The sequence below is a fragment of the Passer montanus genome, unplaced genomic scaffold (genome assembly GCF_014805655.1).
Source record: "Passer montanus isolate IOZ18808 unplaced genomic scaffold, ASM1480565v1 scaffold8, whole genome shotgun sequence".
NCBI lineage: Eukaryota > Metazoa > Chordata > Aves > Passeriformes > Passeridae > Passer > Passer montanus.
The window spans coordinates 10,410,876-10,699,233 of record NW_024373256.1 but is presented as its reverse complement, the minus strand read 5'-3'; the positions used below and the strand labels follow the sequence as shown (position 1 = coordinate 10,699,233).

General features: G+C 39.8%; 1 protein-coding gene across 4 annotated transcripts; it reads right to left on the bottom strand.

Annotated features, from left to right (window-relative positions):
• Positions 1-107,004: 107,004 nt before the first annotated feature.
• Positions 107,005-267,403, bottom strand: GRIN2A (glutamate ionotropic receptor NMDA type subunit 2A). 4 transcript variants are annotated; one of them, XM_039732354.1, is made up of 15 exons: positions 266,821-267,403; positions 265,817-266,042; positions 263,985-264,407; positions 177,672-178,264; positions 167,747-167,861; positions 158,859-159,064; positions 157,315-157,483; positions 157,046-157,199; positions 152,829-152,954; positions 150,109-150,338; positions 144,198-144,358; positions 130,462-130,649; positions 119,289-119,527; positions 116,048-117,708; positions 107,005-112,528 (listed from the first exon to the last, which is right to left on the bottom strand). In XM_039732354.1, exons 3-15 carry the CDS (start codon positions 264,387-264,389, stop codon positions 112,513-112,515), a joined length of 4,263 nt encoding a protein of 1,420 aa, XP_039588288.1. In that variant the 5' UTR covers positions 264,390-264,407; positions 265,817-266,042; positions 266,821-267,403; the 3' UTR covers positions 107,005-112,512. The 4 variants fall into 4 exon arrangements, with proteins under 4 accessions (XP_039588288.1, XP_039588289.1, XP_039588287.1 ...); XM_039732355.1 differs by having other exon boundaries at positions 116,108-117,708; XM_039732353.1 differs by having other exon boundaries at positions 107,005-117,708.
• Between the last annotated feature and the right edge of the window lie 20,955 nt (positions 267,404-288,358).

Below are 288,358 nucleotides of genomic sequence, written 5' to 3'. Positions count from 1 at the left end.
TCTGAAAGGAAAAAATTGCAAATATGCAGCAGGCCATTCTCAGAGCATGGTGTCAAGGACCATGATTTGTTAAGAACCTTTAATTGGTGCTGCTGAAGAGAGAAATTCCCTGTGCTGTGGTGAATGCCCTGCCAAGGGTCCCACATGCCACACTGTCCCAGCAGCTGGTGACCATCACCCGTCAGGCCCGTCCTGTCCATGGCATCGCCTCACGGGATGCTGCTGCTTCATCTCCCCCCAGCCTCCCCTTCCCAGCCTGCCATTCCTGCTCAGCCCACGCAAGGACGAGTTGACGAGCCAGATCAGGCTTATTTTTATGCTGGATCCCTTCCCCAGCGTCACCCACCATGGGGCCTGGCAGGTGGCTGTGCTGGCAGAGCCAGCAGCTGGAGCAGGGGTGGCTTTGGGGCCAGCTCGGTGCCCTCGCCAGGCCAGCACTGGCTGCTGGCACTGCCCGGGGCTGGCAGGAGGCACAGTGGCAATCCTGATCCCCTTGAGGGGTTCCCTGAGCTTCTGCTGCAGCCACTAGAGAGAGGGCAGCTCAGGACTTGGGTGACCATTCCTGTACCACACACCCAGTGCTGGCAGCACCAGGCCCCACCTGGGACTGTTCCTCCATGGAAATGGGGTAGGAAGGGGCCAGAAGCAGAGAATGGAGCTGGTGCTTGTGACTCCTGCCAGTGCCAAGCTCAAAACTCATGTCCTGGGCTCCCAGCAGAGACCATGTCCATGTCCCTGTGCCCACAGGCTGGCCTGCCTGCACACAGATCTGGTGGCACTGCCCTCAGCCTGCCCAGACCTTCCAAGCTCAAAACTCATGTCCTGGGCTCCCAGCAGAGACCATGTCCATGTCCCTGTGCCCACAGGCCTGGCCTGGCTGGCCTGCCTGCACACAGAGCTGGTGGCACTGCCCTCAGCCTGCCCCAGACCTGCCCTGCTCCTCTGGCAAAGATGCCCTGGCTGCTGTGCTGTACTTGCCCACAGGGGAGGAGACACTGACAACGGACAGAGGAAGAGAATCATCCAGAGGAAAACAAGCAAGGACCTCAGACTTCACTTAGATATTAGCAATATAATGAAACAAAGAAAAAGGGCATTTACAACCTCATTAATTGAACTGTGTAATTTGAATACTTTGAAGTGAACCAATAATAATAGGGCTGGTTTATTCCCCTCCTTTTTTTTTTTGTTCTTACAAACTGGAACTTATCAGTATTACAAAGAATTTTAGAACTGAGTAATTTTTTTCCTTATAAATTTGGAGATGTTAATAAATTAATAAATGTACTAGAACTAGCAGAGTCTAAAATTCAAACCCAAAAAAATGCCCAAAAGTTTGGGCAACATGTTACTTCAGACATTGCTGTTTTACAATTCTGTGAATCAATAACATCAGAGACAACCACAATGAAGCCCATCAGCTCTTTGAGCATATGGTACCTGTTTATAGCCAAAAATGTCATTTGAACAGGGGAAACAGAAATAATCAACAATAACCCTTTGCAAATTTAGAAGAAAAGCCTGCTGAACAGTCCACAAATAGCTAGTATTCTACCCCTGTACACTCCTATATCTCAGAATATATTTAAAACAGAAACTTTGAGCCTTTAGTTATTCCTATGATGTCATTAATTAAACACGAATGGAGTGTGAATGCCAACAAGCATTCAGTTGCAGTGTTCCACATGAAGTGATATCTATTTACAGTTACCAGCAAGCCAAGAGTTTTTGGGTTTTTTGACTGGCTCAGCTAGATTTTATTTTTGTAACAAAATGCCAGCTCAAGCTGGAAACCTTACAAATAAAAACTAAAGGTCCTGGCTCACTACTGTACTATTGCCAAAGTACAGCAAGATAACAGTATGAGCTTTAGCTGCATCTTCATGACATGTATATTTATTCTGGCATTTCTGCAAGGTAAAATGGCTCTTGGTGAGATTCAAAACACACAATTCTCTAGGTGGAGGGATCCTACGGTGATGACTCCACAGCAAAGATCAAACATTTTAATAAAACAGTCCCACCTCATTCCCTCCTGTTCTCACCTCCTCTGAGGTCCATCATGCATGAAAGGGGAGTGGAAGGCAGCTGCTGGTGAAAAGCTGGTTTTGCCTCGTGTTTCACTGTGGGAGGCTCCCAGGGCAGAAATCAGCCTCAGGTACCCATGGCAGATGGGTTAAGGGATCATCCCCAGCTCCTGCAGAGCACAGCCAGAGCATGATGCAACTCAGCCTCTGTCCTCTGACTTTAGAGCAGGCAGACAACCTCAGCAGCAAACCCTCCCAATGGGCAAGGACCAGAGAGCCTGAGGAGCACAGGGACTCACAGGTCTTGGAAAAGCTCCAATCCCACAGAACAGAGAGTCAGTGGAATTGAAGCCCTACACAGCACTTGGCATCTCAGGAAACTCTTCCTAAGCCCATTTTAACAAGTGTTACACAGACAAAGGCAGCATGCAGCTCGAGGACAATATTGTAAATATTCACAGAATTCACAAAATCCACAGAATTACTAGGTTGGAAGAGACCTAGAGATCACTGAGTCCAACCCAGCCCTAACATCTCAACTAAACCATAGCATCAAGTACCATATTGTCTTTTTTTAAACACTTCCTTCTTTCCACTGCTCTTCACAAGAACTGAAACAAGTAGTGAAAATAAGAAAATTCACAAATGTTTTGATGACAACACATCAGGGAATGCATAACTATTCATTATTTAACAGTCTCTGTTTTTACATAAGTTTGGCCTGTTTACATTCCTCATCTCAATATTCAGGTATAAAATATTGCTGACAGCAGTTTTTCCAGAAAGGAAATGCAGCTGTTGTATCAGTGGAAAATTACATGGACTAGATTTCACATTTCCATGTGTACTACTTCCCCCTAAAAGTACTGTTATGCCCAATAAAGAAATGAAAACAACTAGATAATTTTTATACAGGAATAGCCATTCAGTTTGAAACTTGGTCTTCAGAATAAGTCTTTTTCCAGTCAATGACAACTATATTAAAATCAGATAAGAGATTGAATTTTTACTATTTCTACACAAAAAATTATGCAGCAACAATATTAGCTGAACAGATTGGATTTAAAAACATAATTTTCTCAAAATTGTGACACATTTATGCCTATTCAACCTGAAAAAAAAATAAAAAGGATCAAAATCCACCAGATAAAAAAATGTAATACATCATGGTTTAACCCCAACTGGCATCTAAGTACCACGCAGTCACTCACTCAAACCTAAAGGTTTACAAGGGTTTTTTTTAGAACTCCTATGAATAGAAGCTGTTAAATGCAAACAACTTCCCATGGAGTTCCCAGACAGATTCATCAGTTAAACATACAGTTCCTTTTCTAAATTTTCCTTTTGCTAGCAAAATATGCTCAAGCCTTACAAAATCTACGTGGAGAAGTGATGTACATTTGTATGTCTTTGAACCTTTGACACTTTCCAAATGAGAAAATGTGTATTTAATTTATGTTCTTTATTTTGTGAGATAATTTTTAAGGCCTAAAATAGCAATGGCCCCGATTGACTTCTGCCTGCCAAATCTGTGAATCACTGTCTTTGCCAATGATAAAAATAGAAAAAAGAAGAGATTAAAAAAATCCCATCTAATTTCAACTTGTCTCCCACATGCTACCTCAAGTAGAGGTGTGGTAAAAGAGCCCTGTTCAGAGGTGGTGGCTTAGCCTTGCATTCACTGTGACAATCAGTTCCTTTGCCCTAAAGCCTAACTCAAAAAATAAAATAATGTGACACACCATGAACATGAATACAGCAAAAGCAGCTCTGGCCCTAAATGCAGTTTTCAGTAAGGTGCTATCCATACATTCTGGCATCTTGTGTGTATTTCTGCCATGATCTCTCTCCTGCTACCACTCACTGCTCCTGGAAGCAGAGCCAGGTGCATCCCACGCAGCCTCACTGATGGCTGAGGGGATTTGCAGCTGATGGCCCAGGGCCCATTCCCAACCCCTGTCCCACACTTCCACCTGCAGTGTGGACACCCTGCCTGGTCACTGCAGCTCTTGGAGGAAAATCTGTGCTCTGGGGAGTGATTCTGCCTTCATTTGAGGCATACACCTTTAGATGGGAGGCATGATTGTGTAGAAGAAGAGCAAATTTCCTTCTGTCAGCTGGAAAATTTGTTGTTCCTAAACTGATTGTGTTGTGGAGATGTTATCCATCCACCATGGGACTTTGCTGCAAGGATGAGGGGCGTGTCCCTGCCCATTCACACACACTGCTTGGTGCAGTGCTGGGGTTTCCAATCTATCACACTGAATTTTCTGAACACTAACACGTCTTCCTGGGGTTTTAGTGCCTTTCTGCTTCCTCTTGCTGTTCCCACAGGTACCAACATTTTGAAAGACTATAGCTGGTTTTTACAGTTTCATGTTTTTGAAATCTCTTTTACCTTTACATTCTTAAAGCACCATCAGCATGGAAATATTTTTCTTTTGAGTCCTTTTCCTGCATTTGTTACTTGTAGGCAAGAGATAATTTATTCAAAACCTTTTTAGATTTCCTCCCGCAGGCGCTGCAGATATATAAAACCAGTAGTCCAGAGTTCTGATTGTAGTGGAGTACAGCTCACAGCAGAACCCACCTGGCAATTCTCAAATGTTTAAAAAATATCCTTACATGTCTCTTCTCTCTTCACCAGATATTAGGTCTGAATTCACAACCAGTGCCTCCTCTCTTTAAAGCTTATACATGATCCAAGAAAGGGATTTGACATCTGGCCAGGAAAGCAGATATTTCTATCTCCCTTCTGAATTCACAGCTGGCATTTGCCAGCATTCATCTCCTAATGCACGCAACAGACAATTTACAGTTTCTGCTGGGCATTATAGTGACACAATCTGCTTGTTCACATCAAGATGTTCCAATCAGTTTCTGTCTAGCCATTTCTTTAATGAAATCCAAATACACAGAGAGACCTGAATTACAGCCTGAGCCTCCAGCGTCAGCAGCTGCGCACAGATCCCTGGTGAGCCCCAGGCTGAGCTCCCGAGGGCTCCAACAGAAGGCTCCAGGCTGAATCATGCCCTGGGGAGCCCCTGGGGTTCTAGTTGTAGTTTAAATTCCAGGAGGCTGAAAGAAGCACAAGGCAAGGGAATTCATCAAAGCTAGAATCCTGATCATCTAACTACTTGTAAATCTTTTAAATAGTAACATTCTTAAACTGGTTTTGCCGTGAATTCAAAAGGCAGAAGGGTTATTTTCCTTTCTAGTGACCCTTGCAGATTCACATCTGGCTTCATGTGTGTGTTGGCCCAGGGTAAATGGTGTTTTGCAGATTAGCCAAAAAGAAATTGTTCAAAGTGTCAGGCAACAGGGTTTGATTTGGAGTCAAACAGCTCTAGTGGACAGCAGCTTCCTCAGGAGCACAGGTGAGCTGCTTCAATAACACGCTCCCCACTGGATTCCTGATAGCCACAAACCTTGCAGCAATAATCAGCAAGGAAAACAACAATAAAAAAAGGAACAATTGAGCAGGAAAATTCTCGCAGAAGTGGTGAAAGTTTTGTTTCTAGTTCTAATGGATGAAATAATTTATGGTAACCACCCTCACTGGGTTTGGGGTTTTTTAGGTCTGTAATAATTTCCTTTCTCTGTCCTTTCCCAAACTCTTTCAGAGCTTCTTGACAACAAAATCTCATTGGGAAACAACAGTAGCTTTTGTTCACAGCAGCACTGTGCTTTTTCCTGCCATAATTCCACTATTTAGAAAGAAAAGTCAGGCTCTAAAGCCACCAGACCATGAAAGAAAAGTTAAGCAAGATTTAAATTTGTACAGCCCTAAATTAGAGTGTTTTATTGACATATTTAACTATATTTAAAAGTCTACGTGTTTTTTAATTGTCAATTGCATTGTAATACATAAACTCCAAATGGAACAATATATTTTACCTGGTTAATTCTGTGAAACAGAAATGTTTACTTCTGTCTTTATTTCTCAGCTTAATGACTGCCTTTTCTTTACTGACTTACATTTCAGTTTGAAATCAAGTGTAGGGTAGTGCATGAATCTCATGTGTGCTAATTCAGTGCTAAATTCAAATGTGGGTTTAAAAGGTCCATGTTATAGAAGGACAGAGATACAGTCCCTGCTTCTGGGATCCTGCTCATTTAAAAAGCCAAGGGGAGGGAACAGTGAACACAGAGAGAAAATCTCATTTACCCAGAACTGCACAGCAAGACAGTAGCAGAGATATAAAAAGAACCATAATTTCTATGGCCTTATTTCTTATGATACAGAGCATTCTCAGATTTTTTTTTAATTCTGTCATAGGAAAAAAACCAAAAAAAAATCAGTAGGCATGGTCTGTAGTTGGTGCATGATGTGAGAAAAGAGACAGATTAAACTCTGCAATCCATAATCTTCCTACCATGGCCTCCAGCAGGGCCCTCAGCTCCTTCCTGTAAAGAACTCAGCTTCTGCAAATATTGGAGGAGTACTTAAACTACTTTGTCACTTTCCAAAATCATCAATGGCAGGTAACAAATATCACACAGAGTGTGAATAAAATCATAGCATTAAATTAAATCCAAGTCCTACGCACACAGAAGTTCCTTGGAAACCTTATTTTGTCCTATAACCTAATTAGCCTTAGCTATACAAGGCCACAAAAGAGAAATTACAGCAATCAGCATTACTGTCCCTAACCTATTTGCAGTTCTAACCCAAAGAGCTCAGTCCAAACACCACTTCAAATGCAAGTAAATACATATTAGGCAAACAGTACAACACTTGTAGGTAAGCACTGGTCACAATTCCTCCCATGTCCCTCAGCCCTCATGTCCCCAGGGCCAGCGTGGTGTGCTGAACCTTGTGGTCATCTCCCTACAGCTGGAAACGTTTCACTGACTGTTTACCTCTGTCTGAAACTCTCAGAAATTATCATTATTATTAGTCAGCACACACAGAGATCACCAAGAAGGCTGTGCTTTTGAGATGCAGGTTACAGGTGCTTAACTAAATGAGCTGAATTATATTTAAAGTAGGTGTTTTCATAAGTTCTGGCTGACCCTTTAAAAGCTTCTGCATTTCCACTGGTGCAGGCACTGCTCTGTCAGACAGCCCCTCCATCCCAGGGGGTGCAGGGAGTGAGCACAGCCAGACGGTTCTGTGCAAGAAAATCTGTTAAAATAATTATTTAAACCATAGGTAAAGACTTTTATAATTGATACTACAAAGAAATAGAACAATAAAATCCACACGTGGAGGAAAAATATCAGTGATAAGAAGTAATAAGGTAAAAACAATGTCCAGCTCAGTTTAAAATAAGCAAGGTTCAGAATTTTGAACAGTGACTTTAAGGTAAATATCATGGATGATCAAATCCACACATGGAGGAAAAATATCAGTGATAAGAAGTAATAAGGTAGAAACAATGTCCAGCTCAGTTTAAAATAAGGTTCAGAATTTTGAACAGTGACTTCAAGGTAAATATCATGGATGATTTTCATCTGCCTGTGATTCTCCCAAGCAATGTTTAATATTTAAAATCTGTCTGGTGTAGACAACACAGAAATCTCAGGTCTTTGGGATATGCAAGCCAGAAATCTCAAGTCTTTTTGATGTAGAAAATTCAGTCATACTGAGATGTGACAATCCTTACAACTTTGTGAAACCTTTCCCTTAGATTTACTATCTGAAATGCTTGATGCAGCTTGGCTTAAAAGTCTTGGGTTCTCTTTCCTGAAGGTTAGGTCTTAGCAAAAAAAAAATTATGAAACAGTTGACTATTAGGGAATTAATATAGGAAATTAATATAGATATAGGCATGCAGATACTCTTTCAGCAATGCCTTCTTTTTCATGACTAGGTGAGGGTCTGGCAGAAGAGGTGCCTTACTAGTTTCTGGAGAGGGAAGGATGATTTCATAGATGTAATTTGCTACTTGAAATTCCCATTATGATCTTTAATAAGACTCCTGTGATCCCCTCTGAGCTGTGATTCACTCAGGGCCCTTCACATCCCCTTCCCCAGAGCACCTGCCCACCCTGCTGCTCCCCAGCCTGGTGCACTGATAATCACCTGTACCCAAGTCTAGCTCTTTTTATTTACCCTTAACAGCACTGCAAACTCATTCTTCCACTCTTCAAGCTTTTCCTAAATGTTAAATCCTCTTCATACATGCTCTCACATTAATATCACCTGCAGATTTAATGAGCAGACTCTGCCTTTGCTGCAGGCTGCTAAAGAGAACACTGAGTAGTACCTGGGCAGCCCACTGGGGCACTTGCATGGTACAGCCTTCCCATCCTGACAATCATTTATAATTGTTCTCTGAGGCTCAGTTCACAATAAGTCTTGACCTCATTTCACTATATTGTTCTCAAACTGTATTCCTCTATCTTGCTTACAAGAACTCACAGGAGAGGCTATCAAAAAACTTTAGATATATCTCCTGTCTTGTTAGTATAGAAAATTAAACAGGCTTGAAGACCCATTGTTTTGGGAATATCTAATGTTGATTTCTATTCAATTTCTTAGTGACTTTCCTGTGCTCTTCAAGTAGTTAATGTTCCACTGTTCAAATGAAACATTTTGTAAGCATCTGGGGTCACTACAGAGCTATGACCACTAAGAACCACTTCCATTTTTATGCTGTGTATTAGAAAACACAGCTGACATGCCCTCCAAAGTCATGAAATACCTGTCCTCAAAAAGAAAATCTTTGCAGTCTGACAGCAATCTCCTTCAGTCAGAGATGAATTCTCTGAACTTCCAATAAAACATTATCAATAATGAATCTACTTGTCATTACTGTTTATTCTCTCCATTCATACCTCTTATATTTTCACACAGTAGTCCTCTTGGTCTCCCCTAGAATATTAACAATTTTCTAGCAGCGAAGAACAGGAAAATAACAAAAGACTTTGTTTCCTTTTAATCAAATAGATGTCAGCTTCTAAAACAGGTTGTAGCTAGCTCTGTTAATATAATTCTTGCAATATTAAAACACTATGGGTTTGCTATCAAAAAGAAAAAGACAAAGAAAGTGTTATAATTGCCTGTGCCATTATATCTTTCACTGGGCTGATGTTCTTCACAAGGCAGGATGATGACTTTCACAGGAATGTCTAGTGCTAGCAAACCCAATCCTTCAAAGAGCTGGGGGGTAATGCTACAAATCACAATATTAAAGCTGAGTAGATGGTACAGCACCATACCAACATCAATGGTTTTGGCACTGGGAAAGAGGACATCCAATTGCTACAGAGGAGAGCACCAGTGGCAACCAGGAGAAAGGAGATCCTCACTTCCATGAAGAGAAAATGTGACAAAGTGAAGACTAAGAAGTGAGACCAGACAGAGGAAAATACTGTCAGAGGAGCAAAGGGCTGCAGTAATTTAGATTGGACACCTGAAATGTGTTTCCAGCAGGATGGCACAGCTTTAGAAATAGTGATAGTGGGAAAAAACCAGCTTAGGATGGAGCTTGAGAGATTAGTTACCAGTTAGATGTGTCAAGAATGTCTGTAAAAGCTGGTAATAGAACCACTCCATGTCCACACTCCTCACACCCAGCTCTCTCTCCTTAGGATATATTTGGTTTCTGTGGATTTACACTAATTTATACAAGCCCACGATCCAGAACAGAAAGGAGTGCTATGAAGAGCAGGTAGTATTTTTAATTTATGTTGACAACTTACACCAAATTTCCACAAACAGAATTTCAGTTCTGTTAAGCTCGTGGAGTTTATAACAAATGCAAATGGTGCTCTTTATCCTGAAATAGTTACTTGGCATCAGTTGGACACACTAGTTACAACCAAGAAGCTAAGTGCCTGAACACCTATTTGCATACAACTATGCCTAATTTATATCACACTGAATTTAATTAATTTGACAGTTATATCATTTGATAATATTTTTACACTACAGCTACCACTGTATTCTGCCTTTGCTCGTTACATTTAACAACTTTTATAAATCATTCAGTACACCAAAGCAGCAACTTTACCTCTTCATTACCCAGCACACACAGGATTTTACCTTATAGCAGAGCCAAAACAGCTGCTGCAGAACAGAGGGATGACGAGGAAGCCATGGCAATACAAACTTCAAGAACAAACTTATTCTTCATGCTAACTGTTTTAGGGAATTTGTTTTCTAAGTATATAAAAGCAGTTAATGGAGATCAGATAAACTGGTTATGGGTTCAGATGAAAAATCATGTGACAAAGTTCTTGTATTTAAATAATGTGTGCACACATGGCCTGTACATCTCCTTTGCCAACATGTCACAGGCACACTCTGCTCTTCCACGTGCTCAGTACAACAGCAAAGTGCAAATATTAATCCTACCATCCTTTTAAATAACGCTTTTAACTCCAGTAATACATAACATCACTGTAGGAATGGGAGGTAGAATATTTAATTTCTCAAATATATTTTTCTTTGCAGTACAAATCATAACAGGAACAAAGGTCCAGCCTTCAGATGCTAAAGGGAGATGAACTAAGAACCTGCATAAACAGATCTCCTTTATGAGGTTACTAAACAAATTGCACAAAATGTTTCTTTTGGGACACATCCAATAATAAACAGGAACCTGAGTGAACAATAGCTCTGAGAGAAAATCAACCTCAGCAGATGCATTTCACTGAAGTCAGAATTATGCCTTCTTTTTCTGAGAAATCAGTAAAATTTTAAGGCAATAATAAAACTAGAGAAAATAACATTTCTTTTAGCAGTATTCTCCATGCAAAGAGCTAACATTGCACTTCTCAGGCTGATGTTTAGAATCAGCTGCAATGCAAGCCTGAAACTTTACTTCCTTGCTATTTACAATTACTCTTTCTCAGCAGTAATCAGTGAAGTATAGTCAAAGACTACCAAACACTGCTTGAGATGTTGGTATGATTTAAGTAAAAGTAAAGTGCTGATCAGCTTTTGTTTCAGTGCAACTTGAAGGCTGGAGGGATTTGAACAAGGCTATAGTGCTGCCTACAAAGAGTATGAGCTGATGTCTGAAATCCCAGGTGCCTGGGAGGAGGAAGAGAAGCATCGCCTTTGATATCTGAAGAAATGCAAGCACAATATTCAAGTGTGTCCCTGCTCTCCCTGGTGTCAGGTACCAGCCAGTGCCATCAAACACAGCAGATGCAGCCAGGGGGGAGAACTTTGTTTAAAGGAAGGACTGGAGTTAGAAGCATTTGAGCTATAACACGTGGTAGAACACAAATTCAAAGATCATCATTTAATGACTAATTTCAGGAGGGTAAAAATAAGTTCTTTGTATATATGCATATGTGTACTTATATATATACAAATATACATTTTTGAGGAAAAGAGGGTCCTGGGGTTTTGCTCAGACCACATTTTAAATACTGCTGAAGGGAAGATAGACACTATCCTAGGGAAAACATTTGCTGCTGACAGAATACTGAAAGGCAGTATTCTGCCCATCCTCTCTTCACTTAACTGCTTTGGAGGAACAGGGGTGAGTGTCAGCTGAAGGGTCAGTGTTGTTCTTTTTAGGTAAATATTTTCATATTTCACCTGCCTATTTGCTCAGGAAGCTTTAAATGGGTATATGACATCTCTCCCTCTACATCTACTTCTACCCAACTGCTGGAAGGGTAAACTGGGGCTGCAGCTACACCCAGCCCTGCAGGGAGGGCCACATCCCTCCAGCATCCTGCACTGCTGGGAAGGACACACAAAACATCTCTGGTCACTCTGGTGAGGTGCCCTCCCCGCAACCCCTCTCTGCAGCTGACCCCAGCTCCTCCCCAAGGAACATGCCACACTGCCAGGGCAGCTGTTTTCACAGATCTGCTGTTTCTGTAATTTGTCCAGAGTATATATGGTAGGTTTTCAATGGGATTTGAGCTGCTAATGCGCTTAGACTCCCTGGAAAATTCCAGTCCGATGTCTTGACATTTACAAAATTGATTTCATGCCATGACTGTTTTAGTGCCCAGGGTGTTGGAGATTTTTTTCTTTCTTTTTTTTTTTTCTTTAGGAAAAACATGATATATGCTAAACTAGAAGAATAATTTTTATGCATTTTGCCTCATTACAGTGTGCAGGAGTGGTTGGAGCAGACCCTGTACCCCGCAATGTTGTATCCAAGAGTAACAGAGCCAGGAGCTAAGAGGAATTTTACGGTCTACAATTAAAACTTCCTAAGTGCTATCAATTCAGTAGGTGAAATTGCTGCTACTAAGCTCATCTCTTTCTACAAAAATTAAATCCATGCTAAGTGAGCATGGCACCTTTCTTTTGAAAACTCATTTCCTCTTCTGGGTGTTTGTTGAGACTTGTGTACCATGAAAATAGACAGTCATTTGAAGCATTTTATTGAAATAGCCTTTAGAAGGTTTAATAGAAATGCATACAGATGTACCCAGCTTAGACTGCACTCTGCTAATTATCAGCTTTTGTTACACAAAATTGCAAATGGTGGGAACTATCCTTGTGTTTTTCACATTTTGCCTATTTATTCAGGATGCAAACATGATGTAAATAACATAATCTTTTTTTTTTTCTTGTGACATTATCACTATCCTTGCAGCACAAGCTTTAATCTACTTTCATTAATTAAGCAAGGGACCAAATTTTCTGCCTAGTAAATGTTTGGAATTTTGTGATCAAAAAACCATGATGACTTAAAAGATCAGAGGGAAAGCTAATAACTAACACTTCTGCATACAAACACAATTTGAAATCGCTGTAGGAAGCCTCTCGTGGTAGGAACCACAAGATTTACTTTGCTCTTTCTGGGATTTATGCATTTGCTTTATTTCTCTCCAAGGCTGATTATTAAATCTTGGCATGTCTGGTCATCAGGGACATTTCTTAGTGGAGACAAACAAGAAAGGTTTTGGAATTGAATGCCACACATTGGAGGCAGCCTGAGGATGGGAGCCAGTGTCCATATGAATTTCAATAAAGCTCCCTGTGAGACAAGCCTTCCTAGTCACTAAGAGCACTCAGAGCTGGGGTTTTTCCCTATAGATATTTAATTGATCAGACTTGCATAGGATGATGCCCTTGATATCAATCCTCAGACCTATTATTTCAAGCAGGTTTGAAAGTAGGTGCATTTTCACTGACATATTTTGCTAAGTTTAGATTGTTTTTAAACAAATAATAACAACTTATTTTTCAATCACTTCTTTCACTTATCAGTGTCCTGATTAACAAGGTGTCAGGTCAGGGGTTTTCTGTGCATTTGCAAAAGTCTCAACTGATGCAATGAGATGACTGACACAAACTCTGAGTTTGCCTTTGCTGATCACCATTTTCTACTTGAAATACAGTACACTTAAAGCTGTTGAATTTTGTGTTTGGCTATTTACAGGCTAAATCCTTCAAACCAAAGGTTAGTGCTATATATCTTGTAGAAAACATCTCTTAGCTCGCTCTCTTATAACAATTAATAAATAAGTGGGATCTGCCAACCTTCTCATCACTTCTTCCTTGCCTTGTGCCAGCTGTGCCATGTGTTATATGGAAATGGTCATTTATTAATGGCTCTCCAGCACCTAGCCCATGGGATGTAGCCTCACACTTTATTTGTGCCACAGGCTATGCAAAATATGTCCTTTCCCAGTAATGTGAGCCAAAAGTGGTTCTGTAGCTTTGCACCCCCTCTTTAAATTCACTCTCCCTGACATTTCCATGTCCTTTACCACAGTTTTCACAGGGAAAATATTCTCCCTGGAACATGGTCTGAAATTTATTTTATTTTATACCTTTTCATTAAAACTGCTGGTAGACTCAGTGCAACATGGTATCCACCCATGACAAATGCATCACAGTAGTAATTTGTATTCCAAGAATATCCAGTTATGTCACATTTTTCAGTAGAAAAATTCCAGGGCTAGAGGACATACTCTGTTAAACTACCTGATCAGCTCTTTCTCTTCCTATACAAATTCCCTTAGTCTGCAGAGCCTCCTTGCAAATTAAATTCAAAACTAACCAATCCTGTTCTGATTTGGGGCACACAAGAAAAAAAGAAGAAATCGTCACCATTTTCTCTAGTCTGCTTTGTCCCCATCAGGAGCCACAAGGGGAGATGACAAATTCTGATCCACTGACATTAATGTTAAAATTCACTTCTTCACAGGATCACAATCCATAATGCAGAGGTTCTGCAGGACATAAAATCACCTTGGCAGGAGGCAACTGTTCTTTTCAATGTATTTGCATCTCGTTCCCATCCCATTCTCAGCAGAGCATCCCACCACCTCACCTCCATGCTTGCTTGTCCCTTCATTAGGTTTCCTTTATCTGCAAGGGGATTTTATGTGGAAAAGCTTACAACAGAGAAAAAACCCCATCCTGCTCATTGCCACCTCATCCTACCTCTTCTCACAGTGTAACCTTTGACATGGACAGCCAGCCTCCCACCTTTCAGGTCTTCTGCATCTCAGCACCTCTTTGTGGCTAACTCTGAATTTAGACGTCTGAAACTACCATGTTTGAAAAGTTTGCCCTAGGGGGAAAATATTTCAGTCCAAGTTAATTCTTTTAATTCCCTTTTGGTGCATGTAAATTATTAGAGATGGAACATTTAAAATATCATTAATAAAATCACAGAGATATCGTGCAAAAAAGTAAAACAAAATCCCTTAATTAGATATTAGATTAACAACTCTTAATAAACTTACATAAAGTTAGTCAATCAATACTGTTCTCTCTCAGTATCCCCAGAGCAATTAAAATTCACTGCTCTGCAAGATCCATTTAATGATTTGGCAAGGTCTATTTTAGAACCATGTGGACAGTATTAGCAGCAGAACAGCCTGGATACATTGTACAAGATTCCTACTGCAGCAGGTCTGTGAGTCCTTCAAAGGAAGTGATTCACTAAGAGACCCATCTATTACACCTCAAGTGCTCATTGTGGGTATCACCAGTGGCTTTGGGACCACTCCATATAATTGGCATATTGTGACCAAGATCACTAGAGTATCCATCAACTGCATGGTTAGTCTGATGGTGTGGATCGTGCAAGTGTGGCTGTGAGGGTTAAAATCTGCACAACTTTGCTTGTAGATACTTTCTCAAAGGTCACAGAACTGAAAAATGTCATTTTTCAGTTCCTTACTAAATAAGAAAAAATAATTTACAAGCATGTCTATTTTACCTGCACCTCCAGCAGCTGCTGTACATATACAGCATTACTTTTCAGTATTAAAGTGTTTTTGGCAGAATTCAGCAACCCCACACTGGTCTTTTTTTAAAGCAGGTTCGAAGCATAAAAGTTCTTGAATTTGGTGTAAAACCATAATTAAAAACAAAATAAAAGGCTAAAGTAGTTTTAGGAAAAGCCCTAATTCTTGCTAGGACATGTAGTTGCACAGCATCTTTTGCTGTGACTGGGTGACAGTAAATATATGTTTAAATTTTGTTTATAGCTATTTATTTCTTAAATACTCAGCAATTATTAAGGAAAACATAGGCTTTGTGTGAAGAGCCTCCTACCTGTCAGCTCAGCTCACAGGATGCCTATGAAGCTCTGTGGTGGTTTGTGACAAAGGAACAATTTCTTAGAAGCTCAGTCAAAAGATATCCTATATTCTATGAACCCACACTTTAAAATTTGTTCCTCTTTGTCAGGAGGACAAAATTAACAGAAATTCACTGCCTAAAAAAATTATGTGAAAAACAGTGAAGGACATGAAAATCCTCAATCTGCCAGTGGGAAAGATCCTGCATGCATAATTAGTGTTGCCCATGTGCCAATGCCACTGCAGCTCCTTCAGTCCTGGAGCAGGAAAGGAAGAGTGCCATGGATATGAACATTTAGTCACCACAGTGAAAATGACACTGAACTGAAAAATCAGGGGAGGAACACAGAAATAGTTCGTCTTACTCTTTAATAATATATGGGATTGTTTGGGTTCAGGGTGCTTGTTGGGTTTTGTTTTTTCCTTAAACAGCAGAGTGTTGATAGTATCTGAAGATTTTCTGCAGTTCTGCCCTATTAAATCTAAGGTAGGTGGAGAACCCAAGGCATCCCAGGATCTAATGGTTTATAGAGGCAAGGGAAGAGTCATTGGATATAAATTGGCAGCAAATCATGCTAAAAGATTTCAGCACTTAGCCTAACCTCAAGAGATGAACACAAATGGTGATTTCTTGATGTTTGACGCAAGACGCCAGCCACAAAGTGTTTCAGAACTTTTGCTTCTGCAAACTAAGCTGGTAAAACAATCTAGAGAATCGCACATAATCATTTTGTGCTTTGTCAGGCTCTTTTGAGTACTATTTTCATAAAGGAAGCATTTTCCAAAGGGGCTGTTGTCCTAGTTCTAGAATTAACTGAAAAATGACTTCTTTTTGCCTAATGCCTACAGCCTAATTTAAATAGGAACACATTCCAGGTCTACCAATTGAGAACAGGGAATGCAAAACTTCCAACAGCATTAGACAGTGAGTCTCATGGCAAAACTAGAAATTAATTCATTGTTTTGAAACCAGAGGAAAGCTGTTCCTCTTGCATGCAGAAATATCATCCAAACTGCCCCTGTAAGGACTGGCTTTGGGGGACTCTTGGAGCTTTGTCTTTTTAGCTGATGCAAACTCAGAGACCCGTAGGTCCAGCTTCTCTGGTTTCATCCACGTCCTCTCCACTCTATCCCTTGAGCACTGTGTCCCTTCAGCCCACACTCTGTGATCTATCCAGAGCACTGTGATTTGGTTACTTTGAAAGCTCTGTTTTCAGTAATACACAGTCTCTCTTCAAGAAATAAAAGTACAGAAGGACTTTCCTTAGATCCAACACATCAGACCAAAGAAGATATTTTAAATAACAATGATGTAAGATTGCTGTGCACACAGCTAGAGCTCCTTTATCAGAGCAGCAGTACAAAAATCTAGAAATATAAATATAAAAACTAAAATATGCTGTAGTGTGAGTTGTGCACATAAAAGGTAAACCACAATCCAGACCTTATTTTCCATTACATTCAAATCACTCTTACAGAGATATAAATTAAAATATATTTTATGAGATAAGAGAAGCTTTCTCTCCTGTTTCAGGTAAAAGTGTGATCAATCTCTGCTAGGTATCTTTATATATTCCCCAGCTTTACTCATTCAGAAAAATGTGGTCATTTAACTTCAGAAAAGATCTCATGACTTTTTGCCTCTATTTCAAACAAATGCTTTAGGACCTGGATGTTTTGCTGTGCTCTGTGCTCAATGTCTTTTCCAACAGACCCAGGATCTCCACTGAGATCATAAAAGTATTAAGCAGGGGCACCAACACCACCTGAGTGGGTATCTGTACAAGCCATACAAGCAGTAATAATTTATATGACCTTCTCTGACGCTGATTCTCTTAGCTCAGTTCTTGCCCTGCTCTTTCCCTTCTCTGCAGGGAACATCAGAAGTTATTCATCTCCTACAAGTTAAAGAAACCCTTGAGCTTGCCTCAAATGCATCAGGGGATCTGTGAAAGTTTGTCACAGATTATGTGTCGATGTAAGCACTGTTACTTAGAGGGTACATTATTGATAAAAGCTAAATATTTCATTTTTTTGCACTGTCTCTAAACAAAACTGGCATTTACTTACCAGGAGGCTGAAAGTTCAGCCTTTTCAATATTATAACATGGAGACACTTTGGCAATTTCTCTCTGAAGAAAACAGGTACCAGGTCCCTCTGCAGCTGTAGCCAAGGAAAACCACAGTGTCAGGCCCTCCCCACAGAGGGGTTTGAAGCTCCAGGGGGGTCCCCAGCTGTGCCCTGTGGCAGGTTCCTCACAGAGCCCAAGGGACACCAAGGGGAGGAGGGACAGCTCCAATTCTGCATTTCTCATAGGCCAAGTCCAACCCACCCTATTAGCTGCATGCAGGTGTTTCTGAGTGTGTTTGTGCTTTAATTATTCATAACATCAGCTTCATATTTTATGGATTATTCTGCATCAGTGCTGGTACTTGCCTCATGCATAATGCATGCACCTGAATCTGTTCTGATGGGAGGCACAAAAGACACAAAGCATGTCTCTCACCTGTGTGCTTCTGATTAGAAGAGAGCGTTTGTAACCCTGAGCCTGAATTGAATCCCAAATGTGTCCTCCTTTGTCCCATAACTGCACATCCCCTGATGGACAAAATACATCTTTTTACTCCTCTCTCTCACACAAACTTTCCTAGTTTTACTTTTTAGCCAATGTCAGCTTATAACAAAACTATTTCCCTTATAAAACATATGCTTTTCTGAGTGCTGGTTCAGAAGTACAGTATACTAAAAATAATAGCAAAAAAAAAAAATCATAGTCCACTTTTAAAGTAATATCTCTGAATGAACCAAAGTCATCCAGTCTAAAGCCTCTAACCACAGTACATTGCAGTTTACTCCAAGAGGCATTAAGAAGGTGTGGGTTTACACTTTTTCAGTATGCTAATGCACCTGACTGTTTAAAAGATGTGACAAACGACTCAGAATTTTGAGGAAAAATCCTAGCAAAAGTAATTGTGGGGTTTTTAAATTGCTCATTGTTTCTTTGTGCCTCACACCTTGTCAGCAATGCTGGATTCCTCTCCTCTCTTTTTTCAACATAACTAAATGATGACTGTCTTACCCATAGGGCCTCAGTTTTTAAAAAATCAGACAATTTCAAAGTTGCCCTGGTCAAGGGGGAAATCATTTTGTGGCACAAGGAATTCTCAGGTTGGAAGGGGAGGCAGTGATGCACAGGGATGTGGGTTGGGGCTGCTCCCACTCAGGCTGGCTCCTGGGGAAGGGCTGTGCCACCCCCTGCCCCAGGAACCTCCATCAGCCCATGCCACACAGGGGATCTTTCCTTTTCCCTTGAAATCTGACTTCCCACTAAAATTGCCGATATAGCTCCAGCAAGGGCCAGCCCAGGAAAGAGCTCTTCAATCATAGAGAAATATTTTAAGAAAAACGTACCAAAATTATGTAAATAGATTTAAATAGCTTCCCACACCCAGAGCACTGAGTTCTGAGCACGGAGAAGAGCCTGAAGCTAATTTTAACCAACTGACAAGAGCCCTGGGTCATGACAAACAATAATCAGTATCCTGCCTTCAAAACACTGAGTGTTAAACATGGAGAGAGAGCTCTCTGCTTTGGGTGTTATTTTCCCCACTGCTTTCAGCAGGACTCTTAGCTGCCTGCACTGAGGTGCCTGACAGGTTTTCTCCACTATCCTAGCTATCTCCAGCTGGTGTCTGCAAACCAAGAGGAAATTATGTCACTCAACAAATTTCAGACACTATTTTTAATCCAATTTAAATAAACTAAACCTTACCTGCCTTCTCTGCTATGTTCCCTTATTTGTCAGGTTGAAATGAATCTCAACATGGTTTCATCAAATGATATTTTTTTTACAATCACTCTTAGGAAACAAAAAAAAAGTTAAAAATAAATCTGTGCTACTCATGGAAGCCTTGGCTGAATAGTCTCCTTTTGTGCTGTCACCCTTCTGTTAGCAAATGTGCACAGTCTTGCTCTGCTGGTGGCAGTGGCTTGCATCAGTCCCCACCAAAGACAGATCTCTCCTCTGCAAAGCCACATTTTGAGCTCACTGAGGACACAAACAGCTCTCCAGCCTTCCAAGGAGACCCTGCAAGAGCTGCCTCACAATATTTTTCCACCACCCCTGTATTCCACAGTGTCTGGATATCCCCTACTAGTCTTGACTTTGAGCTGCCAGATCCCATTGCTACCTGCAATATTCCCATCTATCATTTTGGCCTGGGCTTTGTCAGGGCTCCAGACATTCCCTGATCCAGGCAGCTTTGAGCCTGAAACCCCTACAAAGGACCACAAGGTTCTCATTAGGCCTCCTCAAGTGAAGGAGGGCTGCTGCACACACAATTTAATAGAGACTTCATCATTTTTACAGGGCTGGTTTAAAACACACCCATATCTCTTTAGCAAAACTCTCAGATTACTTGGGAATATTTATGCATAAACTCAAAAGTCAACACATTTAAGTATTTTGTAGAGTAGGTTTCAATATTGTTTGCAGGTGGAGAAAGGTTTTTAAGCAGAGACTTTTAGGGAGAACATGTCCTCTTCTACACAGCAAAACCTAGAATCCTGATAAATAAACCTTCTCCAAGAATGTATGAACTGGATATTTTCTCCTCAGATGTTGTAATGGCTGAGAAAGTTGCTATGTGCCAGCAGACAACTGAGAATGGTGCTGGCAAAAATGACACTTAAGGAAACAGCTTTTGGGGTGTTTCATCTCCCACTTAAACCTGAGCACTTCCCTTAACACAGACACAGAAAGTAAAAGGAGCAAGGGAAACTTGGGATCCACAAACATCTTTGTTTTGAGGAGCTCACCTTGCCCAGTGAGTGCTTACAGCCAAACTCAACAAACACTCCCGTACACAACCTCCTGTAACATCCAGCAGGGCTTTCATAAGTTGCCATTTAACTTTTGCTACCCTGTCCCAAAGAAACTCTTCAATTAAAAGGAGATGTTTTAGGAAAGGTGACTGCTCACCCATCACTTTAAAAGGGCCATATTGAGGGTTTTTTAGCAATGCTGACGTGCACGGAAAACTTGTGCTCCACTTACTTTTTTACAATAATCCTCTTCTCTCAGTCCCTCATTAGACAGCAGATCTTCATTTATATAATTGTATGAAGTAACAATGGTTTCTGCAGCACCAATTATGACATTTTAATTAGCTAGCCAAATGTTCCCAGTCCTGGTTTTTTGCCTAATTAGTATATTTTGAGGTTTGAGAAGTATCCTCATTACCATACAAATGTTTCTAATAGTGCAAACTTCAAAAGCAGGTTGAAGCAAAAGAAAAGATTGTCATATAGCTCAGTAAGTTTAGAATGAATATTTCACCCTTGGTATCAGAAGCATCAGGCACCTGCCTTTCCAGATAACATGAACAGGTTCTCAGCCCTTCTGTATCCAACTAAGATAAGGCAAAGAGTAACTATCCTACATTTGGGTTTATACAGCACTTTTTATCTCTAAAGTGCTTTGCAGGCATTAACCACATAATCATTAAATATTGATATTTGCATGATTAATGCTTTGTTGTTACATTATATGAGAAGAAAGGTACAAACGTTGGAAGAAGTAATCTGCCTCGGAAGCAAGCCATGAATTTGTGCAAAGCAGCTCTGTACCCTGTGTTTCAGATATGCTTCTAATAAAAGTCTCCAGCTCTGGAAGTAGAAATTGTGGACATGGTGATCCTGGTGCAATATCCTCAACTTCACTTCTCCCTGTATCAGTAATTTGTTTTAAATTAAAACATAATGTCTAGATGGACCATTTCCCACAACAAGCATTCTTTCAGGATTTATGCAGCACTAAGCCTGATGCATCTCAGGTCAGCATCCTGGTTTGGGAGTTTTATGGCCCCCATCAGCATCACATCTGTAATGTTTCCTTTTCTACAGTAAAGGGAAAGGAGAAAAACTGCTAACAAGATATTTTTCTTTTCTCTGAACTTCAAAATTTCTTGCATGTGCTATTTTGTGATTTTGGACACAATTTTTTTTAGTCCATTGACTACAGAGGAGAGAAATGAACATAAAATTCTTCATTTTACTAATAAATTTTTCACTTATTACTTTAATTAGTTAATTTTTTCACTTATTACTTTAATTAGTTAATTATTTTAATTAACAAAGACAAAACTTTGCTGCACAAAGGAAGGAAGGGATAAGGAACAGTCTCAGCTGTTATAATTTAGAACAACTTTGAGAGAGCTCTTCCAATTTACCACAGCTGAGGACAGAGTCCCAGAGGGTCTTCTTGATATTTTTTTCTCTATTTCACATCTCTGCTAGGCCAGAATGGTTTCCATTAATACACTTCCCACAAGAATTACAGAGGTAACAAATGAAACCCGAAAAGATTCTTTCTAATCGAGTTGACCTGCTTTATCCAGCATCTTTCCCCTCCTTTTAATATTCTTCTAAGACTCCTTCAGCGTATGAAGAGCCCATTTAAGCTAATCAAGACCTGAAGAGAAACAACTGAAGATTTTATTTCAATTTAGCATGTAAAATTCCTTGGAAAGGTTTTTCATTGTCAAATACAAGTGATTGTGCTGGTATTTTTAATACTTGGCCAGAAAGAAAATATTTCCTTCTTCTTCTCAATGACTTTATAATAGCTTCTGAAAGTAGGAAGAACTAAAGAATGCAGCAAAGAGAAGAAAGAATACAAATTCACACTTATTTAGATACCAGGTGATTGAGTGCTCCCATCAGAAGTGACTAACACTTTTTGCTACACCCAATCTGCAAATAGTTTTCTGCCTTACCCAGCCCAGAGCTTGTCTGGGGAAGCTCAGGGGTGCCTTAGCTTTGGGGCTGTGTACATGGGAAGCCACAGCCTGCAGGAGGCCCTGCTGCATGGGCAGTACTTGTCATGGCACACTAAAAATTCCTTTGATATTATTCCTTACATGAACTCCCTTTCTTTCAGTTTTTATGCATCATCCAGATTCCAGCTAGAGGTAATAGACACACTTTTATTTTTATGATAAACCATAAAAACGTGTCACAGCTAGTAGACAGCTAGACATAGCCACTAAAATAATGCAGCAGAGAGATGGTAGCCAAGCTCTATCAGCTCTGTAGCACATTACTCATTATTACAAATACCCTCTGATGTCAACACCTCACACTTTTTTCCTTTTTTCTCTTAGCTTTTAACAGGCAGGATGGCAAATGGCTTATCAACAAAATACAAACTTCGTGCACTGCTGGAGAGTTGTTTTCTGGTATAAATAGCAGGGGTTTAATGAGCAACCCCAGAAGTCTGCTCTGTGCAGTGAGGGGGCAAGCAGTGAACCTGTCCTGTGAGAACTCACTCCAGTGAGAGCTCTCCTGGTTTTCCAAGCACTGTGGAGCAGCAGGCAGTGCTCAGGGTTTACCTCAGAACAGGAACCCTGCTCAGCCACCACAGGCAGCCGCACAGAATGAGCCCTGGACTGTGCTGGAGCAGCAGTCCTGGTATGTAACACCCTGTGACACACAGCAAACTAACAGCCAGCCTCCCCTGACTTAAATCAGTGCAGTCTGTTGAATGCATTCTCTCTTCCCATGCCTTTTCAAGACAATGGAGTGCTTGAAATGATTTTTTTATATTCATATGTTATTATTAAGTAACCCAGGTTTCTCAGGCCCCACCACTGTGGATATAGTGATCCTGGAGCAACATCCTCAACTTCACTTCTCCCTGTATCAGTAATTTGTTTTAAATTAAAACATAATGTCTAGATGGACCATTTCCACACAACAAACTGACAGCCAGCATCCCCTGACTTAAATCAGTGCAGTCTGTTGGATGCATCCTCTCCCCCCATGTCTTTTCAGGGCAATGGAGTGCTTGAAATTATTTTTTATATTCATATGTTATTGTTAAGTAACCCAGGTTTCTCAGGCCCCACCGCTGTGCATGGAAGCCCTGCTCTGGCCAAAGGCTGTGGTCTGTCCCAGCTCTCCCAGCGTGGTTTGGCTCTGTGATGGTGCCCATTGGGAACTGGCCCAGATTGTATTTACAAACATTGATACCAGTTTTGCATTTCACTAGGAGATTTCTAAATGCAAACCAAGATCCCAACAGTGACAAGCTCGCTCTGCACCAGGGAGTTCTGAAGGATGCAGAGCAGAGCAGCCTCCCTCTCCTGTGCAAACACCACCAGCACCAGCCAAACAACTGTAATTATTATTACTATCATTATTGTTAAAACTGTTATTATTATTACTATTATTATTGTTATTATTATTGTTATTCAGAGTCACAGCACCAATTTCTCAACAAAACACATGTCATTATAGCTGGCTACAATCTTGGCACCACCACATGGTGCTGATGTTATTTTTGGCCTGATAACAAAGGCCAAGGACAGCTGCAGCACAGCTCCTGATCTCACTGATACCAGCCTGCTGGAATGGGAGCTGGGAGGAGAACCCAGGAGCAAACAGTAGAAACTGAGAAGAGCAGAAAAGCCCATCCTATCATATTTTGGGGTCAGGGAGCTGGCAGGACCAGTGTAATACCAAATAACAATTTAAGGCAAATACAGAATTTTGAGAGTTTGCTCCTAAGGGTTGTGGCAGACTCTCATCCGCACTCCTGAGAGCAGGACTGGTCTGCAGTGTGTTCATCCTGACTCCCTGTGAAGTGCTGCAGCCAACAAAGGTTTGCAGGACCCCTTCACAATATATTCATGTTGGAAGAGCCTGTGAAAGGAATGTGAAACTGTTTTTAAAGGGATATTGTGCTCTGCAGGGCTAAAGGGACAGCAGTGCTAGATAAAACATGATTACTCTTTAACCTTTGGTGGGACTTTGGAATTTTGTATTGGGTTTGGGGTTTTTTAATGTATAGAAAACAAGTTTGAAGAGCAGGCTTTGGAAAGACTGTCTTGAAACAGTTTCCCTTACCAGAGAGAAGTGTAAGAGTAACAGTTTGTTAAATCTCAGTTTTCAGCTATTCATTTATGGCACCAAAGAAGGCATTTCCCCAGAACCCTATGCTGGTCAAGACTGCAGAACACATTTTTCTAAGCCATGTCAGATATACCCAGCATGAAAATCATCCTTAATGCACAGAGAATTAAGGAGATAATAGATGGCAGGAGAAGAAGGGCAGTAGTACAGCAAGGTTTAGTTGCAACAAGCAATATTATATAAAATTTGCCTTAAATTAAAGCCAACATACTCTCCTTAGAATATAGTTCTCAGCTTCCAGAGTCTTGTTTTGATCTACAGTCATTAGCATTCATCATTAAAATTCATTATTTACAAATATGCCTGTTCTAAAAGCAAGACATTTTTTACATTGAAGGGAAATCAAATATTTTATTATGGCAGCATGTTTGTATTGGTTATCTACGTCTGGCTTTCTACTACAGCTTTATCCTGTTCCCACATTTAAGCACAGTGTGTTGTAATTTCTGCAGCACAGCACATAATCAGACATCCCAGCTGTGGGAAGCTGTTCCATTGCTGCAGATTTACCCTGTGGCTCTCCACAAAGACTCAGGAGTGTAATGCCAGGATTTGTTCTACCCAGCTGCTCTGTTTGACAAGGATGAGACTCGTGTGACGTGAGCTCAGTACAGAGATTTTAGCAAAAAGATTATTTATTTCTATTTTTTATTTTGCCTTGGATTGACACATTGCTTGGGGGCTCAAATGTTTTGACAATTATTTTCATTCTGGCCACAGCTTTTATGCTTCCCTATGAAAAAAATTTAAAACTAAATGGTATCTTTTACCTTCTGACATCTCAAAAAAAGCCCCATCCGCAATTTTCCTAGAAAATATTGGCTGGGAAAAATAAGCTAATTTCCCTAACACTATTAAAACCAGTTGACATTTTTACCATCTCTAGTGATTATGTAAAGTTCTTTAAACCAGGTTTTATCTGGACACAACAGACTTAGTATTTTGTCTGCTCCATAAAAGAGCATTTTAAATGGCATTCCACAATTTGTCATCCTTTTCAAATTTATAAATTTTTAAATGTTGGTTTTTTAGATTTTTTTCACAGCTTCTTTGCATTGAGCCTCTACTATAGTGTTTACTCCTTACTGAAAATAAGAAGGAACATCAAATAAAGGTAAAACAAAACCCTAATATTTGACAATTCTCATAAATTGACTCAAGATGAACACCTCTGACTGCAGGCATAGTGAAGAACTGCATCATTAGGACCTCATTTTGAAGAACTTTGGTGTTTAATATTTAAATCTCAGTAAAATAAATTATGTTTATATATGCCAGAGCAATTATCCCATCAAACAGAGGTGCTTTCACACAGCTCAAGTATATGTAACAGTGGTAGGCTTTTCATATTTTTAATACAGTTGGAATAATTTATTTTAGTATCTATTCAACAGGAAAGAAACACTTCATGCTGCCATTTCCAACATCCTTAAAGTATTATTTTTAAAACCATCTAAAGAATTCAAAAGCGGGGGCACAATTCTCTGTTGATTACATTTTATAAGTTGTTATAAATTTTTTATAAAAAGGAATTGCTTGCTATTAAATACTCCAGGGTTTTAAAGTTATTTCTATAGAGCTATTTTTAATTTATACACACACACACACACACAAAAATAGCTATGTTAAAGGACGCAGCAAAGTCACCCAATTGAAAGTTAGCACATGCCAGAATTAGAGAGGCCTGAGAAATATTCCCTCTGTCATTTCTGTGGGCAACTTCTCTGCTGCAAGCAGCACCACAAACCCAGGGTACCACTGAGGAGCCAGAAACTGGACCAGAAGTGCTGGGGGGAGAATTAAAGTTCAGTGGACAACCTTAAATCTCACAGTTTCTAATTTTGGAGGGCAGGATGGCAAATCCACTGGTCCTCAATCTGGAATACTGTGAGAAATTAATAAACAATCAGGTAACTCTATTAAAATTTTAATTCCCCAGCCATTTCCTTCAGTTCAGCTGTTCCCAGTGCCACTGGGGGATGTCACGGGTGTTGGGGGCACAGGAAGGGTAGGGATGGGTTCCATGAAAATCCCTTCACACTGGGATTGCTGCTCTGCACTGCGTGTTTTACCCAGCATTGCAGTGTTACTGCTGCCACTTAGGCTAAATTGAGTTTTAGCTCTTCAGAGAGTTTCATATTCACATATTAATTAGGTTAGATACCATAATTTTCTTGGGGAATACAAGAATGTGGAAGAGAAACAGCAACTTGTAAGAGCTTATAACCCAGTTAACTGAAATACATGGGAGAAAGAAATGTGGCTTTTCTGTAAACCCAGGGGCTTCCACTTAAATGTCAAACACCTTCTATGAAAGTCAAAGACATTTGACATAGTTTATAAAAATTTTAAAAAGTCTTCTCTACTAGAAAAGGGCTGGGCAACCTCTGTCAGCAGGATGTTTTCTGCACGTATTAACTTCATTCCAAACATTTCTGAGCAAGTTTCCACATTCCACACCAACAGTTCCACATTCTTGCAGAGCAACAAAAAGGTCCAGACTGAAAACCAACTCCATGCAAACCATCTCCAGCTGGATGTCCCCACATGCAGAGCATGCCAAGACCTGGCACAGCAGGCAGGTTGCAATTAACATGTACCATGACTGTAATTAGATTAAAATCAACATGAAGGGGAATTCAATTCAGCTGCACATAGTTGAATCCTTAGCAAAGTGCTTGGTCACATACTCCACACCAAGGAAGAGCACTGTGCAGTCTTGAGAAAAGCGAAGCCAGACCCTGAGTTTCAAGATATGCATAAGATTAAGATGCCAGAAAATATAACGTTCTTCCCTTGTTTTCCCTTTTTCCCTCATTACTTTTCTTCTTTTTTTCTTTTTTTTTTTTACCCTGTTGTTTTGCCTTTGCTATTCTAATTCGTGGTGTTCTGCAGAAGACAAAAGCCCAGCAGAGCTCAGTAGGCTGGCACTGCGCCTGGAAAAGCGACATATTGCACATATATTTTTCATACGTTTTCAAAAATATCCATGGGGTGGTTTTTGTGCATGAATTAGTGCGTGCTTGGCAGAGCAGCATCCCTGCCTTCATCCTGGGCAACCACACAAGGACATTCTGCCTTCAGCTCCTGCTGAAGCTTCCCACAGAAAGAGACTCCTTCAGAGAAGCATCCCTTGCTCAGAGCAGCTCTGGACTATTCTAGTGACTGTCAGCAAGTGCTTGGAAAGCAGCAGTGGGAATGTGCTACTTTATAACAGAGTAGGGCCTGACATGCAGCAAAAAGCAATGGAGATATCAAGGGCATGGTTCAAATCACAGGCAGCTCCACCAACACAATCCATGGATTCAGAGTTCCTCATCTGAGAATTATCTTACTTGGTGCTTATTCCTAATCTGCCTTGAATGATTAGGAATCATTCTTCTGTTAGCATGAAGAAAGATTCTTCTCAAACAATAGCTGCATCTAAACTCTATCCCCCAGACAAAAAAAAATTAAACTTCTTCTCAAACAATAGCTGCATCTAAACTCTATCCCCCAGACAAAAAAAATTAAATGAAGTAAAATCTGCTTGGATTTGAAGATGAATTAACTTTACAATGAGCCTGTACAATTTTTCTTCACAGCTCTGTATTTGCCCTATCTGAACTCCTGTTATCTGGGCACCTGTCAGGAGGAATTCAAAGATGCTGCATTTTTGGGAACATTCCATGAGCCTTTCCAAGTGCAGCACTGACGCATCTCTGCATCTCCATAGGCTCCCCTTGGAGCTGGCCAAGCTGGGCTGGCTCCCCGCATTCCCACCAAGCCCTCTTCAGGAAAATGCTTGGCTGAGGACTCAGGGGAAGGTGTGAAACGCTATTTATTTCCACACAGCAATTCAGAACTCACATTTTATACCTGCTATTTTGATGTAATGAGTACAAAAAGTAAGTTACAATCCAGCAGTGAGCACAGGCACTTAGGAATTTCTAAGACTCAAATTCCTGTTCTTTGAAAGTCTGAAAATACATTCCCCTGGAAAAAGGCTCTCTATATTTTCTTTGTTCAGTCCTCTTTCAATTCATACTTCAGATGCCAAAGGTTTACATATAACCCTCTATATTTCATTTAAGAGCCAAGATTGATATTATTGAGGATATTTCACCCAATGGTGAAAATGAAAGCTGCCATAAGGTACAGGAGGAAACAGTATTGATGCACAGTCCATAAGACATAGTGAAGTATAATTTTATCCATGTAATGCCAATGGTATTCCCTCCAGAATGCAGGATTTTTATCCATAAACACATACACCTGAAAATTCTTGTATTAAACTATTAAGGACTGAGGAAACTTCCTTTTTGAAGTTTATCTTGAGAAATCATTGAGCAGCAGTTCAAATACTGTGCAATACCCACAGATGTAAGAGAGAGCAGACCTAAAAATACTGCTCATGTCTCCTCAGATAGCCAATAAGACATTTTGATTTCTAACCATTGAAATTACTCATCACAATCAGCCCAAAAGCCTGTATCTCCAGTGTTCTGTGAACATGCAAACCCCCTTCAATTGAGGGCAAATACCTCTACCGGGGTTGGACAGGTTTGGATCAGACAAAAGAGCCCCAGCAGATACATCCTGAAGTCAAGAGAAGCAACTTACAGCAAAGGTAGTGGCTCTTTTCCTTGTTTACATTTGCTCACACTGAATTTTATCTGCCATTTTATTGTCCAGCCACTCAGTTCTATTTGCTGTACACTCATACATTGAATAACTTAAGCCTCAGCAGGAAACCAAAAAAAAGTAATTTAAAAGCATTTTTTTGAGACAAGTTTTTCTAAGTGCACATGGGAATGATGGATAATATACAGACTAAACTACACCTGCTGTATCCAGCAGCAGGGTCAGAGTGCTGAGGAGCCAGTCCCCAGCAGGAAATGCTGCTCTGAGTTTTATTCACTGGGACATCAAAGTTAATATATCAGTTACATCTTCATGTACTTATTTACTGTGCACCCTTTTTATTTCTTTATTTCATCTCCTGTACACTGATTTTTCCATAGCCACTAAAGGTCAATGTTAATTTTAAAAGCAATATTGAATAAAAACAGCCAAGTGAAATAAAGGAAGGCTCTGTGTCGTCTGTACAGCTCTGGATTTTAAACTGTTGGAAATAAAACAATATATTCTTTCTCCACTAAACTAGCACCCTTGGGTTCACTAGACATAACTATAGAAATCATTCTTTTTTATTGTTCTTTTTGCTTTCTGCTTGCAGCACTGACAAGGCCAGGAAAGTGCTTAATAATGAAAAATACAAATTAGCGTGATTGTCACTTTTTTCGCCCATTTGTCACACACCTCTTTTGAAACGAGCCTGCACTGCGGAGTTTGCAGGGTCTGCTTCAGCAGTGTCCCTCAGGTCTCTGAACACCCTGCCTTCCAGGAAATGCTGTATTTTTCTGAGCTGGCATGAAGTGGTTGTTAGAGGAATCCACCACACAGCAAAAAGAAGGAAAATTGTGTCAGCCTAGCAAAACAAAGTAGATCACAACTTGTATACAGAGAGTAATTGAAGATGCCAGAGTTGAAAGACAGATTTCAAGCTGGTGTGTATAAATATCCAAATATTTATGTATCTGGGCTTACCCCTGCTCAAAACACTGGAGTGAAACAACTGCTGGCATGAACCAGCAGAATCCAAAGCAGCCTCATCAGTTCTTACTGAGACAAGAGACAATCTTTGGTGAGCTCTGAGAAACAACAGTGGAACCACTGGGCAAGTGATGAGCAGAGAGCCAGTCTGCCTTCACAATGCATTTTTTGTTTTGTTCTTTGGGGTTTTATCACCTAGAGATGAGTGAAAACCATCTTTGCTCATGGATTTGCAGTGAACACTATCTGGCATACAGCTTTTTACATGTAATTATCAATTAGTATCCTAGATACATTATATTCTCGTCCAGGTATCACACCATAAATTTAAAGGATCAGGGGTAGCTCACAGTTTAAAAAAAAAAATTAAAAAAAATAGTGGTTTCAAAGAAGAAACCACAAACTTGGAAAATCTAAAGGAAATAAGACAAAAAAACTTTGAAATGCCTTGTGCTGACAGGTTATTACCATTATTAATGGAAGAATAGAGGAAAAGAGTACATCCTATATCAACCCAGACTATATCTCTATTAGGCATCTACTACAGACCTTAAAGATTTGGGACATGGCATAGGAAGACTGAGAGGCATATTGTTCAGAAAAATGTGACAAAAATGAGTGTCTCCACAGCAACTTCCCCAGTTCCTCAAGCCTGTGACAGCACATCCTCCTCTGGAAACGTCACAGATCACAGCAGAGCAGGGTCTGTTTCTGAACTCTGCCCACTAAAAACATGGGCAGAGTTCAGAAACAGACCTTCTAAGAATGCTGTAAAAAATTCTCACAGGTTGGAAATATATTCCTCATTCCCCAGGGGATTTATATTTCTTACCAGTGTCCCAGTATCCAAAGTACCACTTGCTCTAATGCAGCCAGAGTTAACACCCTGCTTTTATCTGAGCACACCTCCATAGAAAAGCTGACTGGATCAAAGTAAAATCTGTTCCATTGCTGTGGAATGCAAAAAAGATAAAATAACACTCTCAAAGGGCACCTTAGAACTTCTGCTGACTTCCCTGGGATTTGTCTGACAGAGTAGAGACTCTCAGTGAATACAGGCTGACTTTTCCCTTCCTGCCTCCATGAACTCTTTTGTGGAGAGCAGATCCAGGTGCCTCCCATGTCTGTGCCCTGTGGAAGGGCAGTGTGGCCAGAGCAGTGCCAACACCCCCTGGGGGCCCCAGGGATCCCTCAGGTTCTCAAAAAGCCACTGCTGACACCTCCCAGCTCTGAGTTTGCAGGTACAAGACACAGAAAATTTAAAACAAGTACAGGAAGAATTCACAGGAACATCTTGGCCCCAGACTGAGCAGCAATTCATTCACACAGGGATTAGAAGTAGGTTCATGTTTATGGTAGAACCGTGGTAAAATTCAGCCCAGTTCTGACACCTCCATCACAAACACCTGTTGCTCTTTGAGCTGAGTAACTCAATTTCTCCACCTGGGAAAATACAGGAATACTGACTGGAATCCTCTGGGTACTGCATCATTCCACCAGGCGCCCAAAATGCATCCCTGCATCTTTAGAGAAAGGATAAGTTGGTTCTGACAAACGTATTTCTCTCTTCACCTGTCTCAGGGCACCTTATGGAGATGAAGCAGAAGATGACAGGTTGGGCAAGAAAAAAACCCCTTTATCAACAAGAGCAGAGGATCTGGTAAAGTTCAGTTTGATAGTTTCAGTGATATATCTTTGCTCCCTGGAAATTTTGCAATACCTGTCTTTCCATTCTGAGAGAGAAAGACAGAGACACTAATTTTCATGGTATATTAACAACCACTTTCAGATTAGGCTGATTACCAAGGCTTGTTATTGTTCTGTGGCTTGCACAATGTATGTTTATATACAAACAGATATAAGGAGCTGCCACATTTTGTAGTAACTGGTTGGATTATTTTAATTTTTTTGGTTTGTTTTTCTATAAGGAGGAACATACGGCACTAAGAAAATAAGTGCACCATTAAAAACATCCCATGTATAGTAAAAGCAGTGATTTTAACTAATTCTGACAATTCAAAGTCCTATTTGAGCGCATATAGCCATAAATGCCCATTTCAAACATCGAGTACTTCAAAAAGTAAATAAAGCAGATCTCATTCTCTTCTCATGGTAATTTTCACAAATATAATTCTTGTTACTTAACTGAATTCACTTCTGATTTAGAGTGATGTGAGTGAGAATTTGGGTCCATTATTCTTCCAAGGCAAATCTCCTGACTGGCTGGCACTCTACATTTATTGTTCACACTGAGTACTCTCCATTAGCAACCTCAATACTTCACTACAATGGACTCACTCGTACTTCAACCCTAAAATTCAGGTCCTAAACAAAAACCTTTGAAATTCAAGACCAGCAACTGAATGCTAGGACAGACAAGCTTTAATAAATGTAAGATATATTACTCATACTCTTAGATTATTTTGTGTAGATGCAAATTAGATCTAAGGGATCAACACACAGCTCTTCAAAATGCTCTCCTGTCTTCCTTGGTCATGCAGGGCTTGTAAAGTTCACTGTGGGCTATGATAAAGTATTTCTGCATTTCCAGGTCAGTTTGAGATGTCTCTCAAGTGCTGCCATTGTTAGTTATAGGACTGAATCAAATGCAGGAACAGAAGTATCAAACACACCTCTTAGCTCCTGACACCACAAGGGATTACCAGAGAAAAAAAAACCAAAACACTAAAAAATTAGCTGCATTGGTGTTGGTTTTAAGATATATGGCACACTACAAGAGTCAACATTTCCCAGTGAAATGGAAAGCTCTTTGAATCATGCTTTTGTATTCTGCAGAAAAAAAAATAGAAAAACAAAAATCTGATTATGCCTCTGTCATCCACAGTCAAGAAGCCAGTCCTCTGTGCTAAGAGATACCAGCTGCTCTAGATGTTTTGAACAAGAGCTTCCTGAGAAGCAGAGGAAATGAGACAGGCCCTGCCTGTGAGGGGAAATGCAGAGCTTTTAGTCTCAGTCTCTGTTGCTAAGAGGAACAAATGTTTCTGTCCATGATGCCAAGTATAAAAAAAGTTTGAAAAAATACAAAGCCCTAGAATTTCCTATTTAAGCAATTTAAATGAATATTTGTATTAGTTCTAGATTTGCCCTTCAAATTTTCAATTGTATTGAACTTACAAACTTTAAAAATTTGTCAAGGAATACCTGATACCTGGCTAATGTACCTTACTGATGGCTCCTGGCCAGGGGAGCTGCTGCTCTTGCTGTGTGTTAGGATTTGCACTGTCAGGTGAGTGTAGAGCTCTGAAATCAGCCAAGACATGCCAGATTCCTCCCCACAGGTAATTATGAAGGTGGGAACCACACACAAATTGGGGACTGGTGCATTACTGCATTTCCCTTCCTCCTCTGGAACATTTCTTTTAGGGAAGGCTCACACAGCTTTCACTTCTCTGCTTCTCATCTTTTGTAGGCAGAAACACAGACAAGGTTTTGTGCATGAGGAAACTGCACTGAGATGTATCACACTTGATTTGTTGATGCTGTCATGGAGTTAAATACCCATTTGCTGTTGTTTTCATCTGATTTGTTTGTCAAAAAAATGAAGAGCTATCGTTCTTGTAAAATAATAGTCAATTTAATAGGACACAGTGGTGTAATTAGGCTTTCTCTCTTTCTTTAAAAAAAAGCAATAGCTATGCCTGCTGTAACTCACACAGAATTTCAATGATTCAAATCCTTTTTTCATACACTCAGCATCCAGTGAAGTCCTCAAGGGCAGTTCTGTGTTCCAAGGACATATGGTAGTAACCCAAAATTTCTAATTTGGAGGTTTCTGCTTTTCCTTATGCTTCCTATCTTCTAAATCTTTTTGCTTTCTAAAAGCAAAACCCACAAGGCTGGAAGAAGGCAATAGTGAGGAGTCACACAAATGACCTGAAAGTCCCTTAAGTCCCTTGTTTTATTTTCTTATGTAAATAAATGTAAGGAGTTTTCTGGCTTGTGTTGTCAGTCCTCTAGTGTCCACCAGTACATTGGCTACAGCAAAACTCCCCTTTCCCATGATCCATTTCCATTTCCATCACAGCTGAACATTAAGCCCATGACGTTGTGTCCTGTCTTCAACATCACCAGCAGCAGGACCTCTGTTTCCTTGAGGTGAGGGGTCCTACAGAGCAGGATGCACACATTGCCACTCTGATTTCAGTGACAGCAATATCTGTGTGCATTTGCCTTCCCTGTAATTCCTTCTCTCCTCAGCCCAGTGCATTTCTAGCTGAAGAACAAAGCGTTGGAGTACTAAGCTTTCTGCTCCTGTGAGCTAAATGTGTTTTGGCTGTGAACCCCAAGCTGACATTTCCCTATGTCACACAAATGCTATGTATCTGTCAGGATGGGCACCAGATTGTATTTTGATAGCTACCACGTCAGTGGAATACTCTCAGCCAAAAATATGGATGTCTGGCAGCTTGCTTCCCCTGTGTCCGGTTGACAAAAACATCAGTTTTCATTTAGACCCAAATCTCAAACTTTAGTAATGTATTTCAAAAGCAGAAATACCAGGTTTTTGTAATGATTGGAGCAGCACATGAGCAGCTTGCTGCACTCTAAATCAGGCACAGAGAGAGCCATTGAACCAGAATGACTGAACAGGACTGGGACTATTCTGTCTGATGAGGGTCTCCCAGGCTGGCTATTTCTTTGTGTTGAGTTGGGTACAGGCTCATTTAAGATATTTTCTTAATCCAATAAATGGATTTCAGAGACACATTCAAATGGGCTACAATTACTACCAAATTTCTCAAAAGCAAAATTAGGCTAAAGGAAACACAATTATTTTTATTATAAAAGGATCTTAAAGCTTCTCACGGAGCAGTCACTATCACAAAGGCTGGGAAGTTGCTGGTTAGAAGATCTAGAGCAAAACCTAAACTGTTACACTGAAGCCTTGAGGTGATCCTATTTTCCCTTTTAAAGTCCCCTGGTGATGAAGAATGGTAACTCTTCCTGTAATTTGACACCATGTCTATAATAGCAGCCTCTTGTTCTTTGTTATAACTATATGCCAAAGGTTTACCATGAGTTATTAGATATGAAGGTGATATATTATGAGAAAACCACACACCAAAACTGAAAAAAACCCCCAAAAAACAAAGGCTCCTTTAGCTTCTATTTACATTTAGCATTCATTCAGCCTCAGTGCACCTGGTATCCTGAGTAAGGCTACTCCCTGTTAATTCCCAATATTTCAATTACAGAAAGTTTTATGTTGAGGTACACAAAAAAAAATTATATTTATATAATGAAAATCAAGGTGCCTTAATAAAGTGGATGCCCTTTCATTATTTATGATGACTAGAAATTTTATTTTTCTGTATCTGGCTGAGATTTTAAGTGATTTAGGAGAAGAAAGCAATGTCAGGTGGAAGCTAATTTTTTAAAATACCAAAAAAAAATCCTCTTATTTTTCCTAGCCTAAGAAATTATTTACACTAAAATAAATTTAAATAGAAGAGCTGATATAATATTAATTTTTCCCTCAGTACTCCTACATTCCTGTCTGAAAGTTCAAGTCAAAGCCATCAGGAGCCCAGGAATATGAATCCACATATTTAGGAAGCTCAGTGAATGTTTCACAGAATTATTGAAATAAACATACAGATAAAGGGGGCTTCAGTTACAAAGGAGAGAGTATTTTTGCATGTTAATTACTATGAAAAATGCCTTTTCCTGCAGCAGAGGACAGCAGCCTGTGGACTGCTGGTTCCACCAGCAGCTCCTGTGCCAGGGCTGCCCCACGTGATGCCAGACTGGCAGCAGGGCTGGACAGGCACACTGCTGCTGATCAACACAAAACTGCTCGAAAACAAACCCATCCAGAGGCACTTAGGGCAGCAGGATCTCTTGGAGGGAACTTTCTTACCAATACACCCCAGCTAACCTCACATGAAGCAGCTGGTGCCCTGACAAGCTGCCACCTTTTCCCACCTGTGAGTTACCCCTGCATTTCCCCTTCAGCTGACCAGGTGAAATGCAGAGCTCTTCCTCTGCAGGGCACAGATACAGCCAAACCCATTTCACAGCTGGGGAAAGCAGCAATCCCCAAGCAGGAAAAGCCACCCAGTGCTGACTCATGGCATCCAACACAAGCAGATAAAAAAGCCAACAAGCTAAAGCTGTATAACCTCGTGTCAGCTTAGTGCTGGTAAGGCAGATCAACCTCCTTTGGAGTCAGGATCCCTAATCCAAGCCAGCAAGCACAGATGTCATCTAATACGTCAGTGAATCAGACTTTGCAGCTCCTTCTCTGGGAGGCTGACACATGGCACCCCAGGGAAGAGTCTAAAAGAAGTAGCTGTAAACTTTAATACACTGCTACATTAAGTGGCATCTGTGCTCCTGGCTGGGCTTGTTTATTTATTTATTTATTACACCACTGTAATGTCTGCACAACCCCATGCTCAAGGAAATTCTTCTCTTTTAAGCTAACCAAACCTAAATAGCACAGCTGCACTTGAAATTGGCAAAATCTGGGTAATTTCAACACTAAAGCTGCTATTTGTTTGTATTCCTACAACTTTGTTTTCTGTTACTTGTTTATCTCAGAAAATTCAGCACTCGTTTTTTTCCCAGATTATTCTATTTGCATTTTCTGGTTTTGATTACTTTGTGTCATGGATGCAGCACAGTTTAAAACTGAGAATTTCAAGAGCTCTCTGTAGTCAAGGATAATGGATCATTCTCAAATTTAGCAGAGCACAGTTAGAGCCATAACTACTACCATGACTGCATTTTTTTCTGCTCTCAATGATGCATCATTAAAGCAGAGTGTGTTTCCAGCCCTTTAAAGGCAGAATTTAAAACTTGGCAAAGGCCCCCTTGGGAGTGCAGCTCTGGAAAGGCAATACATCTTGTACTGTCCCATTGATCATTGTGATCTTCGGTGGAATTTCACACAAGTGATGTGCATGAACATCACAGCAATGTTACAGAGACTTTTGCTATTATTCCTCCTAGGCAACACCTCACAGCCATTCTCTAGCACCCCAGTAACTGAACAATTCTGGAGCATTTCTTTGTCATCTGCTATGAAGCCAGCAGTGACGCCAGTGGTACTTCACAGCTGCACACCCAAACTGTGCCTACTGACACCTCTTGTACAAACCTGTGTTCCCAAAGACAGGACGTGACAGTGCTTCCTGAACTGCTACTTCATGGAAGGATGGCTGGCCTGAAGATTGCAACAGCAATTATTTACATAGCACCAATCGTTTTTGGATTCCCTCTAGTACTCTGTGAATGACAGCAATAACAGTGCCATGTGGGATTTTTACAATTTTTTACCCCTTTGTTATCTGCCTCCATTATTAAACTACAAGACAGGATTCAGAAAAAAAAACCCCATCATCTCTGGCTGTGCCATGAGAAGTGAGCAGGGGAAGAGCACTTCCAATTTACTGGCACCTTTCATCAAAGCCTGACCCAGTGCACCCATATTTCATGGGCATTTTACATTGTACATTTCAGCACATATTACATCCCAGTGATGTGTGTGCACACACAGGTGAAAGAAGAAGAGCTTTGAAGTTGATGCTAAAGACAAAGACAAAAAAAAGATTGCATTTCTATGGGGTTCAACTTTTTAAGAATATTTATGAGACATTCACCACTTACAATTTTTTTAGCTAAAAAACTATAACAGATAAATTATACAATGTTATCTGTGAACTGAGACGCAACCCACCAAAATTAAATTATTCATCCAAGTCACATAAAGGAAGCTGTAGCAAAAGCAATTGACTTTTGAGCTCAACCTGATGCCAAAAGGTCATTTTTACACCTTGGATCCAGAAAGATTTACCAAAACAGGCAGGATTTAGAATGGGGTAAAAAAGGAATTACTTTATTTCATATGCTGTAAGAGCTAACGGCCCTGGCATTGCTCTGTATTAAGTGATCATTAAGTGAATAGCTGAAGATACTTCCAATCTGATAGTAATGCAAAATGTAATATCATTCATAATCTGAGCTGTGAGAAACACCACAAATGTAAAAAATAATTTAAAAAAACAAATCTAAACCATCTTCTGTTAATGATAGCTTACAAATTTCATAACGTAAACCGAAGTGTTTTTTTCACAGAAAAATCTACATGAAGTTGAGGAATATTGTTTAGATTATGTTTTCAATTTTGAAGAGCAGAGAGGCTTGCAGAGGAAGCTCTGCAAGTGCTTGTCAGACTAATATGAAACACAAAAGAATAGCAAGTACCATGGGTGTATATTCCTGGTGTTTCCTCGCATTAATTAGATGTGAATCTCGTAAATTATTCAACACTTCTTCAGTAATATGTTATCCTGAAGAAAGTGGCCCTGAAATTAAGTGAGAACACCAGCCATTGCAAACAATTAATACAAATTGTGCATTGCCATGAAAGCTGTTGCAGTTTCCTTGGGGACATTGGTGAGGGGTTCTCTGATATGGTAACACAGACAGCAGCAAAAGCAAGTGTCAAAATAATCTGCTTAGTAAAACCTTTCCAGGAAATCTAAATAAAAGGCACTCTCCAACTATGTGATACAAATCACATTTTCTAGAAGACATTCATTACCATGGCAATGAGAAGTTTCAGTGCCCACAGTCAGCTCAGCCCTTCCAGTAGGACAAATAAGGAACATCTGCCACCACCCCTCTCCAGGGGAAGGGATGTGAGCAATCTTAGGGAATTTTTCTCCTCCTACCACTCACTCAAACATATGCACACATGAACATAAATATAGAGATACTGCTGTAAGATTCTCTAGGCAAAGAGCAGCCAGGGAAACACACTGCAGTCCTGGCAGTGCTTAGATCACATCTGCAATGCTCACCTCCCTGAAGGGCTCATCTCTCCTAGCTGGGGTAACCAGGGAAAGCCTTAACTTTAGCCCAGAATTTCAGTGGCTTTTTGAAAAAGGACAGATAAGTATGTAAAAACCCAAACCTAAAAGCAGAGAACTGCCTAAACCAACAACCTCCAAAGAGGCTCTTTAGTGAGACATATGCCTTGCCAAGGGGAAAATAGGAACACTGCTGACTGAAAAGGCACACATTTCAAAATGGTCCTGGAAGGAAAACTGGCATCACTTCTGCCCAGTGAAATTCCACCTGCTGCACAAAGCTAGACAAACGGTAAATTCTCAGGGGTGGATTTACACTGCTTAATTTAATGCATCTAACAATAAGTGTCAAAGCTGGAAATTAGTCTTCCTGGGAATCTTGCAGAGAGGAAGAAAGAGGGTTGTTGAAAAAATGATTAAAAGTGAATTCAGTGACTTGTATTCCTACCAGGAGGTGGTCAGCCCCAGAGTTTTTTTCTTTTTAACTGCACGGTTTTCACCTCCCACGTTATTCAGCATGCACTTATGTTTACCACTTTCCAAAATCAATATTCCTCAATTTGGAGGTAGCTGCCTGTTTGCTTAAACAAGTCATGTGGTTCCCTTGATATGAAAGCAGTTGTTCATGCCACCAAATCCAGCAGAAGTCTCAAGGCACTGAATTTCTACAAACACTGCCAAAGCACAAGGCTGGCTGGAGGAGAGAACCCCCACTGCATCTCATGCTGAGCCATGAGCAGCAGCCTTTCCAGGACATGAGGGAGCCACACACAAACTCCAGCTCCAAAGCAAACTCAAAGATGCCAGGGGCTGGTTTTGGCAATAAAACCCAGTGCAACCAACAGAGCTCAAATCTTCTTCCACAAAGAGAAGAAATGAACCTCACCTCAAATCTGGATGCTTTATCTCATAGCTTGTTTTTTATTTCCTTGTAGAGAATGAATTCTGCCTTTCAGTTATCTGGGATTATTTATTTGAAATGGTGCTGCACGTCTGAAGTAACACAGTCCAATGAGAATGTCAATGCCCATGTCCAAACAACTTAGTGAGCATAGACTTAGTTGACAATAAAATGTCTCCCAGCTAACCTTAAAACTTGGAGCAGGAGTTGATTGAGCTGTGATTTATTTTATATGGCAGTTCATCTTAAAAAAAAAGGAAAGAAGAAAGAGAAAAAAGAGGAAAAAGGAAAGAGAAAATCTTGAAATTGTTGAAAATACAGCAATATTTTCCATAATATTCATTTGGAAAAAAGAAAAGCATTATTTGGCTCTAAAATAAAAGTGTTTGTTTGGCCTCAAACTGAAGTAGTTCTGGTTGTGTCTTTGTGTTGTGAAGAAGGATGGGACAAAAAGCTTTCAATTATTTTTCATTATTCATTCATATTTTACTGAAAAATGCCATTTCCAAAGTGACAGTCAAAACTCAGGTTTTAAATGTAAGAAAATTAAGATTTTCTTCCTAGGGAAATATTTCAGTTTTCTCGAAATGAAATATTTAATTGACATGTGTTCAGAAGAGGAGAGGCTCACTGTCATTCACCTCACTCTGGTTAGCACTCAAACCAAAGCCCTGCGGATTGCTACATTTTCTCTTCCTAAAAAAAAATAAATTTGGAACAAAACCATCTCCTCTTTAGCATTCTATGGAACAAGCCAACAGTGCAGTAATGTAGCTGAACAAATTGAAGAAATTTTCTTAGGAGATTCAATTTTCAGTTAATATCTCTTCTCTGTACACTGCCTACACTCAAGAAGCAGTCAAGGCCAAAGAATACAATGGTGGGGTTTAGTTCCTTCTGCCTTTGCCTTGGGCTGCACTTCCCTGGCTCCCTTGGCAGGAGATCTGCCCATTTCTTCCTTCAAGACATCACCTCTCAGGAAGGACAGAGAAAAGGACATTTGCCATCCCAAAGGGGTCTGTATCTGGTACCCAGCATTGTTTTTTCACTGCTATATCCCAGATTAAATGCAAGGTATCAGCTGCCACAGGGTTTTTTTTTTTGTTCTTTTTTTCCCAGTCTGTGCCTTCCTGGAGCATGGCAAGAAGGCAGACTCCCACAGCCCTGCACTCCTAAGAGCTTTACAAGGACTGGAAGCTGGGACACAGAGCTCTGTAAGGTTGCAGGCCTCTTCAGCTCCACAAAACTATAAATATTTTGTCCTTGGATTTCTACAGCAGTTCCTCACCACGTTCAACTGCTATATCCCAGATTAAATGCAAGGTATCAGCTGCCACAGGGTTTTTTTTTTTGTTCTTTTTTTCCCAGTCTGTGCCTTCCTGGAGCATGGCAAGAAGGCAGACTCCCACAGCCCTGCACTCCTAAGAGCTTTACAAGGACTGGAAGCTGGGACACAGAGCTCTGTAAGGTTGCAGGCCTCTTCAGCTCCACAAAACTATAAATATTTTTGTCCTTGGACTTCTACAGCAGCTCCTCACCACGTTCGCTCCTGCCAGGATTGCTCAGCCCGTTGCTCTCTGAGGATGGATGAATGCAAGAGCTTTCCTCTACTTTTCAAAGTTATCCTCCTGGGTGAAAGCAAATTTTCTTCTCTTCCTCTGACATTTCAATAGCTTGAGTAGAATTTGAAAAGCCTCTGAAAAATCCGTTCATTTCAACTACTCACCCAAAAGATTGGAAACTTTTGGAGGATTATCCCAAACCATGGAGTTTAGCTTTCCTTCCCAGTCTCAAGATTTTTTTCTCCAAAACAATTCCCTTTTCCCCACATCTGTTTTCTTTCATCTGAGCTACACAACAAAGACAAATCTACAGCTCCCTCCACTCCTAAGTTTCATATTCACTTCCAGATGAGCCTTGTACTCTGCTCTTTGTGTTTAATACAATTTCCTGTGCTCTGCCTCAGAGGGAAGCAATATTGGTAAAACCTCTAAGCAGATAAAATTTGATTTTTCAGCCACCCCCACAAAAGCCTGACCAAAACAATTATTGGGAGTAATAATGCAAATCAAAGAAACTGCATTAAATTATTTACCTGCTTTCACATGGCAAACATGACTTGCTTCCTTTAAAGAAAGAATGACAAAATGAGATTTTTCTGCCACAATTCCCAAGGTGGTGACCTGAATCAGGAAGCATGAACTCCCCCCGAAATTCAAAGATTTAAAATGCTTTTAACATTTTTTTACTTAGAGGAAAAGGAAGCCAATGACAAAAAGAGCAGGGTTTGGAGATGTTATTCAGGGTAAAGACATGAATCTGCTTCCCTCATGGCTCAGTTTGAATATCCTGGGCTCTAAGCTAGCATCTGTTCCAAGATCTTCCTCCTGTCAACTGCTATGCTTCCACAAAAAGTTTTCATTTTGATGAATTTGCCAAGGAGACAGTTCTGCTGAAAGCGCCTCTACCCAGTTTGTGTTCATCTCCATGGTAATTCACATTTCTGGTTTCCCTGCTGGCACTTTTTGTGTACCCAACAGTAGAACCCACTGCTACAGACACTATTCCATCTGACCCCCAAGCTGGGATGCTCCTGACCTAATATTTGCTCTTCAAAAGTCAGAGTTCTTCTCTAGAAGAGTCTGAGGAGGTTTAGCTAAAAAGCTTTCAAATGCAGGTTGATAATCCTAGAGAATGTCCAGAAAATGTGGCAAATTGAGTAAAGGGCACTGTCACATTCCTTCAGCTTTTCATGTTGGTTCAGAACCTCCTGGAACTCCTTTCAAGCAAATTACACACTGAAACAAAAAGTGTATTTAGAAGGTTTACAAGTAGATATTAATTGACAAGTCAGCTACTAGTGATGATTCACTGACTTTAAAACAGATAAAAATAATAATATCTGCACTTCTAAAGGATATTTCCAAGAGGCCTGGATGAAAGGAATAATTTTCATTATTACTGTATTTTCACTGCCCAAAACAGAACTGCAAGTTTGGTGATACAGTAGCAAATGAAAAATATAAAAGGTATAAATAATACAACACAGGGAAATAGACACCCATCCGAGTTCTAACTCAATAAAGCCCCTAAAATTACATTAAGATGCTTACAACTTGGACAGAAATATAATGTATCCACACATTAAATCAACTTAATGCAAGCAGAGCAAACGATCTCGCTAAGCTTCACACCAGGCAGGACAAAGATTTGAAATGAGTAGCAAATAGCTGCAATCTTTTGCTTTCAGCAGTTCTCTTTCCCTTCCTCTGAACATTCCTCTTCTAAACAAAAAACTCTAAATTCTTCTGTCTGGGAGATCACACATCACAGGCAGTCAATAGAAATGTTTGCTTTCTTCCGTTATCTTCCCCTCTACAAAGTGCAGAGCCAGAATGCTGAATTCAGTTATGAAAATAAATGCATCACTTCTTAATGTGTGACTAAAGCATAAAGAAGTTTAATACCAGACACCAGCAAAATATACAGTGAGGGTTTAGTCATGCACTTTGATACACATGAATCAAAAAGGCTCTTTCTACAGGCTATTACAACATGCTGAGTGGTTAGAAGTTGTCAAACCTTAGAACACAGAATCAAGGCCCCAAAACAAAACAGACACAGAAATGATAGGAGAGTAAGAAAAGATGCAAGATATTTGCAGCAGAATCAAACAGAAATTGCCTCTGTTTCAGCACAAATATATAGCAATACCAAAAGGAAAGAAAATAGAAGAAAAAGAAAAATAAATAAAGTTCTGGCTGTTATTCTTCTAGTCCACTGTACTGTAAAAATGACACTGACATACCATTCAAATCTCCATTTTTTTTTTAATATGCATTCTGGCTAAGACTAACACTAGCAGTAAGACTACTTAGAGCAAGACTGGAGACCCAGCATTATGACATACTTGCAAAGCTAATGAGCAACAGCAATCTACAAACTGGATCACTATTGGTTTTAACTCCAAGAATTGTACCCAGGGGTTACAGGCTGGTAGGCTAAATAAAGGGAATGGCATTCCCTTCCTCTAGGTAAGAGTGGTGATGACTCCAAGCAGCATTTCTCATTTAAATTGCATACAAGTTGCATGTGTAAGGGATTTTGAAAGTAGGCCAGTAACAAACATTAAAGCATTAGGCTCACTTATTATACCTGATAATTGAAGTGGCAGTAAACAGTACAGATGATTAAAGGCATAGAGGGTACAAGAGCATTAAGGAGAAACTGAGATTACACTTTAATTTTATTAAGATTTTGTGAACCAGCTTTATCAAGGGGACCAATTTTCTGTATTTCTTTTAGCATGTGTCTGGACCAGATAAGGAAACAAACACCATGGTCAGAGCAAGCACAGTGTAGACTTCACAAGAACATGTGAATTGCACTGTTTCACTCAGCATCAGAGTTTATAACACAAGAGCTGCAAAATCACTTTCCACAAGCATGGATGTACAAATCCCTGGGTGGTGATGGAATCTCTAAAGATCAGCACTGGAGCTGAGTGAGCAGCTCCCAGGACACAGACCTGTGCCATCACTGTGTGAAACCCACTGGGACCCTGGTGGCTGCACAGACTGTGGCTCTCCCTGTCCCCATCCCCCAGGAGTAGCCTTCAGGGCAGGATTGTCATCAAGCAGACCCAGCAGTGCTAGGAAATAAATCCCTGTTTCTGTCACTCCCAATGCAAATCCCGAAGCTCCACCAGCAGAGGAGAAGAGCTGGCAGCAGGGCATGTGTCAGCACAGCTTTGACCTGAGGGCAGCTAACACTCTGGGCAGAGGCACCCACATCCCTCCAGGGCACTCAGGGGAGTGACCAAAATCAATCACACACCAGAGCAAGGCCCAGAGTGTGAGTAATATGGGAAAGGAAGCACATACACTCAGCGTTTGGGGAATCGGATGTTTGCACCAGTCGTGTTCAAAGACATGGCACTGCCAGATCCCCACAAATGTCTTGGTGTCTGAGAGGGATGTTGGTACAGTCTGCTCATTGCTTCAATTTAACCTGTTAGATTTATCTGAGGAGATGTGTGTTCAAAGGAAATCACACAGGGAACAGCCCCTGCCTGTCCCACTGAGCTGATAGAAAATAGCTTTCTGATTCCGTGACCATATTTGTTCCATTCAACCTCTTTCAGGTTTTGTGGCAAAATAATGTGACATCTTTTTGGAAAAAAACAGGCAATAATAAGAAAGTAAGTGGCATTCTCAATACCTCCATTCAACCTCTTTCAGGTTTTGTGGCAAAATAATGTGACATCTTTTTGGAAAAAACAAGCAATAATAAGAAAGTAAGTGACATTCTCAATACGCCATGAAGCACAAAATATCAGAAGCCAATAAACTCGTAATACTTACTTCATAGTCCCACACAATGCCTATCCCCCTTATCCTGCACTTCTCACTTCAAAGCAGCTTAAAATACCTCCCTGACTGAAAATAATTTCCAGACTTTGCACAGAGATTATTTCACCCATCAGTAAAAGGCAGTCATTTCTGAAGTAGAATTTAACAGAGCACAGCAGCCTGGAACAAAAGGTGAAGAATAACTTATTTAAATGAAATGTGGGAGGAAATCTAGATAGGTAGAACTTTCCTTTCAAAATTATGTTAGGATATTTAGTTTAAAAAAAAATCTGCACATTGTGGAAATTACAACAAGCCATTGAAAGAACAAGATCTGAGATGTTTCATGAGTTGATCAGTCCATCTCCCCCCGCCATCCTGATATAGCAACTGCATATTAATTCCACTGCTGGAGGCTTTTAGCTGGAAAGCCACCAACTGCAGCAACAAGCATTCCTTGGTGAGCCCTCATCCAACACTGAGCAGGTTAATACAAAGAGCCTAGGGAAATCAGGCAAAGGCAAGGCAAAGTCCAACAAGCCTGTCATCTGGATGGCAGTTCTAGAGCAAATTAAAGATTTCCCCACCCAAGCACAAGCTTGCTGACCTGAAGCAAACCCCTGTGGTTTCTTTTTGGGCAGCTATTTGTCGTGTTGAAGTGTGTCCTGGATTCTGCCATGTCCTTCTCAGGGTAGGTATGGGAGCACACTGTGGACAGCTGGCTTGTCACATTCATCTTTCTGAAAAATCCCTTCACCCAGGATTTTTCTCCTGGGAAGCTGAGAAGCCTCAGAGAAAAAAGGAAAACAATCCTTATCTTATTTGCTTCTCCTGTGTTGTGCTTACATGTGCAATGTATTTGGAGATTGTTTCATTGGTGTCTGCTGTGAGGTGTTTTCACTCTTTGGCCGATTGGTGCCAAGCTGTGTTGGGGCTCTGAAGAGAGTCACGAGTTTTCATTATTATCTTTTTATCATTCTGTAAGTATCCTTTCTGTATTCTTTAGTAAAGTTTCATATAGTATTTTTTCTATCTTAAAATAATAAATTATCCTTCTGAGAACATGGAGTCAGATTCATCATTCCTTCCTTCGTTGAGGCACCCTGCAAACACAGTACTGGCTGGCCTGGGGACCCTTCCATAATAAACACACTCACTGCACACAGCAACTGTCTGAGCAGCCTGGAGCCATTCCTGCCTTCATTCTGGAGCCTTCCCGGCACCCAGCTGAGAGGTTTCTGTAAGGGACACTGCTCCCAGGCTGTCGAAGGGCTTTGCTGGCTGTCCCACTGCATCCAGACCTTCCTGCTGAAGGCACTCAGCGCCAGGACCCAGGGGTTGTGTCACTGATACCTCCCCAGCCCTGCTCATGCCAAAAGCAGCAGAGAGGAGGGCACAGAGCCCACGGGCACTGGAGGCTTGCAGCAAGGCAGCTCTCATTGCCTCTCAGGATGAGAAGAGCCATGAAGGTCAAGGCACCTGCTGCCTGCAGGCCAGCACTGGGAACGAACACACTGTGAGAGGTTCTGATAGGAAATTTCATCACACAAAAGAAGAAGACACAAGTTTTGGACATTACGGTCAATTGCATAAAGCTTGTCCTACACAAGAAGCAAATGAAAACTGCAGCAAGTGGACAATCACCTGCCTTGGAAACAACACACAGGCACCTTTATTTTTCTCTATAAAGTCTCTGCATTCTCATATTTGAGTGGCAAAGCCAAGGAAAGGAAAGCTCTTCCTTGCAGTGGCAGTTTCTATGGCACCCAGACAACTGCCCATGCTGTCATTTTAGGATTCTCTGCCTCTCTTCTGTTCCGTGGGGGGTTTGTGGACTGCTGAGGAGTTGCAGGGTGCAGTGGTGGGTGCTTGCTGTCAGCTTGCACAGCTTCCCCCAGCCAGGCAGCAGGGAGGGGGCTGCTTGGGATTTTATCCTGTGAAAGATGGAGCTGCTTCAGAGGCAATTTTAGGGCAGAGTGAAAGACAGTTTAAACTATTACTCTGTTAACAGGAATAGATATCTTTCTTGAAGATGTTCACAGATATCCAATTTAGAAATATTTTTACACAAAAAAAAACGCCAAACCCCAGAGCAATACCATTCTGCTCAGTCAATAAGTCTTTGCTTATCCTGGATATTCTCAAAATAATTACCCTTGGAAAAAAAAATGTCATTTATTGAGGTTTTCCCCTCCCAACTAATTTATCCTGACTGCTCTTGCAATGAAATTAAAATCTCTTCTGTATTTAGGATTTAAAATAATCTGTTGCCTGAAACCAACCATCAGAAATCCACATTATAATTTTGCTTGAAGAGCAAAGAGGACTAGATAACGAGAGATAAGTCCCTTCTTTGAGATACAATTATCTTTCATAGCTTAAAAAGAAAGGAACAATGGTGTAAGAAATCATATACTATAAATGATTAAATACTGCAACATGAAATTCAGCCTGTAACAAAAACCCACTCCAGAGAATATTCTTGAATACCAACATCATCACTTTTTCACATGATCAGAATTCAGAACTTGTGCATTTCTCCACACCAGGTGTTAACTATCCTATGTAAAGCTGATAATGTTTCTATCTTGCAGCAATAATAAAAAGATTGATCGCTTCCTTGGCAGACTCAGGAAGGAACTACAATCCCAAGTTATAATGTTGTGAGTTAATTTCATTACTTTCATCCCTTGAATATAATATAATTTTATATTAATACTGCTTGCCTTGTGCTAATGCAATCTCAAGTTCAGCTTACATATAGACTTCAAATATGAGTGTTTCACAGATAGAATATTTTGTCCATGGTGCTGTTTGTATATCTATTGCAGGCTTACTATATAAATATATTTACTGTATATCCAAAGGCTCACTATTGATTATATAAGGAATTCTAAGTGGTCCATGTCCTTTCCTTCCTCATTTTTTGTAAGTGAAAGGCAAAACATGCTAATAGGCAATTCTCGGCAAGAACTTCTTTAAATAGTATTTGTAATATGGCCTTTGGTGGATTGCTCCAAGTTAGGAAATAAATAAACTCAGCAACATTAAATAAAACCCCAAATAACAACCAGAAAATGGATTTCTGTGTTTTTCCTAAGAGCAGATCTGCCACAGTTCTGAATCACTTGTTTGTGTGCTACCAAAAACAAACAGCAATGAGCTTGTGCCTGTTTCTCCACCAGCTGCACAGAGCCCTTAGCATTTTTCCTTGATTTCCTTTCCACTTCATATTTGGGCCCTCAGCTCATTGCAAGTCCAATCCTGCAGTCCCTGAGCATCTCCACCACCTTTGTGCCTGTTCTTGGGGCAGCACTCAGAGTTCTGGGCTGCCATCAGCCAGTGATGGGAACCAGATGGACTCCCCTGTTAGCTCAGGCTGGTGTCACACATGATCCAACTCAGAGACAAATAATTAGACCACCACCTTCTGCTTCCTGCCTGCAGTTCTTGCTGTGGGAGAGACACAGGCAGCTTATATAATATTTGGGCTGTCTCCCTAGAGGGTGTCCCTAGGGAGAAACTGCCAGCCTGTACACAGACACCAGTGGCCTCTTAATGCTCAGCACAACAGTACAAATTCCTACCAGCAAAGGAATTGGTGCAATCACTTCAATCAAGTCATCTCCACTTTAAATACAGAAGCAAACTTCATAACAAATTTACTCCCTGATCTGCCTTAGCCTTTAGCCCCTTCCAGCCATCATTTACTCCTTTGCAAGGGCACTGCTATGGATTGTTTCTTGAAGACTGAAAATTATTTGGTAAATCATTTTTAAAAGGCAACCTCTCTTGAAAGAAGTATTTCTTTTCTCTCAGTAAAACTGCTACTAAATATAAGCAATGCTGTCTTTGAAAACCTACAGAGAGCTGGGAAATGAGACACGACTCCTTAAATATAGCTTCCTATTTCTGAAGTCTACCTTTACCTAATACGTCCATAATGGCTAGAAAAGAATAGGACTGTGTAGGCACTTGAGCAGTGCTACAAATGGGGAGGAGGAGGTGTTGCTTGCCTAGATTATTTCTAATAATTAAAAGGTTTTCACGCAGCCTTTAACCCGCTAGAAATTGTATAATATCTATTAAATCTCCTTTTTGCAGATCTTCATAATCTGTCCAATGAAAGTAATGCTATTATCAACTGTCATTGGAGAGTTAATGATGAATTTTATAATTTCATGGTTATTTTTTGAAAGATTATCCCTCGCAAAGATGATCACTACTTCCTTCTAACACCATTTATCTTAGTTCCTTCTTTAAATTACAGATTCTCCCAGGAGAAGAGCTTAATACCCCATACCCCCCTACAAACAGGAAGAATTAATACATTAAATTCAGACACGCAGGATACTGATAGTAAATACGGGGGTTTTGAAAACTCAGAGGTTTAAAATTCATGGCTAAATGCTCTAGCTTTCTTTTTGTTGTTGTTGTGGGGTTTTTTTGGTTTTTTTTTCTTCAGTTTTCCTGTTCAGAATTGTTTTGATTCCTAAACTCAATAGTTCAATTTAGTTCAATTCTAACCTCTTCTGCTGTGCCATCCTTAACCTACCTGTTAAAGCACTTCCCCAATTATTGAAGTTTTTCACTCAATGCTGAGCATCTTTCTAGATGAGACACTAGTTTTAGCATGAATTGCCAGGTGGGGTTGCATAGTGTGCAGTGCAGGGTGTCTGGGGTAATCACAGGGGTGCCTTGTCTCATCCGTCTGGGACTCATCATGCCTTTATCACCCTCTCCCATTCATCACCAGTTGTGTCCATCTTGAAGAAAACTTGGCTCATCACACCCAAAGCCAGCCACCAGCTCCTGCATGCATCCCTTTTTTCAAAAGGGCCTAGCAGAAAACAAGATTTCCCTGAATCACCAAAGCCCCCCCTTACTCCCTCTATCCTTCCCTCTTGATCTCAAGCCTTGCTGCATTCAGTGCAGTGACTTTCCTGAACTGCCTCATATAACCCTCTACAGAAAAGTGATGGACTGCATTTTCTAATTTGTTCTACCTGAAAGTAATGGGCATGCAAAGTTTGATCACAGATTGAATTTACAAAGCAACTTCTGCAAATGGTGCTATCACTTTTCCTCTCCTGTCCAAGTTAAACATCCAAGGCATTTGAAACATATTGCCAATTATAAGACTGCTTACAAAAGCCATATTAATGTATTCTGAAGCAAATTCCAGATAACATCTGTAGTGGGTTATGTAAAAAGCAGCCCTCATTTTCTCTTTAGCTATACAAGCAAATTCACCTGCTGTTCCCTGTAAAGCAATGAAACTCTTAATGATAAACAAAAACTCACAAGTTGAGACAAGACATTTCATTACCGTGGTGATAACATGGTCCACGTTATTAGATTTTCAGTTTCTATCTACATCCCATGAAGGAACAAATTACTAGAAAGAAAATAGCTCCACCGTGGTGTATTGAGAAACAGTAACCTACAGGGACCAGCAGAAAAAGTTTAGCTCTTTTTCTCAGTGAAGGACACAAAACCAGAGCTTGCTGTGTCAGTTCTGTGGTGTCTTATCACAGACAACCTGCTTAGATACTACATACTTGGTTCAGCCAGTGATGCTCTATCTCCCCAGACTCACAGATGCCTTATTTCAGCATTAAACTTCTGTCCAAAGAGTTTTGATGTGGCTTTTAGCACATGGACTTGCCCCCTTGGCTAGGACACACTGGATTCCAGGATATGGATACACAGCACATCCTGTGTGCACCTTCTTTGTCTTCCCCTTCAATTGACAGAGTCAATGAGTGAAATGCCTCAAATAAAATTTGGAAACTACATTTCTGTTCTAGATCAACTTGTTCCATCAGTTGGCTATTCTTTGTTTCAGGAGAAAACTGTTCCATTCAACCCAAGGTACCCATATTCCAGAATGACTTTTTATATCTGCATTTGCTTTATATCAACAGATTCCAGAAGCAATGATGGAATGATAAAAGATCTGTTTCTGCCTATTAGAAACAGCCAAGTCCCACAGTACTTGTGCTACCTTCCAGACGAATTCTTTCTACAACTTTGATTTAGGTTTGGTAAGACACCAATTCCCTTCCCATGGGCCTTGCCATGGAAAAGACACCAAGCTGCCTGTTGGCTGCATCACATAACCAATTCCAAAGACTTAAGAAGCAATATATGGTCTTCAAAGGGCTGCAACAGTGTTTCCCAGTGTTAACCATGGGGCACTCACAGCATTTCACACAGAAACATCATCCTTCTTCCATCCACTCACTGCAGAATTCCCTTGCCCCCCTGCCCTTACACAATGCAAGCCACCTTCCTGCTCCCAGCCTATTTCACTCTTTTTGCCACCACAGGAGGTTTGCAGCGATGTGAGGCAGCTTTGGTGAGCAGCAGGGGCTGAGCTCTGAACCACTCAGCCTTTCCAGCTGGAGTTTGTCCCCCAGGGCAATGCCTCAGGGCTGATGCCACAGCTCAGGCAGCAGGAGGAGCAGCGTTCTGGACAACAGAAGAGGAACCAGCAGGCAAATCTGCTCGTGGGGCAGGAAGAAAAGCTGATTTAGGAAGATATTGCCCTGAACTCCCAGCTTGGGCAGGGCTGAGCAGTGCTGCTGCAGTGTGTTGGCTGGCACAGACCTGGCACAGCCCCCTGGGCACACACACCTCCGCACAAAGCTTTTAACCCTCTCCATTCCGCTCTGATTCTCTCCTGCGTGAACATGAGCAGATCAGGCACACACTGAGAAATTCTCTCCCATAAAAAAGCAAATTTTGAGTGATTCAAGCTTGGGACAAAATTCTGCTCAGCCTTCCTGGTGAATTATCAGGGACAAAATTTTTCCAAGCTATTTTATGTTCTTTCTTAATTTCTTTGTGTTTTCTTTTATTGATAGTTTCTTCTTGATGAAAGAGGAGCAGCAAATAACCATTTCATTCTATAAATATTTTCCCATTTCATTCTATAAATATTTTAGTAATATGGGTGTATATATCAATAAGAAAGGTATAGAATATAAACTGTCTTTGATTAATTTATTAGCATTTACCAATGCTTGATGAATCCATACTCAGAATATGATTTCAGGTTGTTTCCTTTATCATTTGCAATGACATTGACTCTCTATTCAACTTGAATCATAACCATACTCACATCACAGCCTGATTTATGATCAATTTACAGGCACGGGAGAGTAGTACAAAGTTAAACAAAAATGTCCAGAAAACCAAAAGTGGTTGTGATGAAAACGACAAGTACTGGCCTTAAAAACACAATAGAAATAGTGTGAAGAAAAGAAAGGGAAGAAATAATGGAAGGAAACAAGAAAAATCAGCTGATCAAAATACCCTGCTGCTAAGTTTGCATTGGTCACCTTAAAATAGTGTCTTTTAAGGTCAGGTGGCTCCACAGAAAGGGGTCATGAGCTGAGAAGACTCAGAATAAATGCAAATTCAGATGTATCCTTGAATTTATTATGAACTTCCACAACCTCTCTATCACCAAATCACAGCCTGATTTATGATCAATTTACAGGCACGGGAGAGTAGTACAAAGTTAAACAAAAATGTCCAGAAAACCAAAAGTGGTTGTGATGAAAACGACAAGTACTGGCCTTAAAAACACAATAGAAATAGTGTGAAGAAAAGAAAGGGAAGAAATAATGGAAGGAAACAAGAAAAATCAGCTGATCAAAATACCCTGCTGCTAAGTTTGCATTGGTCACCTTAAAATAGTGTCTTTTAAGGTCAGGTGGCTCCACAGAAAGGGGTCATGAGCTGAGAAGACTCAGAATAAATGCAAATTCAGATGTATCCTTGAATTTATTATGAATTTCCACAACATCTCTATCACCAAAGGTCAAGGTTATATAAGATTATTCAATAACCTTAATGTACAAGCCATTTCTAAGATCCAGATGAATACATGTGTTTTTCCAACCATTCAATTTAAGAATATCAGATTCTAAAAGTTGATTCAATTTCATTTCAATTTGCATATGCATTTGAAACAGTATTCAGAAATATCCCATTCTCTAGAGGCACATGAATATGGATAGTGCAGGAGTTAGAACTGGAATTTATTTACCCTTCTACAGACTCAGGGCATGATCTTGATCAAGAGCCTTTTGAATTCAGTACAAATTAGATATTTCGTGTCTCCAAAGAACAGTGACCTGTCTGTTCTAATACACAATTTAATTTTAGGTTTACATGAAAAAACCTGTCCTTAATTATAGGCTTATTGTACAAACAAATTTCTTAAAGCTGTGATTAGTTACAATGTTGTGATGATAATTACTGTATATACATAAGTTGTGAATATACTTCTGAATAGAATCTGCAGTTTCTGATTGGACCCTTGGTCCTTTTTCTTCCCTTAATTTTAAGACTCACAAATTAACTTCCTTCTCAGTTACTCTGAAGTGAATGTGAAGTAACTCCTGAAATAATCTTTACAGAATCAATTACAGAAATCTTCTTCCTATAGACAAGGGAGAGACAACTATATCCAAGATGACAGCAGAGTGCCTGTGATTGCTAAAGCAAAAAAGCCTAAATTTTTAGATGTGAAACATCAAATGATACAAAATCTGAAGCCAAGCTAAGTTTCAGAAAGTCCTTTCAGAAGATTTTAGCTCTGAAATGACAAATAGAACCATGACAAATGCTCCATCCAGCTGATGCTGGGAACTATATAACTACACCGGGTTGGGTTTTTTTGTAGATTTCATAATAAGAAAAATCTTAGGAGGATAAGCCAAATGATCCCAATTTAAGATAATTCCTCCAACAAACATGAGTTTTAAAATCCACCTGTGCAAATTGTGTCATCTGTTTCATACTCAATCTCTTGGACAAAAACTCCCACTATTGACAAACCCCAGATGAAGCCACAGGAATCTGTCAGCAAAGGACAAGTGATAAGTGATGACAGCAGAAAAGTGTAGCTCAAAACTACTGCCATAGATAAACATTGCAGCTCTTGTATACAGATAAATGATGCTAAGCATTAATTACTATGATACATTAATATTTTTCCCACCTTCATCACAGTGATATAAAAATTAAAGTCAATTTCTGGCAATGCAGTTGGTAATGACTGACATCAAGGTGCCATGAAAAAGCTGACAACCATTCAAGCAATGCACTTTATGGAAAATGCTCCATCCAAGTTGATGCAAAGCTTTCCAGTGAGTCAAATACTGAATAGTCAATCTAGAGCCACATGAACCTGATTTATTCTTGCTCAGTACAGGTGCAAACACATTTTCAACAGGACTTGTCTGCTCTCTTAGTTTTAAAAATAATGTAAGAGTCAGGTGAAATCAGAAAATGTTCTCCTAAAAATATGCTATTTCCACATGGTGTATGCACATCTAGTGCTGGATACACCACAAATATTTGCTTAGTAGAAGTGGGGAAAAAAACTTTTAAATGCATTTCAAATGCTAGCATGCTTCAGTACCCAAATAGTATCTGACATCAGAGAGGTTTCTTGAGCTACACACTTTCCATACAACACCAGTTAAAACTCCAGTGTAAGGTATTCTTCCATACCTGTTTTGTACCAAAGAAAATTTTCCTCTTATACAAACTAATAAATACTTACTAGGCAGAAAGAGTAAAAAATCATCAACTGTTCTAAGCCCTGCTTTGAGGTTTTGCAGTGACCATTACAAAGAGGAACTGGAAGTTTGCAGCTGAAAGGAAAAAGAAATAATATTTGGGAGCTTTACCAGGTGTCCCATACCAATTATAATAATGCCTTAATTCCCTCTTGCTTGTGAACATCCTGGCTCTGTGCCAACTTCAGCATTTTTTTGCTCCACTTAGTCACCTAAATAATTTGATCTTGGATGTTTCTGGAGAGCAACAAAACATGAAAGTACATTTTGGGAATCCTGAGATGCAGTTATTACTGCACTGACTTGTCTCACCAATACTTTGGCACTTCAATATCTACTGCTGGCAGAGCAGCAAGATCCAGGTGCCTAACCATGCAGGCTGCAACAAACCTGAAGGTGTCTTTTTCTAGATTCCTCATCAATAGAAATATCTAATTGCTAATCAATGAGCCAGCTCAGCATAACACGACACCTCAACCCCCTGTTGCAGTCACTGTCTCAGCAGCCCCTCTCAGCAGCTCTCACATAGTCACACATAGATTTTCACTGCACCACAGAAAAGGCTTCCACATTTCAGTCTTTGTTTACCCTCACTATGGATTTTTTTTCTTTTTAAATGCAGAATATAGGTCTTCCTCATTTCTGAACTGAGGCTGCTCCTGGCATTGCCAATCTTCTGACCCATGATGCTTCCCCCTGAAGATTCCCATGCCAGTCATGTTCAAATCTGTATCTGTACATCCATCTTCATGGCACTTGTTAACAGCTCAGGGAAAAAGTGATTTTTATTTTTCATTTGATTGATGTTGCAAGGTTCAGGATGAAAACAGATGATAAGAAGCTATTGTAGAGTGGACAAAGATTCTCCCTCAGCTACTTGTTTCCTGAATATAAATTCCAACATTCATAAACCATAAAAGGGCTTATGTCTGCTGAAATCTACCCAAGGACTATAAAGGATATATAGAGGTTTCTGAGCAGCACCTCAAAAACCATCTACAGTGATATAATCTGCAAAGGCACTCACCCCTTTCAAAATGTTAAACATTCCTTGCATTAAGAATCAGCCAGGATCTGAAAACAGCAGTAGCAGTTTTAAATAGGAATTATTTAAATTGAACTAATTGATGGAGTTTTGTTCCTTTTCTTATTTCAAAATTTAAAAACCACCCTAATTTGAAAAACACTGGTTGCAATATGGTCAGGATTTCCCCTTAAGCCTCCATGAATTACAGATCTTTAGCCTAGAATTATCTCTATTATACTATCAGTGCTGAGCACTACATATTTCTGTTACTTCTCACTGTCATACCCTCTCCTGACAGAGTCTAAAGGTACTGCTCCACTCTTCTGGGAGAGAATGGCTTTGCCACCAAACTGTACTTAGCTGATGAGCTCTGAGGGCTTCACTGCAGCCAACAAAGCCACACTTTTGTGGAGGTATATACTTAAATAAAATAAATATATTAAAAATATCCTTTTTTTCCCCACTGGTTTAAAAATATCCATTAACCATTTTGCAAAGCTGTGACTAGAGTTGAAAAAATTAATCCTTTCTAATATCACCCAATAATCTGCAATTTCAGATATGTCCATCATGAAACAAGCAATATACTCCCTCTTACACGAGTTCAAAGTGAGAAGGAAAGTTAGAAATAAATATTTAGCTTTTCTTTTTCTCCTAGAAGTCAGTGATAGAGAATGAGAGGTTCTTTGCAGAGGGGTGGGCTGAGATGGAGGCACCTCAGTGGCCAAGTCCCACAGTGATCCATGACAGAGCTCTGACACTGCAATTCTACTGCTTGCACCTTTCTAGTACTTTCTATTACCTCCAGTCAGCTCTGCTCAGGAGACTTCTGAACATTCCTGCAGGGGAGGGTGACTCAAGGAAACAGCAAGTTGTCTTTTGTCTTTCTTAGCCGCTCCTGCACACAGCAGGATCCAAATGCTGTGATTCTGTTCCTCAAAGCACGTGTCCTTAACCAAGCTGGGCTAGCATGGTCCAGTAATTTCTTTTAAAATAGGATTTTAATTCACCGAAAGACAACTGGTTTGTACATCTGATAATGCCTCTCAGTCTGTAAGTGGAATAAAAATGTGGATTACTTTAATCCTCTGAGTCATTCCCTGTGAAAAGCTGCTGCAACATCAGAAATATTGTGCCTTGAGGCTACCTTAACAGGAGTGGGGTTGTGTAGTTTGTGCTTACAGTGACAGGAACACCAGGCACTGCCAGCAGATTAGCAACCTGCAACTATTTCAGACCCCTTAGGGATCTGTCTACCAGCTCAACTTCCCTGGAAAGGCTTTTCAGTTTCATTTTTATTACATAAACACAACTAACTTAGTTAAGGGAATATTTCTTCTATTTCTCTTGACCCTTCTATGTCTCTGCTTTTAAAATAAGTCAACAAGCTGAAGAGATTTTGTGAAATAGAACTGCCCAAGGGTAATGCCAGAAGGCATACAGATTTTCAATAGCCTTCAACAAGGCTCAACAATCCATCTTTGAAACTAAATTTGCAGTTTACCACTCTGATTCACACTTAAAATCATTAATTTTACAGTCTGCAGTGATTAAAAACCAAATCTGTTCTGACCACTTACAAAGAACAAACTGCAAAAATTCCACCAGTAATTTCTGCATAAACCTTACAACTTTTCTTTTTTACTTTAATAGTACTTTTCAAGCAACATGGGATAAATTCACCATCTCTTTAAATGAATTGGTTTAATGTGAATTTCCCTCTCTGATAAAATATTTTATATAATGCTCAGTCTTTTGTGGCTATCATTGAACTTTTACCCTGTGTTTTACTAGATATGAAACACAATCTTGAGTAGGCAAGCAACATTCAAAATAATGATGTTGACCTATTAAAAAATCTCTGCAGTTTTGAAATTTGAATTCCAGAGACTTTCTTAGATATATACAAAGATCTATAAAGAAACTTACTGAGGAAAAAAACCCCACTTTTTCTTTTAATCTGTCAGGTTTTTGGTGTCTCAGTCAGTAAAAGCTGTTATAAAAACACTGTGCTATATTGACTGAAATAATAGCTCCATTGCAACTATATCACCTGTGTTGTGAAACTCAGAGTGATGCAGAGAACAAGAACACAAAGCAAAAAAAGGCACTGGACACAGGCACAGGGCAGGCCCCGTGGGCAGAGGAAGGAGCAGGCAGAGAGCAAAGCAGCTCAGGAATTCCCTCAGCAGCTCCTGTGGCAGCAGGGACAGGGACATGCCCTGCTCTGGACAAGGCCTGGCTGGCAGCCAGGCTGGGAAGTGTCCCCACAGCTGGAGTGACATTTGCTGAGGATGTGCAGCAGACAGCTCCTGGGGCAAGGCACCACGCTCTGACCCAATGCTCTGACTCCACTGGACCTTGGCTAACACCCCTGCCTCGTGTGCTGCTCTTTTCTTAGGCATGGATTCAACTCTGACTATTTATATTGATGATAACTTATTAATATCAACATATGTCAATATTATCACACACGGGCTTCCATCTCAAAAGATCAGCTGAATAAAGGGCAACTTAATAGTACTAGTAATCTTCAGACAGATGCAGCTTGTTAAGCAAAACCATCTGCAGCAATCTGCTCCAAAGGGTTTTTCTGTTTACTAAAAATATTTTTGAAAATATTTTCACAGAGATAAGGAAAAACAAAGGCCAGACAGCATTAATAATCCCTTTTTCTTTTACAAAACTTTGTTTCATTTAATCTTAATACACGACTAAAGACAACAACTGTTCAGCCACTGCCAGTACCACTCCCTCTCAGTCTGACCAATGTTAACTCTTTTGCTCCCCTGTGCTTCCTTCCCTTCCTGTTTTCCCTTGATTTCCACACAGAAGCCAGTATCCTGGTGATACCTTAGGTGTTAAGTTTTTCTATTGTTCTGGTGTGCAGCTTTAGCTTCATATTAAGGATCTTTTCACAGGGTGCTGAAGACAAAACAATCCTATTCTAGCTGGAGACTCAAGCACAATCTCTTCAAACTTCAGGCCCAAAGCATAAACAACATGAGGAGAGTGGGCAAGCAAGCAAGGAGGATGAAACTCCATCATTTGAAGCTATCAATTTGACAGTTAACTCCTGCATGCAAATGGACTGAAATTTATAAAAATGTGAGGTCTCATGACCAAGCTCTTTTGCTCCCATCTTGGAGCCACCCAGGCAGAGCCATTGCTGTGGCTCTGGTATTGCCAGGGTGTGGCCTTGGGAGGCTCTTCAACAAAAATCCACTTCATTCCTCTGAACATCCAGCCTCTGCTCCAGCTCCTTAAGGCATCACTGGGAGCACAGGCTGCCTTTCTATTCTGTGTTTGGGACACAGCATGACAGGGTATCTCATCTCTTCTGTGAGGTACAGCACAGGTGTACTAAATAAAAAACTTTGTGAAGTAAAAACAATGAGAAACTGGCCCAGACCAGACCTATTTCCAATTCAGAGTCCCAGGTGAATGCCAAGTTTCTCTGTTTGTGGCAATCTGGACTATGCTCACATATAAGGAGAAATCCTGAAACATGCAGTACCTAACACTTGCAGGTAGCTCAGCTGAAGCAGCACTTTCAACAGTTTCCAGAGATGGAGAAATCCCATTCTTGTATTGAATTAAGTCATCTCAGTCCCTATATTGATTTACAGTCTCTTAATGATTGGCTTGCTCCTGCTTTACAGAAGTAATACCTGGACAAGCCTCTGTCTGAAAACTGACATGGCCCTGGTGGTGAATCTGGACTATGCTCACATATAAGGAGAAATCCTGAAACATGCAGTACCTAACACTTGCAGGTAGCTCAGCTGAAGCAGCACTTTCAACAGTTTCCAGAGATGGAGAAATCCCATTCTTGTATTGAATTAAGTCATCTCAGTCCCTATATTGATTTACAGTCTCTTAATGATTGGCTTGCTCCTGCTTTACAGAAGTAATACCTGGACAAATTTCTTTCTGAAAACTGACATGGCCCTGGTGGTGAGGAACAATCCAAACATGAATCCAAACCCCTGAAGAACTCCTCCCAAGAGGCTCAGAGTGAAACCTTCGACTTCCACACCCGTACCCAAGTGCTTAAGGCAGCAGGTGAAGGTGGGGATGAAGGCATCAACAGTTTAACACTTAAACACACTTCGCTAATCTCTGGGGAACTCAAAAACTGGCACTCTACCCTAAGAAATGCTGTGTGCATCTTCCAGGCAAGCCCTAATTTAACACTGGCAAAGAGGACACAGATCTCTTACATCCCCAGACTCTTTGAAGTGGAACCCCAGTATAATTTTTAAGCAAATAGAGTAAGAGCAGAGGGTGACATTACTACAATATTCATTAAAGACTTATTTAATTTTATTCAAGGGCATGCAGACCATGTGATCAAAGAACATGCACTGTTCTAGTGAGGGAACCAAAAATCTTCAATAACCATGGGGTTTTTCCTCTAATTTTTGATATTTAATTTCTGTCCTTGGTTATATTTTACTGTAACTTTGATTTCTCCATTTCTAAAACAGGGATAATGCTCATTACCAAGAAGAGCTTTCACAGTAATTGCTTTGGAGCATCTGGGGAAGAAAGAAAAAAAAATAAAAGAGAGAGAGAAGTGCTATTTTTGATAATATTGGCTCAATTTGTCAGTGTTGGCAGATGACTGGAAGTGCACCCACATTAGTGGAGTGGTTTCTTTTTCTTTAATAATATGTTCATATTTGCCAAATGAAGAGCCTCAGTTTCTTCCAGATGACAGAAAGTCTTAGCAAAATCAATAAGAAATTCCTACATAAAATAATCTGTGCACCTAGTATCATTTTTTTACATAACTGCTTCATTTCAGAAAGGCACAAGCAGGCTGATAGAAGATCCATACATCAGAATTTATTCATGGCCAAACACTTGTTAGTTTTTCAGACATTATTCCAGTTGAGCATTTGAAAGCAGAGCTGAAGGTGTGTTGAGTTTATACATCTACATTTATACATGAGGCCATTTCTCACTGACAAGTTAATGACTGTCCTTTGCCATAAACTTCTTCAAGCTACTGCATGAACAGTCAATATCAGCCAGCGTGAGGAAAAAGCCAAATTACTTGGTGCAGTTTCAGCTAAAATGTATAAACAGTCAGGGTAATTAAAGACATTATTAAAAAGATGGATAATTTAGACGCCTATTGCCTTAATAACTCCCTCTTCTTTGGCCCAGATTAGCCCCTGAAAAGGAAGCTCAAGAATAAGGAAATGAGAAGAAGGAAAAACTGTGGGAGGTCTGCATTTATTTAAAAAAAAAAAAAAAGTTGTGAAGTTTTGAGCTTCAACCCCCCTGGAAGTCAGGATTATTCTTCACTTCTTTCACATGAATCTGCTTTTGCAAGTGGTGTTTTTGCTTCTCCTTCTTTCAATATGGGCATTTTAACACTGTGCTGAGACCATATTGCTGCCATAAGAATGCCCACAGAAGAAAAATGAGTCATAAATTCATTCAAAATCATTTAGCCATGGTTTCTAGAGGGAAAAAAACAAAACCAAAAAACCCACCCAACTATTTTCTCCAACTATTTGCTATAACAATGAAATACTGACATATTTGTGTTATCAGTTTCATGCTGGTGTTCAAATGAACTATACACAAACAGAAGAATTTAGTTATAAGAACACATATCTGCCACAGAAATTGTCATTTTTAAGAACTTCTCTTGACAGAATGGCATAACATAATACCTCTGAACAATATCTCTTTGCCAGCTAAAAGCTGTGGTAGGTGTGGCTTTATTCAAACAGTAAATGAGCAAGCATTAAATATTTTCATTGATCCAGGTAGCCTGTCAAGATCTGAACAAGAACATACTCAAATAAGAATGGCTGAGTGAACAATATCCATAAATAATAAATAATAAAATGAAATTTGCTTGCCATCAAATCACTGTGATTAATTAATATGCCAAAGTTTATCAACAGACAGTTCAGTGGCAGAGTCAGAAAAATGCCTGTGGCAAACACTGGACCCCATTTTGCTCCATAGAAATTGTATTTCATCATGATAATAGCAGAAATTAAGTCACTTCTAAGATTTTTTCACAAGGTTTAGCTGATATAGTCATCCTGAGACACAAAGGTCAAATCTCTTTTGGAGCCAAACTTTTAGAAGTTAATTGGAGGTTTTTTTCTGACAAACATTAACAAATTAACACACTGCTGCTACTTTTCACTGGTTGTCAGAGAAATAGCTCTTGGATGTTTCCTTCTTGTGAAGATCATGCATTAAAATTTCTTTTGAGGGAGCAGGAAAATAGAAATAGATATCAGCAGGAGGGGAAGAGAGGGGCAAAAGAGGAACAGACTCAAGATTTTCTACAGATTCAGTCATGGTGCAGGAATTAAGGCCATGCTGCTGCACTAACATCAAAGATCAAGTTCTGTAGAAGAAAGCCCAGCTGGCTGCTGGCAGTGCCAGAGACACCTGAGCCCTCGGGGCAGCTGGAGCACAGGGGGTGGGTGAGAGCACAGGCCACCAGCTGCTTCAGCATCCCACCAGCCAGCAGAGAGAGACACGGGAACAGCACCTGGAACACCTGCACACCCTGAGGCCATGGGTATTTTTAGCACAGAAAGCAAGGAGTCACTTCAGAGTACAGACCACTGCACAAAACAAACCAAAAATTGCTTGAGCAGAGCTGTGCATTTGAAGGGACTGTTCCTAAATGGGGACCTCAGGTCTAGAGCTGGCTGGCAGGGGATGTCCGGGAAGGATCTTCAAAACAGAGAGCGCTGTTTTCAGAGAGATCTGTTTTCAGAATTCTCTGCATCCCTTACACCCAAAGCAGCAGAAACACACTGATGAAATTTCTTCCCTGAACTCTGTACTCAAACACTGAATCTTCTATGACTGTAGAATAATCTGAAGTGCTGATATTCCTCACATAGATTGGTACTTGATACACTGTAAATGAGGGTTGCTCCCTCTAAGAATCATTTCTGTATGATGCACTCTGGCACACCAGTCCATTACTAAGAATACGATTTCAGTGGCATGGACAAATGACCTACATACACTCATTTACTTTTGAAATGGTGCAGGGAATTTTCACCAGCTCAATTGATCAAGACAGCATCAGCAAATGCATGCAGGTGTCAGTGGGCATGATGGACGCCTCAGGAATACTCTTCCATGTCCCACCTCATTACCTCTCTTCAGGGGCAGCCTGGATCTCTTTCCATGGAGAACTTTTTCCTCAATAAAACAAAGTGGCAATGCCTAGATGAGAAAATCCTATTCTAAATGACCATCCATTATTAACTACATCTTACTTGAACATTAAATTCTGGTGGCCTAAAATGGGACATCAAAATATTACTTATCCCAGCAATTAGGCTTCCTTTCTCTTTAAAAACTTCTTTGCACACACTCACAGCATGGCACAACAAGCACTATGGCAAAGAACAAAACTGAGATGGATCTCATGAAACCCATCAAAATAACCATTCAGAAGTTTGCAACTACATCACATCAACTCCCCTCACCCACTTGTTTTCTTTGTCACCAAGATCCTTTCCTGGAAGAAACCTGAACGTGCTTAAATTGATAATTCCTGATACCTTCTAAGAAATCGATAGCCCCACAAGCTTCAGGATAATGCATTATTTTATTCAGCCAGAAAACAAATTATTTTATTTGTTACCAGCATTTCTTAAAGGGCTCTTACACTTCTTAGCCCTTATTTGGCCAGAGGGGAAAAAACCAAAAAACAGAAATAATTCAGAAATTGCCCAAGGGAGAATATTAAGAAAAGAATCATTAAAGATATTTTGTTTCATCAGTTAATAAGCTTCATCTTGGCTGTGCTGTGCAAGTTCTTCCCTCAGACTCTCATTAAGAGAAGTTTTTCATTAGCCTTTACACATTTCCACACGGTGAAAGCTCTCTTGTGCCTCAAGAAGGTGGGAAGGTCTGAGGCTCTTCCCCAGAGCTCCCATGTAGGAGAAAGTTACAGCCAGAAAGCTGGGATAAAGCTCATTCCTATGACTGAAGAATTGCTGAACCAGGGTCATTTTTTAACCCTGGATTGAATTTAAGGACATGAGATACGTACAGCACAGTGCAGGAAGAGAAATTCTACCCCTGCCCCTGAAAAGCAGAGGCTCTCATCATCCTTCTCAAGCATTTCTGTGGCAGGCTGAAAACAAGAAGGTTTCAGCATGGATTCCCTCCAACGTGCAGCCTCTGGTGGCTCTGAGGCAGTGCCCAGGGCTACAGAAGGACACAATGGAGAAATCAGAGATGCTGTTAAGGTGCAGAAACCTCTCCAGCTCCACCTTATCCCCAGCAGCAGCACAGAGAGAAGAGCTGCACGAGGTGCAGGAGGCAGGAGCATCCCCCTGCTCCCACCTCAGCTGGAGCTGCACAACCCCCCTTGGTGCAGCCAGCTCTGGGGGCACAGCCCAGCCTGCCCAGACCCCACCACACACAGGTCTGCTACACTAAAAATCCCTACAATTCTGCTGGCACCTTTCTTGGTACCAGAACCTCTGTTGTGGCAATAAAATAGTCAATAAAACCAAATAAATTAAATATAAAGCTGTCCTAATTAACTGGCTTAGTGGGCATAATCTCTTATCTGAGGAATTCCTTGATTTTTTTTTGTTTGGATTGATTCAGGTGTCTCACCTTTTAGGGCTGGAGGCACAGGCTAGCAAAATCTCATGGAAAGGGTTTGGAACAGAAATATTTGGTGAGAAAAAAATTAGTAAATTGATGAGTCTTCCTTACCAGACACAAAAAATAAATATGTCAGGATTATTATTAAATAATTGATAATTTTAAAAAATTATGAAGATATATCAGGCAAAATACAAAATATTTTATCCCAAACCAAAGTTCTTCAGTTTTTACTTTGATTTATTTATGCAGCAGCATTTTTGGGGTATGTAAAATTACAAAGCAACAGTCTTCTGAAATTTGACAAATTTGTCATGTGAACAGATGGGCTGTAAGAACAGAAGCTCTGAACTAGGATTAGGGATGATTTGGTCTTGAAGGATTCCATCTAACTGCTAGTTACAGCTAAAACAGCCAGATATAAACTTAGATTGTTATCCATCTATTATAAATCATTCTGTTCATGACATTATTTGGTCAGAAAAACTACATTTATCTCTCCTTGTAAACTTCCCCCCACTCTTCTGATTCTTTGAAAAATTATGCTGGACATCAGGTAGGGGAATTAATACTGGCTGACCAGAAAAATGAATGCCTTCCCCTCTCAACATGTCAGACATCACACTGAGTTATGTTGCTTAAATCTAATCATAGCGTGCTGCCTTGTACCCTGCTGTTCCACCTGATGCAATAAATCACCAGGTCCTGCTCAAATCAATCCATGCTCGGCTGCAGCATTGCTCCTGTACCCACTGGTGTGTAGCATGTTTAAGAGACCCAGCAGAAAACTCAAGCTGCAGCAGACTGCTCCATTTCATGGGTGTTAGAATAGGATTTAAGGAATAGTAGAAGCCAAAGGATATATTCACATAATTTTATGTATCTAAATACGACCCCTCGGCTTGCAATGTTCTGCTGCTGAACCAGTTCATGACTGCAAGCAGACAAGTGTGAAAGCTTCCCAAGCACTGTGCCTCTGATCTGTGCCACCAAGGTTGCTGTACCCCATGTGAAACATGATTGCCTTTATATGCCAGTAACTATTTCCCAGTTTGGTTTTCCAAACGGTTTCTGCTGAAATTAAGATGTCTGATAGATGCACATGTGTGTGTCTGCAGATGTTATTTCAAGCCTAGAAATCTCTAAGTACTAGAATGACTTAGGAAAAAAAAAAAAGTTAGTATTTCACACCAAGCCTAACCAATAATTACTTTGGACTGAAGTGTCAAAAAAAAAAACCCACCCACAAAACCTCTACTAGTCTGTGACCACAGCTTCCATAAATAAATCTCCAAACCCAGGCAAGGTAATAAAATTCTCCTAGCTGGCATTAGCAATTACTAATAAGAAAAATGACTCAAATACTAATCTATTATAGTACTTCATTAATTACATCTTCAACTTGTAGAGCACAATTTGCAGGAAATACTGTGCAGTTATGTACAGTAATTTACACAAAGACTGCTTGTCACAATCCATTTGTTTGGCTCATAATTTTCTCTGCTCTCCCTTAGTCACTCATTAACTGCTATAACAATTTCCAAACATGAATCTACTGTAGCTTTCAAAGAATATTTGCACACCTTGAGGTACACAGACACTGTGAACCAAATGGTCAATGCAAATCAACTTCACCATATGTCAGTGAAAGTGAATAAAACCTAATCCCAGGCTTCCAGCAGTCTGCCATTGAGAATCTTCCTCTAAACAAATTAGTAAACAAAAATCAGTAGGCCAGCCATTAGAGTCCTAATTCACCTTGAGCAGGTGAATGCACTTGCAACCTTAATACACTGACAGGAATTGCTTGACCATAGCTAACAAGGTTACCAAGAGAAGCATTAGGACCAGAAAACATTTTAAAAGTTATCAATAAGACAAATGAAAATATCTACTTCTGCCCTTCATTGATCAAGTTCAACTAACTTTACCAAATTTAAACAGGAATTATTCAAGTTGCAAAAATTTAGTACACCTTCAGATAGGTATCATTGCAAGGAGGTCCTTTCCTTCCTTGCTCACACCTGCTATTTTCCACCTCAGCATTAATACCAGTGTAATGTCACTGACAAGTGTAATTCCCATTTTAATCACACAGGACCCCAACACTGTATTACATGTGGCACTAGAGAGAGCTGAGTGTATTCCCAATTACACCTGAAGATTGACAAAGATGTACTGCTCATTACAAATATACATTACTCATCCAAATCTGTCGTGGGATGATGCATGAGCAATTCCTCAGTATGTATGCCAAAACTGTCCCTGTTCAGAGCTCTTGTCTAAATCTAGATTCCATAGCACTCCAGTTTAAAAGCAATGCCAAATCAGTGATGAGATGTGGAACATTATTATTTTAGATAAAAATAAGAGGTTGTCTGGGGATTCTAATTAGTTCAATAAGCTATGAATGAGTATAATCAACTTTAAATATGAAGAATAATTTTGCATTCCTGTTTCACTTATTAAGAAATACCTTCAGTTGTTGCTGAACTGAAGAGTCCTGTTAACTGTAACTAATAAACCTAGGCTAGTTTTGATGACAATTGAGACCAGATAAACACATTAGAACTTTTTTCTGCATTGGAAGCAGTAAAGCTTTAGCTTCACAGTCTTGCCTCCAGCAATGCTTTACATAACTGCATTTTATAAAATGTCATCAGCTCTTTCAGCGCCTGAGGACCTACCACGAGGGAATGCCACAGTTCTACGTGTGTCACACATATTCTGAACACTTGCCAAAATAATAGGAACATTAATAACCTGACTGACTGCATATGGACCAAGAAGGGTTACATTGTTCTTTCTACCACTTGACCCCAACAAAAGAGTTGGCAGAAAGAACTTAACAAGATTCAAATTTTCAAATGGACCTCAGTTTTGCCTTTGGACATGTGCTGCAGATCTTGCATAAACTTGTACTTACAGCTGAATGCCAAGGAATTGTATTGTTCCTTAAAACTAATGTATGAACAAGCACCCTCTTCCTTCTGCCTACATGCCCTACGTGCCTAATTAAGTACTCCTATTCAACGAGGAAACTGGTTAAATTCAAGACTTCTATTGCCATCAAAGTGGGCTAAGGTATATTTTACTTGCTAGGCACTTGTATTCTGTAAGATGGTAAAATCCCTGCCACACCAGGGTCTATGGGACAGATGATCAGGAATTCCCTAATGGCACCAGGTCCCACAGAGCAACTCTGGTGTGGGACTACAGATATCCAGCATCTAATTGTTTCAGTCCTAAGCTTCTAGGTTTCTTGTTGTAGAACAGGAGCCTTGGCGGTTGGAATTCCCAGCTCAAAACAGAGCTCTCAGTACTTTTCCCTGTTTGTAAGGTTAGTTTGGCTGCCCTTGCTTGGTTGGGGATATAGCAAATTCTAAAATATCTTAGTCCCTTCAAAACAGATATTATTTTTTCTGTAAGAGGCCTTATCTAACACTTTTGGAGGCTAATTTTATTATAACATTTTGAAGTATTTAGCACAAATTGAAATATAAAATTCAAATTGGAGGAAAGTTTTAACTATAAATTGGAACTTCGGTGAAAATACGTAATGCTTAATTAATAATTGCACCCTGATAACACTGCAGGAGGTCATGCAGGCAAACACAGGTATTACAATTCCCTATTGCCAGTAGAGTGCAGAGGAAAAAGAGAGAACAGGGGAAATTATTTCTGAGAAAGGATCCAGAAAAGCATATTTACATGGCCTTTCATCTCTGGCAGAAAACACAGTGATCTGGGAATTCACCTTAGCAATCTTATCATTAGCTCACAGCCAGCCTAAAATGCACAGCAGACTGCAGAAAAAACACACATACAGCTTGGAGAGAAAAAAACATCTTGTTTCACTAAGATCTATGTATTGCCAAAGGACAGTGACATTAAAAAAACAGGAGGATGGCCAAGAGCAGCCCCTATAGCAAGTTTATGGCAAGCACTCGCAGGTGTGTGAGCTCTAGAGAAAGCCAGCAAGGAGCATCTGTTGCTTTGATTTTGTATTAGGCACTTTCTACCAAGCCAAATGAATCTGAAAGCCAATGCAAATCACAGCAACTCCGTGGATTTTCTCTTGGAAAAAAAAATAAAAAAATTGTACCAGGTTAGATAACTCAACCAATTGAGAATAAAACTGAGAAATATGTCAGGGAATAAAATAAAAGGAACTTCTAAATAATGTTCTCCAAATGCAGTTCATAAAACACAGTGAATAAAGAACATCTACAGTGTTCTATCCAAAGTGCTTCCAAGGCTGCGTGCCTCATGAATCCAGCACACAAATGCATGCAGGGAGCTGCTTATTCTCATCCTAAATTTTTTCTTCTTTTCTTCATGTAACAGAACTGAGCACACAATGTTGAGGCTCAGAAGAATGTTGCTGTATTTAACAATTTTATTTACAAAGCTGCATATCTACTCAGGAGTCAGTAGCAGCAGTCATTGCCTTTCACCTCACGGGGTGCATGTCAAATCATCTCCTATTTCATGTCTCAAACTCATTCAAAAATTGTCTGAAAACCTCTCCAATTTCTTCATACTCCAGATTACTCCCACCAGTGCAAAGAGCACTCATTTCCCACCCAAGGTGGTGGGAAATGACAAATCATTGGTGGTATTCAAGTCAAATATTATAAGCTCTTCCTAAGACCAGATAGGAGAACATCTGGTGAGCAAATGTGCTGCTATTGTGCATTTCCCAGGGCTGGGAGAGACCAGCGAGGACATTTGGTGAGAAGAATGAGTGGTGAAAGCTGCACAGCGTTACAGGGCAGAGAGATCTGCACAAAGGCCAAAAGGCCCTTGGCTACTCAGCTCTGCCAGCCACTCCCGCCAATACTGTTGGATTTTAGAACCCTATCAGAAAACATAATAAAGAGGATTTTCTAAAGGGGAACAGGGAGAGGAGGGGATAAACAGCCCAAGCCTATGGCATGCATAAATTGCCTGAGTCCCACATCTTTAAGTGGTAATAAATATGAAAAAATTCCCCATTAAACTAAAAGTCCAAATTAACTAAATAAGTACTCGTGCCAGAGGACAATATGTCCATTGCCAAAGGCAAAAAAGCAGTTGATGAATGACACAAGTACAGCAGACAAAATATAAATCCCTATTTCCCATTCCCAATCTTTTTAACAAATTAGTCATGTCATCAGAAGCAGAGATACCTGTGCTTCCATCCTGGCTGATCTACATCAAGAGCAGATAATATTAAACACAAGTGAGCAGGACTCAAACTTCACATTAGGTACAGTCAGGAAATTGAAATGTTACTGCTTTTAGGCACCATGTTCTGCCCAGCATTCTCTTTTGCCTACTGATGCCCTTTGCAAAGGATTAGGAGAAATTTTTACCCCTAACATTTGCTTCCATGGCTTTATTATTCTTTTAATTCTCTCTTTTGCTATCACAAGATAGGAACAAAACGTTTTCACTTTGATCATCTTTCCAGACCCTGTGAACCAAATAAAAGCATGAAATAATTGCCAGGTGAAACAATAGGCTGCTCCTTTCAGTTCCAGCCTCTCCTGCAAACCACACACTCCTCAAAAGAAGTTAATCTGCCTTTAAGGAGCAGCATTTTTCTTGTAAAAGAATCAGGTGTGAGTATAGCACTGGGTTTCTGTTCTGGATGCCAGTGGCTCTGCATGGTAGAAATGAAAGCCTGAAGCCTTGATCTTGAAATAAAGGCAAGTTGGTAGCAAAGCTTCCCTCAGTTGAGGAATGCAGTCCTCCTCTAGCTGACTTGCTCAAAGCATCAATCAAAACCCTCCCCATTCCCTGTTCTATGTCTGTGGGAGAAACTTTGCAGATTGCCCACTCTTACCCTTTGCACATCACATTTAAATGTGTACTATAGCCTGTCTTATCCAATAGGAAGATTTGCTTAACTTGAAATATATCCCTCAAGAAAACATTATCCAAAGGAAATTTTATTTTCTTAATTGAAAAAGATAAAAGAGAGCATAGGTGTGTGTGCGCCTCTAACATTTCCTACATCCCCTAGAAGACAAAATGTTACATCCAGGTTAAGTGGATTATAACTTCCAGGCTCCATTTATCTAATGTGCTATGGGAGATAATTCCCCATTCTCTGAATTGTTGTGCAGTAATATAAACTTGGTTTTCAGAAAAAATCCCCCTGATTGCTAAAGCCATTCAAGCTGTCTATGATATCAATGGTACTAATCACATTTCCCTTCCATGGCCCTTCTTCTCTTTTGCCTCTAAAATACAGAGATGCTTCTATATCAACATTAAATGAACTTGCTTGCTGCCTAGAAGCGAAATTAAATGTGCTCTCTTATACTCAGCACTCACAGAATAGGGAGAAATAAGAGAATAAATGAGAGCCATTAATTAAATCTCACAGGGAACCACATCGCTGCAAATGGAAAACAAAACCTATTTTCCCCGTAACTATTATTTTATGCTAAATGCATTATAATTGCTATTCAAGATCAGATTAAGAGCTTGTTTTTCCAACATGCCCTTTCTTTTTATTTGTGATCAGACTGCAGACTGAGTCTGCCTCTTTCTTTTCAAGCCTAGGTGTGAGTTGTCAGAGCCCTGGCTTTGCCTGTGGTGCTGCTGGGGCTGTAGAGCCAGCAGCGGGGCTGAGCAGCGTGCTGGTGGCTGGGGTCATTCTGTGCTCCTCCCAAATTCCTCACCCCATGTTCACCTTCTCAGGATGGAGGAAGGAGGGCAGAGCCTTTCTGGTCAATAACCTGCAGTTTTGGTACAGAAGGACCCCAGACCTTGGAGCATTTCTTTGGGCACAGGGCTCACAGACAGAGCTTGGGCCTATGGGGTTGCAAGCATTAAAGACTTTTTAGGCCTGGCCATAGAAAGATCCTTTCCTTGCTAAAAGTTCTTTAAGTAAAAATGGTTTAAATTTATTTAATTTCAAGGCTCTCCATCTCTAATTTACAAAGGTTAATTTTGTTCCCATTTCTAATTTACAAAGGTGAACTTTGTTTCAAAAAAGTCCATTTTTTTGGTTTCCATTTAGGCTCCTGTCCCAGTGCATTTTCCCTCCCCATAAACTGGTCAAAGAGAACATCCTAAACCTCTTAAAAAACCATCCCTTGTGTGAAACAGTTTTTTTTTTTCTTTTTTAATGAAGACATAAATCTATAAAGTTCCAAGCACCTCTTCCTGCATTTTGTTATATTACACATATATGAAAACCTTTCTAAGCTTGCAAGTCTTTTATTACATTAATTTCAGCTGGCTGCATAAAACCAAGCACATGACACACTGGAAAGCACCAGAAACCACAAATTCTGAAACCACAGCTTGTATTTAGAGCTAAACAGATGTTTTTTCAGCTTGCTCTGGGGCAGTGTAATCACTTTTTATAATCAACTCCATCCAAAGCCTGGCATCACTGTGACCCCACCACTCTCCAGACAGAACCTGCAGCTCTCTGCACCCTGCACAGCAGTGCTTTGCATCTCAGAGCCATTACCAACCCACTCCTTCCCCATGGGCATGCTCAACCCTTGCAATACACCTAATCCCTGAAAGGCTCAAGTCAAACTCAAATAAGAAATTTTATCTTTAAATAAGATCTTTATTACAGGGAGGACCCAGGATCTCCACTCGAATTTGAGAGCAGGAAGGTAGCAGAGGCCATGCAGTCCTCACACATTGTAATCACAGGGAATTCACAGCCTGGCAGTGCTGTGGCTGTCCCAGCAGCTGCACAGATGTTATTTCTAAACTGCACTTCCCATCTAAGTGAGTAGGTAAGCTGTATGATCCTGTCCTCCACAGCAAATAGGCTTCAAAGCCAAGTTCTAACAGATGACAGCACAAATGAGAGGAAAGAAGATCTTCCACTTAATACAGAGCAGAAAGAGACCTCAGAGTTTTACAGTGACAGTAACTGACAAGCACAGGACAGCCTGTAACACCTGGAAAATAATACCCAGCAATATGTGATGAGCAAAGGAGCTCAGCACGTGTGCATGGCCCAGCTGAGCCCATCTGAAGGCAGAGCTCTGTTTCTGTCCGCACTCACAGACACCAGAAGCTGCTGACATTGTGCATTCATGTGCACACAGAGGTATGGATGCTACACCTAATATGATCCTAAGAGCTTTCTCCATAATTCAAAGTGTTTCTGCCCTCTCACAAGCCAGAGGACAAGATTTCTGGTTTGGTTTGACTTAGGTGTTCCAACCCAGAAGTTTCTTCTAACAGCCCGTGATACACTTCAACATGGATTTATCTAATCCACCCTGAATCCATGTGTATTTGCTTCACAGCTCTTTACACTAAGTGGTTCCATGATTTTTATTTTGCATTAAATGGAGAAATACTTTTTTTTTCCTTTAAAACTTGTACTGTTGTTGTCAGTTCAGTTCACCCCTTTTTAGAGGTTTTAGAGGCAGCCATAATTAATGCAGATACACAATCCTTTCAAAGACCTATTCAGAATTCTGTTTAGAATCCCTTTATTTTGCCCACACATGAAAGCCACTGCATCTCCTTCATTCCAGTTACACCACCCCTCTTCTCTACTTCTGTTTTGTGAGGTGAGGAGAATCAGCAAAATGTATTGCATTCCACACACGAACCTACATCTGTATGAATGATTCAAAAAGAAACAGAATGAAACTTGTGTTCAGGTTCACATAATAATTTCTAACACAGTATTTACATTTTACCACTAAGCAGCTCAGGATTGATGTATTCACAGAATTACCAATATTTCAAAATCTCTGTGTGTACAGCTCATCGTTATGCAGGCATTGATGCATTATTCTTTTTCTACCATGCATTACATCTACATTTAGCCCAAGGTTCTAAAGCCAGTGACTCAGTATTGTGAGGTTTACATTATAATAATATCTTGTACTTCAGTTAATGACAGTGAGGCCACTGATTGTCCTAAACAACCCTTTCTTTCTTACAATTACTCTGAAATAAGGAGAGGGTTGGTCATGGCATACAAATAACCTTCCACAGCCATTTTCTCTACAGCTCCACAGAGGAACCTTTAAAGTCTAGCAAAGCAGTGTTCTACATGATAATATCAATTCTAACAATACTCAGCTGGCTGAAAAGAAAATCATTCCAGTCAATCACAGCATGAAAAAAAAAAATCCTATACTCCCTGAGCTCTCTTTTAACCAAATTATGCCAATAATATTTAATTAATATTCTCAAGCCTTTAAACACTGTATAATTTAACAAAAGCAGTGACGTCTCAAAAGTTTGATCTATTTTTTTTTTTTAAAGAGGATATACAATATAATGGCACCAAATACAAAGGCCAAGTGGGTGTTTGGGGGGTTTTTAATGTGCACAATAATCTCTCTGCCAGTTGAAAATCAAAGTAACTCTAATAACTTACTGATTTCAGGGATATATCTACTGAAACCTGTTAGGTTTAACTCTTGTTATGTGATTCCAAGGGATGGCAAGTGTGGTTTCTTAACACCAACTCTTCTCAAAACTAATGGTGCATACAATTTTGCATTTACCCTATGGTAACTCAAACATTCAAAACCATCACCAAAAGGTCACACAAAATGATATTGCAATGCATTCCAGTCTTCCCAGTGAGATTATCATTTAAGCAGTAGTTTTATTTTGGTGGTTATATTATTTATTGTATATTCTCTACTTATATATTTGCATATATTCTGTATTATATTTATTTTATATGTTATTGGGAGCTCATTTCAGTGCAGCTCTGAATTCAGTACCCAACTTCTGCATGGGACAAATCTCCAGAGGAGCCAAGATTGGCTGCTCGAGTCCAACCCACCTCATCCCAGAGCACTTTTCCTTTAGTACAAATGGAAGCAGCATCAGGCTAAGGCTACATCATGTAAAATAAAGAAATATGAGCTGGCTGCATCTAAGCACAGGGGTACTGAACATGATGTGGATGCAGAGGCATAAAGTCTAATTAAAGTCTTAAGTGCTTTAAGTCTGATTTACTTTACTAGGATTATTTCATTCTCTTAAAATTCTCTGCATTTTTTATTCTTATAACATTTAATTATAGTTTAAATATTTCTCCAAGCCAAGAAAACTGCCACTTGCATGTTGAAAATGTTGAAACGAGGTGCTCTCAGCAGTTGAAATCTGTTTCTTAAAGCTTTTTCTACACTAAAATTAACAAAAAGATCGAACCAGCCCTTTCCCACACAATTCCGGTTTTGACAAATTGGCATTTCTAGATGAAGCATGTTCTTCTAAAACATCCTGTTCAGTTCTATTTAAATACATAAAAAATGTGAGCAGTGAAATTATGTGATGAAGTATATTTTAGCTGGGTCTCAAATCATGAAATATTGAACATGGCTACAGGAGCCTCACTCCAAGGAACCAATCCTGACCCAGCTGCTTCCTGGATTTGTGTGGAGCTAGCAGGCAGAGAAAGCACCTGTGTTGCAAACAAAATAATCTTCGTGTCATTGCTTCTCTCACCGAGGTGTTCAGAATATTCAGCTGCTATTCCAAGTAAAACAGGGCAAAATAGTGTTTTAAACTTGGTACTGTGATGCTTGGTGCTGCCCAAAGAGAGCCATTTGAGCATGGTATATTCATTTTTACAGATAATTTATATCTTATAATAGGACAATTGGCACTACACTGGTTATTCATTTTTTGGATGTGAATTCTTTCTCCAACATCCAGTACTGGAGGCTGCCATAAAATAATCATATCCATGAAGCTTCACTAAAATAGTGAGCACTGAATAAGCTGAAATTTTAAGTCATAATCATGCTTATTTTTTTTAGAAATTCATGATAGAAAAGATAATTCAGCTTTTCAAATATTCATAATTTGTTACCCATCATTTAGCTCAATAATCATGTTATGAATTCATTTGTTTTACAAATTCCCTTAATTTTTAATCATATTATTTGACAGTAAGCATAAGAAACTGTATCAGGCCTCTGCACATTGATGAAAAGATCTAAAAATTAATAAAATAAGGAGATGAGAAGTGCAGAGCTTAAATGCACAATTAAAACCTTAATTTAGTGACCTATTATGTGACTAAAATAATGGGAGATTGATAAAAATATTCACCAAAAAAAGTAAAGCAATATTCTTAACCATGTCTCAGACAATGGGCAGTAAATAGACTTGAACACTGTTGTTACAGCAATTTTTTTAAAGTGTGGTAAAATCTAAATTGTAGCTGCAGTTGACTAGAGATGAGTCAATGGTTTGAAATCTGAAGTACAAATCTTTAAAAAATCTTAAGAAAATGTTAAGTAAATCAATCAACAGGAAGAATTCAAGTCCCATGCTGTTACTGCAGTAATATAACAGGCTATAATCAAGGAATAAAAATCTAAATAGAGAAGACACAATGGCCTCAGTTTAATATAAGAAGCATGGAAAATTCACAGAACTTTACTGCAATAAAACTAAATAAATCACTTCTTGGTTGCTTCTAGACAGCTTCTGAACACAGCCCACAGCTGATCTGACCGCTTCTCTCAAAATACTCCTCTCCTCTTATTCTGAGTTCAGACAATAGGAAGAAATCCCAGAACATCTACCTTCCTGAAAAATGTTATTGATTTGCACTTGCAAGCAACTGATAAACCATGTGTTTCAGAGGTCATAGCAACAAGGGTTAAATGATACTCAGGACTGGCCTCTGGTTTCAAGGATGAGCTCACAGGACGAGTCAGATACAAACATATTTCTCATATTTGCTCTTCTTTGCTGTTGATTTCAGTGTAGATAATTAATTCTTTCTAATTACTCAAGCAGCACTGCCTGTGTGAGTGGTCAGGGAAGTTGCATGATATTGTTTCAATCCACTTTTTACAGCACTTAATTATTTTGTTGGGTTTTTTTCCTGCTGTATGTGTGATTGAGATTCAGACTCTGGTGGTAAAGCTACTTATATTGGTGACTGAGGTCAGGCTAAGAAGTAATCTTTACTAAGAGAAGATTCCCTTCACCTAAACCTAATGGTCTGTGATTATTTCCAATTCCTTGATAAGCTAATACCAGTCTAGGCTCCACCAAGAGCCACCCCTCTATAATCCCATATTATTTACTGTCCATATTATTTGCTGTGACATTTACTGGGTTTATTGTCCATATTATTTACTGCATTAGCTCAATTCCCAAAATAGTGGCAGTTAGGGAGGTACTTCAGCATTCTGCCCTCCCCAGGGATGGACACCTGGCTGTGCTGACTTTGAACTTTGTGGTTTCCCCTGCCTCTTTCTCCATCCCAGTTTAAAGGCTGGGTCTGCAATCTCTTGGCAGAGAACAGGGCACCAGGAGGGAGATGCTGCCCCCTGATCTCTCATTTTTAACAAAGCCTCTGGCTGACCTGCCCTAAATTGCACTGGCTTTATTAAACAGTTGGAGTCCAGAGTCTCCAAGGAGATATAATCACTGTTTAGGACTGGTTATGCATGCAATGCTGAAATTCATACATCAATTACTTGTATCTCAACTGATCAGAAAATTCACTAGATAAACTACTCATTATTATTATTCTGTTGGCTTTACATTTTATTGTGAATTACCCACTCTGAGGGCAGAGTGCTTGTACCTGGAGAGAGATCATTGAACCAGTGTAATCTTTACTTGACATGTCAAGAGACTGCAAGGAGTTTACGTCAATTCTTCTGGGATATAGGGGTGTATATCTAACTCAGGACAGCGGTTTAAAATTGCCATTAAAAAGGATTCTGTAAAGTGCTTACAGGCCAGGATGAATAAATGCAGATTGCAGTCTATGAGAAAGTCAGAGGAGAAAAACAGGCTATAAAATATAACTATGAAAACAATTATATTCATGGATTCAAATATTTGTCTGCATGTCCAATTTACTGATTTTATGAGTTTCTGTACACCTGTAAAATAAGTTTGACCTTGTTCCAACCCTCACATTATAGTAGCTTGTGTTTGATCAATCATCTTTTCATATGAATAATTTACTTCCAGTAATGGCACACTACTCTGAGAAATACAACCAGAGAGGTCTCTTCTGTACTGAAATATCGCAACAACTAATGTTTAAAAAGCAAACTTATTTTTACCTATTATTGTTTACAAAATTAGCAAAATATAACAATATATCTAAATTCAGAATCCTTTCTCAAAACCATTTTCATAGTAAGTGCAAAAATATCTAATGTTTAAGGATTTTCTTAAAGTACTTACATGTATAAATATTCCTGGCACACAGTTGAAAAGAAAAGCTGGGTGAATCAGCAATATTCTAGTTTGCTGGACAGCTAGAAAACAATAAAACACAAAGCCAATTTATTTTAGATCACCCTGATTCAAACAGCACTTGACACAGAATAAAACAGTGAGTTACTTCCCAGTAAGTTATTTCAACATTTAATTAAGGACAGAGACCAAAATACATAAAAACTAAGAATTAAAACACTTAGGAGACTTCTATCAATAAAAGCAAAATCAATATAGTAATCTTTTCAGATTCTTTAAAGCATAAAACACTGGAGTTCTTGTTCTTATTCCCACACCCTTTCTAAAATACTGCTAAGGATCAGCAAAACAGCAGATTTCAGTGGGCATTGCCTGAATTTCTCCATTCACCCACTTGTCTGCCTTTCAAAGGAACCACCTCATCGATTGCTTCAGAACCATTGTGCTGTCATTCAGCAAACTACCCAGGCCTTCCTTCAGCCATTCTGCACTAAAATGTTCAAACATGCCCAAAATACACATTTCTGCCTCAGAGCACATCAAACATCCTGCCCTTTACAGGTCCAGTGGCACCCAAGAGCATTCAGCAGTGGGCTGAAGAGGAGCAGAGACATCTGTCTGTGCCATTCCCATGCATTCTGCAGCCACTGGAGCAGCAGAGGGGTTTAAAGGTACCTCAGAGCCCTGAGAGCCCTTCAAGGAGTGGTCAGAGCCATCTGCTGAGCTCCACAAGAGCAGGCAGCAAGGTGGAGAATGAATAAGTGTTTCAGGATAACAATGGGAATGAAACCAACAGTACCACAGTAAATACATAAAACCCCTGCAGTGCTTCATCCAGCCTCTGCAAAAGACAATAGACTTTAAATGAGGTCTGGTATCTAATTGGCACAGCCTGCAGATAGTGCAGGGAAAACACTTCTAAATATATTCATCATTGATTGTATTGGGGGAAAAAATAAGAGATCCAGCAAATTATGACTTTTACACATGGGTTTTTTTTCCCCATCAATAATGTCCAGCATTCTTAATGTGTTTCTAACTGCAATAATGTATTCCCAATCTCCTCAAGCACAAAATCACCAATTTATTCCTTTGACCTATGACCCTGGAAACACCATGACTGAACTGTTTGGGGACCAGAGGAACAAAGCCCAAGCCCAAAGGCCTCTCCCCCAGCCCTGCCCCACAGTCTCTCAAAGAGCACTCCTCAGCTCCATGCACATCCAACCCTCTCCTTCATGGCTCCTGCTCCTCCTCCTCCCCTTCCCTGCCTGCTTCTCCAGACCAGCACTGCAGCCACCTGAGCTGGCCAGCCTGGTCTCTGTGACTCCAAGGGTACTTCTCATGTTTGTGCTGGCACACACAATGGGCATCTCTCTGTTTTGTCATTGCTGAGGTTTCCACTGTCCCTGTCACCACATCCTTTTGGTCCTGTCCACCACTGTCTCACTCTGGGGCTCAGCCTCTTCTCCCAGGCACTCAGTGAGAGGACAAGAGGTCACAGTCTTGAGCTGTGCCAGGGGAGGTTTAGGTTGGACATTAGGAATATTTTCTTCACAGAGAGGGTGATTGGACATTGAATGGAGTCACCATCCCTGGAGGTGTTTAGAGAAGGACTGGATATAGCACTCAGTGCCATGGTCTGGCTGACACGGTGTTGTTTGATCACAGGCAGGACTCAATGATCTCAGAGGGCTTTTCCAGCCTCACTGATTCTGTGATTCCCTGTGGCCTCCCAAGTCCCAGTCTCTCCTCAGCAGACTGGCACCCAGCTGGGAAAGGAGGCCTTGTCCCCATTTTTTCCAGGTGGATCCCATCAGGAGGAGACCCCTCCAGGGCTCCTGCCCAGGCCCCTCCAGCCCTGCCACTGACACTCATGGGGACAAACAGTGGGGAACAGACATGAAGCCTCTCCCCAGCCCCCTGGGCCCCACAGAAGCACCTCCACAGCCCCTGGAGCAGTCGGGGCCTGGGGGCCTCTGCCCCGGCTGCCCTCCCTGCACAGGGGCTGTTGGGGTGCAGCTCAGGGTTCTGCAGACAGACCTCACCCCTGGCAGCTCTTCTGCAGCTGCTGGAGAAGGAGCTGCCTTCCACAAGAGCCAGGCACTGCCTCCCTGAGTTTCCATGGATAGATATCTTCCTGTCAGTCCCTGATTCCCTCAGCTCCTGGCTCCTCACCATCACAGCTCCAGCTCCACCTGTGCTCCCCATCCTCAGCCCTCAGCACCCACAGCTCTGATAGACGGAGGTGCCTGTCCCTGGCAGCCCTGCACAGTTCCCAGGGAAATGCAGGGAAAGCTCCTTCTCATTCCCATTATCTCAGCAGTGCCTGCTAGCCTTGGAGAAGCCCTTGACTCAGGCAGGTGGGTGTTGAAGGCCTTGCAAGATCAGCCTCTTCTCACTGGAGAATACTTTTGAAGAGCTCCTGACATCTCCAAGTTCTCATTTGCAGAGGAATGTTCATCACTGCATGGCTGCACTCAGGAGCCCTCCCTAGCCCAGGACAAATCTTTGTCACCAGCTTGAAAAGCCAGCAATTTATCAGTCCAGAGATTTTTATTGATACAAATCCTCTTCCAACGTAATTTGTCTGGATCAAATTTTGCCATGTCAATTTGTAAACTTAATTAACTGTGGTCTCAATAAAAGCCAAGATTACTAACATAATGATTAATTAGATCCTTTTAAGTAATGCAATAGTTGAATTAGCTAAATAAAAATAGTGGAGAAACTGGCAAGATAAAACACCACTGATGGATGGAGGTTTGTCCCACAAAAGCAAATGCAAGAAGCATTATGAATTAGCACAATAGAAATAACTACAACATTAATCATTGGAAGCACATAAGTTACACACAGCCCCTTTGCATATAAAAGCCTAGTGATTGCAATGTCTTACTCCAGAGAAAAGGGAAGATTTAGCCTCTCCATATGATGTCAGAATGTAAGCATGAAACTTTTAATCTCAAAGAATCAGGTCCTACTAGCCTATATTTCTGAGATGAGCTATTATGTAGATGAAGATAATTCACTTCCCCCCCATATTTATGTGGGAGTAGCAGACTTTTAAGTAACCAGCATTGCACATCAATACCAATTTATACTGTATTTTTTAAGCTGTTCTGATATCAAGTTATTTTTATCTGAATTCTGAATTATTATTTATTTATGCATCTTTATAGTATGTTAATATATGAACACACACAAAAACAGCAATTCCAAACATTCTGTTCACCATCAGAAGCTCTGGGACTCAATCCCCGACCATTACAGCAGAGGCTGTAACAGGCTCTTCCTTTCAAGAATTTAGCACACCAATGCAGATCTTGGTGAACTCATATCTGACACCAATTTGTCCCCCATTCCTTTCTGAAATTTTAAATAAATTTATTCTACCCTCTTATTGGACAGCATTTTAAAAGCATTGAATATTATTTTGTAGTTATTAGAAGAGTTTCTACTCCTTGGTCAGAATTTCACAGGTGCCTTAGGACTCCAGTTTACAAAAGTCCAAAGTCCAGTTTACTAAATGTTAAATACTTTGGAGTATTTAACCAAGACATTGTATAGCTTAACATTTATAAACCACACTACAGTAGCAAATTGGTGTGAGAGACAACAGTTCTTTAGGTCTGCAAGTAATTGGTAGTAACCACATGGATTTAGAACTATTCTGTTTCTGCAAAGACCTTGCAGGCATCATTATTCATTTGTCCCTCTTTTCCCTTCCACCCTCTCTTTTCTCAGCTTGGTTACTTTGGACTAAAAACCTTTTTGATACAGGTACAATTAAACAAAGTGTTGAATCCTAGCAAAATAAGACTTCAGACTAGCTTGAGTTTTCTTAACAGCAGGCATAATTCCAATCAGGAGATAAAAACAAGTAACTACTTTCTACAAGCAGGTAAGGCAAGGAATCTCCTTCATCATTTCCTTATTTTCTAGCACCATTTCTCAGACTAGAAACGTTTAGAAGATGGATATTTCTCATGAGGTTGATCTACAGTGGTGTCTGTTGAAGGAAGGTGCAGCTCTTGCTTTTTGTTCTAACCCAACAAAGCCACATGTGAGCCACAGTGGGGTGAAGCTGATTTCAGCTGTTGGGGCTGCTCATTGTCATAGACGTTGCTCTTTTTACTACCCAGTGCTGAAATGTACTGGCATTATTGTTACAGCATAACTGTGTCAAATAAGTTTAGTTCTGTTTAATTGTTTCCCATGTACACTTAAATCTGGAATGGTTGTGATAACAGCTAACAAACTGTGAGATAGAATTTCACAGGTAGAGCCTAAAATTATCATGGTCAAAAATGTATGAAACAGACTGACCAAAAAAAACCAAAAACAAAACAAACCCAACAACAACCAAAAAAACCCAAACAAACCACACAAACCCCAAGAACATTACAAATCTTTAAATATTTAAAATTGCAGAGATTTTTAGGAACAAAAAGAAAATGTATGAAACAGACTGACCAAAAAAAAAACCAAACAAACACAAACAAACCCAACAACAACCAAAAAAACCCAAACAAACAAACCACACAAACCCCAAGGACATTACAAATCTTTAAATATTTAAAATTGCAGAGCTTTTTAGGAACAAAAAGAAAGTAAAACTATGCATGCTACCTATTTTATTCTCATGACAAAAACAGAACTGCAACTGAGGAGCTGACTAACTCGATCACTTGCAATGAGTCACAATTAAATGGAGGCTGCCAGACTCAATTAACGTATCAGTTTAGAATAGATATCATTCTGTCAAACTGAAGGAAGAACTGGTTTTTTCAGGTCCCAGGAGTTTATTGCTTCTTGTTTGTGAAAAAAGCATACTGCATGCCAGTCTTTCCAACTCCTATTGCACTGTTTAGTAAACCAAAAGCCTAAAAATTGCAGTTTATCAGGCCTACACACATTAAAAGATATGTTGGGAAAAAACTGGCATAATAAAACATTGGCACATCTGTCCCAAGTTGTCTCAATGTACTTTAAGGTCTAATTAGCAGGGGTTGTGTCTGTTCTGATGTGGTGGGGTTTTTGTTTGTTTTTAAAACAACTGTGGTAAACAAATTAAGACTTATGTAAAGCATCAGACTGGCTCTTGAGGATGAGCATCTAAGTGGATTTTATTAAATTTAATAGGCATTGAACTAACAGCTGAATGCCCTTAGAGGCAGCCATCGGGCTTTTTCCTCCTCCATCCTCGGACTGAAGCTGCAGTGAGACAAGGGGCCACTGGGCAGACAGGGCAAGAGCCCTGAACCTCCTTCCCTGAAGGAGCTGAGCTCCAGCCCAGCTCTGAGGACGGGGCTCAGAGCCACCACTGTGCCAGCAGCAGGCAGGGGGAGCTGCAAGAGGCCACAGCTCCTTATGGGGCTGACCTCCACTCAAAGGCATAGCACAGATTTCCATCCAATAAGCCATTTCCAGACCAGCCATCTAGGCAGGAGCCCTGTTCTTTGCCAAAGGAAAACTCCTCCAAAATGTTGAAATCCATCCTGTTTTTTTCTAGCTACAAAATACACTGCTCTAATTTCAAGCACCGCTTTAAAATCTACAGCAGCCTGAGCACACTTGTTCTATTGAAATGCAGAGGTGGAAGTCCCTCCCTTTCCCAGCCTCTTTTTTTATTACAACAAGCATTTTACAGAATCACAATAATACCCCATCTAAAGAAAGGAGGAACTGCCAAATAATCAAGTCCTAGCACTGAGGAGACCAACTTGTACTCATAACTCACCCCATCAAGCATTTGATTCCACGCTCAGTCAGTTTTGTGTCAAGGACAAGAGAAAAGTAAAGGGAGCATTAACTTCTCTCCCAAGAAGGGGTGTGACAGGACTCTAAAGAAGCAGCAAAGCCAGCTGCTTCCAATATTATTTATTAACTTCCTTTAAAGTGCAGTTGAATCCCCTTTAAGGCAGACACACACCTGTAATCAATTGATAATTTAGCCACTAGTAGTACAGTTTCTATAAACCTTGCACAACCCTACTCCTGAAATGCAACCACTTGTGCTAAAAACTTCAAATGAAAACTCCCTCACAAAAATTATTACTGAGTTTTTGCTCTTTTATTTTTTTCTTTAAATGTTGGGGGTTTGGATTTGTTTTTGTTTCTTTCTTTCTTTCTTTTTGACTGGAGAAGTAATAAGGGCTGTAGCTAACAACATTATTGTGTTTACCCCTTGTGACAAAGTCCCCAGCATTCCAGTGCCACTTACCCTGTGGCTTTCCCTTGCCATTCCTCCCAGCCATACAGACACACAGCTTTCTGCTTGCCTTGGAAATAACCACTGAAACTCTGTGTGAAGAAGTTTTGTGTCTCCCAGCCCCTGGTCAGGCTCCAAAGCTCACAGCCACCTTTGGTGGCTCCTGGAGAGTTGTGCCTTCTGCCAACGTCTGAGCCAAACCCACTGAAATCCCCAGCTTAGCACAGATGTTCTCCTGGTTGCTCTGCAGGCACAATCAACTGCACTGCCTGTGTGCAAGAGCCTTTCCCAAATAGGAACAGTTCCCTCTCAATGGGAACGTGAATTTCATATGGGAGCAGACAGGAATTGCAAAGGTGTAATGCATTTGTGTTCATTATTGAAATAAGATCTGGGGCGAAAACCCAACAAAATTCATGAACAAAAATATTCTAAGCACTCTTTGAAATCATTCTACATTGCTAGTTTGTATTTATTAAACATTAGGTGCTTACACAGTCCTCAAACATATTAGCCCTAGGGAATCTCTTAATATCTAGAATACTCCTTATTTCTCATTAGGAAACAGATAAGCAATTCAGAACATTCTGATATTGCCCTGTCACAGCTGGAAAAAGATTTTTACATTCATTATTTAAATTTTATGGCACTGTCTGCAGTATTTTCTGCTTTGCTACAACAACAGAAATAAAGGACAAAAGGAAAACAATTCTTTCCAGCAGAATTTCATTCCAAACCACATTTTAAGACTCAAATGCTATGCACTCATGAAAGGATGACAAAAATCTTTCATATCCCCATGGAAATATGGCCTGAAGGAATGAAACCTAGAAGACACACGAATAGATCATCTAAAGGAATTTCTTCATATTTGAAACCAGTGAAATGTTGACAGCTGCAAGCGTAGTGACAATACACATTACCCAGGGATGGATTCACAAAAATGTTCAGGTAGACCAGGGAAACAGGGCCAGAAGCTGGGACTAAGCATCCTCAAGATTGTCCTTCTAATTTTCTAACACTCTTTAGCAAGTCAAACTTGCAATCTTAGCTGAGTGGCCTCAAATATACCCTTATCTCACTGGCCTTGCACCTGGGGTTATCAGATTCATTTTAGATTTAGTGTCTAAGTTCTTCTTAAACTGCATAAAATTTGCAATAAAAACAAATAGATGCTAAATTATGTTTGCTCAGTCAGTGGGAACACTGATAAAAGAATATCTGTGCATGTTAATGTAATTTTTCTTTTCTCTCTTCCGAGAGCACAACACAGAGAGTTTCACTGCTTTTCCCTTTTATTTTGAAAAAGAAAAAAAAGAAACTACACGAAAATGCTTAGAAAATTAGAAAGTAAAACCTCTTTTTCCCCAGTAAAATAATGTCTCAGCATTTGCTACCAGTCAAAGATCCATCTAAGACCCTGCACACAATACCCACACACAATATATGGCCATACAAGTGGGCTCACACAAAGCACTGTAGGAGTGGCTGGAAATAGGAACGGGACCTGCTGTGTCTCCTCACAAGCACTGATTCAGTGTCATATTTACTATAACCAAAATCATTGAGCTTTCCCATTTTCTTCTGGTCTCCTGTAATCATTCATACAACCAGAAGGCAACAACATCAGCAGCCAAACCCACTGCATGTGTGCTGCACACTGAAGCCTTTTTCAGGCTCACAGAAATGCAGCAAATAGAGAAAAGATCCACTAACTAAATTACACTGAGTCATTTAAGCAAGATTCACCACTGGAAATTAACAAACATATGAGGATATTGCACTTTTTCAGATTGGGAGTCCATTGAACTCAGTCTCCTGCCTTCAGCAGTGGCCACAAAAGACCTCGATACGTTTGCAGCTCCAAGTGCTTCCTTCACAGTGTCTGGTATTTATTTTAATAAAGCCATGGCATTTTAGACAGTTTATAGGAATTCAATTTTCTGTGCCTGACCACAGAAAGGGGGATGCTTTCTAAAATACCGGTGTGCAGCAGTTGGCAGCTCATCCATGACTGTCACTCCTGGTCACTTCAGGCCCTGGTGATGCCCAAGAGCAGCTCAGGTGAGGAGCAGGGCTGCTCTGCTCCTCCTGCAGGCCTCAGCAAGTGCTGCTGCCAAATAAACCCACTCCAATGAATTGAATTTAATTTGCAAGAAACAAGGACTACCTAGGAGAAATTTCTCTTCATAGAATAAAGGAAATTTATTATATGGAGACAGCCCAAACCCAGCAGGACCTTGCTACCCATCTCCTCCATCACAGTCCAATGCACCATGGAGTAATCATTAACAATTTCAGTTTGCACTGTTTTTATACATGAAAATTTTGTTTCTTGTCAGACAGCAAACATTCAAGATATTAGTATAGAAATTTATTCAAAGAAAGTTTGACTTTTAAACAGTACTTATTTTATTCCCGAGTCTTCTGTTGGGAAACCCTGACAGATGTAAGTAATTCTTGGTCCATAGTGAATTCCAAATTAAGTTTATAGCATGAAATTATTTTTCCTGGCAGTTATTGGTAACAGGAATTCCAACAGCTTGCTAGTTAATATGTAATTTTAGTAGCATTCATATTTAAGCAGCAGCACTACTAATTTTGAAGGCACATAGCAACAAATATCAGTAAAATGACTGACTGCTGCAAGGAATCGAATAGTGTACCATTAAGAACAGGTGCACTGGTTTAAAAGTGTTCTCATAATATAAAAAAACCTAAAGTTTCAACTAAGAAGAGTAGGCAGGTTTTCAAGTGCAGACCCCTATTGCATGTGAGGGAAGGAAACATACAGATACAACTCATGGAATCAAAAGATTCAATCAGAGAATATTTGCATATATCATCAAAAGGCATTTGCAAACGTAGGCAACAAGTTACTTTTCTTTTTCACTAGTATTTCAGCTTTGTCCTGTCACACTAGCCAAACAATGAAATTCAGATAAAAGCCTGTACCATCATTTACATTCTCATTTGGACAGGTGCCATAAAAATCAGGTTATTATGTAAATCAGGTGTTCAAGTGGCATTTAGAATGATCAGCACTTTACCATCATATATTTCAGTTTTATCTTGAAATTACTTCAGTTTTCTTTCAGTGACAAACTGGAAATACTTCCAACTAATTTCTTCTAAAGCATCTAGAATGGCATGAACCCAAACACATATTAGTCAGTTTACAGTAGGCTCAATGCCAAGCCTTACTGACAGGTATCAAATGGGCAATTGTCTGTTTCAGCCAGAAGGTTTTAAGAAGTAAAAGACCTACACATGCAGGGGTTCCCTGGAGGTGTCAGGCATGTAGAAGTCAAGAGTTTGAGCCTTCTACAGCTATAAAGACCAATGAACTCTAAGGCAGAGCTTTCCTTCCCTTCATCCATTGACTATAAAAATTCTTTAACATTTCTGGAAGCAGGAAATTCAAATCTGAGTGCAACATCAGGTGCTGTTTACATATAGTAATAATAAAATATATTTGCCTTGAAGAATTTCTCTTCCTCTCTACTCCCAACATCTTGATAGGCAAATATGAATAAAATCATGTTTGAAAAAAAAGAAAAGACATTGAAGAGCCTGGTAAAATGGTTTAGCAATTTAGCACAGACAATCTGTCTGTATTATTATGAGCAAGTAACCAGAAATAGTCAGTTTTCCCCTAATCTTCACTGATTCCTAAGGCTTTTCTACATGGTCACATCAAAGAGAAATAACAGTTAAATACATTTGTGTGATAATATTAATTCCCACACAATTCACACCATCTTTTCATCAGGATTATTTTAAGCATTATAGACAATATGGCATATATGAAATTTTTCAGACCCGCAACATTATACTGTGTAAATGTTTGCTTACTCAATTGCCATGAAAAATCTTGTCAGCTGGAAATAGCAATGATAAAAATATCTTAAATCTGATTTAATAAACAGGCTCTTCCACTGGAGTAAGACTAGAACATTAATAAATAATTCCAGTGATAACACTACTGAAATAAAATGCTGTGGGCTTCTTTTGGCACGTGGCAAGCTGTAAGATTACAGTGAACCATCTATAGACACTACAACCTCCACTATTCTAACAAGCTATGGAGAAATTTCTCCATATTTTTATGCTGTTGGTCTTCCCCATATCTTTGGAATATGATTAATTGTACAGTTTTGTGTACAGGTGAAGCACTGCAGCCTAGTGACTGCAGCATAGGACCAAAACTTAAATCATGGTCTCATTTCTGCTCTTTGATGCATTTGATAGATGAATTTCAGAAAATTCTTTGCAGTCATTTGCAAAAACAGGGACTTTTATCCTCCCTCTGTCGTAAATGAGTTTGGGTTGAGATGGGCTGGCTAAGAAGGGTCAGGGATTGCAGTTGTGGGCACGTGGCATCAGCAATGGGCAGATTTTGTAGTGCCAGGACAAAGTGTGACCTTCTGGCTGGGAATAGAGAGTCTCTGTTGTCCCATGCTCTAACTATGGTTGGAGGGTCTCCACAGAAAAATCTAAGCAAGAATAAGGTGACCTTCCAGTTCATAAAAGTGCATTTATTCTAGTCTGTCCACACAGGCTCTCATGTTCTGTGAGCACAGGGCAAATGTCCTGAAGAACAGGACAGTGCTCACTTTGCTGCAGATCTTCCAGACTCAGGGCCTTGGAAGGCTCCTGCTCCAGGCTCTTGCTCAGCAGCCCTGCCCTGGCTGCAGACTCCACTGACCCAGCCAGGCCTGTAAAAGGCTGCCTGCCACAGGTGTCCCTCCTTCAGCACTGGAGAGGGGCAGCACCCTCCCTCAGTGCCACCTTCTCTGCAGAGCACAGCCACAGTCACTCTGGGCTGCCTCCTCATGCCCATGAAGCAAACCTGGGCATCTCAGCACTCCTCAGCCCCACAGATGTCATTTCATACCTCGACAGAAAGCACAGGGACAAACACAATCCCTCTGCCCTGTGCCAGTAACACCCAGCAGCTCCACCAGTCCCAGTGTGCCAGGGCAGGGTGAGCACAGCCCAGCTCTGACTCAGGGCCAGGGCACCATCAGCAGCTGGCTTCATTTGCTGTGGCAAGTGCTGGCACCACTGGGGAATGACAAACAATTGTACAAGAAATGCCATTAGCACACATCGAGCAGTGCTGATGCAGAGCCAGCTGGAGCACATCACATCCCACAGCAATGGGACACCCATCCTGTCACCTCCCAGCACCACAGGCAGGCAATTCCTTGGCTCTGCAGCCTGACACCATCTGCTGAACATCTCCAGAGGCAGAATGGATGCACTGCTGTTAAAAGACAAGTTAGAGAACAGACATATTTAAGATTCTCCTTAATTTTTTCCTTTGAAAATTCATAATAAACTAGCAAAGGATTAAGATTTGGTGATTAGCATCTGAATGACAACAAGTCATTATTTTTGCACCAAACAAGGATAGAGTATCATGGGTAATTTATAGTGGGTAATTAAGATAATGAATACTTGAAAGTCTATCAAATAAATAGTCCCTAAAAGTATCATTTTAATAGGGGCATGATTATAGACAGCAGTAAAGAGGACCAAAACAGAAACAATATACCTGTTTTAGACACATATTTAAAAATCCATGAATCTGATCACTTAAACTGTCAGCTAAGTTCATCTTTGATTAAAACCTGTTCTTCTAAGTTCATTTACATGGGCATTAAAGTAACTGGTAAAATTATACCACTATCACTACCTGTGTGAACATATTTTAGATTACTTTTTGCTTGGCCTACCTTGAACCAAATGTTATTATTGGAGGAAGAACTATCTTCTCCAGTGCTTCACCCATAGAGAGGTGAGCATGTGGAGGGCTCCCATCAGATGAGTTAGCCTGATTCTCTATCCTCATTGAAGCTTAAAGATAAATATTCCACCTTTCAGTAAAGTGACAGCAGAAGAGTGCAAGCATGGACTGATGTTGCCAGCAGGATTATAAAACAAGTAAAGCCTGTCTAAAAAGTGTGTCCTGCCACAGAGCTGTTGGCTGTTGTTAGCTGTTGTAGCTAACTAACATTGAACCAAGTCAGTTGTGTTTCCTGTGTCCTCCATCTCAGCAGGAGCTCCTTACTCAGCACTCTGTAAGGCTCTAACACCCAGCACGGGCACTGACTCATCCCTCTCAATCCCTCTGGGTGCCTTGGACTCCAAAATGAAGCTGCAGTAGTGCTGAGCTCTTCTGCCCAGCTCAGCAAGCCCAAACACTGTTGCTTTTTATAGTGCCCTTCAGCTAAGTTATGATTATTTCTTAGCACATCTTGAAAAGAGGGTCTCTCTTCCTCAGTACAGATAGAAGGGAAAACACAGCTGTGGGGCATTGAAGAGCCCACTGCATGACCAGGACCCATCCTCACACCTGGGCCAAGGAGAGGCAGGTCTCCAAGTCACTATGGCCACATCACCAGGCTCAGGAAGATAAAAATAATCAGTAATGTGGGCTCTGCAAAGCTGCAGGATATCCCCCGTGATAGGAATTTATTTGGGAGTTTGAAGGTGGTAACAGCTGAAGGTGTCAAGTTGTTCCAGCTAGTCTATTCCTCCTGCTGAATCACAAAGTTGAAAAGGACAGGTTACACTGAAATCTCCCTAACGAAAAGCTAAATGCTCCTAATGTGACCTGCTTCACCAGGAGAGCCTTTATGTCCTGATTACTGAGAAAGCATTAATTGCATTGGCTTTCACAGGCAAGGTGAAACTTTAATGGCTAATGAAGTGTGTACCAAACATTGGAAGAAAACTCCAAGGGACAGAATATCCCTTTGTACGTGTGAATGCTGTGACCTCCTGGGGAACTGACTCCTTTGGAGGGGTTGACCCGTGCTAGAAACAGCCTGGGGGCTTATATTGTTTGGAAGGGGCTGATATTGTTTGGAAGCCAATCTTTGGATTAATTGCAGTTTCATGTAATCTGGTTTCCTTCTTCGCTTATCTTTGTGCCTCATCTTTATGTAATTTCTCAGTTTTATGTCCAGCCTGGAGTTTGTAACTCCAACCTCTAGTTGTGACTGATGGTTTGGAAGGTTTCATGCACAGAATTCCATCTGTGCTTTATTAAAATCCTAAGTTTGATGGGAAAATAGTCACTAAGCCTCTAAGAACATAATGCTGGTTTTTCACGACAAGTGTTGATTGATCAGAAAATTGGTGCTCCTCACAATTTTTTTCCCTGCACTCCTGTGGTTTTAAAGGTCTGATTTAAAATTTTGCTTGCCTGTTTAAAAGCATAATGAAGTCTATAATTATCTATTTTCTTCTAGGCATTTCTCAAGTGTTGATCTTCATTATTACTTTCCTTAGAAATACAGGAGAAAATCCTTCTTCTGTCTTCAAAAAATACCTTCTTCTTTCCTCAAATAAGCATGAGCTATAATACTCATTTCTGCAGAAAAAAAATCATATGCTAGGAAAATAATTCAATAAGTAAAACAATTAATCACTACCACAATCTTCCCAGTATTTTTTCCAGCTGCTAATTACTATATTGCTGAACATACTTTAATTTGTTTCTGGAAAAAGTCCTGCAGGCTCCACTATTTGCAGTCAGCAGCAATCCTGTCCTTCAAATGTTCATCTCAACACAAGTGGAAATGTGATTTCTGGTCTCTTATCTCCTTACTTTCTGGTCAGGTTAATGAAATCCTCTGGTCAAATCAAAAACAAAGCTGTCAAACATAAGTTGTCTTAAGAAAAAAAATATATATTTTCTTCTTTAAGAGAAAATATAAAATAGCCTAAAAAAATAAATATTCCTATAATTTGATGTTATGCTGTACATAAAGGGACCTGTATTTGTAATTTTGAGAAAACAATAATGTAAAACGAACCTTACATGAAAGTTCTGCTTAGGTTAAATATCTGTAATCCAATGAGATCAAAAAGAAATCAACAGTTTGTATTTTGGAAAGAAAGAATTCATGAGGATTTATGTAACACTCATATTTCAACAACTTCATCATAATTGTCCCAGCATTAAATTTTAGCTGTTTTTCCTGCAAAGTGTGGAAAGTACTTCTTAGTTAAATAGCAGATTTTTTTTCTTTGTTTAATAACAAATAAATTAGGAGGAAGCTTTTGTTTTCCATCGGCTTGACAATTATGTCACTGTTTTGCTGGAAATAAGAGCAGTTGGCATTTTCTTCATGCCAATATATGCGTGTGTGAGTTGATTGCCTCTGAACTATGAGCAATAACAAGCTAATTCTTGTACCAGAAACCAATTAATGATTGCTCTGCAGCCAGGTTATTCCCAGAGGTGGGAGCCCCATCACAGAGCCATGTGGCAGCTGCAGCTTCTGCACAATGGAAAATAATCTCTGAGTGACTGCTTAGCCCCTTTAAGGAGAAGAGACTTGTCCTCTTGGAAATAAACCACCTCATTTTATTAAAAAGAACCCTCTTCTAGCCAAAGGGGGAAAAAATCAAAATAGAGAGTGCAATGAAAAGATTGTAAATTGATTATTTGGTTTGAGGGATTTGAGAGGTAAGACAACTTAGCATCCTCATGCAAATCACTTTTTTGGCAGCTTTCTCTGTCTGTTAGAGACTCAAAAACTTTCTGTGAATTTGGATTTACAAGATCAGCACAAAACTGAATATTCCTAGAAGCACAAAACCCATTGAGGTACTGGAGAAAAGCACTGCAAACACCCAAATGTGCAACCATCATCTCCTACCTCTTCAGCAATGTCATTCAGTTACATAAACATGCCATGCACACTGGATTTCACATCCCCAGTGCCACTTGAAGCAAGCCATAACATTTCCCAGCCAAATATATACACGACTCCAATATGCATATACATACAACTCCAGTACACAGCTAATGAGATGCAATTATTCACAGCTGATAAGACTCTTGTTCTAAAGCCCTCTACATGAAAGCAAGAAAAATTTGAGTTGCAGAGAGACTTTTCCCTTTCATCAGTACTGTCAATTAGAATTCCAACATTATGTAAGAAACAGGAGAAATCAGCTCTGATCTGGCTAAAGGTTAATAAATGCAGCAGTTCAGGGAACTGGAGCAGAAGAATACTAATGGCTCCTGCACCTGGAACACAGCTTCCCTCTTCATCCTAATTAACTTCTCCCCCATCAGAGCATTTGTGCCCGATGCATTTATGAAATAATGCAGGTCTTTGCCTTCAATAAGTCAAGTATAAGTCAAATAGGGGAAAAAGGGTGTTAGAAAAGAGTGACCCTATTATCATTAGTTATTTGGCATAAAATAATATTGACAGCTCTTCTGCTTTGCTATCCCCATTAGCAAAACCCAATCATGAGTATTTTCCTCTGGATTAACTTATAAATATATTTGCTAATTTTCCTGTGTTTGTATTTTCATGGTTTTTTTAAGTATTCTAACTTCTTGTTGTGCACCAACAGGTAATGAAAGATCTGCAGCAATGCTGTGTTTCTTGTGAAACTATATTTTCAAAACATGCAAAAAAGCTAAACTCAATCAAAATTCTACAGGGAGATTTCCTGGCACTGCAGTGGTCAGGAATACGCACTGTACATTAAATGTCTGATGGGAAAGGTGAGGGAGAGACCCAAGGAGTGATGAGCTGCTCATCTCTCACCGTGCCCTCAGCCCGTGCAACAAATTACACGCAAGACATGCAGAGGATGAAACACAGCTCCTTTTACCTGTCAGAGTGTCCTCCCTGGGATCAGCAGTGCCACGGGGCTGACTGTGACACTTAATCAACCACCTGCTTTTTGTCAGGTTAGTGGCATCAGAGAGAGGCAAAACAAACTCATCAGAGATGTTCAGACATTTCTCTCGTGAAATCTGCCACATCGTTTCCTCATTCTTATTTTGGGTCTTTAGCTCTACAAATATTGACTCTCCAGAGCAAATCCAGCCAAAAGAGCTGACCACCAGCTCTGGGAGACACAGTCTCCATCAGCAGCTGCATATTTAATGATTCTAGTGATTTTTGGAATATATGCAGAGGTAGAAATTCTACTGGTATAACCAAAAGTGTTTAAGGTTAGAAACAGTAGATGAGATGTCAGAGGGAAAGTCAGTGGTAAGAGTCTGTAAACTGCTTTTCTGCCAGCATTGTCAAAGTGTGTGAGATGGTGCCCTTCAAACCTTGAAACTCTGGGGGCAGGAGCCCTCACTCCCTGCCCTCCCTGCCCGCTGGGGCTGCCCCACACCACGCCAAGGTGGGGCTGGGGCTGAGCCATCACCTTCCAGCCTCTCAAGCCTCCTCTAAAATGCCTGCACTGGGGGTAGGACTCTTCTTTTCTTGGTCTACTTTGCTTTTGCAGGACAGGGAATCCATTCATGCAGCAGTGGGAGGAGGATTTTTATTTTTTTTTTAAATAAGATAAAAGAGAGCACTGACTGCTGCCAGAAGGAAATCATGCAGAGCAGGCCTGCAGCAGCAGCTGGTGCAGCTGCCAGCATCCCCTGGCTGCTCTCGGACAAAAGTCCTTCTCCTGAGGACTGAGGAGCTGCCTCCTCCTGTGAAGGTGCTCCTGCCAGCACAGGAAGCTGATTCCAGGGGCAGAGGTACACAAAAAACAGAATTCAGCACATCTCAGGCATATTTACTCTCACTAAGGCTATGGCAGGAGGTCTGAAAGTGGGGCAGTAAACACGATCCTGGCTAAGAAAAATACAGACCTTCACCCAGTTCATAGATATTGGTGTGGATCTCCTGAGCAAACAAATATTTACCTCTCTAGTAATTGTTTATATACATCTGCAACATGGAAAAACAGCTGTGGGTAGGGGCTCTCAGGAACAACTTCTGCCTGTTGTGAGGACATACTAAATGTTTTTGCCCTGCAAATGTTTGTGTTAAACCTCTGGAGAGGCTTATGTTGTTAACATGTGAGCTATAAAGCTTTAACTCTAAATACCTGGTGTTTCTGGGACATTTGGCCAAAGTTTTGCAAGCCTGTGGCCAGTGCTGTGTAGAACCAAACTTTACCAGTGGCTGAGGTCAGAGCCCAGACCAATGACACACCATCTGGAGCAGGCAGAGGTGTTTCAAACATGCACTAAAAATATTTCCCTTTATTCTTGATTGAAAAAAAAACCAAACACCTCCTGCCTATATTTACCTGATGATGTCAGCTCATGACCTGGCCCATCCAGCAGCTGTCTCTGTACCTGAGGTCCTCAGTTGTTATTCCTTTGTACCTACTTCCAGGCATGTGGTGAGACAAAATCACACACAAAAGTTTACTCCTTGCCGTGAAATTAGTCACTGCTGTCCTCGGCACAGATTCTTCCCTGCAACATAATGTTTAATACAAAGGAAAGATTAATTAAATTTTGTGGAACTGTGGCTCAGGTATCTCACTAGGGACTTGTTTGCTACTTTTTATTTAAACTTGCATTAGTTTTCGTTAAGCTACATTACAGGTTCTAGCCACTTTCCCTTTCTTGCACTCAGCATATCAACTTAGATGCTTCAAGGATTGCAAACAATGAAAGGTAATTAGCCCAAAAATACTCAATCCCTCCAGGAGTAACTTTTTCCATGGCATACCTCCTGCCAAAGGAAACCAGAAGCCCTGTGAGCTCTGAGGAGGAGGGCCAGGCTGTGAAATTCCTCTTGGAGGCACATATTCAGTCTCCAGAGTCAGTACAACATGCATCCCTCTGAGTGAGAAATCCCACCTCTCCCATGGTGGGAAGTGGTGAAGATTACACATACCACGACTTGCATGTTTGAGAAGCTCTGCAGACACTTTTTCATGCAGCTGGATGCAGCCAGGAGCTGTTGGGCTCCCAGTGTCTTTTCAGGCTGAGAAAACCTGGGCACCTGGTGCTCAAGGCTGTGCCTCCCCCATGGCCACCTGAGGTGACACCCATCACCTTGGCCAAAAACCTCCCTTGCCTGACCCACTGCTTGGGCTGCTCTGGCACATACCCCTGTACTGCTGACCAGTGACCTCAGCAACTCTGACTGACTGGGATAAGAAATATCCGAGGAAAAGTAAAAAATACTTCCCTTTTACCCTGAGTAGGGCCCATCTGGTTCATGCCAGAGTGCTTCTGTACATGGGCAGGTCAAACAGAAAATCTCTTCAGTCAAAACACAGTGGAAGTACAACTGTTCAGCCATGAGCATGACAGAGCCACTATGTTGCTCTTACAAAATTGATTGAATGTCTTGGAGCCCTTCAGGCTTTTACTGCAGTTTGAGGCCTTGATGGCAGATGCGTTTTCCATCCAACAGCCCAGAGGACAGGCCACGGCCCCTTGCCCAAGCAAGCAAAAAGGGCAAGGAAAGGTCTGATTAAAAGAAATACATAGTTTTATTTAGTTTTGTTTCCCTGTGAAGCCCTTTACCATTGTACCCAGTTCTCTGGCAGGCTGCACAAGGGTTTGTGCCACAAGAGCAGGAGCTGAACTTCCCTGGATCAGGAAGGAGCCTCTCATCCTGCTGCTGCTCTTTGGGGTCACCCAACCCCCAGCTCCAAGAACACACTGTCTACCCTACTTTCTCCACTGTCTGTGAATTCTGCCCTCCCAGTTTCACCCATCTTCTGTTTTGGGCACAATTACCTACTACAGGAGTGAGTATGTGCCTCCTTCCCTTTTGGGACAGTTCATCCACCTCTTTCCATGCACCCAGGGCAGCCTCCCCAGGCAGGGCCCAGGAGTTCCTACCACGCCCAACTGGACCACTCCAAAGTGTGCCTTGAGTCCCAGCACTGTCTGAAAGGTTTTAGCTGGGAAGGCCTGGCCAGGGGACAAGTGTTGGAAAGAAGGATCATAGATGAATGCTTGGGTTTGGCAGGAGCTTCTATCAACCTGCATTTTGGTGGGTGGGTTTATGTTATCTAACATAACTGAGCAGATGGCTTTCAGGAAGAGAAATCCATCAAATCTACCTGGTGATATGTGGGGAGCACAGATGAATGAGAGGGATAAATATTATTTATAAAAGCAAAACAAGGAGTATGTAACACCAGAGAACAACAGAGGAATGCATTTCCAGAAAAGGGTGTTAATGCAGAGATGTTATGAAAAATGATTAAGAGCTGGTAGAAAAGACAGGTTGCACAAAATTGATGTTATCAGGTTCAATTTAATTTTAATCCTTCAAGATACTGAATCAGAGTTATTATAACAGACACTCAATAGTCTCAGTAGTTTTTCCTGCCTGAATGTTTATTATCAAGCTTTTCAGATTAAGGCAAGCATAGTGAGCAGCTGATGTTAAAGTACAAGGTTATAAGGACATTTGTTATAGGTTATAAAAACTGCATTTGCCAAGCTTCAAGTTGCCACATTGCAAGGGAAAGAAATTAGAGAGTGGAAATCCATTTGGAGCTGCACTTTATTCCAAAAGAAGCCATGTGGGAAAATACAATGATTTTAAAATGTCTAGTACAGGGTACACTCAACAGATAAGACATCTACACTGGGGAAAGGCTGGCACAGGAGTGAGAGGAGTCGGCAGCATCCTCAGTACCTGCCTGTGCAATACACACACTTTGCTCCTTCTGACACTGCACACACCAGCTGAGCAGAAATCTGACAAGAACTTTCAAACCCAGCACTTACTACTTACACTGGCACAGTCTGAACTGAAAGTTCTTGTTCCCTGCACAACCTGTCCTTTTTTTGTTATTTTTTTTTTACAAGACCTGAATTTAGTGTTAGAAGAAAGAATGTAGTTCATTGTTCACAGCTCAACTGATGTATTTCTGCACCAGCACCTGCGTAGACAGTTTCTCTCACAGGTATGAAAGGACACAACATCAAGGATGGCTGAAAAGAAACCAATTCTTCTGACACTCAACTGCAACTAGGACAACCTGCTGCCACCAGGACAGTCAGGAGAGGGCTGTGTCCCCTTCACAGGGCTGAAATTCAGTGTCAGGTCATCTGTGCACAAACCCCAAGGGGGTCCTGCACTCCCACCCGCCACTTTCCACCAGGTCTGCATTTCATTAGTTCTTGTTGGAGGATTATTACTACAGAAAAAAGTATTTGAAAATGGGTGCAAACGTAGAGGGCTATGACATACCTGAAGACAGCTCTGTCAGAGTCCAGCACATATACACAGCTCCTAAAACATTTATCTGCTGTCTCTGTCTGTCAGGATACACCACAGTACTTATTTCCTGGAAGAGAGAACATATCATAGGAGAAATGGTACTGGAAACATTAAAAAAAAAATTAAAAGGAAAAAAAAAAGATTGAAAGAAAAAAGAAGTATAATTAATTATAAACCTTGTTCCTTAAAAAAGCCCAAAAGACCACACTCAATTTTATTAAGGGTTAACGTTCTTACTGACTATGAAATTTGATACATATCTTTTTCTTCCCCTCTGTACCTCTGAGGATATCAGGGTGCCATATGTTGAACAACTTATTCAGACTCACTGTGTTTTACTTGAAATTCTCCTTCACAGAACAGGAAATGCTGAAGAGAAGCTCCAAAATTAGTTAGGCTACACTATACCAGCTTCATTAATGTAATAAAGCTTCAAAGTAGAGAATTTATTCCATCTGTAGCAATTAAAATGTAAATAAATACAAGAAGTAAAATAAATCAACCAAATATTTGGGGGCATTATAGCACTTTTGGGAAGTGTAACACTTACACCAGCACGTCAGGGAATGGAGAACTGGCTCGCTCACACTCAGGAGATCCACTTGAATCAGAGGGCACCACTGTTGAATTCAATGGCACATAGCAAGACAGCACTGCACCTCCCAGTGCTCAGGCCCTAAATCAAAACTGCTGTCCTGAATATTGTGCTGCATCACTTATTCAAAATATAAAAATTTTATTCAGCAGTTGGAAGCATTTATCAACATAAGAAGGGATTTCTTCTGCTCGTTGTATGGGCTGAGTACTATTTTCCTTATTTATTGGGGAAATTTGAGTGGGGCACTGCTACATTTGGTGCAGCTGCCATGTGGCTGTTCCATCCCCAACACTGTCACTCTCTCACTCTGCCTTTTTCTGCACTGGCAGACAAGGCTCAATTGCAAGTACAGCTTCTTACTCACAGGTTCAGATCTCCTGAAGCAGAGTTTCTGCTGGGCATTTTTTTTTCCTTTGAAACAGCCATTTGATATTTTATTTTCTGCCAGTGGATGGACATTTGTGCCAATATACTGAGTTACCCAGTGACACTGTCCCTCCTGTCCCTCCCTCTCACCTGCCAGTTTAACAAAGGGCTCTGTGGACAGATGTGGTGAGGTGTGGGCACAGACTGTGCAGGGAAGGCAATTAAAAGACATCACAATATTAAAATAGGACTGTCACCATCTTATATCCACAACCAGATCTTCAGTTTGATTGGTGGACCATTAAAATGCAGGCTCTTAATGAAGATGCAACTCTAGTGCAAAGATCATTTTTGGAATATGAATCAACTCTTCTGATTAAATCTCCAAAACCATTATTACATGACTTCTCTTTTATAACCTATCTCATTTAAAAAATATTTTGACCACTCTTATAATAGGTCAAATTCTTTCATTAAGTCCTCTTTTTCTGACATTTTTCTCATGTTGGAGTTCTTGTGGAGAAACAAAGCTGCTCTCTCCAGAAGGCTTTTCATTTGTGCCCCTTGTAAGGAGGACAGAACAATAACATTTAGGACAGCTGCTCTGTGCTGTACAACCAACCAGCCAGCAAAAACAGTGAAAAATGAAGCCAAAAAAGGAAACACTTTCATATTCATGACTCCCTGAGGGTACTTCAGTGAGTTCACAGGGGTCATACGAACAGCAAATGTCACAAGTGTGTCCACTGAAAATATCATGTGGAAAAGTCTTTAAAAACATGATCTAACAACATAACTTATATAAGGTTAAAAGAAAAATAAGTTTCTGTGTAAGCTCAGGACAAAGCATCTCACAAGGATAAAAAAACCCAGCATTTTCCTTGAGTTGACATTAATTTCATGTCTACAGCTTTAAAAGCAGTCCTTTGTATGCTCATACTGCAAATATGTCTCCACAGTATGGAGAGGAACATGGTGTCAGTCCTGTCAAGTATTTATAGTTTGCCTTGCAGGTAATTGTGGAGTAAGACTATTTTGGAGGCTTACCTTCATTGTTATACTTCATCCTAAAATGTTGGTGGCTCAGTGACACTCTCTGCTTGTTTACATCTCCCCATACTTAGGCTTCTGCTGACAAAGGGACAGATGTGGTGAGGTTATGACAATACACTGGGGGTTAGGAGAAAAATTAGTAATTTAGTATTAGTAACTATTTTCTTGCTGCAAAGCCAGTGATAAAGTGCCAAGACTTTAGTACCTGCTCCATATGAGATACTGGCAAGAGACACTAACTCCAGCAAAGGCCTTTCTTACAAACTGAAGAGGCTCACAAGATCCCATGGCATGGTAATGCCAGACCAGCATTAGAAACCACCCTGAGATTCCCAGTCCAGCAATCTGCTTTGGTCCCTACCAAGAATGAAGCAGGACTTTCACAGAATCCTATTCCAAGGAGGCCCAAGATTTTCCACCTTCCCCAGGACATGGCAATCACACAGCACAGGCTGCCCTCGGTGCTACCAGGGGCTCTTTGGCACACACTGGCAGGGTTTCTCTTGCCTTAATGACCACTGAGTCATCCATTGCCCTAAAAATCAATCATACTATTGCTGCTAAAATCAGCAAGTAAGGGTCTGTGACCAGAGCATTGCAGTCACGCTAGGAAGGGGCTGTTTGTTTAAACCATGCACACTCATGCACAGGTGTGTGCACACAAACAACAGAAACAACAGCAGCCCTGCCTTGGTAACAGCCCCGTGCCCCCTCTGCTCAAGCCCTGCAGTGCCTGCTGAAGACTAAGAATCCAGAACCAATTTTCCCTGGGCTACAGCAGCACAATGAAGCCAGTGGGAACAGTTTGCAATTAGAAGGATGGTAATTGGCTTTGTGCACATCAGCACAGCTGCTCGTGCACGGGCTGCCGAGCCACAGCCACTGCTGGCACGGGCTGAGAGGCTGCAGTTCACTGCAGTTCATTTGTACTTAATTCCTCTTGGGCTGCCTATGTGTAAATAACTACCTCTCAACTTTCCATCTAAAATCACAGGCTTTTGTTGTTCCAGCACTGATGCTTTACAGTTATAGAAATATAAAATTATTATGGTTGGAAAAATCCTCCAAGATCATTGAGTCCAGCTGTTAAACCAATGTGAAGCTGTAGCCCACAGACAGCAAGAGGGTACCAAAATCATGCTGCAGATAACCTCACATCTTACTTTCCCCCCAGCCTCAGGAAGAAGAAAGGTTTCCAGAGAAAGACACAGAACCAGCTGGGGAATACACAGATGTGAGCAACGAGCTGGCAGCTCTGGTTCTTATACACTCAAATGTACCCACCCACTGCTCTGAGAAATATGTAAAATACCATGATTAAACAGGGCTATTTTCACCATTGCCTCAAGTTCTCTCTATAAAACTGGTTCTGCTACCTGCATGCAGCTCTCCATATAAATAAATTTGTGATTTATTTAGATTGCAGTGTGAAAGAATTGAAGACACATGCCATTTTCTCAAGGTATCAATATTTAATAACTTTCTTGATCACCTAAACTGTGGGTTTCTCATCTCTGACTTCAAAGCATTTCATGGTCTAACCCAGTACATCACCTTACATAATCGACCTTTTTTAAATGTTAAACATTATTTCAGAAAGTCGTCAGCACACAGGATGCAATTCCACAACATGCAGGCATCCAGGCCACTGACGTATGTAAATCTGTCCAGCATCCCTTACAACACACAACTCCTACCCTAGCCCTGGTCTGTAAATGTCCTGGCATTTCTTTGCTATTCCAAGCTCAACAAATTTGAAGGATGTCTGAAATGGCCTGTAGGACTCAAATATTTAGGGAAAAATAGTATGTTAGTGTTTAGAAATGTCATAAAAATAAACACATGCAAGAAGAAATAATTCAACCTATCTAAAAAGTTTTAAGTGCAAAACCAACATCTGAAAAAGAAGGTTATAGATGCCATTATGCTCTGAATACTGAAATCATCTCATTGCAGAGTGGGAGTTGAGAAATAAACAAAATGTTAGTTTTTATAAAGACAGGAATAGAAAAGGACATGGAGATTACAATGCTTGTAACACACAGAAATGTGCTGACCATGCAGGTCTGGCTCAAGGTGCAGCTCGCACTTCCACAATCTAACAGGGACAGAAATAAAGAAAACTGCTAGAAGTAGATGGAAGGAAAGGGAAATAAGAAGGAAGGTGATAAGATCACAGCTGTTTAGTTCAGAGAAGCACAAATATAATTAAGGTCACATTGGCTGCTCCCATTTGCTTAGATAATAGTGCATTCATGGAAAAGAACAGCAGTGGGTTTAAAGGCAAGGAAAAGAGGACCTGAATATCATTTCAGCATTTCAACTTAAAGTAAAAATCTAAAGGGACTAACAATTTGAGATTTTATGTTTCATTAAAAAGAAATTATTTTCTTGGTTGGTTAAGAGCTACTGCTAGAAGTTCTTACTGGCAAGAAGCATATTCAGAGATTTGCACGATTTTTTTGCAGGATACTTAGAGCTGTCTAATCCTACTTGAAAGTTTCCCCCATAGGAAAAACCTTCAGCATCATCCCCACCCCTATCTTTTAACATAAGCTATTCACACACATTTACGTATAAAATAAAAAGGGTAACAGGAATTAACATGCTCTGCAGCTTTCCAAGCCCATATTGGGAAACACTCACTGTGGCCAAATCAATGCAACAGCAGTTTTGTTCTTAGAGGAAAATCAGCTATTCTTGTCATCCTCACTCCTACTGCTTTTATCTTCTCCAAGGTATACAAATGGTTCTTCTTTTATAACTGCAGAAAAGGGACTTAAAGGCATTTCAGCTACCTGGAGAATTATGCAATTTGCCACATTTCTCTTGCTGGGAAAGAGGAGGGTAAAATCAGCCTTGTGCTATTGTGATAACACTGAGGAAGCTTTTTCTTAAGTTGGCAAAACTCTTAACTGATAAAATTACACTATCTCAGGAACTGGGAGTAAAACCCAGCCAAGGTCTGTGCTTTCCCTTGAGCACAGAGAAATGCCTGTTATGGTTCCTACTCAATTTGCTTTTCCCCTTGCAGGATGGAAGGAGGCAGCTACTCACATCCAAGCCTCTGAAATGCCAAACAGCTTCAGTCCCCAAAGTAATTAGTGAAACTGCACAATTCCATAACGAGAGGGCCTGAGACTTTCAAACCTGGTTAATATTGTATTTTGTGTCTCTGGAGTTCTGTGTTCAGATTTTTTGCTTTTTGTATCTTTCATAGCTCTTTACAGACAGTGTAAATGTTATGCAGTTTTGGGCTATGAAAGGGTTCAATGATCTCATGAGGTGGGTCACATCTGACTAGCAGGCTGAGGTTTACTCTAAAAACACCATGTGCTTTTGCAGTGCCAGTAGTTTTTTAAGGATTATTGCTATTAAATTACACCTCAGTGCATTAAATCATTACTGCCATAGTTTAGGAACAATCATTGTTTACATTATAAACACACATTATTTTTAAAAATATTTAAGCATGTTGATTTGAATAGAATGCAGTCAATACCTGCAGTGAGCATCCTGTGTAAGCTAATTAGTGGAAAACAAATAGTCAGTAAATTACACATACACACAACCCCATCCTCCTGCCCACCTGGAAACTTCTTTGGGAACATCTAGAGAGAAAACACAGAAATCAGTGCAGGGACCCTTATTCAGCTTGTGGAACTTCCCTTCTCCAGTGGAAAATGGGACCAGAGTGCTGCACATGGGGAAGTCCCTGCTGAAGTGGGAGAAGCAAAGCATGACAGGAAGCCATAGGATAGGATAGATCAATAATGCAATTTGTGGAAACCATGGCTTGGTTTTTGTACTACAACAAATCTGCAAGGGAAGGCTGATGCTGTTTGTAAACTGCTGGAAGAAGCAGAGAAACAAGCAGCTAGAACGATCACTGGGAAAACTCACCACAACAAGGAGGTTGAATTACGTTTCTGTATATAGACATGAGCAGACTTCAGCAGTTGGCCTTATAACAGCTGGTTTTGAGTCCAAATTACAGGGAAAAACTTGTGCTGGTACGGGGTGCATTGCTCAGTTTGCCGGGAATGCTGCTGGCAGTGCCATGCACAATATGTCGTACTTAAAAAGCTTCCATTTCCCAGTCACCACTTAAACTTCTTTTTTTTTTTAGCAAGCAAAGTCTTAGAAGACTGGTAGTTGCCATAGACACATCAGCAAAGACTCAGAAGAACGATCTGGGGGAATGTGACTGTCTTTGAACCAGATCCCAAAGGGAATCAAAGCTGAGGCTGAGCTGACTCAGAGACACACAGAGAGAATCAGCTCTGCTGGCAGGTGGGGCTGGGAGGAGCAGCCCTGATGCCAGCACCAGCCTGGATACAAACACCATTATCACACAAAAACAAAGATTCAAGCTCAGATAGTGATTCAGTAACTGGGGCACATCTCCTGTTGTTTAATGAAATGGAGATGTTTAGATACAAATGGGGCAGGGTCCCTTTGAAAGAATCTTCTAGCAGAAGACCATAAGCCCAGCAGGTTTTTCCTTATTAAGAATCTCATTAAAGACAGAAGTCCAAGTTTACATCTCTCATATTATCTGTGCAGTTGTGTTCATCTTGGGAACAAATATATTGTTCTGCTGTGAGATATCCATGAGCCACCTTTCACCCCCAGCACTATATTCACATTCAATACAAAAGTCCCTTTATCAAAAGGGTACTTTGGGTTTTTGTAACTACTTTCCTCCCATTGCCTCAAAGAACATTATTCTAATTGCCAAAGGTTTGTTTCTGCCCATTCTGTGGATTCAAGGATTTTAATTAGCTGATGAGACATCATGGAAAATGGGGTCCTACGGAACCACTTCAGAGCACAGTGTGAACCTCATTTCTTTAGCTCCCATTGCCAAGCAAATAGTCAAACCTTAGAAACAATTTTAAATGCTCCACTAAAACCTCTATTTTGATTTATAATTTGATTAACCAGAACATTAGATGAGTTTGTGGGTACCAAGAGTCATAGCAGATGTGAGACATCCCTGCTGTTTTCTCACCTCCTGCTTTGCTCTCTTCCATCCTCACCTGGCTGAGCCCCACAGCTCCAGCTCTCCTCAGGGGTGGCATCATTCCTGGCAGGACACCTCCTCCTCAGGCTGGGTGCTGCCTCCACAAGGGCCCAAAGAGCTCTTGCCTTTCTGGAGCCATCACCTCCTCTTGCAGGCCCACATACATACAGCAGCTCTCAGAATTTGGGAGGATGGTGCCCCAGGTGAGGGACTGCCCTTCACTGAGCTCCTCCTGCCCCCTCTGCTGAGGGAGCACCTCTCAAAGCATCGTTCTCACAACAAAGGAATTTTCCATAAGTTAATTGTCTCGATCCTCTTTGTGAATTAAATTAAATTGGGATCACCAAGCACATACTGTCAGCTTTAGCTTCAGGCATCTCCACCTTTAGATAATTTCTAACAGCAAAGGATGTCTCAAAACATGTGGCTGTTAACACCCTTCAAATCACATTAATAGCCAAGGAAAACACAAATGTAAATCTTCTTCATAGGTGATGCCTCATCTTGCCTCATTTAACAAGGAAGACAGACAAGAAAGATAACATTGTTCCTTTTCATATTAATTGGCAGAAATTATCTTTATTAGAAAAATGAATTTTTCATATATTTACAATTTTTACATCATGTTATACTTGGCACATGTGTTCTTCCAAATAGTTATATACATTTCAGTACACACAGACATTCAAGTCCCCCATTCCCTTAATGTTTTTCTACATATTTAACAAAAAAAAAAAAAGAACACAATACAATTTGTCAGACAACCATAATAATTATATATTTCTCTATCATAAAAAGTTTGAAGCAAACTTTTTTCTTTTTTTCAAAGATATGTTGCAAAATATTTATACAGTATTAGCACTCAGTCATGCACTGGGTTAGAAGATGGTCAGGGTGAAGTGCAGTGAGACAGGATGTGAACACAGGAGAGGGGAGTGTGACTCCCAGCTCCCCCAAGCTGCTCTGGGGCAGCTCCAGCCTCCCCCAGATCTCTGAGGAAGGGGCAGAGGCTGCAGAGGGAGCTGGGTGTTCACGTGTCTGCACCACACAGCAGCTGAAACTGTGTGTGTCCAAATTCATTTCACTTTGCTAAACCTAGCTAAAAAAACAGGCAGTAATTGGAATGTCAAAACTAGATTTTAAATCTTCTCCTTTCCCCCAAACCCTTTGTTTTGAAGAATCCATTAGACTGTAAATTTTATAATGAAATTCTGGATTCTCTAAAAAAATAATTATTTTATGGTTGCTTCCACTTCACTAATATTCTTTTATTTCTACCCTAACATCCTGATTTGTTCCCCAGGTGTTAAGAGCTCTTCAGATCTCTACTATTCTTTGCCAGTAATTGAAATTTGTGACTTACACTTTGGTTTGAAGTATGACACTTTTGAGAGTGTTACAGTAAATTGTACTAGTAAATAACAGAAGTGACAGGATTTTTAGTTTACTGTGTATGGAATTGAATGGTTCCAAGATTTCTGGTAGAATTTTTTTTTTGGCATGCAAATTTCTCCCACTGCAATGTAGGTTAGCGCTTCTTATAGCTGATACAAACTATTACACCTGCAGTTCTTTTCCCCCATCAAAAAAAGAATATTCTTCCAACTGCACTAGTAACTAATTTTCTTTCTTAAAAAAATCCTAAGTTAATATTTTGAATTCTCTTTTTCTCAGTTGTATTTCATTTTTCATAGTTCAACTGCAAAAAACTTCCAATCAAACTCAAACAACAATACATTACTTGAAACTGTTAATAAATTATTGTAGAATCTTTGTCACAACTCTGGATTTCTGTCTTGCCCCTCATTCTCCCCAAAAAACTTTATACATATACACATTTATATATAGCATATATATATACACATGTATATGTACAAAAACTGATCAAGACAACACATTAAATTGACATTATTCAAGTAAACAGGCAAAAAAATGTTTTTCAAAGTGTAATTTGAGATTTTTAAATATTTCTAGTGGGTGTTGTTTAGCAGCACAGAAATATTAGTGTTTCATCTAAGCCCACAAATATCCTTAAACAGGATGAAAGGAAGCACAAAATGCCCTTAAGGTTTAGTGTGAATTTGAATATGATGAATTAAAATAAACATTATTAACTCACAGTTAATAATGCACAGGTGAAGTGCTTGTGAGACCCTGACATGTATGGATGCAAATTTTGTATAATATGAAGTAATGGGTTAAGAATCAGGTAGGAGTTTGCCTAACACATTAATGAATTCTGTTTGTGCCTCCTGGTTTTAGCAGGGAAGGCACGAGATCCACTGTGCATGTGGGAGTGAGTGAAGACAGAGAGAGCAGGCTCTTCTTCATTGGTGCAAAATGGACGTTCTGAAATGAGCAAGACTATTCCCAAATATTATACCTGATATCAAGTATAAAGTGCTAACAGCTCTTACTGGAATTGCACTGCTTTCCTTCCTAGCTGCACATAATTATGTGCACATAATTGCACATGATGCAATTTCCAAACTTTTGCAACATGAGGTTTTAAAACATGGGGATTTTTTAAAATCTGAGCACGAACTGTACTCAGGATCTGCCCTCCCATCACTCCCTCAAACACCCCTGTTTAAGTCAAAAGTTGTTTTGTCCACATTTGGAATCCAAACCTAGACAAAGTAATAATAAGCTAAGCAAAAATTTTCTTGAAATTAAGTTCTGCTCCAAAAATCCCCCTGCAGTAGACAAAATCTGACCCTACAGAATTTATTGTTTCTTGGTTAAGGTGGAAAATTGATAATTATACAACTTTGTCTTTCAAAAACAGCTCAATAATTACTTCCAACAAATGATTCCAAGGTATTTGTTTAAGCTTTAGTTAGAGCAGTATAAATTTAGAAAAGAAGCCAAATATCACACTCATTCCTCAGTGGAAATCTCCACATCACCAGTACTAGCAAGCACAAAAGCCTGTGCATGGAGAGAAATGATTGTGCCTTACCCACCACTGCCAAATCCTGCCTGGCATGGAAAACCTGTTTGGAGCCTGCCCAGGCTGCATGGGAGAACACACTGGTGCACACACCAGCTCCTCTTCCCTGGGGATTTTGTTCCAGAGGATCCTTCCTCAGCAGCCTTAAGCAACAGATGACCAGATGTGGATCACATGAGCTGACACAGAGTTTAAGGTCAGTCTGAGTTTAAGGTCAGTCTGAGTTTAAGGTCAGTCACCAGGCCAACAAAGCTTCTCTGGCCAAGACTTTTCAACCAGCATGAAAAGCCATCCTTCTCCTATGGCTTGGTTATTACAGCAAGCATCATTTCCAGCTCTTTTGGACAGCAACTCTGAAGGTTTCCATGTGTCCTAGCACAGAGCAATCCTGACCCAAACCAGTCCTTCAGCCCCTTCTGTACCTGGTATCAAACACTACAATAAAAGCTGCTAGAGGATTTCTAGATGTGGGAGTTTTGGAAAGGAGAAAACCACTTAAAATAAAGCACTGCTGAAATGTGTCCCACAGCTTTGGGAGATTACTCACTCATGACTGGGTTGGAAGATGTATGCACGCACGCCTGTGTATACTGTATATATATTTAGGTTAACAAGTTTCAACTATTAATAAAAAGCATCTTATGGTATTTGGTAATTAAAATATCAGGCTTGTGTCATTCAAAATAGTGCAACCTACATAGCAATATACAGGAAAATTACACACATTGTTCCTATTACCATTAATATGCTCGTGCACATCAAGATAACAGGATACCCTTTTCCATAGGATTAACCATTTGCATATTTAATTGTATTCTTTGGCCCATTTTCCTGTGAAACCTCATATGAAAACGTAAATACTTTGGCTTTAAAAGAAAAAGGAAATTCCCGCTTTTTCAGTTACTTTCAGAAACTTAAGTAGAATTCAAATTACTTTAGTTAAAAATTATCATCTCCTCCAGAAACTGCAGACCTCTGCCACAGAACACCCCCCTCCAACTAGTGTGGCTAACTGTGAACCTCCAACTTCTTTTTATTTTCACTTTTGAAGATCATTTACACTTGAATTGTTGCACAGCACATCCTCCAAAAGTGTTCTGGACTCCTCTAATCTTGTCCCAGCTGGGAACAAGGAAAGCCTCCGTCCCCAGGAGCGCAGAAAGGCAGAGCAGCCTCCTCAGAGCCTTCAACTGCATCACTAAGAGTCCAAGTTCAGGGTTTGCAGTGTGAGACAGAAGCCAAAATACATTCCCAAAAAAGTTTTTGCCATTAAATACCATTATTCAACAGGCTCAGGAAAAAAAATTATCAGACAAAAGAATGCTGTAGTAATGAAGTAACACAAATCTCTTCAAAGCGGTTATTCTTGTGTACTGCAATGCACAAAACAAATTTAAAAATGTAATCTCATAATGCATTTGCTGAGAAAAACATATCATTTCTTCTAATAGTACCAGAAGTGCAAAACAAGACATTCTCCATTAAAATTTCATGTCACTGTAAATATTACCATTTTCCCACATTAAAGCTTAGTACCATTTCTGAGAAGTGAGGAAACTTTCATCAATTCCCAAAAGCAAAGTATCATCTCACTTGGAACTTTACAGTGCACTGAATAAGTATCACAATATTTATTGGTATGTATTTTCACAGTTTTCTAACGTGCACAGAAATATAGTTTTTGAAATATATTAGTGAAAACAAATACTAATACAAAAGGGAAAGGACAAAACATCTAGTAGTATAACTGCTTATCACCACTACTTTTTAAGAGTTGGAGAGTCGAACCCATCTCTCTTTTAAATATGTAATACTATATTTAGTGTGGTTATCTATTAATAAAGGTATTGCATGACAATGTTACAGCATGGCTATATTCTCTACTAATTTAGCCTTGTTTCCAATACAGGTAAAGAATTAAGCAAAAGGATTAAAAATTGTCATTTATGCGCAAAACAACAAAAACTTGGTAAATAGTGAGGTAACATTTTCACTTATATTATTTCTGGTTCTTAAATTATATAGATATGACAAAATCATCACAAAATCAGCAGTGGATTCTTACAGCTGTTAGAATGGCAGAAATTTTTTTTTTTAAAAGAACAGTTTCAACCATGGCAGATACATTCTGCAGTATGGAACAAAAAAGCTGATGATCCCACGAGGAAAACCAAGTGCATTTCACTGCATTGCAGGGTGATGCACACCTGTATTCCTGGCTTCCAAAGCCACAGGACTTTGGAAGAGCGCATATTTTTAGAGAGCATACTCTGTACACAGGTTGAGAGAAGCAGGGGGGAAAAAAAAGTTAAAGCTTGAGTGAGGGAAATAAATGAAGAGCTTATTTACAGAGAGTGCAGGAACCCTCCCCAGCAGAGCAGGGAGAAGCAGGGCAGGATTGCAGCTCCCCTTGAGAGCACAAGCAGCCACCTCCCCTCTGACAGACACCGCTGCGACACGGGAATGGGGCGAGCATGGGAGCAGCTCCACAAGGACACTCCACAAGGAACTCGACAGGAGCTTCACACCAAGTACACCATGGGCACATCAGACAGACTCTGCATGACCAGAAACATGGAAAAGACAGCACGGTCATGAGGCCACTCCCATTTAACCACAGCTTCACAGGTGACTCCAGCCAGAGCACATCGAGCCTTTCTTCCATCACACCACGTTCCTGTCTGTGCTTACACCCACATCACAAAGAAATACACAGCTGTGATTAAACTGAGCTCCCTCAAATGCTGACATGTTGCCAATACATTTAAATAAGACAGTACAGGTGGGTTTGGGCAGGGAAATGGCTCATATTGTCAGTCACACTTTGGAAGGCCTTTATGTTCTTTCAGAAGTTCCTTCAGTACTGCTAAGTTTGGAAGGCTCAGCTCTCAATAGAAAGGAAGTTTAGATTAACAAAACCAAAAAATCATTGCTGAGAAAATAATTTAAGTCTATCCCTGGAAAACTGTTTTTATGTTGCAAACCAGACTGTCCTACACAGGAAAGGTATCTACTTTAAAAGCACTTTTGAGCTACGGTAGGACCAGAGCTGGGAAAGTTAGCAAGGGAATGTATGACACTCATCTTGAAAGAAGCACACGATGTGATGATTAACACTTGATACAATCTAGCCAAGCCACAGGATAGTTACTCTTTTATAATAAGTAGGAGAGGATTTTTTCATAAAAGTTCTGTTTTCACTAGGTTTTATATATCAAATATCTCAAATGCAGTGTAAAACAAACAAAAAAAAAAACAAAAACAAAAAAAAATTCACCTCTTGAATTCTTCCTAAATCCAGGCAGATTCTCAGACCCTTAGATTTGTGACACAATTTCTGTTCAATGTTGATAAACCCAACAAGGGAGGGAACAGTACCAAAATCTTCCTCATCTCTAAAGTGCATATGCTACACTGCAGAAATATGAAAGTAGCAACTTATTACACAAGGATTAGATTCTGACACTTTTCTCCCCTGCTGAGTAGTCACATGGTACAAAGCAAATGATTACCCCAACTATGCAGGGGGTGTTGCAAACCCCGCAGAAAACCCTATTTGCATGAACCTCCAAGGCTGAACCTGCTGCTCACTGGCAGATTTTTGAGGCGGGGGAGAAAGAGACCATTGCTGCTCTAAGCCCACCTAACTGAGCTATCTGAGTTAGGAGCCTATACTTTCTAAAAAGTCAACAGAGAGAGGTAATATATTCCTGGACACATCCCTCACATCACTGCTCCAGAGCCTTCAGTCCTCTGAACCTCAATCCACAGGGAGCTCACTTTCTCTTGCTTTCTCTCTCTCTCTCCCCCCACTGGTAACAGGAAGAGCTTAGCCTTCCAGCACAGAAACCCAAAGCTACTCACACAGCTCTAGCCTCTGCTTCCTTTAAAACTGTATAAAAAGATTTGCTTTCATCAGGAAAAAAAAACAAAATAACACACCTGATTTCTCTTGTGAGCCTTATTTCACCTCTTAAGTGTTCCTGAAAGACCATAAAGAGACATGTATTTATGAGATGCTGCCAAAACACGGTGAGCTGGCGGTGATTTCATTTCTGTTTGTCCACAGCACACTTTCTCCTAACCAAGCTTCTTAGATAGTAGAGTAATGAGTTCTGAGCAAAAGCTGCAAAAACATTAAATTAAATTTTCCAGAAATGCAAAATCTCTTAATTTTCCTTAATTTTATCTTATATATTAAAATATCTTATTTCCATGCTTTTAAATTAGTGGGTGGCTACACTGTTCTAAGAAACACAAGCAGAACACAAAATCTATTTGAGAGAAAAAAGGAAAATTTACTGTGGTGAAAAGGGAAAGACAAAAACATGAAGAAATTCTACAATATCTTTAAAAGAGGAAAAAAAGCAAGAGGCAGGTATGTCTACATAGCTGTTTTTACCTCCATGTACCTACTGCATTCCTCAGCAATTCAATATCCTGCCTCCACAAAAGGTGTCGTCCAGGAGCAGTGTAACACTACAGGACATGCTACCAAGAATGGCCCATATCATTTACAGCCTGATTCAGTTCCAGCTGGAGTCACAGGAAATCGTGGTGATAGGAATGACCAACAAACTGCTAGAGCTGTAATCAGGAAAATGTAACAAGTCACCAGCACCATCCAGAAAGGTACAGAAAGGATGGCCACTTATGCAGGAAGATTCTTTTCTCCTCTTCAAGTATAGCAGCAGCTAGAGTGAGAGAGAGGGAAATACAGAAAGTCTTGATCTCGGTTTAATTGAAAGTCAGTGCAAATATATCAACAAAGCTCAGGCAAAATTCAGAATTCCACGCGCTCTAGGCTGAGCCTCACAAGCTGTGGCTTGTGGCTCTGTTGAAGATTTTTTTCTTCAACTTCTCAGCTGCTTCTTCTTTACACGAGCACATCTGCAAGCACACCTGCTACTGCCCACAGCCCTGCCTCAGCTCTCCTTCCCCCTTTATTGACTCGGATTTATGCCAAGATCAAAACAACAAAAGCATGCAGACTCTTACTTCCCCTACTTTCAGTATCTGGTGGGGTTTTTTCCCTCTTTAAGGCAGCATCTTATATTTCCATGTGAACAACTGCTGTGCAACATTATCAAGTCTTCCCTCAGTCTCGTTATTTTGGTTTAGGGCAGGTGGTTGTATTGCATATTGCAGATAATAATAATAAATCTCTACAGTCACCAGAAATCTGCTCAAATCAGAAAAAGCAAACACTGCAATACATTTTGTTGTAGCTAATTTGCTTGTACATTTCACAGAAAGATAAATCCACCTGGGTTGAGGATGTTTACAACTGAATCTCAAGAGAGAAAATGTAAATGGGAATTTTTCTTTCCCACAGCTTCCCATACAGTACTCATATAAATACTGAATAATGTGTGCCTGGTTAGATAGAGATGATGATACAAAAGACTTGGAGGGATCAACAAATACTTGAGAGCTTAATGATGATGTGAAAGACAAGAGCCACCACCGAGTTTTATGATTTACTGGGTAAAATGCTCAGAAACTTCCATGGCAGGATTTGGCATGACATCAGCAAATATCATATCTGCTGAAACACACAGATAATTCAAAACACTTTGGATTTTAATTAATATACTATGATTTGGACTGGATATTAAAATTTGGCTGAAATATTTTTATTATAGTCATTACAACATTATGCCTTCAGTGCATTTGCCTTCCTGCAGACATAAGAGCAAAGCATACCTGTATCTTTGGGAAAAGGTTTGGGTTCATGACAAGTAGTGTTCATCCCACTGACATCCTAACCCTGCTTAGCTCACACAACTCTTCCTAAGAAATCCCTTTAAGGGCAGGTAAGGAACTTCTGTTTATAAAAATTCCCTCCAGTGAGGAATCAGAAAGCATCCCATGTGAATCAGGGCAAATAATTATGACCAAATGTTGAATAAAGAGTACCCAAAACATATTTTTACCTGAACAGCATAGAGATACCCATAGATATGCTTTCTGATCATACTTATAATAAAGTATACTGAGATTTTTGGAAGCTGGAAAGAGACTTGGAAGTCCAAATCTTGTTACATTTCATTCCTTAAAAAATATCATCCTTCACCATCATGGTGAAGGTACAAATACATTTGCAAATACCAATAACTCATTCTAGACTTTGATAGCCAAAGTCAGTTTAAATCTGTTTAATTAAAAAAAAAATTTGTAAACAAAATTCAAGAAGCTTTATTTTGACTATCCCTACACATCATTTATATTATCTCCCATTTGCAACACTGCTCTGCAGTATGCTGCTCTAAATTAAACACCTTGCATACTGCACCTCTGGCATGCAGATGCTTCAATTACAGCTGACAGGCACGATTCTGCTGAAAAGAGTTTCAGTTTAGAGAAAAGTTAGGATAATATTCACATTTTCCAATTCACAGTGGTAATGGTTTCCCTGCTCACTGTTCTTCAGTGACATGGAGGGAATAACGCTTGAATAATCTAATTTTTCTCTACACAAAAATCCTAAAGCAATTCTCAGAGTAGCAGGAAAATGGGAGAGCACCACCTCTGGAACACTTTCAGTAGTTAAATGTATTAGTAATTATATATACTTCTTTAGTTGAAATTAAATTTGCAGCTGTACACTCTTCTCCTGAAAGGCTTCCTCTCTTCCCTTTCATGCTCCCTTATGGTTAAAATCTAGTGGGTTTTTTTTATTCCAGTGAGGGTTTGGAGGGTGTGTAGCAGACATTTTATTTGTGAAATAATCTGATTGACATCTATAGAATGTAAAGTCATATAACAATGCATCCCTTTATGTGAAAACCTTTGTGTATCAGTAAGTGATAATAAAGATACTGTTTCTTAGTTATATGTGCATATATTCACTTTATACAACAGACTTGATTGGAGAGGTTAGAAAAATGGTCTGATGTTCAACAAATATGCACAATATTGTGGAAGGAAGAAGTCCTTCCAAAGGTGTTAATCCTTCTCTATGTGTGGAAATAAATGGTACCACGCTCCTCACTGACCACACTGAACTTATGGCTGTCGGTGTTTGATACTGTATTAACAGCTTTAGTACTATTAATATACAATTAATTAGTTGTCATTAATACACTATGAACAAAGAACTACAGTGGGTTGGGATTTGGTTTGGGAAGTGAAAGAATAAAAGAAATACTATACAGCCCTGAGTAATCACCAGTAAGGGGCAAATGCAAACTTACGTACACATTAGGCCTCAAGGTTACTAATAAAGTCCACAGCTCCATAGTAAGTGCCATATAGTGATATCTAAAAATATATACTCTGGATTAGGCAGCTGTGAAATTTCTGACAAGATTACTGCAAACTTTTCAATGAACTTACTTCGTAATGGTAAGTGCATGTGCAATATAAGAAAAGCATTTGTACATGAACATTAACCAATATCCATGGGGCTTCCTTTTGGTACACAGCAGTTCACATGTTTGGGGTTACTGCCTTCCCATCTACTGTCTGTCAGTCTAGAAGGAACATCCTAATTTTGTGCTAACACACTGTACTTTATTTATTAAGGTCCTGGGGTTTGGGGTTTTTTTAAAATATTATTTGGCTTTGAAAATTATTATGAAGCTAAAATATATTTTTGGAAGTCTTAGCTTTCTGTTCTCTTTTACTTTTGAATCTGTGCAAATGCATCCCTATTTCTTGTTGTCTGTGTCATACTACATGCATACCATATTGCTTATCCAGTACTAGAAAATCATTAAACATTTCTAAGGACAAAAGTACATTGAATGATACTTAGCAACATAAATTAGAATAACCAAAATAGTAAAATAATTAGGTACAAAACAGCATAGTTGCCAACATATATTGGGGCTATTTCAGTACAACTTGCCATTTATATATAAAGCACACATAAATGGCTATTTTTTATCCTTTTTAACAAGACATATTTTAAAAGGATAGATCAGAGCATACCAGTTTACCTATTCATGTACAAAAGTACATTGGGAAAGGGAGAGGTTTACATATCATTTACCAGAGCAGGATACTGTTAAAGGAAAAATTCTCCCTCTAAGATGGTGGCAACTATTCTTTCCCTATAGATAAAGTGTTCATGGAAAATTTAAACATCTGATTCAATGCTAGGCCTTTTCTTATACACACGTGTATTGCTACAGGAATTTAAAACCCTTGGAGTTGAGTACAAGCTATTCCTATTTGCAACATAAGGCAAAACATGCTCTGAAATGTACATGTCATTATGGATCCGACCATCCCTGGAAGAGTATGATGCTGTAGACTGTATGGATGACCTTAAATAATTATCATTTCTTCCTCTTGTTGGCAATGAGTGTTTATAAAGATCAGCTGGACTTCGCCTAAGAGATAAATGCTGGTCATCACGATAGGAGTGCAGGAAGGGGTTATCATCCGAGTGAACAGCGTACAGGGACTTGCTCCGCTTACTGTCCTCCAGAGCGTGAGTTAAAAGTGAGGCCTTGTTGCTCAACAGTTTGCTTGAGGGAACACTAAACATGCTTGCATATGGACTACTTTGAAGAAATTTCTCTCTTTCTTTCAAGCTTATACTACGAGAAGGTCTTCCAATATCAATTTCCCTGGACTTATCAGCGATATTATCAAAAGAGTGTTGCCTGCTAATCCTCAGTTTATTCTTTTTATGATATTGCAGAGCACTACTTTGTGACCAAGTACGCTCATATATTTCTTCAGGAAGTGATAAGTTCGTTGTATCCTGCAGCATCTGATCTTCCTCTATATCATAGAGGTTCCCCATCCGCAAGCATGCATCGCATTTATAGGGAGATCTGGTCGAGTAGTGCCCCGCATAGGTGGGCATGTTGGAGAGACAGCTCCTGCAGTGGGTGGAATTCTGCCTGTACCTATCGTTCATGTCACCTAGGGTAGTATTCTTTTCTTTGAGAGTGTAGTGCTTTCCATAAAGTTTATACTGGTCATTATTTGGAAGACTGTCTTCATTATGTGATGGAGTCCTGTTAGCGTGTTCGGCCTTCCTGTAGTTGTCGTTGTGATCTTGGTAAACATCAGGAAGCTCTACAGGTTCTGGAAGGACAATGTTTTCGATGTACTGAGGTGTGTCCAAGCGGAATCCTGGCTCCTTGTCAGCATCAATCGTGTAGATTTTATCCCGTGGAGAGCCCTGTTTGGTTTTCAGATATGTCAGTTCCACATCACTACAGTCTTTTGGGTATTTTGATGCTACTGTCCTTTTTTTAAAATTATCCTTGGTTTTGTGGTGCTTGTTGTTGTTTTCAGCTTCCATGTGGCAAGTAGCTCTGCTTGATGTCTCTGAGACATCTGAATGGACAATCTCTTCAGGAAGGTATCTTGGGCTTTTCAATGAAAGCTGCCTGTTTTCCTCTGACCCGTTTTCTCTCTGGGAACCTTGACCCTGACGTACAGAATCTTGGCGTAAAGATTCAACAGATTTCTTCCAAAGCTGCCTGGGTCTGGAGTTCACTTTTGCTTCTGTTGTTACTGCAACCTCTACTGTATTTGGATTGGATTCATTCAGTGTGAGAGGATGCTGCCCTTGGAAAACATAGTTGTTCAGATTGTCCTTGTGTCGATTGCCGGGAAGTGTCTGCAGTTCACTTATGTTGTCACCAAAAAAGTTATCCTTTGTCTGAAAGGATCTGTTATCAGAAAATATCAAGTTTCCCTTATCCATGACCATGTCCATAATCAAAGAACCCCTCTGAATAAAATCAGCTGTTCTTTTGGGGGAGTCAATTCTTGAAGGATTGATATTGGTCATGTTTTTCGCTGTTCGCAGCAGTTTTAACATGTTGGTTTGTGAATTGGTCAAAGAAAAGTCAGGAGACTTCTTCTTCTCTTCAATGTGCACTCCATGAATGCAACTGTAAATACCCTGTAATACGAGTAATATAAAACAAATTAAATCACTAGGTATAACTTTTTATGACTTCCATTTTAGTTTTAATTAGCAATAAAGAAAAATTAAACATTTCTTATCTCATTACTGGAAAGATTAAAAGTACATCTCTAACTTTTTATCATTCCCTTGCATTGAAATGGAGGAATATTTTCTGCTGTAACAGTTGGAACTACAAAGGAAATAAACCGCCAGTATTTCACAAACCAGTGGTCCTTCTTGGCCTCCCGAGCTTATACCAGAATGCAAGCTTAGAAGATACCCCAAAGGGTTCCCTAAGGGTTCACAAAATGAAACTAACCTTCAGTAATAGATACTCTCTTATTTTAAACCAGTGATTAAGTTTCCCCTCCAAACAAGCCTGTAGTGGGACTATTTTATTGGAGATTAAGGTACTCTTCACTTGTACTGAAATAAGAAGGCTTCTAGTCATCATATTTTAGCTTTTCTGATCCCTATCCCAGCATCTTTGAAGAAAACCCAGCTCTTTCTAAAGCTTCATCTGAGTTAATTTTGAGCAAAAGGCTGAAGCCCATTTTCTCACTTCAACCTCTTCGGTCACTCCTGTGAGCCCAATTGACATTTCCAACCCTGCAAACTAGCAATTCCCAGACATTTTTGCTTTGACATAAATACTCCTTTCCCCCTGCATTTCTTAGGAGAATTTAATATGAAAAAGGCCAGAAACATAAAGTTCAAATATGAATGTGGATGTTAAGGTGCATGTGGTTTCTAGACAATCCCCAACAAGGTAGTGCAGACTATTTTTAATGCAGTTCCAAAATGCTCCAATCTACTCAACAGGGTAATTGCAGCACACTTTAGAGCAATTAGCCATTTTAGCATCATTTTCAGTTCTCCTCAGCTATATAAAAAATCCAGAAAAATCAATTACCTAATGAAAGTTATATCTGTTTTAAATATATATAAAGAAAAAACCCAACCACTTTGTCAAAAATAATAGAATAAGCCCACATTTCCTTTTTTTTTTTTTTTACAAGAATCAGTTGCTTGCATATGTAAATCCCCTTTGGGTCTGGTAAAGCTATCATTAAATCTTGCCTTAGTGTCTAAGCAGACATAAATGATACCTTTTTGACCTTTTCTCATACAGTTTATTCAATTTTTTTATCAAAAAAAAGGTCAAAAAAATTTTATAACTTAAAATTCTCTTGCTTAAGAAATTCACAAAGCCAACAGTTAATATCTCTTATCAAATTAGTATTTATTTTGTTTGGATTTTTAATGAGTAAATTAATACATTTCCTGCATCTACCATTTCTTCATCAAAATTTCCCCTTACTGTGTTTGTTTTCAGCATTCAGCTACTGATTATCCTGGCATATTATAATTCATACCCTAAAATGTCCAATGGATTAAGACTTCCCAAGGAATGCAAGTACATCCTAACCCATTGACTGTTCCAGAGCACCACACTGCTGCTATGACCTGGAGATCTTAAATGTTCAGGTGGGAATAAAAGGAAGGATAATATTTTAGGGAGGCAGTGTTATTCCTTCTGTTGCCAAAAAGAGAAAAATGAAAGTAGCACTGACCCTGCTGATTGAGAACAGCAATCCCGGCCTATCTGAGCAGACTCCAGTGAAGCAGAATCTGAGTTTCCAGTAAAATAAGTGCTCCCAGACAAAGGTTATTAAGCTGAGTGCCATGGCTGCTGCGAGCATGTAAAACACTCCTGCCATGTTGTCGATGTCCAGCTGGCTGCTCATGACTTCGTTCTTCTCGTTGTGACAAATACCAGTCAGCCACAGGGTTTCTAACTCTTCCATTTCCCCTAGGGAGAGCAAGGAGTCAAACCAGTTAAAATGCAAAAATCACTGCTCACAGAATTCGAAAATCTTCACAAGTTTAAAAATACAGCACCATTTAATGCTTCATTCGTGGAGCACTGCAGGCTTATCTAGCCAGGAGTTGCAAATATAGCAGATTTCAACTCACAGCACCCTAGTTTCAGATGTCCTCAGATTTCATAAATTACGTGGGAAGTTGGATTCTCTAGAAAGCAGGATCTGTGGTTTAGATAGAACTTTCTTCTGCCTGCTATAACTATTAGGACTTGTTATAGAGAGTGGAATGAGTTAGTGAAGAGCTGGGACAGGCTGTAGTTATCAGAGGAAGAACTCACCAGAGAAGCATCCTGACACTCAACCAGACCCTGTCATGCCCCCTCCTCTCCCCTCCTATGCACTTGTACCTCCCTGATTCACTCTAGCCCCTCCCTTTGGCCCTTCCCTTTAGCATCACAAGATAAATTTCACAAATTCTTGTGATTCTTTTAGAATATACCATGAGAGGTTTGTTCTTTCCCCTCTGATCCATTATAACTTTACTTCTTCTTTGCAAGTAAGCCGCAGTGTTGTGGCTGAAGCTCTCCTGACACATCTGGTCTCTGCATTCATCTCTGGTATCTATTCCCTTGTGCTGCTGCCATTCCAGTTTCCTGAGCAGCAACAGAAACACCAACAGCCTCATCACGTGCCCGAAACTGAGCTTTTCTGGTCTGGCTGTGCCACATCCCTACTGCCATTAAAACACTTCACTTACTTACAGCTAAGGAAGCAAATGCACTCCCTCCCTCTCTTGGGTACTCTTAACTTTGAATCCATATTTCACTGATGAGATTTGGCCTCGGATGAAGGACACTGTCACCTAGCAGTTCTTGCTACTGCCAGCATGGACAGAGGTGGGCAAGAAACTGCAATTGTTCCTGCCAACATTTTTTTTTTTTAATTTTGCATGATTGACTAATTTTCAAACATTTAGTGTTGTTCTTAGTGAAGCACTGCATGGGCATTCAGACCTTTTTATTCTCTTGGGATATAGTCAGCTGAGTAATTATGTTATAATTTTTAATGTTATAAACTTAATTGTTTATAGAAAAAACAGCAGGCAATGTAGAGGGACAAAAAGGCCACTATTAAAAGGACAGTATTAGCTTTCTTGGTGTGTTTTCCAATTTAAGATATGGCTTCAATATGGGGGAAGAATTCCATGGTACAAATCCCTAATCCTTAGCCAGTGATTAGGGAATACATTTTCAATATTATTATAATTCATACATCACTGGAAAAAAAGAACAGGTAAAAAATGGCTAGAAGCTATATTGACATTTCAGCTACCTTCAAGTTAGACTAGAAGATCAATGACCTGCTGTGAAAAAGCATTTTGCAGGATAGAGAGCCAGGGCACCAGGAAAGCTGCAGCCCACAGATAATTTGGATGTGAGTTCCAATTGGAAATGGAACACAAAACTGTGATGGAGAAATTGCTTCTCAGAGAATGTGAATGAAAACCTGAAGTAGAAAGGACAAGTTCTGATGCACTTTAGCAAAGGCATTTCACAAATTTGTAAGAGGGATTATTCCGTCTCTAGCTAATTCCGAATTTAATTTTGTACTTGAAGCACGAATGAACCTCTACATCTGCAAAAGGCAATGTGTCTTCTCCCAAATTACAGTGCTCAATCTTCAAAATACCTAAGAGCATCCCAAAGAAGAAAGTCAATCCTAATGAATCTTTAAAAAATCTTCTAATCCAGGACATTGGGACAATAAATTATTAATTGTAACAGTATAGATATTGCACACATAGATAATTGGGGTTCGTTATTGCATTTCCATATCTTAGAACATTTGGATTTCTTTTGTTCTGCTAAACCTCAGTGGACTGTTTCCCTCGTCTCTCTTTCAAGTCCTCCCCAAGGTCTATGAATAAAACTCACAGAGGCTATAGAAGAGAAAAGAACTCAAGTCCAAAGAGTGAGCAATATTTCTGGTCTGTGCATTAGCTGAAGCTCTGCCAATCAGATCTCATTACTTCCCACAGGAAAACTCACATCTCCCATGATTGTCAGGCATCAATTTGATTTGACTGCTGTGCCCTTTCACTGTTCATAACAAAATTCACGAAGGAATTTAAACCTCTATTTTATTACTGTTTCCTCTGTGTTCCTTTCCCTTTGGCATGTACATCTAAAGTAACTATTGATAATCCAGCAACCTTTCCAAAAACATCCCAACAGAAATGAACTAAGCTTGCTTTGAGTCAAGATAAATGACAGTGCCCTGCAAGTAAAGAAGAACAAAGCATCCCAGAGCCTTGCAGATCCTGCTATTGCAATATCCCTTCCATAATATCTGACAATGACAGCAGTCACTGTTAATTAATGCTCAAAAGGAATCCACATTTTTATAGATAGCAAAGCACTGTTAATCATTGGGTTGTCATATCTATGGAATGAGGCTATGTGGGAATGGACATATTAGGCTGATAATTCTGGTCTCTCCATATAAAGCAGTTGCCATTTCCAGTATATATTTTTACACATGTGCATAAATATTTATATATATTTGTGTGTGTGTGTGTATGTGCACACAGAAACACTGACAAAATTGGTAATAATTTAACTGTAATAACACTTCAGCATAGCTGACCCTATAAAACTGGTCAAAATGCCCAGTCTTCTTATTGCATTTCCTGCCCATTACACTTTAAACCAGATATTCACAGAAACCATAACATTTTTATTACAAAATCCTCAGGCATGAAAAACTTTTTTATCTGTGGTGTCAGTTCATTCCTTATTGAAATCTATCACATCAAAATTTGGCCTGGAGTTTGAATTCAAAACATTGAACTATGAGGCTAGTTATAATTTGGTTCAGAAAATAAATTAATTTAAAAGAACAAAGTCCATTTGGAGGAATGTCATCTTTCAAATCCTTTTGGATGGTCTGACTTGTGAGCTGAATGTGTAGGGTGATGACACCTATAGCAATATATTACACTTGGCAATTGAAAGGCCAGCAATTTGTGATTACCAGGCACTGGAGAATTCAGTCATCCCTGTGTGTGCATAATACTCATTAGCAATTGGGAGCTCCAATTATTCTATAAAACAGACCTTGGAAATCTAAGTCAGCAACCTCAATATCCATAAATGCCAGGCCTCACTGAACTGAGTGTTAATGGAGTTCAAGCCTGCATCTAATGGGGGGGTCTCAGGTTACTCATAAATATTAATCAGACTCATTTTAAGGGTTTTTGTTTTCACTTCAGGCACTTACTAAAGGAAAGTAATGCCACAATCATTTCCTACCTTCATTCATGTGTGGACTAGATTAACGTGTAAATGAACAGCTGCAGATCTCAGCAGCAAAGTACATCATGACACTAGCAAAGACCAGAAAATGCAGTGTTGCTGTGTATTTGACAGAAGAAATACAGTGTTTATTTTCTGTTTAACATATTCATAATCTATTTAACCTGAAAAACTCACAAATGACTACATGATTCCTACACTAAGAGATATTTTAAAAATTCTATAGCACTATATAGTAAAAGATCTGCTTCATTTATAATGCAAGAATTAGCACAAGCAAGTGCTTTAAAAATCCATGGTTCAAGCAATGTTGAGTGTCCGCAGTATTCATTCAGAACACACTCCAATAAATTGCAACATTCCAGCTCTCTCACTGGTAATCCAGCACTATTTACAAGGGGTTCGGGTTGTAGTGCAAACTGTGCTCCCATCCCTTTGTCTCCTCCTGGGTTTGTCCTGTGGCTATGGAGCTCTCTGCTGGGGTTGTTTGCACAGAAACGTGCAGTTGCCCATTTGGCCTGCATATCCCACAAGGGCCTTCCTCTCTACATAAACTCCTCTGGCCTATTTCACACGTTATCATCCTGGGAAGCACTGATAAACTGTCTACTGTGTCCTCTAAACAATTTTGTCACAATAAAAATTTCATTATCCAGACACAGAAACCATACAGTCGAAAGGGTAGAATTACATGCTTTTCCTCATCAGGGCCCTTAGCAGGCTGTGCTACCTGTCCCTGGTGCCCAGTTGACACACCCACAATGTGCTTTTGCAGGCTTTTCCTCATCAGGGCCCTTAGCAGGCTGTGCTGCTACCTCTCCCTGGTGCCCAGCTGACACACCCACACTGTGCTTTTGCAACCTGTGTCACTGGCTCTTGAGATGTGCCAGTTCCCTGGGACTCTTTTAGGGGGGTCTCCCCAAGTTCCTTTTGTTTCTGTGGCACACAGGCACTTGGAACCACCTGAGCACTGGAACCCTCAGTGCTGGTACACCTGCACCAAACTGCCAGGCCCTTCAGCAGCTGTATCAGCAACTGCAGCTGAACGGGCAGTCACCCACCCCTGACTCCAAAAAACATTGCTTTGCATCAATGAGAGCTGTCTGGAAAAATTAATTCTCCCGTACATTGTGTTGTGTCAGGCATGGCAGCCATCCCTGCTCTGTGCAGCCTGCACATCCTGCAGGAGGAAAGGATGCCCTATCCCAGTGGGGAAAGCAGAGCTGCAGCCCAGCACCCTTGCTGCCTTGCTGGTTAAGTACAGCAGACCTCTGGTGTCAGCACTTCCCTGGGACTTGCATAAGGCAGGGGCCAGGAGCAGGTCGCCGCAGGAGAGCTCGGCGCATGTGTCACAGCAGAAGGTGCCAAAGGAGCTGGCTGCTGGTGACAGTGTCAGGGCTGGGGGCTCTCGTGCAATGCCCTACCCTGAGGTTCAGCCAGAGCAGTCAGCACAGCAAACTGGCATGCACCCAGTAGAGATGATGAACACGAGGGTTAAATATATACACTCACACTGGTCAGATGTAGGGCACCATCTTCAAGGACCCTGGCAGCACTAACAGAATCACCTGCTTATTCAGGCTGAACAAAAGGTAATCTTCAAATTTAGGGACAGACTGCTTCATATTTACTGTGGTAGAACTCCCCCTAAATGACACAGGAGGAGGCTAGCAGCCCACCACTTGGGGACTCTAAAATAAAAGGGTGTTTCCCCCTGAATAGCGGGGTCAGCAATCAAATGAGTTGATGTGCATTTGGTTCAATAAGCTCATCAATTCCAATTTGACCCAGTTATATGATCCATACAGAATGTTTCAGAGAAGAGATTATATAAAAGCACAGCAACTTTTCAAATTCAGCCTGGATCCCCCAAAACAATCTCTCTCAGTCTTATTTTCTGAGTTATTTCCCCCTGTAAAAATAGCAAGAGGAACACAGATGACTGACAGCAATAAACTTACTGTGAGCTAATGACTTCACTCTGCATGTCCCCATTAGTTAAGGATGAATTAACAGAACTGCTAAGCACGACTTTCAATATTACAATCCCTCTAACTCTTGTTCAGCTACACAAACGCCCTCCACTTATACACTCACACTCTTCAGTCACATTTGTTCCACCCACTGCTTAAGGAGGACACTAAATATATAAACAGAAAATCACTGTGATTGTGGGTGTATTCTGCCTGAGCAGCACACACTGAAAATATGTCCTTATAATCACATACGTATTTCCTTCTTGGGCTTTATCAGCCCGTGTGAGTCACACTGCTACACTTCCTTATAATCTAGACACTGATTTGGAAGGCTTATGCTAAAATATGAACAAAATAGCAGAGAGCTTTCCCCTTCCAGATGTAAGGGGGCAAATCTCATTTCCACAGTTACCTATTACCCGTAAGGACTGGGAAGCAATTATCCACCCAGGAAAACAATTCTTAGTGTACTAAGATGCCCTAAAAGCACATGAAGATTAACTAGAACTGAAAGTTATTAGAAAGGGATAACAGGCTCTGTGGAAACTCAGACGAGAACCAGTTTTCTTCTTTATTTCTCTGAGTCTCTAGTTGCTTTAAAGTTTTCAGTTTCAAGGGTTAAGGGCTTAATACAGCTGTACCATCTGCCCTCTTCCTGGAGATCTCTTCCCACACTGTCTTTTGAACTGAGCTCTCAATCTGCAGGTAGTGCAATACATTACAAATACCTCAGATAAGTAGATGCATAACCTGGCCAGCTGACTGGAATTCAACATTCCTCCCCAAAACTGCTCTCTTGGCCCAGCTTTTTCCATTCCTGGTATCCAACCAGTTCTGCTGCTATCAGTGTTTTATCCCTCTGTTCTGCTGCATCCCTCATAGCTAAAGGCTCCTTGCTGTCTTTCTCTTCATCCCATTCACACTCAGAACCCCTCTCACTATCTTAATTCTGAAGCAGCTTTGTCATTTGTAGTTCAATAATCTCATCTTCTCAAAGAGAGATAGGAGAAAAACTGAAAGAAAGAAAGAGAAGGCTAAATTCTCCTCACTTTCTATGCACCAGTGGTTTTACACCAAATCCCAAAGACTGAGTGCTATGGGTTTCAGAAACAATGCCTCCCAAATAACTTAGTGGGATATTTTTAGAAAAAGTACCACTATTTAAATGGCACGTGCAGCCCAAGGCAGAGGAGTATCAGCAACACCAGGGCCAGCAGACAGCTGCCTACAGTTCCTGCTGTTCCTGGGGGAGCACGGGTGCGTTCCCAAAAGCTGCGTCCGGAGCTGCAGCACGCCGGGCAGTGCCCGAGCCCTGTCCCACTGCTGGCACCTCACCCCCTCTGTGCCCCCAGCAGTGACAGCTGCCAGGTACCACGCTGCTGTGGGGACATCAGCCTGCCCAGCTGCTCCTACAGAGGTTCAGAACAGAAATCAAAGCAGGGATCATGCGTTTCCTCAGCACGCGGTGTTTCTGCTCTGACATTCCTGGGGCCGTGGGTGGAGGATCCAAACAAAATGATGGTGCTGTTTCTTAGCAGCCGTATCATTTTTGTTGCTTCTGAACTCCTGGGTGCCTCTATGTCTCAACAGAAGATTGAGATTCTGTGTCTCAGTAGACATATTTTTACTTCTTTGTTAAAAAACAATGGAAGTTTCATCTTGTGACTGCAGCAAAACAAAAAAAGCAGCACAACCACCACTGGGCTTTAGAGAATCATCCCAATGATCAACTATCTTAAACAAAGCTGCAGATGTTAATCATCAACTCAAAGCTTTTGCAGATAATGAGATGTGCTGTGCAGATAGCAAGATGAACAAAGCCAGAAATTCACTAGCAATGCACTTCACTCATACCACTTATATGAGAAAAAGCAACTCCTAACTCATTCTGTTAGAAAGATTCAGAGTTCCAAAGCAATTAATCTTGCACTAACAACTAAACAATTCATCTCAACTTCCCACAAGCAGGGCTACATATGTGAACTTGCACACACCAAGGGATGGAACCTTTTGAGCACAACTATACTTTTGAGACAATTAAGTAGCTATTCTTTAAACTCCTCAGCAACTCATTCCCATTCTTCTTTCCTCTGTCTCTTTTCCTCCTTGTTAGTGTAACAAATTTGGCATCTTGTAGCCTGCTTTCTTACACTGAGACTTCAGAGCTGCTCTCACAGTATGATTGATAATTGTCGGTGTAATTGGTCCACCCAGTAGAACTATCCTCAGGATGGGAACAGTATTCATAGAGAAACATATAGATAAACCACCAGTGAGAGCTTGAAGTTATCCCTAACACGAGCCTATATTCCTCTATATTTAGTTAACTCTTTTTCCAGTGCCAACAAGATTAAAAAGAGGTTCAAAGTCATTGACTTTAATGCAGAAACAGCATCATGCTTTGAGGAGTATGAAAAGATGCCCCTGCATGAACAAGCAATTAATTCTTCAGTTGGATGTTTAACATCAGCAAGGAAAAGGGAAGAGGTTCCTATCCACTGCACAAAAAATTCATTTCAATGTGTAAGTGAACTGGCTTAGATGGGAAAATGATAGAGAAGCAGCAAGGAAAAAATCAAATGAGAAAAATCACAGGAGAAAGACACGTGCAGAGGAAATTGGAAGCTCTAAAATACATTTCAAAAGGCCATTTCAGTACTGGATAAATGTAAAAAAGAAATGAGATCATGGCTTTTTGTATGTGCAATCAGATATACTTTTACACAAATTACTTGGTCTTATCCAAGTATGTAGTATAATCCAAAAAGGTTTTTCCTCTTATTAACATATTATTCATATAAAGAAACTGTGTTTGTTGAACTCATTAGAATGTTTTCTTCTTATAGTTATGGAACTCATTAGGTTTACAATCATTCACTGAAATTATTCCATACCCTGATGAATGCCCTATTACACATACTGAAGAATAATTCAATCCTACTTGGGGCTCTGCTCTTTTACAGGCTTAGTCTTTGAGAATAATATATTCTACAGAAGCAATACATATGAAATAAGATTTCTGCCTTCGTTTGTGTTTGCCTATTTATTTAAACAACCTCATTCAGGCTCCACTGAGGCTTTCCCAGGAGTACTCTCTTAGGATGAAACTTTCCCCCCAACCATACTTGCTTTTAGTCTAGAGAACTTCAAAGAGATTTTTAGTGATACAGCAAAGTGATGTTGGTCTGAACTCTGGGTTCATCCCTTCTAGTTCACCAAAACAGAGTTATGTAAGTTCACAGCTAAAAAGATTATCCATCGAACTACTGAAGTTAGACATGGATTACAAAATCAGGTCGAGCTAGTTCCAGGCAATTACTCTTTACATTTAATTTCTTGGTGTTTAGTTCCAGTTCACCTGCAATGTACTTTGTAACTCAGTAGAAGAAATTTCATTATTAGGGCTTTTTTGTTGTTTTTTTTTTTTCTTCTTTTTTTCTCCTCCGTTTGGTGGCAAGTCAGTGATAGTTGGGGTTTGCTTTTCCTGAAAATGGTCATCTATGGCTGTGAGACAGTGAGACAACATAACAAACAGTTCTGGGACTAAAAGATACATACCTACAAGAATTTCTACACATCCTATATGTCCAACTGCTATTCTCTGTACTAGAGCCCACAGCATTTTCTGAACAAATTTAGGGATCCTTCATACGAGAAAAGTAATGTTTTAGCATTCCTGTGTTGTTCAGAGTAACTCCTAATGGTAATGAAAAAATTCCATAAGTGTAGTCACAATCCCCACGGTCTGGGCATTCACCATGTTTGCTTATCTTCTGGGCAAGATGAGCCAGGGTGCAGCCATTTCATAATTGAGGTTTCATTCACCCGGGTATTCCCTTTATCTACTGCTATTCTGGAAGTTTTAATATTGAGTTTTGTGGACAGTTCATTTGTATTATTTTAAGCAACTAAAAATGGGTGAATGATATAAGCATTTGTACGCTATGGAAGTCCACAGATCAAAGTGTAAACACAGGGTAAGACCTTTCACACTTTGCTCCCACCCACTTTGTTTTGCACGTGATATTCAGAGTTGAGGTGAAGCACAAAAATGCAGCACCTTCAGTATTTTGATGAGATTTTTCTTAAATAGCTTCAAGTGCTTTCCCTTCTATTTCATTTATTTTCTTTCTCTGTGATTTAGTTTTTTGTGTTGGATGAGAAGTATCAAAAATGCTGAAGTAGTAAGCATGAAGGAAATCTAAAGTGAAAGGAATAAAAACCCAAGTGTTGCTCTGGCTACATCTAGAGGGGTTAGCCCACACTGAGAAAGACAACTCAGATCCTCCCTCAGGCTACAGAAGATTTTTCTTCTTTAGTATGGGCCAATAATTCAACTTCTCAGATTCAAATTCCTCATTTAAAAATGGCTCCAAATTATAGCACCTAATAATTCTTAACAGTGTTACACAAACAGAAAATAATACTCAAGAATATGTGAATGTTTGAAAGGCAGCCATTGCAGATCATTCCTTCACCCAAGTCAGAGAAGTTTCTTCCACGGCCTCTCTAAACCCAACAGATGGATATGATGGCACTATGACACTATTATTTCCATATTTACACCAGACAAAATGCATTAGTCGGGATGATGACACCTCTTCCAGCTCTTTAGTGTTATTATTGGAGTAAAATCCAGGTGCTGGAAGACTTACACACTCATTGTCTCCCCCATGAAAATTAATGTCCTGTGGTTTATGGAACAAGAGAACTATGCTAAGTCCTGCTCTCTGCCATTGCTACTACACTGAAATTCACCATTCTTACCCTCAACTGCTTGTTACTGGTGACATTAAACCCATATTTATCTTTTGATAAAACGCTCTCACTGATAGAGAAATGCAAAGTCAACATACATATCCATGTAAAGAAACAAAATAGAGATTATGTAATACACACCACATTCCAATCTGATAGAGGATTTCATCAGTCACACCAGAGAAAATTTTTAATTACCATATTTCTATTTGCTTTCACGGGTGAAACACGAAGCTTTCTACAATCAAAAAGGAGTTCATACCCTCTGTGGAGACTGAGTCATCATTGCTGTTTTCAAATATATCAAAGATGTGCAGCAAGTTTTCTACCGCAGGGCAGAAGTGCCAAGAGGACCTACAGTTCTTCTATTTCATGTTAGAATAAAAAATATTTGTTTGAAGTACTATGAAACGATTTGCCCTAATTCAATTTCATAGGCATTCTTTCACCAGAAGTTTGAATGAAACCATCCTAGATTAGGGATCCCTCACATCGGTTCAGAACTGAACTAAACACTTTTTTAGAGCAGAACAATCATGGTGAAAGATAACTCATCTACTAAGGAACAGCTCAGAGACAAAAACAAAGGAAATAAATAAGTGGATAAATGCTCTCTAATACTTAGGCCAGCTTCACATTGTGATATACATGAAAATACTTCCTGAAAATAGAGGCCAACGCCCTTGGAGGTGAGCTGAGTTAGGTGAGTGGAAGAGAACTCCTGTCTCAGCACCAAGAAATAATTTTACTTTGTTTTACCTTTTTAATTTAAAGACTTCAAGAGAACAGTACTAGCAGGCTCAGAGCTACTAAAACTGAATTAAATGTGCATACACAGAGGAATAAAAGAAAGGAAAAAAGCTTGGTCTGTACCATCTCCCACAAACTGAAGGAGGGCGAGATCAATTTGTCTCTTCCAAGGTGATCCTTTCTGGAGAGCAATCCCATAGCCAGTAGTGGCAAAGATGTACCCACTGCCTATGGTGACAAGTTTGCAGCCTTCATCTCTTCCAGCCTTGTAATTCAGCACTGCTGCATCATAGATGAAAGCATCCAACTTCCTGAAATAAAAGAAAACATTTTACAAACCAAATCATTAGGGACAGCTGTTGTCAGACTTCTTTTGTCCTTGATGTTAGGACCCTGTTGAATATCATATGGATTCTTTGATATCATTAATTACATATCCTGCTCTGCTGTATCTAAAATTAACAAAAGGCATCTATTTTAGTGAGGGGAAAGTAGGACACATAGTTTTGCATTTCTATTTTAAGGGATGCTGTTAAAAAATACCGAGCAGGAGAAACCAATCTACAAAATGTCCTGCCCTGATATCTTTGTATCTTTGCTCTTGGTATGGATAATAAATATCTTGAGATTAAAAATGGTCTCCAAAACCAACAGAAATTACAACAGAGAACTTAGAATTGAAACAAAATAGAAAATTAGTATATTTCAAATACTGAAGGAGATTGAAAATGTTCACCAGTTTTACATACACACCCTTGTTTTACTTCTCTTTCTAAAAATAAACAGTGAAGGTGCGGGTTAAGTCCTCGATAAGACAATGTCCTTGGTATGCTCCAGTATGTCAAAGTCCTTGATATACTGGAGTATATCCCATAGAGCTACCTAAATCCCACTGAAATATGATAGAAAATATTTCTTTATGATTCACAGTACCAAACATACTATTTGTGTATCTGGAGCACAGCAGGAAGATATGTGAACTTGTGAAAAAGTTTAAGCCTTTTAACTCATCTACCTAAAAATAGAAGAATGGGATAATCCCATTCTCTAAAGAATACAGGGAACAGGAGTGGAAAACAAATCTGGTGAAGAAAGGAAAAGAAGCAATGTCCTCCAGGGATACGTTCTGAGAAACAAGTTACTGTAAAGCAAGTCAGAAGGCAGGTGCATGGATGTTTCACAAATGAAGGCAGTGAAATGCACATAAAGAGGAGGCCATTTGGAAGGACAATCACTTGACAGCAGCACATCCCAGTCAAAGCAAAGGCATTCTTACACTGCTAGAAATCCATATGCAAACTTCAAAAATAAATAGATAAAGCTTCATTTTGCATTACTGCCCTCATCTGCAGCCAAAACCTTTTAAGATGTTTACTACTTGCAGAAGAGCAGCAGCCTATGACAGCAAGAGGAAAAAGCTGTTGGGGCTTCAGCTCCAGCCTCACCTGAGTGACACACAAAAGCAAAGCCACCCCATTCCCAGGAACACACCCTGCCTTCCCGGAGGAATTCAGAGGAGCTGGAAGGACAGGGCTGCACACTTGGCTTTGCTGGGTGGTGTGGGGAGTCTCCCCCTGCCTCTCCCGGGGGCTGTGCAGCCCCAGGCACGGCCAGCTCTGCCTGCTGAGCCTCTGCAGAGGCACAGAGCATCACCTGCAGCACTGCTGGAACGGTCTGATGGGCTGCAGCTGACACAGCTTGGCACAACACTGCCCACCAACAGCTGGGGCCTGTCTCCATGGAAAGGCAGCTATAAAAATAAATGTACTGTGGCACAAACAGGTACAACAGCATCAGCTTCAATTACATTATATCAGGATGCACCAGTTGTGAATTCTGTTGCCATGAAGTTTTGGAGTCACGCTTGCTACTAAGCTTAAATCAGTTTATGTTGATAAAGCTTTCATTTATACCCACAGAATGGAGAAGGACCTAGACATATCACATTCTGACTACTAATAGAAAAAAAACCTCAACAACCTTTCATGCATATCATAATTCAAAGTTTATTCATAAATAATCAATCAACAGAATCCTAACTTTTTCAGAACTCTAAATCAGATTCGAAAAATGTGGCACTGAAGAAACCTGTGTCTATCTCACATTAAACCAAGAGGAACACCAGGAGAGAATTAAGTTGTTGGATTTTGTCTGCTGTCATGAAAAAGGGAAATTCCTGTCACTAATTGCTGTTCTTTATCGCTTTCCTTCAAGGATATTTATCCTAACAGCCACCATTCAAGTCATCTAATTGAAATTTAGTGAAGTGGTTAACTCAGAGTAGAGGTGATTCAAGCAACCATTAAAAAAATAGTTGGCCCACCAGTTCTCTTGCTTTTCCCCTCTTCTCTAAAAGTTGGTGCAACCCTGCATTTAAAAGTCTGATTAGCACCACCAATGCTCAAAATCTGGTTTCCCCTTTCCTTTAAATGGATAATTTAATATGCAGAAAATCACTAAACATCTGGTAGGCAATGTCACAAATTCAATCCATAAATAAAACATGGATGCCTACCTGGCACTAGGGGTAATTAAATTGGAAAGAGCCAAGAGGGTGCTGGGCCACTGCCCAAGCCTGCAGCCCTCAACATAAGATCAGTTTTCTAAATTATGGGCTTTGATGCAGCACTTGAGAGACAATCTTTCACTGTATGGAGAGCAACAACAAAAATCTATGTCCTTTGGGTAGGCTCACAGTGGGAAAAAACCTCACAAACCTGCTTGCTGTGCCCTCAGGACATTGTAGCTTTTCTGATCTACAGCAGACAATTACCAAAATCAATACAGCCCAGCCTCAGTGGCTGACATCTGCAGTTATCTGTGGGGAAGGGAGGAAGGGAGGAAGGGAGGACTCTCCCCCTCTCAGACGATGCTCATGGCTCAGGGACTGGGAGGTGTTGCTCTCTCCGTGGGTACAGACACTGCTGCAACCAGACAACTAAAAACACACTCTGGAATTTGTCATCTGTTTATTCTGGGATTTATAGTTTTGCAATGTAAGCACATAAAACACATGCTGTTAAACACAGAGAAAATATAAAGAGTCAGCTATCCTTCTGTCAAAACAGCCTCAGTGAGAAATACAAAGGAAGATCTCTTTGCTAAAGACTCCAGGGCAAAAGCCTTGTGCTGCCTCTGAAATTACACTCTTCACATGCAGTTTGCCTCCTTAGTTACTGAGCACTGCAGTAAAACCTTGGGACAGAAAGACAAAGCACAGCCAGAGTTTCACTCACTCGCTGTGGAAATGCCTCCCCAGTTTCCCAGGAGTCTGGGATCAGTGCAGTGCTCACAAATGGAACAGGTTCTGAGGAAGCAAAGGCTTTACTTTTGAGGACTTTTTCTATACTGCTTCTGTAAGGTCACAACAAATCCCATTACACAAATCAATTTAAAAACATGAGGTACTTTCCTGACAGATGCTGAGAGCTGAAGGTTCTGCTGTCAGTCGCTGCCCAATGTCTTAACTGTAAATCAAAAATTGATTGCCTTGAAAAACTCTTGGTGTCCACAAATACAAACTTATATTCACCATATATTTTCTGCATTTCCAGCATAACTCTTATAACCTCTCGAGGCTTAATCATCTCTTCATCGTGTGCTGATTACAGAAGTGCTGTTCCTGCAAAGCTCCAGAACACGCTGTACCCCTGCAGCGTGGGCAGGGAGGAACAAGCCCCAAATGAAGCTCTCAGATTTTAGGGCACCCAACTCTTCCATCACTAGGAGGTGAATTTCTGGCATTCCAAATTTTTAAGAACTTTCAGATAGTTATAAACATTTTTCAATTAGTGTTTCCAAAAATGGAGACAGCAAAATCTGGGCAAATCCAAAAATGTGACCCTTTCTGAGCAGTTTGCAAAGCTGGCAGCTAGATCAGCCCTGGAGGAAGACAAGGCAGGGATGTGTGCAGGCCAGAAGGCTGCTGGGAACACAGAGGACTTTCCTTCCTGCCATGTCTGTGTGGGGAAAGCCACAGCTGCTGTTTTGCTGGGCTCTGATGGAACAGCCAGGCTGGGTCACAACGGGGACTGCTGGCCACAGGAGCCCTTCCTTGTCCTGTCATTCTCCAGGCAGGGCTGGGGAGTCTGGAGCTCCAGCTCTCCCTAGAGAGACTGGCAAGCCCCAGAGTTGATTCTTGTGGCAGCAAAGCTGCAGTGTGCAAGCTGAGCACGCTGCCACTGAGGTTACACAGACCAGGCACCCAGCGAGCTCAGAGCCCCCTGCAAGCCTCAGTCACGTACAAATGAACAACTCCCTGTGTGCTCAGTGCAGCCACACCAGGGAGTGAACAGCTCTGTCACGTTGTGGAGGTTTAAATAAACTGGTAAGAAATACTAGAGAGCTGAGAGAGAAATGTCAAAGCTGGAATGACAAAGGTTCATAACTGCCATGAACTGGTCAGACAGGACAGGCACCTCCACCCGGTGCAGGGGAGGAGGAGCACGGAGCTGTGGCTCATCTCAGCAACAGCCAGGTCTGCAAACTCCCTCACAACTACTGCAATAATCCTGGCTAGCAGGAAAAATAAACAGTTTGGAATATTTATGTAACAGTGACTACAAAGGCAGATGTCCTTCATCGAGCAAGTAGCAAGAGGAAAGGCAATGGGGAGAATTTTATCTCACAGCATCAGAGAACATCAGGTGGTATGAAATCATGAATTGGAATAGTTCTACAAAAACCCAAAAGGACATTACTGAATGTGATAATTTGGAGTGGGAAATATGTGAAAAGTAAGTGTGGACAGTCTCATAACAAAGCATTTATGATTCATCAAGAAGGATAAAAGTTGAAAACTCAGAATAGCTATTGCAAAAATTCATTCTAAAGCATTGCTGCACACATGCAAAATTGCCTGCGTAGAGAAAATTTAAGTTAGAGAAAAAGGTACAGAAAAGCAATTTCAGGAAAGTTGAAAATGCTTCCATGTAATTTTCCCCATCTTTATTATTGACACAACTTTTCATTAAATCCTATGATGAAAACTGAAAAGGAAGGTGAGGTAAGTGCTCCTTTAGTAGTCACTTCTCCCTTACAACAGAAGTATAACACAACTAAAAAATGTTCCTTTGCTTCCTTAACCAACTACAAGATCCTTCAATGAATTTGTTCTCTTGATGGAATGATAAGTAAAAATCTAAAAAAACCAATCTCCCCAGTAGTTCTGGAGCCACAATGACACTAGGGAAAAGAAAAAAAAAAGTGTCCACTTAAGGCTGGATTAAATTTAAGCATATGTTTTTGGAGATCATCAATAGCAGTGTTGGGAAGGCAGCAAGTACAAACATACTGTCTGTAAGATCTGATGGGTTTACATCAAACCATCATTTCATCCCTTCTTTCTCCACAGAAGAGATAAAAGAAAGTGTGTCAAGAGTGAACAATGAGGGAGAGCATCATCTGTGTCTCTGTGTCCTGGGGATCCAGTGCTGAAAGGTCACTGTGGAATGACACAGCAATCAAAGGGAAAGAATGCTGCTGTGAAGATGAGGCTCCCATGAAAGTCTCTAAAGTGACACTTTGATACTGCTGGAGCAAAAGCAGATATTTAACCTTTCACATGAAGGACTGTTGATTCCTCTGACACAGTTTTGACTAAAATGCATTTCACCTTATCTGATGCACTTCATCACCAGCAGGGACTTTATCTTTCAGTACATATTCAAATGGCTCCTCACAGAACTGAACTTCACACACACTGAGTGGATTTCCTGACATCTTGATATTGCTTGAACAGCCACCCCCTGCAACAACACAGGTCAGCAAAGTATAACCCAGTTAAATGATGAACTCATGAGCACAGAACCAGCTCTCAGCTCTTCTCCCAGCTTAAACTGTCCTCACTTCAATCTTCACACAGGAAACAGACAAAATTTGAAAGAGCAGGTTCTGACAGACATTAACACCACCATGAGATGTTGTGGAGGCTTCACCCCCCTGTCAGGGCAATCCCAGCTGCCAGAAAATCCATGGAGAACCATTGGCTGTGGTTATCGGAATTGCACATTCACCCTCCTCACTCACAGGAGCTCCCATCCACCACCCTCTGCCCAAACACCTTCCCAGTCCCTGCAACATTTCCCTTAGCAACAAAATAATGGAAAATTTAGTGTGCCTTTATGATTAATTTATACAATGGAAGATTGTCCCACTTCACATCTCAGAAGCCAAGCCAAGAAGTTTTTGCAATGCATCAGTTTATCAAAACACAAAACTTGAAGAGCTGAGTGGGGGGAATATATTTTTAGATTAAAGATTTTGTCCCAGTTACAATAGCATAATGAAGGATAAATTCAGCACAGCTCACCAAGTACCTGATCTCAACCCCAAGTGAAATGAAGACTAAAACTCAGAATAGCTTCTGAAAAGAATAGGGGTTAGATGGCACACAGCTACTTCCACCTGTTCATTTTATTGCCAGCCTACTTGTAATATTTAGAGATATTAGATAACACCATCACCAAAAAAAGTTATAATGTAGACAAAGGAAGTAATCTTAAAAAAAAAAACCCAAAAACCACAATCAAAAAAACTTCCAGAACACTCAGGTACTGAGTAAAGGAATTGGAAATAAATTACTAAAGATTATTTTTTCCTAGAGGCAAGTTTCTATGCATCAGGTGAACAGGAGAAACAGGGTTGTTTGTTTCTAAAGAAAAAAAAAAAAAAGTTGCAAAAGAAGTGATCTTCTGGCCACTTGTAATATTTAGAGATATTAGATAACAGCATCACCAAAAAAAGTTATAATGTAGACAAAGGAAGTAATCTTAAAAAAAAAAAAAAACCAAAAACCACAATCAAAAAAACCTCCAGAACACTCAGGTACTGAATCACAACCAAAGTTGCAAAAGAAGTGATCTTCTGGAAGAAATTACAAGAATAAGAATAACTGCATTTCCTGAAAGAACAAGAAATTATGAGGAAACAGGAATCAGCCATCAGAAAAACTTATGCCAGAAAACCTGCCATGAGTGGAAATGCCATAGGAGTCTTTAAGCCTAAGCTGGCAACTTGCAGTGCTGAACTCTGCTCACTTCAGCAGTGAAATGAAAGCTGTGCTCATTCAGATACACATTTCTTTTAAGATATTAGTTTTCAGAATTGATACTGAAGAGATCCCTCTGAAAATATTCCTAGATGGAAAAGCAAATTTAGATGTTTTCACATCTCTGCTGCCCTCTGGCACAGACAGCAGTTGCCCAGTTGCAAACCAACTTTGCAATTCTTAGCTCGTGTGGCTACAGCTGGAACATCCATTGGAAATCATTCCCTGCAGAGCACAATGCCAAAATGAACATTAGAGTGAACACTGAAACATATATTAGATTAAACCACCACAGAAAGCATCATAATGTAAATTGAAATTAAGTTACCCCAGCCATCTGATGCCAAATTGAATGAAGTTATTGATTGCAGAAGTTGTCTGAACTTGGTCAGCCAGGACAGAAAATCCTGAATGGACCAAACTGTTTAGCAGAGATGTTTTTTCACAGAAGGTCAGGAAGAAAAGAGTTATTCACATTTTAGCTCCTTCAGACACTTTTAAGGAAAGTGTATTTGTATTTGTACAATAATTTAGTGCTAACTGTCAAAATTGATAGTGGTAAGTAGACACCCTGGAGCACAGCAAACATCTGCCTGTCCCAGGTAGTTCAGGATCTTTGTTCAGTGCTCTTTGACTTGGATGTTTCCCCTGTGTTGATATGATGAGAGCACTCATACATAGTACTCTCTCTTCATGTATCATAGCCTATCCTGGAGGCTTGCAAGCAATAAATTACTATGTCTACAGATATCTTATGCTGCCTTCAGGCCTTTTCCTTTCTCCCTTAAACACTCTTCAGAGTTAACCATCCCTGTTAAAAATTGGCCTGTGTTGATATGATGAGAGCACTCATACATAGTACTCTCTCTTCATGTATCATAGCCTATCCTGGAGGCTTGCAAGCAATAAATTACTATGTCTACAGATATCTTATGCTGCCTTCAGGCCTTTTCCTTTCTCCCTTAAACACTCTTCAGAGTTAACCATCCCTGTTAAAAATTGGGTTTTAACAGAGTTAACCATCCCTGTTAACCCTTAAAAATTTGGTTAAAGATTTTGACATTTCTGTGACTTCTGGTTGGAAGCTGCTATTGTATCCCCATGAGGACAATGAAGAATTTGTGCTTTTACTGAAAAATTAAAATATAACCTTTTTCTTTCAGACAGACAGCTTCTCTCACAGCTTGCCCTCCTCTTTTGAGGTGAAAAGGTAGGAACCACAGAAAGAACAAAAACTAGGAAGTCTTTCCTTCGGTGAAAATTTTGTTTATATTTTTTCTGTAAAAATAAACCAAAAATATTGAAATTGGTTTTGCATTGAAGTGGAGAGATGTCAGTTGGCTGCCTAAAAGACAGGTTGGATTTGACTTTAACTTTAGGCACATCACTACTTAATTGGCAGTCCTAATTAGCAGCAGAACCTGCTGGGCACAATCCCAACTGTGCTGCAGCTGATGGAAACAGGGATGTTTGCCTCCTGGTTATGCCTGTGCCACGCTGCAGAGGCTGCCAGCTCAGCCTCTGACCTGCTTGTATTTGTTCAACAAATAACAGAGTGTGTGAGGCTGTGAATTGGATAATTTATAATCACTGTGAGAGCAACAAAAATCCAATTCAGGCCAATAAACTCACAGATGGGGTTAAAAGGCCATTGGGGCCTTCTGGGGTCTTCTCGTGCACTCTCTCTGCTTAGTGCCATAAGATTCTATAAAACATGATAATAACCATGTTCTTTTCACATGGGAGAGTGGGCTTGCAGGGAGGAAATAACTCCTCATGCCATTTGCACTGCTCAGTTCGATGCTTCCAGGTGTTTCTGCTGGCATTACACCTTGTCACTAAAGGATGCTGAGGATAAAACCACCACGTGTCCCTGTCAAAGTGACAGCTCAGGACAGCCTGCAGGCTGAGAGCAGCTCCTCAGGGGCAGCTCATAAATCATGGGGATGTAACCCTTCACATCTGATAACACAGCACAGCTGAGGCCACTGCTGCTGTGGCTGTGGCAGTGCAGACACGCTGCCACCACAGCAGCCTTTCCAAGCAGCTCTCTAATTCCACCAGCATGTCAGAGAGGACGTGGGAATAAGGTGTTCAACTGATGTGTATCAAAACAAGCACTGCTGTCTTTAACAGGAAGGCAGATGAAGTCCCAAGTAAACTTTAGCATCAAATCCCTGAACACACAGTCACAGCTGTGGCTGGCAATAAAAGCTGTAAAGCACTCATGACAGCCAGGGGATCTGCAGCTGCACACGGGGCTGCTTGCCTGGGGAACACCAGGGACTCATTCCTGCAGCTCCCTTGAAAGGAAGTGACGGGCAACAGGCAAGCAAACATTTCCCATTTTATCCCTACAGTAAAAAGAGCCTCTCCCAATTAAATTTTCTCATTTCAGCCATTAGCAGTTAAATCCCAGACTATATGCCACTGTAGATGTGCTGGGGCAAAGGTGAGAACGTGAAATGCATTTCCAGCTTATTGCCATTGCAATTCCTCCTCTTGACAGTTTTACAGCCACAAATAGAAACACTGCGTGCAAACTCAAGAGCTATGAGCTCATACAACCCACACCAGAGAACTGAACTGGAAGGTTGCTTTGCCTGCAAAAAGATGGAATTCTTTAACTATAATCTCTTCAGGAAAAATATAGCCAGGCCAACAGAAGGAAGCTCACCCAAAGAACCACTGTAAACACAACACAATAATTAATAACTTCCTATTTGGGAATTTATTGTCTCTTCAAAAAGCACAATCAATAGGACCTGTCTCCCTGGTACAGAGGGTTCTAGAAATGTAGATCAATTAAATGCAGCATGGACAGAACTGCTTGCAATGCATTTTTAAGGCTGTATTTGATCAATAAACATCTCAAGAGCTCAGAGGAGCCTCCACATCTCTGGCAGAGCCAGGCACTCCCACCAAGAGCACATTAGCTAATGCCTTACAGACCCTGCTCTTCTGAGCAATGCTCAGGGCAACAACTGCCATTTCTCTTCTCATTAGGGAACAAAAGGCTACAGAAACCCTGAGCTGTCCCTGCCTAAGGAACAATCCCCAGCTCTGCACGTAGCACAGCACATGTGGACCACCTGATCCCTTAAATGCACGAAATTTTGTGAAAAACACAAGTACATGTTTTGACAAGCTTAGAAGATCGAGGTTGCTTTCAGCAGCGAACTGTGTTGAAGGAGGGACAATATTTTGCCATTTTGAATATTATTAAGTAGTACTTCAGTAAGAAGATCTTCCTTTTTAACAGGCCTGGTTGCAAACTGACACATTGAATTAATATATTTCTGCTGTTCAAATGGTGGTACAGCAGCTTCCTGAGAAATACCTCTGTGAATCTCAGAAATAAGACCCTAATGACAAGAGATGGATATTACTGAGTCTTTACAGAATTTTTTTAAGATCTTTTCAGAAACAAAGGTTGATTTTGTATCAAAGAGGAAAAACCAATAAAGCTGATAACTTTGCCTTCACCCCTGATGGGAAAAAGCCTTCATGAATAAGCTGCAGTGAACCCCCATGGGGATTCACCTGAGGGAGCAGGTATAATGTCAATGTCAGACTAACACAAAAATCTCATTGCCACTTTGATTTGCAGCATTTCCCAGGTGATGATCTCAAACATTTTTGATGCTAATTGAACAGGATAGGTCCAAGCCTATTGCCCATGCAATGAAGTTGCTTGTTCTAATTAAAAAAAACAAAGGCAGATGCTTTTCTTGTACATTAATTTCTGAAACAATACCAGCTTCACCTCTCAAAATGAATCCAGAAAGGGGCTGGGTCTGCTTTCAAGGCTTCCCAGACACAGATGTGAGCACATTCACCTCTGCATGTACAGCAATGCTCCAATACAAGTCTTATCTAACCCTTACACCTGACCAGGAAATAAAGGCAGGAATACCATTTATTTTATACATATTTCTATCCATATTTCTTCCCCCAAGGCTTTTTCTGGCCACATTAGCAAGTGGACTGAAGCAGCTGATTTTCCACTTCTTGAAAGAAAGCAAGATTAAAAAAATCCCAAACCAAACAAAAAACCACAGCAGTTTGGTTTTTAATTTGTTTTCAGAAATCTGTGCATCTGAAATTTTACATTTGTCCTCTTCCTGCTTTCTCCTTCTAGTTCAACTCAATAACATTATGTATTAAACACAATGATCTCAAAGATCAAGATATTTCCAATACATCTCAGGATGTTAATGCTAATTAAAGTTGATGAAAAGACTTTGTTTGAGACACAGGAAAACCAGACTGAACAGTGACAAGATGCTACTTCATAATTTCATTTTATTTGGATCACAAGGGCCACATGTATGGCATTATTCAGTCATTAAGCATTGCTTCACTGTGTTATTTTATTCCATCTTGAAATTAGAATCAAACACTATACAAAAGTAATTAAAAGGGACTAAACTTCATGTCTCCAATTAAGCAAAAGTAGTTTCTAAAGTGAGATTGGAAATACAGGTTATACAAACACTCTTCAGGGATAACACAGTTCATATTTATTTTAACTCACAGCAGCAATTATCAACCAGATTCTTTGCAAGTGTTTCTCAGTCTATAGACTATGACTAAAATTATCAGACAGTTCATTTTCAAAAAGCTGTGCAGAAGCAGCAAGTCTTACCATGGATGAGGGAAGTTGCTTGTTGTATCCCCAAGGATGAGAATGGAAAAAAAAAAGATAAAAGTACAGGAATCGTTTTTGAAAGAGATAAAGATGAAAAGAGACAAATTAGCTGTAATAAGGTGAACAGAACACACACATTGAAGAGGAAAATAGAAATTATGTATTTGCTTTGAAGCAGAAACAGTTTGAGGAAGAAGAGATGAGTCACCCTCAAAAGAACCATAGAAACATGGACTCCATGGGACCAGATGTACTAAATATCATGGAATCCAGTGAATCAGGGAGGGAAGAAAGTTAAAGATGTCTCAACTAGACTTCATCAAGATGAAAGGGCAAATTTTACATGGAAGAAATAAAGGATTTGGTCAACGAAATCATGAGAGGGAGAGAAAGAATATACAATTCTGTCTGCTGAAGAACAGAAAATTTGGCAGAAAAAATGAAAAATTGTTTTTGAAGAATATGAGTCTGAAAGCAGCTGACATCCTGCTGTTCAATCCTTCTGCGGGTGCCACCAGACAAAATCCCAAGGAGCACAGCTGGAGGCAGCAGTTACTTGTATTGACCCAGAAGTTTATTTGTACCATCTGCTACTGAAATATCAGTCAAGGGGAGCAAGGCAGACACCTGGGGGTATCCACACAGAGAAATCACTCAGAAGAGAAAAGAAACTCCAACAGGGGAAAAGGAATCTGTCAAAAATGAATAGCTGATGCTGTCAAAAGGAGCAAAGCTCTTGAGAAGGACCATCAGCTGGCCCAGGAGCAGCCAGCCTGAGTTTCAGTGAACATCCTGAACAGCCCTGCAGTCAGGTTGGCCCCCCTGTTTTCACACTTAAGTGTCTGAGGAGTGGCCTGATTTTCAAGCTAACAGCAGTTTTTCAGAACTTTCAGTAGCACAAATGGTTGGTGAAAAGTACAAGCAGTATACATCCCTTAAATAAACTGTCCATCCAACAGAACAAGTCCTACAAATGGCTGAAATCAGGACATCTCCTTCTTCAGAAATTCCCAGCAGAAATGGAAGGATCTAGCTGTCTATCTCTAATGCCTAATTCAGCTGTCACCCAGCAAAGGGGACTGGCACAGGCTGGGTCAGAGCAGGAGCTGCAGTCTGGAAGCCCCTGGGCAAGGCTGGTCTCACGCAATGTCACACATCTGGCCTGGCATGGGACAAACCAGCCTGGGAAGTGCCAGCTGAGAATGCCTGGAGAAATGAGGGCAGAGTCCACACAGCAGCAAGGAGACAGAGGAGAAGGAAACAGCTGGAAGGATAACTTTTTAAGGGAGTCTTCATTCTAAGGAAAGATTTCAGGATTTCAAGGTCTTTTGCTTAAGTAATACATTATACTCCTATACAGGTTTGGCAGAAGGGGAGTAAAAATTAAAAGGATAAGCAGTTCCCCAAAAAGGATCAAAAGAGGGTATTTTAGTATAGGAAGAAACGTCCTGTGTTCACCATAAATAAGGAGAGATGTTCCTTGACACAGCTTCTGGAGTACATATACTTAAACCCACTAAAGTAACTTCTCACCTCAAAACAAAACCTAAAAAGCCTGAGAAATGATTGCTGTATTATTAACAAATATAATCATGTTGCTATCAAGCCTAAATATTTAGAGCTAGCAGATTCCTGTCACCCAGATGAATAATGATATGAGCAATGAGTCATTCTCATGCCTTTGGAGGATTAAGAATGGAAATTTGTCTCTTTGTCCAATTAGGCAGGTTGGGTTACTTCAGACAGAAAAGGATGGATGGCCCTCAAGACTAAATCTCAGATCTTAAAAAAGAAGGACAATAATATTTACCAGAATATTTACCAAGATTGTCAGAAGCAGGATTAGGCAGCACTGCAAAGATAACAAGAGACTGTACTGTCTTCAAATTCAAGAAACATTAATTCTGCCCTTTGAAACTACTTCTCATAAGACAATGAAGCTACCATGTAATTTTAAACAACCATAGAAATCACAGTCAATCATTTTCCTTTTTGATAACTGTACAATACAGTTGGGAAAAAAAAAAAAGAAAGCACCATGTAGTACACAGCAGCCTGACATCAGTCTCTTCAGTACCACAGAAAGCACAGATCAATAGTCCTCTGTTTCTGAAAAGTTTACTGAAAAGCATTCTTTAAAAACCATGGGGAAAAACTCACCCAGTTTTCAAGCTGACCAAGGCATCTTCGACTCCTTTCTGGTTAAACTTGGTCATGTAGAGGTGCATATCAGGGTAGTTGTTTCGGATATTCCTCTCAGTGCTTCCATTTGGGACCGTTCCAAACCGAAAAGGAGGTGAATAATCATGTGGCCTTTGAAACTAGAGATAAAGGGACAAACAAAGTGTTTCAGGCATCCAAAATGTGAAGAAGGACAATTTCAGGTTGAAAAAGACAGAAGTTGTGTAAATTGCCTCAAATTTCTTCTAGGCAAATGCTGTGGGTCAGTTCAGGTCTATTATACCAGAAACTGTATTCACACTAACTGAACATAATCTACATCCAAGGTAAAACCAGCTCCATTTTGGCACTCAAATGTGACTCTCTCCCCTGCTTTGCACTTGGCAGGACAGCAGAAACTGGAGCAGATGCTCATCTGCCAATATCTCCCTAGGAAACCCAAACCCAACCCAACCCAAACACACTGGCAAACTGCAACCAAAGGAAAAGAGGATTTTGTTGATAGTCATTTCACACTTCCATCTCAGCTGGGACATTGTGATTCCCCATCTTCCTGATGGGAAAAGGATCATCCACAGTACTCAACAGGGAGCCCAGTCCTGGAGGGTGCCAGGGATTGCAGGAAGCTGTGCCAGGGAGAGGCAGAGTGAGGGAGTTTCCTTCCACCCATGACTGGAGGGGAATAAAAGCTCTTGCAGCTTCCACTGGGGCTCGGCAACTCACAGGCTGATATGAGAAGGGCTTCTGGAGCTCCCACACCTGGAATCCTAGTCCCTGTTCAACCCTACCATTTACAACTATGAACCATTTGCTTGAGGACATACAGGTTTGTTCCACAATTTTACTCTCTATCATTATTGCATCAGCACAGATGAACCAGCCAGGGGGGATCTGCAAAGAATGGCAATGGCTCAGGGCATATTCAGGTCTCACACTTGGCAATCCTTCAAATAATCTCACATCAATTTTTTACTAACAGATCTGAAAATATTATATGCACCTTTTCAACATCTTCCTTTAAAACCCAAAATTAGGATTAAAACGTCTCTTTAAGAAACAAATGAAAAAGGTCAATCAGATTAGAGGAACTATTGGCTAATGAGGAATTGAATTGAGCATTGATAAAAGCAGTCACCCATGAATTCCACTCTAAATGCACTCTGTTTTTATTGTTGAAGTTAGAAGAGCAATCTATATATCCTGTGCTGCAAGAGATGCCTAATATTTATATAGCTGCTGATTCCTTTGGGGCTCCATATGAAATATTTCTCTTTTTAACATTTGGTCTCAGGGCATCAAGAATTCCCAAGATCCAGTGCCAATTTGCAAAGAGAATACAAATGGGTTTATAAAAAAAAAATGGGAGTATTTTCAATTCCATCAACCTTGACTGTGAAATTATTGCTGCAACACCATTTTCTCATTACAGAACTACAATTAAATGCTTCATTTTAATTAAGTATATTTTGACAAAGCATAAAGGAATGAACTCTATTTTTCTCTATTTGTTTAGCTAACAGATGTCTTACTTTCCTCATTCTCCCTTTTCAGAGCTTTACTGTTTAAATTATAACTTTGCTACTACTTTTACACATAGTAATTGACCCATGCACCAAAATTACACTGTACACTACTCATGATTCTTAGTCTATATTTGCCATCTCCCTTTCTGAGTTTATTATGCAGCACTGAAACAAACCCTGCTTTTAAATATATGTCCAGAGATTCTACTGATATAAATGTAGCTTGCTATGAACTTTATTTAAATCTAGAGCTAATGTATCTCTGATGTATTGAGATGGCTTCATGTGTCTCCTAAATTTGCCAGTCAATAGAACTGAAAAAAATAGAACTGCCAATTTCAGGACCTGTAAGACTTGCCGCTCCTTATATTGCTGGGATTTTTTGGAAATTCAGCTGTGGTGAGCATCCTGCAAGCTCAGTTCCCAGTATGGCAGGGGAACTGGAGGAATGGCAGGGGAACTGGGGGAACAGGGACATTATGGTGGAGTATTCTGGTGATTTCAAAATGGAGTTTGTTTTTAAATAGTCTCACTTTTCAAGAACATTCATATGAATCTAGGATGTTGGCAGGCATTTCCTCTCATAGGAATAGTTGAAAGAATTAACACATCTGTTCAAATTGAACGATCATGGAAGACAAAAATATTTCTGCAGAAGACAAGGATGAATAAAAAGCCCAAGTTCATTCAAAAGTCACAGAGTTAAAAAGCAGATTAATAGTTCCAAACCCCATCTACAGACTGGAATGTCTTGGCACCAACAAATTTTATCACTCACAAGGAGATTATTTCTGAAACCGTCATCTGCTACTACTGCCTGCTCACAGACTACTTATAAAGAAGAAAGAGGTTTAAATCTTTTTACTAACACTGCACTCATATCAGAGATGACTAAAGTTTTCATCAATAATATTAAACTTATATTCTGTGAACTGCCACGTCCTGCAGAAGCACACAGGACTGTCACTGTCTGTGACTGCAGCAAAGATCTATGTGGCAGGCAAGAGACAAGAAAAGAAAAAAAAACAATCAAGGCTCTACATGCATTCATTTTCCCTAAAGCCCCATGATGAGAAACAAAATATGTCATGTTTGCTAGGAAATCATTTTCTTCCTAGACATTTCATGAAATGCTGATCTTTGAAATCATGGACAGAATTCTTGAACTGAATGCACAAGGCCCTTGTTTGAGTCATAGTGGAGAGATCTCCTGTTACTCTGAAGAGTGACCAATTAATTCATTCCTGTCTCCCCCTGCTCTGCCACCCAACAGAACTGCAGCACATGGCAACACAACTCCAGTCTTTTGCTTTTTTTTTCCTATATGCCCTAATAAAACTGGCAATTTCATTAAGTCAGCAAAGTGATCTTCCAGAAACATTACATATTGACTTAAAGATTTACTCGCTTGCCTGAAAAGGCTGGTGTTGAGAGCAGTTGCTTGTTATTGTTCTGGAGTTTTTTTAAGGAACTGTGGGAAACACTGCTAAAATACTAGAAAACAGTAAATAATCTCCTGCTGGGAGCAGGAGTTACAACTCATTTGGAGTGACAGAAGAACACCCATACTTGAACCTTGTCCTTTCCTCTTTTACCAGATGGGAACGTGGCATTCTTGTGATCCTACAGAGATGCAGCCATCAGTCACTCCAAAATGTCCTTATGCTCACCAGGTGCTGCAGTGCGGGGACAGCTGTGCCTGCCCAGCCTCAGGAAGCACAGAAAGGCTTTGATACTGGGCAGTGCTGAGAGGGGCTGGCCTCAGAGGCTCTCCCTCCCTGCCTTTGGCTCCTGCTGCTCTGCTGTCACAGACACATCTCGGTGTCTGCACCACCTGTGCCATCCTAGGGCACGGGAACAGAAAGCCAAGGCTGCACTCTGAGCCTTGCAAAAATAAGGAGCCTGTCAGTGGCATCATTCAGGTTTCCTGTTAAAGCTGAAGAGAAGCTCCTGGACCATGTGCACATGAGGCAACTCCTAAGTGTGGCGGAACCCCAGCAGAACAGCACTCTGTGAGACAGCTCTCTGCACAGCTACCTGCCCTCCTTCAGCAAATTTTCCTGTTTCATTGCATGAAATAGGCACAAAAGGTCTCAAAAGTACAAAAGCCACGAATTTCAGTCTTTTATGGATACTTTGGACTCATTTTCTGTACCTTTTGATGAAGACAAAGCTTTTGAACATCTATTACATACACAGGAATGTCAAAATATCATTTTCCTCTCATTTGCTGAATCCTTTGAGTTTATGAACACCCACCCCTCCTCACTCCAGAACATGCTGTGCCATGCACTTCTGGGTGACACTCTGATGGCATGGCGTTCACAAATTCATTAGCAACATTCCAAGGGATGAGGAAACTATAAAGAGGTCTTAGAGCACCAAGGAGTAAATAACACATTATCATCACGGCAGCAAATCTGGTGAGGCAGCTGATAGAGTACAACATACTTCTGAATGGGACAGCACTGAGTGCGATGAGGAAACTATAAAGAGGTCTTAGAGCATCAAGGAGTAAATAACACATTATCATCACGGCAGCAAATCTGGTGAGGCAGCTGATAGAGTACAACATACTTCTGAATGGGACAGTGATGAGGGTCAGGGGGGCTGCTCAGGGAGAGAGGGGTTTTCCTGATTTTTTCCTGTTTTTTCCATCACACCCCAGTACCTCTGACTGGAAATGCTTTGTTGCACTGGCAGTACAGCATTGACAGAAGAGCCTGACTCTTCAGGTATGGCAGTGGGAAAAGTGGGAGAGAAGAACAACAAACTGATTTACCAGCCCAGAAGTGGGGCTTGAGTTTTTTAATTTTTGTAAAAAAATTTAGTGAACTTTTAGGTATTAATTATTCAAAATTGATTATACCCACATTTCTGGCCCTTGCCTGTGACTGCTTTGCTTCCTGCAAGGGTCAGAGTTCTGTACTGAACTGTATAAACATGGATAAAAAATGGGAGAAAAATAATTTAACATCAATCATTCCCCTAAATTATCCCAAATTATTTGGTTTTTTAAAATCCAAGAAATCTCAGGATTGTAGAGGAGGCAAAACCTATGTATGACAAGAAGAATGTACTGAAATAGTTCATTTGCTCTTCTGGAGTTGTAACTTTTTAAATTTAATCAGAAAAGGCATGGCTTCCCTGACTTACATCTATGTGCTTCAGGCAAAGTTTGAAGAACCAAAAAATAGAAACAAAGGTGGCAGATCAAATAAATGATCAGCAGACCACACAAGAACAGATGGTATTTTCTGATTCAAGTATTTTTCTATTTTTATTTTGCTTTTTGTGGAAACGAAATCCTACTTAGCAGTCAGAATAGAAAAAAATGACAAAACCAAGGAAGTTTTTAGCCAGAAGCTACAGAACAAGGGCTGACATTTCCAGCCCTGTGGCAGAGAGGCAGCAAGGAGGGGAAGGCGAGGGTCAGTCAGACCTGAGCCCACTGCTGTGCCAGGTGCAAGGCAGAACCTGCCAAAACCAGGGCCCAGGAAAATGCTCTGCTCTTTCTCACCAACAGCAGAAAGACATTTCTCAAATCTTCTTTTTTTAATCCCCAAGAGAAAATGCCATTTATCTGTCTCTTCTAAGAATATTATCTTAAAATAGAGGGATATTTAACAATCTTCATACTCTTTCAAAGGTTGTGTGACAACATAATTAAATGAAAACAAAACTATTATCTTTTTTTGTTTCTTTTTATCTTTCCTCTAGCCATGCTTGCTTTGATATACCAGGCAATCAATCAAAGGCTGGTCACAAAAAGAAGTTAAAACAAAGAAAAAACCAGACAAGGCTGAGATGTTGCCTTTTTGGTTTGTTTTTAGTAACAATTTCCTTTATTTTCTGTCCTTTGAGAAAAAACCCCTTTGTGAAGTTGTCCCCTGGGCTATACTGTATTTAAATATTTCTTCTTAATGTCAATATTTAGTTTCATTTTTAAACAACTGGGCACAGACTTACAAAAGCATAGCCTTCAGGTATCTTGTGCATATCCATCACAATAATTTTGCAAATGGACTTTTTTCTATTAATATACTACTAATATCCCACAAAAAATTTCAAACTTTTTATTTTGGTAAGGCATTTCTTTTAACCAAACACTAACTGATTTCTATAACAAAATAAAGGTAGTTTTCAGTTAATGCAGGTACTTTTGAATAGACATGCAGAGATTTTGAAAACAGACTGATATTTTCATGCTTTGGGTCTTAGGTTTGTTAGTAAAGTTTGCACTTGCACTCAGAAAGAAATCATCCAGTTTTAGTTCATTATCTTGCTCAGAGTTTTTACCACGAAGTACAAATTTGCAGAAGGATTATGGAGAATGCACACTGACATCTTTTGAGCTGAATACCTACCTTTTTATCACTCAGCCCAGTCACTTGGTCAACAAATTCCTCTTGAATCATAAAGGCAGCTAAGTTGGCAGTGTAACTGGCCAGGAAAATGACAGCAAAGAAAGCCCAGACTGACACCATGATCTTACTCGTTGTCCCCTTGGGGTTCTGCACAGGCACAGAGTTGTTGAAGACCAAGCCCCACAGTAACCACACTGCCTTTCCAATGGTGAAGGATGGACCATGGGGATCTGCAATTGCAAAGAGCACTTAGTTCAGCTGCAGTTAAATTAAACCTTGCCAATATAAGATGCAGGGATGACCCTTAGTCCCAGAGACCTGGTTAGAAAATATTTAGGTATATAAATTCACTGTACTGCAAATATACTCACAGGATTTACCATAGGTACCCTCCTTGCAACGATGAGTTCCACATTTTTAAAACAATTCAACATTTTTTCTAGGTGGCATATGTTCAAAATTTTTAACATGAGAATGGAAAGCATAGGTTTGGAGGAGAAGCAGGCTGGTATGTCTCCTGCAGGAGGAAATGTGCCACAGTGTTGCCCTGTCAGTTTTCTGTGCAAGCAAACATGTGAAATGGAAAACTGGAGGTTTAAGTCTTAATGACTCAATTCTAATACTTTTCTTACCCAAATTATTTTTATCATCTCCAGTCATCCAACATTATGCTTTTTGAACATTATGTAAGCATTTTTAAGATCAAAGTGTGTGAATGTGTCACCTACTTTTAAGCACCTTTGTACTCAGGGCATGAATCAGAAAGACAGAACAAAGGAGCTACCTCTGTAGACAGGGAATTTAGAACAAGCCAGGCTCTGCCTGCCTCACATGTTCTGTGGCTCCAAATGTGTTGACATTACAGGTAAAATTCTGTCCCAGCTAAGGCATTCTGTAAATTTTGTTATTTCTATATTTGAATTCACCCCAAAGGTGGAGGTGGCCAGCAGAGGGGCAGAAGTGAATTAACAATGTCATTATCCAGTCCAAAGCCCCATTTGTAGAGCCCTGAGGGAAGCAAGGGCAGTTATTCTCACCCAGCTCTAGGTAAGCACAATGCAATCACACATTGCTCATCATCCAGACTCCCTGCATCCTCAGTGCAGAGAAACAGGCCTCCCCTGACTGTGACTCATTTGGCCTACTTATAATTATCCTTTTTTCAGTTCAATTGCAATTTAGTCAATAAGCTCTGATACAGAAATCTGATGCAGAAATCTCCTTCCCTGCCCTGTCCCTTTATCCAGGGGATGCACATTACAAATAGAGATTTAGCTATTCATTTAAACTATAATTTATTTTAATAATTATTCAATGATTCTTAAAATAATAAAAGCCTAAGTGGGTATACTCAGTGCATGCTCTCATTTCAGCAGAAATGCTCTCTAGTGCAGTGCAAATATTTCACAATGCAGTCAAGCTCTACATCCTAGATTATGCTCCTATTCTGCAGCAGCATTAGGAAAATAGAGTGCAGTAAAATAAACACAATGGAGCTGACTTTTGGTTTATGCAACTACCTTGTAGACATATTAAGGACTGAGCTGATACAGGAATAATGTGCATTTTTCTGAGCAACAGTGTTATAAAAATTCTATGCCAAGGGAGCAATCTAAAGTTCTGTTTATGCCACTGGAGATTGTATTATCACTGAGATTCATCCTGCAAAAAAATGCCTAGGGAATTGACAGATGATAATTTTTTTTTTAATATTCCAGGTTTAAAATTAATGGCAGCTTGATTAGTGGCAAGCCTTCAGAATTAGGTTGGGATGGTCTAGTGCCATAACATGTCTTTGTAGCTATAAGTGCACTAAATAATCAATTCAGGGACAGAATAGAACAGCCAAGCCCCTGGATGCCCATGTCTATATGCACCTTTGATTTCCCCTCTTTAACACAGTGTTTATTTCAGACAGAGGTTACACATTTACCATCTTATTAAAATGATAACATCATCTGAACATCACAATAATCCACTTTTCCAGGGAACAAGCCAGCCATTGTCTAGAAGAAATCATTTGCTTTTAATAGTGCCCAGAACTGTGTTCAACAAGCCGGAAGATCTCTTGTTATAAAACAAGGCAAGAATGATTTAGAAATTTTAACAAAGGCTACACTCTTGAATGTCACTTAAGAGATGGGAGGAGGAGGGCATTGTGAGATATGGAATCCTCACTCTTGAGTCAGAGTGCAGCTTTGACTGAGAAAGAGTTAATACAGAGCTTGTCTGTTTTGAAAATGAAGTTTCTATAACCGAGGGTGCTACACAGAATGGAGAGATGCCCTTCTGCCAGGGGCATCATTTCAAGGCTAAGAGCTCTTCTGAATTTTACAGGGACTATACAAAACTATGGACAATGTAACTGCTATTTTTCAAACTGCCCAGCAGACCACAGGATTTTAGGTAACTTTCTCCGAACTGGTCATGAATTTGTAATAACCAGGAGTAGAATATATTTCACTGCTGACACTTTACAACTGATACTGTGTACAAACCAAACACTGAATAAAACTCTGATACCACTTACCCTGCTCCCTGTCTTTATTCCATTGAATTGGAATTATAAACATGAGCATGTAAGCCTTCAAGAAATCATACTTTAAATGAAGAACATGAACAGTTTAATAGCTAATTTCATTGTTTTATTCCTATGTTATGTCTATTTGAAAAGATGGAGACCCATGGATGCATGGAGTTGAGTAAAATGCAAATCTTACCTCTCCCTTGTGCTAAGTTCCTGTTGTATCCCACAGGACTAAAGTACTCAAATATAAAGACAGCCATGGCAGACACGATGAGAAGCATCACAAACATCATCACCCAGACAGAAGCACTAAAAGGCTCTGCAGCAAAACAGGAGAAACAGAAACACAGTTCATTAAACCAGTCACAGCACAAGAATTCTAATATCCTCACCAGGCAAGCCCAGCAGCTTCCTCTACATTAGCTTTTAACACCAAAAATGCTAGCAAATAACTAAGCAATATATAATGAACTGCTGTTAGTATACATAGACAAAATCCATAAAGTCAAAAGCTGAAATGTAAGTTGTAATTAAAAACAAAAGGCTGCACACTTTTCTTTGACACTGAGTGGCATATAATTGGTTTGACTCGCTGTTTTCAGTCCACAATCAGGCTGCTGTGTCTATTCATCCTGTGTTATAGAAATTTATCAACAGAATGGTCCAACTTCTATGACTGTTTCTGCAAAGCAAAAGCAATTAAGTGTATGTTTAATACATTTGGTAATTCAGGGAATTCTCTCTCATTTTCTATCCAACAAAAAGTGTTACAGGAGGAAAGATAAATACTTGCATTCAAACTAAACACTTTTGTTTAAGGATTCTTTTCTCTCTGTGCTTACATTCATCTAACTGCAATGAAGATGATATTTTTATCAATTGCAACCACATCCTTTTGAATGTCTCATTGTCATCTGGAAGCAAATTACTGAAATCAAAAGGGCTTATGGAAAAGTGGATGTCAGTTTGAAAGACAGAAGAACCATGATTAAGTAAAAGAAGTAGGTTGGAGCATAAAACTAAAAGCAGTTTCAAATACCAGACTAAGCACCAACTTTTTGAAAGGACTCAATATCAATATCAAATATCATCTTTCCCAACCACAGATTCTGTCATTTCAGGAGTCCCTGTGGTAGCTGCTTTGGTACAAGGATATCTCTAAGGAAGATCAGCATGGCAAATTAATATCTCTTTATCAGGACAACTTATTTGGGTCACTTCACATCACAACTTGTGCAAATAAAGCAAGTGTGAGCGTGCTCTGAAGTGTGAGAAAACAAATCTTAGTATAATATTTTTAATTAGGACATAATCAAGAAAAAATTGAAATTACAGAAAAGTAGTGTGTTAAAATGTTTTGCCTGCTTTTGAAAGCCAAAAAAGTTCCTCTCTGGTAGCTTTTTCATTCTTTGAATTTAAGATTAGAATCACTGAAGCTTCTTCCCTCATTGCAGGAAAGGACAATGACTGAGAGCTGAGGTGTTCTAAGCCCAACAGCCCAATCTGAGCCTTGCCCAAATTCAGATGATTCACCCAAAATAGAATGAAATGTAATAATTTGTGCCCAAGCATAGAAAACCCATGAGATCTTTTTGTCTTTGCTATGATTTCTCCAGAAACCTGTGACTTAGACAAGATCAAATCACAAATAGGCCCACTGGTGCTTTTGGATGGTAACTAAGGCAAAGCAGGGGTATTTTAAACCAAACTGTTTTCCTCTTGCAAAGGAGCAGTATTTTTGCAATTAATTAGTTTCTTTTTAAGACAGGGTATGAGCTTCGTTCAAGTACTGTTAATTATTTGTTTGGGAGAGAATGGTAAGTTAGGAAAATAACAGAATTTGTATAAGGCAGAGAAATATCTATGTAGATGCAGCCAGGGAAGGGACATTATGTAGCATACAGTCTAAAAAATATTTTCTGAATTCAGTTAGTAACTGGATTAAATTGGAATTCATGCAGAAGTACTATAAAATTTTGACAGCATCCTCACAGAAGAAAGCAAGGCTGATAAAACCCTTATCAAAAGCAACAGTGTAGAAACAGCAATGGTAATTTGTCAAAATCTAAAGAAGGCAAAGGGCAAAACAAGCCAATGTACAAAAGTGAGCTATAAACAAGAGTTTAAGCAGAATTCTCTTTAATAATTTAAGGAGTCTGGTAATGAGGTGGTGAATTAATAGAAGCAATAGGAAAACAAAAAGCTATTTGGGATAGCAAGCAGTAAGATTGAGCAAGTACAAAATCAAGTGAATAACAAAGTCGATCTCCCTGTCATATCAGAGATCCAATTACACATTCAGCACTGTGCTTTGATTCTCAAAGGACAGGAAGGGAACTTCCCTCAGGCGAGCAGCAGGTTTTAAAGGAATTTTCAGTAAAGCTATAATATGGCAGAAAAAAAACTAATATATGACTTGTTAGTGTGTATTTCAAATGACTGAAAACAGAGAATATCAAGCAAGGAAAAGACGTCTTTGAGTCCTACCTCCCACCACCAAAACCAATACTTAAGCAATACATTAAATAAAGTGGGGCAGAGATTTTCTATTCTGTCAATGCTCCAGAAAAGAAAACTGACCTCACCTATGAACTCTCCCTCTGAAAAATATAGAAATGGAGATTTAAGGTTTCCCTTTCTTTATTTGGTTGTTTAAATGAAGTTGAACCAAAACTCCACAGAATTATTTAAAAAGTATTTGTAGATCTAGCATATATTATCTCTAGTGCAATGTGAAAATGTTTTAACATGGAAAAAAATTTTCATTTGAAGGAGACAATCAGAATCAGAACACAGCAGATAACGAGGACGAGGCTGTCACAGCCCATCAGTTACTCAGATCTATTGGACACAACAACTGACTGGAAAAATCTAGTCACACAAAATCCTGTACTTGTCCACATTCATAGAAATAATTCACAAACCCAGATATTTCAGAAAGTGTAATCAAGTGCTATTCTTTAAAAATAGTACTATATTTGTCTGATTTTTTTTTTTAAATCTTTTAAAAGTCTTACGTAAGGTGACTCTATTCTCAGACATCCACTTAATTGAACCAAAATCAGCCTGTGAATAAATTCAGTTATCTGCCTGATAGTATTTTGCAAGGCAAAACATTTTACTACTACGCACACCTCATCAAAATACACAGTCAATTCCAGCAAACTGGCAGCTTCATCTATGCCTGAAAAAAACAGAGCTCACTTCTGAGAGCACAGACTTGATTTATTGGTGCAGTAAAATCAGATTTCTTCAAAAGTGGAGCTATTTTAGAGAGCTTTATGAGAAGGGGTTCTTTTTTTTGTTTCTTTTGAATTATATACACAACCAACTAAACCAATAACATTAAGTGCATTTTAGAAATCTAATAACGCTGTTGCTTGTGAAAAATGCAAAAGCAGCTTCCCTTTTGATGGTGGCTGTAAACAGGTTTTTAAGAGAGAAGTAAAAAATCAACTGCACTTGCGCTTTAGAAAACACCCCAATTCTTATTTCCAGTGGTCATTTCAAACATGCTGCAACTGCAATTTAAAAAATGAACTTTACAACTCAATGATTCAAAGAAATAAAAAGATACTTTCTTGAGTCTTTTCATTACAAGTACAGTTTCTTGCAATTTCACTTAAAGTCTTTCATTCATATCAAATATCAACAAAATCTACTTCGGTATCACCACGTTTGGGAAATTATTTGATTACTCATTGTGTCATATTTACTTACATCATCTGTGTAATATGAGAAATAAGCTCTGTGGTTAAATGATGATTCTTGTGTAAGAAAATCAATTTTTTGCCTGCTTATATCTGATACTACACCACTAATCTATTCTTCAATGTCTGTGAGCAACTTCAGGGGGAGTGAAGAATTTCCACTTAGCAATTTAGGACTGGCGTCACTGCTGACCCAATGGACTTGAACATTCTAAACTGTGCCCTAAGATATGTGGAATATACTGATTTTTTTATTTTTCCACATAATGGTTTTAGTGTTACCAAACTGGCTTTAAATTAAAGACAAGGAAGTTGCTCTTCAACTCCACAGTGGGTTTTTCAATTATTTTGTGAATATTAAAAAGATATTAAGCAAATTATGATGGTCTAAACAGCATAAATTAGTTTGTAAGGAAACAGGGTTGAGGATGTAATTTTCCTAACTGAAGATTTTAGGGGATTCTTTTTCATACTGAAATCACAGTCTTTGGTTTTCACTTTCAGCATCCAAAACCAACAGCACTGTGTCCATCTGTTAATGATCATGTTAATCAGCACATCAACACAGAACAAAGTTCTTAATGTAGAATTCAAAGCTCAACAGAACTGTGTTAATGTACTACATATCTTAACACACCATTAAATCTACCAAACCCTACAGAAATGCCATGAGGTTATCTGGACAGGCTGGAGACCATACCTAGGAAAGCAGATGGTGAAACCGTGCCGTTGCTCCGTGACACCATGACGCTGATCCCCGTCTCCACGAACGGCACCGAAAAGTCGACGACCTCCGAGCGCTCCTCGTTGATGGTGAGAGAGCCCACAGCCATCACTGCCCGGTGGTACACCACCTGAGCACAGGGACAACACGCACCAGAGTCAGCACAGAACTCCCCCTTCCTCCAGAAGAGCTCAACCAGACATCACTGAGCTCTTAGGAGCTCTTTTACCTAAAAGAGAACTTACTTCACCAATCATTCCATTCCACACGTTATTGACTTTTTTGCCGTGCTTCCCATTCGTCACCAAGTACAGGTCATATGTGAACTTGACAGTTTTAGACAACTTCTTCAAGATATCGATGCAGAATCCTTTGCAGCACTTCTTTACGTTGGTTCCCTCATTAGTTTTGTTGCTGTCAACAGACAAGACACACATAAATATTCCTGCTGGGAAAAACAGAGGCAGCACAACAGCAAGATACGGCACACTGTGAAACAACATTTTGCCACTCTTGTGAATGACCATGTTTTTCTGAATCAAGGCAAAAATAACCCACAGGATGCTTTTATAGCTATATGGTGTTTGCAGCTCTTGCTAATCATGACAGAGTTGCTTGGTGAGACACAGAGACAACATTACCTCACATGACATCCTTCTACTCCAGGATCCAGCCTCACACACTGCACTGCTCCATCAAGACATACAGCCTGCTCTTACTAATCTCTCTCTTAGGATTAGATTAAACTTTTATTACTTTTACTCTCAAGACATCAGACTACATGTCATTTAGTAATTAAAGAACATGTAAGCTATAAAAAGGCACAGCAGTTCACCGTGCTGGAAATGGATGCATCTTCTCAAAGTGCACCTTCCCCTGCACTAGGAGAAGGTGAACTTCAGGCCATCTTTAAGTGCAAGGATGCAAGTTTTCTCTTCACCTTTTTTTTTCTGAAATGTTCATTTTGGGACTTCTAGAACCTTTTAGTATATGCATCTTCAGAAGGCAAGGCAGTATCTTGCAGCCTTTGGAAAAATTCAAAATTAAAATAAAACTAGTTTAGAACTTAACTAAAAAAATAAATTTCCCTGGACTTCAGGACGCATGTGCACAACCATGCAGCCTCTGGAAATCTTCAGAAACATGCATCATGTTCCCTCACACCTGCTCAGTAAAAATCCTGTTATATTCAGTTCATAAATACACAGATCAAGGCATAGCAGGTGAAACACGACTGACAAACGTACAGTGGAAACTCTTCCACTGATTTCTAATGACTGCTCTGAAGTTATGGAGCACTGACAGAAGGGGACTTTTCTCTTGATAGGAAGTCACAGTGGTATTTTATCCTGCAGCAGTTTATTCTATACCAAATTTCAGCATAAACTTACATTTTCATTAAGAGACATTTTCAAATTGTTACAGACTAATGAAAGCAGGCGTATCTCAACATAACTGGAAACAATTCAGAGAGGACTCATTAAAACAGTCCCATTTTGGAGCACAATCTTTTTCCATGTGACTGAAAAGGGCTGATTCTCATTGACTTTGAATTTACTATGAACTTCCTGTGTTGTTAACAACTCAATGTGACTTACATGTGTATAACCAGAAACTCTCAACTATTTAAAAGGAGGATGTGAAAAGAGCATGTGGGAGAGGGGAGGGGAGGGGAAGGGAAGGGAAGGGAAGGGAAGGGAAGGGAAGGGAAGGGACATATTCAGTGAGAAAATAAAGGACTATATTTTGCAGTCAGAAAAAGAAAAGGGAGCGCTGTGTATTTACTCACTTAAGTTTGACAAATTTCCGGCACGGCACAGTGTTTTTCTGGCAGCTTTCCATGAGAGGATCCACATCCTCCACGATGACAAAGGGAGCCTCCTCCAGGGTGACAATGCTCAGGTGGTTGTCGTCGGGGTCGCTGTCGGCGAAGGAGCTGTACCTCGGCCACACCGAGTACTTGAGGCTCAGGGAGTTGTTCTCCCACTTCCCCACCTGAAAGGCCAAGATCCACAGGCTGCTGAGAGCTGCTTGGTGGTGTTGGACAAAGGGGAACCAATATTAAATGGGTGGGACATGGGCACAGGTAATTACATGGCCAGGACAGTTGCTTTGGGGTTTTGTTGTTAAAATTAGTTTAAAATTTATTAGTAATTGCATGAAATGAGAAAATGCACAGTGATAAAGACAAATAAGGTAAACATTATTTTAATAGGCAACTGTTTTATACAGACTGGATGTCATCTGTTAACATGATCTATCACCTGGTGTTACGTGCACTGAAATTTGACATTCGGCATTTCTGTTTGAGCCAGAACAACAACCAGATACTCTATTTGAAACCAGGACCCATTTTAAGTAATAAAAAATTATTTTTAAAAAAATCAACCAAACAAACAAACCCCAAACAAAAACCCTAATGCACACTCACACCTACACATCTGTCTGATAACCAAAATATCACAATGTTATTTCGTTATCTTCCCAAAGAGAAGACTCTTCTGCTCTTATACATTGAAAAGCCAATGTAAAAGCCTTTACCCAGGCTTCCACTGGAGCCAGATCAAACCACATTTTTAATAAGAATTTCCATTAGAAATAAATATTTTCCATTAGAAGTAACTATTTTATCCTGCCAACTGTTGGGTAAGAACTGTTGGTTTAGGAAAGCAAACCCCACTGCACATGAAATTTGCCAGCTTATTTACTATTATAAAATATCCCTTCTAAATTAACCCACATTTCTTTCCATTTCCAGATCACCAGAAGGAATATTTTCAAGTCTAGTGTTTTCCTCCTCAGATTGTTTAACTACTTTCTATCCAGAAATCTAATTACATGTTTTATCTGATGACAGATAATATAAATGAGCTAGCAATCCACATAATTTATAACCTAATGCATTTTAATAATTCTTGAGTTGCTTTAGCTAAACAAATGACAACATAATCATAAGAATGTTCAAATATTTCTTTTGCAAGGAAACTGATGGGAATTAACAGTACAATAAGAGACTCGAGCCCTTTAAAAAATTAAAATTGTTACCTACGTTCTGTCTTCTAAAAACTTGAAAGTTAATCACAAAAATTCCCACAGAACACGATTTATATCCATTCCTATTTCAGGAAACCTATAAGCACATGACCTTTGCAGTTTTATTTCCATCCTGTTTATAAGTCAAGATGTTTTACTGAACTTTCATGTAGGAGGCAGAAATGTCAAATCTCTACTCACTTGAATTAGGAAATTCAAAATATCTCAAGGGAAGTAGGAATTCTCACTTAAATCAATGGGAATTGTATCTGTGTATATATATTGTGATTACTGATGATTACTGTGTATATATATTTCTAGCACAAAATTTAACCAAAACACAGTGGACAAAGCCTTTAGGACAAAAGCTAGTTCAGCCCCAGGGGAACAACCTATTTTTTCTGTAAATAAACCAGTTTAACTGTCGAGGTGTGGTGCACAGTGGCAGCAGGGTGTGCTGGCTTGCGTGAGCTCACACGGTGTCGTCACAGCCCTGAGTACATCATGGAAGTGGCCATCTGGAACAGGGAGCATTCCAGCCAGCCCAGGACCTCAGACAAACAGCAAATGTGCCAAGGGATTTCAGAAGTGTCAGAAGTAGAAAATGTGCCCGACTGTCTGCCTGTTCCATGCATCAGGAAGGAAATTTGTGTGGTCAGGAGTGCAGCAGATCCCAAACCACTGGGGGCAGGATGCTGGAAGGAGGCAGATCCTGATCCTGAGGCACATCCCTCTGCCAGCCACCCCTGGCATCTGTGTCCCTGTCACAGGGAGCCCCTGGAACCACCCCAGTGAGGTCACCTGGTCCTATCAAGAAGACAATGGTTGCTCTGGTGTTACTAACAGAAGAACAACAAAGTTGATGATATTCTGATATCATCCTTTCTGATATTCTTTCTACTTCAATGGGAGCAATGCCATTTTACTGTTCTGAGGTGGTTATAACCAGACACATTTAAATACCTGGATCTGGGAAAATGCTAATTTCTTTTGAGAGATGCAACTATGAAACTGCTGCATTGAGGTAACAAACACAGTAATATGTATTTGTAAACCAAATCATTTTGGAAAGAAAATTCAAGCTGTGGGTAACACACTAAATATGCAGACATGCTCTGTTAACAGAACTGTCAAAAAGTTCATGCATATACATTTACTGTATTATATACATGACACAAAATACCCAGAGACTTATGAAAAATTTCTTTCATTCCCAGTTATATTGATAATAAATATGAGTTTGATCCCAGAGAAATACAGAAGGTGACCTTCACTTGAAAAAAGAAATAGAAACATTTCTGGGACAAATTGTGTTCCAAACCATTGAAACCCTCATTTATAGCCAAAAGAATAGAAATTACATTAAAAATACGGTTTTAACAACACATCCAACTGTTGATTCACTATGGTAGGTGCAAAACTCATCTTCAAGTAAAGACATGCAATGGTACATACAACCATTGTATTTCTTTTGAACTTGCACATTCTGTCCTATTTTCTCTGACTTCACACGCAGTCTGGAATATCCCCTTTGGTTTAATCTCTACAGGATGCAGGAGGGGAAGGGGAAAATAGCTGTGAGCATGGAAGAGCTTGTTTGAAGTCAGTCTGAGTTAGCAGCCACAGGGTGCTCATCTCATCTCATCCACTGTTGCCTAAAGCTCCCCACATCTGACTCTGGCACATGTGCTTTGACCACCTCATCCAAGCCTCATTATCTTTGGAAGACTGCAGCCAATGAGAGTGATAATGAAGAATTTGGTGTGATGATGAAGAATTTAGTGTGATGATGAAGAATTTGGTGTGTTTCTGTGTGGCAGCCAAAGGCAGACACAGACCTGCACAGTTACACATCGCTGTACCTCAGAGTCCCCCTCCTGCAGCACCCAAAGAAGTCTCTGAACAATGTAAGGATGATTGACACAACCCTGCTCACACACCCTCACAGAGGCCATTGAACCAGGGAAAAAGAACAAGGCCAGATCCTGAGCAGAGCTTGCCTATGTGCCAGTGCTGGCACAGAAAGAGAGTCTGTCACACCAGCATGTCTCACCAAAAACAAACTAATACCTCAGTCCTCACCCTGCTCCCAGCAGATGGGAGCTGTACACTGCACACACCCATCATCCCTTTGTAAGAAAAAATGTTACATGACAACAATGATACTAAATGCACTCCCAGGACTACCCAGCTAAACCTTTCAAAAAATATTTTCAGGGATGTTCCTTTTACATTTAACACACATATATCACAAAACATACTTTTTGAGCTGTCCCAGTTAAGAAAATAGTGCTGAGCAAATACAAAATCTTTCTTTATTGAAAAACTATTTACTACTATTTTTTCATTACACTTTTCCACTTAAGAGGAAGAGCTACCAAGGCAAGCTTCAAATCAATAACTAAAAAGCTAAAATAGACTTTGTCAGGTTAGCAATAACAGCTGCAGAACAAAGCACAAGAGCAAAACCCTTCCTCCAGACACAGCATCTGCTGTACACCACCTGCTGCAAACCTTTGTGTCACTTTTATGTTTCTGAAGGTCCATATTTCACAATGGCACTCTAAATTTAAATTACAAAATATGATGTTCCATGTTCCATGACTTATTAATAAGAAGTGTTTTAGAGTCTTGAATGGTTTGAAGACATCCATTTAAAGGCTTTGAAGTTTTCAAAATTTGCTGCAAAATCTCATATGGGGAATGCAAATGTCCTGCTCTTCCCTCGTGGCTGCTCCATCAGGAAGGCACCAGTCCTGTGACCAGCAGGGCTCCAAGGAAAACACAGAACCCAAAGAGATTATAAACAAACAGGAAGAGAAAGAAAAGCTACCATGTCCTGCAGCCTCATTTTTCAATACAGAATTATTAATTAGCACTCACCAAATCCTCAGTGGCTGGTACAGTTTTGGTTCTGGGCAATGTCCCAGATAACTCTGTGCAGTGCCAGAGTTCAGGCTCGTACCAGAGAAGCCATTTTAAGAGTTGATTATGTCATTAGAAAGGAAGAGAGCTAAACAAATTGACAGCTCATTCTTTCACCTCCCAGTGGAGGAAGATTTTTTGTCACCTCTGCTCTCAGTGAAGACCTTACAGCTCTCCAGAAATGCCCAGGCATACCCTTACCTTCAGAGAGGGAGAGCTGCCCTCAAAGTCTTCCTGTTCTCTAATATATAGGTGTAAAGAACAGGGCAAAGCACACCACCTTTGCTTTCCATGGGAGTTATGATTCCTTTACAGCAGCAAAGAGGTGGGATCCTCCTTGGGAATACATGATTTAAGAAATGCTGCATAACAGTTGGTGCAATTCAAACAATTCAGCAGAGTAAAGGTCAAAGGAAAGGCCTTTAGGCTAGGCAAAAGCTCACTGATACAGAAACAACATGCAATTTTCAGCTGACAGTAAGTGTCAGGATAGGCATATTTACAGGAAGACTAAATACACAAAACAACAAGGATGGAATACAGGGAATGACAACCCAACAGATGTTAAAGAGCATGCTGCTGCTTCTGCTCTGGGCAAAAAGAATATATCACATTACAGCACAGAGCTACTGACAAAAGATACCCCAGCAAACAGATTATTAGCTCAGGCAATTTCATCTGTTCTAGTTACCATATCTGCATTTCTCACAAGTGTTAGAGATCATCTATCATGAGACACGAGGATTCCTCAGCTGTTGAGACCCTTGCTCAAATCAATTAAGATTTCAGAAGAAATTACCATGGAGCACCTCACTGATTTTTTTATCCCCACAGTACTCTGACAAAAAGCTCTGTCAGAAATCTGCCTGAGATTGGGCTGGGTTTCTCCTCTCCTGCCCAGTGAAGTCAGCTCCACAGTCAGCTGCAGGAGCTGTCTGTTCTGGGCTACGTGGTGGTGGATGTTGGTAGCCAGATGGAGCTCGCTGTGAAGACCTTGGTTCATTTATTCCAGGCAGGAACCACGCACCCTCTGCCCACTCCTTCCTACTTAGATACAAATGTGTACAACCCCACACAGGGCTTGTAAACCTGGCATATGCTACTTAATCAGAGAAAAATCGAGTTCTGCATTAAATCCTGCATTAGTGGAAAGTTAAAGATGACAAGCTCTGCTTAGAATAAAACTGGATGTAAAGTAACAGTTCTTGCAGTGATGTTTCATTAGCAATTGTGCCATGTAGTACACAAATTCACCAAGAATACAGACCACCATGGTAACTTTATCTGTACCTACCTGGAATGTCAGTAAAAATTGGTTTTACTCTGGAACTCATCTTTGCACAGAACACACTCATCTTTAAATACAGTCTTCCCCACCTCACTTAAGATATGTGGTACATGCTGCTAATTAAACTGCCTGCTTTTGCCACTGCTAATCATATTCTAGCATATGATTTTAATATTGGATTGATTTGGTTTATTTCCACATTAAAAATATGCTAAAACAAAAAGAAAAAAAGCCAGACTAGCAGGCTGTGAAGTTGGCAGCTCAGTGAAGTTGATGGGCCAGGTGAGACATGCAGGTTCCACTTTTCTGAGGTAACATGAAGAGGGGAGCTGCAGCTGGGGCTGCTGAACTCAGGGGGTTGTTGAGCACCAGCACAGTGATCCTGCAGTGCTGTGGTGATATTTGGGCAACACTGCTAACTCTGGTAAATTTATCAAGTTTCACTTTAATAAGCACATTAAGCTTGTCTTCTTAAAAATCTCTTGCCTGAGAACAGCATCCCCTTTGCCTGTCAAGATCAGCAGCAAGAATATGAATGTTGATGTGAGAAGTTTGAGAGCTGCTTTAGGATCTGTCAAAATATCTTGCTGGATGCCTGTGAAACATGCCCAAAAAGTGATTTTCAGTCTTCAAACTATTATCGTTCAAACAGCTTTCTTCAGCTTCTGGTATGGGACAAACCCCTCAGTCAACCCCACTTACATGTGAAGTTACCACCTCAAAGTTTCAATACTGAGTAAAGAAAAAATAAATTATTTTCTGAGGAGTGATAAATGTTCTCCAGCTATGGTTGAACGAGCTTTCTTCAGCTTCTGGTATGGGACAAACCCCTCAGTCAACCCCACTTACATGTGAAGTTACCACCTCAAAGTTTCAATACTGAGTAAAGAAAAAATAACTTATTTTCTGAGGAGTGAGATAAATGTTCTCCAGCTATGGTTGAACAGCTTCTCTATAACCTCAAGCTTTAAGTAAAGTATATCAATTCTGAAACCAAAGAAAAACTGTATTTGTATAAAAGCAGTTTAAAAACAAAGAAAAATTGTTTTTAATAATAAATCTTGAATTTTCAGGAGAATGCCAGGTAAAAAATTCTTCACATAAATCACAATTACCCTTTCTACCTAAATAATAAATTACATACTTGCAGTATGTATATTAGTTATATTATGAGAATTTACAGGCTGTTGCATTGTCATTTTTTCACATGAGTAAATTATTTCATTAGATACTAAGACTTGATTTTTCCAAATAGGATTAAGGATATTTAATAAGACTTCAATAAAACCATTCTGCGATACTCCCTGATACACTGTAAGAGAAAGGAGAAGCACGTGCCTGTGTGGAAATCAGAGCAGCAAATGTGAGATCTCAGATGGGTAACTTTGACAGTTTTGAAATTGAGCAAAACAGCTCAAGGAGAAAGGAACAAGAGGAAAGAAATTGCCTAAGAGATATGGGGTAAACCTGCAACTTGGAGAGAACATTGAGACAACACTAGAGAGCTCTTCAAATAAACCATGTGGAAGAGAAGGGCTTCTCAGTCTCTCAGACACTGCAGCTGGAGTGCACAGGACACTCTGCTGGGAAGATGTGGGGTGTGCCTGACAGCCCAGAGCTACGTCCAGCATGCCAGGATAATTGATTGTCAGTGTATTTGTCCTCATCCACAGAGGCAGGATCAGCCTGTGGTCAGGAGAATAAGGCTGGTGGTGACAGCACGTTCTTGGCCACCTTTCACATCTCCCCTCTGACAAAATTCCTAATTAAAGCTGACCCCCTTCCACAGCCCTTGGCAGCAGCAGCCACCAGAGCTGCCCTGCCCTCTCTCCTCGCCTCGCTGGCCACCAGCAGGGCTCCAAACCATGGTCCCACACCACCACAAACATCCACTTCTGTTCTTCCTCCCAGGAGCCCCTCAACCCTGACAAAGAGCAGGAAGGGATTTACCAGCTGGAAAGCTGTGCAAGGACAAGGCAAGGATCAGCCTGCAGGGAGCCCAGCACTGCTGCCCCACACCCACGGCAGGCACAGCACAACCTGCCCCAAACCTCACCCTCTGACAGGGGACTCACTGGAAGGTTAAAACAGGCTCAAGTTATTAATTTGAAATAATGTTGGTCCATATATCCAGTATTTCTTTGCTGCTGTTAGATTATTTTTCAAAAAAAAAATCAAACCCATCTCTCCTTGTCCTTTGAATGGTCTCTTTAGAAAAGTTTCAAGGTACAAAATGTATGAAATTATTTTAACATAAGCATTGTTGGCTGCCTCTTTGAGCATTTTCTTCCTTTGGCACCTCATGCTAATAATATTCCCCAAGCAGTATAATATTTTTCCAGAACATTATATATGATATGCAGACTGTTGGAGAATTTTAAAATAGGGTAAGAAATTTTCATAACAGTTAGTGAGCAAATGATTCCTCCAAAGATTCAGATTGACACATTTGGAGAGGATTAAATTTATCCAGAGAATTAAATTTGCATCAAATGAACATAAAGAAATACACAGCATAATCTAGGACTACTCTCTGTGTTTCTGCATGACTAGCATATTTATTGAGATGTCCTTCAGTAATTCTGATTTTGTCATTATTATTCATCATCATGTAGAGTCTTGTAGTCTTACAAACTGGAGTTTTAAGTTGATTTAATGGGTTTTTAAAACTGTACCAAAAAGAATTCATAAATTTCAGCAGCAATTTAGATAATGCAGAATCACGTTTCACGAATTTAAAATAAAACTGGTGGATGATTTAGATGTATGTTTTCCTACAGTCTTACATTAAAAACAGTTTCTTAAAACAAGTTTTTAAATATAGGGACACGGCCTGCAAAACTCAGAGCCAAAACAATCACAGGCTGAGAATGGAGTTTAAAAGAAATTATACTTGTGATACACTTTTTCATTTACTACTTGCATATATGATTAACATCAATGCTACAACATTTTTCCTTCTAGTCCATATAGAACTCTATAGGGAGATCACTTGTCTACCTGGACTAGCCAAGATTCTGAATTTTTTAGGCAAACATTGATAGGATTTATTCTCCAACAGGAGCTTCACAGTTGTTTTGGTTTTTTTTTAAGTGTGCTTTTACTATAAAATCTGTCAAAAACCCGCAAAATCAAGCAAATAAAAGGAATGGAATTGTCAAGATATAAAAATGCCTCCAAATTCAAGTAGCTGAGGACCAAGCTTTTGGACATTTTTCAGTTATCCATTTTACATTACTCAATTTTAAGAACTGGAAACGCAAAGTGCATTTCAGAGAAACCTGAACTCCACGTGGCTTTTCTTCACTGATCTGCTAAAACTCATCAGATACGCTCAGGATGGTGTAAAATGGTCTCTTCAGAGAGCTGTGACACAGCTGCTGGAGCAGGAGCCCTGAGATGTGACAGAATCCCCCCGGAGCAGCGCTCACCTTCTCCCACTGCCGCTCGTTGTTCAGCACTATCACCACCAGCCTGGGGTGGGCCTGGTAGCCATCTGCTGTGAAGGACAAATCTCTGCCTTCCCACGTCACATTCATCATGAACCTGGAAGGCAAGGAAGAAAAGTTCATTGAAAAATTAATGGGCTGTCCAGCAGTTAATGAGCAGCTGGTGCAGTCACCAGCAGCAGGGATGGGATGCGGGCACCAAGCCCTGCCAGTGCTGGGGGAAGCCTGTGCTTGCAGTGTGGGGACTCGGGGCATTTCAAGGCAGTTCACAGCTCAAAACAAAGCAAAATATTGTTATGTATGAATTATAATGCAGACATGATTTTTAACAGCTTCCACGTTACATATAATTAATCTCTCCCCATCCTGAATAATCCTTCTGGCACTTTGCACAACCTCACCAGCTTTTCAGGAGCATTTTAAACAAACCCACATCACCTCTGTGGGTAACACTGTACTATTGTGTCACTGAGTAGTACTCAGAGCAAAGTGCATCTGATCTGCCTTCCCCTGTTCAGACCTCCAGGAGTCCTGTCAGATCTTCCCAAAACTGTAGCCATACACAATGTTGTTGTGCCATGAGGATAAATTCCACTAATGCCAAAACACACATGAAAGCTATAAAGGTGTTGGTAAATATTCAGTTCAGTAATTTCAAAAGAAAAAGAATTTATGTTTTTATTATTTTGTATTTACCTTAATTTTCAATGGTTTTAAAAGAATATGAATTAATTTGTATTTTGAATAGGGGAAAAAATAGAAGGACACAAAACAAAATCTAAAAGAATGAAAAATTGTAAAATGTTGAAAAAAGAAATCAAAACTCCACACTGTTAGTGTAAAGTTGACTGGGCTATCCCACAGTAAGAAGTAAAACTTCAGTTCAAAATCTCTGGAAGAAAATACATCCCCAGCCCTTCTCTGTGGTCTGAAGTTGTTCACACTGAATTGCTCTGAATTCTCATTGTATTTAATTGAAAGAAATTCAGCCCGAGACTGATGCAGGCAGAAGTGCAGATGTCCGTCCTATAGAGACATGTGTTCTGAAGGGCAGAAATTCACTGTTCCTCCTACATTACCTGTAGTGATTTACCAACAAGACACCAACACTGCTTTACATGTTTGTATGGGTTTGGAGGGGATTTTTGGGTTAGTTGGTTGGTTATTATGGCTGGCTTTTTTAGCAGTAATGGCAGCATAATCTCCTGGAGAATGTGACACAGACAAAATTCCTCAGCTCCAGATTCAAAGGAAAAGGCTTTGTATTGACATAGCTACCTGAAAATCCCAGTAGCAGAAGCACACTAAATAAACATATATAGACCCAGAAGAAATAATGGCATTGTACCATAACACTTAATAAATAAATGTGCAGTACCCTGAACAGCCACATTAACATCATTCAACGCCAGTTTGACAGCAATTTGTAAATTCACCCATTGTAATAACTCACATTTCATTACAGGTTTCCAGTATCAAAATTTTCCCCCTGACAGAACTTTGCTGTCCAGTAGAACTAATTTCCTGTACATTCCATTTTTCATCCACCAGTGAAAGACCTTGCTTGGGAACAAAAATCTTATCTGCCACTTTGAGAGGCAGCAAACACCAAATAGGATTTACTCGTGCTCACATGTAAGGAACCAGCATAACATTCACTGCAACCCAGGGAGCGAAATGCCCGGGAAGGGAGCACAAGGGGAAATCAAGGATGTGCTGTGGAATCAGGCAATACTTGCATTTTCACTTCTGCATCCTGTCCCAGTTCACACCCATGAGGTAACACCCCTCACAATGAAAGTATCACCTGGCAAGGCCAGGCAGGAGCCAGCCCGTTCCACTGGAGCTGAAAGCCAAGCAGTGTGTCCCTGCCAAGGGCTGGACCCCAAACACACGCCCTGCACTCCTCAGCTTTTGTGCTCACCTGGGTTTTTAACTGCCAGAAAAAGGTGATGGGACTGGAGGTTAAACCCTTCCTCAGCAGGATCACCACCCCCGATTTCAAACACTACCCATCATATTTTGGGATTAATATTCAAGTGTCCTAGTCTGGAAGCCACGCAAGGGCTATCACAAGATGTAGTGCTGAAGCTCAAGTGTTCCAAAAAAGACTAATATGAACCACAGCTCTAAAGTGAAAAATTGAGCTCAGTGTATATTTTAAATCAGGTGAATTTACCAGCCATTAAGTAAAGAAACACATTTTGCAAGGTTTTCGCTTTTTTTTTTCTAATTCCCTAATCTGAAAAGTCTCTTAAAATTGCATTCTCTGATCCTGATACAAAGGTGCGAGTGACGCACTCTGAGCTACCCCAGATTCTCACACCGCAGCAATAAAAAAGAACTTCAAAGAGATTCTTGTTTCCCTAAGCACATTCTTCTGTACAAAATTCATCAGCTGCCGTGTTCTCCAAAAATCAATGCCTACAACCTACACTGGCTTTTGAATTGTCATTTTTCCTCTGCAAAGGACAGAAGTCCTGCTCTGCTTTTACTGGCCACGATCCCAAACTGCTTGTCCTACAAAAAATAACCAAGTGCTTGTCTGCTCCTGGTTAGGAATAATGCTGTGAAGAATTTATATTATATTACTCTTCTAGAGTTTTAAGTTTACCCAAGGTTAATTCTGTGCAAGAGGTCTTTGGCTTCTGAATTGGATAAAATATTTTTCTGAAGTAGCTTTGGAAATGCAAATTCCTGTTCTTAACTAAATGAGGTGTTTAGTTATTTGAACTCCTTACTTTGATGGGGCAATTAGCAACACACCTTGGATTTGTAGTTAATCTGTTTTCACTCCTCATTAAAGCTACAGCCTTTGCAAAGGCACGCTAGCACAAGGCCCTGTGATGGTATTATGACACTGAAGTCTTAATTAACTTTCGCAAACTGAAATTTGCAAGATTCCCCAGGTGATACAAAATGGCACCTTTTTTCTGACAGAAGATAAACTAGTCTCGCATTGAATTCAAAAAAGGTTTTTTATCATTCAAAGAACCTAACCTTAACAATGTATTTAAAAACACTTTTAAACATTTATACAATTCTTTTTTTGCTTGTCACCTTCCCCAAAAAACTGAGAAGTGTTGGAACACCACGAGCAGAACACTTTTGCTGTCATGTTCACAGCAAGCCTTTGAAGCACCCAGGTTACAAACTTCTCTAAAGGTTTCCAACTTTATTTTTATAAGCCTCAGAAAGACCAAGTAGTTCACACAGAGCTTTAGATTAATGCCAAAACTGAATATTTGTCCCTGTCAAAAGTCTAACTTTACCCAGAAAGCCAGAACATAGTGAAAAAGCTGGGGTTTCTTACCCTGTAACTACAGTATCACAACTTCATCAACTCTAATTCAATTAACAAATGGGTGAAGACTTTGCCAAAGGGGTCACAGCTCAGTTTCCAGAGCACCATTTGCTTGGATATAATATTGCTGACACAGAGGCGCCTTTCTGGCCAGACTCCTCACAGGAGACATGGACTTCCTCATCCATGAGTGTTTGTTAAGGATTTCCCATACTGAATGAGAACACTTGAAATCCTGGAGCAGAATCTTTGAGGTTTTCTACTTCTATGGTAGAAAAAGCAAACATGTTTACAGGCTATGGCATTTCTTTTGTGGTTTACCATATATATACTATATATATGTCTATGGAAGAAACACAAGTGTTCTCCTAACACATCCAAGGATTTGAGAGCAAAACCAAGAAAGCTTAGTGGATTCTGTGTTGGGCATTATTTTAAGGAAAAAAAACCCACATAACTTTATGTAAATTATTACAGTCACTTTGCTCCAAACAAAGATCAACCCTAGCCCTGGTTTCAAAAACTTGTCAGGGTGACCTGAGAAAGCCAACAAGGACAGAGTGGAAGCACAGCAGAGCAATCCCATGACACAGAAGCAGGTGTGAGGCCACCTGAGGAGCCTCAGCACCCTCCAGGTGCTCTCTCTGGGATGCCAGGGAGGAGCATCCTCAGCATGGCCACTCTCCTGCCCACCCACCTGAGTCCCAAAGACCCTCCAAGGACTGCTAGGCTCAGGAACACAATCAGCTCTGCAGTAACAGGCTTGTTTGTAATTAGTGTGAAATTCCCCTGGAACACAGCTCCCAAACACACCAGCAGCTGGGAAAAGTAGAATGGGGAAGGCAGAAGCAATAATGAAAATGTGTCACTTCTAAGCTACCTTCTAAGGAGAGAACTGAGTCCCTAGACCTGTAAAACAAAGCACAGGGCCTGAGAGCTGCAGGGAGCAGAAAGACCAGGGGACTCCTCTCTGCCTTGAGTTCAGAGCTACATTTCCTGCCCTCAGATGAGATAATCACTCTTGATAAACTCCCCAGGTGCCATCATCAGGGACTATCATTTTTTATTTAGTGTCTTCTTCACCATGGGGCAGAGTTTCAAATCTCTGAGAGCTGCAGGCAATGAAGAGAAGCAGGAGAGGCTTGGGGAAATACATCTTGCATGAGAGAAACTCTCCCTCTTCTCTCTCAAAGAAGGAATTTCCAAACTGAGATTTAAAGCAGATGAAATGCCTCAAAACCAACGTTATCTGGCAATATTTTCTTTTCCTGCAAACCCAACCATTTTAATAACCTAGACAGCCAGCCTATCTGGGCTTGGCATTCACTCAGCCTCATACCTAAAAAAGCAGGAGTGAATCCAAATTTTGTGTTTTCTTCACTATCTTGTTGAGGCTCTGAACTGCTGAACTTCCTTACTGTGATTCAACCATGACATTTGAATGACACTTATCAGTAGAAACCCCCAAGACACATTATTTATCATTAAGAAACAGATTTCCTCTGTAAAATTAAATAAAAAAATGCTTAATGTAGAATATATAAAGTGTGAAGTACATACAGAAATACATCTGCAATAGAACCCCATTAAACAAGGTACTGATGCATTTTTTAAAGTCAATTCTATATCTTTTGCTATGTAGGATTTTTTTAATATAAATTCAAATCCTTTAGAGTGATGCAGAGTCACTTGTTCCCCTTTGTGTATCCTCCTCCACCTCCCCCTCCCAGCACAAGGGTCCCTTGCTTTGGAGCTGTGTCTCCCTAGGCTTGGAGCCAGCAGGATGAGTAAAACTTTGGGAGGGATCTGCTCAGTGACTGTGCAAAAGGAACAGCATGCCAGCTTCTGGGACCTCCTGCCAGCTGCTCCTTAAAGCGTTCACTGGCTCTGGAAAAGTCATCCTGCCCCAGCTGTGCAGACAAAAACAAAACTCTTGGGGAACCCTTCTGAGAGGGAGGGAGCAAAGTTAGAAAGGGCCCAGCTGCCCGGGATGTGCCACAGATGAGTGTAAATGAACACCAGAATGTTTAGCAAGTTAATTACTATTAACATAAACATTTCAAAACCAGCCCTAATTTGATCCCATACTGCTGCACCACCTCAGAAGCATCCCAAACTCTTCCCCATGATATGTGCCTGGCTTCCTGCAAGGGGGATGGTGCCTGCAGCAGCTCCATCTCCAAGAGCATTCACTGACATGTTGATGTTGAGCCCTGCTTTCAGCCCTGAAGGCAGGCTCCACTCCACTGCCAGAGCCATGCTTGTTCTCTTGTTTTAAATTATTTTAATTAACACAATAACAAAGTAATGCTCTAATCCAGTAACTGTTGGGTACTTTCTGCTTCCTAAGCTGACCAAACCTGGGAGAAAATTCTAATACAGATTTTCAATAGTTTCTTGAATAATTTTGTAATTAAACCAGCACCATGCTGGGGTCTCTGGGCAGTGTACCCCTACAGAACCCCTCCTTTGTTGCCTGTGAAGTTTAGTTTTACTTTGGACTAATATATAATTAGTTAAATATCTATACACTTTCAATCATTCAGTGAAGAAGACGATACCTATTGTTCCCAAGTCTTCTGAACAAATCCTCTATCAATTGGCTGTTGATCTGTAAGTGGGAAAATATTAAACAGACTTGCTGGATTAGTCATCAAACTATTGTCTCCCTTTAATCCCAGATTTCTCTCAAAAGAGGCAAATTTATCTGTCATGATGGAAGCTGGAATCAAAATACTGAATTTGGTGACTGACTATCAGGAGAAGGGGACAGCAAACCCTCCCCTCTGAAGAAGGTGCTGTGCTGAAGGGTAACAGCAGCACAGCAGCAAGGACAACTGAGCTTTTGTCCCTGGCCCTGTGGACTGCCCATTGCTCCTGCTCCTGGTTCAGTGATGACAAATAAAGGAAATTGTGCCTGGCAAGGGGAGGATACCTTCTGGACCTACACCCTCACTGTTGAAGAATGGCTCTCCAAATCCTGCCTGTAGCTGGGCTGTATTTCAGAACAGACTCTCACCAAATGTCAGCAAACACCTGACTACCTATGGACAGACACATCTTGTTGCTTTTCAGGATAATGGCAACAGCTTCACCAACCTCACCCATCCCTGTAAGGATCAGTGTGGTTGGAAAAGCTGCAGTGAAAGGTCTCTGCCAGGGTCAGGAGTTCCACACACACCACGAGTACTCTGGTACACAAAGCAGCACCATTTCAATGCACAAAGCAGCAGCATTTTCCATGACTGGCAGGGTTATTGTGTTTTGCTGTTTGTTTGCTTCTGTGTTTTCCATTTTTTAAAGAGAACAAGAGTTTGTTCAACTGACTTGGCATTAATGAGGTGCTAATTCTATTTATCCTGCTGTGCCAGTATTTCACACAATAGTGGTTTTCTGTCTTGGGAGATCTGGGTCTTACACAGATAGAAAAAGATGATCTGAATCAATACAGATACAAATATACATATATATCTGTGGTTTTAATGCATTGAAAATGAGACCTGTATTTTATTATAAATCCTTTATTCATAGGGAAAAACTGGCTTTCCCATGTGTACCAGAAATTAGCATTGATCAGATCATTCCAAAATCTAAAGCAAACCTGATTTTCTTCTGGGTCTAGGAAGCCAATAAAAGCATCTTAGAATTGCAGTGATGGGGGAAAGACAAATTGTGTGCTTCAAAACAAATATATCTTCAAACCAATTTAATACTCAAAGGATTTGAGAAAGAGGGAGGAGGAGCTTTTACTTCACTGCTTTCTTTACACAGAATTTCTTCACAAACAGAGATAAAATTGCAATCTAGATGTGGGAAGTCATACATAAAGCATTATTAACTTCCATTTACAAGCAAATTAGCTATTATAGCATAGCCTCAGAATACTATCCTGGGTTTAAAGCTGAATTAGACTGTCATTACAATAGATGGAGCCTAAAAATCCTGGGGTTTTTCCCTATTTTGAGCTTTGTTTTGCTCAGGCATCCCCTTACACAGCCTCTTCCCTGACTTCCACTGAGTTCTCTGCTTCTGAGCTTGCAGCAGGGTCCTCTTGTTCAACCCTACTTCTCCAGCACTGATTCCCAGATGGACAGGGGGGCAGAGCACAGCAGATCCCAGGTCTAAAAGCTGTTTGCAGTTACTTTAGCCCTTTCCACTGGGAACATGCTCCAAAATCCTTTCTTCAGGTGAGTTTCTTAATACAGCATGTATACATTAATCTTGTAGTTTACAATATTAAACTGCATTGTCTGGGACCTGAAACTGTGAAGATTCCACCTCACAATAAAACCCCGATTAGGGCATTGATTTTTCATATAAAGTAGAAAAGTAAATTTAGTGATGAGGATGAGAAAGTCCAATGAATTTATGTAATTCACCCTGGCATGGAGAGACTGGTCAGCTCCCCAAGATTACTTAGTACTGGTAAAAGCTTGTATATACTTGCCTTGCTAGCAGATTATATGTGACAGGAATAGTCTTGGGGAGTTATTACATAAGAAGGACTATTTAAAGTTTATTTATTTTAGTATAATTCTGGGATTTCTAAATTAAAAGCAGCCTCCTTCTTGTTCTTGTGGTGTTGGAAAAGCTCAAAGAATCTCCAGTGCAGAAAAGGTATTTTTACTTCACAGCTCAGTGTTTCATATCAGGAAGTGACTTTTTTAACCACAGTGCACTACAGCTTCTCCTATTAATAATTCCTGGGTGCATCATGCACTGCATGCTGCAGAATCTCCTGGTGAAGTCTAATCTCACTACCCTAGCACTCACAAACCCTGTTCTTGTACTCATGCAGGTTTAATGAGAAAATAAAGATTATTTAGAGAAATACAGTTTATGCTGAGTACTGAATACTTAATTCAAGTCTACATTAGTGTGTTAGCCAAACAATAGGGTAGAAGCCTTTTTCAAAACAGGTTCAAGATTTTGTGCCCTTTCCAAGAGTATTTTAAACCCCAGCACTTGTGACAGAACACAATTTAACTTTCACAGAAACTGGAGTTCAATTATTAATAGTGGACTGCTCCGTTTGTAGGTCAGGTGCTGCAGTTAAGGCCCAGAGTGTGGTTAACAGGATGCTTCCACTGCCCCCTGGCACTGCCAGCACACACTTTAACATCCAGCACGGGGGTGCCATGGGTGGGACAGGCCCCCAGCAGTGCCTCCCCCTGCTCTGCCCTGACACCAGGGACACACCACAGCTCTCCCAGAGCCCTGCTGGGCCACACAGCCACTCACTGGGGAAAATGGTGCCCCGTTTGTTACTTACAAAGAGATTCAAGAAAGTACTGAAAGTCTGTATTAGAATTTTCTCCCAGGTTTGGTCAGCTTAGGAAGCAGAAAGTATCCAACAGTTACTGGATTAAAGCATTACATTGTTATTTTGGTAATTAAAATAATGAGGAAAAGTAGGAAAAGAATCATGGGGTTTCTACAATGTCTCCAAGGAATTGTAGTTTTAGAGGTAGAGGTTCGAAAGTAGGAAAGGAAGCACAAAAAAAACCTGCAAGTGTCATACTAAAGGCAAGTTCTCACTAAGGAAACGTTAAAATCCATTTACTCAGTTGCATTTGGCTTTTAATTTTCTGAAGAATGCTGTGTGCAAAGATGCTGTTTTCATGGGAAATAACTGTTCCAGGACATCGTGTGGTAATCAGCTCCTAATCTAAATATGCACATGCATCTCAAGATTAAAACTGTTCCAAAATCTCCTTTTTGAAATCAGCACCAACTTTCCTTCCTCTGCCTGCTTTTTTTGTAGAGAGCACTTCATCTGCACTATTTGGTTAGAACAAAGGTCATAAATACTTCTTAGTAGCTTCCATATTGTCAAGAGCTATTAAAAAATATGCAAGATACCCTACTTCCTCTCACAGACTAGATAAAGAAATATTTTACCATTTTGGATAGATGTAATCTGAAGTATCATGTCTAAAAGGGATAATTAAAAGGAAAATATTAACAACAAAAAATAATTCTGATTTAAATCTGGGCAGTTCCCATCTGACAAACTGTTTAGAGAAAACATCTATATCAGCTCAGATTAATGCTGGTTAAGTTTCACAGTTATTCTATTGCAGGTGACAAAAATATACCCTTACAAGTAAAGGGGACAGATTTCAGTTCTTATGTGATAAAAGCTGCCTAACTAATCTAATACTCTACAATTTCCAGGGATAGCACTTTAATGCTGCACATTGCTTGTCTTCTAAAATATTACCAGGTTCCTGCTGATGCAAGTGATACAGGCACAGCCTCCAGAGCATTTTGGCAATTTTACCTCATAGTCAAAGTACACAACAGTCCAATTTTGTTCACTAAGCTTCATACCCTCTAAGACCAATTTCTGTCATCTTCTAACACTAGATCCAGAGGAGTGTTTATTCTCCACAGCACACATCATCTCCAGGAGCACAGCTATCAGTGCAGCAAGTCCTGTTGCACATTCTCCTGGAATATCTGAAAACCTGCTGCTTAAAAAGGCCTCAATTAAGGGATTAGCAAAATACAATATTCTCCTTCAAGAAACATAGAGCAGCAATAAAAGAGAAAAGTGTCAAGGCTGCAGAGGTTAAAAAAACCCAAAGCAATCATCCTTACTTGTGCAAGGTTTGAGAGGGCCGGTCGTTTTTCTCCAGCTGTCCATAGCAGCTCGTTCTTGCTTCAGGAATGAAGGAGTACTTTTCCAGCATGGCTGATGCAGCAGTGGCAATGACCCCAAGGCCATCCCGTACCCGAGCTTCTAAACTGTAGTCCCACTCATCATAAGCTGCTGAAATGAGTCCTGAAGGAAACTCCTTGGGAGTGATTTCTGTGTTACCACTGACCAGGCTGGGAACTATCCAAAAGAAATCATAGCCAGTAAGGCCCAGGGACCGAGCCTCATCCAGGATGTAGACAGCTTCATCCTTGGAGCAATACAGCAGGATGACAGATGAATGGATCTTCTTCAGCTGGATTTGGGTTTTGGCATCTCCAAAGGCAGTATCGAGTATGATGACGTTCTGCATGTCCCAGCCCACAAAACTGTTTTCCACAGTGGTCTTGATGACATTGATGAAATCTCGATATCCAGGGAAAGTGGTGGTCACCAGAGAGAACACGTGCCAGTCATAATCCTGCATGATCTTCAGCATGATAATGGCTTCTTGCTGGATGGAAGCCCCAAACTGGAAGAATGTGGACATGACATCCTAGAACACCAAACACAGCAAAAGATTAGCAACTTGGTACAGCTCCAAAGGGAACAGAATCTCTAATTCTTCTGCTTTCTGTTCTACCAGAGCTGCCAAACTTCCATTGCATTCCAGTAACTTTCTGTGGCTTATCATTTTCAGACCATCAGTAAGCAACACTGATCATAGGTACTTACAGCTAATCAAAATATTTGCCAAAAAAGGAACAAACCAGTATTTACACTGGAAATTTCCAAGTGCTGGATCACTTGAAGACAGCAACCCAAATCAGTAGCTACTGAGGAAGCTCCCTGGGGACAGCCACCCACAGTTAAACAACTCTCCAGCAGGAAGTTTAACATTCCTGTAAACACATGAATGCAACCCAACAAACTCACATCAATTTGTAGTTACAACAGAAATAAACTGCAATGCATGCTGTATACATGCTGGAGGAGCTCTGTACTTCCAGACATAATGTCTGAGGGGGACTTCATCTCCAAGTTTCACTAGGCTTGGTGGAAGCTTTCAGACTCTGCAGAAGGAGATTTTCTGTCCCCAGGGACTGAGTTCACTGCTGGCCCTGCTCTACTCAGAGCACACGGCCCATTGATGCCTGATAGAGAATTAACAGGATGGGACTCCAAGGACAGCCAGCAATCTGTCAGTGTCCTCATTAAAGGACTTAAATGGGGATAGCTTCAAACAATGGCCTGAGTCTGCAATTGCTCTGCAATATTGCCCAACACAGATTTGTTTCTATTTGTCTTATGATTTACAGAATTCGTAACATTTTATACAGCATAAGGGCAGGTGCTGTTTATTTTGACATCATCAGAAATAGGCAGCACAATTCATTTTGTAGGCACTAAATTTCCAAACACGTTCAGTGATGTATTTTTACTAAGTTGCCATAAGATCTAAATTTATTTGTTTAATTTTACATTCTGCATTTACATACAATAATTAGAGTGCCTAAACTATACATGGGAAGCTGTATAATTCTTTATTTTTATTTTACTTCAGTGTTTATTCTTGACCAGTAGAGGCAACTTATTTGCATCATTTTCAGACACAGAAAGCATGAACTCCTGGTGAAACAAAAGCTTATGATTTAAAAATAAGATATGAATCATTCAAGATTTCTTATGCAGGCTTCTGAAGGAAGACACATATGATGCTTTTAATTTAAAGAGTTTTATGATCATGGTCACAAACTGCTATCCTATTTTACACTTGGAGGGAACAGAAACAGATTAATTGATTTGGGTTTCATGGCAGGGTGGTGTTAAACATACAAATATTAGTGAGAAGGATAGCTGAGCTCTGCAAGCTCTGCAAATCTATTCCAAGAAAACAGTCTGTACTTTTTTAAATAGAAGATGAGGAGTGTTATTACTTTCCAAGTGTTAAGAAGCTGGCACCAGGATTTTATATAGCTTGACAGCAATAAAAGTCTTACAACTTGTGTCAGACCCTGAAGACTGATATTGAAGGTATAAAATACACACTGCTGGTGGTAATGAAATCATCTGCCATGGCTTCTTTGGTACCTCATGACATTCTGAATGCCAGAGACAGATTTAAAATGTTTTGGGTTAATTACAAATGTTATAAAATATGTTTTGGAGAAGAATTGAATAAAGAATATTTGATTGCTGAATTCTTCTAGGAGCTATTTCCTGGTGACCTGGACTAGATATGTGAAACCAGAAAATAAGATTTTCATATGGGGACTCTCACAGCTAAAGGAACCCAGCATACAGAAAAGCTGCTCAGTTAGCATTTAACCATTTAATTACTGATTTACTGCTACAAAGTAAAGTTGATATCTACAGACAGTGCCATGAATCCGACTTTGCTGCAGCTTCTAACTGATCATAAAAAAATATTGCAATTCAAAGCCAAACACTTCAGTTTTCTTCTCCAACTCTTATCTTGGTTTCCATTTATGATTCTGCTAAATTAGAGTAAAAAGTAAAACCCCTTACAGTAGAATAATTAGATTACATCCATCATATCCTTTCACTCTTCCCCATTTCTGTATGTGTTTTATAGCAATGGAATAATTCTTTCAAACAATACATACACCTTGGTCCTTTGTGCATCACAAGGAACTTCTCCAATGGGAGCATCACCCTTCAACATTTGAGGGGAAAAAAATGGACATTTTCAAGTGTGACCTTTCTAACTAGTAAATACAGATTTTTAACCTAGAGCAGTCTTTGGCATCTTCCCTGGCAATTAAGAAGTTTTGAGCACAATGCTCTGTGTCACCATTGCATCAGGCTGACAACAAAAGAGAAGTCATAAAAGTAAATCCTTTCCTTTTGTAAATATTATGTTAGAAAAGCAGTTTATGAAACAAGTTTCAGACATTTTTGTAAAGGTCACACCCATATCACAAAAACCTGTTTCCTGTAATTGTAAATGCAAAGTCTAGTCAAAATCAGGCAACCATGATCAACTTGTGATTAAAATGCTGAAAAAAACTGTAATTATACAGTGAAAAGAAGGTTGGGGTTAGGAAAAATGGAGACACGAACACCACAAGTGAGATGCTCATCTGAAGAAATTCCATGTAACTGCACTGACTTCACTGGATGCTTTTATGGAGCTGAAGACCTGACTGTATTTACAATGCGTTTGAAACAGATGGAAGATTACAAGGAAATTGCAGCCTTAGGAACTTCAGCAGATACTTAAATGACTACAAGGAGAATATTCAAGGACATATCCATTAAATGGGGGGGAAGGGCAAAGTTTAGTGAAGAAATAGCAAATAAATAAAACCGTATCAGATTCAACTATTGTATTCTTAAACATCTACAGAGCCTTTCATTTTGGGGGGTTTTAAGCTTCACATTCTTTTCAAAAAGCATTATTATTCCTCTGCTTTATACAGACTTAAATTCCATATGTGTAATAAAATACTAAGTTCCAATTTTCTACATTCAAATGCAAACTAGAGTGATGTTTGTAAAAAACAAAATTATTCTGTTATTTTCATTTAACTGTCATCTTGTCATGTATTGAGACATCCCTCTAAATCATTGCTGAAGTAGGAATACAGATGTAATATAAGAAGTACTTTGAATGCACACTAGAAATATTTTTCTTTCATTCCTCAATGTCTCCAACTATTGGGATTACTGGTGGAGGTTGCAAGGAAGGAATTTATCCAGGGCAAGAAAATGTTTACAGAGGAATTTCTCAGATAAATCTCAAAGCATGACAATCCCAAGATGCTACATTTAGAATGAACAAAGATTTAGTTGGAAGAAGTAGTTTTCTCTTCCAACTTCTTAGCTAAGTTTCACTACATCCATGTGAAAAAGAAACAGCAATGAAAAGAGACAGTAAAGAGCAAATGCAAACTTTTTGTTTCTTTCTGTCTTGCACATGAGTGCACAGTTTACAGCAGAACATCTCCCCATATGTTTCACAGCAGAAGGAAGTAATCCTTCAATTTGTATCTTGCTTAATGTTATTTCTGAATTTTGTATGTGACAAGGTTCTGTTGTTGCAGGAGAAGGGCACTTCAACGTTCCCACGCTCGGGCACAAAGCAGCCCAGCGCTCCTGCTGCTGTCATTTACAGATTAATATCTTAGAGTAAGTTGTTTTTAATTAGTGTACCCAGTCTATAATTCTGTCACTGTTGTCAGAATTGCACATTTCACTTCCCTATTCCAGCAAATTACAGGAATATTTCTCTGGAAACCTCATCCTCAGCTACTGTCACGACATCTCAGTTTCCCAGCTCTGGCTTCTCCCCGAGCTCAGCAGGGGCCACTCCCAGCTGCTGGAACAGCTGAGGGAAGCCCTGGTGGTGCTTTGTGCCTGCCAGCGAAAAGGCTGCAGGAGTTGGTCACTTGAGGAAAGAAATATTTGTTATCTAAACTTAGCTTTTGCTAAATGAAAATTAAACTCTAAACCAGAACAAAACTGGGGTCAACAAATTGAGGACCAAATAATTTTCCACTCTGCAGACATAGCAAGGGACAGTCACTTCACTGGTAAGACAATATTATGACAGGAAGGGAAAAACCAATATCAAAGAGAGTTTAAAAAGCAATCCAGAGGATGATTTTATTCAAATAGCAACAAGATTATCATGACAGGACTACAAGTAGGACTTTAACGTTATCTTAATTGCTTCATTCTTACTCTCTTTCACAGAGATCAGCAAAAATACTTTTTGTCTGATTTTGCACCACTGTAAATCAGACATTCCATTTTCAGAAAGATTTACAGCATGTGGTGCCAGGTCTCCACATGCAGTGCAAGCTGTTCCCTGTTTAATGAAATATCGTAGTTATTTTTCATTTTTATAAAGACGGGAAAAAATGAAAGCCGGAGGTTAGTCATGAATTCAACTCAATAATTTAGCATCACATCAAAAATATACTGGATAAAATTATTTGTGCTGATCTCAGGTGTAGGTAAAAACATGCATCTTGCAGGGTGTTAACTTGGTACCATTTGTCTTGGATTACTTGAAGTGGTGCCTTGATTCCCTGGTAAACATGAAGTGAATGGCATTTCTCTGCCATGAATTTCCAGGCCCCAGCCACAGGGTTTTCCTTTGTGGAAGGGCACAGACCCATGCCAAACTTTCAAGTAAATGCAAGCACTGAAGTGGAAGAGCTGAAAGGAAAACCTTTCCTCCAAGACACGCTGCATATTTTTGAATCCTTAAGTTATTAAATTCCGCCTCTATTCATTAAGAGATACAGCAGGCAATTCCCAACACAAACAGCTCACTGAGGTGCCCAGGGAGAAAACTCCTCCATTATCACCATGGGAGCAATTTGAGGGAGGTTGTACAAAAATTTGTACTTCCATACAAAGCATAGCAACATGTGAGGGTGGAAGTGATTTACTTATTCTTACAAAAAGCAGAAAATACTTGATTCCCAAGGACCTGTCACCTCTCTGGCTTCACACATGGTGAAACCAGAGCCACAAGGGTGGAAATGTTCCTACTCTGTAATTTAACTGGTGCAAATGCACAGCAACTAAAAGTATAAAGGTCAACTAAATGGACAAACCAAAGCCTTACTTTTTAAAATAAAACTTTGCTCTAGAAGAACATTGAAGTTAGAGGAGGACAGTAGAACGCAAGGGAATACATTATGGCTTTCCAATATCTGACATGTCCCCTTTTATTATTTCATGGAATAAATATGAGACACATGATTTTAAAAGGTTAGCACTGGCCTAATCAAGCATGTTCTTTCCTATTTCCAGAGGGAGTCTGCAGAAATTCATTTTGCAAAGACTTCTGTATTTTTAGGTCATGGCTTCATCCTAAGAATTTTGCTAGATAACAGGTTCTGTGGGTTTTTTTTCCTTTTAAATATATCCATTTAATGATACACTACCTATTTGGCTTATCTAGACCTGTTACAAGAGCTGAAGTTAGTCACTTTTTTTTTTCTTTTTTGGTAACACAATAGCAAATAAACAAAGAGAAAGTAATGAGAGCAGGGTTTATAGCGATTGTTGCAGAGTCACCTGGGTTTGATCCTTTACATTTTCAAAAAATAGAGTGTCACATCTAATGAAAGTAACTCAGTATGTGATACAGTGAAATAACATAATTATGGAAGATGACTAGTTTTGCACAGAGCTCATGAGCCATTCCTGGGCTGGAGCTCACTCACCATCTGGGTTTTCGTTCACAGATTGTTCAAACACTGGCAATTGAGGTGGCTCAGTGTGAGCTCCTGATCAACCAGGACAGACAGGTGAAAAATGCTGTCAAAGGCTGAAACGAGCCAACAAGACTGTGACCAGGCAATAAAATCCTGAGAAGATTCACATGAATCAGCAGGGATTTTGGGGTTTGATGCAAAGTTTATTTACAAGATGCCTCCTTTCTAGATAGACTTTCATTTCCACAGTTACAGAAATGCTTTGCCTTACCATGTTTACCATGAACATTTCAATGAGAACGGGCAAAACTGTGGGTCTACAAAATGGCAATATGGCAATATGGACCTGCTTTGCTGCTTTGGGTAAGTGACAGCTATTCTGCAGCTTTTGGGATCAAAAAGAATTCAAACATAAGAAGCAGAGTACTGATTCCTCAAAGAATAAAGGGAGAACAAAAAGTGTTTTTAAAAAAAACAATTTGTTTTGTACATTCAAATATTTCTTGAATATAAATCATTGACTCTTTAACCCATGCTGGATCATGTGGTTCTGTACATCAGTGTAATCAGCATTATCCTAAAATACTTTACCTTTATGGGATTTGTATGCAAGTTTCGTTTCCTGTCAGTATTTCACCCAGAAAATAAATATTGAAAAATGTGTTTGACCTAACATATTGCGGAGCAAAGAGGACAGATTATAGCTGAGTATCATTTCCCTTATGACCCTTGCCATGACTGCAGATAAATGCGTTACCATTTTTTAAATTTAGATTTTTTCATGGTTTTTATAAGCAGTGTCCTTCTGCTTTATTCATATAATTAGTCATCACTAAACTGATGTAAGTAAATAGTTTCTTGAAGAGCCAAAGAAGACCTCATTTTCCATAGGAAAATAACTTTAAATGAGCCACGGAGTGCATCTTTCACCTCAAGGAACACCTGAGTTCACATGTAGGGATCTTGAGTCTGTCCTTTCAGTGAAACCTCTTCAAGCAGTTGTCATGAATGATGAATCAGGAAAATTAAGAACTTCACCAGGTATCAGAAACAAGTTGCTGTGAAGTTACTCCAGTTAATACTGGTGAAAGTAACTGGCTTTCTGCTGTGAGGGAATATTCATCTGCCAACAATTTACATCTGAAACACCAAAACAAAGCTTTGGTGACAGCATTAGGAAAAAAAATGGGGTCCTGCTCCAGCTGTCCCCACGGCAACCTGAGAAAGTTTAGAACACAGTGAGGGTGACTTGTTCTGTACAGGTCACCCACTTGGCTGGGAAAAAGAAAAAAATTGAATAACACAACCCAATCCCAAACCATGATTTTACTGCAAAACTGTCAAAATGCACTTGTTAGAAGGTAGAAAGCCTAGTTGCATTTTTGGAAACAAAAACCATTTTTCAGCCTTACAGAAGGCTATTCACCAGGTATCAGAAACAAAAAGCATTAAGAGAGCATCAGTGAGCTTGTGAATTAGCCCAGTGAAAGGCCAAGACTCAGGAAATCCAGCAGGGATACACACAGGTATTTTAAGAAAGGAGCAGTCTAGGTAACCTTCCTCTACCAGTACTGGTAGTTCCTTATAACTCACATAATTCATCTCTTGAAATTAAATACCATAAAGATATAGGATGTATGAAGGATACCATCTAAATAAGGAGGACAGATGTCTGGAAAAAAAATAAAAATCTTTGTATATAGGCTGTCCATCCCCACTATGTCTCATATTCCACTGGGGCTTTATTTACCAATGTTCTCTTTGTTTCAAATCACTCTGCTTTTTAGTACCAAAACAACATACTGAGCTATGGGGAATACCTCACCTTCCTCCAGTTGCACTCTGTGACTGTGGAGAATTATCTATCAAATCAATTAGTTCATTCACTTTGAACCACATCTGCTTTCATAAGGCCATCACAGGTGAGCCTCGCTTGATTTATGGGCATTTTGGGGAACTTAAATGGATACAAAAGCAAAGCATTTAGGTTACAGTGAGTTATAGTATTTCTTGGAGCACACAGCTATGTCTAATTATTAATCTTGAAAGCAATCCTGTTGATAATGGCTGTGCTTCCTGAAATAAGCCCACACATGGGGTTTAACCAGTCTCAAAATGAATCACAGATAGCCAGGTTTTGGAAGTCAGATGGATTTCTGACACAAAGGAAGATTCTAAAATGTCCAAGCAACTCCAAAAAGAAAGAAATTTAAAAACAGTGCTTTATCTTTCTCCTTAAATAAGAATTGAAGCTTGCCGATTCATATTTTTTAGATTTTCAGTAAATAAAATTTTATTCTAATAGTCAAGACTTACATACTCTACTGCCCCAAAGGATAATATCATAAGTTTTTAAAAAGAATAGTGGTCACATTTTGTCTGATTATTACAGCACCAGCCTAATGCATTTTCTTTTCAGGTTCAACTACCCACATTGACTTTACCACAGCCATAAGTTTAAACCTGCTCACAAGTTACTGTCAGCCATCCACAGAATTTGCTAGAATCCAATTTACTTGACATCTTCTTGGGTATCTGCTAAATTAAAATATGTAGCGGTAATATTTTAGCTAAGTAAAATTTGATGTGTTTATATTACTATTGCTGTGCAATCAAAAAGTGTAAGTTGTCTGAACAGCTTATGGAAACTTTTGAGAATCAATGCTGTGCAATAATTCCTCCCTGGAACAAATTTTCATTCCAGGTACTTAGTATGCAATACCCTAAGCATTTTGCATAATTATATGACTTTAAAATGTCATTTTCATACATATTGTATACCCCAACCTATAGGAAAAGTTGCTTAGAACAAGTATTTAGGGTGGTTGAGGATAAGTTTAATTCTCTGCTCAAATCTCTTCTCTAGTACAGGTATTGCACAAGAAAATCCTGCAATATCAAACCACTTACAGCTCATACATCAACAAAGTTACAAAAATTTACAGCTTTTGCCATTAGGAGCTTTTAAAATAACACTATCCAATCTTATTAATTCTGTAAACAGAATCAAAACTTCACATACCCACAAATAACATTTAAATATACTATGGCCAAGAATTCAGCATTAAATCCAAAATCAGGAGCAATTTATGATTTAATAGCAGCTGAATTAAGCCAAACAGGCTGTTCACTTATAGTATGTATTGCACGTGAGCATAAATGTCATGCACTATATAGAAAGATAAGCATAGTTGAATATAAATAAAAATGCCTTAAGATATCATCTCCTTATCTGAAAACATTTGGCCTCAACTGAATGCTAAAACACTTCTCACTTGTGTTGAGGATGAGAAGCCAGAAAACCATTAACTAAGTCATTTCCATACATCTCCACTTAGCAAGTAAAAATGAAGGTAACAAACAACCTCCTCCTCCACCCCCTTTCACCAAATGGTGACTATAGAACATTAGGAGAATAAAAGAAATATAAAGCCAATTTAATTTTCTACCATGTGCTTGTAATTGCTTTTCTTTGACAAGCCAGAACTCTTGAACCAGCACCTCTGTGAACCTGCTTCAGCAGCACTGGACCAAAGAGAGAAACCCAACAGCCAGAGACAAGCTGGGGAGGGCAAACAGACAGATGGGAAGGGAATTTTTTAAGAGGAAATCTGAGCAGAGTTCAAGGGAGCCATTCCAAGCAGCTTTCCATGGCAACAGAGATTTGTAGGATAAATTTAAGAATCAGAGGAAGATAAGAGATTGAAGACTTGATCTCATCAAGAAGACAGGCATTTTGATTCCCCAGGTAGTCTGGATGCTAAACAAGAAGAGGTGCAAACCTGACTCACCTGCCTTGGGAAAGCAAAGTGACAAAACCCTTGTAACTCACCCAAAGCACATATACTGCTTTTAAATTCTTCTTGGAGGAAGTGTTTGACAATGCTCAGTATGCTTCTCTGCTCTGAGGTACAATCAGCGCATCTGAAAATTGGACTGTACTCAAGGGAAGTTCCATTCATGCTTATCCTTTATAGTCTCCTCTTCAGGCACCATCTTCAGCCTCTGGGCAAAACTGCAGCTGCTCTTGTGTTATGCTAATAGATATTGCAGACTTTCTCAGAGTGAGGGATCAGCCTATCAATCTAGAAATTCATTTCCTTTTCCACTGTAAATTTAAGAGCAGTGGGTCAGAAGCAAGTTCAGTTTCAAAATTTCTGATATGTGATCTAAATCCCTACTTAGGTATCACCCTGGCTCAAGAGGACAGGGTGACTAACTGCTTATCCTAGAATTAATCCTACTGATAAGAAGGCAGCACAAAATACACCAACAATGAACAGTATTTCACTGGTACTCACTGCAGAGCCTTTGAACAACCACAAAACAAACCACATTTGTGCTAAAGCAGCTGCAAGGGCTCCAGTGCTCAGAGCTACTGCATCCACACCAGAAGGAACTCAGGAAGGCTGTGGAGTTCAGCTGCAGGCAGATCCAACAGTTTCCCCCATCCCCGTGCAATCCAGATCAGGACAGAAGGATTCACTGCATTCTGTGATGGAGGGTGAGGTAATGCAACAGAAATGTGCAGACAAAAAACTCTAATGCACCTACTTTTCTGACTACCCACACTGTTCCACACATTTGACTTAAACCTACATTTTCTTTTTGGCATTCTGTTTAAGGATGCACCAACTTATTCAGTTGCAAGAATATCACACATCAAGAGATTTCCCAAGCATTATTCCCATAAGCAAATAATACTCCAGGCAGAAAAGCTTTACCAACATATATTCAAATTACTGAGACTTTACATGGGCAGTAAAACCACTTCTGTGAAATAGGTTAGCTTGTTATTTTTCCTTAGTTATGCAGAGGCAAAATATCTTTAAGCATGGCTCTGATTTACAGTTAATATCAGAGGGAAAACATATCAAGAAAGGAAATGTTCAAAATATGATTTATCTCTTTACAAGGCACAGTAATTCTTTCTAGAAATTATTACAGATTTAACAGTCATACCACACACTGTAAATGCTGCAGTGCTACAGCAAACTCAGTGTCTCATTTCCAGCTATAAAAAAAACATGTTTATACAATGTGAAGAGGTCTGGAGATATCTTCCTGAACCTGCACAATATCTTTGAAAAAAGAAACATCATAATCCTTGTACTGAACACAAATAAGTAACAAAACTTATTATATGCGTTGATGGTTTTAAGCCCAGAAATTTTTATTAGTTGCATTTAACAACACAAAGCAGGCAGCATTTTCCTGGATAGGTACAACAACAAAAAAAAATTACTTCCATGGATTCTGTGAAAATATGAAATTATACTTTTGAGTTTTTCTAACCTAGGCATGAAACAAAAAATTCCTTATAGCTAATCTTCGTATATGCGACAACAGTTGGATTTTTTCAAGTATCCATTGAGCAATTAAATTGCAAATGCCATCACATCTAAGTTCAACAGAAGTTCAGCATGCTCAAAAGTTTTCAGGGGTGGGTTGGCTTAAGCAGAAAGGAGCATCTGCACAAATGTGAGGGTTCATCCACGCCGATTTTATTTTTGCTACTCTGTGTGTCCTCAAAAAAAATTTCATGCTCAGTTAACTGAAATAGTTTCTCTACAAACACAAAGTAGGAGTTCTTGATCATTTTTATTAACAGAACAAAGGGATTTAGATGCCAATCCTTTGTGTTCCTTTGAAAAAAAATCCCTTTTGTGTGGGATGACTAACAAACAAAACACCTGTTCTTACAAGTTGTTAAAAGCTTTCAGTTCCACACATAAAAGATGAGTACTTGTTACATTTCGGGGACCTTATGTAACAAAGCTTGTTAAGGAAGTTACAGTTCAGATTTCAGTGTAAGGGCACAAGGGAATGTGCTTCCCCTAAAACTCTTCATCTCCATTTGTCTCTGTGTCCCCCAGTGCCACACTCCAGAAGAGCAAAGTTAAGCTTACAAAGTACAAAGACTTCTTTTTCTTTGCAGGTCCTTTAGAAATAACCTATGGAGCCCAAAATCCAGTCAGAAAATTAGTGACTTGAAAGCAGCACCCCAGCCATTTCCATCCAATACCTGATCTTCCCAGCAGGTGTATTATTTCACTATTATTAAACATGTCATTAAGTAATTTAGGATTGATCTTCACAATGACTTAGTGTGATGGAATACCAGAAAGGAAAAGATAAAAGCTATTATCTGATTCCTTGCAATGTATTGCAATAGATATATAGACATATATATATATGTACGTATTAATATATATATATATTCCACAAGAACTCCTGAAATACAGGTGAAATGTGGAAGAACAGAGGAAGATATCAATGCACAGCTCTCACTTGACTCATAATTCTCTGTATATAAGCAACATGATTTCAAGTTTGTCAAATAATACTTCATATGTTCCATTAACAAATACTTCATGTTACATTAACAGATAATTTTTAAAACCCAAATCATTAAGCTGTACTAAATCTCCACCTTTTCTGCAAGGAAGAGAATCTTCTGGAGCAAGCAGGGATTGTTCTGTGTTCAGATACAGCTCATATTAGGGAGAAAAGTGCTGATTCTTCAAACCCCTACTAAATAAGACAGTCTTTCTGCACAGTATGTATTAAAAATTGGGAAAGAAAAGAAAACAGAAATGTACAATCCTTGCTATACTGCTTGACATTCCACAGAATGTTGAATTGCTCACCCAGGTGAAGCTCTTGAGGAGCTGGACACCTGGATGATCCCATGAGATCTGCCATTCCTCCTGATGGACAGACAGCTGTTCCTGCATGTCCAGAGTCTGTCAGTCCATCAGAAACCCCAGAGAGAGGAGCAGAAGCTCGCTCATGTAGAGGAAAGCTCCCTGCTGACCCTGCCTCACCATGGGAGGAAGTTGGGTTGGTAAAGATCAGGTCAGGAGCAGGGTACTCGGGACAAAAGTGTCTCCAAAAACCACACACAGAACAAATGACCATGTTTGTGTTCCCAAACACGTGCTGCAGGGAGTGGGCCAACATCCCACAGCAGGGATCTTCTCTGCTCAGCTTGCCTGGCACTGACTGCAAAATCACTGGCAAGGAATTCAGAATTCCTGAGCCACTCAAAGGATCTTGGAAAACCAGAGTGGAGGAGAGGAGCAAAATTCCACGCACTGAAAGGGAACAGTTCCCCTATATAGGCCTGGACAAGAAGGGCAGATCTGGAAAGCACCACAAGACAGCAGGAGTCAGGGGAGCTCTGACCCCCTACCAGGTGTCCCACAAGTCAGAATTTCATCTGGAACACTGCCTCTAAAAGCCATTTCTGGTGACAGCTCAGCTATTTCCAACACATCTTGTACAAGTTCTGCTGTCCAGAGCTGACACAGAGCCAGAGAAAAACATTCAGCATGTTGGAAATAGATGAACAGTGCAGAACAAATTAACTCCCTCATGGGTATCAGCAAACATTTCCTTTCACTGTTTGTGGACTATTATCAGTAAAAATATGGATAACCACTGGTTCTCAATAAAAGTATTAAACGTGAAATTTTTTATCCAATTCTAAATGAAGCACTTTCATTCGAAAACACAAACAGGAAGTCTTGTCATTTGAATTCATGCTCTTTTTCAGAAAATGCAGAAAAGTTCAGAGCAGAAGTAATGCAATGTGACAGGTGACCGGACACAAATCACAAACAGTTAAGGAATGCCATTTACAAAAGCCCATTTCTTCAAGTTAATCACCCTTATTAATAAACAAATACTAAGAATAACATGATTTAAAATAAAATTAGTGAGAGGCAATAAAAGTTAAACTCACTCAATTACAGCGATAATTGTCCATTAGTCTCCATAATGTAGCTTAGCCAGCACCAATGTCTGTCATTTCAGTCATTTCATTGTAAAATGACTGGATCATAAAACGGGATTTTCACAAAAGCTACATTTCAACTGCTCTCAGTTTCCAAGATATAACAGGTTTCCTTTGTAATAAGGAGCAAGCCTTGGAGTGAGACAGCATAATGTATATCCTTGTAAATCTTTCCTCCTGGAAGATTTACTTATCCCCAACAATAGATGGAATAGTTTAGCACAAATCATGTCACAATGCCCCACCTCATGAAATGTCTTAAACACATCCATACAGAAATAGTTTCTAATGTCTTTCGAGTGATAAGTCTGGTCTAAAAGTGGGTTTTTTACTAAAAGAGGTTTTTTTAGTATCTATGGATGATGATGTGTTGCAATTGATGCCCATAATGCAGGATATAACTTAAAATACAAGATATAACTTGACTTAAATTATCTTATTGCCTCAATTGATAACACAATCTCATTGTGGAATAAAAATTAAAGATGCAAAAACTGTGAATTCCATTAACATCTGATAAAAAATTCAAGCTTGTAAAATAAACTATGTTGTACACATTAAATTTTACACTATATGTGTAGTATTATTTACACCAGAAGACTTTTGCAGTTTCATCCCCCTCCAGAAGATTAAGAAGCACATTTTCCTTGTAATTTTTTGCCCAATCAATCTCATTAAGGAGTTAAATTTATTATTATACAGTCACTCCATAGAAACAAGACATACTAACATGTTCCTGCTTTCTGTGTAAAATCAAACAGCTTGTGGTGATCAGTTACAACATCCCATTTATGTTTTCTATGAAAAATTGTTATTTTCTACAACCTCACCTAAACCCCTGAGAAAGAACAGATTTTATAAACTATTCATGAGCAAAATTCAACACAAAGCACAAAGTTAGGTATAAATAAACATAACATAATTAAAGTAATATACAGATGCTTGGGGCTATAGCAGAAATTAGCATATATGGAAAAGTATGGCCTCTCCACAAAGAAGGACTCAAAGTACTACTTGAAAATGAGACTACCAAATCAAACTGAGCACTCAGCTGAGCAATGATATTTGTGCATAGCTTGGTGCCTCTGGAAATTAAATGGATGCATAAGGGATATTCTCATCAACTCACTCGTATCAATTGCAATGCAACAAGGAGAGAAATTTGAGAAGACAATGCTATAAAATGTTCTCGTTTTTTCAACACACAAGCACAAGAGATGCAAATTGGGCCTGATTGCTAACATCACTATCTGGGAATTTGAGAGAGATTTGTCATCTCTTCAGTTTCTTTCAGAAAATTGCTAAATGCACACAGATACATGATGAAGCCCCTGCCTTCATATGAATGAATATGAGGTAATTTCGCAAAGTATTTAAATATTTCCACATTTTCTTAACACACTACACTCAGACCTCTTCCCACCCTCACCAAGTAGCAGCTTCAACACTTAGGATGAATTCCTGCCCAAATCATAAAAAAATAATAAGCTCATTATTTCATCTTTGGTTTTCCTGCCCAGCATAAAGACACACTTTGAACAGGCAGTCCACGTGATGCTGCTACACTGGAAAACAACACAGCTCTCTGACCATCCCTTGGTACTTCTCACTTGGTTGTGCAAGACAGCATCAAAAGTACCTTGTTGTTTTGGTTCTTTCTTTTGGTTTTGGCTGTTTTGTTGGGGGTTTTCTTATGTGTCTTTGCAGAAAAATATGAAAACCTGGACATTTAAAACCAAATACTAATGATGCAACCAATTAATCAGTGCAATCAACAGAACGTGCTGAGTACAACATCAAGGGAATAAGCCAAGAGAATAACATGTAATTTCCATGGAAACATGATAAAATGCATACAGTTTCCAAACATAAGGTCACAACAGTTCATTATGCATGACTAGCATACTTCCCCCTTGCACAACAGCCCGCTCACCAGAGCTCAGTTAGTTTGGTATGGGTATGTGACTCCAACTGATTGCAGTTACAGGATTAAAATAACGACTGCAACTACAAGACCCTCTGGAACAATCTGTTTCTTAATCAAGATCTGCCTTCTAGAAGGTCATAAAGCTGTTCAGATACTCTGTCTTTTCCCAGGTACATCATTATACATCCGTAGCTTCCATCCAACATTTGGAGGCCATGTAATAAAAATCTGGTTTAGAAGAAATTTGTGGGCTCTGCTTGTTACATAATACACCTAGTGCATGTAAAAAATATGAACAACAACATGTATAATTCATCATACTTACATGATCAATGTAAGAATCCCATTGATACCCAAAATACCTAGATGTTTTTATACACACAGCAACAACATAATCCTCCTGTTACAGTCCAGACATAGTGATGATTTAAGAGTTTATGAATAATTTGAAGAAACTTTGGAACCACTACAGAAACAAAGACATTTACTACTTTAGTCATTAAAAGATGAAGTATCAGACTTGATTATAACCAAGTTTTATACTGCCAGAACTATGTCAGTAATTTTCCAGAAGAGGGTAAGAACAGTGATTTCTAGTTCATTACAACCAGAAGAACATTGTCTATAATTTACCCATCACCCAAATTAAACGCTGGAACAGCGACGCTAATCTGGATGAAAGTTTTGAAGACTTGTATTGAAGGTAAGCAAGGATAAAGCATTTTGTTGCTTGTTTTGTTCAGAATCCAGGTCACGTTCTGAGCTCTGTGTGTATTCCCTCTCCAACCCGGTTCACAATTCCTCTTCACATCCCAGCTGCCTTTCTGCAGTCCTCCTGCCTTCCAAGTTTCTCTTTGGATTACACCTCAGACTTGCCAAGGCCATTTAAAGTTAATGAAAGTGGACTGGCTGAAATTTTCTTCAGGCTACAATTCTTCCACAGCACTTTCATGCTTGTCTTTCATGTCAGTAATACTCTGTGTACCCACAGAAATTTAACTCAGCTTTACTACACTTGCACACAGGCAGACTGATGAAATACTACAGAAAGGAGTAGCAAATTTCATAACACATCATACAGATCATGCATACAGAGATTGCAGGGATGTTCTTCCCTTTAGACTTATTACAGAATAATATTTCAAGCAGTTTTTCAGAAGCAAAATCTCAAAACAGCAAAGGCCTGATTCAAAATCTCAATGATCCTACAGCTGGTCAGCATCCATGGCTGTACTCATGGATGCTGAATCTCAATGATCCTACAGCTGGTCAGCATCCATAGCTGTAATACCAGCACTCATAATGAAAGAAAAGCAAATACCCAACTTACTATCTGTGACAAATTAGAGAAGCTTTTCCCATAACATTTTAACCTAAACAACTTTTTTTTTCTAGATCTACAAAGGATGCCAGTAGAGTCATTAGCATGTTAGGAGTATGTTTCTCCAAAACACACAGGGTTTTTTTCTTATGATGAGTGTACCACATTCATCATTAACAGTCTCAGAGGTGTTCAACTATGCAAACCAGGCTCAGGAAAAAAAATTGACACAAAAACCCAGGTACTGTCTTCAGGAGATGGTGAAGGAGGGGATGGGGACTGCTGGAGTTTAATTACATGATTGTACCTGAACTGGTATATGGTCATAACTTATAAATGTAATCCAACCACATTCTATGGTTTCTTGAATAGAAAATAACATATTATGGTTCATTTATGAGATTACACATTTCTTCTTTTTTTTTCAATTTTTTACCAACCTTGCAAAGTGGTAAACAAAACACCAAAACCCACAAAACTTGACACTTTCTCTTCATCTATGCAGATCTGGCATGCCCTCTTTTCCATACATGACAAATCTCAGATTAGAAAATTCTGACACTCTGAATTTATATTGAAGTCTTGCAGTAGCTGTGTGCTGTTTGACACCCAGGAATAGAAAACATTAATTTTTACTGAAAGAAAGCAAGCATCCGTTTCCTTGGAATAAAAAGGGTGCAAACCTCTTTATTTTCACTTTAAAAAATGTGAATCCCTAATTTCCAGATCTGTGAAAGACTCCTTTAAAAAAAATTGCTGGCATAATGCTCTCCTGGATGAAGAGCCTTGGTGGTTGGTGGAAGGCATTTTCTTCTGTCATTAAAAGGCTGTGACAGAAATCACTTTTGGGCTTTTTACAAATAATTAAGAGAAAATTAAATTCCTCCTGTTTTAAATGAGTTGTTTTAATTAGAAGTGGAAGAAAGACATAGCTCCCAAGTGACCCACAGTGCATTTCAGACAAACAAAAATGTCATTTTCAGCAAGAAAAGCTGTTTGTGGGTGTTGAACCCCATGTGTGCTGAGCCACACTGATTATTTCTGTAGTGCTCATAGCTAATTTACAGGCTTTCCATAATCATAGCATTACAGTGTTTCAATGATTCCTAAACATAGAGGAGTTTATCCCAACACGTCTGTCTGTAATTATCCTGTTGAAGGAAAGCAAAGCAAACAGAGTAATCACATCTTAGAAAAGTGATTCCTGGGAAATTACCATATAAACCTTTCCTGTCCTTGCTTTGAAATGTTTCCAATTTTTGCTGCTTAACACATTTTTTAAAACCTCTGCTCATTAGAATAGACTTTAAAGCCATTTGAGTTTTTGGGGGAAGCTCATTGCATAGGAGAAGGTTTAGCTGAGGAACACCTCAAATGAGACCCCACACCTCATAATATATTTTGTGATTGCTTTTGCTTGACCAAGAACTGCCACATGCTGTTATCTGTTCCTTGTAGGTTAAGATAAAATGCCTGACTGGAATTGCTAAATTTTCAGCAAACAGGAAACCTTCATTTTTAGATTAGAAGAGCAGCACTGATTAGATGGCAGTGATTACAGAGTGGCTCAGGCAGAGATGCAGTGCTTGTCACACATCCATGGAGGACTCTCCTCTCAGAATTTATTGTGCCAGCCTGTCTGGATGAGCCCACTCCTGGGTGAGCTAGGCTGTCTACTGGATCAAGGAAAAGACAAAACAGGTTCACAATTAATGCTGGGCAAGTCCTGTATCCCTGAGCACTCCTCATTAAGCAGGTGTTTGAATTCAGAATGCACATGGCCAAGCTGCACGAGGCAGTGCTTCGACTGCAAAGCAGGTTCCAGAGGGAGCACAGAGCACACCAGCACTGCAGCTCCTGCAGAGCCACCCCTTCCTGCTCCTCACCACAGGGCTCTGGGCAGCAGCAGCCTCAGCATAACTCCAGTGACAATTCGACAACTGTACCCCAGTCTTTTATTTAATTCTTCAACAGTATTAATTATTATTTTTAATTTTAAAATAAACACGTTGTCAGAGCTAAATCACAGGCTGAATAACCTGACTTACAGTTTTACCGGATGTAAATAGGATTTAGCGAGGTTGGGGAGGTTTTAACATGTGGAAAAATTGTTCCATAAAACCCTCAATTTGTCTCTTAGGGTCTCAGGGTACTCAACTATGGAGTTTTCTAATTGTCCACCAGCAAAAACTGCCTACTCACAGATTCTGTACTTGCATACACTGAATCCTTCCTTGCATACACTGCACTCTTTGTGAAAAATACCTAATGACAGTTGATGTAGTAAGTGTCCTTTTACAGCTTTAGGCCCTTCATTGATAGTCCTAATGAAAAGTGCCTCTGCAAACATTTTTTATGACTGCACTAATTAATTTGGCAAAGTCTGTAAAACAGTCTAAAAATTGATCTCTCTGATTTTCTGAAGACACCTACATACTTATTTATGCTTTTGCAAAATACTACATTAATGCAAACAGTGCAAGAATTAATGTGATATTAGTTTAACCTAGCATTGCTTCAATCAATAAATAAAATTAGAATAATTTACTCTCCCATGACTAAATGCTGAATTTAGCAGTTTTTCCAGATACACAGCCAGATGAGACCAGAGAATTAATTTCATTAAGAGGTCTTTATGCTGTGCTCTTCTAAAACTGAATCTAACCTTTCCCGCTGGGGCCACTTGGTTATGATAGCCCTTGAATGAAATTTATCTTTATCACAATACTTTAAATTGCCATCAGCATGAAGCATCACCAGGATCAGCTGCATTTGAATGAGGGCAAAGGAAAGAATTTCTGTGCCACCATTTTCAGCATGGAAAGCTTTCCTCTAAAATAAGATGTTGGCTGTCACTTGGCACAGCAGGGAGACCAAAGCTGTCAAAGAAACCATCTATCCTTATCCATCTCCTTTGATACTTCTAACTCTTCTAATGCTTAGCACTGCTAAAGGCTTTAAATTATTTCTCCTTCAGGGAAAAAAAAAAGTCTCTTACAAGAATAAAACATTATTTGGTTTAATTCATTCTACAGGAGAAAAGATCTTCTGAAAGCTGAACAGTGTTCCCAAGGCCACATGCACTGAAGGACTAAAATGTCCTATGGGCTTAAGGCTCACATTCTTGAAGATATCCAGGTGCATGCAATTCCTTTGGGATCCAGGCATTGGTATATTCCTAACACATCCCATACCTCCAAGCAGGGCCCTGTGTTTAATAGGTGTTGGTATTGCTCTGAGAGGACTATCACAATTATTCAACATCAGCTACATGTGCACCTTCAGTAGAGCCAACAAAAACAGGAGCTGCCAGAGCTCGTGCAGCCTATGGACTGCCCTGCAGCAGCCAGGGAATCAGGGGTGCAAAGGCCACAGATCACAGGATAATCCCACAGCTGGCTGCTTTTGAGTGGAGACAGCGCTTCTGAAAGTTGCCAAATGACAGCTGCAGAGCCTTGATGTCTTTAGAAACTTCAGAAGTGGGGTGGGTATAAACAAATCCACAATCTGTAGACTGCTTTGGAAATCCCCCCTTATTCTTTACTGTCACCCTCTGCTAAGTGCAGCTTCACAGCCCATGACAACCCCAGGAGTGCCAAGCAAAGCCACATGTTGTCATTTACCTACTGAACACACACTAGATGCTTGACATTATTAATTATAGGTGTTTTCACACTGCCCCAAAGAGTTTTCACACCAGTTTGAAATATGACAGTCGGCTACAAGTTATGGAAGCACAAGCTGAGAATTACAGAAACCATGAAATGACACAATTAATCAGTATATAGAGAGGGCAAACAACATTGCTGTGTTGTGCAGGTATGACCAAACAGGGGAGCATCCCCGTTCACCATGGCCAACCTGGGTGAAAGGCAGACCAATTGCAGGGAGGGAGGGACATAAATAAGGACAGACCACTGAAATACCAACACCTCCCACCTCCACCAAGGAAACTGAAATTATGCTCTTTTGATGTCAAGACTGAATTCATATGAAACCATTTGCTATTAAAACAAGCAGGAAATAGCATTTCTTGCTCTTAAGGGAACACAGCACAAGAGCCATTCACAGGGAGAAATGGTTCAGCAGAAGGTTGGAATTGAGCCAGATGCAGGGCAGTCTCTTCCCAGCAGTCACAAAGCTCTTACTGAACAAAAGCTGGAGCCATGGCTGTATGGGCCAAATCCCAATCCTTTCCTTGTGCCACAGGGCTGAAGAGTGAGAGAGCAGAAATCCAGCAGTCCCTGTATTGGAGCATGGAGTCTCATTGACCCCTTTGATTCAATGGTAATCATTTTAACACTGAAAATGCATCTTTGTCTTTGCAAGAACTACCTTGTGCTAATGTGAATCTTCACAGAAGAACATTTCTAACCAGAACAGAAGTCTCCTGGTATGAAAGGCAGGGTTATTTCTGGACACAACTCTCTTCTAAGATTGTAACAAACACTTTAAAGGCCAGAATATTTGTGTGCAAGCTCCTCCTAAATGAGAATTAGTAGTTGCCAAGCAACTTCCATAAGATTACCATAAAAATTCTATAGAAAAATAATCACTAACATATACAAAAAGCACAGGAGTTTGTGGGGGAGTAGGAGACCTAAAAAAAAAAAAAAAGAAGAGAGAGAAGAGACACTAGAAACATTAAGTTTTCAAAGTTACTTTAAGCATTTGCTGTCACTAAATGCAGTTCTGTACATGAAACACAGCTCCACACCCATCTTAACATTTGGACATTTTACCAACAAATAAATCCCATGCTTCTGAACCTTAATAGCAGTTCATACTTTTGGAAAATAGTTGCTTAGTGTCCTCAGCCACCACTGCCACATATCTGTATCTAAACATGTGCTGAGGTACCTCTCTCACAGTCCATCCCTTTAATCAGTCCTTAACATCTGTATTTTTAGCCTCATCCCTCTTCCCCTGCCCTCTGTGCTGACCAACCCTAGGCAAGTCCTGGAATAAACCTCAAAATTTCAGAAATTGCTAATTCAATAATTACAACAACTTTTTTGGGGTTTCTACATCCTCCTTGGAGGATGAGAAAATATACATTATAGACTAAATAGCCAGGACCACAAGGCAGACTTTAAATCATAACCTTTCTAGCCAGGCAAAACAATTCCTCTGAAAGCAATTGAACTTGAAGCTTTTATTATCTCATCGCAGTTCCCTGAAGCCTTAAAGAGACAAGAGATACCAAAGAGTGTATCATTCATGTGTCCTGCTTCTTGGATTTTTTGATTCTTTTTGCTGTCCCAAACCAGGGACACAACACACAAAACTAAAGCATTTTCTAACACAGCAACAAAAGGTGTATTTCCTCACCCACACTTGACACCATTAAAACAACATATGGTTGAGGGAAAAAATACTTTGAACCTGTCACTTAAGGGCTCCTGCCCTAAGCAGAGGGTAATAGATGTCTGAACAGCCAGATGCAGGATTGCCCAGCAGCTGCATGGCAGAAATTACCTGAACAAACTTCAGTCACCTCATCTCTGCTTAACTTCTGTTACAGATGAAATGCAACAGTTTCTGAGGCTATAAGGCTATGTTAATACAGATAATTGCTCTTTTCACAAGCAGGCACACCAGGAGGTTAATATCTGATACTTAGAGGAGGACCAAATGTTGAAGCCTCACACTTCCAAGTCCTCGAGGCCAGAGCCTCTCCCAGGCTGCAGCATGGACAACAACGAGGGGATTCTTCTCCCTCAGCAGAAACCAGAGAACTTAAATCAGCACAGATCAGATACAGTTCCAAATCTACATCCTTTCCCTGGCAAGAACTGAAGAAACCAGGCTGAGTATTCCTAGCTACCTAGGCCTAAAAGGCTGTGCTAGCTGCCAACACTTCTTGAGCTGTTTCTTCATAACTTGCCAGGAAAAAAGGAAACAGTGTGATGCAACTGATTTACTGTCATGCAGTAATGTTTGCTGACTGTACAAGCTATAAAATTCACCTTTATTCATATATATTTCAAGATATTAAATTCAATTATCTTCATTGAAATAAATTGTGCATAGAGCAATAGACCATCTTGCAGTGGAATAAATACTTGATATCACAAGTTTCACAAAATCAATCTGCTCAATATCTGTCTTTCCAGCAGTTGAATGCTTAGAGCAGAGGTGTTTATCCTGCTCATTATCCTAAACCTTCAGTGAACAATTTAGCCTCAATGTTCTGGTTTATGGAAAAAGGAAAAATGTCTCAACACTGAGATCACTGCAGTCAGAGCTATGCATAGACTGCAGGGACTCACACATTTACAGGGAAGTGCAGCATTGGTACCTATCTAGATGGAGAAAACAGAAGAAAACTTGGTAAAACACTAAAGCCATGTAAGGCTGCAAAGCACACAGTCTCCAGAGTCAGCATTGCTTGGAGCAGATGATCAGACACCAGACATCCAGAGGCCATTGGGAAGCTGAGTTTCACTTTGATTGTTCAATCTACATATTCACAGACTATATCCAATGACTAAGGAACCCTTTGTGACTAACAACACTTGGTTAAATTTTAATGCTTATACCCAAATGTCTTGAGCCATCACAGTACTCTGCTTCAAAATATTACAATCCTATTCTGACACCTGCAGCAGTTTTACATTTACATCATTGAAGAAGGTTCAGTTGTGCTGACACAGACGAGTTCAGGGGATGGCACAAGAAAAATCAGTTCATGATAAACTTTAAAAATGCATCCCAAGCAGTCATTCTGTTACTTCAGCATTTCTAATTATTTTTACAAAGGGAGCATATATCAACAAGAAGCGGTGCATCATCCATAACTCCTAATCGTTGGACTAGTTTGTCAACTTGGATTTGTGGAAGCCTTTACAGCACATGGGAATTTTAATTAAAATGATAGTTGGGTGCAAGCTCTCTGTAAAAACTTCCAGTCCCTGAGGTGCCACACGAGACTCCCCAGCTCAGGAGGTTGGTGCTCAGTTCCCAGTGGCACAGCAGTCATCTGCAGTGCCAAGACACAAGGAAGCCCCAAATATGCTAAGTCTCTATAGCCTAAAGCTATCTTTTTTGGCTGAAAAATGCTGGATTTCTTCATGCAGTTTTTTCAGCTATGTGCCTCCACAGCTTCCAAAGCTCTTCACTCTTCCAGCCTTGGTCACAATTAGTTTTGAGGCATGCTCTGGAGAATTACTTAAGAAGTCTAACAATCATAATAAAAGTGACTGCCTTCCCCAGGAAAGCAATGAAATGCATAAATGCTTCCTAGCCATTGTGTGATATTGAGTCCACAGTACCCTACTTATTAACATATTATATAAATGGCTTAACATCCATCCAAAAATCACTGGAAGGAAAAATACAACTGTACCTGAGACAGGTGTCTTAAGACAAAAAAATGCCAAAAAACGTTAGTTGAGAATGCAAAATGTATCAAAATACCTGTCTTGGACCTGCAAAGATAATCCTTAACTGTTGCATATGTTGTATCAATATCAAAAAATCATGCCCAAAAATAATTGCTTCTATTAACATATTCATACAGAGAGGCAGAGAAACACAGAATCTAAGTGGTGGAAAATCTAAGACATTTAAGATCCTGTCTGAGAGGATTTTACCCACATGAGCTGTACGTGAGTGAACAATGTTTCAGTGACACATCCTTAAACTCAGCCTCACCCCATCCAGCTCAGAAGATTAAACCACTCAGTCCAGTGAACCTGGGCAGCCAAAAGGGTGGCCAAAGGCTGTTCCTTGGACTGATGTCAACCTGAAATCCTTGCTTGGAAACAGAAGTCTCCAACTGCTGCTTTTACACTCTTTCCAGTGAGGAGCAGAGCAGTTATGGACACCAGAAACAAGCACTGCCTGGTTAATTTTAAGTCTAAGCAGGTGGTTTTGGACTACAGGAGACTGTCTCTGGAAAGGAGCTACAAGTAAGCAAAACTTTAACCATGCTGAGGAGAGTCAGTGGTAGAAAAATAAGTGGTAGGAAAATGGTATTTTTTAAAATTAATAAAATGTGGACTGGGTCAAATGCACAGTCAATTTGATTTGTGATGGCATCTATCAACCTACTATGAAAAACTGAACACAGCAATCAAATATCAGCTCCCTCAGGATTGCTGGATCTTACTAGGCATGGTAAAGAGAAATTTTTCATTAGTAATGTAGCATTATTTTTAATTGACCCAAAAAGCCAGCTGTCAAAGTGTTTTCAGTCTGCCAAATGCAGTTTTAGGTGTGTGGGAGGACACCTAAGGACTTTAATATGTTTCTTACAAAGAAAATATTCACACTGGAAAATGAGTGAAAACCTAATCAAATAGATGAGGAATTGAGGGAATGCCTCCAGCCTATTCTGATAAATTAAGAACTGCATTCTTAAGAGTATTATACTATGTCTATGATCAATTCCCATAATAGCTATATATTAAAAAACAAACAAAACAAAACCAATCCAAAAAAAAAAAAAAGCCTTTGCCATACTCCATACAAAGGGGTTCAAACCACAAACAGTTTATTGGTTCTGTAATATCTTAGCTGTGAAACTTTCATGGATTGGGGAACTAAGGGGAGGATCAAAATCCACCAACACACTCAAAGATCTAAAATTAAACTATTTTCTGCACACACAATTTTGGAACTGGCAGTACCCTGTGATATCAGTGGGTTTTGGCATTGCAGTGTTTTATAAGCATTTATTTTTTTGAGTATAACATTTTCCAAGAAATTTTCTCAAAATGATGGGGTAACATTCCTCACTGTTCTCATCCCAAAATCATCTGGACTCCTCTTGTAACGTGAATGGATTCCTTGACAGCTGTATCCTCATCCAACACGCACCACATCTCCCAGGCACGTGAAGGCAGAGATCTGAAACGCTCTGGAAGGGAAGATCCTGTGCTTTCAGTCTGATCATGAAACAAGTTCACATCCTGCACAGGAAATACCTATATGGCCACATTTCCTCACAGTTGTTGTCTTCTGAAATTCATTCACATTTTGGAAAGAGGCCATATATCATATAGACTTGGCAATCCTGACTGGAAGCCAGATCAGTTCCTTGCTCTGGTTCACGGCAGCGCCGTACAAACGTGCTGGCACAACAGATGGCTGGGGGAAGGTGAGGAAGCAGGCATGCTGCATGTTGTATTGCTATCAAGAACAACTTACCACGAAGCCATAGCCTCTCTATAAAACAACATACAAATAAACCCAAGATTAAGTCATTTGAAAAATTCCCAACAACTTACAGGCAAAAAGAAGCAAAAGTTGTGGATTTTTCCAGCATCAAAACATGTGGCTGACTTAGTCCAGTGCCTCAAAAATATTTATATATAATGGTAAATGGGCTGTTAATCAAATATGGTTTAAATCTGCTTATTACTGATACAGATCACTGACTAGAAGAGAGAAAAGACATTCTGAAGGAGAACAAAGAAACACACCCACTTCCCCAGCCTGCCTACAATAATGTGCTAAATGAAAGAAAATATCTACACAGCCATCAGCTCAAGCAAAAGGTTTAATACCATTTGCTTGTTTTCAACCCAAAATTTAGAGTGTTGTACTTTTATTTTCATTTTTTGAATGTTTAAATGCCCAAAAGCAGACATGAAATGGAGGTGGACCTCTTGGAAGCAAAGTCCACCATGTGATCTCCTTTATCCATAAGAAACTGATGGAAGCCAATATATGCAGTGGTCATAAGAAAAACTAAGAAGGAATTTCACTTACATATGTAATTTACATACACTAACAAAATCCTCATGACTAGGGTTCTACCTCCTACATAAACTATTTCACTACTTCAAAATATTCCTGTTTTCATGGGAATATGGCACAGGATTTTTGGACTGTCAGGAAGAATGGCAGGAAGCTTTCACTGCCCCGCTCTGCTTCAGGTGCTAGTTAAATATAATTGGACCTTTGATAGATTCAGACAGTGAAAGCATTTTTCCAGTTATCAAACTTTATGCTCTTATTTAATTATTCTGCACCCTCAAGCATAAAATGCATTATTTGCATAAAACACAGTTTATTCTCTCTTGATAATTTCCTCCTTGTGTTGACTGACTACAGCTTTGAAAACTTCAGGGTTTAACTTCTTATCTATTTTATGCAAAAATAGATGTAAATAACATGAAGCCACTAAGAGAATAAGCATCTCTTGAAAACCATGTGCATGATTCCTGATGATAGAAGACCTAAAATATGCTGTACCTTCTTAACTGCAATTACTATAGCAGCTGTAAGAGTAAATCAAAATCAGCTATGGTAGCAGGAGGAATAGAGTCCCTTCATGGAAGACCTTATTAAGGAGTGAAAGGATAACATGTTTGGGTTTTTTCCACCTTCAGCTACTGCCATTCACAGTTCCCCAAAGAAAAAACAGTACTTTTTCTCCCTAATATTGAAAATAGACCAAACACCCTAATCCTAACGAGTCATTTTGGTGCACAGTTCTTGTACCGCACCTGTAAGCCAAGTTCAGCTAATTATGCATTTAATTGTCTCCAGAAAGATAAGAATTAATTCACAAAAAGAAAAAAAAAAGCCTTGGCTACATGCTGTAATAAAAGGTATCTGAATGTCTTACTGTAATTAAAAAGTCTTGGAGACACTGAAATGAATCTATTTTGGCAAACCTCCAGTACAACAATCAGACACTGACTTTGAAACTCCTTAATATATAAAGGAAGAATAATGGAACTGAAAAAGAAATTACATCCAAACTCACTCACGCATTAAATGGGAAAAAGCAAAACAACAAACAAAACACAAAAACAAACAAAAAACCCCCATGCCTTTTACCCAACTTGTATACCATTAACAAGTTCTCACAAAAATTCCCCAATGCACTGAAGAGACACATGCTGTGGCTGCAGACAGATGAAAACCAGACAATATTTCCTATGCAAATTATCAGAAGGAGCCTTTTATGTTCCAATCCCATTTCCCTGTCCGTGCCCTCTCAGCCTGGCCTGTCCCCATGAGTGCAGCCACGGAGAGCTGAGCCCTTCCCAGCCTCCCCGAGCCAGGGGCAGACAGGACCCAGCAGCTGCTGCTCTCCAGGCTGCACGGAGGTGTTTGACACTCAGCAGCAGCAAACATGCAGAGCCATGCCCGAGTGAAAAGGGGACATTAAAACACATTCCCTCCTTTGCCACTCAGTATCCTCAGCTAGCAAATACTGCTCACTTCATTTGTATTTGATAGGAATATCTCTGGGCATTCAGTGTCTCTATTTATTGCTTGTCTCTCCATACCAGTAAATGCCAACTTACTTAATACTGATAACCTGATAAAATCTCTGCAACACCTGTCTTGCTGGAGCCTTCCCCAGCTTTGTCTGACAAGGAGAGTCTGATGTGACTTGATATTATACAAATCTCACTTTCTGCTCTGTTACTAAAACCTGCTATGCCAGTTAGAGGACTGCCCAACCAACAAAGACCACTTGACAAGGTGGTTCCCTGAGGAGCCACATTTTCTCACTGTTCTGTGCACCAGGCTGGACAGCTCTTTACAGCAGCCACCACCATCAGACCTGCCATGAGAAGTCAGCATTCCCTGGTGCACAGGCTGCCCCTGTAACAGAGCTCCAAGGCTGAGAGCCCATCTACAACACGGGCGTACAGCACATGTAGCTGTTACCAACCACTACATTTCAGAGTCTCCGTATTTTATCTGAACACTCCCAAATTTTCAAGAATAACGCCCTTTAAACTGCTTTTCTGGCTGCCTGATCCTTTTCTGATGAGGTCTCTACCTGGAAATGCACCAGTTTTCAGTACCACAAACAGCCAGCAGTCAAGGCAGCTCCAGGCCAGCAGTGCCCAGGCAGGAGCTCGGGGAGAAGTTTTGACTGTGCCCTCATCACCTGGAGTGTTTCATTTTCTCAAAACCAAGGAGAACATCAAACTTTATAAAATTTAGCTCTTACAAAACAAACATCCTATCTGGACATTCTCAGAAGTGAGGGGAACGGGTTCAAATGAACAGGCAATCATTACAGCTGCAATTCAAAAATTTTAATCATCAGCATCAATGATTGTGTAAACTGTACTCTTCAACTGATGAAGAGCTGCTGTAAGATTTTAGAGTGGGTTTTTTTTATTAGTAACATTTCTTTATTGAAAGTAGGAAATGCCAAAATAATTGTTTTATTGTAATCACAGTTTTCAGTCACGAAAAATGTGAGTTCCCATTTTCACCAGGCAATTCTGTGCCAGGCCTAAACTAAGGGACATGCCAAGCCAAACAAAAACATCTACTCAGCATAAACAGACCAAATTATTTCATCCATGCTAACAAACCATTCCTGAGCATTTAATAAAGCTTTTTAAGAAAAAAAAGGCACCTTAGGATCAATGCCTTTCATTCAAATTCATGAGCTCTATTAATTTATCAAGTTTATATTTTTATTAGTTCTTGCACAGCTCACTCGAGGGACAGACATTTTAAAGCTAATTAAATAGAAACCACCACACTCACTGTTCTCTGTACTCAGCTGAGGATGCTGCTTCCACCACGTTTAGCTACTGAGGCATTTCCATTAACACATTACCAAACTTTTTCAAATCACATGCAAATATACAAACTGACATCAATTCACAAATCACCTAGGACTTCTTGATTTCATTAATCCATCTATTAAAAATACAATAGTACTGATTTGGCTGATGACCAGAAAGAGCTTTCCAATATTTAAACCACATTTCTTCTGACATGACAGCTTTGTAAAATACATACAAAAGTGTCATTCCAGAGCTGACACATCACATGAGCCTTCTGCTCTATGTGAAAGTCAATCTGAACTTCCAAGCAAAATCCCAGCACCATTTCAGAAGGTTGAGCACACAGCACTGCCAAATAGTTCCCTAGAAAAGATGAATCAAATGGGAAATACTGAAGCTGCCTTGTTAATAGTACCTGCATAAAAGCATAAAAACCACCTCTCGCATACTAAAGATATGGAATAGCTGTTGGACACTACATAAAGAGAACATAAAAATATATCTTTATTAAATTATAAATGAGGATAAGGGAACTTTAGTTTTTAATAGACACAGCTGGAATTCAAGTTTTTCACTGAAGCAATGTATCAGCCCAGGTTCAGACAGCAGGTTCACGTGGTATGAGATTATTTTCCTAGCTTCATTCTAGGTGACCACATGTGAATGAGCTGGGGCACTCTGTTTGGAGTAATCTTATGATTTTGTTTAGGCCACACAGTAGCACTTTAAAATTGACAGAACAGCCATAAAGTGTTCTTGTTCAACTACCAAGTTGAACAAGAACACTTGATAGTGTTTGGTAGTTTATTTGCCTTAAAACCCTGCTCCATATAAAGATTTAATATTTAAGCACTTGACATTTCTTCAGTGGGTAACAACATCATCAACTCCAAGATACCCACCATCTCTGTAAGGAGGAATATATGCAAAACACACGTAGCAATTAAAGCTGTATTGAACTCACATAGCTGAAAGCACAGGAAATGTGGAATGAAAACATCATTAATTCAGCTGCTTTGCACACAGAGTTCCACATTCATTTTTTTTCTTGATTAAACACATAGGTAAATACATCAGTGTTTTGTGAACAATTTCACTGAGAATTTCCACTTAAATTATAAACAAAGGATTGTTTTGCTATGGATCACAGGGCTTAACAAGCAAAATTCCCAAGGAGGAGAAATCTTACCTCTCTGAAATCAGTCCTCACATAAATACACTAAGACCCTCAAGGCAGTCTCCTACTTCCAAAAATTCACTGGCTCACTCAAAGGAAAGCCACAGTTCCCTTAGCACATATTATAGGTGAGACAAAAGTGCTAAACAGCTTACCAAGCAGCATCAGGCTAATTAACATCATATCAGCTCTAATTGGAAGCGATTCAGCAGTGTCAGCTCTGTAGTAGGAGCCTTTTCAGGACTCACTGATGTGAAAGGAGAATAGTGACACCAATAAGTGTTTCGTTCTCCTGCCCTGTAGAGCAATTGTTCACTGGAGAGTGGTCTGGGGTCACCAGAAAAACAATCCAGCCTCTGCACCACCATTTCCTTCCCACTGGTGTGTTCAAACATGCTTTTGCAAACACACCAAACTACACAGGCTGGCTAAATCACCTCTGTGGTTCTGGGAGGGGCCAGAACAAGAACAAGATCAGAACCTCAGCTCCTTCAGTCCTCAGAGGTCCTCTGTTCTTTCCAAGTTACTCCATGCAATCTGCAAGCTAAGACATATATCAACTCAGCTGTCCATTTCCTACTGGGTAATACCCACCAGAAGTTTAACTCTTTTAATAAAGATATAATTAAAACATTTGTCAGGTCATGCAAACCCTGACCTACTTCTTTGTACTGCTATGAGTAATGAGAACTTCACCAATCTGACAAACTAATTAAAGTGTCTTAGTGTTGAGTGTGGCTATCAAGCATGTAGCCAAAGCAAGAGAAATAAAATGAGACTTTTTAAACCAAATGAACTTCAGCAGCCTCTGTGACAACCCGCAAGGAGCATTACTGCTGTCCAACTAAACAGAAAAACAACTAAAAATATTCACCATGATCAATGTATTAAATCACATTAAACTACTCCTTCCTTACGAGATGTAAATTTTAGAGCATTTGTTCTAAAGGGCACATGAAAGACTGAGACCTTCACAGAAACCCATACAAAATCCTTCAATGTACTGTGCTGTGGAATAAGCATGGCAATGCCTGCCCTCCTAAATAAGCAGTTCAGATGGAAAAGTGCTTATTTCAGGGGTTTTTTTCCCCACAGATAAGTAGTGCTCAGGATATAAAACAGCTTAAACTCAATCCAGCATCTAAACTCAAGTCAGTGACATGTACTTAAAAGTGAAGCTATCTCACATCTCATCTCTGTCATCCCACGAAAGTCATGCCTAATGTGTGACAAAAATTGTTCCAGAAGAGAAGGTTCAGAAGCACTAATGGAAGTCTGAGCTATTTTACAAAAGGATTTCTTGCAAAAAAAGAGTACAACACTATAAAAATGAGCTCCAATGACACATTTCACATTGAAGTAGAGTCTATTATCAGGATATAACATTTTCATGCATCATTTTATATTAAGGGAAGCTGTGTCGTCTGAGAAATGGCCGTGTCTAGCTCCTTCTGTCATAAAAATCCTCCTTTGTGCTGTGGCAAAGAGTGATATCACCACAGACAAAAATTTAGCTTCTCTCATACCAATTTCTCTATCAAGTGTAAAAATCTATAATTTTCCAATTTTTTTTCAGATACAGCAAGAAACAGATGGACAAAGCCTTTCTTCTGTCGTGGTGTTCACATCCTAGTCTACCACTGGGGCTTCAGCAGCCCTTCTGTGCCACACTCAGCTAAGGAAAATGTGTCACACTGAGTGACACGCCTTCGAAGAGCCCCAATTTCCTTTCTTCTCCATGTCAAAGGAGCTTTAAATATCTACATTCACTGTCTTGTTCCTCATTCGATAGCTATTTTAAACCATATTTCAAGATTAAGTAGTGACTCAAAAGACTCAGTATTGAGCTAAAAATCTAGATCCAAATTCTAATGGTCTGTCACTTAGAGTAATGCCTCCTGGACTTGGTGCCCACTGCAGTTCATTGAGCCACGGGGATGGTAAAATATTTCAACAAGCTTGATGTAAAACGTGGTCAGAGTAGAAAGATTAGAAAGGAAATATGAAAAAAAAGAGATAATAAAAGTCCATCTCACGAGAGACAAACTGTGGCAGCCAGGCTGCCCCATGGAACATGGGTGACCCACAGCCTCTGCACCTTCCCTACACCACAGAGCACAAGCATCACCACAGGGAGAAGCTCTTCATTTTTATGCAAAACACTAATCCAGCACTGAGGAAACAATGGCAGAAAGCTGTCAGTGCCTAAAGAAAGTAGTACTAATCATGCTCGTGTAATTTTCTATTTTAGGAAAACCCATGCTAATTGATTAAAGTAATTAGCTGTGCTAATATTAGCAGGTTCTTCTTTTGCCTAAAAATCATGCAAGGTATGTACAAGGAGCAACACTTGCTTTAAGAGTGCCTATAATCTAACTTAAAATACTTCAGCCACACTATAAAAACTGTCTTAGAAAAAGGCAATCACAAGTTCATTGGACAAAACATAAAACATTTTTGTGGGTGACAATTAAACCAGAACTTTGCACTGGAAAATTCTGAAGATCTCAATGTGCTTCCAAGTGCCTCATCCCTTGGGCTGAGCAGTTCCCACGAGGAGACCCAAGGTGCAAAACAACAGTCCCAGAGGTTCTATTATCTCAGAAGTTTTAGCAAAGAGCCTTGCAGGTCAGACTTCAGGAAAATGCACAAAGTTGGATGAGAAAGCATGGCCTGTGGATGTCTCCTCTGTACCTGGTCAGTACATCAGGATGCAGAGCAAGTGATGCTACTCCATTTTTAGGCTGAAAAATCCAGGTCTCAACTTATGTTCCAAAATTTACTTGAACTAAAATGGAATGTTAAAGGGCAGGAATGTGAATTTCTGCATCAGCATATATGGAATCACCTAAAAATACCTTTGCTGTCTAAGCCAGGAAAATGAACACCACAGACCAGCAAAAACAGAGTCTATTACAATAAATAAAACATTTCAGACTTTAGCATGTAAAGATTAAAAGTTAACATGACAATAAGGCAACTGAAGTTCATTTATTTTTAGATTGTGCATTTATGTCACTTCAACTGTGCATAAAAAGTTCTTCCCTAATTCATATGGCTTTTTAGTAGTTTGCATAATGCAGAAACTAACAGCAGAAACTAAGCAGAGTCTATAATATGACTTCATTGCAGTTGATAGAAATGGAACAGCAAATGAAGTATCCATCCAATATCTGCTCTGAACTGGAAGATATTATGACTTACCAAATCATGTTAAATCTAATTTGCCAAAAAAAAAAAGTCACTCTAAGTTAAATCTTTCCTCAAAATTACTGTCAGAAAGCCCATGTAGGCATCAAAGCAGTACTAGGATGAACCTTAAATCCTGTTTTATTATTTAGTACAAGTTCATTAACACCTTTTGTAGTAGTGATTTCTACATATCTGAAGAGGCTTTTCATTTTTAATCTGTACATCCCCACTGCTCAGTCCATTCTGTGGTGCTGGGACACAGCAGCTGCTACCCCATTGATTTTACCTTCATATCATTATTTTGTCTCATTGATTGAAAAGCCATCAAAACAAGTTTGTGCCTAATTGAATCAAATATCTGGGTTGTCCTACTTGTAAATGGAGTTATAAGCGGGCTGTTCAGCATGTTGACATCCTAGCAAGCCAAGAACATTTTTACTTCATACTCAGGCACTCACAGGCTCTAAGCATATTCATCAGTGATTAAAGAATTAAAGCTTATATGTCAATAACAATTAATATTTCTCAACTTTCTGACAATCTCTTGACTCCTCTCTAGAGTTTCAAAGCAATTTACAGATACACACAAATTAATTCTCAGTACCCTGCAAGGTCAGAAGTATCTTTGTTTTCCAGGAGGTAAAAGCAATGTATTCAGCAAAATGCAGTCATGTTCAAAGTGACCCAAAGTCCAGACTGCAGAACCCAAGAACTGACAGTAATTAACTTCTAGCTACGGTTTAGGATTTGCATACTGTCCACAATGCTGGGTATCAGGACCTACACATCTTATTTCATGCAGCAAAATTCAGAAATGACCAAGGAAAACAATCTAACTAATTACAAATGCCCACACAGCCAAGTGACACTTTTTTAATCATAAAACTCTGAGCACTTTCCAACCTCCAACTCCATTAAGTGTTATTTCATTAGCATTCTCACTCTGGAGCTTCAGAGCAAGCATAACTGCCAATGCACAATAATTAAGATCCTCCCTTGAAAACAGAATTGTGTGACTAGAAGCAGATGTGAAACTGGAAGCTTGAAACTAGAAAAAAATTAGTTTCATCTTTTTATAATCCGTATTTTTTCCAACGTAAAGGGTGTAGCTTTTTTGGAGTTATAAACATCCAAAAGAACAGAAGCAGCTATAGTTTTTCATGACACCCACTGAGTTTAGAAATAATACTAAGAAAACAGTGACTCAAAAACATCAAACCATGGTTCCCTACCCTATGGACAGAAACAGAAGGTACCATGGAGGAATGTAACTGTTTCTTACAAAGGACATGAAAATTGACTGACTTCAGTCTGCAGTGCACTATTCATCCCTGCCTGTGCTAAATGCTGGATGCCCTGCTGACATTACAGCCAAGCTGAGTCCTGAGTATGGATTTGAAGAGAAATTAAAAGGTTAATAATATTTATATAAGGAAGATTTCTCACAGTGTCATGCAACTTACAGTGTCGTGGACCTCTTAAGCAAATATCTATTTAATCAGTTAACATATTTTAAGCTGGAAGTTCCTTTAAAACCCGACCTTCCTAATGCCCTTAACAAAATCCTGTGGCTGCTTCCTGAAGGACCAGCACAGAGAGAAACCAAGGTTCAGCGCAGACAAACAAGGAGTGAGAGGAACTAAAATTCCTGCCAGGACCTATATCTTAAAATACATCATCTGAGGCTTCTGAGTTAATATTCTACATAACTAAGTAAGAATTCTCTTTTCCTAGTAAAGCTTATTTGATTCCTAGCAAGAAAAAATATCCTAATCAAGGCAGGAGAACAGCATCTTGAAGGTCCAGGCACTTAGAATGAGTTTCACTGTTGGTTACCAAAAAAAAATAGGATGTGTCCATGCCAGAAGACACCAGGTATAAAGTAACTCAGCAGCACACAGAGCAATAGTGATGCCTGTGTTCATGTAGTATCTGGGCATTTAGGGAATATGGCTTAAATACAAGGAATTTAAGCCACAAAATATTATGCATCTTGACCAAATAAGAGAACTGATAACTGATCTAGTTATCACCTGGTTTCAGTCTCACAAATAAAACTTAATGAGCAGAGGTTGAAAAAAAAGTGTGTTCCACTAAAAGGGAAAGTGTAAATTATCAAAAAATATCTATGCACACTCATAGAGCCTGGAACTCAGCCCTAAGCCACTGGACTTTGAAGCAACCTCAATTTATTATGTAAGTAAAATACCAAGAGCTACTTCTATATTTGTGTAGAGCAGCAGAGAACACGCCTGCAGTTACCCACTCCTTGCTCTGCACTGAGCAGAGGGAAGTCAGGCCTGTCAATGCTGCCATCTACAGAGCACTGCTCCGGAGCTGAAGGATTGCACTTTGTCACATAAAGACCTTGAGATTTTCCATAATAAACTGCTTGGAAAACAAACCTTCTCCACCTCAGGTCCTCTTTGCAGCAGTTCCAAACAGAGTTATAGTCCATGGGAGGGGGCAGGGGGAATAGCCAGGGGATAACAATGACTTCCAAACAATTTCAGAGACACATCTGCTCACACTGCTGTGGCTAATGTCACCTGCAGTAGTAATGCACCATTCCCTTCAGCACTTTACAGGGAATATAAAAATCAAGAAAGAACAGTGAAAGATTTGCACATAAACAGCTGAAATAAAACTAAAAAAGCCTTCTTTACAGGGAATATAAAAATCAAGAAAGAACAGTGAAAGATTTGCACAAACAGCTGAAATAAAACCAAAATGCCTTTGGTATATTCAGAATTATTTTCACCTTTCTTTTGTTTCTCCACAAAAGTAAACAAAGATTTTATTAAAACAAATAATTCATTATGATAAGTGCATTCCATCTTAAAATATAACATTTTTTATTTCATCTGCCACGGCAAGATATGCTTGATATCATAATTATCAACTTTAGAAGGTATAAGGAAATCTCTACACAGAAAAATCTAAGTGAAGAGTATGATAAAAAATATATAAATGCAAATGAAAGTAGAGAAAGTGATCTCTACAGCAATATTTTGTCTTGCTCTACAATGGAGACAATAACCTTTATAATTTGAAAGCATGTTTTGAATTACGTTTGCTACAAAATCAGGCAACTTCCTTTGATATAGATAAATCTCACTCTTGAAACTACAGTTTGGGGAAAACTTGGCTTTTTCTTGTCTTCAATCAGCTGAAGTCTACTGTAAACAGGAGGTCTCACAGTGTATGACCATTTTTCAGCCCCAAATACACTAAATCCCAACCAGTGTGTTCTCTTCTGTAATCACAAAATGCACTCCATTTAGGAAATGAAGTCTTAATTGTTCAAGCATTTCCAGTGCTAAACCCTTAACTAAATACACAGTACCAGGGTAGCTCCACAGCCCCAGAAATGTTGTTTGTTCTGGCACAGAGAGCTGGCCCTGCTCCAACACCTTGCCAGTCTGTTACAGAAATGGTAACTGAACGCAGAAAGGGCTCATTTTCTTCTGTCTGAAATTCCTGATAATGTGTATTTGGCTATTCAAGCTGTGCACATTGCCAGAGCAGGTCGCAAACCAGGAAAGAAAATGAAGCCTCTGCAATAAAACAATTTGGAATGCTGCTGGGAGAGCACAGCCACAGGAGCTTGGTGCTGCCTGGGCTCTTTCCACAGCTCCTGCACCCCTAGCAGCACTCCTGGCTCTGTCCTCTCCCCCAAAAGCTACAAAAGCCCAGGGGATCCGTCCAAAAAAAAGGGCCCTGCCTTTTCTTCCTGACCCTCCTCACAGAGCTTCCCAGGGCAGCCACTCTGCACTGCCACCACGAGAGACTCTCGTATTCAAGATGTAACATGGTCATCATGGGGCTTGGTCACGGGATCATGCAGAATCTGCCAAAAATTTCATCTGAGTTCTGGGCACCATGCCCACTCCTCACCCCATACTGGATTTTTTAATAGCAGCAAGTTCATATTCCCCTGCTGACTGGCATCTTAAGCAGACAATGAGCTCTCAGCTACTAGTGAGCATCGCGTGCAAACGTACCTCTAGGTTTAACTGCCTACACAGCAATGCCCCTGATCTTCCACATCAATTCCAAGAGGCAAGTCAGCAGGGTGCTGCAGGGAGCACATGGAGCTCAGAAGCTGAAAGAGTTCATGGAAATGTTGGCAGAGCCCCTAGAATGCACAATATAAGTGGAGCCAGCAGGCAGGCAGTGGTTTTACAGGCACACACTTGCCCTCTCTGTGGCCAGCATTTCTAGAAAATGACAGTCAAAGTAGAACCTGACAACAAAAAGAGTGACATTAACAGCTATATAGTTTCAAAGCTCAGTAATTCACAAATTTCAACCACTGGGAAGCAATATTCCAGTCACTTTTGTACAACAAGGAGACCTTGGCACAGGTCGGGGACCTGAGGTACACTCACACACCAGAGTGTAATGCTGCTGTCACACACGCTGAGCCACTGGACATTGATATCTGCCCACTGTTTCTAGCAAAAATAAAACTTACATTGTCTATCAGGTGACTTTTTGTACCATTTGGCTGCAGCACCACATAGCCAGGCCTGTGTGAAAGGCGCTACTGCAGAGCATGGTGCAGGTAAAAAAACACCAACCCAGATGGCACACAGGGCTCTATCTCTGCTTTACCACAACACTGACCAGGTGCTGAACAGATTTCAACAACCAGCCCATCTTTTACAGAAAACTTGAATCAAGAAATACAAGTCCCTTTCAACCTCCATTTCTAGCTCACGCCCCTGCATTCCTGCTGTAGCACAAGATAGAAGGATGTGAGGGCACAAGCCACAGTGGAGCACAGAAAATGTTCTCCCTTGAGCACGCACCAGGCACCATGTGGGAAACATGTCAGCAAGCTCAAACGAGCAAACACGCATTTGCTTTAATTTTATCTATGAAGTTTTGTACAAATCATAGTTTGGGGAGAAGCTGTTTCTATTCTAGCTTCATATGAATTTCAAATACTTAAGTTTTATTTTTAAGACGACAGTTATCGACGAGCCAAAGATTTAGGCAGCCTATCTTGAGCCTGAAAATACAAAATCTGTTGAAAGCAGAATTGGCTAGGACAGCTCTGAAATTACCAGCACAGAGAATACACTTTAATTAGAAGGTTTTCACCAGCAAGTTCTTGTAGACAGCAAGTACCTGTCTAAAAAATTATGTAAGAAGAAAAGCTGCCAAAACTTTTCAACTGCCATACTGACATGACATGACATGGATCAGAGGGGCAGATGTTTGTTTGAAAAAGATATGGCTGCTAATTCTTTAACCAAACATTACACATACAACAGACTTTGCTAGAGGAAATCTCTCAGTAAAAATTGACCCCACCTTTGTTGCTGGCCTTCACTCAACTTTTTCTTGTGCTTTTACTTACTTGCTTCTCTGCACAAGTGTTAAAAATGAGACTGTCTAATGAAAGCCATTAGGGAGTTATTTTATGTAATCAGCTCAAGGGGAAGCAACATTTCCATTTTCTTACCTTCTCCAACTACAATGGAACTACAAAATGATAGCCCTAACTATACAAACCACTGTAAGAGTGAGCAAGCCATTCTTATACTCACTGGTTGAATTTTACAGCACAGGATGCCCTTTGGCAGTTCATCCTCAGAGCAAACATGGACTCCTCCACACAAGTACATGTGCAATCTTTCTTAACCTTTAAAAGGCTCAGAGCACAGGAATTTAAATAGTTACCCACAGCATTGCAACACAAAGTGAAATCATTTTGCTCCATCTGTATATCAGTCTATAATTGTGAGGGAAGCTGCAAAAGCAGATCTCTTTGCTGGAACTGTTTGGAGCAAAGCCACCAAACAGTTATGGATATCTATGCCTGACTGAATGCTACTTCTGATCCACTTCCCAGGCATTAGTTGTATTTCCAGTTAATTTTTGGATGCAGTAGTCAATGCAGGATACAGGAATAGAAGACATTACAAAACACAATTAAAATTATTAAACCTTTCCAAAATCCCAAACCTATATGGAATGTAAATAACATCAAACAGACCATGACATCTAAAGCAGGTAGGAAAAACCTGCACCTAGTATTTTTTGAAAATAAATTTAACTGCTCACTTTTTCAGGAGACTAAGAATCAGCACCAATTAATGAATGAATTCTCTGACATTGCTGAGCTACCATCTGCCTGCAGAGATAAAGTCTGCACAGAAATGGCGAATGGCCCAGTGCACAATGAGGTGAGCAGCCAGCAGCACGAGGCGCTCCGCTCCCTCGCACGCAGGGGTGCCAGGAGCAGAGCAGCCCCGGAGCTCCCTGGGCAACCTCGAGCCTGTTTCACTGGGAAGCTGGCTACTTACTGCCACTTGAGGCTGACTGCTGCATTCAGTGTGACATCCAGAGTAAAACTCCTGTAATCGCTCAGTCATAGCCAATGGCTGCAGGAGGATGGACTTGCACTGCTGAAGCCTCTCTGGAGATGGATGTGTCTCAGTTCTGCTCCGGACTGTGGGATCACTGCCCACCCCCCTTCAGTGAGGCCAAATCCTTCCCACTCTTTTGCAGCTCCCCCAAAGGTCCCACAACACTGGCACACAAGCAGGGACTCTCTGTAGGATCACTGCCCACACGGAAAACACAGTGAGCAAACAGCCTCTGCATCCCCAGGATCTATCAAACACTTGCCTCACACTGATCCCACCAGCACTCACTGAACCACCACTCCTCCAAGTCACTGTCACAGTCACATTGCCCACTTCCCCAAAGAATATAAAAATACACCTGCTAGAATCCAGCCAAGTTTCAACAAATCATTTTCCTGGTAGATGATATCAATGCCTTCTATTTAAATAGATGCAGTATAAATAGGCTTCCTAATGAGAAAATAGTTTGAGGGGGTTTGTGAGACACACTAAAAAAATTATTACTTGATCTAGTCTGCAACTCCTTATATGATAGTTAAAATTAATTTCAAGAAATAAAGGAAACATCAAATCAAATCAGACATGTTCTGTTAGAAACTGTTTAATTTTTTTACCTTATACTGTGATCCCTGTAAGGTGTTAAGGGCTTGCAAGCTCAGACTAGTGACCAGTCCTTCCCTGATTTCATTTGCCAGAGCAATGAAACTCGATAATCTTAATTGTACATACTTTCATCTTTGTGCTATAATAAAAATGCATTTGATTTCAAGCAGAATATATATGCTTTGGCAAGTTCAGCAACAAATCACAGTTTGCTCTAGAGTAATTTTAAAGTATTTTAGCATGAAGCTGCACCTTCAGAAGACTTGGAGACTGTGGACTTTGGGCCATGCCTTGCCTCTGCCTCTCGGGTGCCTTTACTTCCACAAGGTTGCATTTCATTGCATGGTTGACTGAGCAAAGGCTTGTGAAGTTGTCCCTTGGGTGTTCCCTCATCTCCAATCATGCTTGTCTAATAATTTCTTTTTTTTTCTGAAATAACCATGTTCTCTATCTTTCTGTCATAAGGAGAAAGAAAAGCCTCCCCTATCAAAAATTTAAAAAAAAAAAAATCAACAAGGAAAAGAAAACCAAAGAAAAACATTACACAGAACTTTCAAGGTTACTAGAACTGCTATATAATTAATAGCTATGGGTATGCTTCCCAACAATGGCTTACTGAACAAAAAACCACCTCACTTTACATGTTGACTTTTAAGAAACTTTGAACATTTCACCCTTGTGTGAACTCCTTTAAAATAAAATATTAAATCCCTTTCTTTACATAACGTTTACACACCATACATTTGTGTAGCATATGTAGTTTCTATAATAATTTTTCTACATTTTTATCTGTGCTGTTGTTTGAAGAGATCTTTAATGTGTTTCAGACAATGTGAGAATTAACTACAAACAGGCAGAAAAACAAGCTTTGAAATGAAACTGTCATCTCTTAGTTCAGCAAAAAGAGATAATACTCAGTGGCCTTTCTACAATAGCTTTCCAATGTGGAGAGCAAAGGATATTCTAGAATTTCCCAGACAAACTTGTACACATGTTATACAGACTACCCACCAGGACAGGAAATCTAACACATCAAAACATGATTATTTTAGTGTACAGGAACAAGTCATCTGCACATTTCAGTGGATATACCAAGGATTTCCAGGTGGCCTGGGTAAACATCCCAGAGGCTTCAATTCCAGCAAGATCTATGTATTAAAAAAACACACTGAAAACCCTGTGTACAGCAGGCCTAATTGTGGATATTCATTTTGTCCTGCACACACAAATTGATGCATCAATGGCAAGGTTTCTTATCTCTGTCAGGTGACAAAATTGAGCAAAACCTTTGTGTTATCCTTGATCTTAGAGATCTGGAATCTTAAAACACAGTCAATTATATTTATAATAGCAACAGGATTTTTTTTGAAGTAAGAAAACATACAGTTTTGACTGTTCACTACATTTGCAGCTTATCAAACACAGCATGATTAGTTTTGATCTTCTCGCGGAGATCACACCAGCAAATTTGCATTAAAAAACCCAACAGCATCATTCCACTAGTGGTTTGTCAAATCATTATCCTGAACAGGAAAACCTTGCTGCAGCCCTACATGGAAACCCTCATTTCAGAACAGAAACTCTTTCCAAGAGGACAGCAAGAATAGAAGTGACCAGCTACACAAAGAATTATTTATTGAATCGAATATTTTAGTTTTATTTTGCTACAGATAGATTCTGACCAGACTAAAATTGGCCCTGACATAAGTCTATTTAAAAAAAAAAACAATTTTTCAATGGCTGATATACACATAACAAAGCCAGAGGACTTGGCAAAGTCGGTGATGACAACATTAAGAACTAACTCCTGTTGTTATTAAGTTCCTTTTGGAAAAACAAAAAATTCCACCTGCCCAGCACAATATAAACAGCTTAACTCCTGATAGTGAAAAGTAAAATAATAATTATGGTGGCTTTGGACCAAGAATCTCTTGATAATTACTTCTATTAGATTCCATGCACACTTTGCACAGCTCTCTGCGCATTTCTCATCTATCTGGATAAAAAAAGTAAACTGCAGCTGCTGAATAGTTTGATCCTACTATTATTTTGGTACAGAGGACCTTAAAACAGACCAAAACAGCCACTGTGAACAGAATTCAAAACGACAGAGACCTGCTGAGGTCACTAAGGTCTGCACTGAAGAAGCATCTGCCCGTGGTCAAGTTGGCTGCTGAAAAGGTTGTGTGCACCCCCTCACAGCTATTGATGGTGACAGCACAGGCACAATTCTCATCCAAGGTCAAGGAACAATCCACAGGCAAACAAAGCTCCACTGACAGCCAGGGTGAGTGGCCATGCCTGGGCAGAGGAGGACAGAGCTCTCAGCAGAGCAGTCAGACATTCCCATGTGGTTTCACAGAACCTGGACAACCAAAAGCTCCCAGGAAAAGGGGTCTGGGGGTGCTGGGGCAGCAGATTCCCCAGGAGCCAGCAGTGTGTCCTGGCAGCCAGGAGGGCAAACCACACCTGGGCTCAAACACAGGAGAAGCAGCTGGGAAAAGGCAATCCTGCTGCTGCCTTCAGCACAGGAGGGGCCTCCCCTGCGGCTCTGGGGGCAGCTACCTCGGAGACCAACATCAAAGCAGAAAGGAAAATGGCTTGGGAAGAAGTTGGTCATACCTTGTGTGGCAAGGAAATTGTGTGTGCCTTGTATGTGTGATGTAACCAGTTCAGCAAGACAAGCTTTGCTGCAAAAGCAGATGGAAACTGAGTTATCTGTTTTATAAATGTAAGGAATTTCTTTGTTTTAATGACTTATTTACAACATTTAGAGTCTATCTTGTTGTAGTGAGGCTTAGCACAAGAGATAAGGGATGGTTATAAAATATTTTGGCCAGTTATGCATCCAAGTAAGTATTCTCAATTGCCTATGGCTCAGAGATGTAATTAGACAATATATTTCTTCTAAGTCATAAGGCTGTTTAGAGATGTGGTTGAATAAACACATCAAAACACAGAGTTGCTCAGAAGCTGAGCTGCAAGGTCAGGAGAAAACTCTTGAAATATGTGACTTGTTTCTCTTTGGAGAAAAGAGAAACCATGGAGCAAAGGCAAAGAGAAGTAGATTAAGAAAGTTGTTGAATAGGTTCATTTGTCAAAAAAAAAAAAAAAAAAACTGAAAAAGAATGTTTCCAAACTACATTATAAATTCAATCATTAGCATTAATTTATCCCTTACCTGTGAGGTTTCTGTATGCACCATCCTATCCTGGACTTTAGGACAGATAAAGATTCCATGTACATCAAAGCATGCAAAGGATATAAGGAATAAAACAGTACTTATGGATGCACAAGACACTCAGAGGACTGGTAATCCAGCACACAAAAACCCCTCTTAACTAAAATTAAAAAAAAAAAAAACCAGGTTCAGGCCTGCACTCACCCCCCTTAACTAAAAATAAAAAAAAAAAAAAAAAAAAACAGGTTCAGGCCTGCACTTCAGAATAGTAGCAAATATGGAGCAAGTGCAGATCTGCAGAAAAGCTTGCTCCACATTCACAGAATCTTAACTTCACTATTCTGCAAACTACAAACTTTGGTTTATTAAATTCCTTGCTTATAATTTTATTTTTTTTTATAGACAAAGCATAGCAAGCTTTTTCCTACCTGCTAAACAAACTATTTTTTGTTTTTAACCTGGGTAGCTCCTTCTATTTTATGCTTGATAGCCTGTTCTGGGTCTCTAAACTACACAAAGAACCCCCTGCAGGAAAACCACATGCTCACATTCCATACCATATTTCAGGTGGCAAGTGCACTACAGTGACCATCCCTCCCTACCACTGAGGGAGGTGAACCTCTGCACCTTCAGAGACCAGCACATTTCTGTTACAAGCTTGAGTTCAAAAGGTGAGATTTGTAAAAAACACCAAGTGCAGAGGATGGCACACTGCTTGGCAGATCACATTACAGATTGCACTTCTTGACATACTGGTTATATTAAAAGAACTGTGCTGTGCAATGATCATCTTGAGAAAACTTGTAAGCAGAGGTGATATGATAAATTAGATCTGGAGAGAGAAAAACAGTGAGAATCATTAACAATTCCACTTAAACCTCAGAGAGGACTCGTGAAAGAGGTTTGTTGTTTAGGTAGGTAAATATATATTATGGACTGTTTTGTATTCTATTAAGATGCTCAAGTGCCTCAAGACATTTCTCTTTGCCAGTCACTTCTATTTCAGATCACCAGTCTATAAAAAGAAGGAACCAATACATGCGAGCGTTCATGCCGCAAGAGCTCGCATCTATATAAATATCCTGCTGAGGAAAATTGCCCACTCCCTAGCATCTCCTGCAAAGACACAAGGAAAGCCAAGAGTTTGCAAGAAATCTGCTGCAGTACTAAACTCTGCTTGAAATCTCTTTGAAGTTTTATATATATATATACAGGCAGGATAAAAATATGGGAGGCAGTCACCAATTCTCCATCCAGTAACCTCTTGCAACACTCCCAAATCTCTGATTTACTCTAGGAGAATGCCATGGAACACCCTCTTTACCAGCCGTCCACAGAACTCACAGCTAAGAGATTTGGTCCAAAAGAATTTAAAGCAATAAAACAGTTAAACCAAGCCACGATGGAGGTGATGTCAAAAATAACACAGGTCTTGAACTGAAGCAATTTATACGGTTGCATTTTTTTGGTGTTCTCAGTTTTCTCCATAGTGCTGGACAGATTTTTCCTGGGGCACAGAATGGTCTTTTCCTCAAAAATGCTAAATCAAGCCAGCTCTCAATAGTGCTGAACTCTGACACAGGCATGTGGACTGTCAGCTAAGCCAACAAGGAAGAAAGAACCCACTGCAGTATGGAATCAGCCTTAAATATAAATTTTGGTTCCTTACAGGATTCAAACCCCAATTGTTTGTGTATTTAACAATTTCAAGTGTTCTGCTTTTGCAGATAAATGAAATTAAATTAAATCTAAAATATATTTTTTTAAATGAACAAAACCAAGCAAACAAAAAAAAAACACATCACAAAACCTAGCCAATAAAAGAAAAGCCAAACAAAAAAAGTTTCTATTTCAAAGCATGAAGTAGAAAAGTAACCATATGCCTGGAATGATGCTGTCTTCAAAGATATTTTGAGTAACATCTCAAATGCTCTCCAATGGTGTTTATGATCTCCCCCAGTACTGAAATGGATGAGGACACTGCAAAAAGTTCGCAACAAAAACTGTAAAAGAAAGTGTTCATTTTTTTCCAGTTCGAAATCTCAAACAACAACATCATTACACATCTTTTGCCGAGCTGATATATTGTTTTATTACACTCAGTAAACCCTATCCTGGTCACATCAAGACATTTCTTAAATGACTTGTCTGTGTAGCTACTGACCTAGGGCATTTTACTCAACTTGCAAGAGGAGGGTGTCTTCTGGAGAATGCTGAAAGACAGAGGGAGCTTTACTAATTGCTATAATTACATGCTCGGGGTAATCTAGTTGAAAATGAGCCGCACAGTGTTTTCATGTGGCTCCAATATTGCTATGTCTCACAGTTCAGGGAGAAGCAGGAAGTCACAAGGAACCTACAAATTAGACAAATTGGATCAAAGCTGAGAAAACCATCTGCAGATTTACCTGTGACAACCTGTTTGCCCGACACACAGGCAGCGATGAAGCAAACAAGCAAAGCACTGGCATATGCTGCTCAGGAGACAACAGTAAGACAGCACAGTAGAAAGCAAATTTTATTGCTATGTCCTGTTCCTAAGCACCGTCAAAATGTTTTCATATTTCATCACTGAGAGCATGCAGTGAGTATTAACACAGTGGCAGAGCTCCACAGGTTAGAACTGGGCATGAGGCTTAACCACCCACCTCTACTGCCAGGCAGGAAACAGGTTCAGAATAATGAGATATGTCTGTCCCTGCTCTTCAGCCTTAAAATACAGAGATTGCATCACCGAATTGCTGAACCAGGCTTAAGACCTGCAAAACCCTTCTGTCTTAAACATCTCCTTTTTTGTCTGCTAATCAAACACTAAGCCTTTGATTTGTGATTACTTAGAACTCAAACTGCACTGGACACTCAAAGGCATAATGGACCAGGGGTGCAAAGAGCAGTGTAACTGAAAAAGAAAAGCAAAATCAGAAAGCAGCCAAAGTCTTCCAAAAAAGTCTTGTCTGCTTACAGTGGTGGCTGCCTGCAGTCTGATAGACTTGAAGAGAAAGAATCCTGGTCCTTCCTTCTCACTTCACAGAGGAATGAGCAGACTCTGCTACAAGATTCTGTGACCCCCAGGCCTCTTGAAGCCCCCCAGCCCCAGGCCTGTCCAGCACACGAGTCACAAGGCTGGCACATGGCAGAAGCAGAGAGAACCCTTTCACTCTGGTGTTTCATCTCAATCAGAAGTCAAGTGTTGTGCAAACGCCCTTCTACACACAGAGTTTTTGTGTGGATGACCAATACAGCACATAGAGCATAAAGCCCATCACCCAGAGTTCATAAGCAAGGTTACTGTGAGCCACCAAGGTGTCTGAAAAGATGCATTCTGCAGTAGAAAGCACATTCACATCCACCCAGAAAGGGTCACTGAAAATATCACATCTCCCATGCCTCTCACCATGGACCACATTTATCTGGTGGGATCCTGCTGCCTGTGTGCTGTAAACAGACCCCACGTCAGAGCCCATGGATCTTCCAGCTGAAATACAACTTGGAATTGATTCCATTCATATTTTATATATCATATTTCATTTGAAGTGTTACTAGATTTCCTTAGAGCTGCAAACATCTTGAACCAGACTCCTCCCTTGACAGGAGACACTGCAGCAACGTCTCTCTGGAAGGGTCAGAGATTTCTCTAAAAGCTGTGCTGTATGAATGTATGATAAATGGATGATTCAACCTCTCACTAGGTGAACCTAGAATTCTTCAATCTGTGGCAGGTGTTTTAGGCACTTAGCAGTTGTATTCCTTTGTCACGTAAATTGGAATGGCTTGCCCAGGTACCATGAAGAAGAATAACACTTTTAAAAGTAAGTATCAATGGATACATCTGGAAGAGGAAAATACTTCCCACCAGAATTCTCTCGGGTAAGACCAAAGCTCTCAGAGAAAGTTTTGAAAAAGAGAGAAGTTTTCAGAAGAAAACTACAGTAGAAAATCTGCATCTCCTTCAGAATAACTCGTACCTTTTTACTTATCTTTAAAGATAAACATAATGATTAACATTGGTGAACATTTAAGTAAAGCTCTGAGATTGCTCCACATGGAAGCAGATTTAGAGGTTAAATGTTTTAATTCCAAGAGATGGCCTAAAGATTAAGCAAAATTGCATTGTCAGGTGCTTTGGAAATGGAGCCTCACAGCTGGCTGCACGTGCCCCAGTGCATGTGCTTGTGTGTGGGTGATGGTTGGCCTTTCTGTAACAAAAACTATTACATCTCTATGCTTGGAATTTTCTCCCAGTTCTCGATACAAATACTGACAGATGTTGCTACCTTTGGTGCAGAGAGATTAATCTTCAGCAAGTTGCACACTTGTAAGCTAAACGAGAACACTGCAGAATCATGGGAATACCAACACTGGGAAAGAGACTTACATAAATTCTCTAAAATGAAGAGCAAACTTTTTGAGTTACTAGAACTGGGAGGGTTTTTGACAGCTGGTTATTGAGTTCCCATGTTGGACAATGTCCTGGAAGACCATCCAGAGATTTGACTTCTGTCAGATGTGGATTTATATCAGCCAATATTTCTGCAGCCTGTGACAAAAGCAAATCCCACACTCTACCCAAATGTGCATTCACATATGTTTTTTCAGTGTTAGGACAAGCTCTTTACACTAGCCTTAACAAAAATTGAATATTTTTATAATGAGTTTAGTCAGGTGTCTCATTCACTTGCCTATTTTAAGGACTCTAAGTGAATTTTTTAGAATAGAGCTATTTTTTAACCTTCATCTCTGACCAAAGACCTTTTGATGCATTCCCAGTCACAAAAGCTTCAACATAGCTCATGGGCTAGAAGGTGGCCTTGTTCAAGTAAAAGGCTGTTCAGATTTATGCCACTAAAACATTTTCATAGACTTCATTATATTTTTTGGCCAAAAAGACAGAGATAAGCCTACTGAATGGTCAGTGAGAAATGTTAAAACATTCCACAGAGAGAACAGATGTGCTTTTTGTTTGCAGTATGGGACTCCAGTGCTCACACTGATTATCATGCCAACAGCTGTGCAATGAAACTCTTATTTTCTCAACATTATGTAAAGATTAAACTCTGGCTTTTGGAAAATTGGACTATTTTAGTAGCTGTTTAACATTAGACCCAAAGCCAACAGTATCATCCCAAGCATTACCTTTGCACAGATAAGGACTCCTGGCTGTAGATCTGAAAGGCAGGAACAGAACAGCAGAGGCTGGACAACAGCTCCAGGGCAGCCCAGCAGTGAGATTAAAACATAAAACTTAATGCAACTCAATGGGCGACAGGATTATCATAGTGAGCAAGTGCAAGCCATTTTAAACAGTGGCCCATCAGAAAAGTATCACTGAAAGGATAAAAAAATGAATTATCTGAATATTAATGACAGTCAGAGAAAAATTCTTACTCAAGCAGCTTTCTATTTTTCAACCGGCTATAAAAGAATGTAGCAAAGGTAGGAGAAAGCCATTATCATTTTGTGCCACTTTTATAGACTTGGCACAAATCAAGACAATCTCTGTGAGGCACCACTACAATTTCACCTATAAAACTGTCTGCTATTTCAAAACACTGGTAGAAGTGTCAGACAAAAGAAAGGACACTTAAAGAACAGAAAATCACCTAAATGGCTAAAAAAATTAAATTATGATGACTATATAGAAGAAGCACATTTATACTTCTGTAGATAATAAAAAGGCCAAGGGGGAACTAAAATTTGATTAACTGCTTTTTGTATCTCAGTGTGTTTCATTTACTATACTGCAGAACCAAATGGAGCTTCTCTGAGTGTTTTCAGATCATTATCAAGGCTGCAAAATACAACCTTCTATCAGAAAAAAACAGTATACTGGTGACTCAGAAAAAAAAATATTTCAAGCAATATATTCAGTAATGAGAAGACAAAAAGCATTTCTAAACATAAACAGTGAAAAGAAGATAAGGTTAATCTTCCACTATTAATTTCACTGCAATCATATTCAAACTAGCAGCTAATAAAACTTTGCAACACTGAATTAGATTCTAGTAGATTATTGGGTTTTCTTTGTGCTTCAGTAATCAAGTACACTAACAAAGTGCAGCTGCTGAGTTCCTATTATACTCTGCCCTTGTTTCAAAAAATTTAGAATTCAGCTTGGGGTTGTGATTATTTATACATTTACCTCTTCACACCTTCCAAATTATTAAAATTTTATTTGGTATATCCAGAGCCCATGCTTTTTTACACTTTAGGAAATTTCCACATCAGCTTGCACATGAGGAGAGAGGGAAAGTAAGTTCAGAAGCTAAATTGGAGCTTTTTTGTGCCATACTAGAAAGGGGTTTCAAGGTCTTCATGGAGTAAAACAAAGGAAGCAGAGTTTTCTTTACTGTTTCTGTTAACAAATACTCACATATATGCAGACTATATTTACTTGACATATACTGCAGAGCCTAGTGGAATAGTGACATAGTGGAATTTGATCATCCAAGCTACTTTTAAAAAGCTCTTCATTTGTTGGGGCTTTTTTCCCCAGAGATCATTTCATCTTCATCCAAAACTTTTCCAGTCCTTGTAAGATTATCATTTAAAATATACTTAGATTAAGTTATTGCTAAAATATCAAATTATCAGATAGTCTTGCACATATTTTTCCTGCCTTGTTAATTTCATGTTCTAGAGTCTAAATATTTAAAATATGAACTCTTCTTCTGTGGTACTGCAATGCTGTACTTTTTGGCACAAGACAAGCAAATAAGTCCCAGTTAACATCACTGTACAAATGTCACATCAAACTTTGTCTTGCACTCTGAACTTAAGGAAAGTTTTAGGTTCCCCAAAATTCAAAAGGAGAAAGTGTATTTTAAAAACCTTCAAAATTAAATACATAAATAAGCAAATATCCCCAGGACTCAAAAATCTTGCTCAAAGTCACCTGCAGACAACTGTACTTGCAATCCTGGTTTATATAAAACCATTTTCAAAGAAAATTTCTGTTTTAAAGGCAAAGGGAGAAAAATCTTTTCTCAAGCAAGAGCAGGAAGTGAATACAAATACCTTATTCCAGGCAGTTGCATGATTTTTCTTTTATGCAGATTTGCAGCACTCACCATATTTCAATCCTCATTTTGTTGTGCTCTCATGGAAAGCCCATCAACCTTAAAAATGCTCAGACAAGAAAACCAGCACAACTGTAGCACTTGATCATTCCCATATCATAATCTCCACATAAACAGAACAGCAAAAATGTAAAAATACACTCAGCTCTTACATTAAAATCTAAGGAAGGTGTTGCCATCTGTACCAACTACAAAGGCAATGCCAGATAAACACCTCAAGGCAGGCAATGTTTTTTCACCTGAAATGCTGAACATTTTCCCACACCAATTCCGAATTAGCTGCAAGTGGTATGACAGCTTCTTCTGCCTTCCACTTCATTCCTTACTGTCTGTCACTCTTGGCTGTTCCTGAAGGGAGGATGCAGAGAAATGTGGATGGATGGAATGTAGGAGAATAGAGATAGTGATGAAGGTAATCTCAAGCTAAGGAGTTACAGCTGCACTAATTACCAAGAATTAGGAACAGGCCTGCTTTTAATAGGCCACAGCTAGGTCCAGTTAGGATGGGTATTGTAAAGGAGTAGGTTAGCTCATTGAGAAGTTAGATGGAGTTTGTTGGCTGTGCTGTGAAGGAGGAGTCAGTGCTGTGAGGAGCTGCCCATAAGAAATCACCAAGAAGGTATGGAGCTTTTGCAATAAGATGACAGCAGAGAAGATAGTGCCAGGCTCCTTTCAGTGGTGCCCAGTATCAGCAGTAGACGGACACACACTGAAACATGGGAAGCTCCCTCTGCACACCAGGGATCATTTTTTCACTGGAAGAGTGCCCAAGCAGTGGCACAGGTCACCCAGGAGGCTGTGGACTCTCCATCCTCAGGGATGTTCAGGAGCTGTTTGGACACAGCCCTGGGCAGCGTGGTCCAGCTGACCCTGCCCGAGCAGGGGCTTGGGCCAGGTGACCTCTTGAGGTTCCTTCCAACACATTCTGAGATTTTGTTTCACTGATCCAAGAAATTCTCCCAATGGCCATGTGCACGTCCTGGTTAATGGCGCAGCAGTATTGAAATTATGAAACTGCAACTGATGAAAGCCATATTAAGAGACCAGAATGAGGAATCAGACCCCTGTACAGCAGCCTCAGCCCATGGGCACCTTATTGTTAGAGCAGATTGGGCTGAGCTGAACTGCAGGAAACACTGATTTATACAGGGCTGTTAGCCTGTCAATAATAGGGTAAAATACATTTGTTCTGAGATGTATGTGTCAAAGGCTATTTCCTCAAAGTATCTAATGAATAAAAGGGTAGGACAGTGCTGTCATTTCAGCTTGGATCAAAACTCACTTTTTATGTACCTTACAGGATTCTTTAGAAATGTAAGCATCAACAATATTTTGTTATCTAATAAATTAGGCATCTTCATTAATTTAAGGGAACAGTGCAGAAATCTGAAAAGAGACAGTACACTCATAGATAGCATAATCTCTTCCAAAAATATATTTTATGCACTGATGGTCACACTGCTACAATGCATGTACAAACTATGTAAAAGACCAAACTATAACCTAAATTTCTTATCTGACATCTAAATCAGATGTAAATTGATCAGAACTATGATATTAATTTTATAAGAAGAGTGACCACAGATTAAATACCACTGCTGAAAAAGTGATTCTGTAAGCAAGCTGCAGCCACAAGAAAAGGCTGATATTATAATGCACCCAGAGTGCTTCTCATTTACACACCTGAATTATAAGGAAATGTTCTGCATTTCCCCTTGGGGAGGAGGTGAAATATGCTCCACTGAGCTGGAAACTCATTGCTCTTGATTTTTCTGCCTCAGGTTGACTTAGATATTCCCCCTGTAAATCTGGCAGACTCATAGTGGGAAATTCCAAATATATAATACTCACATTTGTCCATGTCATGTCAAAGTCATGCACGGTTTTATCATGAGTGTATATGTACACACAGAGATTTTTACACACTCACACACTCTCCAGTAACATTTCATTCTGCCTTCTTCACTGTTTCCCTACAAAGAGGCTCAGCAAGGGCCAGGGACTGCAGCATGCCCAGGTTTCAGGAACCACTCCAGAGCCCCAGACACGGAGTTCAGCCTGAGCAGAGGGAGGGGAGCAGCTCCTCACTGCACCTGCCTGCCCCTGCTGAGCCCAGCAGGACCTGTCCTATCACCCCACCCTGCCCCTTCCACCACAGCTGTCCCAGCTGCTTCTCCACCAATGTTACTTTGCCTTCAGCCTTGGAAAGAGACCAGCTTCTCACTTTTTTGTTCTTGCCTCTCTCTCACACTTTGGTAATGCTGATTGAGGTGCAGACGTGCGCAGCAGATTTTGCTCAGGCCAAGCACCAAAATAGTCCAGGCCTTGTTCCAGGCTGCACCAAAGTCCTAAAATGGTTTGGCCTTGTTCAGCACTTCATCACTTGGCTTTGACGCATATGCCAGACTTCAAAAAGTCACCACTAGTCAGCATCACATGTCCAGACAAACAGATGTAACCTATATTGTCACCAGGACCGTCTGGAAGAAGGACCAAATGGTGCCAAGCCCTCCTTCTACTACTTCAAGACATCCTTTGACTTGTGAACAAAGCTCATCAAAACAGTGCATAACTTCCCTACGCTGGTAAAGCATTTCTCAAGGCAACTGTCACATTGTTAGGACATGATTGTCCTTGTGACTACAGCTTTTATTGCTCCTCGATTGGACTACAGTATTTCTGTACCCAGTAACAAGGAAATTTTGTAACGCTCCAAAGGATAAAACCCAGTGAAGGTTCTGTTATACACAATAACCCTTCACTAAGTAAAATCTTGTGCAGAGAGCACAAGATTTTACTGTACTTTTTAAATTAAAAGTACCTCAGAAGAAAATTCATTAAAAGAGTTATCCTTCTCAGTATCTGTTTTACAGATAGGAAATTCTGGCCATATACGTATCTAGGGCCATATACAAATCTAGCATGGTATTGTTACTACTAGGACTAATGAATGTAACCTGCTCTTTTTGTGCAGCTGTAAAATATTTTCTCTAAACCCATTGCCTCTTACTCTAATAACAAAATTACTCTTTTATCCACCTACTGAAAAGGAAAAAAAAAAAAAACATACAAATCTTGCATCTGAAAGCTTAAAAGTTACAGCCTGGCCTTCCCCTATCCAAGGTCCTGCTTTTCTCTTTAAATCACTTTGAATTCTAGACAGTCTGGCTACATTGCCAACACATCCATTCTGCTTTGCATGGCTTGATTGCCAGATTTATTAAAGTCCATATAATTAAGTACAAACCTTTTAGTCTGAAACCCACATGCTGGGAGTGCAGGAGCAAGCATGTCTGAAACTCTTAGAAGTTCACCATTAGTAAAACAAATATATTATTTTAGAACTATAAAACAGTTATACAGAGTAGGCTACATTTAACCTTATGGAGCACAATGGGCCATGAAGTACAAAGCAAAGATCAGTCTTCCATGAAGTTATAAATGAGGCTAAAATGCAGACAGACATACTGACTCCTGGAAGATCCAAATTTAGTCAATTATGAGTCTTGGGTAGACAAGAATAGTAACTCATTTTTCTGCTAGAAGTAGCTAATTACAGATTCAGAACAAAGTTCAGCAAGTTGTGCAATTTCCAAAATACAGACAAATTGAATGACAGGTATCATTTCAATTGTTATACACTTATCAGAGTACCAGGAAGATCATGGAAAGCTGGTGTTGGCACGTGTAGGACTGTTCTAAGTTAATCCTAGGTATACAGTTATTAATAGCATTTTAGCCACCAATGACAGAGTTTGACCAAAAGAGATAATGCTTAAATTAAGGGTTCATTTGGGTTAATCAGTGTTTAATTTGACAGATTTTGTCTGGACCAGAATGGAAACACTAGTTTATCAAACCAGCTTTATAATTTTTTTAATTATTTCTTTCTTCCAACCTTCTAGAAATTTTGGTTTTGTGTTTTTCTTTTTGCATTTCAAGATTTCTCTAGAGAATCTTGCAAAATAAATTATTGTATTAAAAATCCATAAAATTAGTTGCAGCAAGGTGGTGGGTGCTGTCACCACTGTGCTTTTAATGTAATTCATATTTTGCCCCTTTCAGTAGTATTTTTGTGTCAACATTTTAGAACCAAAGAGGTCACCTTGATTCCCTTTTAACAAATTAAAACTGATAAATTCATTTTCAATGGCTTTAAAAATAGTTTGTTGTTTCTGCAATGAACAAAGCAGTCACCTCTCTGTTAAACTTCACAACGTGGGGACTCCCAGCGCTCTGATTTGTCAGGATCTCTCTGCAGAGCCTCTCTGTCTTCAGGGGAATCAGTGGCTCTTCCCAATTTAGTACCCTGAGTATCCCATCCAAGTCATGTATGAGGACCTTGAAGAGCACAGGACTGAGGGTGGAGCCCTGTGGAACCCCACTAGTGGCAGGTCACCAGCCTGCTGTCACCCCTGTCACTGTAACCCTCTCCCCAGCCCATGAGCCAGCTGCTCACCCATCATGGGATGTGTCCAGAAGGATCCTGTGAGAGACAGTATCAGAAGCTTTACCAAAACCCAAAAAGATTACATCAACTGGTTTCCCATGATCAACGAGATGAGTTACCTTGTTAGAAAAGGAAATGAAATTTGTCAAGCAGGACTTCCCCCTCATGAACCTGTTTGCTGTGACAAATGACGGGGCTGTCTTTCAGATGTTTTTCAATAACTCACAGAATGATCATCTCTGTAATTATACCAGGCATCCCAGTGAGATCATCAGGCCTGTAGGCAGGACCATCCCTCTTGCTCTTTTTGAAAATTTGGACATTAGCCAGCTTCTAGTAAACTGGTACCTCTCCAGATTCCTGAGACCTTTTAAAAACCATTGAGGCCTCAGCCAGCTCCTTGAGTACTCTTGGATGAATCCCATCAGATCCCACAGACTTATAGGGATCCAAGTGTTCTTATCAAAACCAAAAGTGAATTGAATGGGGGGCAGAAACAGGTGATAAAATAAGATCTTATTCCATTCTACTCCACTAGAAAACAGCAGATAGAGCTTCACAGAAAACCAAAACAAAGCTTTTGATTTTACCATGAGTATTTTAGGTTTGCTTCCTTCCTCCTCCAACACAAACTGCCCTTAAGCTGAAATCGTGCACAGATTATATTTGTAAATGGATTGTCAGTCATCTACAGAATTCTGTCCAAGGTCACGAATGGCAGAAGCCTGATAATTAATCCCTAAATGTATGTTTTACAGGTGGTCTTCATTTTAAGCAGTGAGGACATCTGCTTGTCCAAAGTGACTCACCCAGCACATTTTTGCAAGCATTTTCTCCCAGACAGCTTTACTGGTTTTATTTGCATTTAACACAATGTTAAGAAACATAAGAATTTTTCTAAATTTGTTAAGCACATTTGAAGGACTATATGTTTCATTAAGATAGCATCCTGAGCCAGCACTGACAAACATCACTCAGCTTCCACAGTAATTTCTGAATCACACACGGCAAGTAGCTAAATGCTGTACTCTAACAACTACTCATGTGCGAGACCACAGCTTGGACACTCAATAAATGTCCTAAGAGAAATCTGAGAGAAGCAGCAAGGAAAATAAATCTTCCAAGCTGTCTTATAATAATGAATCAAAATAATTTCTAGTACCAATGCATTGACTCATGTGAATTGTAGATCTAAAGGCAAAAAGGCTTATTTTACTGATATGCCTGAATCAATAGTTAAACTTGTTCTTTAAAAATCACAAAAACTGTTTGCCCTCCAATTGGTAACAGATAGGGATGTTGTATCTTCTTTTAACTCAGGTGTCTGCTCTAGATCAGTGCTGTGACAAAACTGGCAATGAACTAACATCACACATTGCAAGAAAAATCCTTCAACATTTACAAAAGAAATTTTAAAATTAAGCAAATTCATTCAGCCTCTTCTAAAGCAATTATGCAACACACTATAAATTTGAACAGTACCATCTGGTAGGAAGATGTACACTGCACATGTATCCATTATTCGCACATTTTCACACTGTACCAAGCCTCTGGGGGAATATATTTTACCATGATATTTGAATTGGAAAAACATCATTTAAGGACTTGAATTTGAAAAGAAATGGTTTGCATTTAAATGCAGTTACAGAATTAAAAGTTTAACTCACAATACAAAGTAGAAATAATATGTATATTATCTAATTAAATGGGTCAGGAAGAAAGATATTGACACCACCATTTTGAACATCTAGTTTAAGTGGTTACATTTGCTACACAGACACTGCACCAGGTCTGACTTAGGTTCACTGAATGCCTTCAGCTCTTCAATATCTGTTCAGGGAACATGAATTCTTAATTAAAACACAAGAAAAATAACAAAGGAACTGTAAATATTAGTTAGACCTTAAATTCATTGTACTGAAGCTTACTTTATTTCAAGATCTCTTTCCTTCACAGTGCAGATATGTGAATTGGCAAGTATGAAGCCAGCCTCAGGGATGAAGACTAGAAGAGATTAGAAGCATGCGTGGCAAGGAAAAGAAAGGCTTCCAAGAAGCATGCAAAGATCCTTTCTTCATACAGGGTTTATCAGAAAAATGGCCGGTACTGCCAAGATCAAAACACTGGGGAATTCTGTTTCTTTGGATACAGCCAGGTTCTGGAGAATATCACTGGACAAGCGAGACTTAATCACCACCATGCCCAAATGCATTTGTGCCCAAACACACAGGATCCAGCAAATCTCAGACTGGCTGCAGTATTTACTGAGCTGATTAAGCCATGTTCTATGGCTGCAGTTAAGCATCACTGGTGAGGCTTATAGACAGGAATTAGAACTTTATGTGCACCAGCTGAAGTGATCTAATGCAATAAACTACCTTTAGCAGCAGACCTAATAGAAAGATAAATCCTTTTCCTTAGATCACTCAAATTATCCCCTCATTCTTTTATTATCATAACTCAGAAATAGAAGTGTATTAATGCTTGACTCATGTCTTATTCAAAAGTAGAGAGCAAAGGGCAGAAACAAACAAAATTTCACTTGAAAAATATAGTTTCTATTTGCAGGCAAGATCTAAACTAATTTCTGACGTAGACTTTCATAAGCTCCTTTGCTATAAAGATGAGTCTTTCTTTGTCAGCAACTCTTTTTCCTCAGTCATTGCACAAGTACAGTAGCCCAACACTCTCTTCAAAGGATCATGCTGAAATCTTGCACTGAAAATTCAAACATAAGGAATTGGGTTCAGATGAAAATTACTTGGCTTACTTTCCTGTCTATTTTGACACAGAAGTTGAGAGAAAAAGAAAAGTATTTCAAGGATCTCAATAAAAAATTATATCTGACATATCTAGAGCTATTTCCTATCCAGATAGTTGTCCCCAGAATAATGGAATTAAAGTTAGCTTTAAATGTTTCTTGAGATAATGGACAGGCTTTTCATCCCTGACCATTTTGCCATCATCTAACGTTCAATTAGTACTGCATAATCCTACAAAGAGTTTAAGGAGCAAATCACCAGAACCACCCTGGGTTCCATACATGTAGAAGCCTCAAGATTAGCAGTCTTCAGAGCTTTTTTCCTACATACAATGACAAATTGGACAGGACCAGGTGGCAATTTTGATGGATGTTAAACCAACACTGATATATTTATAAAGTTGCTTGTGTATTTGGTCTACCAGCAACCATTACTTTAATTAAAATTACAATGCATAGCTTGTATTTATGAAAATAGGCCTTGGGCATTCTTGTTGTAGAGTCACAAAATTGAGAAGACTGAGAATGAGTCAGAGAACCTCTACTGACTCTAGCCAATTTCTCTACAGAAGGCTGCTTCACACTTTTTTATAGAGTAAAGAAAGCACTAGGAGAGAGCTCGATCTCATCTGTTCAAGAAAGTGTAAAATACATTCTAGAAGTGTGAGAAGAACCAGTGAGAGAACTGCTGGGGTTTTCTCACTGGGTGCCTTTATTTGAATGTCAGCAACTTTAATCTAGATCACTCATTATATAAGAGGACCCCACAAATTGAGTGATATATTGGAAAAAGACCTTTTCAACCTGGTTTGTGTTGGTCCTCTATTAGTTCTTAAAGCTTGCAAAGCCCACTCAGGACTAACTTGTACAAAAACATGAGTATCAATAAATACCCTTTTAAAATATCACTTAAGGTCACAGTTAAGACATGAAATGTTAGTTACAATGCACATTTTGTTTGTCTAAGCATATTTGGCAGGTAATCTCACAGTACAGTGAGCTTCCTCCATCAGCTCAGGTTTAATTGCTTCCCAGCACACACTCTTTTCCTATTAATGCTTTTTGACAAATTCACTGCACATTAACATTCGTTACTTGCTCTCTCATGCAAAATGGGCCACTATCTCTCAATCCCAGTAAGTTCTCAAAATGAACTAGTTTCTAGCTCAGACAGGTGCAGGTGTGGGCACTGCCACATTTGGGATGCTGCCAGTACAGTTATAGGCTTGCCTAGCCCAGCCCCAGTCAGAGCAGTGAGCAAAGCAGGGTCTCTTCTTTACTGGGGCGCCACTTGACAAAATACTACCTGCTGTTGTTAAATAACAGAAAAACTGGTTTTTTTTATAGACAAGATTGGTTTTGAGCCATGCAAATGGAACCGAAGAGGCTTTGAGGACTGTTACTGCAAAACCCTTCAGTGCTAGGTTTCAATCAGTAAGCTTCCTCTAAGTGTTCCACTGTGCTATTTCTGCAGTCAGATAGCTTTTCCTTTCTCTTGCTGTTTCTTCAGCTCAGGTGAAATTCCTAGAATTAGACATGCTTTCTCTGTCCTACCAGGATTCAGTTCCTGCTTGATCCTAGACAAGGCTTTCAATCTGCCACTCAAGACTTTCTCTCCAGGAAGGCTCCAACTTCCCAGTCAAGAGGACCATACAAAGCAGATTGGCACTGAGAGTGTTCTACAAGTCTACCATTTCTGCCCCCAGCATGGAGTTGATGACCATTTCGTAAATACAAACAGAACTAGTTCCCAATTCACTTTCCTGCACTCCAGTTGAATATTACAGGCCTCTGGCTATTGGTCAAGTCTCTGATATTTAACACAAGAACACTGTGAGAATCTTTTAAGAAACTGTAGGAAAGCTTTGTGAGAGAAGGCTAACTGAAGGGAGGTGATTTCTCCTGCATGACATTGATACTGGCTTGGAGTCTGTAAAACTTGATCTCATGAGAAATTGCACAGTCAGTCCTTTAAAGCTATGCACCCTCTTCACCTGCAATGTAAATTACACATGAAAAGCATAATTATAATAATGGAATATGTATTTGTGGGGTAGATCATTTAAAAACTAGAGTCCCAGACAAGGAAGATAAGTTTCCACTACTTCCAAATTTTCAGCAAAAGCAAAAGTTACCAAGATGTTCTTAAAAATACTTTTCTTGATTTAAACTGTAAAATAAAATCTCAACCTAAGTTGATCCTTCTGGTATCATTAATACTAACTCTTGGACAGTCTTCATTTCACCACATTACTGCAGAAGGCAACTCCTGAGATACCTACAGAGCCTATAGATAATTTTTTATGTTCTCTCAACTGCAAAATAAGCTTATTTATACATATAAAAACATGTTCTAAGGTAACAGATGGGTGATTCTGTGAGAAATATGCACATAAATTTTAGGTTTCATGTGAGCTGTAGATGAAAACAAGCATACTGCCTCCAATTGAAATCTCCCAGCTGTATTGATTTTTCAGAATGGAACATGACTAGAAGTTATTCACAGATGCTCTCCTCCTGCAGCAGCAAGCTGCTCTCCCTCCTCTCATGGGGAAAGGTGCACTGAGGAGAACTACAGATGAGCAGGGGAAAAAAACAACTACTCTAGGCATGAACTGCAGTGGATCTCGCTGAAGAAAAACATTTGCTCAGAAGTCCAGGAATTCTTTTTCTTTAAAAAGCCAAACATTTTTTATCTCTCTTCTCCTTTCTCATCTCATTCCCTTCATCATATATGCACATATAACTCCACTGTGTGGCCTGCCTCAGACACCAGTCCTGTCACAGAGAGCAATGTCTCTACTGGTCTCTACTCCACCCCAAAAAAGTCTCAGTCCCAACCACTGGCAGACATTCCTTCATTTGTTCATTGCCCAATCTCCCAAAAACTTTGCAATGGGGCTTTCTCCTCCCTCTCCCAGTGCTGGTGTCCAGGGAGTGTCTGCAGCTCACACAGAGCATTCCTTGGGCTGGCTTCTACCTCAGCAGAGAGCTGAGGCTGCCCCAGGCAGGCTGTCACACACTCCTAAACAGCTTGTAGAGTAAACCCAATCCAAAATCCCCACGGCTCTTTGAGTTGTCTCCCACCTTCACAAAGTAAAATGTCGTGGCCCCTGCAAGGTTGCCAGGAAGTTTTTAAGCAGGGATTGTGCAACCAAGCATGTGCAGAATGGATACTGGAGAACCAGGTATGTCCCAGGTTGGTAGGATCATGGACAGGAAATCCAGCTTGGATTCATGGTACTTGTGATTTACATTGGCATGGACACATTTGACCTCTTGAGTTTGTTTTTTAATTGTTTGGATCCATGATTTCATCTGGCAAGCATCCCAGTAACAGAGCATTTAGGGATGCTGACTCAGTGAGTTAACCCCTTCTGAACAAAACCCCTGCACTCAGGCATCATTCAGGAGCAATCTTACGGTCAGTGGGATGTCCACACGTAGCCTGCACCCCACAGCAAGCTGTAATATTCTGCAGGAACAGCCTTCATGATCTTAGGACAAAAGAACATTCATCAGCAACAAATTCTGAGCAGAAGCACCTGATACAGTCACGACACGCTGCCAAGGAAGATTTACTTCTTTAGTGAGGCACAAGATTGCAACTGCTGAAATTCTGTCTCCTGGGCACTTGAAGTCTATAGCACCTCCACGAACTCGAAGTTTACTCAACTAGAAAAACTAAAAATAAACCTGACATTCATAGATCCTGAAATCCAATGCACATCCATGCTGACCTACAACAACCAAAGCTGCATTGTCATTTCACAATTCATAGCTTGCCCTATATAAGAGATGCACTTCACTGGTGCTAAATTCTGAAGATAACCAGCAGTCATAATTGTCATCACCATTACAAGTCCTTTTTTTTTCTTATTGCATTCCTTTAAACAGACCAAAATGAAAAACCTTGGCAATTCCTCCCAAGGTTATTCTGCACACTCCCACACAAGAGAATTCCTGGGGGTATGGATCTGATGAAGTAATGAATCACAGAGTTTTAGAAACAACCAGGAGACCTCAAGAGCTGGTATAAACAGATCATCAAGCGTTTCCCTTGCAACTGCACCGTGACAGAGACTGAGCTCCTGCCCCAACACACACCCCAGGGCTGCTACCTTTGGGATTCCAACATAAAAAACTGGTGCTGTGCCCAGTACAGGAGTACAGGTCCCACACCTGGAGGCTTTCATTCTGGTTTTATTTAAGCTCATAGATGAGACCCACATACTGGATCAACTGCACAGAGCCAACATCCCATGGCTCTAAAGCATCCTGAGCAGCTATAGCTGTAGTAGGAACAACTTCACAGAGACAGACTGATTCAGATGCTCCTGCTGGAGGATACTTTTGTTTTTCCATGAGACAAGCAGTTCTGACAGTCCCTGAAGTCTGCAGCTGGAAGCCTCACACAGGCAGCAAATGATGCTGCAGCAGAGAAATGATGGCTACTAAGTCATCATCTTTAGAAGCAGGAGCCACAGGCACAGCACTCCTCTGACACGTTCACACACCATGAGCAGTCTGCAGAAGAATTAGCTCCAAATGGGTCCTCAGAGTAACAAACCAGGGGATTCTTATTGCTCACCTTCAGCACAGAAAAGGAGGCAAAACATCCCCTTGCAAAGGGAACTCTTTTGCATCATTCATCTCCTTCAAAATATTGAAGCCAAGTCCCAGATCTCAATTTTTGTAAAATGTTTTATGGTTAGCATCACACCTACCAACAGAAATAGTTTAAGCAGATGTAAAATGATATTACACATCTTCCTGAATATTCAGAAGATCAGAAAATCAAAATTTCTCATCTCAGAGGGATCATTAGGAAGTGCAGGTCTCACTTCTAAATTGTAACTTCCATCCACTATGGATCATTCCAGCATATACACCCAACTATTATGTTTATCCCACAGCTTAAGTCATATCCCAAATGACTACTGGAGCCCTCAGTTTCACTTGTTATCTCTTCAGTAGTGTAGTTATGTATGACCATTAATTAGAGCATAAAGGAAACCAAAGATATTAAAAACATCAAATAAATGGGATTTATTCTTACAAAACCAGTTTATATGAGGTAAGGCATTAAGTTTTGACATTAAGTGTAAAGTAACATCCATTTTCAATTTTAAAATCCCTCTTTTAAAATAAACCTATAACTGATCCACAATGTTTAGTTGTTCTTGGTATTCTTCTTCCACATCCTCAATTTCCATTTCCATTTTTAAGTATAGAGAATGTACATTAAACATGACAAAGGAAAGATGCTTTTAAAATCAACAGTGCCTCATCTGAACTAAAAGCATCAGTTATTTTTTGCAGAAATCCACTCCCTCCACTTGAAAGCAAACATTAGCACATCTTGATACACTATCCAATACCTTGAAGGTCTGAAAAGGAACTCACATATTTTATAAAAGCCAGCCTTGACTGCACATAGCCTCTTTGCTTTATACCAGCATTTAACCAAATTTGCAAACAGATAACAGTGGAGAAAGCAGGCTGGATAGCACACAACACAGCTAGGAAAATTTATAGCGTGGACTAGCGGAAAAACTAAAGAAAAACTAAAAATAAAAATTAAAAAAAAAAAACTAAAGAAAAACTAAAACTACTTTTACTTAAGTTCTCAATTCACTTTAAAAATTAAGCCCTACACCTGCCACAGAACAGTCTCACTAAGTCTGGCTAATCTTCAGGGTAACTGCATATGACAAAAGGAAGATTCATTTACATATCTTAACACACACAAAAAAATAAACAGCCCGGAGAAATTGTGGCATATACCACAGACACATTGTTCCAGAATAGCCTCCTGAAATAAAAAAAGAAAATTCTAAATTCTTAAGAAGCAGGATTCAGGAAAAGCTACAACCAAAGTTTTACTTTCTGATGCTTGCGTGCCTTCCCTCTACTCCCGTTATGTAAAACGCTTGAGCACAACACGCTTAAAGCAATCTCGCCCTGTAATCTCCAGCAGAGAGCTAAAGGATGCAGGAGCTTTTTCACAAAATCTGTCTTCAAGCCATCAGCTAAATATTCCACAATCCACGGGTAACTGCCTGGAATGAAACAGCATGTTCTATTCTGGATTTGGGACCTTGCAGCTTTAACCAGTTATTTACATCGCCATGAAGATCAGCTTGAATTTTGGAGATGTTGCTGCAGGAGATCTCCACCAGCAAGAGCTGTCACTGGAGTCCTGGGAGGAGGGAGCAGGAGGGTAAAATGATGGGTAAAATGGGAGTCAATTGGAGGAGACCCCTTGCCCAAATAACCTCTCCAGGTGCAGCCTTATGGTGTAACTGGGAGGTAGAGCACTACCAGAACCTACAGCAAAACTTAGCACTGGAGTCCGAGATGAAGACGGACTCTAACCATGAGGGAATAAAACTGGAATTTTCCCCACTTTGATGTGCCTTGGCAGAGGAATCCAGTGCAGTACAGAGCCCTGAGGCTCTCCATTTTGCAGGGAAAATGAAAACATTTCTAATGCTGCAACAAGAAATGCAGAAGTATTTTAAGGAAAGTCACTATAACATAAAAAGAAAATAATAATCCACCACTTTCATACCCTGTTCTATACATCTTATCTAAAAAGCTATCTCCTATACACAAAATAAGAGAAGGACGGACTCTCACATTATGTTTCACAAGTTCAATTAGGAATATAATAATCCTCACGTTTTTTTGTTACATATTTTAAATAATTAAGCAAGGAAAGTTCCAGATACCCATCCGCAGTATAAAGCAGCAGCTTGTGCCCTCAAGGCAAGCTCCATGTAGACCAGCCCTGCCTGTGTTCTCTGATAAAAGAAGGCAATCACTCTGAAGGAACTGTCACCATTAATGTCACTGTAACGAGTGCTTTTGACATCTCACCAACTTGAATTGCCAGAAATAAAAGTTAGAGAAAGCAAATTTCACTCTGCTTGCAGAAGAACACTTCATTATGAAACCTTTGAAACAAAATTTCCACTGGCCAGGTGCTGTAATGTTCCTGGTCACTTCTTCTCAAGGAAGCATCAAGTACCTGTTTCTGTGTCATTGGTTCCATTCCCTACAGTGAGCTGTGGAGGTGCAAGTGACAATTGTCCACTTATACAAAGCAAATGAACCATCCTGTCACTGTGCTCCTGTGCAACAGAGACAAACGGAGTTTCAAATCTCCTTCTAAAACTTATTTTTAATAAATAGTTCAATTCTAGAATTCTTCCCAAAATTTATCCACATCTCAGCTGCCTTCCCTAGCCACATACCTTGTTACAAACATCAAACACTGAAATATCTGAAGTTCTGCCTCATCTCACAGTCTGTAACACATCTCATTGTCAAGCCCCTTGCCTGTCAGTGTGCAAGCTATAAATCCAAAAACCTTGGGACAAGCATTACGTGTCACCTGCGCTGGCTGGCTTGGAACTGGCTGTCCAGGATGTCCCAAGGCTGGGTAGAAGGTTCTCACCCTCTATTTATACTTTGACTGACAGTCATGCCTAGAGGGAATCCTTTCCACTAAGCCTAATTGTTTTACTGAAATGCTGCCAGACACCTCCATCACACCCCTGATGTGCCAGGAGGAATTATAGCTTTTATTTGCACTTTCTTGAAAATAGCTCAGCAGTGCATGCCAAGATGGGGATCCTGACATTATTCACAATTTGGAAGAGGCAAGCTATCAGTTATCTTTAAACAAGGCACTGTTCTGCTTTCTTTTATGAAAGAAATTATTCTATATTCCAAGACAGGGACAGTTAACTGTGGCTACCACTTCAAAGGCATCCCAGACAAGAACAATCTTTTGTAAAGACCTAAATTTCCTGCCACAAGTACACAAACAGGAATGATATCAGTTGAGATCCCTGTTTAAAAACTTCTTTGGTAAGTAGTTGTTGATTATTCTTTTATGTAGACATTGTCTATTTTCACCTTTTAGCATGAATCAGAAGAAAATATCCTTAAAATGGGAAGTGCTGCTTAGGTTGCAGTGCATTTGCACATACCATTCAGCTACATTAAATAATGATTTTTATAGCATGAACTATAAAAAAGATATTTCTCTTAGCAATTATAACACCATTCATGTGATAACCAGAAAATGCATTTATGCATATAAGTGTCAGTGCATTTGCCCCCTCTACAGCAGTACCTCACATATCTATTTTTCCCCCATAACCAAATATTTTCCCATAGTCTCATTAATGCTGCCATTTTAACTCTGATGTTATTAATGTTATTTATCATTAATATTTATCATTGTTTAAGGGGAAAAAATAATACATACAATAAAAAGAGGCAACAAGATACATATTTCTGGGCTAAAACCAACTCGTTCAATAGCACACTACTTGCAGGACTTTGCACACTGGCACACAGCAAAAATTCTCAGTTTTGTCTTTCTTCTACAGACACACTCTGTTAATATTCCCAGATGGAACACAAATTTTGTTTCCTTGAACAGCATGGCCAGCACACAAACAGCTCTGTTTGCTTTTCAATTTCACAAACATCCACTGCTGCCTCAGCCAGCTTGAGCTTGTTAAGCCTCCTTCCCAGGCTGTTTGCTTTGTTTCAGATTTCAAAGCACAGTGACTTTTCTTCACACTGGGTTTTGCCCAGTGGTTGTCCTGTGCTCTGCTCACCCTTCTCAAACTAAAGAACAGAACAAGATCCAGTGATGTGATTGCTGTACACTGGACTGTGTACCAGCATGCAAAATTTTCTGATTGATGTTACTTTGTGTGACACATGATGTTGTAACTTCCCCTAAATAATTTGGTAAATTGGTATTAGGCAAGGAAAATAACCAGAGATCTGGAATGGAATTTATTTCTAGTCTTTCATAGGCCAGTAACACAGAGAGGAATACTTTTACAAATATAAAAGGAATCAATTCTTTAAAAAGAAAAGCATCATTCAAGATTCTAGGTACTTTGTGCTTTACTGAATGGCATGCACGCTTACAATTTAACTTGCAGTGGATTAATGCAACATCCAGGGTTCTTTCACAGAGGAGCATGCAAGCACTTCCTAAACAGCTTACACTCTTCTGTGTCACTTCAGTATGCTTCAGCATATACCTCAGCTCCACTGATCTACCCTAGCAAAGTGTATCCCTGCAGAGAAAATACATTTTTTAGGTTTCTTGTCAATGCACAAGCATTGTGCATGATGAATTAGGCTAAGGAGAAATAAACACTATCTGGTTTATTCTTTTGCCTTTCCCAGCAATCAAAGGGATATCCTCAATGAAAAGCCAATAAAAGTTAAAGGAGAGTATTTCATTACCCACACATAATTTCATAGGTACTTGTTGCCACACTGATAATTCAGACTTGAAAATCAGGTTACTTGAACAGCCAGTAGATTACAAGTCTACTGGGAATAGCTGGTAACAAAATTAATATTCAACCTATTAGGACATTTGTTCTCATTTGGGATTTCCAACTTATTTACCTGATAGACTTTTTGCAGTGGAAGACAGTTCACAGTTCATAACTTCAAACTTCTTCAAGGCAGCTCCCAAAGAAAATGAGATCAGTGGGATTTTAATCAACATGATAACATGCCAGAGGAAAATACAGATTTTCATACCTAGTAGGGTAAATAACAGACTATTCATTGGACTGGGAGAAAATGAGAAAAGTTAGTAAGCACCAGAGTGGGAATATGTTGGGTCATTTATTCTTTTCCCCTCATTCTCTAAAAAGACTAAAATCATGTAATTTACAGAAACTATTTTTCTGCCAGCCTGAGTAATGGCATCCTCTGCTCCATTTTGTCATAACCCTTTAGCTAGTCTCTCCTTCCAAATCTGGGTGTCTGCTAATGTCTGCTGTTTCAACCCTAAAATATTACCAGGATACACAAAAGCTGTGTCTGAGCAGAGAGTACCTGGAATAAGGTAACACTGCAGCACAGTCCAGCCACCCATGTCTGAAATAATGATAAAGCAAAATGTGCTGTAATTCCCAAACCACAGATGAAGTCTGGGAAAGCAGATTGACCATCCTCTGGCCAAAGTCCCAGCCTGAACTTCAGACCTCCTAGTACCTGGAGGAGTACTAGGAGAAGGAGAAGGAACCTGCCCCATATAACCCTTCTCTAGGAGTCACACCTGCAACCTTCCAAATTCCTCCCTGTCACAGAAATGCCTCAATATCATCAGCACCACTTTTTGTATAAATTTATCACTCACAAGCTCATTAATCACTTCTTAAAAAGCAGAAAATAAATACTTCAATAGAAGATGACACCAAAAGAAAGCAACTGACATATCAATTGTTCATATGTGAGCAAGAGCTCTTTACACACATTTATCTGCCTTGTATGGTACTTCAGTCCTTTAAGGACTACAAATTTTCCTGCATATCCATTCAGACAGTTACTGATAAACTTAAAGACTTACATGAGAACAGCCAGCTTTGAAAATCAGGGTCTGATTTTGAGATCATGTTTAACTTGGACTAAAACTATAGCAATTATAAATGCATGGAGGTTTTTTTTAAAAGCACCATTGAAAAGACTGCTCATTTGCTGATTTTCTAGATGTTTCTTAATGTTTTGCTCTCTTTGCAGCATGTTGATCTTCTCTTTGGAAAAAACACAGGGCCAATTCCACAAGTTTTCTGTCCAAAATAGCAGACAAAGCACAGCTGCCATTCCAAGGCATTTCCAATGAAACTGAGGCAGGAGCCAACTCTCACTTTTAAAGCAGAGGCAAGCCAAAGGCAACTCACCTGGCCCTGAGGGCTTCTGTGTGCCAGTCAGACTAGATCAGATGCAGCAAAAGAGCAAAAAAGATGGAAGAGACAACTTAAACTCCAAATACTTTTCCAAATCTCTCCCAGCAAAGTAGGTCTAGGGCTGAGAGACAGTGGCATCACTGGGGAGGGATCAGGGGAATCGAGACAAAACTGACTTGATGAACATAAAGCTGAAAGTAGATGGTAGTCCTCTCAAAATCAAAAATTGAAACCTCAGTCAATAAAAAAACAAGAGGAGAACAGATGCAAACATGGCTTTGTTGGTGGACATGGAAGAAGCACCAGGAGTTTTAGCAACACAATTTTATTTCATCACTCTGTGCATGGTCTCATCAGTAAACCAGTGAAAACAGACTCACTGAATGATGCCTTTGCTAACTCAGAGGTTAGGGCATGTGCTTCAAAAAGAAACTGGTGCCTGGCAAGGAACTCACAAGGCTACACTAACTTTTTCCAGCACCTCATACCTCCTTGTTTAATGAGGTAAGTAGAAGGAAACAGATGTATCCCTTGTACATCAGTCCCACTTTAAAAAAAGGGGGAAAAAAAAAAGCTTCATCCCAAAAACACTCAAAACACTAAAACAAAGTATGCCATTCCAATTTTATTTCTTCTTCTCTCCCAAAAGCACAGCTAGGAGGGCCTTAAACTTTCTGAAGCACTTTAAAAAAAGAAATCTGTATTGGCCTTTTCTTTCTACATGGCAGCATATTTTCATTAATAAGCATATTTTAACAAAATAATTGGCCTCTGAAGGTCCCTGAAAATGAAACAGCTGTAAGAGCTAAAGAGATTAGAATTCCAGTATTGATGAAGTCTGGAAAAAGTGTGAATTGCTTCAGGGAAGAAGCAGGCTTGGTCACTTTGAAACAGAATTTTTATCCAATTTGCTGTTCAACCTTTTTTGGAGGAAAGAATACAAACAGTTCTAAACCTGTGTTGTAGACCATATGTAGGATTCATTAACACATCATTTTAATCTTCCTCTCCAGCCATAGCAAATCAACAGAAAAAATATTTTGCCCACTTCATTAAAGTGTTTTAGGAAGATTATTCTGTTCTTGCAAGAGCATTATTTCAATTCTTTAAACATAGCCACAGAAAATGGCAAGAAAATAATGCAGCATAACTAAGGTTTCACAGTCTTCCTTTCCTAATGTTCTGCTGTATATCATGACCTGAGAGCTCCACTCAGGTACTGAGAATCCATCCTCCCACAGCTTGAATCTGCACTAAAATTATAGATTCTGGAAAGCATTGCTTCTGTAGCCTTTTTTAATAGCTATTCAATAATAAAACCAAATTCTCAGTGATAGTGACACTCATTTCCAATTGCTCAATGAGGCCAGATAAAGTGTGATGTCTCTGAAGAACCCTTCATAGCTGAAGACTCTTCAAGCTCTGTGAACAGACACCTGAAATCATCCTTTCCTCAGGATAGTGGTGAAAAGAAAATATCATTGTACATATAATATAGCAGTTTCTACTCCCTTGACTAGATTACTTACAATAATCACATTATCATCACCTCTTTATACTCACTACATATGTATTAGCCCATGGCTCATTCCCCTGTGTGTCATGGCAATCACTACAAACCCTTTCTCCAGAGCAAAAGCAAAAACAAATAAAAGATTTTAGTCCATGAAACAAAGTTTTAAATGAGAGTCAGAATATTCACCAAGATATTTTTCAGTGTCAAAACCAGCTGGTTGGTCGAGAACTGGATTATTTACAGACAGAAATACCACCATGCAATGGCAACAAACATCCAGCACATGCATGAAAAACCTGTAATGTTTGTGTTTCCAGCTGCAACTGCAACCCAGACTGCCCACAAATTTAGGTTCTATAAAGCACTGCACATCATGTCTGACATGCCGACATCATCACTGCCAGCTTAGGCTGAGACTAAACCACGGAACACACAAGGGATCTGTTATGGATACTGCAACCTTCCAACCACGCAGCTCCAGGGCTGGTAACAGGTTTTCCTTTTCCCTAACACACCAAGATGACAAGCAGCAAACAGCATCATTCTTCCAAGTGGAAAGTACATCTTCATCACATCTCTCTTGAGAATTCTGTTGCTGCCTGAGGCACAAAAGAACAAAATACAAAAAGGCAGAAATACCTGAAGAAAAGTCAAGTTCTTCTGCTTCACATAAAAAGGTAAAGATACTTCTAACTTCTGGGGAAATGTTATGTTCTTTTCTAGGAGATGAGGCTTTAAAAACTTTTAGAACATAGTTCACCATATTCCAACAAGAATCCCAAGGCCAGTCTCTCCAAGGCTGATGAGCAGAGTCCTTGGCTGTCTGATAAGGAGTACATCAGGATCCTACTCCTCCCACTTCACCTTACCTAATCTAACATTTATATAAGCCTGACTGGATTTGGAGGCAGTGTCATTATACTGTTGCATAATTTTTTCAATCTCAAGCTTTCTGTAAATGCAAGGAAGAATGTAGAATTAGAAAGAACATGCTCATCCTTCTTCATTGATCAGTTTCCATCATAACACCAGCCAGCTTCTTGCCATTCCTGAGCTTCTACATTTTCCATCTAAATACCATTCACCACTTTCAATTTCCCACCTAAGTTTCAGTTGTCTGACTCATTTTATGTTGTTTAATCAGTTGTTCTTCTTCCTACATCCAGCCACCATATCCTCCTCCCAGCTCATTTTTACTGGATTAAACAAAACCAACTCACCTCATCTCCTGGAGGTGAGACTTTCATTCCCTGGCCACTGAAGTAACAAATTTCTAAGCTCATTATAGGATCAGGGTTTTTTAGAAGATGGGAGACTAATTGCAGACAGTATTCCAGAAATTTCTCTATTTCTAATAGCTGCACTGATAGAAATTAGTTAAAGGAACATCCTTCCACCTTCTGGCCCAAAAACTTTTTCTGCGTTCAGCCAGTCCCCTGGGTCCTGTTAATACCATTCCTGTTTTACTTAATTATTTTTTCCTAAAATATGTATTTATACAGCAAAAATATGATAAATGTATATATGTTAATACTTCAAACTACAAAATTTATCTAGAATATACTAAACTATAAATTGTGGGGCTGTAAACAGGCAAAGCATGCCTGAGCTGTATTTTTTATCAAAATAGAATGCAATCCAGTGAATTTACCATACTTCTTTTAGCTGTAGTCTTAACCTCAGAAAATTTCCCACCCTGGTCAACAGACATAACTAGTCAAAAACCAGACTAAAAAGCCACAGTGAGCAGCACAGATTTTAATCCTATCCACCCAGTCATGGAGAGAACTGCTAAAATCTGGGTTAATCCTTCCAATCCTTAGTCAGAAATGAAAGTATGTGCAATTGAAATAGTATGCCAGAATTAGATTTGCTTGTGCTAAGGATTTGATTAAGCCAAAAATTAAGATCTGAAATAGCTTCAGTTAAAACCAAAGTAGTGCGTTTCCACTGACAGATATTATAATCCAAAAGAGTCGTTGTACTGAGACCAAACTCATAACTCTTCTCTCCACAGGAAATTAATTTGGGACAAATCCCAGACACACTGATTTTCAGATAGTTTTGTCAAAAAGAAAGGAAAAAAATATGAAAAAAATCAGCTTTTCTCTGAAGTGACGATGACAACCACTGGACTAGAATGTCATGAATAAGGAATGGTCACTAGTGAGGAAGACCACAGAAATAAAGACAATAATTTACATTGACCTTAATATGAAGCAGATTCTCACAAACACTGGCAGTTTTAACTACTTTGTTTGTTACTGCCCTCAAAAACATGACATATACATTAAATATAAAATATGCAACCCATATCTATCTACCTGTATTGGGCAGGGATTGACTTTATTTTCAGAAAACTGAGAGATTACACATGTCAACATAGGAAATTTTAAAAATTAAGAAGGGAGGCTACCACTCTCCCAGGAACCATTTCACTTGAAGCCTCCTCATCATTTGATTAAAGCCTGCACAAATCTAAAATATTACAAATAGTCTTCATTTGCTGCTGCTGCAAGTCTTCAGCCTTGTCTATAGACAATTTACATCAAGGCTGAATTTTATGGTCGTTTTCTTGTTGGAGTTACATGAGAGATCACTTCAAGACCCAAAACACCAGCAATCCCCTTGAGCCTCCAAATGCCACGTCTGTGCACTTGTGTAACACATCACACTGTGCAGTCACCACGGGAGGCAGAAGCAAAGTGGCAGCAAAACTCTCAGTTACAAATATTTAAGGTCTATAGTAAGAGAATAATAGAGGGAAATATTCAGTTGCATTCTCCATGTCAAGATAGCCAGAGGTTTCAAGCAGTTGCATAAGCATATTTCTGTAATCTTTGCTGCTCCCAAGCTGGAAGCTTTTACTCAGGCAAGGCTCTTTGAAGTTACTTTGGGAACTGGCTCTCTGCAGATGGAAAAAACAAATGATTAAACCAGCTCAATAGGGAGCCAAGATTACTGTACATACTTGATTTAAAAAGAAACTAAGGGAAGGAGAATTTTTTTTATACAAACTAGAATGCTTGTTAAGAAGGAAAATATTCCACCATCTGAGCTGAATTAGAAAAGCTACCAGAGTTTTTAACTCAGTGCAATATGCAAATGAAACCTCAAAATGACCCAGTAAGGCAAAAACCTAGCTATCAAAATGAAGTTTAAATAAGTTAGTTAATAATAATCAGGCTTAACTCAAATTAAACCAACCAGCTTGTCAACAGGGCATTTCACTGGCAATCCAGTGTATCATGAGAGAGAAAACCCCAAGTGCAGCTCTTAACAAACCAAATCATTCCTTTAGCTAGAGACTGCTCTTCTAAGCAGAAAATGCTTTAAGTCTATTGCATGCTTGGCCTTTCTATCTCATATTACAAAATATTACAAGACTATGACTGCATCTTTGTGGCTGTTACATAAAGAACATATTAAGCCCTTAATTAGAAAGGAAAAAAAAAACGCTTCATTATCTCTTTACATGGCAGCATTGAGATCTTCAGGAAAAGCAATTAAATAAGCATTAAAGGACTAATTATTTAAAGCATTTGCTTACTTTGCACTTGCTCTTCGTCCTTTACTTCCCAATGAAATCGATCACACCAAAGTCAGGATCCCACAGCAGGATTTTTGCTTTCCATGTGGACTTGTATTTCTTTTCCTCATGGCAGTTGGTTCCTCAGCTTTCAGAAATGCCTTTGCTGACCCAGAGAGCTTTCTTCTGCATAACTTATTTAAAACTAAGATTTTGCATGCCTATAACCTACTTTGTACAGTTTAAAAAAATGCAGTAGAGTGTTGAACATGTGCAAGTTCATTCTTATTTTAGCTGAAGTTTTCCACTGCTTTCAGGCAGTGTCCACTGAGGTCCCCACTGCAGATTAACAAATCAATAGGGCTGACACTGGAATAAGGATTGCTGAGGTGGGCTGTTACACTTTATTATTGCCTGAAATCTCTCCCTATTTTAAGATCTCTGCCTCATACTGTAAAAAAAGTTAAATCAAAAACCTGCTTCTCTTAAGCCAGGAGTCATCCCATACCAGGAAGGAGCCAGAAAAAATAACAATTCAAACAAGCACCCTAAAGACTGGTAAGGCTTTCAATAACTAGTAAAGACACACATACTGCAGGTGACAGCTGGGACCACAAACTTCCAACACATTCATTTAAATTTTTATTCAGAGATCATGTGATGTGTTTTTATGAGAAATTGGGAATCTCATTAAAACATCTGTATATAGTGAGTGTATATAGTGAAAATATCTGAATATAGTGAGAAGATAGTAAGCAAGAGTTCAGGCTATTATAACATCATTTTTTATTATTATTTGCACCTGTCCTAAGTCATCTATTTACTGCAATTTTTTTACTGATCATTGGAAATATTTCAGCTACTTTTATACTATCAAATAGTGATGGATAGTAAAGAGCAACAGCAGGAAGCCTGAGAAAGGTTAGAAAAGGTGTGACATTATTTTTGCAGTTGTTAAGACTAGTAAAAATAACAGGATATCTGGAAATGGCTATGAAGATAATTTCTGTCTTTATCTAACCCAAAGTGTGGAGGGGATCATGTAATTTGTATTTTGCCCTCCACAAGTGAGCTCACCCCACAAAGAGCCAAGGCTGTCCTTGCCTGGCTCTTCCCTGAGCTCTGTTCTCTGCAGACACTGCTCATTTTCAGCCTCATGATCCAACCAGATGTTAGACAACATCAGGATTTGTGTCATTCAGGATCCAGAATTTGTTCAGTGCACGTAATAACAATTTAGGTACTAAGTGCCAGTGAACCTGAGCCTCAGAATGGTATTTCTAAAGTAACAACAACACATTCACATAGAGGGCAGACTGCAAAACTAGCAATCACCTGAGACAGTGGGAAAAAATTTGCTTTCATATTTTTTCCAGTCAGTCTGTCCTCCCCAAAAGTATTCTAAAGGCCCTAATGGGAGATGCAAAATTCAGAATTAAATTATAAAAGGGAATTGTGAATATATTTTGAGACTCCAGTTCCTCAAAAATGCAAGGTACTAGGCACTCCCACAAAGCACCTGAACAGAGTCAATATAGATCCACAGAAAAAAGTACTTATATTACAAATCAGAGAATTAGTGAACACTCTTTCTGTTTTTACAGAAATTAAACTTTCACAGAGCAGCATCAGTAGCCAGCCAAGCTCACAGCAAAACAAGGGGAGGATTTTATTTCAGGAAAGCCTGTAACAGACTCCCTGCTTCAGAGGTTATACTAAAGGAAAAAAACAAGAGCAGTAGGGAAATTTTAAATTGCATGAGAATGGATACAAGTAGACACTCCAATACATAATTTCCAGGTGGTTAACTCCAGCCCAGAGTCCCCACACTGCAACAGGAAAAGAAAGAACCTCCCTGTACAAGTATGTAAAGTAGACAATGAATGCAGAAGGAATGACTTAGGGCTGAAAAGGATTGCCCAAAAACCCAAGGTCAGGAACCCTGAAAAGACAGAGATGGAAACTGTTCAGAACTGTGAGCAATTCTGGTTTTCTCATACTGTTTTTTCACAAAAGATCACTTCCATAAGTAATTTTTATTTCTGTTTTATCACCACCTCAGTTCCCCACCAACACTGCCCTAGCTCACCTGGCTCAGTTTATTCTCCTTTCCTCTATTTCCTGCTTGTAAATAGGAAGATGTTTGGCTTAAATTCATAGTTTTTACTTCGTTCTTGGGACCCGTGAGAATTTTCATTTGCTCCAATTAAGATGATTTTAGCAACTGGCATCTGTGCTCTGTGTACACTGAGAGTCCCAGTATTCCTAAAATTCAGGGATACAGAATTTTAAGCGGAGAGATGTATTCCCTCCGACCCACCTTTGCTTCTGCTAGAAGTTAATTAAGGCAATAAATGAAAAAAAAAAAAAGCCATCCTAAATAGCATGACAGTCAAGTATGAAGTGGAATGGCAAATGGATGGGGTGAAGCTGAAGGCTCCAGCAGAGGAGGGGGTTTGGAAGCAGCTCTTGGGAGAAGGAGGTTGGCAGACAATGGATTGGGTTAAGGAAAATCCACTCTAAGAGCAAGTGAAGAAAGCAATTATTTCTTTTAACAGCTTCTGTACCAGTTTGCTGTTACAAAGTTATGGGACAGAGCTTAAAGTTTCACATGCTAAGCAGCTGAGCCATGCACATCTTTCTCTGGAACCCAGATTCCACAAAAGGAAATGTCAGCCTTTTTGCAGATAAGAGTGGTTAAATGCAGATAAAGGAGAGAAGAGGGGATGGCAAACAGATCAAAACAAAATAAAGGACAGGGTTAGCTTGTTTCCTACAAAAATAATATGACTGCTGAAAATAAACCAGGCCATCCTAAGTGGTACTTGACTAGAATACAGACACATAATTCATAAATCTGGCATTTGTTTTCTTATGGATTCACAAGCCTTATCTCATCCCAATTAGGTACTTCATATAGCTCTGATGCCTATATCAACACAATTTACTCAGAACTCCTAATTAGCCTCACACACAAAAAATAACATGCAATTTGTCTGGTAATTATATGTTTCTGTAACTCCTAAAAGCAACTTGTTACTTAGAAGAGATTACCTTAATTCTATTTTCTGTCATACCTAATTGTGTTGCAAATTTTGTCGAGCTGAAAGGTGGCTATAAAATCCCTGCTCTTTCTTCTTTCATAGTAGTTCTACATACACAGTGTGTTTCCACTAGACACAAAATCAATGCAGTGAAAACAAAGCAGTTCTATTGCTAATTTAGTCACGTGGAAAGGCAAACTGCTCAGCACAAACAGGCAAAACTTTCCATCAATAAAGTTACAGAAATCTTGAACCAAAAGTTAGAACACTAAAAACAAACCATCGCTGTCAAGACAAGGAAGAAAGAAAAAAAAAAAGAAAAAAAAAAAAGGAGAAGATAAGCAGCTTTCCACTCAGCAATCCTTTGAATGAAACATGTTTATAGAAATATCTTGCTGCAATGTGCACAAAAGGCAGGTTATAAATAGCCACAAACACTGAGCAGAGGCCATGGAGCAAGACCAGCAGTGGTGCTCTCAGTCATGCTGCAGCAAGGAACTTGTGACAAGGAAATGGTTCAGCCCATCTTCATTAAAAGCCTAAAAGGAAATTACTTTCCCAAATCTATGATGGAGACAGGAAGCCCAAAATACTGACTGAAGAGTCATGGTAATGAAGCACCTCTCCAAGAAAGCTTACTCAAAACCAAAATCAAGGGATGCACAAAGTTGAGAGATATATGGTCTTGATCTGAAAAAAAATCTCCTTTATCCAAGATACCCTAAAATGGCTGGATGTGATCCTACTGGGAATCCCACTACCATTAGCCAATGCAGCACACCAAAGCACCACCACCTGCAGGCTCCATCTCAAGGAGTAGGTAAATCATTGAAAAATATTAAAAGCATGAAGATTACCACCTGTTTTTCTCTCACCCTTCCTTCACCTTCAGCAAGGGAATCTAGGAGAAAGCAGGGAGAAGAGCCTGCATGTACACCAAAAACACAGGCCTGGATTTCTCAGGTCTGATCACACCCAAATATGAAACAAAATATGTCCAAAAAGATGTCTTCTTTCAAAAGAAATGGAGATTGATTTGGAGCTGTATGCAGAATATTACAATGTTTTACTCAAATCTCATCCAGAACCCTTTAATGTGTTTCACAGTGTGTTACAGCCAGAAGGAAGTGTAGGTCTGTTTTGAATGTGTCCAAAACGTGTAAATTTGCTAAGCAAGACTGACCAATGTACAACCAAAGGGAGTTACTGCCACGCTCTAGAAGTTAATGGCCAGTCTGACCTCAGATATGTTGCTGGATCTCCTAAATTTAGTTCAGTCTCTGTAGCTGTCGAAGAGAACAGAAAAGAAATGGATTATACAAGCCATCTACATATGTACATTCATGAATTATTTCTTTAATCCAAAAGTGAAGCTGAAAGAATCAGTATGCAAATAAAATCTTAGTCACAAATTTGGACTAGACATGGTTCCTCTTTCAAGAGGTTTAAATCATTCACAAAGGTTGATCAGGGAACCCCATTTACCCCTCAGCCCAGGAGCCCAGAAAGGACAAACCTTTCTCCAGAGGAATTTTGCTCTTCCCCAAATAAGAGACAATTCGTACACCTGGAACCTCCTCCTCCCTTCAAATACTGAGGATTTTTGATCACTTAAGCTTCATGTATGTGGAAAAAACTGCTGTAGGGAAAGGAGATAATGTTAACTGCATATTAAACTTACAGCAGCTCGGCACCAACCCCATCACCAACTTGGAATATCACATTTGCATATCAGCAAAACTCATTTTCCTGCTGGTTGTTCAGTTCTTATACCACAGTTTTGCAACTTCAATTTCTTTCCAAGACATTCCCCCTTCTAACTAAGCACTCTTATTTCCAGTTCTGGTTTCACAGAGCTGTGAGTTTCACCTTTTCCCTGACCCAGACTATCAAGTCTCAGGACAGAGGAAGATACATCCTGCATTTCCCAAAGGGCACAAAATGTTTTCCTTGAAAGAGTGGGGAGACAGAGCATAACCCTGAGCAGCACTGTCCCTGCAGGGCCATGAGAGCCCGGCTGGGTGTCCCCCTGGAGAAGCCAGAGGGGCCTGGGCTGAGACACTGAACATGCTGCAGAACTGCAGCTCTGCACTCAGGGCATTGAACCACGTGCAGTTTTACAAACTCTGCCTCCAGCTCAGGCACCTCAATTGCAAGCACGGGGGTTTTCTCCTAAGGACATTAAGTCTAAATCTAATATAAATAGCCAATGATGCTGCTGCAGCTTTATGTATTTATTTCAGTGAAGTACAGAAGAAAATATCTCAAGGATTTAAACAAACAATATGGTGACAGATGGTGTGGAGACAATCCAGGCTGGGCTCTCTCAGTAAAATCCACACAACTTCATAGCTCTGGGGAAGAGTAGAGGCAAAGGAGGAAGGAGGAGGGAAGAGGGGAAGGGAAAGAGTACACACAAACCAAATGACCAGAGATTTGTAAAAATTAAACGCTACCGTCTGCAAATTCTTTCTGTGCATCTATACAAAGCCCTTTGTACCATCACCATGTAGGCAGATCTATCCCAGCGTCTTCCAAGCAAAATAAAAAAAAATTATAGAGAAATTCTTCAAATTAAATTGTTAGTTCAAATAAGTGACAAAACACACTAATGAACTGTCTGTTCAAGTAATCTAAGCATCCTCAAAAATAATTAATAGATGAAACACAAAAAAATGTGTTTGACATTATATCAAAGCCCTTCTGTTCTGTACACTGCATAATTTTAGACTTTCAGGTACATTCTCTGGATAATTTTAATTGCTAGAATCTTGCTATGTATTTTGTAATGGCCTATAATTATTTTATAGCTTAAAAGGAATAATTTTTAATTTTTTATTTGAGAATATTCTTGGGAAAAAAATTCCAAAGATGCCACCAGGAGTTTCTGCAAGGTGAAAATCATGCTGAAGGTCTTGTGTCCTACTTTCACAGCCCAGGAGTCTGCTGTGTTGTAATTACCCACAGGCAGGCAATAGTTTAGAGAGATTGCATGGGTGATCTACAACAGGGACTTGGTAGCAGTTTTAAGATGTTGCTGCTCAAAACAAAGACACTTAAAGATTTCTATTTTCAAGGTAAAACTGTGAGAACAGTCTGAAGAGAAAGAAAACAGTACCTCTGAGATGAAAATATATAGCTTACTGCAAAGGACTAAAGTGAAGCCAAACACTCCTCTCCTCAGTGAGTGGTGTGTGGAAACAACCCTGCACCCTCAGCTCAGCTGCAGCTATAAATTTGAGCAAACTAAAATATCAGGAATTTACCCACACCTAAACTGCCTTCCTTCTACTCTGGAAAATTAAACTAAATATCCCTCCCTTGAGCTCCATGAGAGTCTACTCTTGCAGTATTCCAGAAATTCATCCATGTTTTCCTTCACTGAATTAAGAGGGATAAACTTATATGGACAAGAGAATGAAGAATAATACAATCACCTCTAGGAAAATATATTGCTAGGAAAACCCTTTAGAAAAAGGAGTGGGAGAAAGTGGGAGAGCAAGAAAGCAAAGCTCATGTCATTAATATAATGCTCCTCTGAGTTCCAAGACCCAGATGACAGCAGCAAACACTCCCAGCCATGCCAGCACAGGAACAGCAATGTCTAAACCAGCAGGCTGTATCCCAACCACCTCACCCTGGCACAGCACTGCCTCCTGAGGAGGAAAAACACAGGATATTGTATCCACTCACTTCATTCTCCTCAGCAGGGCAAATCTCAGGCACGTTTTTGAACATTTAACACCACTGATTACAGAATGTGTGTGTAAAAGGTACCACCACAGATTACATTCTAGGTCTAAAATCTTGTGGATGTGCAAGACTTTCTTAAAAGTACATATAGATTGGCTTTATGGATAAGTAAACACAGATTTGCAAGGAGGTCAGTGCTGCATTTCTATTGCAGCTCAAAATAAAAATTAGAATACCTGAAGGTTATTCTTCCCATAGGAACCTTCATACAGCTAGAAAGGAAGAAAATCAAATTCAATTGCTTCTTAAGATGAGTCAGAAGCTGGAAATATTGTGTGCAACAGACTATGTAGTAGTGCAAGCTACTATGTCTAGACCTGAAACAGCAGTTATATGAATACTGCTATTTTTGCACTAAAGTATTTATTAACCTGTGGTTTAATCTTCCAAACAGTAACAGAACCAACGTGAGTATCATGCTCCGACATATAGTGCCATGCACATCAGCCATTAGTAAGGGGGGGGAATGAAAAGTTGCTATTATAGCAAATGTTAAATTTACAGTTTTCTACAATGAAATACAGAACTGCTTTTACAAGCCAACTAAACAGGCTGGACAGAAATCTACATATGCATAGGGCAGACATATGAATTAATGAGCACATTCCATGTAGTATGACCTCCAGAAAAGATTCTAAAATAAAAAAGCAATTCAACACCCCCCTGCCACCCATCAAACAATGCTGAAAGCATTAGGAGTTGAAGCACACTTACACATAGTACAAAAGTTAGATGTGGCGTTTGAACCTTTTTGATCCTTTATAGAATCCCTGCACCATGGAGATATTGGGCAAAGAAGCTGGAGGATGTGTGGAGGAACTTTAACATCTAAGTCACATACAGATAAGGGAGCATGAATGCTCCTGAACCAGGAGTCTGGGTGGGCTCTGATCACAGCTGCTTAGAGCTCTGGTTGGCACAAGTGCAGCACAGTTTTTGCCTCTCAAACTAAAACAAGCAATTCCAGCTATACCTATAGAGAGCTGAAAATGATAAGTAATGCAAACATCTGCAACTATTTCACTAAAGTACCTAAAAAATCACCACCAAAAGAATGAAAGATTTCAAAGCAGAGTTTCCCTCAGTGCCTATGAGCAATTAGATGCCCTGTTGCCAAAGTGTCCTGGCAGTGCCAGGGCACGGGCCATGGGCTGGGCTGGGCTGAGCCAGCAGTGCTCCCTCTCGGCCGCGCACCGAGCCGGGCTGCGCCAGCGGCAGCCGCTCCAGGCAGGGACCGCTCCCCTCGCAGCACCCACCAGGCCCCATCTGCAGTCCCTGTCCTATTTGGGGTCTCCCCATACAACACAGCAATGCATTCAAGGAAGTCCAAAGGACTGCAAGCGTAAGGGCTGAAGGAACCTTTTCCCCAGGAAAGCGACAGGTAAGGAGCGCTGCAATTGCAGCCTCCAACGGCACCGAGACAGAGTTGGATTCACAGCAAAAGAACAAAAGCCTGGGGTATCAAGGGAAACTCTAATGAGATAAAAGGAAAATATTTGCATGGTGAGAGAGGTTAATTACTGAAACAGATTGCCCAGAGAGGCTGTGGTATCTAGTTCAGGGAGATATTCAAGACTTGACTGGATGATCTGATTTTGATATCAGCTCATCAGGAGCAAGCGCTGGGTTAGACAACCTCCAGCAGCCCTGTCTGACCTCCAGGGCTCTCATAGCATCATTGTGCAATAATATCTAGCACTTAGCTTTTGGAAAAGCAGTTCGTTATTTTGCATATCATTTCCAGATCTGTTTCAAGAAGAGTCACTTTGTGATAGCCCTTCTGGAAAATTACCCTCACCCTTAGCACTTCTTGACTATGTTGTAACTGTGAGTGCTTCCACAACAATAAAATGCCTCAAATTATGTCTTTCAGAAAGACTTGTAGAAAGATTTAGGTTTGCAATAGGCAAAAGCAGTATGGTTCAAAGACACTAAATATTTCTGGATGTATTTACAATACGTAGGGATAATTTTCCCACATGTGAAGAACTAAGTCTTTTAGCATTGACACAGAACTAACCATGATGTTCTGTTTTTTAAAAAAAAAGTACCACAAATAGTACCATTATAATCATAGCATGTGGTGAAACAAAGGTAACTATGTTTGAAACCAAATGCTCAAGTCAGAAAACAGTTCCTAAGCAGTGTTTGTGTTGAGATGTCTCAAATGTCAAGAGATACAAGATGAATAAACAGCCAGCCTGTTTTCAGCATCCTCCAAGGGCTGCTGATGCACAGGAGGCAGGCACAGATGCCCCAGACAATTCTCATCCTGTTTCAGCAGACTATCCCACATCTGAATATGTTTGAAGTGCGTGGCATAACTGGGGACCAAAGCCAAGGAGCAATTCATTGTCAGGAGAGCTTCTGCCAAGAGCAGGTGATAAAATCAGCTGGAGCAGAGCACGTGGCACTGCCCAAAGGGTATCTCTGCAGCACAGTCAGGATCAGGTAAGTGCCACAAACCCCCAGGTGTCCCATTGGTTTGTTGGTAGTGTTTGGACAGCTGATGTCAGGTGAAAATAGATCAGCAAGGTTCAGAAAACATTCCGGTTTGGTTGGCTTCACATGCCTATTTTCCATGTCTGAATCATGCAAAATCTCTCCTCAGATGGTGCAGGCAAACTCTGAGCAAACTGAAGCATAGCTGGGCTGGCAAAGGAGGCAGTCTAGACAACACACCACTCACCCCAGATGTTCAGACAGGGACGCAGTGCTTCAAAAGCTGTAGGTCCTGCATTAATCACTGCAAACTCCAAATGTGGCCATACCTCATTCTTAGAAATATAAAATAACTCTTTTTTTTTTACATCTGGGTCCTCAGTCAAGATTCACATTGACATAATATTTATTAGCCATAGAGAATTTGGTAGCTTATCCCCTCTGAGTCATTCTGTGAAGTCCTCAGCACTATAAGCATTATAAATGAGCTCACATTCCTGTGCCCTAAGTTGAGTTGAGTGCAGCATCACATAACCACCTGGCACAGCACTTATACAATAAGGACATAAATGAAATGGCTTTATTAGAGTGCCAGAGCACTACATCCACAAGCAAGAGTGGGACCAGGCACCTTCTCCATAGCCAGGCATCTCAATGCATGAGACAAAGCAGGAGACTTAAAATAATCTTCACAAGTCAGCCAACACCTATGTGTGCCAGCTAAAATCCTGACAGTGACTTGAAAGATTTCATGTTTCCAATCCTTCTCCCTCAGATTTCATCTCCCCGCCTTTATGACAGCACTGTGAATTTCAACTTCATCTCCATGGAATTCATTCCTAAATGAATGGTTAATTGAGTGACACCTGCAAGTCTCATTACTGAGATGTTCCAAACCCCATTGCAAGACACTGCACATTGCAAAGGTCAGGCTGAAAATTAAGGCAATATTAGTTACATGAACAAACAGTTCCTTCAGCCAATTCAAGCTACTGAAGGCTGCTCTGTTAGATTGTTTTAACACACAAAAGACAATTTTGATTTCCCAAATGGAAATCTTAGAAGCTAAATTTCAGCAGGAAAGTTTGCTAATAAAACTTTGATAACCGCTAAAATAAAAGACAGTGATACAATAATGATAATATTAGCATACAGTGAAAACAGTAGTAATTTACTGAGACAAAAAATAAAATAGACTGTTTCATTTTCTAGAGGCTCTTACATAAAAGTAAAAATAGATCTGTATCAGTAACATCCTGCATCTGCTACCAAGAGTGAAGATGATTCTGTAAGAATTTCTTCCAGTGTTTCATCACTTAGCCCTGGCTGAGATCAAGTGTTCTTACACTGGCAGACACAGTTAAGTGAAATATGTATCAAATAGAAGCATTAAATACATATAAACCCAGCTTTAAAAGACAAGTAAATCTGCACTGTAATTTAAAAGCACATGAAATAACTACCTCTGTAGTTTGGTCACTGCAATTGCATTTAAGATAGCAGCATTGACTGTAATGATCTTTCTGTATCAATCAAGATATCAATGTCATCTCTGCTATAATTCAGTATTTATTGTCCTCCCCTTGTATGACAAGTTCTAAAGGAAGATTTTTCAAAATACCAAGAGAAACAGACCTCCTGTCCCGGTGGGAAAAAAGTCTATTCCAGAGGTAAAAAGTTTCCAAAGTTCAAAGCTGATTCCTCAATCATAATTAACCCTGCTTCTTTCCCCCCCTTACTTCACAAAATAATATATCTGGACCGCTTCCTTTTCAGATGAATTCAGGGAGCCCTTTACTATTCAAAAGTCACTCATAAGAAAAAACAATAATAAATGAATAAGGAAACCTAAAGTACAGAAATAGCAGGAAATAATTTACAATTCACGTTAAAGATCCTCAAGTGCTGGCAAACCAGTGACTCCCACTCCTGCACTCTCTGAGCTCTCCTCTCTCACACCTCAGAGGGAGCTCCTCTGACTTGCAGGCGAGGCAGAGTCCCCAGCAGAGCTGAGCCCTGCACTGAGTGCCTGTCTCACAACAGATTACATAAAAATATGTTTCCCAACAAGACCATTTATCATTATCTCCAGATTTCAGACATTACTGGATTTTCACGAACTACAGTAGCAAAGTAGAACTATCCAGTTAGCAAAAATCTCATTCAATAAATTCTTGGAATGCAATGGTTCAAGTGTGTATGACTACTTACTTCAGACACTGTAGTGGATCACTAAAGTCTGCATTATTATTGTCCTATTATTACTGTTGCACCCAGATACATTCAGGTCTTGCTATTTCTCATAAGCACCACAAAACATCTGCTTATATTTTTACATCTTACCCTCAAAATCATTTTATGAACCTACTATTAGAGGCTGTTTTTACATGTATGGATCATATTAGCTATTAAAGTTTTTTAACTGACCATCATTCCATGTACTGGAGAGTAATATCTCCTTAAGGCTGCTTTTATAGTGTTAGAAAGTTGAGTTTCAGGCACGAATCCCAGACTATTTCTGAATATTTCATGAGCCATCAACAAAGACACCATCATGCATACTTTTTTCTTTAAGTACAGAGACAATTAAGAGCATCTTTTTCCACTGTTTGTAGCAATTATTCATGATAGAGACCAATACAATGAAGTACATCAGAACAGCAAGATCTCTTAATAAATTTTCCTACCTTATCTGCCATTATCATGGAGGCCCCACCATGAATTCCAAGAATTGGAATAGAAGTCTGAGATGAAATAAAATCCAAAATCTGAGCTACTGCCTCCTGATCTGTGTCATCTCCAAAAACCACTCCATGGATCTTGGTGCCTGACATCAAGTCACAAACATGCGTTATGATGCTCTTAGGATCAGTCTGGTTCACAAGAAGAGTCACTACATTGATATCAACAGTCAGGTCTGCTGACATTTCCCTGGTCCAGAGAGCTCTGATATCTCTCTCTGTTATGTATTTGGTCCTTCCCAGAATCACTGCAATGTTCAGGATGGGATAATTTTTCTCTGCTCCACGAACAAGATCCAAAGGTGCCAGAAGAGCTTGGAGTACCAGGAGAGCACAGCCAATTTTCCTCATCTTTGCCAGCTTTATCCCCTGTAAAAGCGATCACAATGTATAAGAAGAACATAGAGAAAAATATATATACTGCATATCTTCAAAGAAGGTTTTAAACAGAAAGCTTCTGGGCATAATGCAAACTTTAGCAGCTTTTTATAATGCATCCTTCAACTTAGTTCCAAGTCAAGCCTCTTATATCTTATCAAAAACTCAGCTTGATGACAGTATTACAGCTGGCCTTCCATGAGCAAGGCAAAAACTGTAGCAGAAGTTCAGAGAAAAGACCCATTAACATTCTTCCTGGATAGCCAACAAAATTAAAATGACTGACATCATTTTAAAAAAAGACATTATCATCCTTCTCTTTAACCTTGCTGCGCTAAAATAGGTAAAAGAAATCTTTTTCCATCCTGAATATTTTCCTTCATCCTGGACATCTATTTAAACTTTAGTCACGGTCTATCAAAGAGAAGTATTTTAGCCCAAAATGAGAGAAGTGAGTCAGAGGTCTGCTGGAAAGCCCAGTCCACACACTCCATACATCTCACAGCATCCCAAACCCATGCTGGTTTATTCCTGAAGATCCCTCCTAGGCAGCCGCTGCTTAAGGAATCCTACAGCATTTCTGGAACAGATTCAAAATATTCTATCTTAATTCTTTCTGTCCTCTCAAGCAGCATTCAGAACTTGAGCATCCCAGAACTGCTGATCTCGGACACAAAGTTGTCCCTGGTGTTGAAGGGGAGGGTGTTCCATAAATGAGCATCGCTGCATTGGTTACCTCATGTCTTCACTGAATCTCTGTAGGGGGCTGAATACAGACGGAGTAGGATGGGGAGAGAGATGAGCACAGAAGGGATCTGAACTATCTGAAGGAGGGAGAAGGAGAGCAGGTCTGACTCTACAAGATCTCCCCGTGTTTCCGTGCCCCGGGGGATTTCCACCCCCATAACTGGCTCTCTGCTAGCTGCAAGAAGGGAGTCCCTGTGCCACATAAAGCCAAGCTTGTTGCAGAGCGTCACGCAGAACACACAAGCGGGGCTGGCCAATCACGGCGGCATTTTTCAGATCTCCCCTCTCATCCTGCCAGCCCTATCTCCATCCTCAGTCACTGCCGCTGAAACACACAGCCAGACACGGCCTTGCAGCATCACCCCCTCCCTTCGGGGCGCACAAGGAGACGAGCGCTCGGCAGAGCGCTGAACTGCCCATCCGTGCCGCCTGGTTCACTGCGGGCCGGCCGAGCGCCGCCACACCAGCGCGGTGCAACAGCACAACCGAACTGCCCCGGCTTCCCCCCGAGCCCGGGGAAGGCTCAGGACCCCCGAGCCCCCCTCTCCGAGCGCCCCCAGCTCCGATCCCCCCTCTCCGAGCCCGCTCCGCGCCCGGAGCGCGCGGCGGCCGCGGCGCGAGGGCGCCCCCGCGCGGGCGCGGGCCGCACGTACCCAGCGCCTCAGGAGACGGAGCGGCGGCGGCTGCCGGAGGTGCCGGTGCTGCTGTCGGTGTCGCTGCAGGACATGTCGCGACCGCGGGCATGTCGCGCCCCTCGCTGCCCGGGCTCAGGGGTGGGCTCCGCGCCGCTGGCCGCACGCGTGATCCCCGCCGCAGCCTGCGAGAGACATCGCATCCCGGGAGGGCAGCTACGTGGACAGGGAGACAGGCAAGGGGGGGCTGGACACGGGGGGGACGGGACGGGACAGCGGGGGGACGAGAGGAGACGGGGAGAAGCCGTTAGTCAGGTTGCAGATTTGACAGGAAAAGAAATATACTTCGATCGCATGTGGTGTGTGAACGGAAATAAAGTGACTGCACTCAAAAGTTCCCCCCCTTCACTTAGATTTCAGCTCTTTCTAAAAGCAGCTCCCTGAGCCCTCAGCCGTCCGGGATACGTCCCTCATCTTATCCAGGTCAGGAAAATCCTGAGCTCCCAACTGCCCTTTTGCTTCCAAGTGAGATGGACGGGTTTGAGCGCTAAGGGAAGAGACATCCAACCTGGCAAGCGCAGCTAGAATAAACTAATTAATATGAGCAAGGGCAGGAGTTTTCTTGGCAGGTTCAAAACAAGCATAACCTGGAGCACAGCTAAAGCGGTGTGGGATAAAGCTCTTTTCGCTCCTGAAACAGAACAGCTTCATTCCCAATTTACCATAAACAAACCCAGGGAGACCCTATAGCAGAGCCCGCCACGGAAAGCTCGATTGCTCTGGCTTTTTTTCATTCACAATTCCCAGTAAATATGCATGAAGGCAGTTCTTCAAGCAACCCCAGCTCTATGTAGGACGCTGGCGCGCCAGGCAAAGCAGAGCAGCCGGCATCCCCTGACCGGCCCTCGGTGCCGGCGGAACTCGGAGCGCGGCCCCGGCCGGCGGAACCGGCACCGGCACCGCCGGAGCCCCGCGCGGCGCCCGGGGCTGGGCGCGATCCGCGCTCCCCACCAGGCGATACTTACTGCATTCTCCCTCCACATAGTTCCAGTTTAAAGATCCTCAAAGTCATTTCAGTAGATTCCTTTGCAAACAACGAAGTGGAAAATAGGTCCCTTAACGCCTGGATTTCATCCTGCAACTTGTTCCCACCGCAGTAAATAGCAGCCCGGCAGTTCTTTATCGCTTGAAATCCCGCATGATCAAGTTTTAGCAGAGCCATTGCAACTGAGATTCGCTCTTTACTTTTGGCAGGAGGCATTTAAGCGTCTTCATCTTTTTTTATTATTTTTCCCTTTATTTTATTTTTTCTCTCTTCCCTTTTTTTTTAAATTGCGATGTTGCCGCAGCAGCTCCCCAGGACGGCGGGCACGGAGCCCCCGCGCTGCTCTCGGCTCCTTGGCAGCGGCGGGGACTGGCGGCTCGGCTCCGGGAGGTGCGGCGGGCTCCACCCGGGGCCGCCTGCGCGGCGCTGCGGGCTGAGCCCGGCCCGCTCCGCTCCGCCGCCCCCGGCACCGCCGCCCTTGCAGGGGCGCAGCTCGCGGCCGCCCTGTCACAGCTGGAGCAGCCGCGGATACTTTGAAGGCTTCTCCCCCAGCGCACCCCCCCGCCCCGCTCTGCTTGCACAAGCAGCAGCGAGTGAGTCAGACGCAGGCAATCGGGGGAGGGGGTGTCAGATCTGGGGGAACGGCGAGAACACCGCGTTTGGGGCACAGGAGCGGCAAACTCCAGCGCTCTCCCCGCAGTAACATCCCCGGCGAAAGGTTGGTAGCCCGGGAAACCCCAGTGTTCTCCTTTCCCTTGATGGAGGGGCTGTCAAGCAGAAATCCCTGCCGTGGGGCTCAGGGGAATGAATGTGGAGCAGCAGCTTACACACTAAAAGCAGCCCTAAAAGCTCCAGACAGCAGCCAAATATCACAAAAAATCTCTGTAGAAGTTGGCTCCATCTGTGCATCCCTGCTGCTCCATCCTCCCTTCGACATCCCCCATTTCAAAGTCTGTTTCCCCATCTCCCATTCCCCTCTTACAGCCCCGGTGCAGACCCACCTGGCCTTAGAGCAATTCTTGCCCCCCTGCCCACACCACAGCCCACCTAAAGCTCCCTCCACCACACACTGCTGTGCCTTCTCCCTCACTCCACTCTCTCCTGCTTTTTCCTTTCCACCATCCTGCTCCAGCTGCCACAACTTATTTGGTTTAGCACAAACGAATGTGCCAGCTAAGTACCACAGAGGGATGGCCTCATCCCTGCTCCATCCTTTACAGCCATGTTCGTTCCCACACTGAATGCTTCAGAGTAAGGCAAAGTCACATGTTTTGACAGACCCCCCCTCCTATGCCAGAGGAAACTTTTGGGTTCAAATAGGATAATGCCAAATGTTCACCCTCTGAAGTTTGCTTTTCACTACATTAAGACACAGAACACCAAGAAATCTCTCCCAAAGACATTTAGCAACACATCAGCTTTACTGCTCTTGACAGTTTCGTCATTGAATTCCCTGATAGGTCTATGCCTGGGTTTTTTCCTCCTTTGAAAGATCTCACCTCCTAACTTATTTAGGAATTACTTCCTCAGACATTACATTAGTCTTTCTAAGCAAAGCAATTAAGCAGCTTCAACTGCCTTTTTTTTTTTTTAATGTTTGATGTTTTAATGCATCTCTGCATTTCACCCTGGATGAACATTTTCCCCCTGTAAATATTATAGCAATGTTTGTCACGGTTACTGGAGATGAGGTTGTAGCTCCATCCTTGTGTGAGGGTTATTTCAGTGTTATCATTCAGGAGATTTACTGGAACAGCAGCAAAAACAGATTCAAAATCCTCAAATATAAGTGAAAATCACAATGGTGAAAAACTGCAGCTCTAACATTAGCTGATGTTTAAAATATAAAAGGGCCCATGGTGGTTTTGGGAAATACTTGGTATAAAATATATTTAGTGTGCAATACACTGAGCCTAATGGTGTGAAAGACCAATACAAGAAATACCATATTTTCTAACTTCAGAGCTATAATTAATCTAAATTTAGAAATAGTTTAGTGTTATTTCCAAATATTTTTCCTCAATTACTCTCATAAAATTTTGTGAAATATCACTATAAAAACAGTCCAAATTTACCAATTAGAATAGAACATATTAAAAGTTTGTGCAAACACAGTGGGATTAATTTTGGCAATACATACGCAGTCTTCCCAAAAACTTCACCAAATTCAAGCAGATTACTGCCTACAGAATTGAGTAAACGCTGCAATTTTAAGACTGCTGCTTTAATAGATATTCACGCTCCATCTCTAGGTATGTTTGCAGTTTTAAATTAAAGAGCTGCAAACAGGATAAGTCGTCAATTTCACTCAGCAGAAACAGAAAACAAAACCTGCATTTAAGTGTGTAACCTTGTAAATTTTGTGGAAGGGAACACTTACTTCAAAAGCACTGAAACAAACACTAACACCCCTGCACGTGGGGCATTGAGCATCTTCATGGACAACACTTATTCTGGGAGGCAGGTGGATTCACCCCTAAATTATTGCTTTTTCCACATGGGCAGCTCTGCACTTTTCTAAAAGCAGCTACAACACAAGTTCAAGGAGTTTGGAATCATGCATTCTGAGGATATTTCCCACCTGAAGTTTCCCAACCAGGCCTGCCTCCTACATAAATGCATACTTAAAGGTCAGGAACTTTCTTCATACTCTATTCCTGTTAAAATAACATCAAATTACAAAAAGGTTTCCTCTTCTGAACATGACCTGTTGCAGAGAGCAGTTGCCAACAGAAACAAGCAGCAAAATTACCAGGTACAAGCAATGATTCCAGGCAGGGTCCGATGGGCTGGCACCAGGCAGATTTCTGTCCCTGTCACTGACTCCTCAGTGAGTGACACTAACTTGCTCTCTCTTTGCTTTCCTCTACCAGCTGAAAGATGCTCAACCTCAGAATGTTAGACAGCTAAATTAAACCTCCAGATTGCAGAAAACAACTCTAATTTTCCTCTTGCTTTTAGGAAGTGCAGTTAAGTAAGCTAAGTATAATCATGTTCTTTAAAAAAACAAAACTCTTCTCATAAAAGTACATCACAATTAGTTTAAAAAAATACTATATTAGAGCTCCCATTATTGCCCCTCTACTATTAATAGAGGTAGTCTTTTTTGTAATCTTCTTTGCAAGAGTTTAAGACAATTGGAGAGATCTCAAATAAATGGCAGATTTCCTCAATCGTCCTTTCCACATGAAGACTCCATTGTAACAACTTCCTAAATTTAATGAAACAAAATGGTAATGAGGTTTTACAAGCTAGGTTAAGGGAGAGAAGCTCACTTGGAATTCTTTCCAAACTTAAAAACGTTTTAATTCCAGCAGTAAGCTACCTTTACATTTAGTTACTATTGCCGTAACTACTAACAATTTATTAATATGTTTTTTATCTTTCACAATTAGCTGAATTTCACCTACCCTGACAAATGTGTCCAACAGGAATCAAAAGTCACATTGATGCAAAGTCATTTTTCAGTTCCACACAGGATCAGCTCTGAAATGGAACCACTCGACTCAACAAAAATTTAACACAGAGCAAACAAGGATATAGTAACATAAATTTACTCTTCGGAGGCTGCAAAGTTACTTACATGCTAAATGAAATCAAAGTAAAAACGGGAAAGAACTCAATTGTTTTCAAACTTGCTAAAACATTTTGTCACAGATGGCCCTCTTATTGAAAACTGGCATAGCTCCTCATTTGGCAGTGCTCTTTCTTGCACAATTTACCAAGTCATGCATGAAATGATGGCCTTGAGCTACTCTCAGTTGTGCAAAGGACATGAGCTAGCTGCTATGGAAAAAAAGAGGAGGCTACATCACTGAGTGGAGCTTGAGGCTGTTGCAGCACTTCAGCTTCTCTGGAAACAACCCCAGCAAGGAGGGAACCCCAGGGACTGCTCAGCCAGAACTGGTCCTCTCCACCTCACCTCTGACTATCAGCGCTATTCAGGAATCACCAGGATTGTGTCTCTGCCTCTTTTGTAATCAATTTCCCATATCAAATTTATCTTCAGATGTATTTCCAAACTCTTCTATGCAGCTCCCAAGAGGAATTCTTTTATATTCAAATCTGACTCGAGGGGTCAAAATAGAATTTCATAATGAACTCTGTGTTTTTAATTAAGGCAGCTCTATTAACAAAGATCTGTGTCACAGCAATGCAGTCCTGTGCAGACTGTGTCAGCACCAATCCCATCACACACTGAACTGCACAAGGCCTGGGTTTCAGGGAACTCAGTCAGCTAAATACTAGTTTAAGACTGCTTCTCTTCTTCCCAAGCTGTACTCCCCCATCAGAAATTGGGGAATACTAGTGTATTTTCTAATAAAATCTTCCTGGAACACCCAAGGAAACACCTGACCACTGCATGGCCAGAACAGCTTATTCATCAGTGCCTACAGCAGTAAAGGAACAGTCAAAAATTTTCACTATTTATTTAGGGCCAAAATATGATTTCCTAACCCTCACTGAATTTAGCAACTAAAGTGGGAAGCCTTTAAAAAACAGAATTTTTTTTAATGCCATTTGAAACCTCCTCTTCAGTCACCCTAAGGCATACAAATTTGCCTGAGGTATCTATTGTGGACAGCATGATGAGCCTTCCAGACAAGCTGTTACTACCTTGTGTTAGTCTACCTAAAGGATGCTCAGATTTTGGAAGTGTATAAGGACAGCAGCAGTTTTGCTCTTGCCCACATTTGAGATGGTCTACCTTTATCTACCTTTATCAAGATTTTAGATATCTAAAAAGGCCCCTGTGTATATAGCTGATGTATATTTTCAGATTTTTACCAAAAATTGGTTGAAGTTAGAGATTACTATAATTTTGATCTTTTGATGAAACAATGCTCAAGTAGAAGGTGTTCAAGGGGCTGGACAGACTTGTTCAGTTTGAAAATAATAATTAGAAAAATACCCTATGAATCTTTAAGACAGGCAAGCTACTTGTCTTTACCAATATTAGTACTACTTGTAAAACAAACTTTCATGGAATATTATGTTATTTTATATAAAATTTGTTTAAACATAAGAAATTACTACTTATGACTGATAAGAGCCAGCAGTGACCCCTCACACATTGTTCATTGGCAGAACTTGTTTGCTAAAAGAAAGTTGTACTGAGTGGGAAGCACCAAGATGCCTACACTGCATCTGCTTCTCAGTGCTTCACTAAGCAGATTCTTAGGGAGTTGAGACTTTTCTAAATCTAGAAAATCAAATTTAGTAAAGGTCAGTGGAAGCTTCTTATCAGCGCAAAGTTACCTCAGCTCTAGCTGGAAGATATTTTTAAGATGAGTAGTATTTTGCTCCCTGCATCCAACCCATCTCTCGATTGTAGGCACTGGCTCTATTAAAACTAGGTGCTAAAGGCTTATGAGACATCTGAGCCAGTAGGAATAGATCCAAGATAGAAAAATCCCCCTTGAACTTAAATTACAGTTCCACATGATGAGTCAGAGCCTTCTGTCACCTATTTCTGCCACACAGGCTACATGGCTTTTGTTCATGTACAGGAATGCTATTGAGCCACTTGAGTATGAGCTTTCTTTAAAGTGCAATTATCATGGTGATTCTAGATCCTGCATTTTATCTGCTCTTGCTCCAAAGGAATCCCATTTTTAGCTTTCCGTAGAAAGAATGCCTCTTGCTTTTCCCTGCCCAAGAAGAATTCCAGGGTGCAGTGATAATAATCACAACTGTGATTACTAGCAGATTTAATTAGTTTCATTTGACTGTATTTTCAAACTGACTTAATCTCACTGGTGGAAACAATGAGCAATACAAAGGGGCTTTTTAAATAAAATAACATATTAAAACACATTTGTCTCCTACCTAAAATGCAGGCTCAGCCTACTCAGGTGACCACATTTCTAGGAACTGATATCCAAATCAATTACTATAGCTCTGAAATGTCTCCCAAGAAAAACAAATGCTGTTTCACCTACCTCTCAACTCTTGTCTGACAGCTCTGAAACCTAAAAGAACTGGCTTCTGCTTCTTAGGGGAGGAAGGTCAAATTGGATGGAAGAAGGAAGGATTCAATGATTTTTTTCAGGTTGCTAGAAACACAGGAATGCTCTCTTGTCTACTTGTAAGGTTACTCATGGAATTAATCCTTAGGAGGAGACAAGCCTTTTGTTTGCAGTGGTTTCTTTACGGTCAAAAGATAGAGGTTTAAAGAGGTCTTTTCCCAAAAGAGTTACCGTCAAGAATCCTGTTTTCCCTCCTCTCCTGTCCTAATGGGACAAAAGAAAATAATTCCTGCATGAATTCTGGGAAGGTCCTGGTAAAAGAGTTACCGTCAAGAATCCTGTTTTCCCTCCTCTCCTGTCCTAATGGGACAAAAGAAAATAATTCCTGCATGAATTCTGTGGAGATCAAGTCTGGGAAGGTCTCCAGGTGACACAGAATATATTCAAAGTTGCTTTGAGAAAGAATTCAGAGTTCAGAGGCTGAGATTAAGTGGATCCTACAGGTGGGAGCCTCAGTGACACCCGGGAGAAGGATGCTGACTGCAGACTTGGCTTGCAGTGTTGCTGCTCTCTGATCTTTCCAAGCTGGGTCAACATTCAAGACAGTTCCACTCACATTCAGTGACATAAGTAACTTGCACTAAGATTTGTGTTGTTTTGGTATTTGAATATAAATGCCTAAAAGCATTTTAAATTTTTATGCACATAAGTGCATCCTCTCTGATGAGCTTTATAATAGCCATTAAGAAACATAAAAAGTAAAAAAAAAAATTATTTTTTCCAAATAACGAGCCTTCTATGAGTTACTGGAATGATTTCGTAAATGTGACTTCATTAGAGCTTAATGGATAGAACTTAAATGGATACAAATTAAACTTATGCTTACATTAATGACATTCTTTGCATTGAGATCTACAATGTACTTTTTTAAATACCATCTGCTAAACAAGATCTGAAATATCAATCCAAATATTAAACTTTTGAAACTTATGAGATAGTCAAGTATATGCTCAAGTATATATTTTGAATTATAAATATCCTGTTTTGTTTTACCTGACCATATACATGCACTACAAACATTCAGCACACCCAAACACATGCAGGATTGGGGTTTTTAAAGCAACAATTTTATATATATATATATATATATGAATGATCTAGAAAAATGTAAACATCTGAAGTTATTTCACCAACTTATTGAAAAAAAAATCAGTCCCAGAGCCACCTTCTGGAATTAATATAATTGCTTAATTTTTATAAGCCAATTAACTGTAATCTCACTCGGCAGACGGCTGTATGCTATCTACCCTCACACAACTATTTCTGTTCCCACCAGTTCTTTCTATCATACAGGCTCCAAAATAACTGTGATATATGTAGGAACAAGAATATTGCTCCAGTTTAAAGCCTGCCAGATCTTATCTTTCATCTGCAAAGATCAGACAGATTTCTTGCTTTCTTGATTTTAGCCAGAAAGCTAAATGATGGAAGATAACCAAAAAGATAAGATTTTCTTTTTAGACTGCCTTGCTGAGTGGGGAACAGTGTCCTCTTCCAAGGTACACAACACTGGACAAGGGTTCAGGAGCTACTCCATCTGTGTTTATCTTGTATTGCCTTCACCTTTACACACTCTCCTATCAAAATCCAAAAAATGTTAGTATTTGCATGACAAACAGCATTTTCTTATGCAGTATCCCATGGAGCAGATACTGAATACTATCTCTACATTCTTTGAAAAATTTCAAAACACACTGAGTTTATATTCACCCCTAGTGTTAATTAACCACTTAACCTCAGTGATGTCACTGTTGTCCTGGCTCACAGATTTGTTTCATAGTTCCAAGTTTTTCTTGATGAAAGTCTGAAAACTTGAAACATCATATTTTTTACTAACTGACTTTTCATCTCTGCTGGTTATCAGCATTCATCCTTGAACACGGGTGAAAGAGCTCTTCATCCCAAACACTTCAAGGTTCAAAAACAAAATGAAAAATAGACTCTGTGTTTACTGTTTGCAGAATTATCAACTTTCTTTCTTACCCCAGTTGAACAAAATGTTTTTTAATAACAGTAATTCCTAGACTGGTTGTTTACTCCAGGAGTAAGTCATAAGGTTGAAAAGGGTGAATTTTTTTTCTCAATAGTCCCATTTTTGGGGATTGGATAGTGACATCTTAATGCTCTGAACTAGGATTTGCCTCAGTTTTCAGACAGAAGGCATGGAGTGGGGTTTAAGCAGGTCATTTTAACCCTTTATTATTTTGAAAACATCTTCCTACAATTTACAGGGGTTCTGTTGGTGCATTACCTTCTGCAAACCTTTATCATCTCCACCAGCCATCAGCATGCAGAGCTGCAAAACATTTACAGATGTTCATCTTAACTCATCTAGAACACGTTTCACTTACTCCAGTTCCATACCCTGATAAACACTATGGTATTTGAAAAAGGCAAAATTCCCTGATGCTGACAATCCTTTGCTGTTTAGCACAGCCAGTTCTTACTGATTTAGAGCCATTAAAACATCACCATCATCACTTACACAGGCAATTCCAACTCCAGTATTACTGAAGAGACTACAGGAGGATAGAGAGACCCCCAAGAGAAATGTCCTCCAAGAATCTTAGTGGGGCATATTCTGAAGGAAGAAAAAGAACACCCAGCTATCATCTGAATGACAAAGACTTCTATTCCTTAAGAGACCGCCCAAATTATGTATATACAAAATTCTAATATCTCAAAATCTATCTTGTCATGCACACAGCATAATGTATATACCCAAAACATACCCCATCACATCAGGCAAGATTATTGGGTAACTCTGATAATTTTTCTTTTGGTAATTTTTCTTTTATCCAACCAACCAGACTAGGTCCAGGAAGCTTTGATAGTTTCAACACATGTTAAGCCTCCATATTTCTCTTAGAAGCTTTGAGATAATCTGTGTCTTACCTCGATCTATATGTTTTGTCTCTGAATTTTTAACTCACTGCAGTGGAGCATTGGCAGGTCCAATGTCTTCACCAGCACAACAGCAGTTTAGTCAACAAGTGTATTTTACTCCCTGAAGTTCAATTAACTGCTGAGTTAAACCTCATATCAAGATGATCAATTAAGGCACTTAGACTGCTGAGAGGAAAGCATAGGCAGGAATAAAGCTCAATTTCTAGGGATAAGTGAATAGTATTTTCTCAAATTGTTTTCCAAATGAGTTAATTTTATAAATGTGAGGAATAAACACACACAAGATCTGACAATATTATAAACATTATAGTATGAAGCACTCAATTTCTAAAAGACTAAAAAGGTAATACATTTCTTCTTTAAAAGACAAATGATTAATCCTCTATAAACTCAGAAATATATTACTGATAAAGCACACCAAGGAGTTTACTGCAGAAAGGAATTGTTTCCCTTTTATTTCTTATACTGAATTTACTTTTTTGTGTATTCCTGCAGAAAAGGGCATGGGTCATTACAATCTGATTTGCCATTTAAAATAAGGTCTGATTTGACAGGTGTTCATTTAGACCAAGATGCAGACTCAACCTACAAAGCCATGTCTCAAACCATGCCCTGAAGCAGCTAAATACACACACTGCCAAGTGTCACACACAGCCACATTCCAGTGACTCCCAACACACCCTGCAGAAGGACATGCACACTGAAGGACTGTGCATCCATCACCTCTGGAGCACGTGATTGTTAATCTAACCATATGAAGTCATGGCTATTCTTAGCATCGAGTACGTCACTGTATAAAATGCTCCTCTTGAAGTGTCATATGCTCAGGATAATTTACTTCATTCACAAGAGCTTCTGAATAGTTAAAGCTCTGGCTAAATCCCAAAATTCCTCTATGACTACTCTTATCAAGCTGAACAGCATCCCAGTGTTCGACCTCCCTCTGAGAAAAGGAAAGGGAACAGCAGGATATAATCCACTCCCTAAAATGGATGGAAAGATGGTCTAAAAGTCAAAGGATGTCAAAACTACTCATGGGGACAAAAAGCAGCTCCATACATTGTCTTGCATGGCAATTACCAAAAAAATGCTGCATGTCACCCAAGAACAGCAGTCTTGCATAAGCACAGAGCAAGTGCACGCTGCACCTTGTTCTATAGGAAAGGTAAAGTTAGAACTCCAGTTATTTCAGCAGTTACCATGCCTTCAACTGCAGCACAGGGATGACTAAGCTCATTAAAATTGTCTTCCGTACAGGTTGCTTATAGATTCATTGGAACTAATTCTACACAGTGAGAATTCCTCCATTGCTATGTGGTGTAAATGGCATTCTTCGAGTCTCTTACACTTCTGTAGGCAGCAGTGAAATGATTCACTGAGACCTTAAATTGCCCTCAAATCAACCACTTAACATTGTCTCAGGCTAAGTTTAAAATCCAGGCCTGCAACTGTACTGCAGTTTCTCAGTTGGATCTAGAACACTCATCCATAATGTTTCCTAGTTTGACACTTCTTTTAAATCCTGTTGCATGAGCTAAGGAAAAAATCTCTGTGGTTCTGTCCAACTGTCAAAAAAGGAAGTTCAGAATGACACCAAACGTATGATTGAGACATATTTGTCCTCAGAGCAAAATTCTAGCCACTATATAGAAAATTTCCTCCCAGCTGTACTATCCTTTCAAGATAATCAGTTGGATAGAACAACAAGGAAAACAGATTATTCTAGTCAACTGCATTATTTTGAAAAATAAAGTCTATCCTACATGAAATGATCCAAAGCTACATTAAGCATAAGCAAGTTATTTTAGTTTGATTCTGCATGGAAACTACATTCAAAACTGGTTGAAGATTTCCAGTGTACAGCTATATTTATATTGTTTACACAAAAACTATTTGAGAAGCTATCCACATAGTGTCCACATCAAATTACTTTGTCAAGGTATGATCTGTAACTACTCTTGAGTCATTAGCATGCAGCCTTGATTACTTAGTAGACATCTAACCACAGGAAAGGAAAACAAATCACATTACCTCGTGCTGATTTAAAAATTGTTACTGGTGTAATGTGATGTAAACTGACAATGCATTGCAGTTCCAGCACTGCATTGCATCAGAGGTGAAACAAGCAGGCAAAGAAACAGAGCTAAGAATAGCACATTTAACCCTTCAGACACAGCCACAACAAGCAGCAAACAGAAATTAGGCAGAGCATAGATACCACTGAAGAAATCCCCTGGTTTAGGTCTTTACCAGACCAATTTGTTGGGGCATGGAAACATTTGTAGAACATAACAGGCATGCAGTCACAGCATGTGTGCACATGAACTGCCTCCAAGTAGTCTGAAGTGCACACACAAGCAAAACAAACAGCACATGATGCTTCCCTCCTCCCCTCACCCTGGTAAAACACTACACCTCAAACCCTTTCTGGATAGAGACCAACATTTCAGTTCACTTCTTGGAGTTTTGAAGCATTTTGCTTTGTCAAATTGGAATTGCTTTATTTCTCCTGATGCTTTTCAAATCAGTTTGTGAAGGATGTGGGCACAATCTCTGACCCTTGTCATCTACTTAAGAGCATTCCAAGTTTGTAAATAGAGCTGTATCTTCTTTGTCTTTAAAAGTTTACAATTACATCACTGTCATAGCCTGCCTGCAAATTTCTGGAGGGAAATAAAAACAAGGGACAGCAAACAAATACCATGGGAGTATCCCTCTCCTCTACACACAGAGCTTGAATAAGATTGTTCTGGTTTTGGCAGCCATTCCCAAAGTCATACCTGAGTTTGAATTTTCATTCTCCTGTATAAGTTTTAAATTCATGTGATTTTTCCTGTATGAGATTTTGAAGAAAGCCTTGAAAAGGAACCTGAGGTATAGCCAGATAAGCTGAGTCTTACTGAAACACGAGCTTCAGCTATTCCACTTTTTTTTAATTGTTACTGCTATCACTTGTGATGAACCAACTGTTTGTATGACAAAACAAACAGAAGAGTCTTTTTATCAACCACTTTTATCCCACTGCCTCAGTACTGAGACTATGGATTAACTTCAGTGGGTTTGAATTTGCACCTCAGTTCTGAAAATTGCCATCACTTTTAATAGGTGAATAGGCACGAAGTGGGAGGGAAAGATGGTGCAGGACATGCCCAGAACCTAACCTGTAACTCCTAACTCTTCCACATCACTTCCTTCTCTTCCAGCAGATGAGCATTTCTGTATGTGCAATCAGTGTGAACCACATTTACCCTGCCTTTAAAAAAAAAAACATTTAAAATTTATGGCTCAGAGAAGCCAAGTGATCTCTGTGCAAAAGTCAGGACAAAAGAGAAAATATTAATGTGTGGAATGGTCTCTAACTAGAGATATGTTGCCCACTTGTTGTATTTCAGCATCTCACAATCTCTTAACACAGTTATCCACAAAACTCTTGTGATGGAGAAAAGCAGCAAATGTTTTTCCATCAGCTTTCTTGGTGATGAGTCAGTCTCCTTTTTCCTCAGCTTCTTTATCCTTACATAATATTACATAATAATATAGAAGTGTTCTATTTCCCATCAAGGAATATCTTGCATGTTTTTAAACACATTAAAGGAGATTTACTTTGAAGCTTTGAATTGTTTGTAGCTTCCTCCAAAAGAAGCATTGCAAATATTGCTGTGTAAATGAAGGATATTTTCAGTTCAGTGGTTAGTGCAAGATAGGAAAACAATTTTGTACACTTTAAATCAAAACTTGACTTTGAAAGAAATACTGGGATATTAGCCTTTAAATGGCTATCTAAGCAAGATAACATTGTCTCAAAAACAACAGGTCAAAATTATTTATGTCACAACTGGACAACTTAAATAGGATTAAATACCAATATAATACCTTTGGCTGACCCAAATCTGTATCCTCTGAATAAATAAGTGGCCAGGAAAAAAAGTATGTCCTAGTTCTACTCATAAGTAGAACACATTGAAAACTTTTTTCTTTATGTACCCCTTTTACTGTCCTGAATTCTCCAGAAAAGTGCTGATCCTGTAGGATCCCAGCACCTCCAGAGAAGGCTCCTCTGCCTTCCTCATTAAGTATTTTGAGGAGATCAGAGAAAGGATTAATCATGTTAGCCACTGGAAGTACACCATAGCATTTATCCTACAAGCCTTTCCACCTGGGAGGGCAGTCTCTATGCACTGACTATTAAATACTTTTCTCCATCAGGACGGTGTTGGGAATGCTAACCACTACCTCTGATATCGGAGAGTATGAATAAACAAAATTGCACTTAAAAATGTATTAATTGTATAAGGAACTTAGTTAAAATCAGAAAAATATTCCCCAATAATTCCAGTTTGAGTTAATAGGAGAAATCCTACATCCCAGGGAGAGAAGGCATAATTTGTACAGAATTTCAATAGACAATGAGCTCCATGTTAAAACCTCAGAGCAACAGGAGCAATGTAAACATAACAAGTTCAAATTTTGAAGCAAGTAAGCAAAGGGAAAAGAAATTCAACATTTTATTTTAATCAGCATGTATATGCTTTTAAGAGACCTAATAATGTCAGCAACTCTAAGCTGCAATAACCTCATCATTTCAGAAGGGGCACAAGATCAGTTTATTTATAAGATTACCGTGGACACTTACAACACATATGAATGTTTTTGATTGTTGTGATGCACAATCACAAGAAATTATTCTACCAGTGAGCAGATTTTAATTTCATGTAGTGACACTAATAGACCAATGTACACTGAAGGAGGTCAGACAGTTTCTCTTTACCATGTTTGTTTCTGCTCTTTGAAAGCTGTAACAGTATTTCTAGATGTCACCATCCTGCACAAACTGAAAGTGCAAGACTGAGCCATAAGGAGCTACCAGTGCTTAAAGCTGCTTGAGAAGGTCTGTACAGCTTCATTTGGTAAAGGACAGTAATTTGTTCTCAACTCACTTTGTTTGTAATGGATTATTCCCCCCTCTCCATACTTGAAAAGCTGCATTTAGGGCTTTTTGTTTGTTTGTTTTGCCCTAGTTTCATTATTATTTCATTATTTCATTTGAATCAGCTTTTGACCTAGATCCTAAAAAGTGGATATTTCTAAACAAGCATTCAGAGCTCACATATTCTCAGTGAGAGCCACAATTCTGGGACAAAAGCTCAGATTAATGCAGAGAGGGGAGAAAAGTATTGGGAAGTAAGTAATGACATTTCTTCAAGCTAATCTGAAACCTAAAGGAACAATGAGCAAACAAAAACCACTAGACTTGTAATGAAAAAACAGGCAAAAATCAGTAAATCAGCTATACTAAATAGCTACAATCCAGAATGCTGCATTCAGGGCCAGAAGAAATCTCTTTGCTCAGCAGGAATGAGAAAAGGTCTACAGCAAGAGCCTCCTGTTTAAAAAACCTAAACCACATATGACTAATTTTCAGAACTAAAAGGATAGCAGAAGGTCACTTATCTAATGGTTTGTTCAGAAGCACAAATTTCATCACAAATTCCTTCAGCTAAAAAAAGTCAGTTTCCACACAATCAGTCCCAAAACCCAGCAGATAAAACAGATGGGTCACTGGCCATTCACAGCCCATTTCCATGCTATGCATTCTTGTGCTCTATAAATAACTGAGTAGGGACACCTGCTGCCTGGCAATGCACTAGAAGTGCCTCTGTTCTTTCCTACTTTCAGCATGTTCATTATGGATAAAGGATAAAAAGGGATAAACACAATTAAACAATAAAACTTTCCTTTCCAAGACAACACATATTCTGCCACTCCAGTCTCAATGCAAACTTGTGCAACCCATTCACTTGGCTGAAAACTGTTCATCTCCCAAATTTAACATACTCTGAGGGAATTCATACTGGGGGGATGGGATTAATTTATTTTCATTTTATTTCTCCTTCTGGCAGTTGCACTGAAATCACTACTAAATTGCTACTTGTCCTTCAAGTATGCATATTCATTCTACTAAATGTTACTTGCTTTGTTGTTTAAAATTTTAAGTCAGAAAATGTCATTCTGTAAAAAAAAATAAAAATGGAGAGTGGCCAATGAATTCATTCTTTCTGAAAAACCCATAGGAGCCACTGTTTAGGGTAAAAAGATAATTGCTGGTGGACCTGCCAAAGGCAACTGTGGCCTTCTGTTGTGGACATGAACAAGCTGGTAAGGCAACCTGCTTTCCCAGGATTTCATTGTTTATTCTGTTCCAAACAGCTCACCCATGTCTGTGACATTTGTGAGCAATAAGGATGAGAGCACATGAAATCACTGAGCACAGGCAATTGGAGGAGAGGAAGAGATTTCTGCCACTGAGCACTGCCCAGTGAAGTGTTTCAGCTGGGCATGTCCCACAGCTGCATTGCTCAAAAGCCAAGAGTGGATATTCTTCCACAATGCAGACAGTCAGCACTACCTGCCAAAAGACACTTCTATCTTCTTTATTTCTTTTATTCCAACCACTCATACCTTTTTTCAGATCTGGATGAAATAACTCCTCCCTCTCAAGATTTACAGCCTCGAAACCCATCCATCCTTCTCCAAGCATCTTACCTCCCACACAAATATAATCTTTTTGCTTTGTTTACTTTACATGCTTTTCTTTCAAACTCCCTAACATGTTTTCATTATGAGCTAATCAACTTCATTTTCCTTTTGGTTTATTTTCTTCTCCCAGGCTCTCTCACTCTCTAACTCCCTTTCTCAATTGATAACAGAAAGAACATACCAGAAATTTAAAAGGTTGCTCTTCTGGAAAATAAATGTTTCCATAGGGAATATTAGATCTGATATTAAAAAATAAAAACCAAATATAATCCACATTTCCAAATTCCCAGTCAGAAACAGTAAATGGCCCAAAAAAAGAAAACACTTTACTGACCTAAAATACAAAACCTCTGTCTCAAAACCTCAAAAAATTTACACAGTGCTGCAGAGCCTGGCTCCCAGTTTCAGAGCTCTGGAAGAAAATGGTTTATCTTCATGCAGAACATGAAAAAATATCAAAGTGTGGAACCAAATTATGCAAAATGAGAAGGCTTCCTGTCTTGCTATAGCAGTGACTAACAGTTAACTACAATTTGAAAAGAGAAGAAAAAAGGAGGACCTAAGAATAATTAAAAAGGAGGACCTAGGAATAATCAAAATCCACATTCTTCACAGCCCATACAGGCAGGAAGAATTTAGTCTTCACTAATGACTCATGCAAGTCTCCCTATAATCCCACTCTTGCCTTCTTCTCCAACATCCTATGTACTTCATCTATTTGTTACATGCATTTTATGAATTTTCTTCAGTAGAAACTTCTTTTCTAGCATGTATTTATAAAGTTACTATACAAATAAATATGAATACATCAAACAAGCTGCAGATGACTATTTCCATATTTGCTTCCCATTCTGCATCAGAAGTTGCCCTCAGACCAATCTGCCACACACAACCAAAGTAATTTATCATCATTTGGGCTGTCAGCCCAATTCCATGCAAAATTAAGTGACAATGCAACTAAACCCTTTAAGACTGAGTTTAAAATCAGCCAGCATACATTTATTCACACCACCAACAGTGACATTAGACCAACTCAGAGTCACAGACTAATGCCCTTCAACCTGCAAGGAATTCTGGCCAAGATCAATAATAATACCCTTTATTATAAAATATGAGCTTGATTTTTCTGCTTAATTGTTTGAGCAAAGAGTATTTCCCCTTCAACAGTTATTTATGAAATTTAAAAAGTTACTGTTCTATTACCAAAAAAAAAAAAATCTGGCATCTCCACATTGACAAATAATTATTGAAAATTGAAAATTTAAATGCTCAGATTTACACAACTGCAGAGCATCAATGTCACAGTTAGCAGTCAGTTCAGGTAACTGTGATTGCTTTACACATTCTTGATCCAGTTCTGATTCAGCAGCACTAGAAAACATCTATTTACCACTAAAGCAGTTGGGAGACAGGTATAATGAACCATTCTAATTAACACTTATTCATCACAACAACATAGATAAAGCATTTTCAAAGGTTTATTTTCCAGCTCTGAATGAGTTCTTTTTAATGATTTATTTAGCTTTTCTAAATTGATTTAAAAGATTTCCCAACCTACATTTAATACCCTGTCCTTATGGTCCCAGCTGAAATAATATTTTATAATGAAAGATGGGTGATGCCCTTCAGTGAATGGTGGTGCTGAGCATTGCCCAGGTGCATGATTCACAGCACAGAGCTTTTGCAGCTGGATTTGCATTTCTTTGCCATGCTGGGAACACACACAGTAAGACCAGGTGCATGATTCACAGCACAGAGCTTTTGCAGCTGGATTTGCATTTCTTCTGTGCCATGCTGGGAACACACACAGTAAACTGCCACTGACTAATGGGCAGTTTCTCTATTTTATTCGCTGGACAAGTAATAAAGCAAAAGGGAATTAATTTGTATTGCTTAAGGATTTTACTCCCTAGCTGACTTCTCTCACGTAGATGCACTTACCTGTCTGAAGAGGTACCAATAAAGCAGAGTCTCTGGAGAAGGTTCATGAATATTACAGGTTCCACAGTCAAGTTCTGCAGTAACTGATAAAGCAAGAGACACCTGAGCACAAATCTTCACTTCATACCCATCCAGACCAAAAAATACTAGGAAGACCACTTAGTAGTGTTTCTATTTCTGCTATGTACAATCTGAGGCAGTATTCAAATCGGAATTTCAAATCAGAGCTTCTTCTCAAATTCAATCTAGATTTCACCTAAATAACAACTGAAATGTGACACCTTGAGCTTCCTATACACCCTTTCTAGGTAACAACTTGTATTTTCTCCAGACAAGATCTTATGTGTTTTTCAGGCCATACCTTACTTGGGTCATTATAAGATTTGCGATTTTTTTGGTTTGGGTTGTTTTTTTTGGCCCAGGGTGGGGGTTGGGTGTTGCTTGGGTTTGGAATTTTGATATTCATCTATTTCAGTAAAGGGAGTGGCGAAGATTTTCCACTGCTGCTTATTCAAGAATTAACAAAGCTTGGACTCACATCAGTTAAGAACACTGATATTCAAGAGACCCTGATTATAAACTCATTCAGGCCCTCAAATTTGAAGCCTATCTAAATTTAGTAACTTGTTTCTCTGTACTGTATATTACTTTATTCCACATGCTTCATTCTGTTGCTAGCTGCAGCTTAGCTATTTTTCACATTTAGGTATATAATTATAAAGTGACCTTCTTCCAAATGTTGTTCTAAGACCTTTAAGAAGCATGTCAGAAACTACTGTCTCATCTAAAGCATTTGAGCCTTGCATGAGACATAAAAGCAATAAATGTTCATATTTTAGAGTAAATCAGATGCTTTATATTGCTATGAAAAGGCACATAATATCAGATACATTAAAATGAACATTTAATTAATTGTCCTTTCTTTGTCTTTAGTAAAGGGTCAAAATCAACATCCTTCACAAACCTCTTCCTCCTTCTCTTGTCCCTGTGCCCACATACCCACAGTTCCAAGGAACTCTAGAGCCTTGTGCAAGTACCATGAAAGTAGCCCTGCTGCCTGTGGAAACAGGTACACCTGTACACACATATTTTGGAGATTTGATTTCCTCTTCTTGGATAAAGTAATTTTTTTTGACACTTGATGGTTTTTTAAAAAAAGAGGAAAAGGCACTAAAAACCCCCAAATATTCTAGTGAACTTCCAACAACTGATACTACATAGTGTAGCAAGAGTTAGGAAGCTTCAGTGACAACACATGCTCCATCAGCTTCAGGAATCTGGTGTTCCGAACTTTCAATAAAAACATTACCAGTTGTGCAACAGTAAAGCCTCAATGCTTATTTAATCTCAACAGAATTTCTGTCACAATGGTTAACTCCACAATCACTGTCAATAAATTCAGTTTTTCATAGCAAAATCAAAACTCAGGCCAAGAATAGAGCAGTAGAAAAAAAATGGCCAAAACCAGAACCCTCAATGTTTTGAGTAATTTCCAAGCATAAAAAAAAACCACTGTAAATTAATGTCTGAATGCTTTGAACTCCTCTGCTCAGAAAAGAAAATGGATGGCAGAAAATTGATAAATCAAAGCATCTCCACTGCTCCCATGATCTGAAGTACATTATCACAACGAAACCCACCTGACATACCTTCAAATAATCCAAGCAGCCACAGTTTCCTTCTAGAACTATGGACACATTAACTTGCTATTCCTGAAACAGGACAATCCTTTTTACACCACAGAACTCCTGTGTAGTCTCCCATCAGTCACCTCATCCTTAGCTTCAATCTTTGGGCAGCAAGTTCATCTGTAAACTAAGTGCTTTATTTTAATTCTGAGGCATTCAGATGAGTCAGGGAGGTTGGCAGGCAGTCAGTTTTTCACTGACCTGTAAGCACAACAGGAATTTTAATACCCACTTCACTCATCTAGCTGACCCAATCCTCAACAGCATACTTACTAATTACGGTTTTAAATCCTGTAAAGGAGTTTATCCTTTATTATAATAGCCTATTACAAACACAGAGCTGTAGTGTTAAACATTTTTGGAAAACTGCCTCAGTACCAGTTTTTCAGACAGTATCTGCAGTTCTTCCATAAACATTAAAGCATTATTCTCTTCTCACAGCACATTAAGAAAGGATATAATTAACTTTGTATCAAAAGCATTGCCAAGGTCTTCAAGAGTAGTTAGCATTTTTTAATGAGATATGAAAAATAAAATATTCAGGATTTTTCCTGAAAATGAGATCCCTTCTTTTGCACCTTTAAACAAGCTCTCAAGAAACGAAAACACAGAAGAATCTCAACTGTATTAGAAAAAGCTCCTAGCATGTCCAGATTAAATTAAGAGAGAGAACAGAACAGAAATGTCAAGAAAACAAAAAGCATAAATAAGAGGATGCAAAAACTATTTATGGACTGTCTCTTCTCTGCAGAACTTAAGGGAAAAGGTACTTGTACTGTCTTCTGTATCTCACACTACAGAATGTAGTGGCACACTCCATGTTGAGTTTCAGGGGCTTGTGTTTGAGCTTCAGGTTTTGGGGTTGGGCTGAGGGTGGCGGGGGAGTCCATTATTGAGATATAGAGGAAAACTGAAATCAGCCTCCCTTCAAATTGTGGTGTTTCCCCCCAGAGCAGCCAGCCAGCAAACTGGAGCTGTGAGGGTGAAGCCACAGCCCCCACTGCCATGGGAGCAGCTCTGTGCCAGGCCAGAAGCTGAGCTGAGCTCAAAACAATATCCAGCAAGATTCTGTTGGCCTGCAGCAAAACCAGCATTATATTGCCATTGCCAGTCAGAAATCACAGGCTTTTTATGAACCCGTCCTTTCAAACCTCAGGAGAGGTCTGGACTGGTCTTGGTCTGTCTGGAGATCAAACAGGAGGTGCTATTGCTGGTTTTAGTTACATTTAGCTTTGTGCAATAGGTCTAAGACCTATTGTTACAGTAACTGCAAGATATTCCTCTGATTAATGTAGCGTAGTAACAGTTTATTCTAGAAAAAACTATTTACAACATTAGAATGACAATGTTGTGTAGAGTAGCTCAGGCACAAGATGACAAAGGGCTTGAAAGTACAAACACAGGAAATTAAAAGAGATCTCAAGTACATTCAGATAATGAACAGTTGATTACTGGTCCTTAAACACATGCAAGTTTCAGAGCTGGGTAAAACCAGATATGACAAAAACCTGAAGAATAAGCACCCAATATACATTGTATGCAGTACTTATTATTTTTGGGAAATTCAGCTGTAATGCGGAATTCCAGACACAAAGAAGGACTAAGGGGTAAGCATGCACTAAAAGCAGGATTAGCCCCAGGAGGGTTCTATAAGAAGAAAAACCAGCATCATCAGTATCAGTTTCCTTCTTGTGAAGTGTTGCCAGGCTGTCACTTCCCTCCCATTCTTTCTTGAGGAAAGCTTCACCTGCTGACCTTAGGACACAGAAGGGTGGCAAATGGATGAATAAAACAGCAGGGGGAGAGGAGGTAGATACAAAGGTGCATGGAATGATAACTTTAACTGTATCATGACTGAGACCTTTTCTACAACACTACTCTCTCTGAATTAGTCCTAGGCTAATAATAACTCTTTGATTAGACTATCAAGACTTTAATTAGGCTAACAAACTCCTGGCTTTGCCTTTGCATGTGAAGTGTTTCTTCAGGCCACAAGCTGCACAAGATGCAGTGCAGGAATTCATGCAGCCAGAGGGAGAGTGCACCAGAAGGAATGGTTTCAAAAGGGGAAATCCTGAGTGCCAGCTTCTATTTCAAAGCCTCTTTATAAATTTCTAGTTAAACAATCAAATAAAATACATAATTTCATAAGAAGTTGCATCACTGATAATAAATGTTTTAATTTCAAGGTTTTTCTGCATATGAATGAGGTATCTAAAAGTAGTTAAAATCACATATAAAAGGGTTGTATTTTTATTACTCAAGAACAAGAACGCAAACTGCTTATTAGCACCAAAATTAAACTGACTTAACATTTATCTCTAAATGAAAATCTGATAGCAGCTGTGCAGTAAAGACACTTATGAATAAACTGAAGTTGATTTGCTTCCCTAGTCATGTACAGTACCTATTTTGG

Bases quoted from the DNA above. Each gene is read 5' to 3' on its own strand.
- GRIN2A (XM_039732353.1), bottom strand. From the start codon at position 264,389: ATGAGGAAAATTGGCTGTGCTCTCCTGGTACTCCAAGCTCTTCTGGCA. The intron at 144,359-150,108 runs GTAGGTATTCAG...CTTTATCTCTAG, and splicing joins CTGGGCTGAGTGATAAAAAG to TTTCAAAGGCCACATGATTA. The intron at 117,709-119,288 runs GTCAGTGCTACT...CTCGTATTACAG, and splicing joins TGCTGTTCTCAATCAGCAGG to GGTATTTACAGTTGCATTCA.